The sequence below is a fragment of the Pempheris klunzingeri genome, chromosome 3 (assembly GCF_042242105.1).
Source record: "Pempheris klunzingeri isolate RE-2024b chromosome 3, fPemKlu1.hap1, whole genome shotgun sequence".
Taxonomy (NCBI): domain Eukaryota; kingdom Metazoa; phylum Chordata; class Actinopteri; order Acropomatiformes; family Pempheridae; genus Pempheris; species Pempheris klunzingeri.
Window position 1 is genome coordinate 22,658,278 of NC_092014.1, and position 202,995 is coordinate 22,861,272.

Consider the following 202,995-nt stretch of genomic DNA (forward strand, 5'->3'; position numbering starts at 1 on the left):
ATCCAAGAATCAGAGATGTTTCACTAAAGATAACATAAAACAACTAACACAACACGTATGACATGCATTTCAAAAACATGGCCGGCTGACCTACCTCTTTTTGTTTGGGGCCACCCCGTTGAGCTCATTAGTCGGGGTATATTTTGGTACCTAGAATCACAGGTCTCTTTGCTGTAGCAGCACCATCCACCTAAAAATAATAGGGACTAATATTAGACATTCACATCAGGCAGGGCAAGGGGGACCCTTGTTAGCCCATCATAAAGGCCTGTGAGGAATGGAGAGGGAAAGGATTGCACCTGTGGCCTGATCTGAGATGGCCAAAAAAAACCGAATGATTCCTTTAATTTGCAAACTGTCAACATTTTATTCAGCCTTTCTGCTCAGAATGATATCCGCATAAATTTCAAATGCTGTTAGGGAAAGTCACTTCAGCCAGATAAGATGTTTGTGTCTGGGAAATGTGATGCACACCACTTCTCTGCCCTCAGAACGCACATTTAAGTCAAGATGGAGGACAATCCCCATAAATTTCCCCCATTCTGAGTCTATCAAAGTGACAGACAGCAACCAAAAAAGGAGGAAAACGGAAGATGACAGGACTATATGACATCCCCATCAAAATTCCAATGGGGGCGTCACACCAAAACAAGCTGACCCTTGAGGACCAAATTAACCAGTTGGGTTTTTAAATACTCACCTTCCAGAAATAACAGCCATCGGCGGCTTCCTCTGAACTCCTTTAGGTAAAACCTGCAGAACCACAAATATACAGGAATGAGAAGATGGTGAAGATAAAGCAGCCATGTATCGGCACACTTTATGCAGCATCTAAAATCATTGTAATAATCAGCAAACAGACAGAAAAAGAGTTAAGGACTACAAGTGAGAAGAAATATGAGATCCAGAACATCTCACCCAGCTGCTGTTCCATCATTACATGTAACCTGGGTGTTCTTGAGGAAGTGCAGCATCATATCATCTGCCTGTTGTCCAGCTGCTCGAGCTCCTGCAGCAGTCTCTCGTCCTGCTACAGCTGTGCCTCCAGTGCCCCCAGTGCCTCTAGTGCTGCCAGGAGTCAGATCCACCACGGGGGGAGACTGGCCAACATCACCTCCTTGGTTCCCACCAGACTTCTTGGTGGACTTACCACTAGCTTTAGCATTACGGTTGTTCTGACACCAGATTCCCCCAAGCAAAAGTAAAAAAGCAACCTGGCTCAGTATCTTCATATCTGAAGCAACAGAAGAAGAAAAAGATACATGCAATTAATCATTACTTACTCCTAATCCGGCTGCATGTATAATTATGCAAAACTTGAAAAATCACTGTTAGTAGGATCTTCCTCATCTTCTAATCTTATTGTCCATAACTTGTTGTCTAAATTAAATCCATCACTTTTCAACCTGGAAATGAACTTACCTCTCTAAGAATCAGCTCTGAAGACTGTGTCTGAGGTACCCCTGGAGTAAGACAGATAAGTGGTGCTGCTGAGGAGAGAGCGAGAAGTTCAGAGCGCGTTGACCTGGTGTGAGAAGAGGATGCCAGTCATGAGTAGTAATGAAGCCTTGACCAGGTTTTGATGAAGCCTGCAAATCAGCAGTGAGCTTTATAGTGCCACCATATGGATCAGATTTCCTCCCATTTTCCCTTGCAGCTCCTGCCAGGCCCTGAGATAAACTGCTGACGACACACCGCAAGGGGAGGTACTGGATGGCCAGTGGTGAGGAGAAAAGATAACACACGCGTCTCCTCAACATATTTCAAGTCCTGACACACACCCACCACCTAGCTCACCCCCATCTGACCATGGCTTAAGAACGAGCTCTCCTTTCCCCTATCGTCTTCTCGTCTTCTCCCTCCCACCATCCACCTCTGATTGCCAGTGTTTTGATTTAAACATCTACATGGTCAGAATAACTACATCGCCCCTTTGCGTGGTATGTGACCCCAGGATCACTGGAGCACACACCTCAAACACTCTCCGACACAGGAATGAATAGTATCGCAAGGTTCCCACATAGTAAACAATTTAGCCAACACTCTCAAGGCACACGTGGTGGATACTCTAGTTAGCCATGGCTCAAAGCATATAATGCATGTGCCCAGACGTTCTTAAACAAGTGTCCATATTATACACTGTTGCCCATAAAGTTGGAATAAAATGTTTTTTACCTCTTCTCATGAAATGATTGTGACAATGTGATTTATTCTTGATAAATAAAGTGTAAATCTTCTCAACTTTATTGATCAAACTCTTCCAAACATATCACAGTGAAACTTAAACCACAATTAACCTTTGCAAACTGTGTATTCAGGCTTTAACAAAATTGGGGGTATTGAACAATTATTCCAACTTTATGGGCAACAGTGTATTATTATCACAATAACAGAAATTAGCCAAATAACTAGTTTATTTCAATGTGTTAATCTACTGAACAATGATAATTATATGCTATAAAGCTGTTTGTATTCTTTGATCTCATTTAATGAAATTATGATTATTCAACAACAGGAGAAGCCAAAACAAGAGTCAATAAACACCACTGTAACACACCATAGATCACACTATTCTTACATTATTTAAAAAATCATGTCTGTCATGCCATGTCTGTAATCATTGCTTTTACAACAAAACTGATTCTAAAAATTTATTTGTAATCAAATATATTTAAAGTAAAGGCAGTTTGCTGTGAAGCACAACTTTCAAATATCGGTTTCTCATGAAAAAATTTGACCGCAATGTATCAAACCTAAATGCAACAAGATTAGAAATACCTGTGCATGATTGTCAGATACATTTTTATGCAGATGATACTCTTTAATACTGTGTCAATTACTCTTTTTAATAGGAAAATTTAGAAATTACAGTTCTTCTACAATGCATTACATGAGATTTGTTAACATTAATGTAGTATGTGATGCAAATTACATAAAATGTTTGCAGTTCCTGAGATCCAAGGATATAAATTACTCTTGAAGGAGGACTGTTGAAGCTGTTCTAGATCTAGAAAATAGATATTCTCCTTTTTCCACCCTTTAGGCCCTTCGATGCAATTTACCATTCTGGTCTTACATTCATCACTGGGGATGAAAATGACACCAAACAGTGTGTTGCAATATTTTATAGTATTTGAAAATGATCTGTGACTGTCCCTCTGCATGACCAGATAAGCTTGCTAGAAGGTCCTGGGCAAAATTTTGTTTAATTGACCTCCACTGTGCATGGCAGTTTAATTATTTCCCTAAGCACCCAGAAACAAACTACTGCACTAGAGCAGAAATCATTAGTTGATTACTTGATTGACATAAAATTAATGCCTATCAATTTGCTAATTGATTAAGCAAAAATGAAAATTGTATCAACTTCTCAAATGTGAATATTTCCTGATTTCTCTAGTTTAATATGACACCAAACTCAAAATCTTTGAGTACTGGTCAGACCATACAATCAATTTGAATATGTTAACTTGGGTTTCATTTCATTGATTTGAAAAAATCCACCATTTATAGAAGATAATTGTCAGATGTAGTGATAATGAAAATAATTGTTGGTTGCGGCCTTATAGTTCCCTGTGATGGATAAATACCACCTTGCCTAAGGTTTTCTGTGTGTTAATTACTTGATGCAAAAAATGTAAGCAATTTGATAAAACACTTCCCAACAACCACAATATAAACTAAAACAATTAAGATCTTAAAACTCGATTCTGACACACAGGACATCAGATGGAGAACATGTCAAAGTTGATGTCCTACTTGAGTGGTGTAGTTGTTAAAATAAAACAAGTTGTTAAAATAAAAAAGACCCAAATGATATGTAGTAAACCTGGGACTTTTGGGGACCCTGCTCAGTTGCCCATTTTGCCAAGTTGGTAATCCAGCCTTGTCCCTCCAGGATGGCTGTGGGATGACGTACCACTGATCACTGAAAGATCACAAGCCCCAGGGCTCCAAAATCCTCATCAATGAAATGCACGCTATCCCAGCATGTCGGTCACACCGAATAATGATCGCTTGAATGGCCAGTGGCTCCGTGTGGCTGCTGGGGTTGCAAGGACTGCAGGGTGGAGGGAGGCCTGAGAATGAGTCCAGCACAGAAGAAAAGAATAAATTCATTATAATAAAGGCAATAAACCCTCGCTTCACATCCCTTTTAGGGAGACTGGACACACTGACAACAGCACACACACCACAGTCAAACTTGAAATATGAAACAGATGAAAGGCCGTACAATGATTTCAGTTTTAAAGGCACACATAAAAATGTGATTAAGTCAAAGGTGTACTGTAAAATGGGTAGCAAAATGTCTGTATTCTGGGTGTGTTGAGGATTATCCATCTCTTTTAGCAATAGAAAATCAAGATTATACAGTATGTTGTCTTCAGCAATCATCTAACCATTCAAAGACGTACAAACAAGGCAGACAGATTTATCAAGGTTTGTCTTATTGCTTTGGCAGCAAAAATGGTATTTTTGTCTCATTTTCAAGCATTTCATGCTATTTTAGCTACTTTCAACTATGGCCAGAAAGAAAACAAAGCTACTCAAAAATATGTCTTTGAGATCAGATCGTATGCACCTACTCGCAATAAAAATGCACCCTAAGGACATCACTATACTGAATTTGATCTACCGAGCTGAACAATTCTTCATTCCTTCAGTTGTCTTGAAGCATGCACACCACCATCTGTCTTCCCAGAAATCAATGCAACAATCTGTTTAACAGATACCTCAAATAGCTGAAAAACGAAAGAAGTTGCTGTAAATCTATCACCATTTCGCTAGAATGTCACGAACAGACAGATGGCATTGCTGCTATTTTGTTTTTCTTTGATATGGGATTGGGCAGAATGATGCGTTTTTCGCAGCAGGCTTCAGATCAATGGATTAAAGTGAATTTGTGTTCTCGACTCAAGTGATTCAACTCCCACAACTTGTTATGGGTCAAACATTGTCCTTCTTAGCTTCTTCAACAGACACCCTCACATACCTCTACGCAAATAGACAAAAGAGACCTGACACACTTCTGGAGACTATTACATTTATCTCTTTACCTCTGAAAGACAAACATTTTGCACAACTCATAAAGGGCTCATGAGACATATTGAACTTCACCCTGACAGGGGCAATGGCTTGACCCCTTTGCAGCACAGGAGACATTCTTTCTCCCCTTGTGCTGTTATTTTTCACAGCCAACCTCCAAGGTCAGGACACCTAAAGCCCGGGTGGTCCAGGCACTTTGTCTGCTGAGCATGTGTGTCATCACCAGCCTCAAGAGCTGAGGGCCTGTCCACGAGCTGGAATATTTGTCGGCTGATAGCTTCAAAGAACAACGAGCCAGAGACAGCGGCCATGTGCTGGATTCTTATGCACGCACCACAGCACAGAAAGGTTGCGACTCACAGGTAACAACTATGAAATCCGACCATGTGAACAACAGATTTAAGCCAAATAGTAGTTTAATCAGTCAGCTTGTTTGAAGACTAATCAAAACACCTATTTGTATTGAAAGTGAAGCAGCAAAATCTTTTATAGGGTTGTGATCCATAGCACAATCATGCCTTGTGGCTCCACTTGCCATGTTGCGTGTAATTTGACAATCTGCAACAGCATCACTCTGAATCTATGTTGTCACCAGCAGTGGAGGGCATAGCTAGGGAGAGAGGCCCATGATTAATAGGAGATAAGGGTGGCATCTTTACAAGCCACATGAAAACGAGCCTCAGGCGAGAGATATGAGACCTGGCCAGAGTAGCACTACCACAGCTCTCCGTTCAATCAGTAAGGATGACAGATAGGGTCTTAGCGAGATCGGTGTAAAGTGCTAAGCCACTGCAGGAGGCTAGCAGGTGGGGTGGGCATAACTATCCCTAAAACCAGGTGTTAAGAGGCCTTGCGTGGTAACCTTCTGCAGACTGCCAATGCATCAGTGTGATAGATGGAGGAGGGGTCGATGGCAGGGATACAAGGTGTTGGATTCAGTAGGGGTGGAGGAGTGATGTAACAGGCATAGACACAGTGCCAGACGCACCTTCATCCAGGCAAAATATGTACAGCCTTGAGTATGAATGCCACAACCACAATCCTGAGCAGTCAAAGATGTGTAAAGGACAAATTGTAAGATTAGAAAACTAAAAGAAACACATTGCAAAAGTTTGGGCAAATTTGTACAAGTGAAACATATATTAGGTCACATAACCTGCATATTCATTGTTTTATCGAAAACAATGAAAGTTTGGCCTTCTCTGTCAGGATGGGGTTAATTTTTGGGAATAAATAAACAGAGCATATGGGATAAATGTTGTGTAACTTGATAATCTGATTATTTCAATGGACTTCTGTTGCTTCAAAATGTACTCGTGTGGAAAGTTGTGTACATAAAAACCAAATGGCAACTATTGTTAATATTAGGTAAGCAACCTGTTTTTCAACTAATATTAGAGATCCCAAATTCACTTCACTTGGGGTCTGCAGGTCTCAGTTGACAGCATTTAATATGGTACTCTTGCCCATATGGTTCGACCCCCAAATTTTAGTGCTTTGCTGTGTGAGTGTGTGTGAATGTTTAGTTTCCTGATTGCAGGTTTAGTTTCCTGATGGCAGGTTGCCAACCTGAACGATGTGTGAATTGGTGAATGTGAAGTATTTGTATTAAAGAGCTTTGAGTGATCAAAGAGAGGCTTTATAAAAGTACAGTCCATTTACCATTTACCTTATGTCAGTTCTGATCAGCGGTGAGGTTGGGGGTGTGTGCATACTGTACTTGAGTGACCAGCTTGATGTGACTTTGCAGCTCATGACACAGTGGAGCAGCAACGTGGCCTTGGAGTCATGGAGTGAACCACCAGGCCTGTCAGTGCAGTGATGGATACCAGTGTTTGGGTCACACCATGCTCATCTCCAGCACTCCACAGTAGGTCCTTCACATGAGTCTTAACACCTGATCAACAACAAAACTATATCACACCAATTGGAAGCAGCTGCATCTGATAAGAGAAGAAACAAACAAATGTCACCTTGATGTGTACTTGTATATTTAATGTCATGGTGTAATCAAATATACCTCAAATCTTTGTAAAAAAGAAAAAAAATTGTACATAATGCATACAGTCCTGCAATCAGTTTGCCGTCTGATCTGTATGCATATAACTTGAGGTAGTCCTTTGAGCTAAATGCTAACATGCTCACAATGAAAAGGCAAAACAATGCAGTATAATGCTTAATGTGAGTGAGAACACTGAAATGTGCCAATTAGCACTAAACACAGTACAACACAGTAAACAAAGTACAGCTGAGGCTGATGGGAGCGTCACTTGTTTTGCAGGTATTTGGGCATTAACCTAAATATCTGACATGGTGAAACATTAACCTGGTGGTAGGACAAATGAAAAGTTCAGGGAGAACCAAGGTCATTAGTATTCATCATCCTCTGGGGATCATAAATATCAAGATGAGTTGTGTGCCAATACATCCAATAGATGCTGAGATATTTCACTAGATTAGTGAAAACTTTGACCCATTTATGCTGCTAGAGGGAAAGTCAGGGGATCAGCAATCAGGATTCATCCTCTGGGGACTATGAATGTCTGTACAAGATTTTATAACAAGCCTTCCAGTAGCTGTTGAGAGGATTTAATTGAGACCAAAGTGGTGGATTGACAACATGATGTAGAAAATGTGTCTACATGCTGTTGCGTCACTTTAATGTCCTGATTTTATTATACATACCTCGTATTACAATAATTAAATCCACATCACAACTTTCATACCTACTTTCACCTTTGTTGGCGCTCTAAAAAGTCAGTTTGCTAACTGATTTGACAAAGTGGCAATTTGTTACAAGCTCATGCAGAAATACATCTACATTTGAGGTGTAACCTTATTTAAAAGTCGTTTGGTTTTGTATCAAGATCTGTCAATTGTTGTTCTATATGTTACATACTGAAACAAGTCACTCTAGGGTTCCTTCACCACTATTGGTATGTGGTTTCTCTGCATGCTCTGCATAAAACAGGCTTGTAGTGATAAAAATGGAAATCATGAAACAAATTTTGGGAAATTTTGTACTGATGAACCTTCATCAAAGACTGACCTTGGCTTGTTTTTTTTTTTTTCTTTTTCCAAAGCGATTGGTAGATGGCACTGTGTGACAGACCGTAAATCAGAGATTCCAGTTGAAGTGATGTCAGCCCTTTGCATCATGTGTTGTCGCTCCACACTGCGAAGACATGCGGACACGTGGTCATAGCTCTTTCAGGCCACACACCCCTCAGTCACCCACACGATTTATCATGGGTTTAAGTAGTCAGATGCACATGAGCATACACATATGCATGGTATAGCTTTCACCACAACAATTTGAATATATTTACCTATATGTCAGAAGCAAAAAATAAAGTTAAAAAAAGGGAAAATATGAACAAATTTTCACTCTGTGTAACTAATGTAAAGCATGCAGTGACATCACTCTACAGGTATTTATATGTACGGACATGCCACAGAACAGTAAAAATATTTACTGTTTACTATTTATAGAGTTGCCTGTCTGAGAGTGGCTGTTTTGCAAGTTGACGCATAAGTATATGAAAAGCTCTACTGAGTCAATTCGAGTTAATGGCCCCTCACTTCTGGGAACCCCTTGTTAAAGGGTCAAGGCAACGCATACTCTAATAAGCATGCACATGATTTGCACATAAAATTTACAGTGACATGACAGTTAGCATCTGTGTTAGCTTTATCACCCCAGCGGTCAAGTGGACTGAGCTCATCAGTCAAAACATAATATCATTATGTTCTCAGAGTTCAGATCCATGCTCAGTCATATGTCAGGATACAAAGTTTAAAGTCTTTTCAGAGGTTGGTAGACTTAAAGTAATAGAATCCCTGGCAGAACAAATAGAAAATGTACATTCATTTGTAAAAAAAAATTACTCTGTAATGTCATTTTGACCCGAAGACGATGTTTGTACCTTTTTTTGTACAGCTTACATGGAAATGTGAATAAAGGCAACAATTCACTTTTTCTAATGTTGGGGTCAATCTAGGAAAAGTCATCAAATTTCAAGTTGAAAAAATATCGTTTAGGGGATTTTTTTTTGGTTTTTAACACAGTGGCGGGTCATTTTGACCCGAGGACAACAGGAGGGTTAAAGGAGACTAGGGATTGGAAAATACAAGCAGATTTAGGCCAGTAACTTAAAGCAAAAAAATTGATACCACTCTCATGTCTGTATGGCAAATACAGCCCAAAGACAGTGGGCTGTTAGCTTAGCTCAGCATGATGACTGAAAATCCCAAAATGTCAAACTGGTCCTTTAAATCCTGCCAGAGTAGGTAGCAGATTAAAACTTGATTTAACACAATTGTGTAACATCCAGAATACGGTTTACGTTGCAGACACAATTTATGCAAAGAAATATAAACACTCATGTTGAAATGCACTAACTGTCCTAAATCAAGTCCTCAAGAAGATTCTGCTTCACTTTACTAAGTGGGCTGTTTTATTTCTTCCAATTTTCATCTGTCTTCCACAAGGCTAAAGCTAGAGTGCTGGGTGCACAAGAATGGTTGAGTAAATGCTGCCAAAATTAAAATTACAGCTCAGCATCAGATTGACATAAATTGCCAACACAAATCACACACGCACTGAACCGAAGAATGAGAGAGCTGCTGCTGACCGCCACTGACTGTCATTTAGTAACAGCACAGCACAGCCTCTGAGCCCAGTGTGCAGCTGCTATGAGTTAAAGGTAATGTTAAGTTTGTGACAGCTGTTTTGCGTGTGTTCATATGATTGTGGCATTTAACAGAGTTGTTTATTTGTTAGACTGAAAAACTCAGAGAGGCCATCAGTCAGCGGTTGTGTACAGAACAAACAAGGGACCCGGACACAGCGTATCATAGACTCGTCCTCCAGTAGTAATGTTCGTGAGGCAGGGGAGGGGGTGGGATATTTTTGTATTGATACTTTCAAAATCTAGCAACTCTTTTTAGTGTCTCCAAAGCTGCAGACTCTGCCTTTAAAGGATGATTGTGTGTGATCCATTATTTCAAAGGAATTAATGAGAGATTTAGTTAAATTGGTAACTCTATGAGACAATCAAAATAGTGTTTTATTCTAAAGTGAAGCAATATCTACTTAATTGCCCATGGCTATGCTACAGATGATCCCTATGCTGCCCATTAATTACCATAAAGCCCAGAGAGGCCAGCTGACTGACAGTCTGAATACATCCCAGCCATGAAGCAATATAATCTGTATCCGAAAGCTTTTATAACTCATAGGGATTTGTATTATTCGTGCTGCTCAAAATTTACAACCGCAATTATTCACGGGTAGCAACACTGCCCCAGTTTAGTTATGTTTTACTGCCCTTTTCAAAATCTTGTTGCCAAAGTCAGTGTTTCAGCAGATTCCAGATTTGTGATTCTGAGAAAAGAACCTAAACAATTCACAGAATGTATCTTTCTGATTTAGTGACATTGAAAATAAAAGTGTTATAGACAATATAATATCTATAGTTTCAACCATGGCAGCTGATTTAGATGTAAAGTTGATGGTTTACGGTTATTAACACCTGTGTTTTGACTGAGACATCACTCCTGCTTTTATTTACCGGTAATTTCGTCACCCAAAATGGTGCTACAGATGGAGCTGTACATTTGTTGCTTTATTTAAACAGTTGCTCCTTGCTATAAAACTGTCAGCACTATTAATCTGGGGCAGAGATAACGTATGATGATCTACCTTTGATTTGCAAAGCTGCCCACTGTCTCGTGTTGCTTATGCACAGTAGGTGACCTGCTCTGACATTTGAAGGGTTTTTCTGCCTTTTTGTTCTATTCAGATCGAAACAATAATATTCTTATTTATTTGTGCAGGTTACATGATTACAATTTTTTTATAATAATTGCTGCAGCATACTTGGACCAACTAATAGACTGCCAACAAAGGAGAAATTCAGGATACAAATAAAAGGGGTCAGTGCCACAACCCTGAAGCAGCCTTCATACAATTAAACTGATTAATTTTGATTAGCTGAACACCATTTTATGTTTTGCAGAGACTAGACATGGAAAATTATTTAATATTCTTTATTTAACCTTAACAGGCTGCACTAAACAATCAGCTAATATCGTCACAGCTAACATGGCGGGGACTGGGCTGTTTAACCTCAGCTTTTACTCAGGCTGATGGACCGTAAAGTGGAACCTATTTTTAAGGAATGGAGGCCATACGGCACATTAACCCTGGAGGTCAGGTGTGATATAGAAACCCACCCCGGCTAAAATAACTCCTCTGACCTCATGCAAGGCAAAATAGATCAGAGCCTGTGAAGCCACAGCTCACCTCCATGTGAGACTTCTAGTACAGACAGGTGATGAATAAAAGACATGAATATATCAGTCAACCATCCGTTTATCTGACGGTTATTTTCTTAATTAATCAATGAATTGTTTGATCTGTAAAGATTAGGTAAAAGAAAATGTGAAAAAAATGCCCATCACCATGTTTAATGACCACATGACCATGCTTTCAGTACAGCATGGTGGGTACAGTGATGTCAGTAACATTAACATTAACAGATATCAATATCCCATTAGACAAGACAGAAGTCACAAACAATCAATATGTAAAAGACTTCACAAAGCTTGGAGACAGACAAACAGGACTGGCACAGGAGATGAAAGTACAGCTACCTAGAGAAGTGTTTTCAGTCTTAATTGTAGCAGGGAATTATTTTTTTTTTAAAAACAGGATGTTTTGGCATGTGGGGACCTTTAGTGGCTACCAGAGGGCTTCAGCTGGAGGATGAGGTGAGCTATTTTGATTGTGAATGACATAGTGTGATATAGTCAATCAACCAACTGGAGAGGGGTGTCATTATAACGAAACATGTTCAAAACACTCGATCTGTTAAGCCAACAGTCTGATGATATTCAGCTTACAATCACACAGAATGAAGAAGAGCAGCAACTCTGTACAACTGTATAACTGAGAGTCATGCCTAGCAGGTGTATGATGCTGTGCTTGAGGCCTTAGACCGTATAAGTGAACATAGCTACTGGTTTGTGGACCGCAATTTTGAAGTCTTGTGTTTGACTCTATGGGTGTCGTCATCGTAGTTTTCTTGAGTCAGAAGTGGCGTTCATTCCACATCCTCTGAGCGATCAGTCACAACGTAGTCCTATCCTATAGCATACCCTGATCTATCATCTATTTTCATCCAAATGGAATCAAAATTTACTAAATAAACATAATGCTGTGTTTAAGAGAACTTGATGTGTTTTCGATGATCACCATCCTAGTTTAGTATGTATTAACATGCTAACATTTGCTAATTAGAATTAACAAAAACTACATTTTAATGGGAATATCAGAAACCTAAGTATAGGATAAATTGAAATTTTGACCTGACGCTATCCATCCATCCATTGTCTATACCGCCAATCCTTAAGGGTCGTGTGGGGTCAATCCCAGCTGACTTTGGGTGAGAGGCACGGTACACTGTGGACTGGTCACCAGTCAACATAGAAACAAACAAACATTCATGCTCACAGACACGTAGGGGCAATTTAGAGTCACCAATTAACCCAACTTGCATGTTCTTTGGACAGTGGGAGGAAGCCGGAGTACCTGGAGAAAAACCCATGCAAGCATGGGGCTCAAACCACGAACCTGCCAGCCAGCGGTATGAACCCGGAACCTTCTTACTGTGAGACAACAGTCCTAACCACCCCACCACCATACTGACAATAGTCATTACAGATCATCTTAAAAGGTGCTGGATAGACCTTTCCGCTAATATCAAAACACCAAATGAACATCTTTCAGAAGAATGGTGTTCCACAGGTTTGTAGATTGAGGCTGTCGAGGTGGCTCAATCCCTTGCTGGGACACTATATATTATCTTAGTTTTTCCTTTAATTTGTCACCCACCTGTGCTCATATATACTGTAGTGTGAAGTTTTCCATCTAAGCACCCTTACTGCCTGCTAGAGCCAAGAGACAAATTACCATCAAAGGATTTCATTTAAGTCCTATCAGCCCCACCACTGGCCATAAATCACTGCCTCATCGTGTCCCGGGTGCATGAAAAGGCTAAACCAATGGGTAAAAAGGCCTTGGGTCAGTACTCAATGTACAGTCAGGACAAACTGATATTGACCAGGAGGGGAATGAACACTTTGCTCAACCTGCTGAAAGGCCTAATAGATCAGGGGCCCCTGGACGAGCCTCTTGTCAATCCCTCTTTCTCAATGACCTAATGTACCCAGAACAGCTGTGTGACGGCGCTTAGCAGTTAGGCCAGAGTGACAAGCCATTGCTCAGCTTGATATATGAACTAGTCTATGTGAAACGGGAGAGTTTGTTGAAGGGTATGACGGCTGTGTATGCTAGCAACAATATGTCCTCATTACATGTATTTTAGGTATTTATCTTACAGTTAATAGCAAGCAAGAGACTTTTGTCCGTTGTCCATCGCTGCACCAGCAGGTACAAGATTTCTCAGATATCTGAAAGAAGAATAGGCTTTAAAAAGGTCTTACGTTAGCTGATAGGAAGATTATTTCTGTAAACTCCCATTATTTCATTGGATCACTTGAGTGTTCTTGATGTAAATGCAATTATTTCACCAATTCTCTCACCCACCGTCACTTATCAGGCAGGTTGCGTCTCAAGGGTAAAAACAAACTGGCACAAAAAGTCTTCTTATTTATCGTGAATGCGTTTCTGCAACAAGCCGTCGTAATCAGCGTAATCAAAACCAGCAGAAGTGTTCAACATTTGGAGCTGTGCACGCTGCTGCTTTTCATCTTGACTCTCAATGGTGGCAGACAGGATTTACACTAATACAACAGTGGGGAGATCTGCCGTTTAATTCAGGCAGGATTGCCCCCACCTACAGTCCATGTATCATACACTGTACAAAGAAGAAACATTTAGAAACTGTGAATGTTTATATCTAACCATGTAACTGTGTCGTCCAGTAACAGGAAGGTTGAAGGTTTTCTGGTTCCTGGCTTCTCCACTCTGCATGTTTAAGTGCCACTGGGAAAGATACTCAACCCCAAATTGCTCCCGAAGCACAGCGTATGAATAGTTGGTCTATTACCTGATGAACACGCTGGCACCTTGCTTGGTGGCTCAGGCTGTCATCAGTGTATGAATGGGTGAATGTGGTGTTACAGTACTTTGAGTGGTCCAAAAGACTAGAAAGGCGCCATACAAGTGCAGTCCATTCACCACTAGATTTTGTCTTGTAACCGTACAACAAGGTGCTGCATTAGATAAGTGGAGCACAGTGTGAACTGACAATACTTTATTTATACAAACTGAGTCAATATATCAAAACATATTTTGGTGAATATCTGTAAGTATTCTAAATACAATGCTAGACACGCTCAGAGGCATATATTGCAGCTTTGCACCCAAGCTGTATTACATTTTTAAGCAGCCAGTATCCAGGTACCTAAAACAAAACACAATCAGATAGCAGTATTAGAAATGCAAATATAAGAAGACTTGCAAAGACTTTTTTAACTGAACACACTCGAATGACTGTATTTATTCGCACTCTGATACCACAAAGAGTCCTCTGATCAAAGTGAAATCAAAGTATTTGTGTGGATTGTGCTGTGAAATTAAAATGTCCTTGTTACATAATAGATCAGGTCAGTGAGCTAAACCCACAACACCAGCGAAAAACATCTGAAACACAGAGGACATTATCAACCAACCAATTACAAACTATACTTACTGTTTCAGCATCATGCTCCAGTCCTGTGTCATGATGCTCCATCTCATCATCTCTGAATTCCTTTATAACCTATGAAAGACCAATCAGTGAGGACGTGAACTTATGCAGACTTCACTGAATCAATGTTCTGCTTCAGATAAATGTGACAACGACAGATGTGTCAAGCTATTATTATCAGGACTGATAATAAAAGACCAGCAACAAGAACATTTAGATTTTGCTCTTTTTTTTTTTTTTTTTTTAATTGTTGTATTTATATGGTTCACCGCTGAGTGTTGCTCCAACTGCTTGGTATTCTGAGACCTTTTTTATCACAATTTTTCTTCAAATTAACTGCATGAATCTACCGTGAAGCCTAAGTATTTTATGTAATAGGATCATGCAAAATACCAGATGAAACCACTCTTTAAAAGACCCTCTTTGAAGGAGGTCTATCTTAATTGGTTGAGCGCTAGTTTGACCCATCTGGAAAATATCCAGAGACGTACTTGGCACGATCTCTGACAACACGTGTCAGTTTTTTCCATTTACCAAAGATATAATGCATTTTAAAAGGGTATTATTCATGCGCTGCGATGATGATTTTGTGTACAGCAGTACTTCTTCTACTGTCTTACTTGTGTCTCTCCTCACTTGAGAACTTCTCCCCCTCTGTCTCATTTTTCTCTCGATCCTCTCTACATGTACAATGTGTTTGACAAGCGTGTTTTCTTGTTCCGAGAGAGTTACAGAGAAACCAGTGGTCGACTCACTTGTAACAGTTCAATGTATCTGTCTGGGTCCTTCTCCATCAGAGCTCTTATTTGGCTGTTGTAGTGCTCAGAAATACTCTCCTCCACCGCCACAGTGCAGGCCATCGCCCCCTCTTTTCCCAGCAGTGCGGTGGATGCACCTAGAGTAGATTTAATACAGAAGAAATGCACGGTTACGATTTAATAAAGCAACACCTGACTACGTATTCCTTAAAAACTGCAGCAGGCCACCTAGTTAAATAATGTAGAATAACAAGCCAAACAAACTTAACTAAAAAGAGTACAAATAATCCAATGCTAAAACAAAAATCATTATTCTATTATGCATTATTTTTGTTCTTCAAAGTAAATAAAGTAAATAGTATATAAACTCTGCTTTATATGTATGGCCTCTACCAACCTAATAAGAACCCAGCAATGTTCCAGAGGGGTAACAGTGCTGTGGGACGAACTCTGTTCTCAGCCAGAATTTCAGTGAATTTCTCGAGATGCTTCTTTTCTTGATCCCACATTTCCTAAAGAAAAGCAAACATGACCAGGGCGTGTCAAAGGTGATGCACTCGTGCTGAATACACACATATGAAATTGTCTATTTTTGTATCGCAATAAAAGAACCAAATGGGGTGCAATTTCTGTATGTTTGAGCTGAACTTCAGTCCAATAATGATCACTTTGGATGAAACACTGAAGTGACACAAGGCAAGATTTTATTCTAAATATTCTAATTGTCAGATGTGAACATTTAAAAGTACACAAGAAGGGACAAATGTAAAGTTCACAGTGATGTCTGATGCCTTGTAAATCCGTCCTCCTTAAAAGCCACGTGTCAGACTCTGTCCTTACCTGGATGAGAGGTCCGGTCCTTGACCGGCCCAACACTGCCATCTGTCCGGCGTAGATGCGGTTGGCCCCGTACTCACCCGCATGGTCCACGCGCAGCATCCGGTCCAACATCGCCTTCTCCTCACTGTCGCGTGGGGGCGGGACCACACTGTAAGCACGTGAGCTCAACTGCAGGGGCACTGTTACATGTAGTCTATGTTACAACACTGTCACACATACGTAACACACTGAAGGAAGTAGTTTTCGGACTATTCACAACCTCAGCGCTCAAAACCTTAAAAAAACCCTGTTTAAAATACTGCCAGTAGGGGGATTTAGAGACAACCTAACAGGTGGAAGTACACTGTAGCTACACAGCTAGTGAGTTCTGCAGCAATGTGTTGCAGAAGTCATTAAAATATCAGTTAGCTGAAGTTAATTAACAAGTGTGTTATGAAACATGATGTCCGGAGCAGCTGCTGTTATCTGGTGGCTCATGGCTTATGGTATGCTACATTAGATACGTGTTTTTAGCATTTTTAGCATTAGCTCCTAGCTGTCGCTGCTGAAGTAAACCGAAGACTTACTGCTTACCTCTGCATTTTAAACACTGGCGAATCATCGCTTGGCCGGCCATGTTAGCTGAATGTGCGGCTCTTTGCACGACACTCGGTTTATGGTTAAATCACCTGTGTTACGAAAGAAACTGTGCTGGCTGTCATTGAAAATGTCAGAGGGTGGACGTCGCGCAGACATATGACGTAGGCGCATTACGCCATGGTTACATCCATGGTTACGACCCGCACCGCTCTGCCTCATGGGAACACGTAGTGATGACAAAGACTTTTGTTTATCAAGACAATAAGAGTGTGAGAGGCTCCTTGGTTCTGTGTAAATATAGATATCTCTGATATGCAGACGTGTGCACATTTTATTTCATCTTGTGATAAACAATTCACCATAATGGACAATCTCCCAACTGTCACAGCAGATATGAATTTCAGCCTGACGAAGATAAAAAATATTTAAGTTGAGTCACGTTGAATTTTTTGGAAATATATTAGTTTTTAAAACTCAATTATACCAGGATTCAATTTTTTATATTCTGACAGATACATAAATGTTGTGATACCTTATATTTGAGCTGCATTCCATTGTGTCTGTGTGAATTTAGGGTTTATTATAAACAATGAATGATTACATGTCCCCATAGTCCATTAAAATCACCATGCCTATTATGGCAGCTGATTCATTGTTCACATATTGGCAGCCTGTGCAGTGCCATGGTTTATCACTAGATGGCATTATGACTCTCTGATGTCCATCTGAAAGACTTGAGAAGTATGTTGAAACTTGTTATTCACGGTTAAAGAAAAGTGAGACACTAACTAACAGAGATACATTTGAAAAGGGCTTAGTAAGTGATGTGAAATGCACTTTGGAAGCAGCTGAGGTTGTGCTGGAAACCTTTTGTCAAAAAGTGAAGTGAAATAAGGATACATTATACATTTTAGTATTGTTTATTTTTTTGTTGCTCACAGCATTTTTAATGTGTGCTGTTAATATGGATTGTATGGATGAGATTGTATGATGGCATCTAGAGTATAATCCCCCATATAGTCCCTATAGGTGCTTTTTGTTGTGCATGCTCACAGGGTCAGTATCCTGGACAGGTCACTGGTTTGTCACTGGGTTGTAACACAACACAAACAAATCCACTCTGAACAGGCAATTTAGAGCTCTCGTAGTTCAGCGGCCTAAATACCTTTGGCCTGTGGTAGGAAACCAAGCATTTAAAAGAATAAAGTAAATAGAGAAAATTACCTTTTGGCCTGTTTCTGTGTCAAACAAATCATGAGTGCATCTTTTGTTTAGCTGTGTTACGTAAGACTAAACCTGACAATAAGGCAATTAAGCAAAGATAATGGGGGCATCTGTGGAGCAACCAGGGTCATCGTTAATAGTCTACAGATGGCAGTGTTGCACAGATAAAGGCCTCCTGAGGCGAGTTTTGACTTGTTATCTCCAGTTGGTCCCAGTTTTAATTGATGTTTCAATTTCATTTAAATATGCGTCACTGCAGTGTGGCCCTCCATATAGGACAGCATGCAGAACAATTCGATTTGACCGTTTCAAATGCAAAATGTATGAAAATGTCAGCCTTAAATGTATTATATCCAGTGTGTATGCTCTGATTCGCAGCATCATCTCTCCCAGTCCGTCACTTTTGTCACATCAGCATTATTTACTAGTGCCCGTGTGATCTCTTATCTTTAAAGAGCAGAAAAAGCACAAGTGTTTTTACAAAGCACATAAAATAGTGCGAGGACACAGGAATCTATGGAATGATGAGGCTGACTGCTGCGGAGCTGTGATGGCCATGAGTAAACAAGGCCAGGACAGCGAATGGCGGGGTGTGTCGGTTTTGTCTGTGTGTGTGTTTGTGTGTTTGTGGTGAGACACCAGTTATGTGTTTCTCTATCTGTCTGTCTGTCTGTGGGTGGCTACGCATGTGTGAGTGTGAATCGGTGCGTGTGGGTTGCCTCTGTCTTCTCTGCGGGAGTGTGTGTGAAGATCACAGGTGTCAGTGAGGCTGGATTAACAGCAGGGTAAGGCGGCATCTGTCCTGGGGCCCCCGACCCCCAGGGGTCCCTTTGTCACAGTCTAGTTTTTAAGGGGCATTCTACTGATTTTACACATGAAGTTCAGTATATTCGTCTAGGGCAATGGGGGAAGGCAGCTGGAAGAAGCTGTGAACACATTGAAATATTGTCATCACTTAAGTGGATATGGCAAAGTACCTGCTAATTTACACACCCAGCAGTTGCAGAACAACATAATCATTCATCTGGAGTCGTTTTTCTGGCCATTTGATTAATGTAAATCCAATATTCACTCTCTTTTTGCTCTGTTTTTGGTCGCTGCCAACTCTAGCAAGTAGTGCACAGTGGGGTTTTTTCCCTGAAGCAACGCCAATGAAAGCAGTGAGAGTGAATCAAAACAATATAGACACAGGCTGGGCAGCTGAAAGACGCTACGAAGCTCTGGAAAACCGAGGGGAGCTGCAAATTCAGATGACAATTCTCTGCGGGTTCATCACTACAGGCCCTTTCGCAATGTTATTCTTTTGTAAACTGATGCTAAAGGTTTCCACACACTTAGATCTATGCAGTGAATCAGCTTATTGCTAAGTTTCCTGTCCCTCTGACCTTCATCAGAGCATACATGAAGCATGTATATACATCTTTTTAAACATTTTATACACTTGTTGATTATAGATGCTTTGATGTCTCTCTTGTAATCCTTCCAACTTTGTGCAGAACATAACTGCTGCTATAGACCTTTGAGACCTTTATTATTTTACTTTATACTGTGCTCATGAGGTGCACATTCCTAAATAAAATTGTGTTAAATTACGAAATTATGCCACAGATTTACCCACAAGGAAACAAGCATAGCAATAGTGGTGGTTCACTGGGTGCCTTGGGCTATAATGGAGCTTCCATTTATAGGCTGCTGTGTAAACTGTAATTAATGGAGGCAAAAGAAAACATACATAGTGCACAAAAGAGAGCAGGTAGGGGGCCAGTGGGGGCTTAACAGCATACCTTGGGCTCCAGTAAAGGGTTAGTGTAAGCATGGGTGTGAGAAGGCCGGGGATGAATGCCTGAACATCACTCGATTCACTATGATGTCAGGTCCAGTGGGCCTTTAAGTGGAGCTTGAGACCGGGGCTTGATGTCTGCGGACAGGCTGGAGTGTGTCTGGTACACGTGGTTGCAGGATCTGAGGAGAGAAAAATGAAAATGGTTTTCAGAGGGGCTTTGCAGAACTGTCTGACAGGTGTAACGTCTATCCCCAAAGAGCAAACACTCACCTCAAATTGTTGTATAACGGATATATGAAGTAATAATCAGCTAGGTCTCAAATTTGGCGGTGCAACTGAAGGGAGGAAAGACCAAAAGAAAGTGTGTGTATTCTTACTGTGTGTTGTGCCTGATGAGTGGATTAAAGAGCAAACCACAGAGCTGGAAAAAGAGTGTGACGGGCATATGTATGTGTCAGCGTACCTGTATGTATGTGTGTCTGACTGTGTTTGTGTAATGTTTGCATGCATCCATGGACGTGTGTGAGTCTGCACACCCTTGCTCCGAGGCTCTGGTCAGACAGTGCATAGCTGTGGTGGGACGCAGGCAAAGCGCCTCTAGACTACAGTGAGTCAACAATGTCTGCTCTCACTGAGAGGAGACATGATAGGTCTTGTCTAGTTTGGTCCCTGACTAGTGTGGTGGGACACCCATAGCTTGTGTGTGAGCGTTTGTGTGTGTGAGCGTGTGTGTGTGTGTGTTGCGTGTATGATTCTTAAGTAAAATTAGCTATTTACCCAGATGCAGAATATATGACAGCACACAGCGTCATGCGTCAGTGTCTGCGTTTATACACGTAATATTGTTCTTGACAACCCTCCCCTCAAATAAAACCAAAAAAAAAAGATGAATTTGGTGAAAAGCTTTATGAGCAGGGCCAGCTTTGGGCTTTTTAAGGCCCGGGTGATGTTTTGCTTTGGGGTCAACATCTCCATCATCTGGAAACTTTCAAATGTCTTCGTGGAATTGGTCCTGTGTCTGTGTGACGGCATTTCTCTCACACAGCTACGGTGAAAGAGGCAATGGAAATTAATACTGTAACGATATCCTTTAAAGGGCGGCTGTGGCTCTGAGGTAGAAGGGGTCGTCGGTCGAGAAGGTCGGTGGTTCGATCCCCGGTGTGTGAGTGAATGTGTGTGAAAGAACAGTCTCCTCCAACTTAGATTCCTCCTGTATGAATGATGTGTGACAGAGGATGTGATGTAAAAGTGCTTTTAGTAGTTGAAATGACCAGAGAGGTGCTATGCAAATACAGCGAATTATCATTGCACTTCCATGTAGCTGGGGGACTCACAAGAGACTGATGACCACAAGAGTTTTTAAATTTGGAGGAACAGGGACAATGATCCTGACCTTTAGTCCAAAAAATGCTGGAGCCTACAAATCCCATGAAACCCATAACTCGATAGTGTCTCTCATGAGACCCTGGATGACCACTAATTGCCCACCTCTTTCAAACCGCACGCCCCCTGTTTGTAAGCAGTTAAAATTCCCAGTAGTCTCCTAGCTCAAGCTGAAAAAAAATCTCCAGGGTTATTTTTTCAGACACTGAAGCAACTCCCTGCAGAGCTACAGAAGACATATACAACTGTTTTTACCAGGTGAATAGCACTCCTCATGGTAAGTAAACTCAAATTCATGTGTAAAAATCAGCAGCATGGTCAAAGATTGGATAAACACAGAATCCTCTGGAGAAACAAAATACACTTGTGCTCCACATTCGTATGTCATACAAAACAGTGACTTTGTCATGTGTCTATGTAAAAGTAGCATTTCCCCTCCTACTCAAGAATGACAGTATTATCCAAAACTCTTGTAAAAGCTTTATGTACATATTTACCATAGTTACTGGCCTAAAAAAGGGAAATGCATAACCACACCAAGCCAGGGTCGTATGCAGGCTTTAAAACACAAGGGTCCAAAAAAAGAGAAAACACTTGAGGCCCTGAAGAGGTTGTTGTTCACTTACACCACGGGCCAGCCCTGAGTGCAGTTAAATGCTCAATTCATAAATATTCTATATGCTTCTATTTGAATTCAGGGTCACAGTCACAAACATGTTCATTCTCACACCAAAGGAAAAGGCTCCAGTTCACCAAACTAACGTGTTTTTAGACTGTGAGTAGAAGCTGGAGCGCTCAGAGGCCCCTTAGGATGAAGCCTCAGTAGCGCCATCATCTGTTTTTAATTATGAGGTCATTTCTGAGTGGAATTTGCACATTCTTCTTGTGCTTCTGGGTACACCTTTTTTGTTGTGACACCAAGGAGACATGCGTAGTTATTGTTAATACCCTGACTGGGGTTGTTTTGGTGCTGTGCTGTGACTGCCCCCTGCTTATGAGTAGTTGGGACACACTAAAGATGAATACCAGACTAAAGGTATGTAAAAACACACACAGTTCAGGACCCACACTTGAATCCAGGACCTCATTGCTGTGAGGTGATATTGAGATGTTAAGATCGAATCAGCTTTATTAGCAGCTCATTACTGATTCAGCCTGCTAGATGATATCATAGTCGTCTTTATTATGCTTTATTGCAAAATTGCCTTTGCTCTTGACCTAGATCAGCAACAGGAGGGTGCCCTTAGATGGCCTATAGAGTTCAGGATGTCACAACTACAGTTGCATGTTATTTTGGTTTTATTTATGACTGTGGAGAAGGGTTGTTGATAGTCACAAATATTGGTTGGGCTGTCCTTAACAATAAAAATTCTTTAACTGCATGGTATTCCCCTTAAAAACAACAGTTATTCATCCCAAATTGTTACAAAACTAGGTCGAGAAAGAAATTAAAGTTATGCAACATTGTTTAAAAAAGCCAACCATTTTATGGTTTGGTGGTATCCCTCTGGAAAAGGCAAGATGTCTCATAAAATAGTACAAAAAAAAGTTCATTTTCAAATTTAAATTCACCAAGTCTCCCAAAAACAACCACCACCTAACCCTTTTTATAGATGGCTGTACAAGATTAAAACCAGAGGAAAGTGATTTCTCCTCCATTATTGAATTGTTTACACTTCTCAAAATCTATCCTGTGCACCGTACAGACCTAGTTAAATCACTCTCTAAACCGCCTGTTTTCATGGACAGTGGAGAGTGTATTTAGCTTCGTCTGGTACAAGTTAAATGGCCCTTGTCTGTCTGGCACTATTCCTTCCAGTGATATTTTTTTTACACCAAAGGGATGAGAGATAATGTTTAAATATGTTCCTTATTGTGGGGGAACCGAAAGCTCATGCATGCTCAGGCAGCGCCCGTCAAGACTTGGAGAGATTTCTGAATGAACCAGTCGGATAATAACCACAATTTCAGATAGGAAGCCAATAGAGAAAACACATTCACAGCCACCCGACATGAGACTGTTTAAAGTAAACATGTAAACAAGCTTGGGAAAATGAGTCAAAAGTACAGCCTTGTCAGCAGAAATTAAATTCACCTCAAAGCTCAGGCCTATCAGCAAGTTTATATAAAGAGGGTGTGCTCAGCATGAGAATTAAGTCGATGTATTTGAGGCGCGATTGTGTTAAGTTTTGAATAAATGAGCCAGCGTTACATTATCTATCCCAGTAGCTTGGGGGCATCATGGTTTTCACATTTGTGCAGATTTTCAAACACAGTGTCAGTTGAATTTAGGGAAACAATCCATTTAAAGGGTGTGATGACAAGCTGAGCAGTCCTTCATTTATGAAACCTGTCATTTAACCAGTATTTCCTGTTAGCCACAGGATGTGGCTATCTTTGCTTTGCCATTCCGGGCCTTTGCTGTCCTATATGGTAATCCGGAAGTCATGTCTGTACTCTCTGGTTTACAGAGTGCAAACAGTGATTTACACTGCATGAGTACATAGTGTAGTACAAATGGCCTTGCTGTAGGAAGTTGAGTGATGAGAGCTACTGTTGAATTTTGGATACACTGTGTGGGCAGATACATGATTTACTGTACGATGCTCATTCTTCCAGCATTTTCATGGATTTTCATGGATTCATGAATTTAAATGGTGGTATGAATGTATGGAAATAATTGCAGGAGTTTCTGAATGTATTAGCATGATGTTAAGTAGCTTAGCCGGTTTTCAGGTTGAAGTTCAAGCACAATTCGTGTATTTCAGTGTAATTTTACCACTTATGTGCTGCGAGCATCGTGACTAGCGAGCACATGTTAACTGTCTTTGTTGCTGTTATTGTGAAACAGCCATGACTCAAGTGAGCGCTTAACAGCTGGCAGCAATCCAAAAGACATAAAATAAGAAGCGAAACAGACCAGAATTAAAGCTGTGGCTGAGTTCTGCGGTAGTCAGAACACAGGAATATGATATAATAACAGCAGCCGGTGGTAGAAAATCTGCTGGTCATCACTTCATCGTTTTACCACATTGTACTCATCCCATTTGTTTTCCACCCTGAAAAAGACAATGTTTTTACAGCGCGCAGGGAGTGGATGATTCCCTAATAAATGTCACAACCATGTTCCTTTCCTCCCCCTCAGTTGTTCCTGGTGATATTTTTAGAGGGGCTTGGTCCGCAATCCTTAAGTGAGAAGGCGAGGAATTGTTTTTGTTGATGCTCGTCTTACCACTTCAGTGTGGTGACTCGTGATGAGCTGGTGCCTCCATACGTCACAAGAGGCCAGAGTGAGTGGGAGTCAGGCTCCGAGCTCTATTAAGGGGGGAGCCAGTCACTCAGGTTATTGGGCAATGAGTGACGGGGGACTGTCCTGTGGATTTCCACTCACAGCTATTTTAGGGTGGCAGCAGGTCTGTTTCGAGTTTAGAGAGAAGCCACAATATCCTATTAAGCATTGTTAAAGTCATTGGGCTCTGTTTAATCAGAGGGCCTGCCTGGTTAAAATGACAGTCCTGAGTCTCTGCAGGGTCTACATGAGACACATTAAGGCTGTGGATGGATGGATGGATGGATGGATGGTTAAAAAAATCAAGTTGCAAATTGCCCTTAATTATTTTGTTGCATCAATACAAATGAGCTGTTAAGAATATGCATAATCTTTGCTTTACACTACTTTGGATGTTTAACTTTAAATTTGTTTTAATTTGTATTTCTTTATCTTTGAATACCTTTTTTACCTTTCAATGAAAATCGCAGTAAATGCAGCAGTTTTTCAAAAGGGTATTTTTCATCTGTCCTCCCAGACTTGCACCAGGAATGAAGCGGTATGAAAGATAACCTCTGATTCCTTGCCTGCAGCTGCAGGAGTCTCCTGGCTCACACCCAGCGTCTCGTCTTTGTTTGGAAGCTGTCTAAACCTCTAAACTGGTCGGACTGTGGCTGGGTCAGCTGTGAGGCACAGGCAGGTCAGACCAAACCAAAACTCACCACTGGCTGACACATAAAGCACATCGACCCAACGTTGTGCCTGTGGCTTGAAGAAAATCAGCTTTCCAAATTATTCTAAAAAAGATTGTGCAACTTTTGATGTGTCATCTATTTCAATTCTGTTCACAGAGTAATTGCTGATGACTGAATGAATGCAAAGAATATTAATTGTTTTTAAAATTCAGTTGTTGACATGTTGATATTTTAACATTTCATCATCAGGTGGGGGTGCTGGTTTGTCACTGAGAGACTGGCTGCCTACCTAAGGATGATTAGTCATTACATAGAGAAATAAATAACTCATATGAGTGAATTATTAATTTTAAGGATGCTTCAAATGATTAATAATCATCTACCTGAGCCATACTGACAAAAGTTTTATGTTTAAGCAGTAGAAAACAATACATCAGATATGCTCACAATATTATACTGATCATCATGTACCTTTGTAGACTTTGGAAGCGAAACCAACACAGACTTTAAATCACTTTGTGCCGTATAAGATGAAATAGATATGAGCTTTAAACACTGAAGTAACTCTAGATTACTAGATAACTACATTTCAGACATGACACACGGTGACAGACCCTGGATGGACGATGCATTGCAAAACAGGTCTGTCAGTCTGGGAAGTGAGAAACAGATTATTGTTGGGAAACATTCATAACTTCAATGATGACTGTGTCTTTGCAGTTCCTCCTCTTTACAGTGACGTCATAAGAGTTCATCAGGCGTATAACCAAGAAGCCAACACATTTCATCCTAATATTTTACAAGCCCAGTCAGTTAAGTAATCTAACTCTTTTCTAATCATTTTTGCTTTATTGTGAGGGAACAATATGCAGTTCCTGACTGGTGGTTTGATTAAAAAAACCATATAACCAAAAACAATAAATTAAATGAGCAACTGGAATCGAAGTGTTTATTTACATTGTTTGTGTGAGAGAGGGTGCTCAAAACCAATGCTTCACCACCTCTGCCATTCCTCCGCTGGTTGCTGCCCCGCGTGGTTTTCCTCTGAAGGGTAATCACAGCACAGTCTCATTCAGACACCTTCTGGTTCCAGGGCAGTTGAGAAAATGATGGGAAGCCTTCTGCTGTCTGAGAGGAAAAAGAGCATCTTTACTGTGTCTGAGGTTTGGAGATGTCGGGTTGAGATTAGAGTCACCAAAAAAAAAAAAACATCAACAACAACAAAGCTCAGGCCCAGCAATTGCCTTACTAATTCTAAACTGGTTATGCAACCGAGGTGTCTGGTGCTGGTGAGGTTGGTGTTGGCCACTTTCAAATCACCTCTGGTGAGCTTGGGCCTCCTTGTGGCATTAAAGCAGGAGTTCAGCGTGAGTTTTGGAAATGCTCTCATTTACCCTTTGAGTTAAAGGTCCCATATTCTGCTCCTTTTCAAGTTCATACTTATGTCTGGAGGTCCTACTAGAGCAGATTTACATAGTTTAATATTCAAAAAACACGTTATTTTTCTCATAGCAGACATGACTGCTGGAGCTGTTTTCAGCCTCTTTCTGAACGCTCCGTTTTAGTAGAACAGAACTATCTGCTGCTTCGCTCTCACTTTCCACGTCCTCGTGTTAGCAGGAGCTGGCGTTAGTGAGGAGAAAACAATGGCAGAGGTGGACTCAGCAGGTTTTCAATGGGACAGTCGGCCTGCTGAAGGGCTGGAGGAGGTCACATGATCAACAGATCCCCTTATGACATCATAAAAGCATCCAAATTTAAACAGAGCGTCACACATATTTGCTGACAGATGGAGCAGAGGAGAGAACAGTCTTTTCTCATTGTTTGGACCTCTAGGCACACCAGGGACACATATTTATGTTTAAAAAGATATTAGAAAGTGCATATTGTATAATATGGGACCTCTAAATGAGAAGATCAACACCAGTCTCGTATCTGTTTGTTAATATACGGCCACAGCCTGTCAGCTTATCCATCCATCCATCCATTTTCAACCGCTTATCCGGGGCCGGGTCGCGGGGGCAGCAGTTTTAGCAGAGATGCCCAGACTTCCCTGGCCCCAGACACCTCCTCCAGCTCGTCCGGTGGGACCCCGAGGCGTTCCCAGGCCAGCCGAGAGACGTAGTCCCTCCAGCGTGTCCTGGGTCTTCCCCGGGGCCTCCTTCCGGTGGGACATGCCTGGAAAACCTCCCCAGGGAGGCGTCCAGGAGGCATCCGAAACAGATGCCCGAGCCACCTCAGCTGGCTCCTCTCGATGTGGAGGAGCAGCGGTTCTACTCCGAGCTCCTCCCGGATGGCCGAGCTCCTCACCCTATCTCTAAGGGTGAGTCCAGCCACCCAGCGGGGGGAAACTCATTTCGGCCGCTTGTATCCGTGATCTCGTTCTTTCGGTCATGACCCAAAGCTCATGACCATAGGTGAGGGTAGGAACGTAGATCGACCGGTAAATCGAGAGCTTTGCCTTTTGGCTCAGCTCCGTCTTCACCACAACGGACTGATACAGCGACCGCATCACTGCAGATGCTGCACCGATCCGCCTGTCGATCTCACGCCCCATCCTTCCCCCACTCGTGAACAAGACCCTGAGATACTTGAACTCCTCCACTTGAGGCAAGGACTCTCCACCGACCCGGAGATGGCAAACCAGAACCATGGCCTCGGACTTGGAGGTGCTGATTCTCATCCCAGCTTGGCTGCAAACCACCCCAGTGCACACTGGAGGTCTCGGCCTGACGAAGCCAACATGACAACATCATCCGCAAAAAGCAGAGATGCTATCATGAGGTCCCCAAACCGGACCCCCTCCAGCCCCTGGCTGCGCCTAGAAATTCTGTCCATAAAAATAATGAACAGAACCGGTGACAAAGGGCAGCCCTGCCGGAGTCCAACATGCACCGGGAACAGGTCTGACTTACTGCCGGCAATGCGAACCAGACTCCTACTCCGATCGTACAGGGACCGGAGAGCCCTTAACAAAGGGCCCCGGACCCCATACTCCCGAAGCACCCCCCACAAGATGCCACGAGGGACACGGTCGAATGCCTTCTCCAAGTCCACAAAGCACATGTGGACATGTGGACAAACTCCTATGAACCCTCGAGCACCCGATGGAAAGTGTGGAGCTGGTCCAGTGTGCCATGACCGGGACGGAACCCGCATTGTTCCTCCTGAATCCGAGGTTCGACTATCGGCCATATCCTTCTCTCCAGTACCCTGTAATAAACTTTCCCGGGGAGGCTGAGGAGTGTGATCCCCCTATAGTTGGAACACACCCTCCGGTCCCCCTTCTTAAAAAGAGGGACCACCACGCCGGTCTGCCATTCCAGAGGCACTGTCCCCAACCGCCAGGCGATGTTACAGAGACATGTCAACCAAGACAGTCCCTGTACATCCAGAGACTTGAGGTATTCAGGGCGGATCTCGTCCACCCCCGGTGCCCTGCCACCGAGGAGCGTTCTGACCTCAATGGAAGACCTGGCGGTGGGATTGAGGAGATCCTTCCACCGTCCGACGACATCCCCAGTCGAGGTCAACAGCTCCCCACCCACACTGTAAACAGTGTTGGTGGGGTACTGCTTCCCCCTCCTGAGGCGCCGGACGGTTTGCCAGAATTTCCTTGAGGCCGACCGGTAGTCCTCCTCCATGGCCTCCCCGAACTCCTCCCAGGCCTGAGTTTTTGCCTCCGCAACCGCCCGGGATGCAGCACACTTGGCTTGCCGGTACCCGTCAGCTGCCTCAGGAGTTCCACGAGCCAACAAGGCCTGGTAGGACTCCTTCTTCAGCTTGACGGCATCCCTTACTTCTGGCGTCCACCACCGGGTTCAGGGATTGTCACCACGACAGGCACCAGAGACCTTACGACCACAGCTTTGAGTGGCCGCGCCAACAATGGAGGTGGAGAACATGGTCCACTCGGACTCAATATCTCCGACCTCCCCCGGGATCTGTGAGAAGCTCTCCCGGAGGTGGGAGTTGAAAACCACAGCAACAGCGGGTTCCGCCAGACGTTCCCAACAGACCCTCACGATACGCTTGGGCCTGCCGAGTCTCTCCGGCTTCCTCCCCTGCCAGCGGATCCAACTCACCACCAGGTGATGATCAGTTGACAGCTCAGCCCCTCTCTTCACCCGAGTATCCAGAACACGCGGACGGAGGTCAGATGACACGACAACGAAGTCGATCATCGACTTCCAGCCTAGGACGTCCTGGTGCCACGTGCGCCGATGGACGCCCTTGTGCTCGAACATGGTGTTCGTTATGGACAATCTGTGACTGGCACAGAAGTCCAACAACAGAACACCACTCGGGTTCAGATCGGGGAGGCCGTTCCTCCCAATCACGTCCCTCCAGGTCTCACTGTCGCTGCCCACGTGGGCATTGAAGTACTTCAAGAAGGCCGGGTACTCTGTACTGCTGTTCGGCCCATAGGCCGAAACCACAGTAAGAGACCTGTCCCGTGACCCTCTTGTTCACCGGGGTGAACTCCAACACATGGCGGCTGAGCTGTGGGGCTATAAGCAAGCCCACACCAGCCCGCCGCCGCACACCACGGGCAACACCAGAGAAATGGAGAGTCCAGCCCCTCTCGAGGAGCTGGGTTCCAGAGCCCAAACTGTGAGTGGAGGTGAGCCCAACTATATCTAGCCGGTACCTCTCAACCTCCCGCACAAGCTCCGGCTCCTTCCCCCCCAGCGAGGTGACATTCCATGTCTCTACAGCCAGAGGCTGTCTCCGAGGCCCAGGTCGTTGGGGCACTCCGCTTCGAAACAGCAGGAGAAACAGCAGGCAAGCAAGCTCTGTCCTAAGGTAACAACAGGCAACAAAATCCTTCCCCCTCTTATCTCTATACATTATTGAAGAAGAATCATAAAGCCCATAATTTTTTGCTCAAACTGACTTTTTCCTTTTGCACACATGCATATTTGCCTCGGTTTGCACCACCCATGATAAATTTGGTGCCCACTCTGTGTCTTTGTTTATGCATTTTGTCTCTAAACAGCTTTAGAGGAGCTGGTAGGTGGATTTCCTTAGCTTTTGAAAGACCCAGGCTGCTGCTTCCCCCCCATTTACAGTATTTAGTAAGCTGTAGCTTCATATTTCTTGAGAGAGACATGAGAGTGGCATCAATGCTCTCATCTAAATCTGAGCAAGAGAGCAAGTATGTTCATTTCCCAAACCTTTGCTTGTGTGTGTGTGTGTGTGTGTGTGAAACTATCGTGTGTGAGAAATCAAACTGAGTATTTGAACTTCTTATGAATGACTCCTCAGCAGGTGCCAGGGCAGTAGGGTGGTAAATACTTTTAGGCCCGTATCATTCACAGAGGCATGTGAGACTGGTCTGGAGTTTACAGACTGAGGAAGCAGGTCTAACACGCATAGACACACACATACAGGACCCTCTCCTCGTCATATCAAGCCAACTTGTGCAACACGGCCGTCCCGCTGATAGACAGGAAGCAGGTCGGAGTCAAAGGTCGTTCTGAAGTGCAGAGCGAAGCAGTGAGGACAGATTAAGATGGTCCTGTGGGTGAAAGCGGGAGGGAGAGAGGCGGAAGACAGAGCCCAGTTATAATTGCTTGCGTAGGCAGACACATCAGAATTTACAGGCTGCACTGGAGCTGCGCCACTCATTTAAGATGCTTATTTAAGAGCTGAGAGAGAAAAAAAATACAGAACAGATATTTTGTTCACTTGTTTCTTAATCTGTTTTAGGCCCCTCCCTTTGCTTTGCTGTTGCTAAATTTGTCTCCGCTTGCTCAAACGTAAGAAGCCAAAATGACACCATTATTTTGACTAGACTGTTTTTCCTCCCAGGGAGAGAGGCCAGAGGAAGTGTAGGTGACCTAGACTGGTTAACCACCGCTTCACCACGGGTTGGCTGGGGCACTGCCACCCCCGCAGCCACCCTCTGCATCCACCGCCTGCCAGGTCCACATTACTACTACTACACGCCATGACCACAAGTGGCCCCGCTCCAGTGCAGACTCCCATTGGGTCCAGGCTGGGTGCTTTCTCTCTCCCCATTGGTGTAAACAGTCTGCTGTCTGGCCATCGTCTGGCGCGGAGCTCGTTTGGGTCGTATTTACAGGCCAAACGTGTGTTGTGTACATTAACTCTTGTCTTGGCTCTGCACCAGCAGTTTGCACAGCTCTTGCTCTTCATTGCATGTGCATGTGCACGACTCTGCGCGTGTGATGTTTTTGTGCTACTTTTTCTTCATGAATTGCAACATCTCCAACCTCAAGCTCCCGCCTGGGACCAATCAGCTGAGGAGTCTTGGCTCAGATGCTGAAATGAAGTTTATTCTGGACACAGCAGGGGAGATATTACGCTATCTCGCCTCCAATCAGAAAACCTATAGAATACTATGCACATTCACTGTCAACCTTTAAGGACAACATTTACAAACAGACAACACAGAAATTTCAAAACAGCACATGTATACTTAATCCCTGGGGGGACCGCAGCACACAGGGCCCCTTTTGAGAAAAGTTCCCACGCACCCCTAAAAATGTCTTCCTGCAGCCAAGCACCAGATGTTGTCCTCTGTCTACTGCTGATTAGAAAACACAAACACACACGGCCACAAAGATTCAAGCGTGTCACTTATGTGAGTTAAAACAGAAATGGAGCACAGTCTCTCAGTGTTTGGCCCCTGGGTATTATTTGGGACAAAAAGGTGTACTGTAAACACTGCAGCCTGTGCTACAGGCACACATACATACACACACCGCCCAGCTCACTGGTTGTGGAACACTGCCTGAGGTGTTTCGGATCATTTCTTGGTGGTAACAACAGTCCCCTGAGGCTGAGGGACTGAGACATAACACGAAGGTCGGTTAGACCATGGATATCTTTTTTGTTTAGATCTGTCTGACAGCTACATTAGGCTTTGTTGCACTAATTTATTTTCTCTTAATCTTCCATTGGTTAATGCTGAAGCCAGCAGGATAAACTTTGTGCACGGCTAAAGGTCATTTTGAACTTTCTGACCTACTGACCACAACTCAACCAAGCAAAGCACAGCCAACACACATCAGTTCAAAATATTTATTTCGGAACAATATTTTTTACCACAGCAGCTGCAGTTCCAGCTCGCTGTCTTCACGTCACCCCCAACTGAACCATAAAGCAACACGTTCAAATCCAACTTTTGAAAAAATGTAGTTACAGTTATTTCACATTCAAATGAATTCACGTGTCATGTTATATAATTCCCATTATTTAGCACCAGGAACTTTGCTGAATGCTGAATAAAAAGCACTCGCTGGAGGAGAAGCATAGAGTGATGACTCATTTTTAAATAATAATCTCATATTTGCACATGGCGAGACACAGGACCTGGTGGTGGTCTGCTTCTCTGCCGAACTTTCCATGTTTCTTCTCTGCGGTGATGATGGCAGCGGTGGTGTTAGTCCCAGACGGTGTCATACTTTCCTGCGCAGCTGCTGCACTGAAGTTTTCCCCTGTGTTCTTCAACGGAGAGACCATCATCACGCCATCCGATGATGCTTTTCAGCAGACAATAATGAGCTTCAAGGACGCCCACTCTTGTTTTTGTGCTCACACAGTCTGTATTACTAAAGACACATTTTGTTGTATTTTTTAGTTTAATAATGCAAGTATGTCCCCATAAATCCTTGCATTTTCAGTATGTCACACTTCCACACATCAACAGCACTGCTAACTCACTGTTTATGTCACTGTACTGCATCATCAGCTGAACAATCAAGTCCCCGCTTGTATCCTTCAGTGTTCCCTCAATGGCAAAATGACCACAGAGTTTAAAACGTAACCCCTCTTTGATTCAACATAACCTCTTGTGACAAGGTTGCGTGATGAATTCACTTTTTCCACTTACATAGCAATTTCCATTCCTATAAGATGACTAATTAACCAAACCTCTTTTCTCCCCATATCAGCAAGTTGAAATGCATGTGATGCCTTGCACCATTTGAGGTGCCTCTACATTTTCCACTCCACACTCGAATTGAATTAATATGCATGTGTCTGGACTGAAAAACATAATTTTGTGACTAATCTAGTATTTTCTAAGGTGGTGCTAGTGTCCAGCTGCCAAGGGATTTCCACACATATGTGCTAATATGTTAAGCTTTGCACCACACTGGTCATACATATGACACAACACACAACAGTGAGTAGGGCTGTAAATTCAAGGCTGGATTTGAGTATTGTGAAGGTCTTAAAATCATGTATCTGAGTGTTGCTGATCTCAGTTTAAAAGGTATGTCTGTGCACAAAAAGACACTGTGTGGTTTGGGATGTGGGGAAAGGGGGGAAAAGACGGAGCGAAAAAGGGAGGTAAGGGGCAGTGAGTGAAAGTGGGAGGAGTGTGTCTGGGTGTGGGACTGTCATCCCATTGAGGGGAGTAGCTGTGGTGTTTTGATCGAAATCCAGCAGATGTGGGAGAGAAGAGAGGGGTGAGAGAGAGAGAGTGAGAGAGAGAGAGAGAGAGAGAGAGAGAGAGAGAGAGAGATTTCCACCCACCCAACAAGGAGACACACTCATAAACAGCAGGCAGACGGAGTGAGAGTCAGAAAGACACAGGATCTCAGGGTAGCAGCAGTTCAAACAGAGAGGCAGACAGAAACACTGAGAGAAGATGTTTTAGCAAAGGGGAGGCAAAGTCACACAGACACACTCAAACACACACACACACTAATAAACACAGAGAATTCCACCCAGACAGAAAGGCAGGAGCAGGCTAAATCTAAGACAGTGTACCTTTAGCTAGACAGGAAAAGTCTATTAAGGACACACTTGCAAAACTCGTTCTCCCCTCGTCACACACACACACACACACACTGGTGCTGGTGCTGAGCGTGTGCAACTCAGAGTGAGACCCCAACAAGTGGAGCATCAGGGAGGAAGGAGCAAGCAAGTGCATGGATGCCTTTTGTAGACTCAGCGGCCTGGACCCTCTGTGGGTGAGTTTGTGATGTGTTCACTGACCCTGAATTCATGATTATTTTGTGTGTGTGTGTGTCTTTTTTTGTGTGTGCCAAGAACAAATCACGTAGAATCACATCCAGTTCGGCTTAAAAGAGTTAAATAATTTTGGGTGTGTCACAGAAAATTCATGTTCATTTGAGAAAATCCAATATTAATGTACAAATGTCAGTGAAAATGTTTTTGTCTGTCTGAACCTCCACTATACAGCCTCCACAATAATGAGCATGTGATTCGCAGTACAATGAGGTCATTCTGATCATCCGCTTGCTTACTCTTGTTATCGTGTTTCAGCATTTAGGTGATTTAGTGATTAATGTCATTAGCATTAGCCACATTAGCATTCCTTGGCATCAACTGTGCTGCTCATCAGCATGTTATCTAGATTGTCCAGTAAAATGTAATAGAATGAAAAATAATAGGCTTGCGTGCAGAAGAGGTAAAAGGGGAGATGGGTTCACCTAAAATGTTAGCTGGCAGCAGTACGGGAAGAAAATCCCCATAGCATACACTGACCTTCTCAGTTTGCAGCCTGTACGTAGGTGAGTGAAATCTAACCTAAAGCAAGTCTGAAGGGAAGAATTCACCTTTGGTGCGTGTCAGAGTTGCATTTAGCGTCACTCTGCTCTGTGATTCAGCACAATGAGATGCTGAGAGGTGGAGATGCGTCATACTGAGTGAGCTGCTGTTGTTGGAAAGGCTTTCTAGTCTTGTATATTAGCAAGCCTCCACATTCCGAATCCCAGCTCGAAAGTAAAATAATGGCCGCGATCCAGCTGGAACGCCAGAATTATTGAACACACTCACTCCCAACTTGCCCCTTTGCCCCTCTTCCCCTCTCTCTCTCTCTCCCCCTCCTTTTCTGCTTGCCATTATTGCTCTTTTTCTGTTTTTGCTCCTGCAAAACCTCAAAACAACGGCCATCAAACTTTGTTGAGAGAGTGACAGTGAACTGTATTATCTCCTGCTGCATAAAGGATGCAGTGTTCTCAGCTGCATTGCATCCATCACAAAGCATAGAGGATGTTTTAACAGATGTTTGTGTCTAGTGTTGGCTGCAACGTATCTTCAGAGCAGTTATTAACTGTAGTAATCAAACTTTCACATACTTTTGGAGCAGCGTCACTGCTTATACTCATTGGTCGCAGCCCTGTAGTAGCAGTGGGGATTTATTTGGCTTTAATACTGAACTCAACATGCGCAGTCCAACTCAGCAGAGGAGGTGTGACCCAGAAACACAAAGCATGCAGGCTTTTTAAGGTGGACAAATGTGAAAGGGGCCAATTTAAGAGCTAGAAGTGTATTCGGTTTCTTTATTTTTAAATCAAGCTGTCCTGTAATTTGAAAAGCAGGACAAAGTCTAGGTGTAACTGTCAGGAAAGTGTTCGATGCCTCCTAAAATTACAGTATCCCTACTTTGTACACGTCGCATACTTACATAACTCACAGTTTTTCTCACAGCCCAGTTCAAGAGTTCATTTATTTAACTTATTAGCACATGGACTTCATTACAAAGGGTAGTGAGTAGGCACTGATTTGCTCTATCAAAGCGGGAGAATGTGAAAAGGGATACTCAGCAGATCCGCAGCACAGTAAAAGTCTCTTCTACTTTCACATCACCGTGTTTGTCAGGTAAAAATAGACACCTTGTGGCACCCGAGCTGTTGGCATCTACTAGTTTACTGCCACCAGCTCAGCCAAGGCTGAGAAACAGGATAAGTACAGAGCAAAATCCACAAGAAAGTGCTTGGAGAGGGTTTGAGAAGTTGGATTTCTTACATAAAAGTACTCTGTTCACCTGCCTGCCATTGACCGCAGGAGTCAGAAGAGTCTGCGAAAGTAGCCTCCCACTCACTGCCTCTCAAGAGATTTATCACTTAAAGGGATTTTGGTACATCAGTGGTTTACAGTACGTGCAAGAAGAAGTGCGTTCATTACATAACCTAAAACACCTACTGTGTGTTATGAAGATTCATGTGAGAATTTCGATGAGGCAGGTGAAGTCGTGCACCAGCTTTGAAGCGAACAGGTAGCTTACAGTAAGGCCGTGATGATTCTCGTAACAGTACGTAATAGTAACGATTGATGGTAAACTTGAATTAATCACCATTCATGCTGAGACGAGTTGCTGCATCTATGCGCGCCAAGTGCGTCTCACCTGCCGTGCTTCACTGGCAGGGCTGTGGGTGGACGGTTGTTACATAATGATCCTGCAGCTGCCACCGATTGTGGCCTCTCTCCCTTATCCCAGTTGGGAGTCTACCAGCAGGGCCAGACTGCCGCGCCATGCTAGAAGCTTTAAACCACTTCCTGTGGTGAGTCCGCAGGGCACAACCAGACACCCTGCCCCTCATTAGGCCAGTGAGGTGATAAACAAGGGAAGCAAGACAACAACAAGCCACTTAGCTCCTCATGTTTGTTTTTTTTGTGTTTTTGTAAGAAAGGCAACCTTCAGCTTCTGCTGCTGTTACATAATCGCAAACTTTTGGCAGCCTTTACCCAACACACCTCGTCTACATTACATGTTTATAGGCTTCATTATTATGATAATCCTTGACCTCACTTTTTAATGTGTTGACAGCGTACATTGTCCTGATAAAATTAGGAAACGAGCCAGAGATGCGGTCAGAAAAATTCCAAAACTGAGTCAGCTTTGTAGCTAAGAAAAAGAAAAATCCTCTCCCAACTCACACTCCCTCAGGATTGGGCACAGACAACATCTTATGTTGACTTGCTGTGGTTTCACTCTCCACTGCATCCATGGTTGAAACGCAGGACCTGCACCAAGTCTGGATTCTGTGGACTTGGCCCTCGCCTCCTCTGTCTGCCAGATGATGGATATAATCTCACAGTTTTACCTCAGTTTCTGATATTGTCTTGATCTGAACTTTTGACTCTCTTACTATCTCCTTGTTGTAGGACTGGAACCGTACTTGGTACACAGCCAACCCAGACCTGACCCAGTGTTTCCAGAACACAGTACTGGTGTGGGTCCCGTGTATCTATCTGTGGTTGCTGGCCCCTTTCTACTGCCTTCACCTCTACTGCCATGACCGCGGACGCATTCGAATGTCCTGCCTCTGCACCGCCAAGATGGTGAGACGTCACACAGCCTGTCATCAGTTTACTATTGAAGGTTTTTTACATTGTTGAAAGCAGAAACAAAAGCAATATTTCTGCTAGTTTTTTCTCATCAAGATCTCCAAGAACAACAGAAACAACTGGAAAAGAAACAAAAGTTTCTCCAGTCCTAACTTTCCTGTCTTGTTCAGGTGTTGGGTTTCCTGCTGGCCTCCTTTGGCTTTGTGGAGTTCTTCTACATCTTGCTGGAGAGGAGCCAGGAGATCCAGCAGCACATGGTCTTCCTGCTCAGCCCCATCATACGCAGTATGACTGTGGTAAATACTGTAGTTCTTTTCTGATTTCACTCTAGTGTTTGCCTACATGTTTATATCTGTCCAAACAAGAATCAGACAAAAGCACATTTCATACATACCGCTGAAATATATTTTTGTTTCGTTAAACCTACAGACAGTTTAAAATTGCTGACAGGTTCCTAGATAATTGAAATAAGTGAACATATTAAAGCAATTTGGCAAATCTCTAGTGTCTCGCTTGTCCCTGATTAGTTTTAAGAGGTAATCAAGTGAGAGGATACAGGCACAATATACAGTAAATGGCAAGGACCATTAGTTTTTTACGGAGCCCCAATGCATTAGTGGTTTATGTATGGAAAATGCTTTAACTACTAAGCTATGCCACTGATTTGTAGCACAAATCTCACATCTGACATCCCTGCGGCGTTGCTCTGGGAAACAGAGAAGTTTTGGGAATATTTCAGCCCGTGTCCTGCCGGCTCACATGTCAAAGTGCAGACGAATGAAAGAATATATAGTCTATATACAGTATGTTGGCCCGACACCGAGGTGCAAAGATGCATAACCAGGGATAGATTTATCGTGCTGCAGGCAGTGCAAATATTACAGTACCTTGTAAACACAGCCTGTATTTGACCATCAGTCATCAGAGCGCAGAGTACATAATGTAATGACATCAGTTACTATTTGATGTGGATGCAGCACACGTACGTATGTGCAAAGTTTCAATATGATGAAAAATGTGATTGGTACATGCTGTGTAAGTGGGAGGCCATATGTGATAAGGAAAACAATGTATATAAACCGAAATATTTTGATGGTTTTAGAGGTTTGTTCTTATATATAATCAAATCATATATGTAATCAAACTGTATTGTTTTCCCCACACTTCTGCAGATCACAGGCTGATCAGTCATACCGTGAGCACAGGCTCACTCATAGGTTAATGGTCAGTGCTTGTTCAATCATGCTCTCTCATGCACACAAGCTGTTCAGCGGTGATAGTGCTCTGACTAATCATGTGCTTTAAATCAAGTTCATTTAAATCTCTTCCAACCTTTTGGTTCATCTTTTAAAAAAAAACACACACACACACAAAACCGCCAAAGACAAAAGTGATGAAACGCAATTGTAGCCTATGTTAAACCTAATTACACAGAAAAGTTGGGTCGAGATATATGCTACAGGTGTGCGATTGGGCTGGCAGTTTTGACGCCAGTTTCTCTTTTCGCGAGACATTGTTCTGACCAAAACTGTATTTAAGATGCGACGTGTTTAATTGCAGTGCCTCTGCAGAGAGGAAGAAAAGATAAAGGACAAAACATCCGTTCAATTTCCCTCAGAATAAGAACCTGGGGTTTTGAATAAACAAAACCATGACCCAGATCCATACTATGCATCATAGTTGGCTCGAATGCTTAGATCCAAATCACTGCAAGACCTGTGCAGATTTATGCAGTCTAGATGAGATCTTTAATCTTTACAAATGTTGTTTGTCTTTTCTCCCTCCAAACTCCTTGAATCAAACTATTATGCCCCCCTGTCTGGATCGGGGTGGCATGTAGGGTGGGCTACAAACCGTTATTTATGCAAGATAAGAACTGGTGTGCAATCACTGAAATGTTTTCTGTGGCTTTGCGCTGATGAATGTTTCACGGAAACATCGATCCCACTCATTTTTGGCTGATTTAAATGATATGATGAGTAGGAGCAGAGGAGGGGTGAAGCTCGCAACATGGGTGGCATTGCAAGTTTAAAATACTGTTTATCCTCAGCAGGAGTGAAGTAAGAATTGCAATGCAGTATAAGGGCGCTGAGTCCGGATAGGAAGGGCTGCTGTAGCTCAGGGAGCCTCTAAAGCTGACCAGCAGAGCCAAATAGCTTTACTCACAAAGCTTCCTCTCTCTGCAGCCTTATACAGGTCCTGCACAGTCTCACTCCCTCCGAGTCAGACAGCCTTTCCCACCTGTGGTCTTTTCAGACTCCTGAGTAAATACCAGCACGTTTTTTGGGTAGAAATACACTAAGACGTCTCTTGTATCGAGGGATACGCTTCAAAAAAAGGTTATTTATTTTGAGGATATCATTTATCACCCCTGGGGGCCAGACAACAAGCATCTACTAAATCATATTAAGAGCTTGACATCAATCTATTAAATCTATTTGCCAGGCCAACTTTTATTAAAGGACATCATTTTCTTGATGTTGATTGTAGCCGCCCACCACCGCCCGTTTCCAGGGTACAGGCCTGGAACACTGCGCTCTTGTTGCTTTGACCGACTTGTTATGTTGCCCTTCAAGTCTAGTTAATGTATGGGAACAGTTTGGCCCGAGTCAGTCAGCCCACGGACGAATCGTGGTCACTATATCGTGGTACACACTGACTATAATCAGCAATACCATGACGTTAAACTCCTATTCCTTCCTCAGCACTGCACACTTCCCATGTAATTATAAGGTAGGGTTTTGATTTGGGGCTTAGTGATGGACTTAGTTCCACCCACTGACTTGTACAAACAGATGCTTGATGGCTGATGGTTTGCAGTAATATGGCAAGTCAGAGCGGAAGGCTTGGAATAGGAAGGTCCTTGCCTTCAGATGCTGACCCAAGGTCAGCTTTACGTTTCTCTCAGCGCTGTTAAAGGTTGGGGCTGATGCAGCCTCAACCACAGCAGTTTAGAGCTTAAAGTACCAGCAGCTGAGGACATAAAGTTCTTGCCGTGGCCTTAATGTAGGACATGTGCAGTTACATAGAGGATTTAAGAGCTTTCCCTTAGAACATGTAGTTTGTATTTAAATTCTACTTAAATGTGACAACCCAATCGATCGAATGGCTACTCGTGATGTGAAAGGTATCACTCATGGAGCGGATAAACCCACAGAGAATTTTTATCCAACTCTTCAGGTCCCTTCAGCTCTGTGGAACTTTTTTAGCATCTTTCAGCTCATTGTTTTGGTTTTATGGCCCAGAGCTTTGCTGTTGTCTGGTTCACTTTCACTGCTGTTCTAGACACAGTGGCAGCTGCTTACAGAAAAAGTGCTCTTAAAATCTGCACAAAGTTCGCAACTAGCTTGTGAACATAGTAGAACATTTAGCAGCTAAAGAGCCAGACAGACCAACAGAGCTCAAAGGAGAGTGAATATTGCAGTAATGTTCAACGTGGGAGGATGCAAACAAGATTTACCAAACATTTTACAGTGTTAACCATTAACCAAATATTAGGGCAAGACAGTCATATCACATCATTAAGACAATCATATCAAATTCTTGGGCAGTCATGTGCTTTAAGCTCGGATGTTGCCCCTGTGTTCACATCCCCTCTATAAGGGTGCCCTTGGCTCCAACATCCCAAAGACACTCAAGTTAGGTGGACTGGAGACTCGAAATTCCCCATAGGCATGATTGTAAGTGTCTGTGTATCTGTATTCATGCTTCAATAGACTGGTGAGTATGAAGAGAGTAGGGAAAATGAATGGACTGAAGGACAAATCATCTGTATATCACCAGTGGAACCTTGGATATTGTTTATATCAACCAGAGCGCATGAACATGCTCATCCTCTGGCAACCACATAGAAATCTGCACACATCTGCCCACAACGTGTATCAGGTCGTTGATGTGAAAAACGTATATAATTACCAGACCACTATAGTTTATAACAGGATAGTGCTGTGGCTCATCCCAAAGTAACCAATGTGGTACTCATTATGAAACCTAAACCCACTTTCTCCCCACTTGGTGATGAGCTGGCATGACGAAGTGACGTCTCACTTGGCCAGCCACTCAGAGAGGAACCAATGTGGTTCAATGGCACATGCATGACTCTTCTGAGGAAGAGTCCAAACACTGAATCAGCCTTGTTTTTGAGAAAACATCACGATAAAGAGTTTGTTTTTCTTCCAGGGACAGTATATAATAACATTAAGTAATGTGGCATACCATACATGTCGTTTTTTTTTTTAAATCACATCTGCTCCAGTGGCCAGGGAAATCCCAGGAACCCAAGCTCTTTCTCAAAACCACCATCGACTGCATTAGATCAGACTAAATCTGGTTATACACTCTATGCTCTGTGAAAACATTGGCAGTAACATTGGCAGGAGGGATACTGCTTTAATTCTAACATTAAAGCGGAGAAGCACTGAATAGCAGCTTGGAAAGAATTTTTTCTCACTTCAACTTCACTTTTACCAAAAAACTCACCACAAAAAGAAGCTTAGAACTGATGGTAACTAAAATATAGAGTTTGTGTAAACAAGATCATCAATTCATGCATCAGAATCCTGTTTTCTTGTCCTCGTTGTCGGTGGAGTCGCTCTAGGCTGTTCATAAACGGGGCATCTCAGATTTGAGTTTTGGCTCTCTGCTTTCTGGCTCAGGGGTAGAGTTGTTTCCTGTGCTGCAAGAAGTGCACAAGTGAATTCTTAAATTAAGTCTTTCTGTCTCCCTGCATGTCTCTCTCTCTCTCTCTAGATCTTGGCCTTGTGCATAATCCAGTTGGAAAGGGTAAGAGGATGTCGCTCCTCCGTGTTCCTCTTCCTGTTCTGGGTCTTGGCTGTTGTCTGTTCCCTGGTGCCTCTCAGAGCTAAGATCCAGCTGGCCATGGATGAGGTATGTCTTTAACTTATAAATTATTATTAAATATCAATATTATACTAATTATTAGGAATATCGTGTCCTATGTATTACCACATGATGCCGTATATTCCAAGCATCCAAAGTCTCACAAATCCTCTCTATATTGGAAACAATGATTAATTCAGAGCCAAAGTGAATGGGTTTGTCAGGTTTGAACTTGATGAACCTGCAGTGTCAAAACACTGTGCAGGAATATCTAATCAGGTCTAATCCTAGCCGGAGTCTAGACACAAGACTCCAGCTGCACAGCTTGAGATATACCCTGTGTCAGCAAAGAGTTTCTATTTCATCCACCAATTTCAACCAAGGTAACCTAAAGTTAACCAAGTGTTGGAAGATGACACTGCCAATTCTGGTCAAGCCTGTGTGTGTTTAAGTTTTCCTTTTCTTCCTGTGTCTCCTGTCAGACACTGCAATCATTGTTGCATGGGGTAAGTTTCTATTTAAGCACACGCAACCGTGGGGCCGTTGCATTTGCATCTCTATAAAAACACACAAACACACACACATCCATATTTCTGTTTTATCGTCCTCAGTGTGACATTCCCACACTGCTTGGGGGAGAGTAATGATGGCTCTGGGATAAACGCTGGTGAGACATGGCAGCCCAGAGTCAGACCAGAGGAACGTCAGCGCTGTGTTTATGGGCCTACACTGCTGTAAACACAGCCAGATGGAAATCTATGCATCCTCATTTAATGGGAGGCCATTTAATTTAGACCCAGATGTTTTCATTTCATACAACCACACGCGTGCACATAGGATACACACGTAACCACCCATGTTTCTCCAACATATTGTATATTCACAGAACATCTTCATTTAGCAAATTTATATGGCTGGATTCTGTTCATCTGTTTCTAAAAAGATTTTGATACCTTTTATTTATGAATTATACAAATATGATGTGTGTGTCAATAATGATAATTGTTGCCTTTGGACAGAGGTAGGCGGGTTTTTCCCCCTGCTTCCAGTTTTTGTGCTAAGCTAAGCTAAACAACTGCTGTAGGTAGCTCATTAACTTAGATTCCAGACATGAGAGTGGTATCAATCTTCTCATCTAACTCTCCGCAACAAAGGCAATAAGTGTATTTCTCAAAAATGTCAAACTATTCCTTTAATATCCATACAGAAGAATTCAAGGGACAAAGACACATAAACGCAACAAAATAGTAGATCTGTTTTACAAAACAGGATATTTTTTCTCTGAGATTGTAAAATTAAAATGATTAAAAAATGATCCTTCTCTTGTAATTGACATAACAGATAAAAGGAGAAAAGTGATTCTGCACAGTCAGCAGTTTTTCCCCGTCTACTATGTCAGCATTTACATGCTGTCTGTTTTACTCACACATTTTCAAAATATTTATAAAGAAAGTGTCTAATTCACATTGCAGCGTTGATGGCTCAAGTTGACAGGGTTCATGTTTGTGGACCCTTGGCCATTCTTAGTCGCTTGACCTACATTTTTGCCGCCCACTCTCCGACCATCCTGACCCTGTTTTTCAATGTGTGGCCGGATCCATTTGGCCCCTTCGCATCTGCTTTCTGGGTACAGCGCCACACTTTTCAGAGAAAAGCCTTTAACTGTTTACCATGGCTCTGACTTTCATGCATACCCAAGCTGCTGCACAAAAGGCTGGCTGTGGCGGCAGCGTTGAGCCAGTAGTAAACAATGGCTCTGCCAACACCTACAATTTCTATATGTCAAGAATAACACGTGAGTCCTACATTTCATAGAGTGGTTAATATCACAGCTGCTCCCTTGATCGAAAGTAAGGGTGCTGGTTTGTAAAACCACAATCTCCCTATTTACAGATATGGGCGCTTAGCGTGACTGAGAGGCAGCTTTAACCATCGCTTCATTTATATAAAGTACACCATTAAAGACTTTGGGTTTTTGCCCCGATTTAGTTTAAAGGTCTAAAATACTCTTTATTATGTCTGTGATCTTGGTGTGTAAATTGTATTCCCTGCTATACAATGTGTAGGCATGGGAAAAAGCCGTGTAATGAATTTAGTGTTGTTGTGAAACTGCACACAAAGCCGCAGTGAAGATATATGGCTCTGTATGCCACAGGATGTTGTGTGATTTGTTAAGCAATGTTTAAAGAGATGAAACATCCAGAACACATTTTGATCCTATTGAAAACCTGAAAATGTTTTGATGAAAGAACAAAGTTATTTTTCTGTGGCATGTGCTCGGCCACAAAGCCAATTAATTGTGTCTCCGGTTCAGAATAAAAGTCTGTCTCACGCAACTTGTCTGGAATAGTTTAAAACAAATAAACTGAAGGAGCCCTGACTTACAGATTCTGGTATTTTCAGCCCTGCAGCAGCCTCCTTAATCTGTGCTTTCTTATTCCACAGGGCATTGCCTCTGATATTGTACGATACCTCGCCTTCTTCTCCTACTTTACGATCCAACTGGCCCAGCTCTTCCTGTGCTGTTTTGCTGACCAGCCTCCAGTGGGAAAAACCGTGTTGGAAAAGGTAGGCAGGGGGGGAATGTATCCCACTTCCGTCAAAAATGTCCACTCCCGTCCAGTACCCTGGGAATAAAATGTCTGAGCAGCTATCTTGTGGTTTTCAACTTTTGTTGTCAAGACACTTTTCCCTTTTGGAGGAAATGATGTGATTCACCTCCCTCGCTCCTTCCTCTCCCACTCTCACTTCACCACTTTGGCTTCCTGTGAGGGGAGTGTGAATGAGTTTGTGTGTGTGTGTGTTTGTCGTCGTTCTCCTGCATACCATCGCCGCGACTCACTCACTTCAGCGTTGGATAACATCATGGCCTCTGCTTATAGTCCGTGACCACAAAACAGCAGAGGCATCGCTTAATGCAGATCTCACTACCCCATCAAACATGTGCCTGATGAAACATTATCAAGCTCAAAATAGCAAGTTGGTTTCAGGGGAGCTGACAGGTGAATGAAAATGAGCTTCTAATCAATCAAACAGACGTGTGATGTAATATTTCCCTGGTGATAAACAATCAAAATAGCTGGAAAAGTCCCTAACAAACTCTTGGCCGGTGGTGAGGAGGCTGAGGGTGCAGAAGCCGCAGTCTGGCGTGGTGGACACACCCATTGGTCGCTCCTTGGTGTGTCCTCCTCTTCTTCCTCCACCGCCTCCTCCTCCTCTCCGCCCCACGCTCTGGTTAGAGTTACTCACAGGAAGAGAGGAAGCGAGGGGATGAAGAGCAAGAGTGCGGGTAATGAAGAGAGCAAACACCCTGGTGAGGGGGTGGCAGGGTGGAGCGATGCCATAAAGCACGTGTGAGAGGACAAACTTTCTGTGTGTGTGTGTGTGTGTTTGTGTGACTGCATATCCTCTTCTTAGACAGTTTGTGATGACACATTTCCTCTCTGTCTGCGCTAGACCTCAAAACGTCATCTTCACCCTGCGCTAACACTGAACGCTATTTATTCTTGTCCTGTGGGAGTTCATGGCCTCTGCTCCCCACAATGGCCCACCTGACTGTACAGAGCTGTTTACACACATTTGTGTTCCTAACTCACCCACAAGTGCATCATTCAACCATCGGCCAACGGCCTCTGTGAAGCTGGTACGGTCTCGAAAGCTTTTAAGTGAGAGATTTACTGTGAAAACAACAGTAAGTCTGGTCTTTAATCTGTTGCAGAATCCCTGTCCTGTGAAAGATGCCTCTTTCTTGTCAAAGATCCTCTTCTGGTGGTTCACTGGGTAAGATGGTTCTTCAAAACCCTTATTTTTAGGTTTAGGCTGACTCATTGCAGCAACAGTTTGTACTTGTTTACAATAATATGTGTGTTTTGTTGACAATTATGTGCATGAATCATGTCCACACTCCCTCCTCAGGCTTGTTGTGAAAGGATATCGCACCCCTCTGGCAGCGGAGGACCTTTGGACCCTGAGGGAGGAAGACACGTCACACAAGATCATCTCTGAGCTGCAACAGGACTGGACAGCTGAATGTGCCAAAATTCAAAAGTGAGAACTCCTGATGATTGATATCTGGCAGTTTAAAGGGGTAGACCGGCAATTTAGGGTAATACTTTAATATAGCTAGAGGACTCAGAAAAGAAAAATTGCCCCTTTGGGGAACCTTGTGATAGGCTGACTATTCCTCTGTACTTATTAACTAGTAATAGGAGCATGCAGGTTTGTGCAGCAGTCTTCAGAGGGAAAGGACATGTGCAGGACAAGCACATGCTATCTTTCATGTTTCCTCTGACTCATGTGGCTTGTTATTTTGACACAAGCACCATACAGCTCTTGCTATTGTCACAGTTCACCAGCCGAAGAATCTATTAAGTTTTATTGCTATGTGGCGAAATGTAAGCATGGCGCTGCTTGAATTAACAACCCGAGCAAAGCATGACTTGACTTATGACCATGAATTGAAAATCAGGATGTCTCATCACCAGAGGCATTTTGGGCCAAAAAATAGGTCCAAAAGGGTCCCTTGAGGACACACGGTCCCACAATGTCAAGACAAGAGCCGTTTGTCATTTTCAAAGCTTGTTAACATGATCCAGCACTTTGAAGATCTTTTGTTAAGCCCAATAATTATGTCAGCGAATAATGTTTTTTACTGCTGCTGGGGAATTCTTTGAGTCCATCAGTGACGGTACGAATAACAACCACTTTCTTTACAGCCTGTTTGACATAAAAGGCTTGAAAGGCGCCAGCACCATGTTGGGGCATCTCTGACACATATGACTTGTCTTCCTCTGGCAGGCAGGAGAAGGCCTTGGCGTCGGGTGTGGCGTTGGGGAGCAGGCTGCCAGACCAGGCTCAGCTCCTCAGGAAGCTGCAGAAGGAGCAGAGCTCTGGCTTCTTCCTGCTCAGGACGCTGGCACGCAAGTTCGGCCCATACTTTCTAACCGGCACCCTGTGTATCATATTCCACGATGCCTTCATGTTCGCCATCCCCCAGGTGCTCAGGTAAGAGGAGCGGAAGAGTGCCCCAAAACCTAAATCTGCTCTCAACACGATTGCAGTCCGGTAATAAATAGCTGTGGTGTGATTTGCCAATGTTTGGAGATATTAGCTGTATCTCAACCCAGTACCACGAAGCTTAGAGGGCTTTGGTTTGTGGTGCTGACAGCCCCCGAAATAACAAGATAATCCACAAACGTCCTTGTGTATAGTTTTCTTGTTCGGCTTGAAGATAGAAATCAACAGTAGTGCTTTGATAACAAAAAGTTCTCAATAAAGTTGCTCACAAGAAAGTTACTATCGCGACTGACCGTGTCATTATGATTGGAAAGAGACGTTGTTGTTGAGTTTTTCAAATATAACTTTTTCTGTGCTCAGCGTCCCACAAACCAAATGGCATTGAGCGCACTGTATTAAAAAAGATTGCAGCCAATATTTCCAAACCTCAGCTCTGACTGAAATTACCTGGATGGACTGTCAATCTAGACCAGAGAAAAAATAGATTTTATTGTGTCTGTTGGTGGGTGAACTGTCCAATTCAATTTGGAGATTAAAATGAAAGAGATTCCTGGCATGATTATTTAAAGAAACACTGGTTTAGCAGATTGTGGGGAAACAAAAATACCACAGTCTAAATAGATATCACTGAATAAACAACTCCTTGGTTATCACCTCAGATATCACCTCCATTGTCCTACTTTCAATGATTTGTGACGCTGACAACCAAACAACAACCGAAGCTGGCAGCAGTGAAAACAGGTCATGGCTGACCTGCCACCCGCTGCGCCATCCCACTAGCCAGACTGGAATGTTGTTGTTCATGCACAGCACAGAATCAGTGGAAGTGTTAATTACGGTCATGGAGCTGTGAGCAAGAAAAGTAGACGAGACCACAGCGCTCTGTGCTCCAGTAAGGAGGACAGGCGGAGAGGGAGAGGAGGCTCTAAATGGCAGAAATGTCGTCGGACCACAATAAGGGAGCCGCTGGCCAAGTGTGAGGGCAGCCCGGCCACAAACTGAGCACTGTTGTGCAACCCAGTCAGCCAGCAGCCACAGTAGCGCACCAAGGCCATTGGTTTAGGGCACACAATGAAAGTCAAATAATGCAGGATTAAATGAAAAAACACAGTAAAAGAATTATGTTGACAGGTTAAAAACTTGCTGTCTGCTTTGATTTGTATCATTTGCTACTTTCCAGGGAAAATCATACATAGAAATAGGGTATAGTAGAGTCCTGCGCTAAAGGGTCAAACTAATTAAATAGCTTTGCAAACTACAGAACGTCCTGATTGAGTATTAATCTTCCTCCGCAGCCTCCTTCTTGATTTCATGCGAGATGAGGATGCTCCGCTGTGGAAAGGCTACTTCTACGCCACACTGATGTTCCTGCTGTCCTGTCTCCAGTCCCTCTTCAACCATCAGTACATGTACACTTGCTTCACAGTGGGGATGAGGGTGAAGACCGCGGTTATGGGCTTGGTTTACAGGAAGGTGGGTAAATCTGTATCCACGGACATGTAGCCACTAACCTCTAGACTTGGTATAAATAACATTTTTAAATGGCAAAAACAAAAGCTCTCTCTCGTTCCAGACGGGGAAACAGTGCACAACGCATGATTAACAGTTTTTTTTTACCTAAGAGGGATGATCGTCTCAAATCTTTACGAGGGTGTAAATTGAGCACTGAGGGCTAAAACGTCTCTTTTGTTGTCAATCCAGTCTCTGGTGATAAACAGCTCTGCCAGGAGGACTTGCACTGTGGGCGAGATTGTGAATCTGGTTTCAGCAGACACTCAGAAGCTCATGGACTTTGTGGTGTACTTCAACGCTGTCTGGCTGGCTCCTATTGAAATTGCTCTTTGTCTTTTCTTCCTCTGGCAGGTATGTCAAAATGTAGTGTTTTAACAATGCAACGCTCACTCATGCGTCGCTGTCTTTTAAATGAAAAAAGCCCTTGACACCTTTTTATTCTTTCTTTCGTTTAGCATCTTGGCCCATCCGCTTTGGCAGGAATTGCCACTGTCATTCTCATTTTTCCACTCAACGGATTCATTGCAAAGAAAAGAAGCAAGCTACAGGTATAAGCTGTTACAGGAATCCTTCACACTTTCATTCCAGTAGCCCTGACATCTGGCATGTTAGGTCAGAGATGCCACAGCTGGTTTAGATAGTGGCTGAAGAGCCGTGTGGGTGTTTGGCCTGGATGGTACATTCTCTCTTGTCCTTTTGATGTCTGCCCCATATAACGTGTTTGAAAAACAATGAAAGGAAAGGGTGGGCAGGAGGAAGACATAATTTTTCATTTCTTTGGAAAAACAACAGACGGTTCTGTAAATTTGGATGCCAGTTTTATCGAACTTAGTCTTGAATGCAGTGACCGCATGCCTGGCCCTTTGTTGTTTCCTTGTCATAAAAATCACTAAAATGTAACAAGCAATAAATTCTTACTGAATTAAATAAGTTCCATGATGTTCAGGAAAACTACTACAGCTGTAACGAGAGCAGACAAAGCCATGTTCACAAATGCATGTATTTGCTTTGTTCGGGTAATTGTTGCCGTGTCCCAGTTACAGCTTAGGAAAGTTTTTTTTCAATAATAAAATGTAAAACCTCTTTGTCTGGTCACCAGGAGATTCAAATGAAGTTCATGGACGGCCGCATCAGACTGATGAACGAGATCCTGAATGGAATAAAGATCTTGAAGTTCTATGCGTGGGAGAAGGCCTTCCTGGAGCAGGTCTTGGGCCACAGAGAAAAGGAGCTGAAAGCCCTGAAGAAGTCTCAGATCCTTTACTCCATCTCCATTGCATCCTTCAACTCCTCCTCTTTCCTGGTAAACAGAAAGAAATAGTAATAAAAAATAGTTGATTTTACTAAGAAGTACTCATACCCACAGTTTGATGCAGTGTATTCCTCTGTGCTGTTGACCTCTACTGTACAGCTATGCGTGTCACCTCATGAGGCTGTACTTTGGCACAGCAGTGCTTCAAGCTAAATGCTAGCATCATCATCATGTCTAGCAAGTGTAACGTTTACAATGTTCACCATATTAGTGTGCTAACATTTGCTAATTATCAATAGCGACAAATTACTAGGTCTGATGGGAGTCATATTTAATAAATTGAAATTGTGACTTGATGGTGGTTCTGGATTAAAAATTAAGGCATCATATAAATTTTGACACCCATTCTGGGGGGAACATGAATATCTTTGCCAGTCGTTCCAATAGTTGTCTAAATATTTCACAAGTCATTTCATTTTTCATAAGTCGACACATGCGAACCGATGGCAGCATGATAGGAAAAGTCACGAGGATTCATTTAAGTCATAAGGATTCACCCTCTGGGCACCACGAAAGTCCAACTTAATCTGCCCAATAGCTGTTGAGATATTTTGTGTTTGGGCCAAACCGTCCAAACATCTCCATCCTTACAGCCACGTTGCTAGGTTGGCAAAGAAATTAAACAAAAAATGAAATTACATACTTGAGAGCTGTTTTTAAAGCGTCATGTGTTCAACAAATGGGCTGAGTACCACAGACAGGGTGGGGGAGTTGCAGAGCACTGAGAGACAGACCGAGGCAACGCTGTTGGTTTTAGTCTTTTCAGGGGATATACCGACAATTAGAGGAATGTAGAATAGCACCAGCCTTACCCTTTTGATTGTGTCTTTAAATAGCACCTATCTAACACTCAAGTTTTTGCCAGTAAAGGTAACATTTAGCCTCTTCCCCCCCCCCCCCCCCCCCCCCGAGATTGCCTTTGCCATGTTTGGAGTCTACGTGACGCTTGATGACAGGAACGTCCTGGATGCCCAGAAAGTTTTTGTTTCGATGGCACTGATCAACATCCTGAAGACCCCGCTTAGTCAGCTTCCATTCGCTATAAGCACGACCATGCAGGTGGGTGACATTTTAATTTGATAATTCATTGAATTGCTCTATGTTGTTTTCTCCATCTATTTTTATGGTGACGTTTGATGGATATAGGTCAGTTCACTAACCACTCACTCTGTTCCAGGCTATGGTTTCACTGAGACGTCTGGGAAAGTACCTGTGCTCAGAGGAACTGAAAGTGGACAATGTCTCAAAGGCTCCTTTGAGCGCTGGTAAGAACCCCACCCATGTATACACTATTACATGAGATGAATGAGCTACTATACTGCGCTGTTTCATTTCACCAATTTCCACAATATTGTTGCCAATACTGCCTGAAATCATAGCCTGTCATAATCAATATGAGCAGCCCACAAGATTTTGTTGTTTATATCTGTGGAGTACCACAGCCTTGTATGGATCATGTGCACTGTCACTTCCTGGGTCCCTGGCTGAATGGTAGACAGGGTAATTATAGGATGTTCCCATTTAGTGGTTGAGCATAAATCACAGCATGAATTCAGACATATGATTCATTCAGAGAAAAAAAAAAAAAAAATAGAGCACTCCTGTCTGTAATCTGTCAACACTTCCTAAGACAGCTTATGAAAAAGCAACAGCTCTGTAATTTGTATGATTAAGCAAATTCACTTGTAATTACGCCCCTGCTCTACTCTGACTAGTAACTACAAGGGGGAATTTTATTTTGAATGTTTGTTTGTTGCTCAGGTTGAAAGAGCACGTCCTCCTGTCTTCGGTGTTTATTTACTTTATCTTTCTTATTTAGAAGGGACAGAAGTGGCGGTGGAAAACGGCACTTTCAGCTGGTCTGCAGAGGGTCCGCCATGTCTTAAAAGGTGTGATTTATGGGGGAAAAAAGGATTTAAAGTTACTACATCTACAGTAGCCACAAAGGTACCACAAAGGGAGGCTTACAGGACAATTCCTTTTCTTTGTTGACAGGATCAACATCCATGTGCCACGAGGTTCCCTCGTCGCTGTGGTCGGACACGTGGGCAGTGGAAAGTCCTCTTTGTTGTCCGCCATGCTCGGTGAAACGGAGAAAAGAAGTGGCAGCGTCACCGTTAAGGTAGTGAGCTTGTGTTTCACGTGCAAGCTCTATTCATAGCTGTGGGTTTCATTTAATAAATACTGACTGTCTCCTGTCTTCTGACATCTGTCTTCACAGGGCTCTGTGGCATATGTGCCCCAGCAGGCCTGGATCCAGAACGCCACAGTCCAAGACAACATCATTTTTGGCCGTGAGAAACTGAAGACATGGTACCACCGAGTGCTGGAAGCCTGTGCACTGCTGCCCGACCTGGACATCCTACCCGCTGGAGATGCTACAGAAATTGGAGAGAAGGTGGAGGATCTGAGAGATGAAAAATGTACTTTTTTTTTTTTTTCTTTGAGTGTCATCTAAACGTTTGAATAATTGTATCCATGCAGGGACTGAACCTGTCAGGTGGACAGAAGCAGAGGGTGAGCCTGGCCAGGGCTGTCTACAGAAAGGCTGACGTATACCTCCTGGATGATCCGCTGTCTGCTGTTGATGCACATGTGGGCCAACACATCTTTGACAAAGTCATTGGACCAAAAGGAGTCCTCAGAGACAAGGTAATATATGTAACGAGAAAAACATATGTTCAATTCAGCTGCAAAGACCCAAAACATGGCTTTACAACACCTAAACCACGACCACGTGGCCTGCGCTGTTGTTATCACAATATGAGAGCCACCACTTTGCTGACAGCTTTGTTTTCAAGAAAGCCTCAATTTAGTGTTGGATTGTGCTTACGTCCAATTTTTCTGACTTGTGTGGCTTGCTACACAGACCCGCATCCTGGTGACCCATGGGATGAGCTTCCTGCCGCAGGCTGACCATATCCTCGTGTTAGTAGACGGAGAAATCACAGAGAGCGGCTCCTACCAGGAGCTCCTCAGCCGCCATGGCGCCTTTGCCGACTTCATTCACACCTTTGCCAGTACGGAGCGAAAAGAGAGCGCCATACAGAGAGGTGAGCTCTGAGCTTTTGTCTGTTAAAAATTACTTTGAAAATAAACATCAGTGTGTGGAGTGAGGAAGAATATTATATAATAAATATCAGTCTACAAATGAATAGTCACAATTAAAAAAAATTTCTTTTCTTGTAGCTGGCTCCAGGAGGTCCAATGCTCGTCTTAGCATGGTGGACTTCATGCCATTCTCCAGAGACCTGTCACAGGAGCAGCTCATTGGGTGCGTAAAAACATGTGTGAAGTGTAAAACTGTCATAAAGATGTTTGGCATCCCAAGCATCTCTTTTACAAAACTGACCTCTGGCCTCTCCCTCTCCATATCCTCCAGAGGGGACACCACTAATACCAACCTGCAGAATATGGAGCCTGTGTCTGAAACAGACCAGGAACAAGTACCAGAGGACTTGGGCAAACTGACCGAGGTTGACAAGGCCCGCACTGGGAGAGTAAGTCTGAAGAACTATTAACATTTTACTTTTTAAAGCTGCACTTATGAATATCTTTATAGCAACATTGGATCAAATGACTTGGAACGTGGAACGCATCAGGGAATTATCACCTGACTCTGCAGCACCCCTGAGCTCCAAGGAACCTTTTAGAGTCTTTAAGCTCATTGTTTTGGTTTTCTGACCCGCAACTTTACTGTTTATAGTAATTATAGTGTTGTTTTTGGCTGCAGCAGGCAGCTGTTTTTGGTGAAAAAACTCTGAAAAGCCATCCATGCTACCTGCCCAACACCAAACAGCAGAAAGACAAAGTCAACAACTAGCTGGTGGACATGGTGGAGCATTTAGTAGCTAAAGAGGCAGATATTTCCCTCAGGTAGAGACCAAAAACAGAGCTAAAAAAGAGAGTTCATCTTGGACTCACCAAATTAAAGCTAACTCCAAATCTGTTTAACGTCCAAATGAGCAACTGTTTGCCATATCAACTTGAAACATAATAGTATCAGAGTTTACAGCTCGTTTCTGCTGGTCAAAAAATCAGTTATTGCCATTCAGTGAACATAAAACTGAAAAAAAGTGTTGACACAGCGACAAACCAAGTTATCTAATTCCTTGAGATTGACTGGTACTTTTGTGTCTTTCTGAAACAGGTGAGGCTGGGTATGTACAAGAACTACTTCAAGACCGTCGGCTTGGCCCTCATCATTCCCATCGTCTTCCTCTACGCCTTTCAGCAAGGTGCCTCACTGACGTACAACTACTGGCTCAGCATGTGGGCTGATGACCCTGTTGTTAATGGCACCCAGATCGATACAGACCTGAAGCTGACTGTGTTTGGTGCACTGGGCTTTGTACAAGGTCAGTTAAGCATCAAAATACAAGTGACGTGGGTAGCTCTATTTCACTGGAATCTTCATGTTTGTATTTTTCTACAAGATGGGAAAATGATGCAGCAATAAATAGTATTGATTTGTCTTCAGCTCTGATGTAATAAAACATCTCTCCCCTCTCCTCAGGTGTCGCCATCTTTGGTACAACCGTCGCCATCTCCATCTGCGGTATCATCGCCTCCCGCCACTTGCACATGGACCTGCTGATCAACGTGCTGCGCTCTCCCATGTCTTTCTTTGAGTGCACGCCCAGCGGAAACCTGCTCAACCGCTTTGCCAAAGAAATTGACGCCATCGACTGCATGGTCCCCGACGGTTTGAAGATGATGCTGAGCTACGTCTTTAAGCTCATGGAGGTCTGCATCATCGTGCTGATGGCGACACCTTTTGCAGCCGTGATCATCCTACCGCTCGCTTTCCTTTACGCCTGTGTCCAGGTACGCTTTCCCACTGACATTTAAGCCCACCACTAATGTCTTTGATCTTCATGTTTTCTTTGAGAGCATTGTGTTAAAGGTTCCTGTGCAAGAGCTGGGTTCCATTACAGCGTGTTATTGGAAAGCTCCGGCCTCCAAAACCAACCCTGCTGATTTTGCTGTTCACTTGTGTTTTGTTCCCCACCTGCTGACATAGACGTTGTATGCATTCACTGTGAATTATGGGAAAAGCCCTCAGCGCACCCTCTTGGTTTCGCTCATTAAAGCTGGTGTTTTACTTTTCCACTGTGGGCTACAGAGCTTCTACGTCGCCACATCCTGTCAGCTGCGGAGGCTGGAAGCTGTGAGCCGCTCGCCCATCTACACCCACTTCAACGAGACGGTGCAGGGCGCCAGCGTCATCCGGGCCTTTGGCGAGCAGTCCAGGTTCATCCAGCAGGCCAATCAGAGGGTCGACTTCAATCAGACCTCCTACTTCCCACGATTTGTGGCCACCCGGTGAGATGATACATGATGACTATAATGTGCTTTAATTTAATTTATACGTTCTTTTGCTCACTTCAGTTCATAATGATGATAAGTAGCCTCAGGGGTTGCTGTGATTGCTTTATGTTACACATTTAAACAGAGTGCCCTCTGGCTTTGATAATGAAGACGTACTTTAGAGCTTGCCTGCCCACACAGCTAAATCAGTGTTACCTCCGCAGGTGGCTGGCAGTCAATCTGGAGTTTGTAGGTAATGGTGTGGTCTTAGCTGCTGCCATTCTCTCTGTGATGGGAAAAAACACTCTGAGCCCAGGCATCGTCGGTTTGGCTGTGTCACACTCCCTCCAGGTAAGAGGCTCTCCCCAGAGACACACACTCATTCTCACACAGCAGCGCTGGCGGTAACCTGACACCTGATTTATTGACATTAAAAAAAGAAATGTAGCAATTAGAGGTTAAACTGGAAAAGTTAAATATAAATACATTGGTTTGCTCAGTCAGCAAATGAATTTTGAGTGCAGGAAAGAGAGATTTAAAGTAAACCTCCCTGCATTGCGTATTGCAGGTGACTGGAATCCTGAGTTGGATTGTGAGATCCTGGACTGATGTAGAAAACAACATTGTTTCTGTGGAGAGAGTCAATGAGTATGCTGATACTGCTAAAGAGGTCAGTGTTTCCACTACACACACACGTACACAACTACATGCTGTATGTCTAACACATCACTGCTCAGGACTCTGAATCTAGCAGCATACAAAAAGAGGGCTTTTTTGTTCTCTACTCACTCTTTGTTACTGTCTCATTCAGGCCAGTTGGACTATAGAGGGCAGCTCCTTGCCCCTAGCTTGGCCCCAGAAAGGTACTCTGGAGTTCCAGGACTACGGGCTGCAGTACCGTAAAGGCCTTGAGTTGGCTCTGAAGGGCATCACCTTGACTATTAATGAAAGAGAGAGGGTGAGTCATCTTGTGTGGTAAAAACACTTTGCAATCTTTACCCGTGTTAATCCTGGATCACTTAAATTGCCTGAATTGCAGGATTGTGTCATGCTTAATTTCTGGCTAAAAACCTGTTTTCCAGGTTGGAATTGTGGGTAGGACAGGAGCGGGAAAGTCTTCACTTGCCCTGGGAATCTTCAGGATCTTAGAGCCAGCAAAAGGAAAGATCTTTATAGATGGAGTCAACATCGCAGACATCGGACTCCATGACCTCAGATCTCGCATTACTATCATTCCTCAGGTACGACAGTAGTAATAACAGAAACTGAGCCCTGGCTTTCATCACATAAACAGTTTGCAATGGTTGCAAGCTATCCAACGGAAAACAAGCTATTCTAAATTGTAATAATCCTTTTACTAATCTGGGCAGTCTGGTGATGAGCATCATCTGCTCTTCTCTCCCCCAGGACCCAGTGCTGTTCTCAGGCTCCCTCCGGATGAACCTTGACCCCTTTGACACCTACAGCGATGAGGAGGTGTGGCGCTCGCTGGAGCTCGCTCACCTCAAAAACTTTGTCTCTAATCTCCCTGACAAACTCAACCACGAATGCTCGGAGGGAGGAGAAAATCTCAGGTACACACATACGCACCACACGTCATTATTGCTAATATATTATTACAGGGATTCCACACAAAGCTGCAGGATGCATACGGGACTGAATCCAACATGTGATTGTATCCCCCTCTCTCCAACTTTCCTTTGTCTGTGTAGTCTGGGTCAGCGCCAGTTAGTGTGCCTGGCCAGGGCCTTGCTGAGGAAAACCAAAATCCTGGTTTTGGACGAGGCGACAGCTGCTGTGGACCTGGAGACAGACACACTCATCCAGTCAACAATCCGCACACAGTTTGAAGACTGCACTGTCCTGACCATTGCTCACCGCCTTAACACTATCATGGACTACACCAGGTACATTACAATGTATTTGGTTAGTCATTTATCAAGTAAAACACCAAATATTTGATAATCACACATTCTCAAGTGTGAGGATTTGCTGCTTATATCACTGTAACCTGAATGCCTTTGGACCTTTTTACCATCTGTTAGACATTATAAGCCATGAGAAGGCATTAGTTTGAACTCTGGGAGCCTGAAATGTGCATTTGTCATTATTTTTGACATCTTATAGACAAAACAATTCCTAAAAACTCAATTATTTTCTATAGAAATTAATTTTTAGTTGCAGCCCTGCAGTGCTAATCACATGCCAAGTTATAGAGCTGGACACCCTAAAACCCACAGCACACATATATTTTAGATTAGGTGTGGTAAAAAAAAAAAGAAAAGAAAATGCTGGATCTAAAAGCTGTCCTCCTTTTTCGTTGCTGCACAGGGTGATCGTCATGGACAGAGGCCACATTTCTGAGATGGACTCTCCAGCCAACCTCATTGCACAGCGGGGACAGTTCTACCGAATGTGCCGCGAAGCTGGGCTGGTCTAGGTCTCCATAGGCTTCGTACCATGGAGCCAGTGTCCTGACGTACACATGCGGCACCTAATCTGTGTGGCTCTGCAACACACATTAAATCGGGCCATTCCAAGCTTTGGGGCAGCTCAAAACGCCTCTCCATGAGGGCATTGTCCATGAATCTCCAGAGCAGCTGCTCATGCAGTCCCCATTTGTTGGTTTTTAACACACGCAGACACGCTGTCCTAAGTCAGGAAAAAAAGACATTAACCTCTGATGAAGAACATTCAAAGCTACAGTGAATTGTTGAGAGTCTCCAAGCTATAAACATTGTACATAGAGTAATGGAGTCAGTTTATTCCGTGAAAGGATTATGCCAAGAGCTGGACTGACAGAGTACCACAAGTCTTAAGGATTTTCATTCTCTTTTTGAATGGGAGCTGTATTATTTTTGTAGTTTTTGTAAGTGTTATAAGCACATGACATATTTTTTTTAATGTTGTCTCAGGCTTAAACGTTGATGTTTACTCACACTTTTTTTTAGCCTTGTACACCAAAAAAAAAGAGGCAATTTTGTAAGTGTAAATTGATAGAAATCTATTTTGTCTTCTTGACCCAGATACTGGGACAGGAAATACTCTGACACACTAACCTTCAAAAGGTTCACCCTGGCAGACGCAGGGGAAGTGAGGCTTTCATAGCCTTCAAAATCTGAGCTGGAAGCAGCCAATTTGGAGTTTTTATATGTCAGGGAAAAAGTGGAAAACATTGAAGCGAGCCAAGACATTAGCAATCGTCCAACTATGTTGTGGCTGTTGTTTATTTCTGTCAAAGTAAACACATAAAAAAAGTCAATAGAGACCTTGCTGGTCAGATTTAACCTGACGCCGGTAGTGAAAACCACCATGAATGAAGAGAATGCCTCTTCAAAACAATGGTGAGAAATCTGTGCGATTGTCTTTATGCCTCCACCACACAACACAGGCCATACACACAGATGCAGAGAAGAAGAAAAAAATCAGTATTGTTCCTTTGGTGCTGACATGACAGACTGTAAATAATCCACGTTGACCTTTACTCTCAATTCAAAGAAAAAAACCCTATGAACTTTTCAAAGAGAGGAGGCATTTACTGTTTTTGTCTTACTGGTTTAGACAATACATTCTAAGAGAAACCCTATAGTTTATTTATGTCATGTGACAAAATGTATTAAGTGTCCTTAAAATTCTGAGGATTGTATTATATTTATACTTTTTATAACAAGCTTGTTCATTTTTCACTGACCATTTACTGTTAATGTACTGTCTTGATCAATACATCATGCTGGATAATAAAATTTATTTGAATCTACACAATGCATACGCTTGAATTAATGTCTTTGTAAATGAGTGCCCATGAACATAAATGCTTTCAGTCTGCCCTTTAAAAACACCCGTAAATAAAAGCAGACATTTATCGGAGAGATGTGCTCAAGAAGAACCAAGGCAAGTTCAGCTGACGACCGTAGTGATGATTTGGCTGTATATTGATCGGAAGTCAACCCGACGTCGAGTTGCAAGTCATCTGCAGCAAGTCCGATTGAAGTCTTGAGTCTGTCAGAGGAAGCATCTTCATATGCAAAGTCCAAGTCAAGGTACATCCTTCTCAGGCCTCTGACAGCTGGCCATTACTATTACACAGCATCTGAGGATATTTATTTCAAAATTGTGTTAAAAGTGTCAGCTGAGACCATGATATTACCTAATAATTTACTGTATGTTTACAAAGTGTGAGACTGATGCTCTTTAAAGACTCAAAACTTGAGGCCTCTTCTTTGTCATGTCTCATGCTTAATTTTCCTTCTCTAAATCCCAATTTTGGTGAAGTACAGTAAACCCAGTTTTAATTAAAGTCTGACTTCTTAAGCCATTTGACAGGATATAATTTCTAAACACTAACGCATATTAAACTGATCTAGTGAGATGTTTGGTGTATGGTGTGTGCAAAGTGGATGTTTGGAGGTAGTTGTAGTTACACAACTCAGTCACTAGGTGGCAGAAATCTATGATATGAACAGTGGAAGACGGTCGTTTGTTTACACTTGTTGCAATGGCGACCATCACAGAACTGAAGTGTGGTAAGAGCTCAGTGCCATTCGTGATTTTCTCTACTTATTGCATTCATAAATTAAACGAGAGAAGAGAAACGACAGGCTGCGCACGTTAGTCAAATTGCTAGTGACACGGGTGAGCTAAGAAAAGTTAGCTTAACCAGAACCTGGCCCTCCAATGTTTGAGTCTCCATTCAAAAATCTACAAATTTTGAAAGCTAAGTGGCTTTACTTGTCAGCAAAATGACGTCTCAATGTGACAAACGGTTATCTATAATGATGAAATCTATATTTAATATCGGCATATATAAATACATCCTAGGTACCACGTAATCCGAGGTTTTCATTGATTTCACACGGCTCGCCAATTTAACAGTAACGCTAGCTAGTTTATCGCAACATTAGCAAGCTAACATTAGCGAGGTTAGTTAGCTAGGGCACTTTAGCAAAACATGGTGGTAGAAATAAATGGTTAAGTACAGTTTGAATAATCATATGTATTCCGAATTCAAGAGTGGTTCTTACTGATTCGAACACGATATTAATTTATATTTGAAGAGGTATGTGTCTTTGCCATTACGTAAAGGAACCTTAAATTTGGAAAGTAATGACTAGAGTACGGCAATTATTAACTAGGTATTTAACTATTATTAACTAGGTACTTAATTAGGTAAGACCGCTTATTAGGACAAACTTGAGCGTAAAGTTAGTTGGATATACTAAGCTACCACAACACAACTCTAGCCCACACTTATTTAGCCGGAGGGTCAGTTAATAAACCCAGTATCTGACGTATTTTAATCCAATAAAACCTGAATGTTTTAGCCGTGAGGGAGACGCTGGAGTCCCGCGGTGTGCTGGGCCAGCTGAGGGCTCGTATCCGGGCAGAGGTGTTCAGCGCCCTGGATGACCAGCGTGAACCTCGTCCGCCGCTGTCCCACGAAAACCTTCTGATCAACGAGCTCATCCGGGAGTATCTGGAGTTCAACAAGTACAGATACACGGCGTCAGTGCTGACAGCAGGTGGGGGGAAAGATGGGGGGAAAGATGACAACTAATGCTTTCACATGACCACAGATGAGTGATACATTAATGCAGCACGTGTAGTATCATGTAAAAGATTGTTTTACTCTGCACATGAATGTAGAAAATATCAGGGAGCACGCCCTTCCTTTCTTGGAAAAGCAGGAGTATTGTACTCTGATGCATTACAGATTCCAGCTGCTGTTTTCGATCACTATTGTGGATCAAAGTGTACCGAACTACTTCTAAGCTCAGCTGTGTTTGTTTTCTCAGAGTCAGGCCAACCTGAAGTTCCCCTGGACAGACAGTTCCTGGCGAACGAGTTGAAAGTCACAGAGGATGCAAGCTCCAAGTCTGTGTGAGTGCAAGTACAGTCTGCTACCCAGCACAGTGTTCAAGTAGTTACTGGACTCTGGGGGTAATGATCAGTTATGTGAATCATAACCCTCATCATAGCTCTATTTTGAAATACAGGGCCGATATTTTCAGCTTGTCCCCCCCCCCCCCACTGCTTTGGAAAAATATGACTAATATTCTCGGTTGGGGAACATTTGAGGGGTCCTAGTTTAGCACACATGGCTCATTTCTTTTTCATTCACTTAGCTCTGTGAAATAGATATCTTAAAAACACATAACTCATTAGAATGATTACTGGGAGCCGTTTGGATAGACCCTGTATTGATGAAACCATAATGACCATATCAGTTAAGCTGTTTTCTGTCACTCAGACTTTGTAAAAACAAAAAAAGACAGAAAGAAAAATGCTAAATCCTAATCACACATTCATTTTTTATTTTACTTTCCAGACCTCTTCTCTATGGCTTGGTGAGCCACTTCGTGAACAGCAGTGGTAATGTAGGAAATGTGTTTGTGCGGGGTACCTCTCTGCCAGCTGGTACTAGCGTCAGCAACTCAGGACCTGGACCTGATGCCTAAAAGTTGTTGTACTGAGAACTGGTGCCTCATGGACCTAAAAGTCACTCCAGTGGATGAAATCAAATGTTGTAGCATCTTGTTCGATTTCAGTGGCATAATCTTCTTCATAGTTTGTCAGTGTGCCCACGCCTGAGTGTGACCTACAGACATTACAGCATAAGCACCACATGAACTCTGCCAAGGTGATTACAAATGAACAAAGCCAATAAGTTCCTTCCCACTGTAAGTTGCCAATGAGCCCACGTGGCCTTTTTTGTTTAGGTTTTTAATATCTGGCTTGCAGTAATCCATTTTGCTCACTCTCCTCATAATAGTCCTTGATGTCTTCTTTATTTTGATTTACAAATGTTTGGTATTTTTATAATGTCTTTTAGTTGTTCGGAAATAAATGATTTATATTTATACACAGCTTTGAATCAAAATCATTTGTAGAAGTGGTATTTTATTGGCTACCACATGGTGGCAGCCTCACCAAAGGTAAACAGAACGCTGATTTGTCGCTGTAACCTGTATCTGTTCATCTCTAACTTGTGGCATCGTGCACCAAATATATCGTGCTTAAAATGATTTCATCGCTTACCTTATGTCAGTTCAATAAATAAGGAGTTAGCTTCTAATTTTTAGAAAGTTTATTGGTTGCAATCAGAGCTGTATTTGCAACTCAGTACCTGCTTTGGAGCATTTTCTTTATGCTGTTTAATCACAGTAAAGATTGAATTACCAGCAACAGCTGAATAACCTGCACCCGAAAGTTCCCATTCAGTCACTTTCCTGTGATTGTCTTTACATTTCGCCACTCATTGTGTTGGTCTGTGCAGCCAAACCCACCCATGTTGTCACTGCACATTTGCCTTTGAGCTGGTCTGACATGCATTTACCAATGCTACTTGTTCGTCTGTATTAGCCAGGTACATCATGATTATTAAGATGTTTAACTTAACTGGTCTCGCATGGCTGATAACTCACATGTTTATGCTTAATGGGACATTGTCCAGATTTATTTATGCAGCTGCTCTCCTGCTTGTTCACCTCTTTCGCTGTTCGCTCTGCAGCTTAGTCCTCATGACCTTCTTAATAGCTATGTCTGCGATACTAAGATTGTTTTAACTGTACACGAAAGGAAAGCGAGTCCCTCCTTTGAGTTCAGCAAGTCACAAAAGTCAACCAAAATATGCATGTAATGAAACAACAAGGCATGTAAAGCACAGACCGCATGCTGCACACACAAACATTTACTGTAACAAGCCATCTCACTTCCTATCTCACCATTTAAGGGAACCTGACATTCTTATCTCACACGACTTGCCCTGAGTTTCTGGAACTGATTATCTACGCGGCCGACCGTTTATTTCTCAGCCTGATTACTGATGCTGGACGCAGAGCTGCGCCTCTTTTACCATCTGTAACACAATCCATGGCTAAATTATTGTAGGTTTATTTATCATGTCTCCTGCCATATCTCCTTGATCGTAGAGGCTGTAGAAGATGCGATCATAGCTCTGAAATTAGTTCACTGAAAGGATGGGGGCCTTAATATTTAGCGCACCGTGTGTTTTGCTGAACGCCTCCGATGGAGCGAGTAGCTGTAAAGATCAAATATAAACATTAACCATCAGCGCCAAGACATAATGTACACTTAACAGTAAAGTGTCCTTATTTATTGCTTCTCAGTCCCATTAGGAACTATAATGTGGTGTTATATGTTAGTGTGTATATGTGCTGAAAATAGAGCCACAGCAAGCTTCATCAGGGAAATTTGGGGTCTGAATTAAGCAAACCTTTTTTGTCCTGAGAGGCTGTGGCCCTGAGGCTCCCCATTTATTGGCACCTGACATGAGTGTTCTCCTGAAAATGGCTATATAAGCACAGGAAGTTGAACAATGGCACACGATTGTTCATTTGGCAGTTTGCCCTATAATAGGTAGCATTTCTCCTCCACTGTGTAAATTAGTTGTGTGTTAAAGAGACAGCTGTATAAATAGTATTGAATGCAGAGGTCTTTAGCCTGCAGCAGAGTGAACCGATGTTTGCCCCTGGGCTCAAATTAGAATGCAATTGCATTCCACCAGGGTCAAACATATCCATAAACATTATTTCTCTCCAATAGATGGCCATCTATGGACATGAGGGTGAAGAAAAACATTAAACATACTGTATGTACGAGCTCTGTGCATTGCTGTTAATGTTTTTATTGTGTGGGTTTTTTTTTCCACATTGTGTTGAAGGACAGACCACATATATGCTGTGTCTGTGTAAATGTGAGTCGTGGAACTTCAGTCATTTGTAGCATGAATTTAGGTACAGTCGTGTTTTTTTTATATAAGTTAAAATTTTACTCCGTATGATTCTATCCAAGACAGATGGGATTTAACCATCCTTTTTATCCATGTTCACTCCCACCGCTTCCCCTCCTGCCTGTCGCTGTCGACTTTTTCATAGCTTTATTCATTGCTCCGAGGAATCGCTTAGTGATTACTCCGCTTCAGACAGCCGGGGGAGGACAAACATTTTGGCCAAAGTTTAGGACAGACTCGTTTTGTCAGCACACACTGCCCCCATCCTTCCACTTGAACCCTCCGAGATTTTTTTTTTTCAATTCCTGTCCTCCCTTCTTGTTGCTCTGATCACCATACATCACCATTAAAGAGCTATACAGAGGTGAGCTTTTCTATGACAGCAGTCATGGAGTAATGATCCTGCAATGTAGCCGAGGGGATTAGCGTAGAGAGCAAAGCAGTGACACACAGTTTAGTGCAGATGAATTTTAGTTTACTGCAAAATACTCCAAAAGTCAGCCCTCTGTAGTCTTTCTGCTGTCTTTGCCTTGGTGTGCTGTAGATTGATAAGCCGTGGACCAAATGGCTGTCACAGCTAACTACAGGTAAAGAAACAACTTTGTTTGTTTGAACAATGCTATTGCTCCTGGACCATATTTAGTCACTGGGGCTTGGGGTGCTTGCCTGTGCAACACAGAAAGCTGCCCAGATTCCATACAGACCCCCCTGTCCTTATATGGCACACACTGCAACCTCTCTGTTCAGTGTATCTGCTGCTGCTTTGTCTCCCTCTCTCCTCCTCCTCCTCCTCCTCCTCATCTCATTCTTCATCCCCTCCCTCTTCAAGTCTCTCATTCTGCCTCTCCCTGAGTTTCTCAACTCCAGTTTCTCCTTCGTTAACGCCACCCCACCTCCTTGATGTTGGCCAGAGGGAGTCCGGGGATCCTCCATGTTGGTCTTTTGTCTGTCATCAGGTTTCTCTCTCTCTCCCTCTCTCTCACACACACACACACACACACACACATAGCGCAGTGCCGTGTCTCTAGCACAAAACAGGCCCCAGCTATCAACCAGCAGCTTGATTTATTGGCGAAAATAGATTGGTGTCCTTATATAGGAAGTTCCATTGGAGAGAAACTGGAAACAGGAGGGATGCAGCAGGAGAGGGATGGAGGGGGGTGGGCCTGTTTGTGATGGTGGAATGTGATGTGCGTAATGATAGAGATACATGTATGGGATGTACTCACACACAGGCAGGCTGACATTCATTACGTGAATTATGAGCTACACATTGGGGGGAAATCTCTCTGGAGCTGGTTCAGTAAAGGGGGATTCCTGCGTTGGGGACAGCTTGCCTTATGAGGAGTGAGAGCAGATTGCGTAATATAAAAAGTCTACAGGGTGTGAGATGGGAGCATGCAGCCACTAGGTTTTAATGGCTGTGTTTCCATCCGAGGATTGTGATGCCTTTTTAGATTTTTAACACAATATTTTACATGTTGTGTACTATAGATGCCAAACCTACAGTATGCACTGGGATTCTCGGTTTTTGATAAACGTTCAGCTCATCAGGGAAAAATATAAATAAAACCTCACCGTAGAGGAAAAAAATGGTTAAAAAGCCCAAAATGTAAAGTTAAAAGTTAAACACAAAAGTATAACCAGCAAACTGTTCTTTAAACGCTGAATTAAGCAGAAGAGTGAACAGTTATATTACAGCTGTTATATTGCCATGATTTATTAATTGAATATTATTACCATTTTAATGTGATAGTGGCTCCTGGTGAAGCTTATTATTACACAGCTGCTACACGGTTGGGTTATTTAATCTATAAAACTGCATCATATTTTATAATTTTATGATACATTTTGCAAGTCAAATCTTAATCAGCAACATTTACTCAAGTATTGTACTTAAATACAGTTTCATGGTGCTTGTATTTATTTTCCACTTTATGCTTCTTTAAACACTTAAATGTGGGGGGTAAGTACTGGTATTACGGTATTATTGACTAACATATTGACTTGTTGATTAACACCTATCTCGTCCATTCGCATCGGACCCACCGTGACTCTTCCAGCCTGCCGGTGTCCGCAGTGCGCATGTCCGCTGCCTCCCGCCCCGCCCACAGATGCTGCCGCTGGACGATGCTGGAGGAGGAGGAGGGCCACAGCAGTGCGCAGTTTAAATGGTAAGGCTCTGAATTTGACTGGGGTCATTTGGACTGCTAGTTTTTTGGAGTACCTCGTCAGCGCCGGCCGCTCCAAACCCTGACTTTCCAAACCCAAAGCTCCCCTGAACACACCTTTCTTCACACCATGTGAGTACTTCACTGACTGCGGAGTGTCTGTGTGCGGGTGGTGATGCTGCGGTGCACTTGTCATCCCTCAAACAACTTTTACTGCGTTTGAGGAAGAGGAATTTCTGTCGAGTTTATCCCTGTATGTGTTAAGAGGAAACGTTAATGCATGCTAGAAAAACTTTCTACTGTTCCTGTGCTGCTCTAAAACATTATTCAGAAACTGATTAGCTGTAGCTCACTAGCTTACATTTTGACAGGGGGGGTCTGTGTTTGCATCACTTCTTTTTGTCACCCACTAAAGAAAATGAGACCTTTAAGGTCCCACAAAGGCGTTCAGGTGTGTAGTACATTATGAGATGAGCTCAGTGACACTTTTCAGTTACACAGAACAACATCTGTGTATTTACTAAAGTGTGTTAGACAGTGACTTGGTTGTAAACACTGTAAAAATGATGGTGCATTCACTGCACCACGCTGCAGCATAATGTAAGGAAGGAAGAGGAAGTAAGGTCTGAATATCTCGGTAAAGACACAGGCATGACTCTAACCATGGAGTTTCCTGTTCTCCAAATATGGCAGTTTTAAGCTGCTTGTCTGTTGTGGCTGAAGATGCAGATACTGCAGTAAAAACTGAGTCCTGTTTTCGCATGTCACCAATGAAAGCCTATCAGGGATGGCAAGCACTAACTTTTTGATTGTTTTACATTATTGTGTGCATTAATATTCACATCCATTTCACCCATATTTGTCAGTCTTCACATGAAATGTTCATTAAAGGAGCATTTAACTTCATTACACTGAGATGGACTCTTGCACAGCGATGTTCTGCCAGATGATCCGCCTTTGATTTGTCACCTTTAACATCAAGGCATAGCTGAAAGATAAGGCAGTTATGTAGTGATTGTATACTCGGTTGCCATATTAGGATTTAAATGGCCAGTTCTGCAGTCAGTCTCTCTAATGGGACAAACAGAGTGTCGTCACTGATCTATTTCAGTCTTCATGATTTAATTCTTTTCGTGCAGTAATCCTAATTATCATACAGCAGCACAGACATCCTAATGTGTCAGGGATTATTAGCAAGATGATAACAGGAAGAATGTTTGTGAAACAGCCAAGAGAGGAAATGAGTAAAATCATTCACAGGCCCTGCAGGTCAACCTTTTTCACCCACAAATAGAAAGGTCACGTAGTCTCCTGGGTGACATTTCAGCTTGTTTATTATTATTTTAAATAGAGGCTCTAAAGCAAAGTCATTGTTATTGGACACATCATAGATTTGTGTGATATTTTCTTCCCAGCCAAATGTTTTAGAGAGGGAGGGATCTGATCATCTAAACAGAAATGTGATACTGCTTTGAGCTGATGGTTTGCACTGAAGTAAGCAGGGCATCCAGTTTGTGTGCAGCGCACGGTGTTCCTGTGTTACTGTGAGTCTAGATCATGGATCATGATGGATTTGGTGACCAGCATCGCCTTGTGGTGGCTGTCGCACTTTCCACTTTCCAGTCACTGTGTATCAACCTGTTATCCTGTCAGCCCCACTTCAGACAGCTTTCTTCAAGTTACATTGGCTCAGTACAGAGCTGCGTTGGCACAACAGAGAGAGAGGAAGAGAGAGGAGGCTCTCCGGAGGTATTCAGCCACGGTGGTGAGGAAAGTTAAAGAGGAGAACCTCGATTGGCTGCACACACTTTAGCACGGGGAGGGGAGTGTCAGGAAAAGTCTGTTTACTTTTATCCGCAGAAATAGCTGATCATCAAAGCATCAGCTGGTCCCTTCGCTTCCTCAGAACTATGCTCGCCTCACTGGACTTATCCGCCGGCTCTGCGGGTTTTTGACAAATAGGAAGTGTCTGTCTCTGTCTCCAGTTAATATTTATGCACATCTCTCAGTAGTTTCTGGGTGGTTTGGTTTGGATGGTCCCTGGGGTTCATTCTCAGAGTCTCAGAGGCTTTTTTTAAAAATATATTGTTCCCACTCAGTTAAAGTGTGTGCCAGTTTCACTGTACAGAGGAATGGAGAGAAGGGGAAGTAACAGCCTGTGACAGCAGTGACTCACTATCTGTAATCCAGGAACCACTAAGCTTTCTGCTTTCGTTTCAGATGCAATTTGACACATCATGACTTGGTTTAAGTGTAGTATTAAAATCACAGGACCAATTTTGTTAAGTGGGTTGAGTTAGACTTATAGTGCAGAACATGGTGACATATTTGAAATAATGCTGTATTTCTTACTTAGTCTCTAATAGAAGTTAATAGTTGGGTCCAAGTACAATTCCTGCACCTATTCCTGGTTGCATTTTGCAGTACCTCCCACTGCAGGTACTGCTCCCAGACATGGCTCCGTCCCAGACACTTGTTCATAATTCAGCCACTCCCTGTTGCATTTAAAAATGAATGCCGCCAGGGGCCCATATGAAACATGATTGTTAAAGCCCCGGTCCCCCCTCAGGCTCTCTGCCTCGCTGTTATCATTTTGGAGTAAACGACGAGGCTAGCAAGAGACATACTATTCCCTATATGGGCTTTGTTTGGGAGTTCACTCGCCTTGCTGTTTAGGTCCGCAGAAAAGAGTCCTGCTCCAGAGAAGGGGCCCATATATGGTCATCACAGCACGAGACTGAAGCCTCCAAGCAGAGAGACAGTGAGAGGCAGGGAGAGATGGAGGGGGAAAGACGAGGAAAAAAATGGATGTTGTCAATTAAGCGCTGACATAATGACTGAGTGTGAGTAAACACCAGCGAGCATTAATAATTTGAGGATATTTCAGATAAAGCTGTTGATAACATGCACTCGTCTTTGTTACGCAGTTCATTAAAATCAATTTCCCAGCCTCAATCTTTCTGTCTAAATCAGGGAGGGGGATTGTTTGTGCGTCTCCCTTGAGGCGTGTGTGAAAGTGTAGGGTTGAGAGGGGGTGGAGGTCTGTGAGAATGACTGCACTGTGGAACTCCCCGATGAATGAAACATGTTAACTCTTTGAGTTACAATTACAATGTGTCCTATACCAAGAGACCCGTCATGTATTGCAGTACTACTCCAGAAGAGAAATAGAAAACTAGCAGGAGGGTTTTTATTTACTTATGATGTGTATTATGAAGTTTGAGTTCTAAAATACTGTAATTATAATTTGTGCATCACTGCAGTATCACGTCCTGTAAAATGTTAATACTCTGTCGAAACCTCATTTCTTGCCCTCCCATCTTTATGTATTTCCTGCCTTCCTGGCGTGCTTTGTTCCCTCTCCTACATTAGTTCCTTCCTTCCTCGCTTTCCACCTCCCTCCCGCCATTCCTTTATCGTTCACTCTTTTCCAACGTCCATTTAATTTGTTCCATTCAACAGCTGGCCCTCCACCTTGACCCAAGATGTCCAAGAAGGCCCCAAGCGAGGACGAGAAGTTCCTCTTTGTTGACAAAGACTTCCTGAACAGCCCCATGGCTCAGGCCGACTGGACAGCCAAGAAGCTGGTGTGGGTCCCATCGGAGAGGCATGGCTTCGAGGCGGCCTCCATCAAGGAGGAGCACGGCGACGAGGTGCTGGTGGAGCTGGTTGACAATGCCAAGAAGGCGACGGTCAACAAGGATGACATCCAGAAGATGAACCCACCCAAGTTCAGCAAGGTGGAGGACATGGCTGAGCTCACCTGCCTGAACGAAGCCTCTGTGTTGCACAATATCCGTGAGAGGTACTTCTCTGGCCTTATTTATGTAAGTATACAGTAAAAACATGTAAATGCTCCCACAATTCTACACTCACACTATAATAAAGAGTGATTATTTTCTGCTGACTTTGATTTCCTAAGCCCTTTTTGAACCTAATTCTGACCCTAACTAACTAATCATCTTAAAAAAGATGAGGCAGAACCAAATGTCCTTATATTTATTTCAATCTTTCTCACTGTTTTCTATCCTTGACTTGTTTAAGTCCTATCAAATATAGAGACACAAGGACACAAACATGCAGAGGCAGTCCTCACTCACACTCCTCTTCCTTGTGGTCTTTTCTCTCAGACGTACTCCGGCCTGTTCTGCGTGGTGGTGAACCCCTATAAAATGCTGCCCATTTACTCAGAGAAGATCATCGACATGTACAAAGGGAAGAAACGACATGAAGTGCCCCCTCATATCTACTCCATCGCTGATAATGCCTACAGAAACATGATGCAAGGTAGGATGTTTCCAGCACTCCTTAGTTCTATCTACCTCACTCCTTTTCCTCTGATGGGGCAGCAATATCATTTCTGAGTTTCCCTTTGTGGAGTTTTCTTGTTATCCCTGCATCTGTAAGGTAAGGACAGACATGCAAATCACATAACCTTTACCCCTTAAAGAAATCTAGCTTCTGTTCTGTTTCTCGCTGTATTGGCTCTGTGACAGGCTGGTAACCTGTCCAACCTGTCCCGTTTTAGGCTGCAGCATCTCATAACTAAAACTGATGAAATCAAATGAATGATATCAACATAAGAGCTGGTGTAACTCGCTTACAGATATCACACATACCCAAGCAAACTGCTAGAGTGCAGCTACAAGCTGCTGGCCTTGTGTGTTTGCAAGCGATTTCTGTCAAATTGAAGTGTTCGCTGTTAGGACATGGTGTGGGTGAGCTGCAGTATCAGCTGTCAAAAGTCTCGCTTTTGTCTGGGTGATGACAGCTGGCTGCATTTCGCTCTGTCATGTGTTACAAAGTGGTTAAAAACCACAAACAGGCCAACGCTGTCAGAGTCCACAATCAGCCGCCTGTCTGTCTGCTGCAAGTAGTAAAGTAGGCTGGTTACAGGGTGAGAAAGAAATAATCAAACCTTAAAGAGCATGTTTTGGCCCATTTGAGAGTCAGTGTCTCATAGAGGTGACGATAGTTGGCCTGGCAAAGTCGTGCTTACAGTAAATGGCTCTGGGATAAGCCTGCAGTGGCAGGACTCTAGAGCAACTGGTTTCCCATAGAATCTGTATCTTGTGCTCCAGGGGGTCGTGCCCACTGGATTTCATGTTGACATGAGGATGTTCCCTCAGAGGAGGTGACATCGGGTTTGAGAAATGGGTGGAGGGCAGTAAAACATTTCCTGTTCCAGCAGCCTCTCCTTCCTCATTCATATCTTCAAACTGTATGTTTTTCCTCCCTTGATCAGTGTAAATACCTAAAGATTTCTCCTCTTCTGCGAGAAAGGAGAGGTTAAAAGGTCCTATTAAATGTGTCTGAGATTGTTCTTCTCTCCTATGGTTTGATGACTTTCCCAATGAAACTGTATGTTTGGACAGAGCTGACAGTAAAGCTAGGAAGTAATTGCTTAAAGAGCTCTAAAGAACGTGGGATTATCCAGTCTTCTAAAAACATACCATCCAATCTCTCTGACTGCAAAGAGAGCTGCCAAAACTGATAGTGTAGCTGCAGACGTCAAATAAGCACAACTAACCGAAGCTGGTGCTGCTAAGGACCAATGTGACAGAAGATATTGGATGAATCACAACAAAAACAATGATTAAATACTTCTGAATGTACTTTTTTGGATGTCCTCCCCAGTACAAGATAAGTGAAACACATTTTTCACTGCAAAAGAAGAGATTTGGGCATTTAGAATAATCTTTAAATGTTTTTTTACATATATGTGTCACACAAGCTGATAGGAAAAGCTAACAATCATTCCAGGGATTTTACAAGACAACAAGAACAAGAACAGCCCTTACAAGCTCTGAAGTGTCTGTTAGCACCCTCAGGGTTCCACGACTCAGCAGATAAAATGCTAAATGGCAAATCTTGAACCACATAAAAGCTTTAATGTGCTTTTTTGCAGTTTTTGTCAATCTTCGTCAGTTCTTCCACCTATATAGTCACAGATATGTATTTTTACTAAGCCTACTGTAAGCCTCATGCTGCCTCTCTAATTAAGTGGTTTCATTCGTGCGTCAGAAGAGGAAGTGATCACTCTTAGATACACTGTTAATGGTAGTCTGCTTCTCAGGTGGTCTCTTTTAGTTAATGTCTCAGTGTTTTAAGGGAACTGATACCTTAACTGGTGCGGAAATGATTTCTGACAAAAAATCTGGAAGCTCCTGGAAATAAGCGATCATGTGAAAAGAAGTAGGCAAAGAAATGCGGCTGCAACAATATCCACCTCTAATCTGTGGATGTATACTATTAACGTCAGACTGGATGTTTATATTGTGTTAAATTTGCTGAATTCTTTCGGTCTTGCCATTATAAATACCCTAAATCTGTATTAGGTCTTTAATGATGTGTATTATGACTTAATCCTTTCTCTTACTTAACCTCTTAAGACCCGAGCTCTTTGGGCTTATTGGACCCTGATAAGTATAAAACCTAAGCATCATCTTTTTACATGGTGTAGTTTTAGAGAAAAATTATGTCCACATATGTGCACAATCGGTCTTAATTTCCAGAAAACACAATAAAGTCACTGTGTCATTGTGCAAAACTCTTTATTTCCACCCTGAACATTGCAGTTTTTTTTCCTGACTGCTTTTGCATGTATTTATAACACATACAAAACGTATTTTGAACATGTTTTGAAAATCACGGCGCAAAAAACAATATGAAATATCAATAATTTTGCCCACATACATGTCCATACGGCCCCAGCTAAGCAGAATTAACTACTATGGTAATATAACCCAAAATGTGATGTCCACGCATGTGTACGCCAGGTCTTTAGAGGTTAAAGACTGCAACTTTCACTAATATGTGTACATTGAGGGATTTTAAGCTCCACCAGGCTGGTACACAGGAAGTCATTGTATTTACTGCTACAGCTATGGTGTGTAAACATTGTGTCACAAGTAAACAAGAAAGGGGACGATTGATTGGTGTTTGTGTGGGTGTTTGGTTTACACTTCTTCAGCTCCTCCCTGTAGAGGAACCCATACAGCTGCATTAAGAGGACATCGCGCAGTTGGACACCATGTGAAAAAGAGCGTGTTTTTATCTGCTGCATTTCTATCAGAATAAACAAATCAGACCTGTGATAGCCTCGTGATGGATGAAATGACATTTGATTTTTAAGCTCATGGACCACCCAATTAGTTTGCAAAGTTAAAACATGACTTTAAACTGCTTTTTACAACATCTTAAGGTAATGACGTTAGCAGCAAAAGCAATGACAGCACTGTCAGTCAATAAATACAAAAGAAAAGATAGGTATTAAAATAGGTATTAAGCACCCAGCACATAAAAGATGTGACTTCAAATATGACAGAGATTTAAACCCTTAGCCTAACCCCTTCAGACAAGTTGTTTTAAAGCCTGTAATACCTGATTTATGAATAAATCACCCCTTCATCTAGGAACAGCCACAGGGGATTGTTTAATATAGTTTCTAGTTTCTGTGAGGCCTTGCAGAAGGGATTAACAGCAAATTTTGATTTACTGGTCTCATATGATAATTTAACAAAAAACGTTTATATCATTGGAAGCTTTATATCCAGTCCAAAGCTGGTATAATGGGCAGGCTTGTTTTTGAGTCTTGAATGTATATACAAGAACTGTAAAGCTATTTTAAGTTCTTCGAGAGTCCTCAAAGGTCAAGACTAATACTGCACATCTGTGAGCCCCATTTGAGCCTTCATTATATTACACTGTGGCTGGCAGAGGGTTGTTGTTGTTGATACATTAGTGGGATTTCCCATGAAGTAGTTGCTAATGATGCACAATGTTTAACACTGCTGTAGCATGAACAGTTCACATGGACGTGGAAGTGGTGCATAACTGTAACAAATCCTGATAACTCAGCTAAGCTTTGAAACATTCTTGCTGCAATCCTGGCTGCGATCCCGTTCTTCGGAAATTGTGCTTCAGTCTTTGATGTGAAGGAGATAAAAATGTGAAATTCCCGCGGGGGGGTGTGCTGTCCCCTGCAGCAGATGACTGATGTTTGTTTTCTGCGCTTGGCGTACAGGTGCAACGACGCTGACACTTCCATGTGATCGTATATTGGGTTTTACTTTACATGACTGAATCAGTGTCACACAAATATCTTTGAGCTTTTGCAGTGACAAAAAAAGCTGTCTATTCTCTCTTGGGAGTCCGGTGTGAGACTGAGTGTTGTTTTTGGATGGTTTAGTAAAACTAACAACCTTGGTCACCTCTCTCTCTCTCCCCCTCTCTCTCTCTCTCTCTCCATCTGCCTTAATTAGGAAGTGTAGAGAGGGAGCAGGCTGCATTTTGCATGTGTATGTAAGGAATGGAACCAGTGGAACAGCAGCCAAAGTCCAAACGGAGAAACGTGCTAGTTTACAATTCAGGGCGGGCTGTGGACTGTAGGGGTCATACACACACACACACACACACACACACACGCATGCATGCACACACACACACACACACACACACACACAGTGATAAATCACGGTATGAAAATGATGCCGCTGCACATGAATGATGCTCTTCAGTGAATGAAGATGAGACATTGTTGGTGACTGCTCTGTGTTATGTCTTTTTCCAACATTTGATTGTTTTTTCAGCGCAGCCTCAAGGTGTTGTTTACTAAGAGGTTTCATGTTGAAAACTGACAGCAAAGTTATCTTTTCTTGGAGCAGTACTCCCCGCACTCCCCCAGGAGTGGCTCGTATTTGAAGGATACAGTTACAAAATAGCCTTACATGGACTCACTGTATTCTCCCAGGCGTATTTTTGGAGACAGTATAATGACTCATTGCTCAGCACATTCAGAGTTGATTTTCATGGTTAAATATCTAAGTATTTGTGGGAGTTACATGTTTCTTTAGGCACGGGGGAGCCTTCACAAATCAAACAGACTCTTCTTAAGACTTGAACTGAGTCCCAGATGGTGTCTTAAGTTTAGCGCTAGATTGATCTTTATTCCTGGAGAAAGGCTTGTGGTTTCACATGTGGTATGTGCAGTAGTGCACTGAGCTATTGTGCATGGCTGTACGCATTTCCTCAGGTCAAACATAGAGCTTGTAAAACACAAAAAAATACATATTTGTAATTTGGTTATTGCAGATTCCTTGGGTTAACCGCATCACTTTTATGCCTTTATAAGTGATCCTGGCACTCACACATTATATTTGTGAATGGGTTGTCATTAAATTTGCCTAACAGCATAAACTTTCTTTGTTTCTACAGATCGTGAAGACCAGTCCATTCTCTGCACGTAAGTACAAATCTGTCACCACAAAACTCACCTTTGTTGTCTTTCCTTAATAACTCTCCTAGATGTTACATTAATGCCAGAGATGTGTGTGTGTGTGTGTGTGTGTGTGTGTGTGTGTGTGTGTGTGTGTGTGTGTGTGTGTGTGTGTGTGTGTGTGTGTGTGTAGGAACAGTTACATAATGCTTGTGTAAACACAGACTTAAATAAATGAGATAGCTCTGTGGTCTCTGAGCACGCAGCCTCAACCAGCAAGAAATCATTCAGAATGTCATTCACTACAGTGATATTTTTTCTAATTGTGTGGATGGCTGGGTGCAGACTGCTTGTTAGACTATGTTGCAGTGAACTGTGTTGCATTCAAATGGAGGCAAACTGGATGAGCATTAATGCGCTCCCAGAGGGCTGTGGCCTCGCTCCCCTCTCAGAACCCCCGTTCAGGAAGTTTGCCCTGCATCCTGATGGGAGAACCAGATTAGCTCTCCAAATGTTTGGACTACACTCTGTATGTTTATTTCTTTTTAACTAATTATTGAGAACTTTGACTGGGATATCGGACACCCAGGGACAAATGGCCTCCTTTCGTCTGGCAATAGCAGCGTAAGCTTTCGAACTTAGAACACAAAGTTAATTAACCAATTAATTATTTATTTCCTTTCCTGCTTTAGTGATCCAATAGGGTTTGCAGTTTGTATTGCCCAAATGTTGTATGTACAAGTGGACATTAAACATCAGATATCATAGTGCACCACAAAAGAGCTACAGTATAATGTGTGTGCTTATTACTTTATTAACAGTGGCTGACTAGAGATTGTGGTATTTCCTGTATTAGTTTTTACTTAACAGTAGCACTTTTGCTGCTCAGCATCCAGTGGTCCCAGTAAAGGACATGAAAGAGGGTGCGCCTCCCCCTCAAGGCTCTTTCTACTCTAAATTTACAGCACTTACACCAGGATGCAGCAAATTCTTTGATCACATCAGACCATTTCCTCAACTATCAAGCTTCCTTTATCAGAGGGAAACTTTGGAAACGTTTATGCAATGTGCGGGAAGGTAATGGTTTAAGATGATGCTGATTTGTTTGATACTGTCATGAGAAAATGTACATAAAGTAAAAGTTTTAAAACTGTTTAAAGTGACCAACTGGAAGTGGACTAATATAATAGGGCTGAAATACAAACTCCGCCGCTCTGAGGAACATTAGTCAGGTCCCTACAGCCACTTTAAGATTTCAGCTACAGCTGCTCTCAGCCTCAGCAGGTCTCTGGAGCCATATATGGGAGAAATGTTTCTGGTGCGATATATGGAATGTCATGCATGACGTTCTCCCTCTGCATGTGTGTGCGCACATGTGTTTAATTCTACTGTATGTTCTTTGGTAGAATTGTTTTTACAGCAGCCCATTATAGAGGCTGTGCATCTAGCAGCTTAAAGTTTCCCACTCAAAACTCCAGCGACACTTGTAGCATGAAGAGCAACTTTCAAAATAAAGTTGTTCTTCATGCTACAATTACGGTAGAAATGATCTATTCTACTTGCAAACAAGAAAACAATTGCTGAAGTACACTGTCAAACTTTTTTTTTTTAGAGTTAAACTTTGTTTTCTACAGTATATTTAAACTGAAGATAAGATTATTGCATAAGTGTGAATCTAGTTTGTTCCTTGAAGCTATTTGAACTCCTTCATGTATCATACAAGACACAGATTGGTTTAATAATGACATAAAAGTACTTTTTGAATAATGTATTAATTGGCTTATTTGGGTAATTAGGATAAGATATCAGCTTTAATGTATACTCAGAGAATAAGACGGTGTTCCTAAAACATTTCATTATAGAAATCATGAAGTTATGAAGGAATCCTCATCATTTAGCTGCCTTGTACAACAACACTACAAGCAACCATCCAACCACCACAAGGTCAACAAACATGTAAACATGTCACATACATCACAGCGCTGGATTGCTTCAGCTTTTAGAAGGGTTTCTACTGTGTTTCTCTACATCCCATAATTCTTGCAGTGATTATATTCCTCAAATTCCTCCACACAGTAGCCAGACTTTGCCATGGGAAATAGCTGGGAGCCAACTAAATCCATTCTTGAGATGCTGACATTTCATCTCAGCAGGGTCACCAGTTTCCTCGGTCTAATTCATTGTGTGTGTGAAAGACTGGACTAATGCAATGGACACTGTGGCCAAAAAGTGGCAGGATGTTGCTAAAGAGTGCAGATTCAAGCCCTTTTCTGACCCTGCTGAGGGCTCAAAAGCATCAGATGTATTAATGGGGGAATCCCCTTCATGGAGCTCTGTAGACTGTGGGCATTTTCTGTAGGGAAAATCATCAATTTGGTTTAAAGAGGAAAAGTGTAAATGTAACAAAATCGTATTAAAACATATCATACATTGGAATAGTGGCATTCTGTCCTTCAAATAATCTTATGGTTGTTAGTAAAAAAAAAACAAAAAACGCAGTGACAGTAAGCAGGACATGCAGTAAGAGACAGTTTGATAGACCGTGTGGAGGAAAAACTCCCATCAGAATTTACCCTGCACAAACAGTTGCCTATGGTTGGAGCCTGGATGTCATATGTCATTAGCAAACCTGAACAGGACAGAGTAATTAGATTCCTCTCAGGGCTGCCAAACCCTAACACAGGGAGCGCCCCTTGCCTTATATGGACCCATGTCTGAAGATGTGTCTGGGTGCTGGATTGCTGTCTGGTGGCTCTGGCAACGTTCAGCTCTCTCAAGATGTCCAAGATCATTTTCAGGAAAGAGTGTGTCCTTGCTTCTGTTTGAAAAAGTTTGAGTTATGAATTTCTTTAAAAAATATACTACATATTTTACTATGAGGTTTCTGACTACTCTGAGGATATCCATCATCTAACTCCTAATAATTGTGCCATAACCCTCCTGTGTTGTTTGCATGAAGTGTCACGCCATTAAATCTGTGCTGCTTACAGGCAGCCACTTATTTTAATTAATCAACAATGTGTTAGATACACTTACGTACTTTCTTACGGAGTTACATGATGCCCCATTCATATCTTTATGGTAAATAAGAAGCTTCAGCCAGCACTGTCAGCTCATCTTAGCATGAAGACTAATGGCTGCATGTCTTTGTTGCATGTTCTTTCCCCATGTTTCCTGTCTATCTCTGCACTGTCCACTATCAAATAAAGACAGAGATGCCAAGAAAGATCTTCTGCCTAACCCTAACCCTAAGCCATTGTTACTGTGCCCCCCCCTTGTTCAGAACTATTGTTTTAAAATTCTAAAATATGTAGAGGGGGTTCATTTTAAAGTCACATTTTCGGGGGGATTATGAACATGATAGTTGGTCGGAGGATCTTGGCACACAGGGATCAGGGCAGACTGAACAATAACATTATGCTTTTGTGTCAGGCGTTGGTGCAGCTATCTCTGCCGCACATGATTTCCATTCAATTAAACCAGCTTATTGGACTGTGAACAGAGTACCTGTCGTTGCTGCTTATCTTCTTGTTCTCTCTCATTCCCTCTCACTATCTATCCTCCGCAACATTTAATCCCCTCCTTGCTTTTCCCTCCCTAGTGGAGAGTCTGGTGCTGGGAAGACAGAGAACACCAAGAAGGTCATCCAGTATCTGGCTGTTGTGGCCTCCTCACATAAAGGCAAGAAGGACAGCAGCGTTGTAAGTATCTGCGTGAAGAGATCATGTTGTATTAAAAGTTTGGATCTGTCAGCCAGTTCCCTCACTCTTCAACATGTGTAGGAAACTGCCCGGTTTAATCCTTTATATCGCCATTTCCTCCAAATAGCAACAATCAGGATCACAGTTTGCCTACGTGAGTAAAGGGGAATGCCTGGAGTGTGTTTTTGTGTGTGGTGTTTGTCCCTTAGGTTAGAAATGTGCATGAAGAAAGAATTTTTTTCTCTGTTTGTAATCATTTTTCCTATACCAAGGGTCATGATCCAAGATCATACTGTTCTTGAGTTAGAAGGTGTTTACCCTAACATTTGTCAACTCTGTATCTTACCCAACAAGAGCTGATTTAGACTGCATGATCATCATCGTAGAACTGACTTGCAGTCACTTTTCAAACCTGCCGAATGATCAGTGAAGGACATGTAGTATTGCATACTCCTGAATGGGTTTATCATGTTGAGTTTTGTGTCATCCATCTTCTGATTAACACCCTCTCACTGCCAGTGGAGAACAGGTTGCAGCCTTCCTGGCAGTGAAAGGGTCTCTCACAGATCAATGAGCACAGTGTGAGCATGCCCATCTCCTGTTCTTATCTATCAAACACAATGCCCCCCTCCTCCTCCCCCCCCTCCCCCACCTCATCCTCCCACCTGACATTTGCCCCGACGAGCGGCGCTTACTGGACCCTGTGGTTTGCACCATGTGGAGTTTCTAACAACACCTGAGATTGTAATGACTTTTCCACACCCTGACTGGGCTAACAATGAGCTCAGTCACCCTGTCTAAACCTTGATTAAGAATTCTTTTTTGAACAGCGTTTCAGACAGCATCACACCTGCGTAAGATGGTCCCCGCTCCTGACTCGATGTTGATGGTTTGTGTTGTTGTGCCGGCGTTGGCGTAGGTATCGCAAGGTTGCATTTGTAGGTCTAAACGATGCATCCCTTCGCCATCAACCCGCTCACCCTCAACATCTTTGCTCCTGAGGAAACGTCGTACAGTATGCTGTCCTCAGCAGCACCTCTTGGCTCCCGCGGACCTCACCTGAGCATTAACAGCATCGGGTCAATCTCTTTTCTGTGCTCTCACTTTCTCTCTTCCCCAGGCACTATTTGGACTCGGCCACCTGCTACTTAGCCATCTGCTCTAGCATTTAATTAAACAGTTTCTCAAGAACAGTCCTTCCTGTCAGCTGTCACTTTCTTACCATTTTACTGTGCTCTACTTCTCTTCTTTTCTCTCCTGTCTTTACCCCCAGCGACTTAAATCAACAAGACTTAACCCCCAGCGACTTAAATCAACTCTCTGCTCTGCCAACTCTGAACTGCACCCTTTCAGCTGGTCTGTATCTTTCCTGTTTGTCCTTAAACATTTAAAAGAGATTGACATTTGATGACTCTAATAGACTTTTTAATTACATTACTGTCTTTTTATCCATCTAAATTAAGCTCGCCCATCGTGTCCATCATTAGTCCTCATCATTTTTTTCATCGCACCATTGTCCTTTTTTATCACCATATTACCACAAGTTGAGCCCTTATCATCTCCGTGGTTTTAGCTCGCTTACAGGGTAGCTGAAGGGAGTGTTCTGAAGGTAGAGATCTCCAGCACCTGACCTTGATGCTAGGCTGACACAGACCCCTTTGATCAGGTGGATTAGCTCGATGCAGAGTGACAGGATGTCTGCTTCATTTACCGACCATCACCCAGCCCCACCCACCGGTCGGCAGGCTCCACAGTCACGCTGGAAACAAATCATAGCTGTTTGTGAATCTGAATCATTTGAATTTTCCTGACACATTGAATGCAAAGGCTTGTTTGCATTGTGAGCGTTATTTGGATGCCTCGTCTGACCCAACATAACCTCACTCCTCGTCTCTTTTTCTGTTTCTACATCAACAACAGCAGCTTCTCCTCATTTTAACAATTTTTCTCAAAACTGATGGAGAAGTCATTAGGTCATGTGTCTGTGTTAGGTAATATACTGAAAAAAGTCCAAGAAGATCAGTGAGGAATTATATTCGCACCTTAGAGCTAGTTGCAGATTTACTTGTCAGGATATTTATTGATCACTAATGGGTTGATTTAATTATTTTTCACCTAATTAAGTCCATCATCTTGTCTTATTCTGATAAATCATCCCCAAACCATCCCCACCCTGAACCACTTCACCCCCACCGATCTCGACCTACTGCATCCCACCCCCACCAAACAGCCAGTTTATAATAGTGATGTTCCTGCATATCACTCTTGTCACTAGGGGGAGCTGGAGAAGCAGCTCCTGCAGGCCAATCCCATCTTGGAGGCCTTTGGAAATGCCAAAACCATCAAAAATGACAACTCCTCCCGATTTGTAAGTATGCTGTTTTTGGAAGTAGATGTGGTTTTGTTTTGTTTGGTTTTGTTTCTGATGGGAGTCTTTAGGGCATGTTCTGTTAATCACACTGTTTCATCCTGTAACGTCTTCTCTCCTTATCTCTCTCGCAGGGTAAATTCATCCGAATCAACTTTGACGTGACCGGCTACATTGTTGGAGCCAATATTGAGACTTGTATCCTGGTTTTCTTGCTCTAGGAAATGTTGTTGCTTTTGCTAGGACACATTTGTTGGTGAAGTTGAAAGGCCTTAAAGAAGAAGGACATGTTCCAATGTATGATTCTTTTGTTTTCTCCATCTTGTTTTTCCTCGTCTTATTCAAACTATATTCACTTATTATTAACCACCAAGGCAGAAGCAGATAAGACACAGAAAAAGGCTTTTTGATTGAACAGAGGTTTATACCCTAAAGCCTCCTCTGTGCACAGTACGTATGTATTCTTTAACAGCTGACACTCTCAGACCTGCTGGAGAAATCTCGCTGCATCAGACAAGCAAAGACAGAAAGAGCTTTTCACATCTTCTACTACATGATTGCCGGTGCTCAGGACAAACTGCGTGGTGAGATAAAATACGCTGCTTTTCTCTCTTCCAAAGTTTCAGTAATATAAGATCCTGTCGAAAAAAGCTATTGCAGGTTAAGGTCTCACTGTCGAGCATTTCAATTTTTTTTTAAGACTAGAAGGTTGTAAAATTTCCTCAATTCAAAGAGGTTCATGTAATCCTTCTACTGATTTTAAACCACGATAAATAACCATTGAACGTTGTGTATTATATTTTCAGAGGAGCTTCTACTGGAGCCCTTCAGTAATTACCGCTTCCTGAGTGCGGGCCATGTTCAGATCACAGGCCAGCAAGACGATGAGATGTATGAAGAGACCATGGAGGCCATGAATATCATGGGCTTCACAGAGGAGGAGAGAATCGGTATCAGTGATAAGTCTGATCTAAACTCTGCTTCGGCAAGAGTACAGTTGTGTGCTTGGATCGTGATTAGGCCAAGTGCCACTGCTGTTTCTCTAACTATCATATGCCTGTGTCAGATATCCTGAAGGTGTGCTCCACAGTCATGCAACTGGGAAACATTGAGTTCAAGAAAGAGAGGAACCAGGAGCAGGCCACCATGCCAGACAACACCGGTTAGACACCACAACTTCTCATTTCAACTTATTTTTATCTGTGGCTGTGAAATTTAAAAAAATAGATAGATTTACTTGTGTAAAGTACACCAAAATATTTGTTCTTCCCTCTCTAGCGGCCCAGAAGGTGTGTCACCTGCAGGGCATCAATGTGACAGACTTTACCCGTGCCATCCTCACCCCTCGAATCAAAGTGGGCCGAGAAGTGGTGCAGAAGGCACAGACCAAAGAGCAGGTACTACAGGGAGTGCACTCTGTGAAGCCATGAGAGCAATAAAACAAATACTGCAACAAATAAACCTGTCCTTAAAATCAACTTCATCGCTCATGTGTTTGTATGTGTGTGTTTGGTAGGCTGACTTTGCTATTGAGGCCCTGGCTAAGGCTGTCTTTGAGCGACTCTTCCGTTGGATCCTGTCCCGAGTCAACAAGGCCCTGGATAAGACCAAACGCCAGGGAGCCTCCTTCCTGGGAATCCTCGACATTGCCGGTTTTGAAATCTTTGAGGTATGGACCTGTTGATCACTGATGAGTCAGAAACCAATAAGCTGTTGTTTAGCTCATTAAACACAGAAAATATGTTCATGCATGACACTGTATGCATCTTCAGTTTTGTTTTTTGGTCGCTGCAGGACAACTCCTTTGAACAGCTCTGCATTAACTACACCAATGAGAAGCTGCAGCAGCTCTTCAACCACACCATGTTCATCCTGGAGCAGGAGGAGTACCAGAGGGAGGGCATCGAGTGGAACTTTATCGACTTCGGCCTCGACCTGCAGCCTACCATTGAGCTCATCGAGAGACCAGTGAGCGGCCTTGAGACAATAAAAGCACATTTAAATCCACATCATTCACAAGACAAGTTCTCATACGAAGTGCAGATATTTTGTGACTCAATAAAACATGTCTTAATTGACATTTTGGTCACACTTAGTAATCAGTGCATATTCTCTGCAGAACAACCCTCCAGGCATCCTGGCCCTGCTGGATGAGGAGTGCTGGTTCCCCAAAGCCACAGATGTCTCCTTTGTGGAGAAACTCATGAACACACAAGCAAACCACATGAAATTTGCCAAACCTAAACAGCTCAAAGACAAGACAGAGTTTTCTGTTTTCCATTATGCTGGGAGGGTGAGTATGAGGGGATCTGTGTGGTATGATAAAAGCATGATGTAGTATCCTCTGTTGAGGACTTCAGTTTCATTTGAGTTATACTTTGGGTAAAATGATTAGAAACAAGTTGGATTGCTGACAATTTAAAAAACAAATAACAACTGATGTGTTGTTTTGCTTGTAGGTGGACTATAACGCCACAGCCTGGTTGACAAAGAACATGGACCCTCTGAATGACAACGTCACAGCACTGCTCAGCAACTCCTCCAGCCTGTTCGTGCAAGACCTCTGGAAAGACAGTGAGATGTCTGGCTTTACTTTTGGCCCACAGCTTACCTGCAATGGGTTACAAGAGGATCACCCATAACCAGTTTAAATATAATTTCATATTCAAAGCTGTCGATTATTGTAGGAAACACACTAAATAAATAAATTAAAGTAAGGTACAGTGATACTAAGAAATTTTGATTTTAGGTTACTAACTCGCATTTGGAGTCTCTCATTTTCTTACAAACATCATATTAATCTGAAATATTGCACATGAAAAGCTTAAGATATACAATAGGAACCAAGCACATTAAATCCAGCACACTGGGACTGAACACACTGTTCTTCACCATTTACATAATAATGTGTTGCTTATTTCAGCGGACAGAGTGGTGGGTCTTGATACAATAGCCAAGATGACAGACAGCTCCATGCCGAGTGCCTCAAAGACCAAGAAGGGGATGTTCCGCACAGTGGGACAACTCTACAAGGAGTCTCTGGCCAAACTTATGACCACACTGCACAACACCCAGCCCAACTTCGTCAGATGCATCATCCCCAACCACGAGAAGAGGGTAAAGACAAGTGCAATGTCATTAACATAGTGTCTCTTACGGCAAAGTTCCTTTCAAGATAGTCAAGAAGTGTATTTGACACAGTGAGGAAAAAAGTCGGTCATACTGTTTTAGACTGGCAGCTGCCTCCTGTCTCCTGTGTTGTCTCATGTGGTGGACTGGGTATCTGTACAGGGCACAGGTAGTCTCATAACCCTGAAGGATAACCAGTTCAGAAAAGACTGTATGTTTAGAAAGAAAATAACAATCGAGTAACCATACAGTACTGAGTGATTTATGTGTATTTTCTTTATCAAACTCAATGTAATAAAACTAAAATACTGTTCTCTTCAGGCAGGGAAGCTGGATGCTCACCTGGTCCTGGAGCAGCTGAGGTGTAACGGTGTGCTGGAGGGGATCAGAATCTGCCGACAAGGATTTCCCAACAGAATTGTCTTCCAGGAGTTCCGCCAGCGGTGAGTTGGATCTGAGGAGACTAATGTAGAAAGTGCTCCTACAGTTTATATTTCTGTAAACCATTCTTGACATCTCTCTGTGTCTTTCCTGCCTGATAGTTATGAGATCCTGGCTGCTAATGCTATCCCCAAAGGTTTCATGGATGGCAAACAAGCCTGCTGCCTCATGGTAAAGACCTAAGTTCAAAATTCCGCTCCACGATCCAAACTTTTTTTTTTTTTACGTTCATTCAGAACTTTTCATACCGTGTGTGACTGATCTTCTGTCTGTGTAGATCAAGCATCTGGACTTGGACCCTAACCTATACAGGATCGGACAGAGTAAGATCTTCTTCCGCACAGGAGTGCTGGCCCAGCTGGAGGAGGAGAGAGATCTGAAGATCACTGTGGTCATCATCGCTTTCCAGGCCCAGGCTAGAGGCTTCTTGGCCAGAAAGTATGAATACACAAGCCTCCCCCCTCACACACTTCACCTTATAATTAATTGTGCTGTTCATCACAAGTTCAATTTATCTTTTCTTTAACTTTTAGACAGTATTTTGACATATTTAACGGTAGAAGGAGGCTTTCATAATTTTTCTGTACTTTTTTACTGTTACCACTATAAATCTGACAACGGAGCTGGAGCTTTATATTATAAATGACATATTGATTTCACTGTCGTATTTTTAAAGGGCATTTGCCAAGAGGCAACAGCAACTCACAGCCATGAAAGTGATCCAGAGGAACTGTGCTGCCTACCTCAAACTAAGGAACTGGCAGTGGTGGAGGCTCTTCACAAAGGTCAGCTTATCACTCTGTACAGTAATGCAACAAAATCGCAGTACAACCTTGTATTTGAGGCTCCTCTAATATGTCTTTGAATGAATACAAACTTTGCCTTTCATTGACTTAAAAATCTGATGTTACCCTTCCTCCTGAACCACAGGTCAAGCCTCTGCTGCAAGTGACCCGGCAGGAGGAGGAGATGACTCTGAAGGAAGAAGAGCTGCAGAAAGCCAAAGACGTCGCCATAAAGTTTGAATCTGAGCTGAAAGAGATCAACTTGAAACACACATCGGTAAAGGATGAAGTCTGCAGATGAAGTCTGCAACAATGACACAAAGATACTTATGAACTTTCTTTTGCTTTCTCTTGATTTCACGGCATTTAAAACTATGTCAAAGTATCCTGTCCGTGTCCTTTTTAAGTGGTTATTTAATGCATTTAAACCCAAGCCAATACGAATATGCTCCTGTCGAAGGTCTACCAGGAATCTACAAACAATGAAGCTGAGCCCATTTTTTTCCCGTCTGCCTGCTTCAGGTCTTGGAGGAAAGGAACGCACTGCAGGAGCAGCTCCAAGCAGAGACAGAGCTCTATGCTGAGGCCGAGGAGATGAGGGTTCGACTGGGGGCTAAGAAGCAGGAGTTGGAGGAGATCCTCCATGAGATGGAGGCGAGACTGGATGAAGAAGAGGAACGTGCTCAGGCGCTGTTAGTGGATAAGAAGAAGATGCAGCAGCAGATGCAGGTCCACACATCTGTTTCTTGCTCATAAGTTATTGTTTCTGGTTGCTGTTGTATAGATAAGGAGCCTCACCTCGTTTCTTTCCAAACTCCGGTAATGTGATGAAGTAGGAGCAGAAACTGAAGCTGCAGTGTTCTTCATGTAGGAATTGGAAGAACATTTGGAGGAGGAGGAAGATGCTCGCCAGAAGTTGCAGCTGGAGAAGGTCACCTGTGACGGGAAGGTCAAAAAGCTGGAGGACGACATCCTGGTTATGGAGGACCAGAACAACAAGCTGCTGAAGGTAAATATGGAAAAGCAGCAACAGAGAAGTTCTTACACTGGCCAGTCACCTACTGAGAGACTAGTTACTGTGCTGTAAGAATAAGTAGGTTCTTTGCTAATAGAGTACGTGTTTGGTGTTTTGTAGGAGAGGAAGCTGTTGGAGGAGAGGATTGCAGACTTCAGTACCAACCTAGCAGAGGAAGAGGAGAAGTCAAAGAACCTCACCAAGCTCAAAAACAAGCACGAGTCCATGATCTCTGAGCTAGAGGGTAAATGTCTCTTATTGATTGTCATGCATTAACACCCTCAAAACCATCACAGATGTCACAATCACAGCCAAACGTTCATGCATACTAATCTCTCTGCTGAACTTAATAGTGCGCTTGAAAAAGGAAGAGAAGGGTCGACAGGAGTTGGATAAGGCAAAGCGTAAGCTGGAAGCAGAGTCGAATGACCTGCAAGAGCAGATAGCCGACCTGCAGGCGCAGATCGCTGACCTCAAAGCCCAGCTCGCAAAGAAGGAGGAGGAGTTACAGAACGCCTTGGCCAGGTAACATCCCGAGACTTAACAAAAATAGTACCCATTTACAGATGTAATCATCAGTGCAAGTGAATCTACAAAGCCTAGTAACTCATCGCTACTCCTTTATACCATGTTAACTTTCAACTTCTTGGATGCTATTTCCAACGTTTCATCATGCCAACAACATCCTCGATGCATTTTTCCACCTCACAGGTTAGAAGATGAGACAGCTCAGAAGAGCAACGCTCTGAAGAAGATCAGAGAGCTGGAGGGACACATCTCGGACCTGCAAGAGGACCTTGACTCTGAGCGGGCGGCTCGGAACAAGGCAGAGAAGATCAAGCGTGACCTGGGAGAGGAGCTGGAGGCCCTCAAGTCTGAGCTAGAGGACACTTTGGACACCACTGCTACACAGCAGGAGCTAAGGTCAGTCATGTGATACCGACATACATTCTAACATGTATTCAAAGGATTTTACAAAGTTATTATATATCAATAATTTATGAATACGGTACAATACATTCTAGAGGTGATAGCTTAAAATGACAAACATCCCCATGATCCAGGGCCAAACGTGAGCAGGAGGTGAACCTTCTGAAGAGAGCCATCGAGGACGAGAACCGAACCCATGAGGCTCAGATACAGGAGATGAGACAGAAACACACCCAGGTTGCGGAGGAGCTCACAGAGCAGCTGGAGCAGTCCAAACGAGTAGGCTTGCCTCATTTCATACAGCGTTAGAAATACTCCGATGTAATTTCCCTCGTTCATCTTAGTCGATATACACACGACAATGACTTTGTATTTTCTCTCTTCTACTCAGGTGAGGTCAAACCTGGAGAAGGCTAAACAAGCTCTGGAGAAGGAGACGTCAGAGTTGACCATGGAGGTGCGCTCACTCACCCAGGCCAAACAAGACGGGGAGCACAAGAGGAAGAAGTTGGAAGGTCAGGTGGCCGACCTACAGTCTCGCTTCAGCGACAGCGAGAAGCAGAAGGCCGAGCTGGGAGAGCGCTGCTCTAAGATCACCGTAAATGGCTCTCAGTGCTTACATCAATACTGTACATAATAACATTCATTTTTAAAAGCTGCCACACTGATATGCTGAAAATCAAAGTCAATGGATATTTTTCTTCATACAGGTCGAACTGGAGAGTGTGACAAACATACTGAATGAAGCAGAAGGCAAGAACATCAAGCTGAGCAAGGATGTTAGCAGCCTTACCTCACAACTCCAGGACACACAGGTAACTGGACTTACAGCAGAACGTTTAGAACTGACACAGCTTTGTCATAACCCTGAAACAGTCTACGTGTAAATTTATATTAAATATACTACATAATGTTTACTGACAATAGGTCAGAATGAAAGCACTGACCTTTGACCTGGTGTGCTGCTACAGGAACTGCTGGCTGAGGAGACACGTCAGAAACTGCAGTTCTCCACAAAGCTGCGGCAAGCAGAAGACGACAAGAACAGCTTGCAGGAGCAGCTTGAGGAGGAGATGGAGGCCAAGAGGAACGTGGAGAGACATGTGTCCACCCTCAACATCCAGGTCAGACTTCAAGCTAGGGGTGCTAACTTACAGGTTAATGTATAAGTCACTAGAGAGAGAGACTAGAGAGAGTGATGTTTTACTGTAGGTGAGGTCTTAAGAAGAATGCATAGACACTGGAGGATGAACAAACATCAGAAAAAAAGGTAGGATTTATTGTCTTCATATTTAGCTCCTTAATAAGGTCTTCCTCTGTCCATAGTTGTCAGATTCAAAGAAGAAGCTAGATGAAATGACAGGAAACATCGAGCTGCTGGAAGAAGGCAAGAAACGTCTGCAGAGAGATTTGGAGGCAGCAAACACCCAGTTTGAGGAGAAAGCCTCCGCATATGACAAGCTGGAGAAGACCAAAAACCGTCTGCAGCAGGAGCTGGAGGACACGCTGATGGACCTGGACAACCAGAGACAGAATGTGTCAAACTTGGAGAAGAAGCAGAAGAAGTTTGACCAGGTCAGTTATGTCAGAAAACGGGTAACACTAAAGATAATAATATTCGGGATGTGATATTTTTCACTACAGTCTATTCTCTATAGGTAGACTAATTCATTACACAGATTCTAAACTTGAAAACACCATAAATTACTTATTACCAAAAAGAGTAATTCCCAGCACTGCTGGTTACATTAACTTAGCATCACACCCTAAAACATTATCTGTGGCCTTCTGTCCTCTCTGGTGTCCAGATGCTGGCAGAGGAGAAGAGTATCTCCAGTAAATATGCAGATGAGAGAGACCGTGCTGAAGCTGAGGCCAGAGAGAAGGAGACCAAGGCTCTGTCACTGGCAAGAGCTCTGGAGGAGGCCCAGGACTCCAGAGAGGAGCTGGAGAGAGCCAACAAGGCCCTGAGGATGGAGATGGAGGACCTGATCAGCTCCAAGGACGATGTGGGAAAAAATGTTAGTGACGGAACATGGTTTCAATGGACTGGGCTCATCTCTCTATGCTATTTACACCAAAATATAGGAGTTAATATGGGAATGTATTGATGGCAGGTCCACGAGCTGGAGAAGTCCAAGCGAGGCCTGGAGGCCCAGGTGGAGGAGATGAAGACTCAGCTGGAGGAGCTAGAGGACGAGCTGCAGGCCGCTGAGGATGCCAAGCTGCGTCTGGAGGTCAACATGCAGGCCCTGAAGGCCCAGTTCGAGAGGGACCTGCAGGGACGGGATGAGATGGGAGAGGAGAAGAAGAGACAGCTTGTCAAGCAGGTAGAGAGGCATCAAATATATCAACCTCCAAATGAAAGTATGGGATCTGATCCACCATCAGAAAATGTCACACTTTGAGACTAAGCAATGCTGCGTGTTGACTGCAGGTTCGTGAGATGGAGACCGAGTTGGAGGATGAACGTAAGCAGAGAGCCCTCGCGGCAGCAGCCAAGAAGAAGTTGGAGACAGACATTAAAGACCTGGAGGGACAGATCGAGACGGCCACTAAGGGGCGAGAGGAGGCCATCAAACAGCTCCGCAAGCTCCAGGTGAGAGTAAAGGGGTGGATGAAATGCTGTCTCAACACTGTCGGCTATCGGCTGATTTTAGACGCTTGTTTGCTTTTATAATTTCTTATAAACAGGTGAAACTATAGCAAACTGATATCTTTAAAAATGAAAACAGTAGATTTACATTTTTACATGGAATTAATACCATCACAAAGAGATAATATGTAATAGGAGAAAAATTAGGATATCCATCAAACGTCTCTGGCCAAAGTGCTGTGAATATACCAGGTGAACAAATCACATTCTGATGCTGATATTCTTGTCTCCCTCCCTATTGCTGTCTCTGTTTTTCTTCATCCCACCAGGCCCAGACAAAGGACTTCCAGAGGGAGCTGGAAGACGCCCGCGCTGCCAGAGAGGAGGTGTTGACTACCGCAAAGGAGAGTGAGAAGAAGGCCAAGAGTCTGGAGGCTGAGCTCATGCAGCTTCAGGAGGTAACACATTTGACTCCTAATGAGGCAGCAGTTTTTTTTTTAGAGCAGGGACAAGAAACAAGGGATTAATCTCCAACATGCTTCTAGGACCTTGCTGCAGCTGAGAGGGCACGGAAGCAGGCAGAGGCCGAAAGAGATGAGCTGTCTGACGAGCTGGCCAGCAACTCCTCTGGAAAGTGGGTGGAGATTCAACCATGTTGCAATGTCTGTGAAGTGAACACAGAAGAGCAGGTTGTTTATATTTGTTCTCTGATGCGCTCCTTGCGTGCAGGTCGGCCTTGTCAGATGAGAAACGTCGTCTGGAAGCTAAGATCTCCCAGCTAGAGGAGGAGCTGGAGGAAGAGCAGAGCAACATGGAGATCCTCAACGACAGGCTGAGGAAGAGCACGCAGCAGGTGACCGGACAGTAACAGCCTATTGAGCCGTCGCAGAGCTCAAAAAGCGCAGTGGCTTCATCCCTGCCTTTGCGTGTGTGTCCTCCACAGGTGGATCAGCTGAACAACGAGCTGCAGACGGAGCGTACCACCTCCCAGAAGAACGAGAGCGCTCGGCAGCAGATGGAGCGCCAGAACAAGGATCTGAAGGCTAAGCTCCAGGAGATGGAGAACCAGGTCAAGTCCAAGTTCAAGTCCTCCATCTCCGCCTTGGAGGCTAAAGTGGCACAGCTGGAGGAGCAGCTGGAGCAGGAGAGCAGGTCGGGGACAGTCAAAGAGTCAAGGATTACGTCTGATATAATGGTTTTATATGGTTACACTCACCAGATTCACTTTTGAGTTCCATCACTATAGTTCTGGTTTCTGTTTTTAACCTGAGAAAGTTTTCCTTTTAATTACATCAGTTACACTTTGTATTCTCAGAGAGAAGCAGGCAGCGTCGAAGAGTATGCGCCAGAAGGACAAGAAGCTAAAGGACCTGATAATGCAGGTGGAAGACGAAAGGAAGCAGGCAGAGCAGTACAAAGACCAGGTACTGTTGCTTTTTTGCACAGACAAGAAAGTGTGTTCATATTTGTGAGTGGGGACATTTGGAGTCCAGTGCACAGAGATGGCTATTTGGCTTATCAGAAGACTGCATATTTCCTCTTTGCTCACCAGGCTGAAAAGTCAAATGGTCGCATGAAGCAGCTGAAGAGGCAGCTAGAGGAGTCAGAGGAGGAGTCTCAGCGCGCTACAGCCGCCCGCAGGAAGCTGCAGCGTGAGCTGGATGAAGCCACTGAGGCCAACGATGCCATGAGCCGCGAGGTCAACTCTCTCAAGAGCAAACTCAGGTAGCACAAAGCACCAAAGAGTCCGTCTGTCTGTCTTCCCTTTTTGGACAGCTGGAGTGTTTTTGATTGCTTCTCTGGTCTCGTTCACCTTTTTATTTCTTTGAGGCTACAACATGGCACAGATACCGCAGTAAGAAAAGTAACAGAATGGTAAATAGTCACTGTCTGGAGGATGTCTGTATGTTTAACATGTGCACACAAAATAAATAGTGTTAACTGTTCTCAGTACAGTGCTGAAGAGCACATTGTCACCGCAGTCATCTTCAGGGGGTTGTAAATCTCTTATTTAAAGCTTATTAGTACAGTGGCTTTATTGAGCACAAGCAAAACAATTATGTCCATCTCTATTCCAGAGGCAACCCTGAACCCAAGGAGTAACACAGCAGGTACCTCTGCGCCTAGAAGTTCCCCCATCACTATTTCTTATTAACTTACCATGACTCTTCATTCCCCCATGCACACTCTTAAGGTCTGTGTAAAGCACATTCAGAGACTTATGTACTAATTGTGGAGTTTTTAGGGGTTTTTTTTAAATCATTTTTGTGTTTTGGGTGGGGCTAAAATGGTGGCTCGATGACGCACTGGAGCCTCCTTAGCATGACTCCTCCACATGCATTATATAAGAGAGGGCCTCTATGATGGAAGCTGTGGCCCTGGGAAGGCAGTAAACCTTGTAAGCTTGTAATGCCAACCCAAGGTTACCAAATTAGCCTTTTTCACTGCGGTCAACCCAACCTTGATAACAAGTGTTATGATGACAGTTCTGCTTGTGTCTCTTCTAGGAAGACGAGTCCATGAGGCAGAGCAGCTTTTCTATGTTAGCACTACAGTAGATCTCACAGACACTCCAAATATGTTAGCAGGCAGGCTAGCTACTAGCACTAGCATATTCTGGTCGGCAGCTTCCAAGAGGGTTTAACAACACATGAGACAAATTCTACAGCAGCTGCAAATGAGAGTATGATACAGCTAGCAGGCCTGCTAACAAGCCTGTGGCTGAAACCATTCAGAGTGTCCATGATATCTCATGCAGTGCTAACTGAGAGAAGCTGCTCTGACTCACAGACACGTCTCTTCAGCAGAGACGCTCTGGCTGAAACAGCGGAGCAGTCAACACAACCCACTGCAACACTGGTTATTGAGACTAGGTGGACTGCAGTGGCAAAGTGGGAATGCTAGGCTAGGTGAAGCTAACAAGGCTATCCTCAACACCGAGATAAGCTCAAACTAAATCCAATGTTAGATGTCGATTTAACAGCTTAAAGTTAGCAACTGTGAAAGGCCAAGAAATCAGAGGGAACCGATTAAACTAGACAAGCGAGGGAGTCGGAGTAAACGCCAACCACTGATCTCACTGAAATCACACCCAACGTGGACTCAAGACCCCCCCCCCCCAGCGTTTCAGAACAGAAAATACTGCTTATTTTTTCACTATTTTGAAACCTAATTTTATATACATGGCAAGTTATTTAATCATTCCAATTTGGCGGGGTGATAAATAATACATTTTTCTGTAGTGTGACTTAAGCTCAGAACACATTTACTACTGCTTTACACAGACTTTAATGCTATCATTTCTTTCATTGAGCCTAACTGAGAGAAATATGACTCATCAGCTACCATGATTTCCTGAAAACTAAAATATTAGCTAGCAAGCCGCCTCTCCATTCCATCTATTTCTAACTGGTGGCCATATCTTTCTCAGTGCTTGGTTTGATTGCCATAAACCAAACTCATTTTCCTGAGCCAGGAGTCAAATGAGTTACAAAGATAACCAGCGTGCTTAACCTGTAACCAAAGCACAACCTGTACATTCTGTATTTCATCAACACCCAAGCGGTTTTCAGACAAACCTGAACCAGCTTGGAAGCCACTCCTCTCACTGTGGGGATATGTTTCTGTGTTTGTATCGGTCTTGTGTCTGTGTGTGTGTGTTTATGTCTGTGGCATTTTAGGCGTGGAAACGAGCCCTCCTTTGGCAGCACACCTCGGCGTATGGGCGGAGGCCGAAGGGTGGTCGAGGATGCCTCGGAGGAGGAGGCCGACTCCCAAGGCGACTTCAATGGAACCAAGTCCGCGGAGTAAGGGCCATCAGACAACCTCATATCAGAATTACCAACCAGGACGAGGTCTGCCGCCTAAACAGAGAAAAACTTCAAATCCTGTTATGCTATCTAGTTCTTCCACATCACTTCAAAATATATATAGTCTCCCATTTCCAATAGTGTACCGATGTATCCTCTTGTCTCAGCACCTTTTCTCGACACACAATATTCAGAAGGACTTGATATCAATTAGGGGAGTTGTTTGGTGGCTCTGCTGATGTGTGATTTGCAGTTCCTTTTATTATTTTTCTTTCATTTACACTGTTTTGTACGGCACTGAATGACTGATTCTTCCTTATGCAAGGTTTTGTACACAAGAATGGGCGCCTCTAATTACCCCGCCAACCTGCCAGCAAAGCCTCGGGTCTCCACAATAAGTCACCTTAGAACTTAAAGCAGAGACATTATGTAAATCTATGGATGTGTAACTATTATCAGCGACTGTCGTCCTGTTGCCTGTGACTGCTGTTGTTTCAGAGCAGCACTGAAGTGGTTCAACAGACTGTATATGTAGAAAGAGATTTCTATACTCTATATACTGTCTGCATCCAGTCAGTGCTGCTGTTTTTACCCCAACAAACAAATATTTAGCTGTTAAACATTTTCTAAAGTCACCGTTTTATATTATTTGCACCTTTCTTGTGCTCAGATATGTTTAGTACCAAAGTAATATTGGAATCTTTGAAGGTCAGGCAAGGTTTAGGGTCACCCCAACTATAAAATCAAGAGCCAGATTTCAATATTGGTCACTTAGCAGCAATCGCATCTTAAATGTCTGGTTTTTTTTCTTCCTTTTCTCAAGATTTACTGTAAATGTTCAACAAGCCCCTGACGACCCTAAACCAACTCATTCTCATTTGATCCTGTTATATGTAATCAACTGTTTACATGACACCAATCTTATCTATTAATTGTTGAACCACCTGCACAAGAAATAAAGATCTCTAAAAAAAAAAAAAAAACACTTTGTTTTTCTCCTTTTAATGTTTCCATCTTGGTCAGTAATTCCAGGAGATCAAACTGGATCATCACAACAGAACGTTATTCTCATCTTGTTCAGTTCAATAGAAAAAACAACTGCAAACCAGCAGGATAAAAGTTGGGTATAGTACCTCAGGCACATACAGTTTGAAGTCCAAATACAGAAGCAGCTGCAGAAATGCAGCATACAAACACCCCATACACAGTGGTCATGGATTACTATTACAGTTGGTTCAAGGAAGGTTAAACAGCATAAACGAGCAGGAAATCCAGTTCTGATATGTGTGAACCACAAGTTAATCCTACGCATACAGTGACGACCGCTGTATAAAAAGGTGATATTTAGATATGTCCTGTAATATCTGCTGAATGAGCTGCTGGATGGCAGTAGTGAGAACACGAGTCCAGATTAACCAGAAACATTTCAGAGAAAAGCGGAGATGTCACATTAAAACTGTTTCCCCATTCACAATATCTCTTACTAAAAGGCAGGAAAAGGGTATTCAATATAGACTCTATATCCCTACACAAATATACTAAGAACTGTGCTTATCTTTCAACCTGTTAAACTCTATTATTGCTCTCTTTCTCCCTTTCACCCACCATATAACCCTTGATGGCAGACAGGAGGTCTCACATCTGTTCGGGAATTATTACTTTACATTCAGTAGTAAACATGTGCTGCTCTAATTTCTACAGTCAACTAAAATCAATATAAAAACTTATTGGTAACACAAGATCAGAAGTCTGCAGAATGACATATGAACGTCTTATCTCTGAGGCAGAAAACCTATCCCTATACTTCACATTCATGCACCTTGCATATCAGAACATTATTAATCTGCTAAAAACAAGTCTGTGCAATGGCAGGAAGGAAGTCAAAGAAAGGACCTTGAATTTAATCAGCTACCAAATGAGATTAAAATTGAAAGGGAAAGTGTTGTTTCTAGAAGCCTGGCAGCATGAGGAGCAGATAATGGATTGTTTTTATGTTGAACTATCACAGCAAAGCAAGGCCTACGAACTGAAGAGGTAATAATATTGATGAAGGCAGCCATGGCTAAAATACTATCACCAGCTCCTGGCAGCTTAGTAGACAATGAGTCTCTTCACAAAACTCTTCTCGAAAATTATTTTACCATCACAACAAATTATATCCAACTCCTCCACAACAGGGTTAATTCATGCCGGTGTTCAGTGCTACATTATTCGAGCCCACAGTTAAAAGAACAAAAACACTTCTAGTTGAAGTAATTAAAGCCATAGTACGTTGTTCACGTCATGTTTTAAAAGAAATTAACCAAACCCATTACTTTTATGTCTGATTAGTTTTTCCATTTTCAAAGCTTTGCTTTGGTCTCGCTCATAAACAATATTTGTACTGATGAACCTCCAGGCTCTTGGTCCCAATATCGGGGACATCCAGTGGCTGTTGTTAATATAACTAGCTCTTACTTGGGTCCCTTCTTCATGATCAATGCATAAGTGAAGCAAACCACCATAAATGTGTTTTCTGGGAGCAGTCGTGTTTCAATGGAAGAATCTGTCTAGATGCTACCCACCACAGCATCAAAGATACAGTTGAAGACAGTGTGGATGTAGGTTCTTTGCTCCTTGATTTGACACAAGCTGTAGTGCTGCTTCCTATGATAGATATTGTGTTATACTAGCCTGAGGCAGCAGAGGTCCATGCGCTGATTATGTGGGGCATGGAGCAAGGAGAGTCGCTTTCTAGTTCATAGAGTTCTGCAGGACACGTGGCGACAAGGGAAGACAGCTCAGTTCAATGTCCCATTGCTGTAGTTTATTAAGGAGGGAGAAGGGGACAGGAGGTCGGTGTCAGGAGGGGGGTGGTTCGCCTTCTTTTCCTCTCATAGCAGAATCTTGACACCTCCCTGTGGAGACTGAGCGCCCTGGGAGACTCCTCTTGGAGGAGCTGGTCCAAACTCTAACCGCTTCACTAAACTGCAAGACAAGATGTAGCACACACACACTCATGAGCAAACCAGAGGGGAAAAATGTCAAAATACTTCTTATTTCAAATATCTGCTGGCTTTTACGGACTTAAAATAAAATGAGATTTAAAAACAATTTTGTAAAATGTTATAAAGATACTTTAAAAAAAGCAATAAAAAATAAGGACAAACTTTTCTGTTTTCACAGGTTTAGGGATTCATTTCATATTTTGGCATTTATTAATAAGTTGAAGCTTAGATCATGAAATCAACCGCAGCGTAGCATTTAAACCATTAAAACAGTAGTTCCTGACTTGATAAAACCACAGGAACAAGAGTTTTTCCAGTCTTTGCCCTGCAAACTATGCTGCTGCTGTTGTTGTTGTTTTCCCTTACCTGTCATACTGGGGAGGGGGGCTCATGCTGGTAGCTTGGACCTCAGGGCCTCCTTCCAAACCAGAAGGACTAGCAGGGCCAGCCAAGAGAGCCGGTTTGCTGACAGGCGTGTCATACACTAGGTCTCGGCAGGATGCCAACTTTGACTCCAGATTCTAGCAGGGATATCATAACAGCTCACACATGGAAAAGCCAAAAGTGTACAGATGTATTCACTGGGCACTGTAGTGGTATCATTACCCCAACTTACCCCAACTTTTCTGAGGAGCTCCCCTACAATGTTGAGGGCAGATATTCTAGCAGATGTAGTGAGGGGAGTCCCTGTCAGACCATCACCTAAATCAAATAGATGTGAGCGGGTAAACATGAGTTGGTATATTCGCCATTACTGTAGCTATTATGGTGTTCAAAGTATTTCTATTTACCTCGTCGGATACTGGAGGCAGGAGGTGTGACAAATGAGCTCATAGGTTTGGCGGGTGTGATAGGGATGGATGGGTTAGCGACGGAGGGGCACGACACATCTGGTCGATCGGGGTCTTTGCCCAGGCTGCTGGACGGCCGTCGTTCTTTCTGACGTACAGCCAGCTCCTGGCGAAGGTCTGACGCAAACAAGACAAACAGATACACGGCGAGTCAGCTTTTCGTAAATGATAGAAAGATTCCAGCAGGACATGATTGAACAACAGCATCAGTTTCCATTACATTCCATATAGTGCAAAAAATCTATTGCAGAGACTTGAAACTAACTAAAATAGGTAATCCATGAACTCATGTCAGCTTTGTGTCTGTCACAATTAAAAATCAATTAATCTGAAGTAAAAACTCTCTTCCTCTTGAGATACGTGATATCAATATGCTGGCATCAAAATATGGATATTTTTATCAAGACATACGGGAACCCAGAGAAGATGGGTGGGTATCACTAAACTGTCAACACACACAGGTTTTCTTCTGCTCACACAACAACACACACTTTGCTCCTTCCTTCGTTCTTCCTCTTGCACTGTCTCATAACAGCCACTCCCTTCAATCCAACGTCAGTCCTGGTAGCTTTGAAGCATTGATCGGATCATATAGTCATTGTCAAAGACCTAGCACTTTTCACACACGCAGTGTAACTGCCAGCTGACTACTGCCAACATGCACAATTTGTACCGAGATGCGAACAAATCTGTAGTCTGTGGTCTAAAGATCTAATCCAAGAAACATAGAGGATGGACAAGCCAACAACATCACACTTGCGTGAACCTGACTCTCTTCAAATGTCCAATAAAAAATTGCTATGAGCAATGTATAGATCTGCTTTCATTTTCTGCTTCCTCATGTATCAGTAACCTAAGATTAACAATAAAAGCAGTTATGATACTATGATGAGTTACCACACACACAACAATTTCAAGCTTAAGCGAGTCAATTTTCATATCATATATTATATGAAAAAAAAAAACAGCTGTCTGGAAGAAGCAACAAAACACAGCTCAAATACAACTACGGATTCTGTCAGATACAGAATATACAGGATAACCAGGAAGAACTGACAAGACATAAATACACACAGGATATGGAAAATTAATCCAGCTATTGAAATTCACTGAGTCAAGCATTTATGCAGTTTGTAGAGAAATCAGCAGTTCTTGTAAACTTGAGAAGCTGGAGTGAGTGTGAGCGTGTGTGTACCTCTGGCTTCATCCTTGAGCCTCTGAACGGACTCGAGCAGGTTCTCTTTCTCATCCAACTCACTCTCAAGAAAGGCATTCCTCTCAATGACATGGTTCATCCGCTGCTCAAAGTCTTCCAGAGACATGATGGTGGCCCTGGGACGAGCAGAGGGGATGGGCAAAGAAAAGTCAACAACGCTGGATTTGTTGTGCATATCGGCTTTGTGTGCCAGTCTAACTATGTAGAGTATATTTGAAGTCAGTGTTAGCGAAAATAGGCCTCTGACCTTTTAGTCCTTTCCAGGTCATCATTAGACTGCTCTAGCTCTCTGATGTATTTCTGCAGATGATCTCTCACTGCTGTGGTTTGTGCTAGATTTTCCTCCAGGGTTGAGATGTGCCTAAAAGCATCAGAATGCTGCGCCTCAAATTTCTCCTGTGAACAGCACACAGACATCAAAATTAATTGAATTAATTGACACAGACAGTGCCAGGTTTTCAGTGTCCTGGCAAATCAATCAATGTAGCTGCCAACATATTTTAATAAGAGAATTTGTCTACTTTTAGGCACGAAAGCCCCTTTGAATGTTCTCTCTCCTCCTTGTCCCCAACAACCTTTGAGCAATCAAGGATATTTAGCACAATCCTGCATTCACTCTTGTGATCTTCCCTGTGGGCCACTGAACAAAAATAGCTGTCAGCAATTTTCCTAGTGGCAGAGTAAATGATATGTTGAATTTGGGTTGGTTGAAGCCGTGTGTACTGATGTGTCATTGATTCTCTGTCTGAGCGAAGGAACATTAACATCACCTTCATCACTCGTCACTAAGTGGAGCACCAGAGTTCGTGCAGCTCTGTGGGGGCCAGGGGCTATTTATAATCAAGGTGCTCTACCTTTATGCTCTCCAGTTCCACGCGGAGTCGGTTGTTGTCTAAAAGCAGCTCTTTGTTTCTACCCTCACACTGCTTCAGCTCTGCCTCCAGTTCTGCTTCATAGTCTCGACTCATCTGCTGAAACTCCTGCAGCTCCTCCTGAGCATCATCAGCCCTGATGACAAAACAATGTTTGCGACCAAACACAACTCACTCATCACGTTGTGCAATATGTGTATAGCTATGATGCATGCTTATTATCCCAGTCGTCTATTAATAATACCTGAGGAGTAGGGCATGTCTGATCTTGCTGTCTAATAATGTTACCTTTGCTTGTGTCTCTCTGCCTGCTCCTTCCAGAAGCACAGCTCTTCTGCTACGGATGCAAAGTTGGGTGTTGGTGGCTCTACCATGTCTGCTGCGTTGCGTCAGGATGATGGGGACGGGAGACCTAACTGTAAAGTAAAACAAAATATAGCCTAAAAACTGTACTTATCTCCCTGTAGCATTAGCTAACACTCAAAACACAAAACCGTTACGGTTAGCGAATGCTAACTAGGTTAGCTAGTGTTAGTCTATAACGCCATGCATTTTGTCACGAAATACGATGGCTGTGAAGAGAAAAAACACTGAAATATATTTTCTTTAAGGTAAGATAAAGTAAATAAGAGGTGAACGCGTTATCTACTTTTTAAATCGAACGGTTGTTCAAAAGTGCTAATGCAACGGTATAGCTGTTCAGCTTAGCTAATACAGCTAGCGTTAGCTAAATGCTTTAGCCATACTGTGTTATCCCAACACAATGACAAACAGAAACTCTCAGAAAGACTCACCTGGATATATGGGAGCTATTAAAACATAATAAAGCCGGGGGATGTATTTCTGAGTAGGGATAAGTCCTCCGGATTTGTGCAACAAGCGTATAGTGATTGCACAAACTAATCTCCCGTTACGTTAGAACCAGCGCTGCTCGACTCACCAACCAAATACAAACTGAGCTTCGGTTCTCTGACGCCATTGGACAGTAGAGATGACGTAGTGAGAATATTATCCAATCATATTGTTAAACGACTTGTAGCCACGGAAGGCGGAGCCACCAGTGTGACCACTGATGATACCCAGTCACGGTGGAGAAGTGTGTGTGTGTGTGTGTGTGTGTGTGTGTGTGTGTGTGTGTGTGTGTGTGTGTCCTCCCAAGTAGATTTTTTTTTTTATCAAAGATAAATAGAAATAGAGAAACACTTTACTTGGAGGTCTCAACTGAAGCTGAACTACTGTATTTATTGTGGAGCAGTTATTTGTATTATATTGTACAAGTTATTCTAGTTTTCAGGTCACAAGCATTTTGTTGTGTTTTTCAAGGAGAATGAATCAGAATGAATTCAAATTTACCCACATTTTATAATAAGTTGTGTGTACTGCACACAATTGGGAATGGCTGATAAATGAGGATATTGGTTATTCATTTTTAAGTATTATATCAAGTATTATGTTATCATCATATTTCAATATCTAAAGGTTGGGTAAAAAAGACAGAGCACACAATGATATAATTGAGAACATTCTTTAATAGTATTAGTGCACGTGAAAGGCTGACAGGCTTTACCTCTGACATTCAATTCTCCCAAAGAATATTCATTCATCTTTCATGTAAAATGCAGAGCTGCCATCAGTCCATCAGTTTCACCAACACAGGATCTTGATTTACTTTCAACATGCACATACAGTACACCACCTGTTGCTGCACATTTACACACAAATAATCATACACTTCACAGTCCAGACAAAGCTGCTTCAATTCATGCTTGTGTTGGATGGAGACACTTTCATCACAGCACCTCAGTTATATATACATCTAAACCCTGTCTTTTCTCATTGTAACATAAAGGGCAGAATGCACAGACTTCAGCTCAAGGAACATGACTTCTATTATGTTTGGAAGGCTTTTAAGATCCTGAGAAAATGTACCATAGGAAAAAATACAAACAGTGATTTCACAAAGGTCAGAGGTGAGCAGCAGATCGCCTCAGACCTGAAACCCTTTGCCTCAGAGAACTCAGCTTTTTTTTAAAAAAATGAGACATTTGAGAGACAAAATGTTTAATGGCCAGACTACAGTCTGTGTGAATGAACATAGGCCTCCTCTCTTTTTGATATGGATTAGACTGATGTGCGTCAATACGCCACCAGAAATGCAGATAAAGGTAAGTGCACAGGTTTCACGTCACAGAAGAACTTATCCCCATCGGTTCAATCGTTCAGTGACAAGGCGGAGAAATCTGAAACAAGAAAAAAAACAAAAACATGTTTTTGTCCACCATATCAGTTCATTTCACTAAAGTTACACAGCCTCCACTGGAAGACTAAATGTTCGTCCTTACCTCGAAGGGAATCACTCTTCGGCTTTATTAGTTTCTTTGTTGGTCTTGCGTGAACAGGTCTTCTTACTGTCTAACACATCAGTCTTCACTTGACCCAGAGTCCGCAGTAGGCACATGGTGTCAAACCCCTCATCACCAGCCTCTTGCAACAACTCAAGCACCTGTAAAAATAGATGACATATTCCTTTTTTTTTTAAGCAAAAGCAGCAGCAAACAAGGTAAAATATATTAACCACCACACTGGATGTGGTGGAAATCATTGAAGCTTGTTGGCTCTGACTGTGAAGAAAAGCTGACTGGGGGCCTTGATGTCTTAAGCAACATAGACATTGTTGCTTAAGACATAGCGTGTGAGCAGTATGTGTGTGAACACTGTCTGATGTCACCTCAGTTCTGAAGGCCTCTCTCCATGCCAAAATGTGGTCATTCTACATGTGCCACAAATATGCAGAAACAATCCATTGTCTCTTAGAAATCTAAACAAGGAACTGTGTTCCTTCATGTTACCCCAGATCACGTTCTATGGATCGCCAAGTCACCATCAGCACATTTCTCCAACTGGAGACAGTGTATCTTGCGATGTCTGGAGCAGAGGACAGCTATCATCTACGACCTCGGTAACCCTGACAATGGAGCATCACTCCCTATTTGTAGGGCGCCAGCCAACCCAAAACAATCAGACAGCTAAACTGTGCTGCAAAGACAGAGACAGGCCTAAATGGGACCCCTTGACCAGAGTGTGACCTGGGGAGTCTCCTGTGTGTAGAAGCTAAGGACGGAAAATTCCCTCACACCGTACCTTCAGTATCTGTGCTGAGACCCACCTGTAGACACTTAAATGATTTGAGTACGCTCAGGTTCTCCTGCAGGAACAGCAGATAGATGCTTAGGTCGTTGTAAACAGGCGTGACCACACCCAAAGCACCAAATCCCGGCAGCATCTCGTAAGGCCGCAGGAAGCCTGAGCTCTGGCGAGCCGGTCCAAGAGTAGCGTACACCACCAGCGGAGCAAGAAGCACATACACCCCCAAGTTGATGTAGCTGAGCAGCCTGAACACCCCCACTGCCACAAGCTTACACTGGACAGCAGACGGCACCATGGTGTCATTCTTCAGCACTCCAGTCCGCAGATCACAGGCAAATTCATCAGTGAGAGAGGCCAGTTGGATGTAGTAGCCAAGGTAGAGGCAGGCCAGCAGGAGGATCAGCAGAGTCAGGCCCCGGCATACAAGGTAATTCACCACAAGGCTGTGGGAGAAGCGCTTGGTCTTCAGATACTGCTCCACTAAAGGGTATTTGAAGCAACCCTCGGTTAGGTCCAAAGCACTGTTGCAGAAAAAGGCACATGGGCATTTCACATTAAGTAAAGAGACCTCTGTGTTCAGAAATTCAAATGTCGTAATAGAATACAGTTCTCTACAGCAACAGAATTAAGTTTTCAGCTGTTCTAAACAAAACAATGAATGTAGGTTTCAACTATATCCTGTAGTTAGTGGTCTGCCATATGTTATTTCTTTGCTGACTTGTTGACCACCACTTTCAACATGGCGGCACACACGCTCAGGATACATGAAAAGGGCATTAATTAAAGCAATTATTTAGCCAATGTTATTGTCACCCAGTCACATATCCTGGTGAAGATGACAAATAATGGGGAGATCTGGTAGCTGGTGGTTACCTCTGGGTGTCCTCAGGTGCATCTTTGCTGTCTATGGATGCTAAATTCTTGGCCAGTCTGATGGCACGATTATAAAAGCGGTCCAGCTCCTCCATGATGAAGTTGAGGTCAGAGGAGAGGGGCGGCACTGCGGTGAAACGCCACAACAGGGCCGGGATGTACAAGAGGATGGCCAGCGAGAGCAGGATGTAAGGGAAGAACTGAGGGAACCGCAGAGGGGAAGAAAACAGAACAGAAAAAAAAGCGGCATTAGTAAAAGCTGTGGCTCAGTGGTAGAGTGGGTCGTCCCTCAATCAGAAGGTCGGGGGTTCGATCCCCAGCTCCTATGGGTCAACATGTCGAAGTGTCCTTGAGCAAGACACTGAACCCCAACTTGCTCCTGAAGCATGGCTTCAGAGTGTGAATGAGTATGAAAGAATAGTCTCCTCCAAATTACATTTCTCCTGTATGATTGATGTGTGAATGGGTGAATGAGGATGTCATGTAAAGCGCTTTGAGTAGTTGAAATAACTAGAAAGGCGCTATACAAATACAGACCATTTACCATTTACAAAACCCCAACTTTGACCGTAGAAAGCATAAATGTAGTTTTTTTTTAAACTTTGTGAGAAATGTGAAATTTCAGGCCTGTCTAATTAGTCATGAAGCTGATAAAATGACACATAACAATACAGGTGATTGGTCAGTGCACATATCTGACAGCTTAAATAACTATGGATGCTGTCATTCAGAATTTAAATGGACATATGCATCGTCAATCATCGATTAAATATATTTGCACTGACTTAACAGTATAATGATTCTCATGTTTTTACCTTGTGCAGCCATAATGGTGAAGTGTCAGCTTGTTGCTGTACTGCTGCCCAACAAAATGAGTCCACATATGCGGCCTGTCTCCAAGAGAAGTTAGTGGGAGCAAAGCAGCTGATCTGGGTACCTGGATGAGGAATGTCAAGAGTTGGTCAACTGCAGCAACTGTTCGCCCTCCGTTCTCTGAACTCATGGCCTAATTTGTTGGTGGGTTGTTGTCAGCATACTTTTTGTCAATAATTCTGCCCCCCACATGCCCCCATTATGGTGTGCATACAATGGGAAGTTCAGTCAGGCATGTACAATTCACAAATGACCCACATAGTCAACAGACAGTAATATTTTGCACAGAGGCCGTCATTTTAATATTACAGACTGAAATCTGTGTTTGGCAAGACAGCTGATTTCTCCCCCTGCTCCTTTTGCATGCAAGAGAAGAAAATGTCCAACACAAACAGCACAGTTGTTTGACTACAGTCACGCCACACACACACCATATATTTCTAATCACTTTCATTATGTTTCATGCCATAGTATTAATTTAAAAAATGAAAACTGCTGTCATTTGAATGCACGCGCTAAGTGTACAAGTTAGAGACGTGCCCTTTTGATTAGTCATTTTAATCATTCACTATCACTAATTTTCTGATCTCAGATGTGTGAAACTGAACCCTTTTGTTCAACAGGGCTTTGCCACAGTAGGAAAAGCAGAGGTGTGTTTGTTGAAAAGTCTGTGCTGAGTCTCCTCCTTTGTGATTGCTATAGATTTAACAAGGAAACTTAAAAAGCCATATTGTGCATTTATTTTATCAGTGTTATGCAATACCAATATTTGTCCAGAGTAATTTTGTCTTTTCGACAGAGCGGCCTAACTGATGGTCTGTCAAGGCTTGCAGTGTAATGGATCTGTCCTGTCTGATAATGGTAACAACAACAGACTGTGGGCATTATAACCTAAGAAGATCATGAAGATCTGTTAAACTGCTCATGGAGCTTAAGACATTCAGTTTATACACTACAGAGGCAGTCGTGAAGACAGCAGATCACCTCCTGTTGATTTGTGTGGGCTGCCTCATAAGTAACCTCAGCCCATCATCATCATCATCATTATCAGCAGCAGCAGCAGCGTGTTCAGGACTCCACCAAGCAAAAGGGTGGAGACTAACACCACACCTTCTCCAGTGTCCACACCTCTCTCTCTCTCTCTCTTTGGTCATTTACTGGATGTGACTCCTCTGCATGCAGTATATCACATTGTGTCATCCACCACTACATGAATCCTAATTGAGGATGATAAACTACCAGTTACTGTGTAGCAGAGGGACAAAGAGGGACCCCCCCTGTGTGGATTCTTCACTGAGGATTATAAACTCAGATGATGACAACTCACCAACTGACACCTCCTGAGCGAAAGCGAGCGAGATGAGGAACAAAGGCAGCCCCACCGCCAGAAACGTGACTATTTTATCCACCGCCAGCTCCAGACGCACCCCTTTGTACTTGGTCTCCGTGGGGTCCTTCAACAAAAAGTCGGAAAAAACGTACTCGGTGGCTACGTGGGCTATCGCCATGACTCACGGGGACAAAAAGCCTTGTTGTCTAATTGATGGAAGAGTCTCTGTTTAATTAGCTAAAAGCGACCTGCGTCTGAGGTTAATATGAATGAATGGAAGAAAAAAAACAACCTCCTCCTGGAGAGATGTGAATAATATATAAAAGAGTGAGCCGTTAATGTTCACCCACCTCCATTCAGCAGTGGGACTGATGGTTGAACCTGCTGTCCCGTTACAGTCCGCACATCACAGGCGGCAGGGGGCGGCTGGGTGTCCGCCGCTAGAGGGCGCTACTGTGGGAGGCCTCAGCTATAGTCAGTAATACACCAAATAAGAGGAAAAGCAGCAATCCACAGTGCGGGCATACTCTATTAGAAATAAAAGTCCTGCATTTAAAATGTTATCCAAGTGTTAACATCAAAATACACTTAAAGTTTCCTCCCAGAATGTGTATGTGTCATTTTAATGTTGCAGCTGGGAAAGGTGGAGCTACTTTTATTGCTTTATAGACTGCTGGGGAGATTGGGAGAAACAAATCATTTTGTATTAGACATATAAGGTAAGATATCAAAGAATATGACAATAAAAATATGAGACAAAAGAAATGATGTATTTTTTTTAAATGTTTTATATTACAGTATTGCTATCAGTCTGAAAGGTAACCAATAGTCAAAAGTTATCTAATAAATGTAGTGGAGTAAACAGCACAATATTTGTTACTGAAATGGAGTATTCAAATTAGGACAAATATAGCTTTTATGTTTCATTATTATACAGTAAATATATCAAATAATGTGAAAAGTCTACTAATCATAGGAACACATACCTGTAGGCTAAACAAACATATTAGCATAGCTATAGTATTGATAAAATGCATATTCTTCTGCCACTTAGGCCTATATAAAATAACAATTCAATATACTGAATATATGAACCCCAAAAATGATTGCTCTAACATTTACATTTTGTTAAAACTGAAACAACAACAATACAGCGTAACAAAAACATTTGCGACAGTTGTTCCTGCTTTCTGGCAAACGTAGGTTACAAAAAGGTGCGTGTTTCCAGGGAGACAGACAAGAGGAACCAGTCCTTTGAGGAAGATGTGAAAGACGAGACCTCAGGTAGTCAAATAACCAACTATTTTGGCTCGTTGTCACTATTACTAACCGCTATTAAGTTGACCGTAAAGACAATAAACGGTGCAGTGTGTGTAGGAGTTAGCTATGGTCTGTGAAACAAGCTAAGTAGTGGCGTCTGTTAGCTTAAACCGTACGTTAGCTCTAAGCAATCAGTTCACGTTTAATTAGCTAATTTCAGACAAGATAGCAACCTGGCTGGTTAACGCTAACAAGCTAATTCCGCTGAGCTATAAACAACAGCTAATACATCCCGAGAAACGGCGTTACCGTAAGGTAGCATGTAGCTAACTTAACGTTTTCGGTTCTGTGTGGCTAAACATCGCTGTGGCGTCAGTTAGCTTCAGCAGTCCAAAGTTTTCAAGCGTGTAAACGTTCCGTACACAGACAGGTCCTCTTTGTTGATTTAAATTGCCGCTACGAACCTGTTGGTCTAATGCATTTTTACCACCAGACCTGTGATACCATAGATGTGTAAGTGAGGATCTAACACGTAGCTTTTGAGAGGTGATGTAACTGGTGTAATCGTTTAACTTTTAGTTTCCTCTTCACAGGAAAGCATGAGAGAGAAGGGAGATGACGGTATGGTGAAAGGTCTCTCAGGGTTGTATGATGGAAGGACTGGGAGAGGAGAGACCCATATGCAGCTCTAGACCCTTCCCATGGCTCAATCACCCCAAAACGGAGGCCTCAACACTGCTATGGAAACTCAAAGACTGCTTCTCCACCAATGAGACGACCTCCCTTCATCATACAGATAAAGAAGTAGGTATTTATCTTTGTACAGTCCAGATATCTGTGCACATTGGCAGTACACAATGGCACGTAGCACAGAGTGAAGTTGTGTCCATTGTGAAATCTCAAATAAAAGGACAATGATTTGGCCCCATTATCAGGTTCAGTTCTGGAAATTTGGAAGTAAATGTGTTCTCTATACCATGTACATATCATCTGTGTATTATTCTTATATTAATTCCAACATTTATAGCTCAGCTAGAGTCAGTGCATTGACAAATGGCATTATCCTTATGGACCAGAAATCACTGGGGCTGTCTGATAGCTAAAAGTAACAGGAATCCAGTGGGGAAAAAAAGGAATTTGTGAACATCAGCAACTTGTACTTTACATAGGAACTACACAATGGGTTAACAATGAACACAGTGGGTCTTTTCTGAATATTTCTAGGTCATCTTTTTTGGTCCTGTCCCAGGCTCAAGAGTTTCTGGGATGATATTTTTCTTTTGTTCAGTGACATTTACAGTAGACAGGTAATCCCTGACTGTCTCTTTTTGTTATTGGACACATTAACTGCTCTTCCCCCAACAATTCAACACGCCCTCATGTTTGGTATGGTCATAGCAAAAATGGTTATTCTTGGAGTGGAAATATGGTTCCCCGTCCTTGCCCCAAGTTTCTTAAGATCTGGGACCCTTTATTGAACATATTAGGAAGGAGTATCAATTGTATCAGACTGCACTGTATGCTACTGTATTGTATTGCACTGTGCTTGAATCCTCCAAGAATTCAGTTTTCTAGCCCTCATTTTGGGCCCCCCTTGACCTCATTTGGGCTTTGTTCAATCAACTATTTTTGACCCTCAATCTACTCTTGCAGCCATCAAACAGACAATGCATATGTGCACTGTATCTGTGAGCTGAGTCTGTTTTGTTACGTTCATCTTTGTTGTGTTGTGAAAAGAAAAGAAAATCCAAATATAGAAAAATGGTGCTCTCTGCACTTGTCACCTGCATGATGACGCAGTGTAATGGAAACTATAAATATAGCTTTTCACAGCTTGTAATTGTGAACAGAGATAGTATATTACTTTTTCTATTTGGATTAAACCTTTTGAAGTTTGTTTGATACTGGCCACTGCAGTTATCTTCTGCTTTGAGTGTGCTGTGAAAATCTTTGCACAGCCATTTAGGTTATTTGGATTTAATGTTATTTGACTTTAGGGTACAGATTGAAGTTTTAAGTTTCCATAACTATAAACAATAATCCACAGAACATTGTTCCTTTGTGTGAAATAATATGCTGGTTTTCTTATGTTGCAGAATAATTACATGGATAGCAGAAAGGCCGTGCTGGAATTGAAAGATGTCCCTCCTCCTCCTCCCCATCCACACCATACTTCCTCTTCCCAATCATCCCAGCCCTTCTCTCTGGCCCCACTCCCTTTACCTCCTCCCTGCTTGCCTCCTCCTCAGTTTACACAAGACATGCACCAACAACAGCCACCACCGCAGCAGCAGCTACAAGAGGGGGCTAGCCCCAAAGTAAGCATTTGCACTCAGTGTGACTACTGCAGCACAGCTGGCTATGGGTTATCAGGTGGCGGAGGTGTTGTTAGTAGCAGTGGCAGCATTGCTGGTGTTGTGTCACTCTATAGTACCCCAGGCTCTCTCGGGGCACCCATCAGCAACAGCAGTGTTAGCAGATCTGGCCCTTGCTCTTTAGCTTCATCTGTTCATCAATATAAATATAACATGACCAGCGGAAGTGGAGGTGAAGTTCTTGATCCTTCGCTCAATCTTGGTTACAAACCTCAGCTGCTCTCTTCAGTCGCGACATCTCAGCCTATTTCCTCACACCCCTACCTCTCCTGCTGCTCAGGACTTCTCCACACCTACACATCTGTACCTCTTCCATGCAGTCAGCCCAGCCCGTTTCCCTCTTCAGCACCTCTCGCCTCCCCTTTGCCTTGTGTTTCCTCTCTACCCACTCCCTTGCATGGCTCTTGCCTGGCCTCTTCTGGCTACTACACCTGCAGTGTTGATTGCTGCCCATCAGCCAGAAGATCCCAGAGAAGCACACTCGGTGATCTCCCAGCCACCACCACCATCACCACTACAACCACCTCAGCACACTTCTGCTCTAATCCTATGCACCTAAATGTAGAACGCACGGTTTGTGTGAAGGGGGCGCACTACTGCCAGGAGTGTCTGTTAAAGGTTGGTAGAGCTTTTCTTTTGTGTTGTTGTGCCATGAAGATCACTGTAGGTAACTTGGTTATATATGAATGGATGACCTCAGTCATGTAAACAGAGACTGGTTTTGTATTTGTGGTGTTACAGAATGCTTTTGGTATAGTTTTGCTGGCTGTTGATGTGTGTTATATCTATTTTCCCCTGTATTTATTAATGTATTTACTTGTATGCATTTGCAGCCCATGAATGGTCTGGCGTTAGAGTCAGACAAGGTGTGGCCCAATGTTCCTGTTCCCCAGACTGCTCCAATCCCCATTTGTAATGGCTGTGGCACATCATCTGATGGCATGATGCTCATGGCATCGACCAGCCTTGGCAAGACTGGCCAGAAGTATGGTTAGTGGGCTCCATGATATGATTTGAATGAATCCCTGCATATGTACTGTTTATTGGAATCTTGATTGGACTATTTAAAATGGCAAGTTCTTTGGAAATTGGAGAACTTCAGTCATGCTTTGAAACTGTCGCAAGCATTTAGACTGATTGCTAACTGTCTGCTAGGTTCTCCAGAGAATAGTGGGCCTGAGAACATCCCTCCTGTCGGTGTCTTCTGGGACATTGAGAATTGCAGCGTGCCCAGCGGACGCTCTGCTGGAGCTGTGGTGCAGCGTATTCGCAGCCGTTTCTTTCAGGGCCATCGTGAGGCAGAATTCATTTGCGTCTGTGATATCAGCAAGGAGAGTAAAGCAGTCATCCAAGAGCTCAACAACTGCCAGGTACTAACAATGATGTCTAACAGCCTCATGGTGATGATGATACAAATCAGGGCCATTTACACCCTGAGTAAATGATCAATTATCATATGTGAGCTACAGTTTTATGATGGCCTGAGTTGGTTCTGTGTGGCTAAACAGGAATACATTTACCCTTAAGATGGGGCTTATTTACCTTGACTTATAGTCTTGGCTGACAGGAAGCATTCTCATACTATTCCACTTTATTCAGTGTCAAATCAGATACTGTATATTGAAGCCTTCACAATAATACAGTGAAATTACCACTTTGATATTGTCGAACGAATTTCCTTATCAGACATTAACATCCATAAAATGGCATGAATGTATTGAGCAATTCCCTACAAAAAAAACAACAAAAAGGGAGAAATTGTATGTATTATAAGTTATGTATTTATAATTTGGTTTCATCAGGTTACTGTTGCACATATCAACGCCACAGCCAAGAATGCTGCAGATGACAAGCTTCGCCAGAGCCTGCGACGCTTTGCAGAGACCCACACTGCACCTGCCACTGTTGTGCTGGTATCCTGTGAGTTCAGCTCGGGTTCCCTATGATCATCTACATGAAACTACAAAGGATTGTGTGGTGATAAGTGCTATTTTTTCTTTGTTAACAGCGGATGTGAACTTTGCAAGTGAGCTGAGTGACCTGCGTCATCGCCATGGTTTCCAGGTGATCCTGGTCCATGGCAACCATACATCTTCAGCCCTACTGCAGCACGCCCACTGCCACGTACCCTTTCAGGAGATCACAGCTGATCTGCCACCACGCATGCTTGTCAAATCACAGGTAGGCCTCACAAATGCTTCATTAAAAGATACTTCGCTCTACTCTGTATCAAAAAAGGTAAGTAAGAGCTGAAAGTAACCAGGGAGAGATTCATTTTAGTGGGAACTTGGTCAAGAGGGCAGACAATGAGGCAGTTGGACTTCTTGAACATTTGAACATCATAGCAATTAATTATTTGCGCAGTTTTCTTTTAGGGGTAATTATAATTTTTCCTAATCAATACCACTCTTAGCCATTTTCCAAATAGTTTCAACTAAAACGAAGACCACTGCTTTCAATTTTGAAGTGTAAACCAGACAGACGCGCTGTCTCTTCCTCCCCTCCCTCAGCCCAGTTTCAACCTCCTCTATGTGCACAACCTCCCTGTCAACTGTGACAAGAGCCTGCGGAACGCTGTGAAGCTCAGGCTCCGCCGTCTGTCAGACAACTGTGGTGGCAAGGTGCTGGGCATGTCCCAGGGCACAGCAGTCCTCCGTTTTGGCAGCCCTGAGGCAGCTGTGCGTGCCCGCAAGCGAATGGAAAATGAGGATGTGTTTGGCCGCCGAATCTACCTTTCCTTCTCCCCGCGGCCAAGAGGCGATGCAAGTCCTGAGCCTGAGCTTCAGTCTCAGCCCCATCACTTGCAGACTCTGCCCCAGACCTATCAAAACCAGGCTTCAGTGTTCGCCCCTCCCCCATCCATATCCGCCTTCTCTTTTCTGCCCCTGGAGAAGCCCAGGTCACCCAGGAGGCCACGGCGAGCAACCCGCCCGTGCCACACCTCAGGCCCAGTGCCTGAAAGGCCTTACAGCCCCAGGAGGGGTTGCAGTGGGCCTCCCGGTGGTGCTCCAGCCAAACCCCATCAGGTCAGCAGACTCGTCGGTGCCTGCTTCCCCTTAACATCCATTGCCCTCTATCCTTGTCTGGGCTGCTTTGTAATTCACAGTAGCTTCTTTACCCCCAGTGTCCTTCTAATTGCTGCTTTGACTAACAGCTCCTCGCTAAGCTGCATTTGCCTGCCTGTGCCAGCAAGTAGCATGCATTAGTTGTGGTTAGTGCTTCATGTTTGCCCTGCTGTCCTGCATGTTCATTGGTCATTCATCATATTAATGCATGAATTAGCCTATAGCTTTTGTGCTTTTTCTCTGTCCGTTTTTGTCCAGTGTATCAGTGCTGATATACTACTTATGTGTTTGTCCAAAGTCTGCTCCAAGCCTCTATTTTGTGCCTGAGTTTTGCCCATGCAATGTTTTTGTGCACTGTGATAAAACTGACCTCTGGTGGTTGGGATGACTGACTTGGTTTGTTTGTCCTGATTGTCCTGATGTGGAAAACTGGAGAAAAACGACCGTAAAGAGAACTTTCAATTTGAATTGTATCCAGTTTTTTATTTGGCTCCAAACTGGAAGGGAAACATCAAAACACTAAGAATATTAAGTAACAGATTGATTTTCAAAAGACCGATAACACTGAATACTGTGGTAACATTTTATCAGGTCTGGTTGAAGATGAATAAAAACATTTATATGTAAAGCACACTCTCATGGCTATATCATCAGCTGCTGTGTTTTAGTCAGCTAGTTGATATTAAATACATCAATTCATGCCCTTTCATGACCTCTTCTTTTGAGCTGGATTATACACACGAACACATCACCAGTCTCGAACCAGCATACACAGTATTAACATCTGCAGTCTCTCTCTCATCCAGGAGCTGGGTAGTTTGGAGAGCAAACCCAGAATGGGCTTCCACCATCTGGAGAAAGGACGCGCTGCTTCCTCTTCCCCCCAAAGTAATGGCGACACAGGGACCCTGGAACAGGTGTCCAAGCCTGGACTCATTGGAGAATCCATGTACAGAAGAAGGTACACACAAGGACCTTAACCTAAAATATCTGTTGTCTGTTTTCATGCACCAACTTAATTTTGTTGGAAAGAATATATCCTTTTTATATCCTGCCCCCCCCCAACTTTCCATGCAGAAGAGATGGCTCCAATCCTCGCATTGGGACTGAATCCCCTGTAGAACAAGTGGACAGGAGCTCAGGGGAGTTTCAGATTAGCACACCTTCAGCTTTCAGCAAGTTGAACCTGCACAGGAGCTTCAGTCCCCTCATCCTGTCCCAGGGCTCTTGGTCATCCAGGTGAAATACTGGGTTTAAATCATTTGTCATATTTGACTAAGTTGACCTAGAGCATTAATTTGTCTGAATGCGGTATACTGCTAATGCTATACACAAAAAAGACTATCATAGTATTAAATGTAATGAATTTGTCTTCCTCTTGTCTAACAAAAGGAGTGCGTCCCCCTGCCTGTCAAGTCGGTCCTCCCCCCTCCTGGCCGCTCCTCGCAGCCCGTGTACTAAAGGTCCTCCTGAGCCTTTCTCAGATGGAGCAGAGATCCAAGTGGCCAACCTGGACTACAGAATGTCCCGCAAGGACCTGCAGCAGACACTGCATGACACCTTCTCCCGATACGGGCAGGTAAAGCCTACTCCAATGATAAACCTGCATCCCGTTTGAAGGAAATCTTCGGATAATGGGTAGCTCAGACACTGAGGAAAAGCTTACTGGAGACCCTGCTATCTAACATAGCAATGTTTATTGATGCTTAGCAGAGGAGAATGGCAACAGCAGTAAAACAGTATGAGCACTGCTTGATGCCATCTCAATTTTGAAGGACCAGTTGAAGTGATCAGTCCATTTAACCCTGCTAGGCTTGCCAAAATTACTCCATGCCCAAATGTGGTCACTCTACATGTACCACAAGGATGTGTGAGTGGTCTGGTGGCTCCCTTAAATCTAAACAAGGAACTGTGACCATTCATGTTACCCCAGACCACATTGACTCCTGTTGGAAAAACATGCTGATGGTGACCTGGAGATTCATACAGTCTATCTTGCGATGTCAAGAGCACAGTACAGCTAGCACCTGCGACCATGGTAACCCTGACAATGCTGCATCACTCCCTATCTGTAGGGTGCCAGCCAACCCAAGACAACTGGACAACTAAACTGTGCTCCAAAGATGGGCTAAAACTTTAGATTTCACAGCTGGCCTGAATTGGACTGCTTGACCTGAATGTGACCTGGAGGCACTCCTGTGTGTAGAGGCTAAAAAGGAAATCCCTCACATTTTTAATAGTCCACAAAGTCTCCTCAGATAGCATCTATTTGCTTGCACTAAGATTGTTTGCAAATGATCTGCTTGAAATGAAATGAGGTGACTTTTTTTTTTGTCAAGGTGAAAGCTGTGGAGCTCAGCCCCCACACTGACTATCAGCTGAAGGCCACAATCCAGATGTTGTCCCTGCAGCAGGCCATAAGTGCCGTCAGTGGCCTGCACCGCTATAAGATGGGAGGCAAGCGCATTCAGGTGTCTCTGATCACCGGAGGAAACAACAAATCCCTTGCCATGCTCAGGTATATTTGAGCATAGTTAAGTTGTTTGGGGTTCATTGAACTTCAGACACGAGAAGAAAAGAATACATATTTTATTCAACTGTTCTGCTTTGTATTGTGGTGGTGATTTCAATTTTTTTTTTCATCTTACAGCACAGAAATTATCAGCATTCTCCAGGATGCACCTGCCAATTGCCTTCCCCTCTTCAAATTCTCTGAGATCTATGAGAAAAAGTAAGTAGCTTTTTCTCAACTCATGGCTTTCAAACATGAGTAACTTTACTCAGAGATTTTGTACAGCAGTATAGCAGAAATAAAATCAGCATTTTAAAGCAGTTTGTAATACCAATCTATATGCTCTTTTTTTCCCCTCTCCAGATATTCTCGTAAGCTTGTGGTTGGGGATCTGTACAGGGTGCCAGACGTGGTGGCAGTGCGGGAACAGGGGGGCTCAAGGCTTGTGTGCCTTCTGTCCAGCAGCCAAGTCCGTCAGAGTCCATTGGGGTCTTCCCAGTCCCAGGAGGGCTCCTCTTCTGCTAGCGGCAGCCCTGTGGTGTTTGAGGAGCTGGAGTACCATGAACCTGTCTGCAGACAACACTACACAAAGCAGGACTTCAGGTTATTAGTTTTGCATATTGTCTGTGTGTGTGTGTACATACACACTTTTTTGTTGAAATTAATTTATTAAAATGTTATTTGGTTCATGTATTAAAATCCTGTATTAGCCCAGTTAGATAGCAAGCCTGCAATTTTGGCTACTTGGTTGAGCCGTCATGTACCTCACTTACTCTTGCTCTGAAGAATTTAATCAACCATAACAATCATACAAGCACAGTCCTCTGTACTGTACAACTTTAGTCACCCCTGTTTTTACTGATTTGTCTTATTTTGTGTTTTTTTAGTGAGGCTGACTTTGATCCAGACTCCTACAAAATACCGTTTGTTGTGATGTCTCTGAGTAGTTTAGCCTCTGAGGTTCACAGTTTGTTGCAGTCCCATGAGGGAACCCTTCCATTACTCAGGTGACAACGAGCTCTGTAATTCACGTATAAACTTTCTCTTAATCAAAAAGCATATTTTCACACATTATAAAGTCAATAATTTAGTATATTTTCCGTTTAGTTTTCCAGAGTGCTATGCAGCTAAATTCAGCCCTCTGCAGCTGGGCAATGAGACACTGGAGGGTGGTGTTCCTCTAGAGCACCTCATAACATGTGTTCCCAGTATCACAATAGTAACAGCTCAGAATGGCTTCAAAGTCATCAAGTGGATCCATAACAAACCGCCAGCACCAACCTCCGGTAGGAACATTCAACATTTTGTCTGAACACTTAACATTTTGTGGAAAGTTGTTTGACTTTTTAGCTTAAATCTGTGAATTTCCTGCAGTGTTATGCATAGGTAGTGCTATTTTAAGATATGGATAGACCCACTTCAGGCTTTTAGAAACACTATCCTTTTAATGCAGAGCCATGGATTCAGCGTTGCAAGAGTCCGGTTGGCAACCCGCAGCTCATCCAGTTCAGCCGAGAGATTATTGACCTGTTGAAGAGTCAACCTTCTTGCATCATGCCCATGAGCAAGTTCATTCCCTCATACCACCATCACTTTGCCAAGCAGTGCCGCGTCTCTGACTACGGTTACTCCAAACTGCTGGAGCTTCTGGAGGCTGTGCCACATGTCCTGCAGGTATTGAGAATGAGGGTGGCACATGAAACATGAACATCGTAGTTTTATTTGTTTGTCTTCAAAATGGTGTTTTTTAATTTTTTATTATTTCAATTTTCTTTGCCTACAGATCTTGGGTATGGGTACAAAGCGATTACTTACCCTGACCCATCGTGCTCAAGTAAAGCGTTTCACCCAAGACCTGCTCAAACTGCTTAAATTTCAAGCCAGCAAACAAGTGGCAATCAAGGACTTCATGCAGGCATACCATTGGTCAGTTTGATTCTATTCAGATGAATGCTACAAATTTGCCTGTGTGTTTGTCAATGAATTTACAGTTGGAAGAAACTGAGTGTCAGATTAAAAGTGGATCATCAGTGTATGGATCATCATGTTAGTAATGCATTCCTCTACAGGTGCTTCTCCAGAGACTGGAGGGTAATAGACTATGGCATATGTGACCTAATGGACCTACTGACTGAGATCCCCGATACCACCATCACTATTACACATCAGGACACGGACACAGTCATCTCTGTTCCCAAGAGAGGTCAGTTTGAACTAGCTATCAAAAACTTACATATGGATATATTGTTAAATATAAATAATATAGAAACTAATCAAAGTTGGAAGTCCCTGCAGTATGTATAAATTGTAAACCGATAATTTCAGGTTTTATTTTTTCATTGATTAGATTTCACTGAATTCCCTCCTATACGTCCACAGAGCGCACAGTTGAAGAAATGGAGCGCACCAAGCAGTTTGGGAAGGAGGTGGTGGACCTTCTCCGTCACCAGCCTCACTGCCGAATGCCCTTCAGTAAGTTCATCCCCACCTACCACCATCACTTCGGCCGCCAGTGCAAGCTGAGCTACTACGGCTTCACCAAGCTCATGGAGCTCTTCGAGGCGATCCCCGACATACTGCTGGTGAGTTAGGAAGACTGGTGCATTTGTCCAGTATGATTCCTCCAACACTTAACTGTGAGGTATAGCTGTTCATAACAGAATATTTAGTCAGCCTCAGGACAAAAGAGAGGCAAGATTAAAGAAATGTATATTGAAGCAGTCAGTGGTGTCAGAGTGTATTTTGGGTGTGTAATGATGGTCCATCCATGACAGTCATCTGTGTATCTGCATCCTAAATTTCTTTTTGCTTCTTTGTACTGACTTGTCAAGACAAACTAACCCTCTCATAGGTGATTAGCATTAGGTAGCTCTCATGGAACTCCTATTTCCATTCACACAAAATACTTTCTGGGTTAAATCAGGCTTCTCTTGATTTTTCTCATTTGTCAAGTACTCTGATTGAACTGGGTCAATGAATCCACATTTAATCGAGCAAAAATGCCTTTTTCTTCATCTCTGCCTGAACACTAATTTAACAACTGTTCCCCACCTTCATCAGGTGTTGGAGTGTGGAGAAGAGAAAGTGCTGACTCTGACAGAAGTGGAGCGTATCAAGGCTCTGGCTGCTCAGCTGGTCAAGCTGCTTCGGGCTCAGAAAAGCTCCAGCCTGCCTGTCAGCCAGCTGCTCACCGAGTACAGCAAGACCTTTGGTTATGGTCTCCGCCTGCAGGACTATGACGCCAGCTCCCTGCCAGCTCTGCTGATCAAACTCTGCCATGTTGTCAAGGTAAAGAATACAAAGCATTGGTTTTTGGTTTGTTTTTTTCCATGTGTAGATCTTAAAACTACTTTTGTTTTTCTTGTTATTTTATTTATTTATTTATTTTCCTCAGAAAGAGACTCAAAGGTGTTCATGAATGTACACATTTTGTTAATGAGTCTACCCAAAACAAATGTAATATGTACTCTATATAAAGTGTTCATGCTAGAAGTAGAATTAATTTGATACAATTTGGTCCACCGCTGTTAAAAAAAAAAAAAAAAATAGCATAAATGGAACTGCTGTATATTCACATGCATACTTCATGTAGAATTCAGTTGATATCCTTTTTGTTGTTACAAGAGGGTTTGTTTCGTCTCATCTGATATCCATCAAAACAAAATATTCCTGGTGTTGTGTCGCTCATCACTATAACTCCTTTGCTGAGTCTACTAGTTAATTGATGACCTTATTAATCATGTAGCAAAGACAGCAGCACTGAAAAGAAGTTCATTCAGAAAGCGTCCAATGCAATTTGATAGGGACGGGCCAACTTTACAGCAAAGTCACAGCTGCACTTTAACTCCAGTGAATAAAAGACGGTAAAGGTACGTCCTGGGGAATTGGGGACATTTTTAGGCAAAGCAGACAAGCACAGCAACCATCTAAATGCAAGTTAATTTTTTTTTTTTTTTTTTTGCTGGAAATGTCCCCCATGACTTTTTGAAGTGCAGTAGACGAAAGCTGTTGCTGAATCAAATTAAGCTGCAGGTCGCACATAGAATGCGGGAGTCCGGTCATTAAAAATGAATTCCCCAGAAATCCTTAGAACGTCTTAATTGACTGACTTTCTTTCCATTTCAAGGTGGTGGATGGCTCAGAGGGTCGGGAAGTGCAGTTGATCAACAGGAAGTCTTTGCGCTCGCTGACCTCCCAGTTACTGGGTCTGCTCATGTCCCAAGAGGAGGAGCAGGTCACCAGGGGTCTCAAAGTGGAGGCGCTGAGTCAGTATTACCATAGTGTCCACGGAGCCCCGCTCAACCCATGTGAATATGGGTTCCTCTCCCTCAGCGAGTTACTCAAGAGCCTGCCCTACCTCGTGGAGGTGAGTGTTTTTGTTTTTGGTCCTCTACAAGCTCTTGTTTAGCAGCACTCCACCACACACAGAGGCAGAACTGACTGCGTCTGTTCCTCCTCCTTCCACAGTTGTACCATGAAGAAGGTGATGACGGCAGCAAAGCTGGTGAGAGTGCCAGTGGTCGTGGTGAGGAGTGGGTGAGGCTGACCAGGCTCTACCAGTTTGCCCGTAACGTACGCGCCCTGCTCCACACCTACCATTACAACCAGATCTTCCTGACGGAGTTCCAGGGGGCTTTTAACAAATTCACTGGCTTCGGCCTTCAGCCGCGTTCTTACGGATACATCAGCACTGATGAGCTGCTCAGCGCCATTCCACAGGTGGGAATTGAGCCACAAGCCACAGCTCTCACGTAACACAGCATCATGAAATATTATACAGTCATTGTACTTAATTATTATTCTTGTCTCTGGAGGTTTTATGGGATTGTTTTGTGACGTGTCATCATCAGGTGGTCTGGATCAAAGGACATGGTCACAAGAGGATTATCGTTTTGAAGAACGATATGAAAGGTAAAGCTGATGGGCAACTTCCTATAGCATGTTTTATTTAGAAAAGTCAAGCCTATCATCAGTTGTCATTGTCATATGACCATTTCAGCTCATTTACATACATACCAGAGATGGTGCCTACAGTATATGAAAGCTGGATAATATGGATCTGTGTGTGTTTTATTTAGCAAGGGCAAGCTCTTCAGTCCCCAGCAGCCCCCAGCCAGGAGAGAACACGGAGAGCCCAAGAGACAGCCCCATTAGCAACGCAACCTCTAGAGCCCAGAGTCCAGGTAGCTTAGGTCACACAAGTTTTTGATATGTGCTGCTTGTGATTAGATAATATAGTGAAGTAATTGAAATGATAAAAATGGTTAACTGGGGATAAAGATAATGTTTACATTACAATGGAGGCATGGCTTTAAAGATGGATGAAATAAAATTGTGTTCTTGTGCCTGCCAGGTGGCGACGTGGTGATAGAGTCAGAGCTGCTGTGTCTGACATCACCAGTAGACCTGCTGTGTGGTCCTGTGCCATCCTGCCTACCGTCACCTCAGCTCCACCCCGACCCCGTTCTCCTCCGGGAGACGGACCTGATTCACTTTGAGGAAAAAACTCCAACAGGTCGGTTTTAATGCTCAGAGTTTCATGTATTTGAATAGCATTTAAAGCCACTTAAGTTAATTCTAAAATCATCGTGGCAGTATTGCAGAATTTGTGCCTCTGTTGAGCAGTTATTCACCCTTTGCTCTGACTGTGAGGTCGCTGGTTTGTCATTTTCACTGCAGAAATCAGATTCTCAGCATTACAGACATTAAAAGGCCTCTAGATATAATACAAGAAGGGATGTACAATGTTTTTTTTGTTTTTTTTTCCCTTTTTGTGGCCCCTAATCCTGAACCGTAATATTCCCCTGAAATGATGCGTTAAAGCAGTCAGCCTGTCATGTGTCAAATTGGAGGATCACGTGGCCTTGGCAGAGGTACAGTATGTGCTCGGAGTGCTCTCTAATTTTAGGCAAAGGAAGTGAGAACAAAACAAAAATCCATTTTAATGAGTACATAACACTTAATTTGCACCTTTCCTGTCTTGCATTATGTGTGAGCTCAGTCTGTACGTGTGTGGTTTCAGTGAGTGATGAGCCTGAGGTGACTGCAGCAGACGGCACATTTGATCCACCTGAGCAGCCTGGCAGCACTGAAGACTCTGCCGCCTCCAAACCTCCACCGCCCCCCGACACGAAGGCCCCCTTATCCACGGACAGTCCCGGCAGAAGAGCCGCACGAAGCAGAATCAAGCTAGCTGCCAACTTCTCATTCACAACAGGCCTCTGATTCTCCTCTCTCACACACACACACACACACACACACACACACAGCAATACTAATTCACACACAGTGTAACTCTGAATACAAGAGTTGACCGGCTACACTGATCACACTACACAGAAGTGACCCCAGAAGAGCATTGGCGTATTGTCCCTTTACTTCCTAACAGGCTGTTGCGTTCTTCTGCTTCCTTCTTCTCACTCATCGGCCATCTCTGTTCTCTTTGTTTACTTATTCCACACTCAGTGTGTTCTTCCGATGACGTTCACCAAGCTGTGATTTTCTTCTTGCAGATTTTCTGCAATTCTTTAATTTGCCAAATTCATCTTCGGTTTCATGTGGAGGGAGGTTAGATTATATTTCCACAAATGTGCATCATCAGTTTAGAGCCACGTCGTGTCAAAGAACGCTCGCTGCCTTACCATGATGTCTGAAAGCTAGTTAGTTGTCACTGTTCAGAGCGTTGGTTAATACTGGGAGCACTGCTAGGGATGAGTAACTAAGTCTTCTATGTCAAATCCAAGACATGTCGTTACCCACATTCTTAGTTTATAGAATTGACAACAGAAGGTTTTATAGAGAAGTTTTGTTCATGTACCATGTTGAAAAACCTTCACGTATACTTCCTTGCAGTATCCCCAGAGACGGAGCATTTAATTTATGGCAAACAATCATTTTTGAACTCCTGAGATTTTGCTTTGTAGGTAACTGTAGACTGTTAACTGAAGTGGCCGCTCAGCACCTGCCTGTTTCATCCTTTCAGCCCTCACTCTGGTAGATTTCTAAAGAGGTAGCTTCTCTTTGAGGCATATTCTTGACTTTTGTCTCTGTTGTAAAGAAGGACAGTATTTTCAGTTGCTTTTATATTATGCAGAGTATTTAGTAGTCTGTGGAAGAGTTTGGCCGAAATGCGTGGTGTATTTGGTGGCAATTCAATGATGGGACTGCAGAGATGTGAGCCGTTCAGATTGTGGCTTTTGTTGATGGAAGCTAACAGTCTTTGAACAGTTCAAGCATGGATGATGAGGTTTTTGAGTGATATTGCGACAAGCACTGCTCTCAGGAATTTTTATTCTTGTAGTACTTTGACTTAACTTATGGCCCAGGTTTGGCTCGTCTCTCCATGGACACCGATGAAGGCCTTAAAAGGAGAAGGTGGCTCTTTAATACTCTGACCAGGTTTGCGCTCAGGCAGCAGGAACTGAGATATACTTTGATTGTTCAGATTTAGTAGCCAGCAGCCTGTGTGTTTGTCTTCTTTTAGCTGGATTTTGTCTTTTTGTCTGTGTGTGGTTTACACTGGAGTAGGTGGTGTGAAATGTGCATGGGGTGCATAAATGAGTTTATGCATGGTGTAAGCCTAGGAGGAGCAGACAGGGACACGTGATGCTGAGACATTCTTTAAGATCGGTCTTTTATTTCCACCATGTTTTAGGGATCTTAGAGTTGACGTCACCCTTTCACGCAGATGCTCAAGGTTTTTTGAGTTAACCTTGTTGCTGATGGGAAGTGAATCTGTGGTGGTGTCCACACTGCCTGACTTGAAGAGTTCGAGGGGAGCAGTGAGCACTCCTGAGTTTTTGATTTTTAATGACGAGGTGAATGTTTGTGAGTTTTTAGGGATAAGAGATGAGACGGGAGGCGGTAGGCTGTTTGTGGAGCACCACGGGGGCTCTGGGAAGCCCCCTGAACAGACTGTGACGTACACACAGAGGACCCTCTGCGGCTCTCTGGAATCTGCCGGGCTTTTACAATGGCTTGTATTTGCCACGGCGCCTCCTCATCCCTCGCATCTGACATAGAGGAGTTTTTACTTACTGATGTGTGTTGGTTTCTCCATTTTCCTCTGTCTCAAGTGTTTACAAGACTGCTGGCTGCTGAACTGTCACCGAACGATGTCGGCTGCCCGCGAAGTTTAGCACAACCCAGGCGCCACTGAAGTCAAAGAGTTGTTGTTTGTGTTTAGAGAAAAGGTTCAAAGAATGGGTGGGAGCCCATTTTATCAGTTTCTGTCCAGTTGCAGTGTTCACCTCTTTAGGTCGTGTTCTTGCATGACTTTTCTTTGTCAGACTTGATTTTGACTTGGTGTGAAAAGCCTTAAAGCTGAGAGATTCCACCCACCAACTTGCCCAAATGTCTGACATGCCAATCCAAATGTTTTTAATTGAGGCTGTTGGGGTTCAGGCCTCCTGTAACTTCTGCGATTTGACGAAGGAATGAGCCCTTCAGAATAGATAATGATTTAAAATTGGATAGATAGAAAGAGGCTCGCAAGAAATGTCTGAATTTCACTTTGTCAGTAAGAATGTGTTACTTTTTTGTAAATTTGAGGTAATCCTAGCGTTCCCTCACAGTTACTGCAGTGGCAACTAACTACGATGAATGCGTTCACCTTCCCTATTTAGCTTTCTCTCCTTGTTTCGGTTACACCAATGAGAAGCTATTGTACCTGTCAAAATATGCACTTTTGCATAGTTTTGGTTCATGAAATAATGTGAAATTAGTTAGTGGCCAGAGGGGCTGAAACATGCGTCTTTACCTCCGTTTCTGTTTGACTGTATCCAACTTCATCTTGCTTGTTCAAGTTTCACATTGCACGACAGGTTAACCCTTTATACAGCAGTGTCTTTAAACGCCTGCCTTTTTTTTTTTTTTTTTTTTTTTTGTCCCTGTTTACTTGGCAAACAGTTGTCTCACTGATGTGTCCTCCCCACACTGGCCTCCCACCTCTGACACACTGTTTTACCTCCTCACTGCACCAGAAGTCGCTGTAACAGTCTAACGTTGTTGAAGGGACCAAAAAGATTTGTCAAGTAAATAAATTTCACAAGCATCACCTCTGCCTCGTCTCGCTTTTCTTTTTTGTTTTTTTCCAGTTTGAAAGAATCAAATGACTAAAATCAGGCGGCATGTTCCTGAAAGATGCTCTTTATTTAAACATATATGTACAGGTAGTTTCAGCTTATTTTCTGCATATTTGTTCAATATTCAACAGTAGGACCTTCATAAATTCACTACTACTACAGAACGCTAAGTTACCAGAAGGAAGGTAAAGTGACGAAGGCAACACTCTGCTTGACGAGTCACTAATGTCCTAAATACACTCAAACATACACCGTCTATTGTAGGCATTTACAAGAGTTGCATTCATTTCCTGGTGTTTATCATAAAAACGCAAGACTAAATTCAGAGGATGCAAGTTGTTGGTCGGTAATATCCATTATAAGTATGAATGATGTCACACTACCACAGTCTGTGATTCCCGTTAGCTGTTGGCTGAAATGACGTCAGTATGGCCGGTGATGTGGTGGCTCTGGGGAATGAGCAAGCATAGTAGACCGTCTAAAAACTGTTGAGAGAAATGACGAAGTGTTGACGCATACAGGCGTTAAACAAAATAATGAAAGGGTGTTGAGGTCACTGAATAACTCCTACAGAAGGAGGTGATTTGCAGCTGCAGCTCCAATCATATTTTGATGTACATGTTTTTACTGTATGACACTACACTAAAAGGATTCTGCCTTTTGAAAACTGCAAAACCTTCTCAATGTAACATCAGTGGATTTACTGTAAGTGTATGATGAACATCGGTGTACAAGATGGGTTTAAAAAATTGAAGCTTAAAACTGAAATAATCATGCTCTGCTTGTTTTATCTAAAAACAAACAGGCTGTTCCTGTCTGCTCTGGACGCTACCTGAGACCATGACCCCAATCTAAAATCCTGTGCATTTTAGCACAACATTGTGCACTTTACTTCCCCGCCGTATTCCTACCTGTTTCATTTATGCAGTCTGTACATTTTAAGGACCATTAATGGACTGCTGTTGAGACAGTTGGACATTATATTAATCTAATGTGGATGCTACTGAATGGCTGCAGATGATTTGTCCTTTCAAGTTCTGTTCATTGTCTCTGAGCCTGATACGACCCAACTTTGTAGCAGTGTGGAGTTTTGGCCGCGTTAGCAATGAAATCCAGTGTTATCAGGGTTGCCTGTGTGACCTTAGTCATTTTTTTTATTTTTTACTTTCAATGATCACCGCAGATTTTTTGGAGTCCGCCAAAGCTTTATATCTACGACAAGATCCCATGGAGAGTTAAACTGCTGTTGGAGCCAAAGAATGGAGTCAAAAATATTGCTTAGCTTCAATACAAAAGCAACCACCGGCTGCCACCTCTCTCCAGCATTTACATAGCAGCAAATGCAGTGATAACAGTGCAGAGTTGTGGGTGTCCTGAAAGAAAAAAAGGTTCACTGTTTGGTGTAAAAAGGCTGAAATGGAAGCATAAATACTCGCTGTCAAACACGGAGGGATGATAACAGATGGTTTTTCCTGTCAGACAGAGAACCCCAGTGTTCGTACTTCACTTTGTGGACATTGTGCTTATAGTTCCATTTATTAGCCACATGATCACAGACCATATTGTCATCCTAAAGGAATGTTACACGATGGAATGACCCAATCTGATTCTGACTGAAGACGTGTGTATTTACCAGATTTGTTCTTCATATACACGGTGGACAAGTTGTCCTCTCTTACAGAAACCCTCGCTGCAAGGTTCCCCTCCAGCACTGATTAGGGATCAGCTCCCAGATTCCTGAACAGCATCGGGGGACTGAGGTTCTCTTGAGTCACAGGAAGTGATGTATGGCATGTCATGTGATGCGAGTGTGTTGTGTGTGACGCGTGGGCGGGGTCATAAACAGGTCAGTGTCGGTTACATGACGGCGCACTGGGTGGCTCCGCAGCAGTCCTTGATGATGGCCACTCCTGACTTGGTGATGGATGGCTTGTTGGCGGGCGGCTCCAGGATTTGTCTCTTGGGCTTTGGAGGATCTTGCGGAAAAGACAGAGGGGAGAGAGAGATCATCACACAGTGGAAGTGACAGTGAGCGATACTCCTGCTCCTCTCTGACTGCCTGTTTCTGAACTTTTCCCCCAATGTGGTCACTCACTTTGTGCGACTTTGAGCTTCTTCTCCAGGGGCATCAGCTTCAGTCTGAGGAACTCGGCCATCTCCTTGTCCTCCTCTTGCTCCCTGAGTTCAAGACACAGTCACACAGTCGGTCAGGTGAATATCAGTACAGGTTAGTTTTTACTGAATAGGTTTAAGTAACTGATTTATGGGACTAGCACTCGAGCCTAACTGCAGTTTGTGTCTCTTAATAGGCCTTTGACACGGTAGGAAAAAGCACAGGCGTAAATAATACAATTCCGTTTAGCTGCTGGTATTGTGCTTGCAGTCTCACGGCCATGACTTACAGGGACACTTGAATAGAGCAGAGCCGTCGTTAATGTTATCAGTAATGCCCGTGCTTTTCCTACAATGGCGAGTCAGAATTTCCGCTGTGAAAAAGGCCTCACACATTAGAATCACACAGCAAATCTGTTCCTCTATAAGATAAATCCTCTGTGAGCTTCTGAAAAACCAGAACTTTGATTAACAGTAATCAGCTGCATCAAAAAAAAAATAAATTAAATCCATTTTCCAAACTGTAAAGTTGTATTTGTATTGTCCTCTGAAGGTAGAAGTAAGATATCTCCTTGCTCTTTTTTTTTTTTACAACACAATATGTAAGTGATGTATGTTGTTGTAATATTTTGTATTAAACAATCTAAAGGAATAGAAGGAAACAATCGTATCATATTTGTTTCTTTAATTTGGTTCACATTGTACAAACTGAGCAAGTAGTTATGTCGTTTCTGGCTTTTTTTGTTTGTTCAAAACTTGGGAAATGGGTTTGAAATCTTTATTAGTAAGCAGCAATATGATCGCAAAGATGATCCACCACTTCTCTACGACTACTGAGTGGGTTTGCCGTGTAATTACAGACGACGTCTTGGAGATGAATCCAATTAAGTGTAGTGAAAATACACAAGAATCACAAAGTAGAGGCCTTGACGCTGACAACGTACCGCAGTGTTACACACTCCTCTGTTGTGACTCATAAAGAATAATTATCGGAATAACCCGTAAGAAAAGTATATCCGATCATCTCCTTTCAAAAACGAACGCTCAGAGTTTGTCTCAGCTTTTACTCATCCAGTGTTTTAAAGCCAGCGTGTGATTTTTCATCATCTTCCATCACGCCTATCTGAAAGTTATCTCTGTGTCACACTCCGCGGGTTATCGGGAGCAGAGGAGGAGGAAGTAGAAAATGACAATGCAGAGCCACGGTCATCAGTCAGGCCCCCTCCCACACACACACACACAGCAGGCAGTGCTGTGATGATGAAGTGACCCTGTCCCCCCCCGCATTCAGTCATCCTCACATTTGCCCCACACATTTACACTAATGAGCCTCCTTCCTGCTGCTTCTCGTCCATCCTGTGTCTATCAAACGAAGACGTTTACAGTGGATGCACTTCTGCCCGACGCTGTTTGAGTAAACAGACAGACAGATACCATCCCGGATATTAACTGTGTCAGTATGTGGGGGCGCTCTACCTTAATCTCTCCACCTCGGCATCGTCGACCAGGAAATCCCTCTTCTGCACCAGTTTATGGATCTTCAGGATCAGCTCCTCTTCCCGCTGCTGGTGCTTCTTGGTTTTTTCTTTCTCTGGGGGGAAAGGAAGAGGGACAATGACAGAAAAGCGCAGTCATAAACAAATAAACGAATGGATGGCTGGAGAGACGAGCAGGCTGAGCTGAGACCTTGATATTTTACCTCCTCGCAGAAAATATAAACGCAGTCTGCGCACATTTAGTCACTTGCAACTGACCTTAACAAACTTAGAGCTTCCAGCAAAGTCAGCTGGCTCTTAAACACTGCGTCACATCACAAACAGACCCTTGATTCTCCCCTCATGTATAATTCATGATGAATAAGGCACTGGCTTAATTATGCAGATGCTAGAAACCTCTGTTTTTTTTTTTTGTTTCATTTGGCAAAGGAATTTGCATTGGCAGTCAGAGATCCACGAAGGCAACACCCACTTTGCTTTGTCTCGCATTCCTAACCTTCACATTGCACAGAGCACAGCGAAAGACACACATAAACAGGCCCAACAGAGTGCACACACACACACACACACACACACACACACATATGAATAGCTGCAGAGGTAGGTTGTCTGACACTGCTGGTATCTAGGCTAGCTGGGGGGGAAAAAAGGGGTTTGAAAAATGACTGCAAACATCAGCTATTTCTCCCATCCACAAATAAAGTGGAGCGGTGGAGCGAGAGTGTGTGTGTGTGTGTTCTCCCCCCCCCCCCCCGAGGGCAGAACAATCTGAGGGGCGCGCAGCCACAATGTCAGAGGAGCAGGAGAGGCAGCGGGGTCTGTTGGTCACGTGACTCGCTGTGCTGGAGTGAAGTCATGAGCTGCCACAACCCCAACAACTGCGCACACGAGGCCCCACTGGCTCATGGGAATGTCAACGAGGGGCAGCTTTTGCGTTACCAGTAAATCCCAAATGCAAATAAGAGGGGTGGGTGTTTAAAACCCAATCAGAGCTGGAGCCACTTCTGAAGATAGTGAGGTCACCTCTTTCTAGGAATTTGGTGGTTTTACTGACCTGGGAGACAAATGACTTCATTCTACTACCACAGACAAAAACTAGTGAATGTTTTATGGGCAGATTCTAGTAAATTTCAACTTGATATATTTAAATTTGACAACTTGGTCTTCTGGACTCGGTCTGGTCTTGGTCTGGTATGACCAGCAGCTTATGGAGGCTAAATGTTATCACATTTAAGCAAACCTAAAGGTGCCTATGGTGTTTTTTTTTTTTTACTCTTTTCTGTCTATGCTGCTGCTCAGCTACGTTTAAGCTTACAGCATAATGCCATAATTGCTACTCATTGCTGTTCAGCAAAAGCTACACATGGCCTCTTTAAGTTGCGATTGCCTTGTCAACTTTCCTTTTCGGTGTCCGGGGGCCGGTCTGGTTGAGGGGGAGTAGCCCTGAATCAAATCACCACCAACAACAATCAAGAGATCAGAAATGACCACAGAGGTGAATCTGCTTTGCCTCTCTGACAGCATTCTTTCAAACATACGCTTCACAGCACTGGTATTTATTGCATGCAGAACTGTATCGGATGCTGTTACATTATCCGTTATTTTGCTGAGCATCCATGTGTCCCGTTTCTGAGCGTGTCCTTGAACACGACACCAGCCCCATCTGCTTGCACACGCTGACACATGATGCAAATGACAGAGGAGGCTCCTCCTGTGGCCTGTATGCAGAGCTTCATCTGTGCGTTACTATGTGTGATGCGTCAGATGTGAGCGAACCATAGCAGCACAGCGCTGGAGCTGACAGTGGAGTTAAACCCGTATTTGATTCTGTACTCTGCCCCACAAGCAAACCGCAAATACATCCGGCGAGTAAGAATTAGTGTTAAAGGAGATTCGGTTTGGACACCTTGCCTGGGAAGCTTCCCTTCGCCTTCACAGTGATGAGGCATGTGTGTGTTTGTGTGCATGATTATCCCTCCCTCATAACTCAACCTCATCCCCGAGACTTACGATCAATCCTGCATAGTTTAGCGTAACGACACTTCCTATAAATCCCCATGACGCCTGCTGAGGTTATGGGACTCTGGTGAGCCGCAAACAAAAATCCAAGAGTCCAAACAGAGAGCGTGGACAGTTTTGCACATGAAGGATCAAGTCAGAGTGGTTTATTTCCAGATATGCCTACAGCTGAATTTCTTGATGTTGAATGGAGAAAGGAGGAGGCGTGTGTGTGTGTGTGTGTGTGTGTGTGTGTGTGTGTGTTTGTCCTGTACCTGGTACTGCAACAATCTGTCTCAGCTCCTGCTTTAAACTCATGATGTCTTTGCAGAGCTGAATGTCATCCATCCTAAAAAAAAAAAAAAAAAAAGAAACAAAACAAACAAAACAAGAAATGAGAGAGAGATCAGTAAATGACTGGCTTCCATCAGATCACAGAACACCAAATATTATTATCTGCTCCCACTTCCACATGAAACGATGTTAAGCAGAGTAATATTGTGCAGTGAAGCCTGGAAGAAAAGCAGACAAAGCTGAGACATTTGTGGCGAGGATCTATAAAATGATCCAAAAATGACCTGTCAGGTGCCAATTTGACCTCGTGATGAAGTGAAAAATTCTGTTCTGAGTCCAGAAGCGCAAACAGAGAATTTCCTTCATTGTCTATTCACCCTATAATTTCCCAGGCGTTCACATGAGCCCACTGATCTATGCCGCTGTCATTTCACATATAATTAGCTCTGGTCCCCACGAACAAAGTCAGCTGCTGTTATGGCGATCCGAGGAAGGTGTGCACATCACAGTTTGGTTGTCTTGCATTGTTCTTAATGGGGAGAGAGGCTTTTCGCTTTTCACCTGTGGCGTGAGATGATTTCACTCATCGGTTGGACTCTATTCTGTAATGAGCTGGCACATTTGACACCTTCTGATAAGAACAACGCATTTTGTAGCAGGATTTTTTCTGGTCAAAACTAAAATCTGCGAATGTGTGGTTCATCATGAATCTTTAATGGAGTTATTCACAACAAATATCTTATTCTATTTGACCAAATCGGGTTATTCTGGAAACTGAAAATGTGCGAAAAAATGCTTTGAAGCTGACTGACAGCTAAGAGACAGGCAGTAGATAGAAATAGGTCAGAAATGCTCCTTTTGGCTTTGGACTGAAAGGGTTCATCTAATCTAACCCATCAGAAAATGTCAAAAACTATGAAATGCTGCTAAAGGTGTGGTTTTCAAGTTGTTTTGTTTCATCTAAAACCAAATATATTCAGAGACGAGCATCAAATCCTCCCGTTGGCAAACCTGAGAGGGAATATTTTTTGCTTAATTAAAAAAAAAAACGATTAATCAGCTATTAGAATAGTTATTTTCACACTAATCCCTGTAAGACATCACACCCTCAGAGTGTGAGCAGATGGAAAACATGCGACATAAATCAATCCACGCTGCTCCCTGAGCCTCCCGCTGCCCTCACATCTCAACCTCTGGGCCTCAACGTTTTCCCCTCTGCCTCCCCTCCCCTCTCTCGCTCTACGCAGCAGTGACAGCTACCACAGAATTATTTCTCCCTGTGATAGATCAGGCCGATGACTCATCCGTACCCTCCTCCTCCTCCTCCTCCTCCTCATCCTCCTCCCCCCTTGCGTTTATCTCTGTTTCTCCGTTTTACACCTCCCTCCTCTGTCTCTCTCCCCCCTGACCCTCCCTTCAGCTTCTTTCCCTCCCTCAGTCTGTTTTTCTCCCTCCTTCTGCCTCGTGTTTCACCCTCTCACTGCTATCTGTGGATTCCAGCAGCTTCTGCACTCTGACACTCCATCTGCTAGTTTGTGTGTGTGTGTGTGTGTGTGTGTGTGTGAGTGTGTGTGGTGAGGGTGTTTATGCGCCGCCTTGAGTCACACACAGCCTGACAACGGAGACGTAAGCAATAAGCAGCGTGGCGGCCTAATGAAGCCTTTCTAGTGGGCGTGCGGACTAACATTATCAACGGAGTGTGCTCGATAAGATGTGTATCGGCCTCATCCTCAGCCGTCACACTGCAGATGTTCGGGGTGTGATGACCCACAAAGCGCACTGTTCAGTTCGATATGTGACAGCGGGGAGACAGTTTGATACAGTTTAATCACAGAAAAATAAAGAGAGCCTGAGATGAGCCTTTTATTTCCACTGTTAATTAAGTTTTAGAAATGTGTGATATCAGACACACATGATGCAGTTTGTCTTGGTTCATGTAGTGTTTCTGATCCAGCTTTTAAGACACACTGACACTAGACATACATACAAATAAAATATGAAATCTTGTATCGCAGTCTGCTTTATTTCATTTCATGATATCGATGTATTGTGGTGCAGGAAAATTTAATAGAAAAGTAAAATTTATAGAAATAGAAATTCAATTGAGAAACTGGGCAGAAAAATCCAGTGGTTTGAGGTGATTCTGCGTGTTAAATAACTGAAGAAACAACATATTTCATTATATTGATGCAAAAATCATCCTGTTTACTGATTTGTTAATGGATTTATAATACAACCAAAGTTCTATGAGGGCTCCCAGGTGAGTCCTCCAACCCTACATGTAGCGTGAGTCTGTATAAGAGCTGCGACAACTGGTTGACTTAGCTCACATCAACCTCCTCGATGCCTTAAAACCGTCTCTCTTACACCGTTTTGTTCAGTCGAGCTTATTAAACTGACTTTGTGCATAAGACACGATTACTGAGATAACACATTTATTACAGTGATCTTAGACGGTGCACTTAATCTCTCTCTCTGTGCATGTTTAACCTGCTGCTCTGCATTAATCTGGCCGCTCTGGTTTCAGACCTGTGCCGCGCAGAAGGCAGGGCTGAACAATTACTCGAAACATTATCGAAATTGCAGCACAGCTAAGTGCAAGATCCAAATCGCAGGAGCTGCAATGTTTCACTATGAGACCATAAGACCATTATGAGTGAATCATTGTAGTGCTACTGAGATGCCCGGGCTGCAAATCATATTCTCCAGACGTAAGGGGACATGCAAACATCACATCATCTATTTAATGCTTTTTTTTTTCAGTTCAAATGAAATGCAAAAACTATCATGCCCACGAAAATCACTACTCATATTGCAGAATCTGTCAAAATAATTTCAATATGATTTTTTGGCGTGTGGTTAATGTTACTTGGACTGATCTTTTAAGACTGTCAGCGTGACTTTTATGTTAAAGTGGCCGCAGTGCTTATTCAGACATGCCGTGTTAAACTGCTGTCACGTTTAAGTAAAGGGGAGCATGTCTTTAAGTAAAGGGGAGCATGTTGAAGAGATGATGAATATAATCATTACTTGCAGCCCCAGTCTGCACCGAACAACACTATGAGACACCAGACTGTTACTTTACAGAATGTGCTGCTACACTATTACACCCAGTATTTGTCTGATGGGTGTATCAACATCCACGTTGTCATGCTGCACAAAGAGCACAGACACAACATTTCCATGATAAAGACAGTTTGGGTTTAGACAGACAGGAAGTGCATACAGTGTGTCATTCCAAACTGATCTGTAACCCTTGAAGCTAATGTTGATGAGGAGCCAAAGAGTTCATCATGGTGACTCACTGAGCTGCTATTGGCAGGTCCAGCCCTCTGCATAATCAATGGACACTCTCTCAGCGTCCAATAGCTGACGCCTGTCACGGGGAAATAACACTTGACTGTCTTTTGGCGCATCATGAGAGTGTCAACTGTGTCATGGCAACGGCGAAAACCTGATTATCCACCGAAGGACAGCAGCTTGACGTGTTATGAAACTGCATCAAATCTGTGTCACATTCTGTTGCGTTCGATGTTTAGAAAAACAGAAATTCAGCGACTCACATGAAGCGCAGCTCTGACTCCCGGCGTACCAGGACCTCTCGCAGGCGCTGGATGCGAGTCATCTCCACCTCAATCTCCTCTGGAGCCATGGTGCTCTCTGCCATGGACACGTCTGAATGGCCTGGTGGGGGTGGGGGGGGGGACAAACGGAGTAAGAATGGATAAGGAGGAATACAAAAGATAGGAAGGAAACGAGAGCAGGAGACACGTCTAACATCCTGGCAGTGAGATTGTTTTTCTCCCCGAGGGCAGCGATGCTTTAGACATGTCTGTTCGGTACATCCCTTCACCTTGGAGCTGAAGAATTTCAAGCTTGTTTGCTGGTTTGACTTACAGAGGGGACACTCACAACACATGAAACAGATTCTAGCGGCTCGACGCCTGCATCTGATTTGAGATGTTAATCGTAGATCTGTTTTCCATCCATTTCGTGTGACGAATCCACCCGAGGGTTCCTAATTTCTGCCTTTTTATCTGTGAAAACTTTCTAAGGGCGTCAGTGTCTTTGCGAGCACATTTCTCACCTCGCCTCCCTGTGACGCGCCACCTCGCGTCAGCCGAGAACATGATGCTTGGAGAGAAAGCAGCATGTGTAACTGAGAGAGGTGGTGAAGTCGCAGCTGCTTTCCAGTAAAAGGTCTCAATCACTGGTGACGTGAACATGATGAAGGGTTACTGCTTGTATTATGGGCACTTTGGATCCGTGACCCTGAACTGGACCACTGACCTCACGCTCTCCATATCTGCCACTAAACACTCACTACCCTGACCAAACACTCACTGCTCTCATCAGAGTACAGGCCGCTGATGCAAACATATTCCACAACTCTGAAGGGTGGAGCTGGTCCCATTAGCTCGCTCTCCTGGTTTCCTCCTCTTTAGCATGTTTGTTGCATGTCATCAAGCTTTCTTCCGCAATCTGCTCTGCAAATCATTTAAGGAGCATTATTTTGGATATCAGGTGCTCCAGTTTTGACCCGTTAAATCTATTTCTTTGGAGACAAAAAAGATTTTAAAAAAATGGACGTAAATAATCTCAAAAACATTGTGCAATACTACAGTGTAATAATATACCACTACTCACATGTCAAACTTAGTAAGTATCTCTGCAGGCCTGAATCGGTAACAATTATCACCCACTTTAGTGCAGAACAGGAATATTTCACAGAGCCAGCAAACACACCACAGTGAGACTGGATGCCAACACAAACATGCAGGTGACATCGATACCTGCTGTCAGTAACAGTTACCTCCATTACTGACGGATATGCTGATTATCTTCTTGTTTAAATGATTAATCGTTTGGTCTATGATGTTAAGTGAAACGTCCAAGCCGATGTCTTTAGATGTTCACTTTATAAGCACGAAAGCCAGCAAGTATTTACAATTGAGCAAAAGGAACCAGAGATTATTTGGTATTTTTCCTTGAAAATTATTTAAAACTCATCTTCTAGTCTGCCCATTTGGACACTCACTTGTCCATATGGACATTAACAGAGTTCACAGTGTGAGTAATCATTCCTCCTGTCCACATGACTACATCGTCAGAGGACAAAATCCACAGTTTATTTACGCACCAGAGTCAACAAAGCATTTGCATGTTTAATCCAGAGCTTTCGAGCGTGACATTTATCCACAGTGTGTCTTGTAACACTGGAGGACTTTATCAGCTCTTTGTCGTCCTGCAGCAACATAAGCTGCAGTCTGCATTTGTGGTACTTTTCATGGGCGCTTGCTGAAAAGCAGAGCTGACTCACCACAGCACACACAAGTCTGCACAGGAGGGCCCTGGCGTGTTTGTGCCTCGTGGATTTTGAATCATCTCCCGACGTGTCTGCTGACAAAAGACGCCAGAAAGACACCAAAATCGAACTTTACATCATGGAACTGCAGCACAGCAGGGGATAAAGTTTGATTTAATAATAATTTGAAAAAAGTTTTTCTTCCTTATCTCCCTTCTCCTCTCTGTCTTGTCTTTCTGTCCTCTCTCTCGCTCACAGCTACGTGCTCGCCATCAATCGCACCAAGCTGCATTAAGTTCTGGTGGCAAGACGCCAGCTCGGTAATGTCTTAACAGCTCCCGCTCATCTGAGCAAGCTGCTCACACATACTCAGCATTTAAAAAAAACACATGACAAGGAATGGACAGTGTTGATGCTGCCTAAGTAAAAGCGTCTTTCCCACCAGGGACAGATGAACAACACGGCTCCTCACATCACCTGCAGATGTAAACCTGTGTCCTCGCACCCACAGTTAATCAGCTCGAATTAGCCCTGATCCATTAAAACAAACTGGCTCGTCACAGTACTCTGGGATTATGATTTAATGATGAATAAACAGCCGGGAGAGCCAGGATCGTGTGTGGTGCAGTGGCCACATGGGGCCCAACAACAGGGAAGTGCCAGCATCTGTATGTAACATCCAGCACAGACGGCCCTGATACATCCTGCAGTCACATTGTGTATACACCCCTGCTGCAGGTGCTGCTACCTCTGGAACCCCCTCCCCCCAACTATTTGTCTTGTTTTCTGGCTGGATGGGTGCGTTTGTGGTAGACAGAGACACAGAGAGAGAGAGAGAGAGACAGAGAGAGACAGAGAGAGAGAGAGCAATGACTGGATCTGTGTCTAAAAATATCCACTGCAATTTTTGCTTTCCTTCTTCACTGACTCAGTCTGGAAGTTTCTTCACACCCTGCTCTCCTGTGATCAGTTATCCTCGGTGGAAGCAACGAGGACACATCTTATAGGACATTATCACTTTGTTGCTTCCGTCAGGGCGTGCGTCACTCATCGACCTTTCGTCACGTGGGACAAAATAATAGAAGCATGTCATGCAACGGCTCTGCAGCTGATAATGTTTGTTTATGTCTGAGCTGTGTTTGTCCGGCCTGCTGGCCAGCTTTGAGGCCGTGGTATTATGTCATTTGTGGTATTAGAGCTGAGACGATTAACCCATGAGTCAATTAACAGAGAATTAATTTCTAATGACTGTTGTTACATTATTGTTGTTCCAGCTTCTCCTGAGTGAGCATTTTGCTGCTTTTTCTCTTCTGTAACATCTTTGGGTTTTAGGCTGTGGGCTGAAAAATAACATGCAATTTAAAGACGTCACACTGGGCCCTGGAATATTGTTAACAGGCATGTTTTACAGAACGTTTTGCAGACCAAATAACTGATTAAGTGAGAAAATAACTGTTACTTGCAGCCCTAAACAACACAAATAAAACAGATGCCAGACAAAATAATAGAATAAATAATAATTCAGCAGCTTAAGATGTTTGTCTTTACCTGAAAGGATCTTGGGGAGGTGTTTGGTCAGTTTTCTGGTCGTTATTGAAGCTGTAGTCTGTAGGGTTGTTTTATTGTGCCAATAAAAACTTATTATTGCGCAGGATCCTTTTTTTGTTGTTGTTGTAGCCACCTGTGCAATTTACAGTGAACCTCCTAAACAATCACATAAAGTGAGGGATATACTTACATGTCCTGTAAACGTTCCCTCATTTTGCCACACAGTCAAACACTCTCCTAAATGTGACATCCAGAGTATGGAGTCCACCGATCGGAGCAGGGCACTGACTCACATTCTGCTTCTGCATCAGCTTAGACTGAATCAAGCGAGCACGAGTTTCAACATGCGCTCTGCTTGCCGTGTTTGTGCGTCTTTGCTTGGCCAGAATTCATTCACAAACCGCGCAATACCCTCAGAGAGCATGCAGGGGAATTAATAGGCCCTTTAGCAGCACGGCGGCAGCGCTACGGATACATCCCAACCCTCTGTGAGCCACGCAGTGACCGCGTCAGGGATGACCGCTCTCTGGGTCTCCACACACTCCAACATGCACTGACAATAATGTCTCTATTTCTGACCGCCAGGCGGTTAAACAGCACCAGATCTCGGTGCATGAGGCTCACCTTTGTCCGTTGTCCATGCCGTTTCCGACACGGCGCCGTAGCTCCGGAGCGCGCGCTCGGTGTCTGAAATAGATTTCTTCAGTTCCATGTCGGTGCCCGCGCGCATAAAACCAGGATACAACGAGTCTCTCGGCTAACTGTGCACGGCTCCTCTGTGTGCGTCCTTCCGGATAACTCACTCTCACCCGGTGACAAGGCTCCAGCGACCCGAGACGTTGAGCATCTTTATTCAAGCTTTTAAGTCCCTCGACGTGTGGACGGAGGTGAGGATGCAGGGAGCATGCGCAGTGCGGGCAGGGATGTGAAGGCTTGGGTGACACCCACTGGCACCGAGATGACGTTAAAAATAAAACAATAGGCACACAGTTGCACTGGAGGTTATATTGTTTATGTTTATACTGTTCATATAGTTTTAGTATATTTAAACATGCCAAAGCTACCCTGCTCCTGAGGGGCCTCCTACCCTGCATGCTTTACACACCTGATTCAAATGATCAGCTCAGTAAGCTCTACAGAGGCCTGATAAGGAGCAGCCGATTTCGATCAGGTGTGTACAGGGAGCATCTAAACCTAAAATGTGTCAGGACCAGGATTGGAAGACACTATTTATTAAGAGTAAAGGGACATGAAAGCCAGCACTGGACATAGCTTTTAAAGTATCTAAAGGCACTGAAGTGCACCTCTGGTTGTTATTTGGCAGGCAGACATAGCTGCCAAAGGTTATGCGGCAGGTGTTTCCACATCAGGGGGTCTGGTTCCATATGGCAAAGTTAGACAAATGCAATCTGTCTAAGCAGCCTGTTACAAATTTAGAAACAACTTTATCAATAGGTGCCTAAAGCTTCATTTTTTAACTCTTAGAAGCAGAGAGAGATAATAAAACAGAGCGAAAACACGGGCTACAGGGGGGAAAAAACAGCCGTACAGCAGCAGGCAGGCTTTCAAAGTACGCGTTGTGCTCAATATATTCCCACAAGAGTTGGAGCCAGAGCTGCAGTTGCATCTAAACGATGAGTAATACAGAGGAGTGAGTAATATTTCTGTCTGTACACAAGCGAAAAACACACCCAGGATGCACCTTTGATGGCAACAAATCAGGGGTGCATGTGATATTTCAGATCAACTGAACGCATAAGAAGAAAACTGTGGGGCTGCTGTACAATTGCGAACGCAAGCGTGTAACCCGAGTTCACTAATAATTGGTTTATTTTATGTTGCTATGGCTGCATGCTCAGAAAACACTCACACAATGAATCGCTAGGATTTATTCGACAATAAATATCATTTGTGTCTAACACAGTTAGTACATTTTGAGTGCAAAATGTGATCGAAGTCATTGTTTCAGTACATTACAGTCAACATGACTGATATCGTGATATTGAAACCAGTCAAATAATAATCAAGAAAGTAATTTCAGACTGTGCTAGAGCAACATAACAATCTTTCAATGAGTTGGCAGTATTAGCCAAGTCGTCATTCGCTGATATGAACCATTTAGTGATTTGGCCTCTCACTTCCACTGTAGCACATCAGCATTCAAATACTAATTACAAACCAATACTCTAAAACTACACTGATATGAAATAATATACTTAAGGAAAAATGTGATTGATAACAGGGATCAAACAGCTGTAGTGATTACATTGTTTTCCTCTACCCGGATTAAAACACCGCACTACTATTCATATATTATTCACAGTATTAATTCTGCTCTCTGAGGCAGATGAAACAATATAATCACACAGCGTCTCTAGCATGCTACTTCAAAATGCATAACTGCAAACTACAGTTTAGACTTAACCACATCACACTAACAAATGTAGACACATCTCTCTGAGACGACGGGACTGTCAGTGATGCACAGGGACACAAGCGGATTAAGTGTTTTTGTTAGTTTGTTCTACCTGAGGCAGAAGAGAGAAGTTTGCCTTAAACCTTTTGGTTTCTATTTATAGGAGCTCTTGTACCGAGCTGTGCTCTATTTATAAAAATGACCTCTATAGAAAACTATGTGGTGGAGGCATCTGACGTCACATTTAAAGAATCACTGCAGGCAAGGAAAACTACAAATTAATATTTTTACTGAGAGGTCAATTTTTTTTTTAAATGGTTGGAAAAACAACCCTTATTCAAAAATCAGGAAATGGTGCAAAGAAATTAGAGAGCACACTAACACATTAACATACAGTACGATGAGCAGGCAGGCAGGCAGGCAGCATTTCCACATTCAAGTAAATAGATGTTTGAGACGTCAGACTCAAGAGTAAACTCAGAGTAATCATCAGTAGTTGTTTTGGAGGTGCACAAGTATTGTCTGTGTTTTTCACAATATCACCATGAAATAAGCATCTGAATAAAGGCTTTTAAACTTTTTGCCAGAAGAGTGCCTTGGACCTTACTTCTTCAGTAGTATTTCATTAGCACAATATTCAGATGTAGAGGGTTAACATGGAAGTAAAACATGTTTTTTCAGATATGTTTTTTTGTGAAGCTATACTGTATCTCATGTTTGCTCAGCTCATTATGGTTCTTGAGTTTAAAGTACCTCCTTAATATCAACAGATATTCAAACATATGTGCTGTATAGAATATAATGAATTATTGGTACCTGTGTTGCAGCTGTATTTGGCACTTCTTGTAGCAGAGTGTAAACTAGAGGCGATGCAGATAGTGCTCAGAGATGAGGCACAGTCGCAGATAAAAGTCTGAGCACTTGTGCCAACAAAGACAGAGTGATGTTTAAATGTTCAGAAATTCATTTTATGAAGTTAAAAGACTAAGCTAAGCAATTAGCTGCCTCTCCACATTGTGGAAATAAGTCTTTCCAACCCTAATCCCAGTTTTTCATTTAGATATATAAAAAAAAAGAGGAATCTGGAGCGTCAACCTTAAAACGTGCCCATTATCCCAGACACAGAAGTTCTCATAAACCATTCCAGTATCATGAAGCGCAGTCCAGTTGAATAAGGAAACTCTGGTGTTCAAAATGTTACAACACAAGACTGCATTTAGAATAAAAACCAAACCTGACGAGAAATACAGCATGGTGATAGTTGGCTGTGGGATGGGAAAGTAGGACTGAATTGCATTTTCCTACGAGGCGACGCACTGCCTGAATATGGAAACATATACTGTATATTTAAACATTCTGTTTGCTGGAGGATGTTTCTTAAAGCACCTTCACAGCGTCATGAGGACGCACATATTTAGCTTGAACCCAGTGAGACTTTGACCTCAAACCCTGGCAGTGTTGGTGCAACGACAACCACTGACAAGACTGCTGCCCACTGGACCGGCTGTCTCCTGTTCAGAGTTAGTTTTTTCTGTTAATGTTTTGTTCCCCTCCATTACAACGACTGAGTCCACATAATTCAGTTCTGACCAGGTTTAGATGCTTCCGTTCCCTCTTTGGGAGCGTCTGTCTTCTCCTCAGAGTCCACGATCTCCTTTGTGGATTCTGCTTCGCCCTCTTTAGGGGGGAACATCCACGCCAGAGCGGCAGCGGCCGTGCCATCACCGCTCTGACGTGAAAAGCAAAGGAATGTGGCCCAGATGAAGGCACAACAGCCGGTGAAGGAGGTCCGCAGGTACAGAGGCACCAAGGCGAAGTTCAAAAACTACGGTAAACAGATAAAGAGTGTAGATTATTTATAGCAATGTACTGGTATTAATTTTTCACATTTGTCATGTAGTAGTGGTTTCTAAAAATAACTCCTGTTTTGTTTAGTGCTGTCATCCAGAGACTCTATTCTGTAAGTTTATAAAGCATAATTCAAGCTACAGTATTATTAAGCAGCTACTTTGTCAGTTTTGTGTTATCATAATATTTGGGATACTAAAAGTTGCTCCACAGGTTTCAAAATATTGGATAAGGTTAGATTACTTTCACTATCCTAACAGTAGTTATGAAAGTAACAGAAATGTGAGGAAATTGAAGATTTAATAGTGAAGAGAATCTATGCTCAGAGGTCCACTTAAGTAACCCACACATCAGGTTCATCAGGAGGCTGAGAGAAGTGACTGAAAGCTCAGAATCATCAGTAAGTGCACCTTTGACCTTTGACATTCATATTTACCTGCATGAACGGCCAGAACATTAGCCCCGTCTGAAAAGAGAGACAAACAGAAGAGAAATAGATTTCAGCTTTACTGACTGAGAGGCATGTGACTTAGCAGAGGCCCGAGTTAGATAACGTCATCAGAGGAGCATCAGAGGAGCCCTCCCAGAAACAAACAATACCTGATAGATCAGTTGTTGTGTTACATAAGTTGTTTTCAAACTACACTGAGCATCAGTTTTGGATATGAGTGCACACTACAAGCTTGTCCTCTGTTTTGGTTTAGGCACAAGTTAACAGTCACAACCTCTCACAGCTGACTCTACAGCCTGTCTCTGCTCCTACTCACCTTATATGTATTCAGGAATTTGTCTCTCCAGTCTTCTGTGATGTCCTCTTTGCCCTCCAAGAAGCTGACACCTGGGTGACCAAAAAAAAAAAAAAGACATTCAATTCTCTGACTGTCACCAAGAAAAGCATTGGACTAATGAAGGGTTTACAGATAGTGTAAGTGGACTCTGCAGACACTATGACCACAGTTTCTATGTACGTAAGTCTCGTAGGACCCGGAAGTTGTGTGATTAATGCGCGGGTACAGGTATTGCAACACCTTCTCCTGCAAAGCCTTATCAGTACAATAATGCTTTGATTAAGCATTAGGATTAGGATCAAGGGACTTTTATGGTAATTGCGTATGCTAATGTATTTGCTGCTTTGGTTTTCCTCTGTGCTTTATTGGCATCGGATTTGAGATACCAGTTACTATAAAGTTGATGTGCCAGGTCATCCAGGTAATACCAGTTACCTATTATTAATAATTATTGTATTACTCATGTAATACAGTAGATTCTGCTGCCAGTTTTGGGCATAGATGACCGTGTGTAATACAAATGTCTTTCATTTGACCTCTGCTAGTCAAGGTTCGTTTCACAGGACAATAAGAAACCGCTGACGGGTCAAGTTACAAATTGACAGATTTGTGCTCTGTTTTGAAGTTAACTCTTTACTTCCCGGCATGCCCTCGGTGTGTACCGGGGAGCTGTGGCGTGCTGCCAGCAGCTGTGCCCAGCTCCCCGGCTGTCCTTTGCTCCTCACCGACCTGTGTAGAAGACACTGGTGGCCAGGGGCGCCGCTGTGGTCTGGTCCAAGATCAGCTTCCTCGCCACCATCCCGATGGAATTCCCGGGAAACCTCCGCTCCAGGAACCGCATCCAGAAGAAATTGAAGTTACCATGGAAACTGAACGCGACCACGGCGACGTTCCGTGTGTGGCTCCAGTCCATTTTATCCTTCCGCGAGAACCACTGGTGGACGAAGTCCCCTCCGGCGAACAGGCAGCCGTACAGAGTCACGTTGGTGACCCACGGAAACCGACGGACGTGTCTCAAAAACGACTGCCGCATTACGTTATTTCAGAGTGACCGTATCCCAGTGGAGTGAAACACGGCGTTAGCCTGGTGTGTGAGTTAGCTAAATGTCACTAATCACACGAACGTTATCTCTGACTGAAGGTCTCCGCGGCATCACAAACACTGACCGGTTTTCGATGGAAAAGGCTCATAATGCTTATCGACGACAAAAGGTTTATGTTTCTCGTATTATCAACGCCATAAAGTCAAATAATCTCAGGTAGGACACCAGCTTGTCGTTCACCATCTGTCAGCCGGCACGGGACAGGGACTGTGACAGTGACAGCGGCAGGGTCCGCTCAGTCTGCGTAAAACCACTACGCCCCTTTTTACGTCAAAAGTCAGTGTGCACAGTTAAAGGGCGGAGCGACACAGAGCACCCTGAGCATCCACTAGTCCGGGGCTGGAGGGTGGTGATGAGTCTGTTCCCCGTTTCCTATGGAAGTACTATCGCAGGAAGGGCGGCTGTATGATGCATCAATTAGTGGGGGTCAAGGGACCTCCAGGGCCCCGTTTAGTGAAATGAATCCTTGTTCAAATCCACCATAATAGTCTCAGTGGAAGTTATTACAAATTAGTGACTTCACAAGCTATTTTGTTCATATCTCTGACATGTAGCCAGCTGATGCAGGATTGTTGCACTTTCAATCAACATAGACATAAGCATTTCAAACTAGATTTACCCATTGACATTTATTTAGCAACAGGAACAGTATGTTTACAAGTTGCACCAAATGCTTTAAGCACCAGACAACCTTCTGACTACCACAACTGATGAAAAGGCCGTATACAGCAAATTTAAACAAAAATCGAACGAGAAACCCCAATAAAATCAGATTTTGTTCCCTTTTACGAGAACTCGTAACATCCCATACCAAGATTACTATACACATTTAGACATGCACTGACCTAAAGTATACACATTCATAGCCTCAAGCATCAAGTATAGAGCGGTAATGTAGGGTATGTGGTGAAATATCAGATTCCACTCTCATCAGGAAGGTGCGTTTGTACAGAAAAATAAATTTTTTCAATAAATTCAGCAATGCAGAGCTTCACAATTAAGATTCTTTTCATCCTTTTAACTGAAGTGCTAAAATAAATATATTTTTCATTGTTGGTGCAGCAATTTCCCCCATCTGTAATTTTTCCTTAACAGTAGGTCAGGCTCTATATTCAAGGACAACACACGTGGTTTCACATGTTTTCACCTTTAAACTACATATTGTGCATACATTTCCAAAGCACAGCCAAGTTTATTAATTGGTTTAATACCTCCTAGACATGTATTGGTTCTCAGATTTAAAACTTGAGAGATAGGCAACAAAGTCACTGACAAAATGAATTAAGAAAAATATAAAGGCAATTAAATCAAGCTTGAATTCTGCAAGTAGAGGGATTGAGCTAATATAAACTGGAAATCCGATGCATGCAAGGTAGAAAATGATCAGAATCTTGCTTTTTTGTAGTTTTTGGGCTACAAAAAAAACCAAAAACATACAAAATGATAAGTATGGTGTTTTAACTGGACCTAAGACAATAATGTTAATTATTTCCTTTGACAGTCAAACACAGTAGGATATTAACCTTGACTTACTGTGACACAGTAGATGGTTTAAGGTTCAGACTTAAAACCCCCTCACCAGGTTACAGGCATGAACATAATCACTTGTGCACCTTCTACTCTCTGCACTGGACCAGCCAGATAAGTCAGGAGAGCCATTCAACACACAAACGCTCCAGTCGTGGGTTACCTCCATGTTAAGACATGATGAACAAAAATCAGACAATAGGTGGATGGGTCACAGTGTATCCATTGAGCTGACAGACGGAAACAGTCAGGCTCCATGTTAAGGTTGAGTGAGAGGTAGGAGTAGGACTCTATGACGAGACAACCCTCTCCCAGTCCCCCCTCTCAGTCCTGTGGTAGAGCTGTGGCTGGCCCCCGGGGAACAGGCTATCAGAACTGGGGTGTTCTAAAAGGAACTGGATGGTGCTCTTCATGTGCTGAACAAAGTGTGGCGGCTCAGCCGATGGGGAGGTGGACAGGAACTGGACATGAGAGAGAAATACCAGAGTGAAAGTCCGTACCGTGTCATGTTCTGGACTGCTGCTTCACACTCCTTTTAGGAGTGTTTCAGAATAACAGAAGGGCGATGATGTTACTTTTTTAGGGCTACCGTTTCCTTTCTCATTCCTTTACCTTTAAAATTGTGTCATCATCTTGTGTCAACCAGAAGGCAATATCCAGATTTGGAGACCACTTGCAAGGGCCGATTTTAACAAGTCCACAACTTGAGTCATATACGTCAGCCATCTGCACGACAACAAAACATTCATTTCCATCAGAATTTTTGTGTAGAAGGTTCTACGAACAAATCTTCATTCATAGAGTTTTGATTTCATTTCTTAACAATTAATCGTGCCATCTTACTTTTACTCGATAAAACAATTACCACACTACAATACATCAGTCCTTTTTATTTATGACTATAATCCCCCCAAAATACTTTTCATTCACAAAAATGTCCAGTGTTGACACACAAAAATCACCATATTTTATCGTATCAGTACCTGTCCCCCTGTGAAGGTCCTTGCCGATCGCAGCTCCTCTGCAGGTCCTTTATGAGTGAATGACGAAGGGAACACATCCCCCGTTTTCACATTTACACCTGTGCAGAAACCGACATTGACATAATGTACTTGAGGTCACATGTCGTAAAAGCACTGCAAATCTCTGACTCTGTATAGCGTATTATATCACTTACCTATTCCATATACTACAGGCCTATGAGTTCCATCAACAACAATGTCGTTGACGTCTGCATAAACAGAGAACAGAAGGATTAATTGGATGAAGGCATGGTTGGTAGAATATTTCTAAACAATGGCCAACAGGTATGAAAGTTACCTGTGATGCAACATGTTTCCAGATGAATATCTTCTTTCTGGTTCTGGAACGCTGCTGTAAAGCGAAAAAAGTCTTTCTAAGTGTGACAAATCTTCCAGAATTATATTACAATGAGACACGAGGTAATTAAATGACTCTACCCAGTATGTTAATGCTGAGATTGTGGGATGTTTTTGACTCATCGTTAAATCCCCCGACAAGATGGAGCTCAAGTCTGCATTAGGGAAAGCAAAGGAAAGGAAGCAAAGGACATCTGAATAGGATGTGCACTTTAATTATGTGTGTTTAATTGTGTGTTTCATACCTGCCCTCCTTACTGACGTTACTCAGTGACATGACAGCTTTCACAAGGAGCGGGACCTCAGACCAGGTGCTGGAACCATCACAGTGGGCAAGGCAAACAGCTTCACTTCCTAAAAAAAATAATCAAATTAAAGCATGGCAGATATCAAAAAATACCATTTCTGGCTATAAACATAGGCTCAATAATGTAAACACCACAAATCTAATAAAAAGGAACTTTACCAGTGTGTCGCAGCACAACCAAATGGCAGGTGGTGGCATCATCAGATCCAATTACTGAGACATAGTCTGTGATAGATAAGATAAAAAAGCGTGGTTTATCATTATGATCCAGAATGGTTACCTTGGATACTATTTGGGAGTTAAGCTTAAAAATTTTGTAATTGCAGGACTTGATACAATCAGTCAAGAAAAAGCTCCGGTGCTTCATATTCAACGGAACTGCATTAAAGCCAACTGAGGCTCCTGTTGGTGGAGACATTGCTATCGTGTTTTCTTCCATGATGGCTTTCCCCCTGCTTCACAATAACCTTTGGGTGAGCTAAAGAAAGAGAAATATTGATATTTAGATGATCTATTCCAGTGGTCAGGTTTTACTCACTGTCTGCTGGTGTTGTTGCTGCAAACTCTCTTTGTTGGACATACAAGAAGGACTTTGGGTCGACATCGACATGTGGCTTGGAGCGAAATGTTTTTGCATTTTCCTGTGACGCAACAGTAAAAGCATATCAATTAACAAAATCATTTAATCGTTGATCACATTTAAACCAAAACACAATAAGCCCATGATATTCAGTAGTGTTATTTCACAGTTATCGATACAGGCTCTAAACCTTCACCTTTAGGATCTTATTGTTCTTATTATTATCTGACTACACAGTTTGCTTGGTTAACACAGACATGGACAGGGTGGCCTAACCTGTATCTTTTTTAAACTGATGAAAGAAAGGTCTCACTTGATTTCTCTATGAAACATTTCCTATATGTTCAAATTATTTTGACACAAAGTCATCAAAAGTTTCCAAGGCTTGTCAGTCATGTGAGCTATCAGTTGTTTTTCATTCGCTTTTTTTTCTGATTCTGAATTGTTTAATTATATTTTAAGGCGCTTGCACGGAATTTACAATTAGTTACAGTAACTTAAAAAGCAGATCATGTTGTGAACAGTTTGCTGAATCTTCCCTCACTGATTTCAGTCACAGCCACTCCAGTCCATAAATGTAACGTTAGTATTAACCTCTAGCCTGTCATAAAGTGACTACTTGCGGAAAAGTAGTTAGCTGATAATGGCAGCTTCAGTAACGTTAGCTCAGCAGGCTAAATTTAATCACACTTTCTGGAAACAAACCTGTAAATGTGGATGTTTGTCGAACAGTTCCGCTGTCGAGCTTATGCGGCCAAGTCCTCTATTTTGAATAAACAAAGGCATTTCCTAAAGCGAGGTCCACCTTAAAATCAACTATTTAACATACCATTATGAAGACCACTAACTTCATATTCTTATTCCCGTTATCTCACACTAAACACTCATCGCAGTGCCTGTACAACCCATGTATGTGAAACCTGTTAGTCTGTGGCAACTTCCTGGAAGGCTTCCTCTTCTTCTGTGGTTTCAACTGAAAAGAGGTTCACGTATCTACGTCACGGCTTTCGACACACCGCCACCAACCGTTAAAAAGCACGAACGGGTACGCCAATCAAATTCACCGTCGTTGCGTAGAGAACACTTGTACGTAGAGTCCCTTCTGTCCACAAGGCCCTACGTAAAATTACTAGCTGAAGTTACGTCGCAAAAGAGGGCAGGAAAGCGAAGGTGCGAGGCGGCCGTTCGGCGACGTGACGTATATAACAATTGTTTACCAAAACCTTTATTTAGGCGATATTATCGTGCAATATACGTATAACTTTGCAAGTGCAACGTTAAATTGTCCTCATTTGGAAGTTTATGACAGCGCTCACCGGAAACGAACTGGTGTCAAACGTTAAAGCTAACGCTACTGATACTACGGAGAGGTTAGTTTGTTTATTTTGTACAGCAGGATGAGAGGCGGTTCGTCCTATGGAGACAGAGACAGGGACCGTGGACGAGACAGGTACGCTAACACCCTTTCATGATATATGAAACAAAAGACACATTTAGCACTGTATAAATGTTGCGTAACGTCGAGACATCACATTTTACTGGAACCCTTAAATGATGTGCGAAAGAAGAGGAGCTCAACACCTCCCACGGCCTCCCTACAGCTACAGCTGCAACTCTGAAGGATCTGAGTTGGTTAAAGATCGTGTTAGCACCGAAGCCTGTAGTCTAGAGAGCTAACATTTGCTGGACAGGACTTACTAATTTTAGGGTGAGGCCACGGGGTCATCGTAGTTAGTTTATGTCTTCTACAGGAGTGTAAATTGTGTCATCACCATAGTTACATTAGTTGTTATATATGTATGGTGAATCCAAATGCAGAGCTACACACAAACTGGACATTATAATGTAGCATTGCAAATTAGTAGGTCTAGACATATGGTGCCATACCTAATTTCATTATAAATCAAACATATAACAAACATAGATGTGCTACAACATGTAGGCTATTTAGATTGTGCATAACAAACATCTGTCATAAGCAGTCCACATACACAAAGTCCTCATGATCCCCCTTGCAGCACAAGTGGTGAGGACTGAGCGCTGTTGCCTCACAGCGAGAGGGTTTGAGTTTCAAACCTCTCAGTGTGGAGTTTGCATGTTTTCCCCATGATTGCGTGGGTCCTCACCAGATGCCCTCCCACAGTCAACACACATGCAGGCTATAGCAATTGGTGACTCTAAATTGCTCATGTGTGTGAATGTGAGCATAAATGATGATGAAATTGGCAGGGTGGGGAGGGTTGTTTGAGCCAATCCCAAGTGACATTAGGCAAGGGGGTGGGTACACCCTGGACTGTCAATCACACGGCTGACACGTAGAGACCGACACATTCACACCAACAGGCAAGCTACAAGTTAACCTAACCTGCATGTCTTTGGACTGTGCAAGGAAGCTAACCATCGCACTAGCAAGCTGCCAAAAGACATAAGCAGGCATGTTAAAAATATACAGGTAAAGCTGCAGCCTGCCTTGCTTATTCCCCATTGCTTTTTATCTCCTGACTGTTATTTGTTAGACCACGGTTTGGGGCCATGAGCAGTCGCGGTGGACCCCCACCAATGAAGTTTGGGAATCCAGGTGAGCGTCTTCGCAAGAAAAGATGGAACCTGGACGAGCTGCCGAAATTTGAAAAGAACTTCTATAGTGAACACCCTGAAGTCCAAAACAAGAGTCAGGTAAATCTTTACAAATTTCTCTCTCCTGCTTACTCTTACAAACAACAAATGACCCAATAAACTTGCATGAAAATTGGAGAGCATTACAAAGTGTTGGATTTGAGCAAATTTCCATTATCATCCCTAATTTTCAAACTATTACATCGACAACCATTAGTTGTGTAGTTGTAGGCAATGCTGATGCTCAGACCAACAAATACAAATACAGTGCTGTGAAAAAGTATTTGCCCCCTTACAGATTTCTTCTGTTTTTGCTTTATTGTCACACTTACATGTTTCAGATCATCAAACAAATTTTAATATCACACAAAGATAACCTGAGTAAATACAAAAAGCAGTTTTTAAATGATGATTTCATTTATTAAGGGAAAAAAGCTATCCAAACCAACCTGGCCCTATGTTAAACAATTCCCCCCTCGTGTTAAATCATGAATTAACTGTGATTAACCACATGTTTGAAAGCTCAAAGAGTTCAATTTCACTAGCCACACCCAGGCCTGATTACTGCCAGAGCTGTAGAATCAAGAAATCACTTAAATAGACAACATGAAGTAGGCAAAAAGATCTCAAAATGCAACACATCATGCCCCGATCTAAAGCAATTCAAGAACAGACAAGAAACATAGCCATTGACATCTATCAGTCTGGAAAGGGTTAAAAAGCCATTTCTAAGGCTTTGGGACTCCAGCGAACAACAGTGAGAGCCATTATCCACGAATGGAGAAAACATGGAGCAGTGGTGAACCTTCCCAGGACTACCGGCCCACCAAAATGACTCCAAGAGCGCATCGACGTCTCATCCAGGAGGTCACAAAAGAACCCCGAACAACATCTAAAGCACTGCAGGCCTCACTTGCCTCAGTTAAGGTCAGTGTCCATGATTCAACAATAAGAAAGACACTGGGCAAAAATGGCCTCCATGGGAGAGTTCCAAGGTGAAAACCACTGCTGACCAAAAAGAACACAAAGGCACATCTCACATTTGCCAAAAAACATCTTGATGATCCCCCACACTTTTGGGAAAATATTCTGTGGACTGACGGGACAAAAGTGGAACTTTTTGGAAGGTGTGCGTCCCGTTACATCTGGCGTAAAACTAACACAGCATTTTGGAAAAAGAACATCATACCGACAGTCAAACATGGTGGTGGTAGTGTGATGGTCTGGGGCTGCTTTGCTGCTTCAGGACCTGGACAACTTGTCGTAATTGATGGAACCATGAATTCTGCTCTCTACCAGAAAATCCTGAAGGAGAATGTCCGGCCATCAGTTCGTGACCTTAAGCACAAGCGCACTTGGGTTATGCAGCAGGACAATGATCCGAAGCACACCAGCAAGTCCCCCTCCGAATAGCTCAAAAAAAAAAACAAAGTGAAGGTTTTGGAGTGACCTAGTCAAAGTCCGGACTTAAATCCGATTGAGATGCTGTGGCATGACCTTAAACAGGCCATTCATGCTCGAAAACCCTCCAATGTGGCTGAATTAAGAAAATTCTGAAGAAGAGTGGGCCAAAATTCCCCCACAGCGATGTGAAAGACTCATTGCCAGTTACTGCAAACGCTTGATTGCAGTTGTTGCCACCAAGGGTGGCACAACCAGTTATTAGGTTTAGGGGGCAATTACTTTTTCACACAGGGCCAGGTTGGTTTGGATAGCTTTTGTCCCTTAATAAATAAAATCATCATTTAAAAACTGCTTTTTGTATTTACTCAGGTTATCTTTGTGTGATATTAAAATGTGTTTGATGATCTGAAACATTTAAGTGTGACAAGAAAGCAAAAACAGAAGAAATCTGTAAGGGGGCAAATTTTCACAGCACTTTACATTTAAATCCCTAAATAACAAAATACAGTCATGCTTCCATAATGTTATTCCTCTACTAAGTCAGAGTTATTACAGCAGAAATTATTCTAAAAAATATCCATAATTTATACACTATGTCCACATGTGTGTTTTCTCTTTTTCCTCTACTTTTTCTGTCATTTGCAGTATGAAATGGAAGAGTTTCGCAGAAAGAAGGAGGTCACCATCAGAGGCTCTGGCTGTCCAAAGGCGATCACCGGTTTTCACCAGGCACAGTTTCCTCGTCAGTAAACCTTACATAACTCTAATGTCTGCTCAAATAATTCCTGGGAAACATTAGCATATACAATATATAATTTGTTCACTCACTCTAACATCTATGGAGTTCAACATATTATTTATGTTTTGAAGCCCTTTACATGATAAATTTAAATAGAATATTACAATTGGTCCAAATGACAAGTCATATTGTTTGTAAAATGTGTATAATTAAGATTAGTAGTGTGTTTACAATAAGGAATATTTTTCAGGAATTGTCGTTCTGATGAAAAGACTGAAAGATGGAAATCAAAGTAACAGTCCACCAGTGTAACTGCCTTGTTGATTGTCTCCCTCCCTGTCTTGGCAGAGTATGTGATGGACGTGCTGATGCAGCAGAACTTCAAGGAGCCAACAGCGATCCAGTCGCAGGGCTTCCCCGTGGCCATGAGCGGCAGGGACATGGTGGGGATTGCACAGACTGGCTCCGGAAAGACGCTGGCTGTAAGGCTGCCTGACCATCATCCTGCATGATTATTAACATATCTCATTTCACAAGATGGAAAGTGTTGAATAGAAATAGAAATACTTAAACCATAAAATGAATAGAACATAGAATCAAGAACAAATGCCTATCAGGAACACCAGTGCAACTACAGCAACTACAATATTTAGCAAATATAAGGAGTCTGAAATTGTGTTTTTAAAAGGGATACATAGGAGATCGAATCGGTTTTGTTTGTTTTTTTTGTTCTCTGCAGTATCTTCTTCCTGCTATCGTTCACATCAACCACCAGCCATATCTGGAGAGGGGAGATGGTCCGATTGTGAGTGCAACTTCCATATTGATAATATGTTAGATAGGAGTGTTTTATCTAAATCATACTAGCTTAGTGTGGGCATACGATCAGTTTGTACAACCTTCCTCATTCCTCTTTCTCTCCTCACAGTGTCTCGTGCTCGCCCCAACCAGAGAACTGGCTCAGCAGGTACAACAGGTTGCGTATGACTATGGGAAGTCTTCCCGTATCAAAAGTACCTGTGTCTATGGTGGCGCACCCAAAGGACCGCAGATTCGAGACCTCGAGAGAGGTGGGTATGGTTGTAGTTTGAAATTCAAAATCCTGTTCAATATAATACACACACACACACACACACACACACACACACACACACACACACACACAGCTGCCACGTGGTATTTTAGCTCGCTGCGTTTCCCTGTGATGTGTGGCCATGTAGTCAGACAGTAATTGCACGACTGCTCATAAGGTCTGGTTATTACTACCCGATAGCTTAAAGGTATTGACTGAAATAACACAGTACCAACTAGTATCCAGACTTCGCCAGTCAAATGATATCTGCATTCGATCTTTTCTGTACACACATCTAGAAAAAAATTATTATTTGAATGGTTTTTACTCGCAGCTAGTCAAATGTCGAATGTTCACCAAGGTGGTGAACTCGAGTGTGGTGTATGTGACGGAGTTGGCAGTTCAGTGTATGTTTGGCTGTAATACACACCTGTGGCATCTGACAAAAATAAATTCACAAAATTGAAGGATTATCTCAGTGAAAACAGGTAATACGAGTAATATAACAAAGCACCTCATCAAGTGTGAAAGAAAAAGAAAAGGTATCGAATGAAGTACTCTGCTATCTGCATCACTTTAAAGGTGCTGGTATTGCAATTTGTTAAGCGATACCCACACCTACTACTCATGCAGGAAGTGTTGTACATGCTCGTGTGTTTTTACATGTTGGTTTTGTATGACTCTAGGTGTTGAGATCTGTATCGCCACACCTGGCCGCCTCATTGACTTCTTGGAGTCTGGGAAAACAAACCTGCTGCGCTGCACGTACCTAGTGCTGGATGAGGCTGACCGCATGCTGGACATGGGCTTTGAGCCGCAGATTCGCAAGATAGTTGAACAAATCAGGGTAGGACAAAGGCTTGGTTACCATGGCTACTGATTTTGAAATGATTGCCATATCTCATTAAGGCAGAGGGTTTTTTTTTCAGTTATATCAGTTGCATGCTTTCTCTCTCTCAGCCCGACAGACAGACTCTGATGTGGAGTGCAACCTGGCCGAAAGATGTTCGGCAGCTTGCAGAGGACTTTCTGAGGGACTACGTGCAAATTAATATTGGCGCTCTGGAGCTCAGCGCCAACCACAACATCCTGCAGATTGTCGATGTCTGCATGGAGACTGAGAAGGACAACAAGTAAGGACAGCCAGTGAGGAAGTACCTGACCCAAACTGACATAGTGCCATCGTGATTGTCTCATTAACTTCTAATAACAGTGTTACAGAACAGGAACTGATACTTTTACTCAGTTGAAACTGAGCTTAGTACCGCTGAAGTGCTGTAATTGTCTTTCCCTGTCTACAGACTTTTTCAGCTCATGGAGGAGATAATGGCTGAGAAAGAGAACAAAACCATCATCTTTGTGGAGACTAAGAAGCGTTGTGATGATCTTACTCGGAGGATGAGGCGCGACGGGTGAGACATTAATTACTCTGTTCTGACACAACGTCATGACAGTAGTTCTAGGATGACTCATGCAAATGTTTGATAGACAGAAGCTTTCAGTAAGCTTTCAGTAATCTCGCCACTTAATAGTGGTTTTGTTTTCTAGGTGGCCAGCCATGTGTATCCATGGAGACAAGAGCCAGCCAGAAAGAGACTGGGTGCTCGCAGGTAAGAAAACTTAGAACACAGTGCTACCACCGTGTAAATAATTTTCTCGCCTAAACTCGTGTTCGCCTGTCATATCTGAGGGACCAGTGGACATAGAGAACAGTGAAAACACTGCTGATTGGTAGATGTGTGCATTAGTTACTCATTTACTATATTTACATTTACTTTACTCATTCACCTGATCTGAGTGGCGATGATGAATTCCATCCTGCTCTTAAGTTTTGTCTCTAATATTCCTACTGTTATACAAGTGCTAATACATAGTATTTTCCCTACAGAATTTCGGAGTGGTAAAGCTCCTATACTGATTGCTACAGACGTGGCTTCTCGTGGTCTGGGTATGTCTGCTCACACATACAGTTAATGCTGCATTATCTCTCACATGACTGACTCATCTCTACTTCTTTCAGCCTTGTCCTGCAACATGCATATTTCTGTAAATAATATTAAGTGCATACACTTAGAGAGTAATAAAAGTAACCAGTAACACAGTAAATTGAGAGTACAGCTGCACCTGTTCTTTTGGCTTCTATTTGCACAGTAATCTTGACCAATAGGTAAGTATACTACAGATGAGACCAGCTATATCTGGCAGTATCTGGTAATGACAAGTGGTACAAACATAATGCATTTCTAGCTCAACATAAAGTGTAGAATTATCATTCTTTGACTATTGTTGTTCCTCTTTTACAATACGTGTCACACTGGGAATTTTCCATAGTATACAGCTGGTAAAAATATGTAGTATTGCTGTCAACTAGAAGTGTGAAAAAAACAAAGAAGGTGTAATCTGTTAGAGTTTAATAGAGTACAGTGAAAACAGTTCAGCAAATGATATATGAGGATCTACTATAACAGTTTATTGAGCCATGAAGTCCAGTATAGAGGCTACTGGTCTTCTGGTCTGCTGGGTTTATAGTCTGTTTCTTGTTACTGCAGTTTAAAAGCTTCCTTCAACCGGGGCTCTTTGGCACACTGCCTGAAAGGAGGGGTGTGTGGGGCAGATACTCCTGCGCACCTTTTCTTATGTCTCCTTTACGGTGTCAGTACAAATGGAAAGAAAATGCTGCTCATATTAACCGTTCTTACCGTTCTACATAGAAGCTAATAAGTCATACATAATATGATTCTGCAAAACGATGCATATCATGTTTTGCAGATGTGTTTGAGCAGGACAGTGACAGCTGAATGATCTGCGGTCCACCAACAGGACGTCTAGGAAGGCTAATTTGACACCTAATTTGTTGGCAGGATAAATGTGAGAAGGGGGGATAAGTGAAGTGTCTTTGATTGACCTTATCCTTGTTCTTTTTTCCCCTCTTCTCCTCTCAGGGTTTGGCAGCACACGGCAGCTGTGTGCGCTGCTGTCACTGCCCCCTCAGTCACGTTAAAGTAGAAGCTCGGCTAGTTTTAGAGGGATTAAAGCCCCTCTTATTCTTCTTGGGTAACTAAGATCCCCCTGCCCAGTATTGTCAGAGTTTGTAAATCCAGCGAGCCTTCCTTGGGAGCAGCCTGAGGAGAGAGAGTTAGACGGGCTCGTCTGGATCCAGTCCTGGCCAGGGTCTGAGGAGGGTCCTGCAATGCAGCGAGAGAGCAACAGAACCAGCCGTTGTGTGTGTGTCTCTTGAGGTTTAACGGTTCTGCTCCCGTCTGACGTTGCTGGTGTACGCAGAAGGTGAGGGATGAATCCTGTCTCCCTCCCCCTCAGCCCCTCCCTAAAAACCAGGACTGATCAGGGGGGACTGACTACCTTTGTAAAAACATCATTAAGGGGGTAAGTACCTCACCGCCCCTTTCTCTTAACTCCATGAGCTCACCATACACTAGGGTACTTCCATCGTGCTCATATTTCAGTCTGAAGGATTGCAGTTCTGGCACATCGTCATTCTGTTACTCAGCAGGTTACGGTTGATGAAATGACTCCCCTCTGTCATGAGGGAGGGGAAAAGGTAAACTTATCAATCAGTCAGTGCTGTCAGAGCCCCATGTCTCCTGTAATAAGAAACAGACTCCTCGTCTTCACACGTTTTGACCAGTGTGAAGGTAATGAAGGCTAAACATGGTTTCTGCACACCTCAGTGTCGTGCTCACTAGATGTCAAGAGAGCATGAAAACCTGAAGTCAAGTTCAGTTCTATACGGTATTGGATTACAGTTGTAATGGTGGTTAACTGAAATGAATCTGTATGGATGTATAGATTTTTGCATGGTGTCTCATGAAGCAGGTAAGTTTCTCTACTTGTTTAGATATTTGATTTCTAGCCCGAAATATTATTAACAATCTCATCTGTAACGTACCAAATGAAAAGGTTAAATTAATCCTGTACATTTGTTTAAATACAAACCATCAGCTCTTGTGAAATCAAAATGATCAATTCTTCCTCCTGACGCTTGTCGCCCTCTTGAGATTACCCTCTTATTTTTACCAAAAAGATGTGGAAGATGTCAAGTTCGTCATCAACTACGACTATCCCGGCTCCTCTGAGGATTATGTCCACCGCATTGGACGTACGGCCCGCAGTACCAATAAGGGCACTGCCTACACCTTCTTCACACCGGGGAACTTGCGGCAGGCCCGAGACCTTGTTCGGGTATTGGCCGAGGCCCGGCAGGTCATCAACCCCAAACTGCTTCAGCTTGTGGACTCAGGGCGTGGTGGAGGCGGCGGCGGTAAGGACTGTCACTGTATTTCAACTCAGTATATTACGTTATGTCATGACTGATGACTGATGATTTTTCATTTGTTGTTTGTTACAGGTGGCAGAATGCGTTACCGTGGCAGCAGCTCCAACAACCCTAACCTCATGTACCAGGAGGAGTGCGACCGCCGAATGCGTCCTGGAAGCGGCAGCAAAGACAGCCGCAGTAGCTTCAGCCGCAACAGCCGTGATGGAGACCGCTCTTCTTCCTCCTCCTCTTCATCCTACCGGGACAGAAGCCGGGATCGCAGGCACTCAGATCAGTTCCTAAGTTTCGGCGGCAGCGGGGGCTACAACCCCCGCAGCGGAGCCCAGCCCGGTGGAGGTGGGGGTCAGGATCAGTCGAGTCAGCCGCAGGGTCAGTTTGGCCAGCCTCCTCCTCCTCCACCTCCTCCTCCACCATCAGGGGGCCTGCAGCCTCTGATGGCACAGCAGTTTGCTCTTCCTCAGCCACCACTCATGAGCTTCATGGGGCAACCACCTTACGTTTTTTCCTCCCCACCTCCCCCTCCTCCGGGCCCTCCACCTCCCCGTAAGTAGAATTTAAGAAAGAGAAGTTCATCTGCGCTGCTTAGCGTGTTCACAATGTTCTTTCTCTCCAACTCTTGTCATGTCTAAGGGGTGGGGGTTTGAACAGGTTTATCTAAGGAGGTAAGGGCTAATTTTTTTCTATTTGTTTCATACTCAGTAATACACCTTCCATGTGGGATTTATATTTTCCTACTGAAAAAGAAACCTAGAACACTTTTCATCTCAGATTGTCACTCTCTGAACCAAGTTTCTTTTGCTTTCTTTTCGAACCCTACAGCAGTTTGTCGCTCCTCTCTAGTTTAAGCTGGAAAATGAATTCTAATAGATTCCAGGACATTCCTGAGTCATGTCTTGTTTTCACTTTGACTTATTTTGTTTGCAGGAGACTTGTGTTTTGACTATACTAATTATTGCATTGATTTTGCGTTTTTGTTATTCTTAACACTGACGCAATGCATCGTTTTCGTAATTGTATTTCCCATAGTTTTGATACCATGAAACCACTGATTTAGTTTTTGTAATGTAGTGGACATTTTGTCATGCATGCATTTACTTTTTCCTGCCATGTAGCCAGTCAAAACCAATGTGTTTCTATGTACCAACTGTTTAACTCATATCATGTTTTTCATAGGTATATCAGCTCACGCAGATTCATTTTCATGTGGACTAAGTTGAAGTTTGCTGCTTGTTTCCTCTTTCATTCATTGTGTTCTTTTTACAGAGCTTTTCCTAATAAATAAATATATCAAAGCTGTATTTTCTGCTTTGCAAATGATTGATCACATTATTCATACCTCAGATGGATTTCCTGTACAAATGACTTTATTTGCCTTAAATACACATTAGTAGTACATTCTCAGTTTGTACCAGTAGCAGTATGTACATGGATCTTGCCTTTGCTGGCAAATATATATAATGGCATGAAGCTTTTTAAATAGGAGCACAAACGGAAAATACAGTTTCCCTTACTCAGAATATATCTGTCAAGGCCTTGTCTCAACACTTTGTGTTAGCTGATTGACACATTTTAAGTTGGATGTTAAGTTGTTTGCTGTTTTCTTCCTGCCAGTCCCTTTCTACTGTGGGAGCTTCAGCCTTTCAAAGGTGATGGCCTCACGTGCACAGTGCTTAATGATGTTTGGATGACTTCTGTCAATGAACTGCAAACAGAAGCACAGGGGTTATAAGAGTAAAACAGGGATTTGTATATGTTTTAGGTTTTGGAAAGGAGGAACTCTTCAATAACTTCAGACTAATGACTCTGTAACACACTCAATGAACACTAGACCCAGGCACGAAACAGCATGGCTACAAGACGAGAGTCATACTGTAGTCTCTTTTGTCATCATCCTCATGTCTTCAAGAAGAAACCACATTGGCCTAATTGAAACATCTACAGATTAATGCCTCTCCAGTCACTGCACATCCTAAAGAGGATGGTCCTGTGGACAAGAAGCCACAGTACTGTAACTTGTAGTTCTTGTAGTAACAAAAGGGCAAATTTGCATATATGCAGACTTGCACAAGATAAATCTGAGCTGAAAGTGAACTCTTCAATGCATAGTTTACAGTACATCACGCTTAGAGCACAAAAGTTATTTACAATCTGCTTTGAGTCATAAAGGGCTGGAAAGTGGTTACTGAGGCTACGACTTTGTCTCATTATTGCTTTCTTCCTTCCAGTCCGAGACAAGTTAGCAGTGTAAAGAAATAAGAGCTCAAATCTCTATGGAGATCAAACAGCTGATCTGCAGTATTAGATAAATGGTGCTGTGGGATGAGTGCTTATTGAGGTGGGTTCATCGACTCAATGAAACGTAACACTTGCTTTCAAGTGAGTGTGTAACTAAATCAATATATGACTCAGTGGGTCTTAAATTGATCCCTCATGATATTGATATAAACTGAACCTCCATCCCTGCTGTAGTTACAGTTGCATTTGGAGTCAAACGTGTATTTCAGAATCTTATCTCTCAGGTGGAACCAGTTTGCCTCCAATCTCATTTTATTTTAGTCTTTGTGACCCTACGAAGTGACCATAGGCCACTGCTCTAATCAACTGAATGACCGTGAATATCAGAATCATTCTGTAACATCGATTGACGTGTCATTTGTTTCACAAAGTCTTTTCTGATAAGGAACGTGAGCACATGGAAACAAAAACAAAGATCAAACTCGTCATTTGTATGCTATATGTACAAATGTAAATGAAAAAAATCAAATGTTTCATCCCAGGCACATGTGGTAGAATCAAACCGGATGCCAGCAATGTCAACTCAGGACTTCACATGTCCCTCTTTGGGTCAATCGACAGTAGAAAGGCAGCAAATGAGGAAAAAGACAATGTACTGTAGCAGGGAACTGTTTCATGTGCAAAATTTAAACAAAGTAAGTGCGTGAAAATTCATGTGTAGAAGAAATCTCCAAAATCAAAAACTCAAAATCCTGAGTAAAACACAATGTGTCCCAAAGTTTGGAAAACAAAGAAAAGTGCAGAAATGAAAAGCTAAACTTCAGAATTTGAAAAGGGGCAGATGTTTAGTGCCCTTCCTTCACGATCCTCTCCCACAGAGGACATTTTGACATTTTGCACAGGCGTAAATAATAACATAAGTGACGGCAGAATTCCATTTAGCTGCTTCGGTTTCAGGGTCCTTGTAATGTTTGTGCTGGCTCACCATCCAGCTTGGGTGGAAAAGAGCCTTCATTACTGTCATCAGTCACACCTGTGCTTTTCCTGCCATGACAAGTCAAAATGTCTGCAACTGAAAAGACGTGTTGTCACAGCTTAGACACAGCATAAAACATGTATTAAAACCATGACAGTGCTTTAAAACCATGTACCAATTCATTATGTATGCTCCCTTTATACCCCAGCTTGGCTCTCCTGGTACTAGTTATTACAGCATTTCAGATTTATCTTCATACTCTGAACTGTCTCCACTGGTTAAACGGGAAAAACTGCTTCAGTAATTTCAATGAGTTTCCAGTTACATTTAGTTCCATCATCTTCTTTCCGCAGCTCTCTGTTTGACAAACAACAGCAAACAAGTGAGTTGATCGTGATACCATATGACTAGTAAACCCACTGCTGCTGCTCTTCCTTCAACGCTAAAGCAGCGCAGAAACAATCGGCCAATTCATTTCCTATTCAATTCTGATAACTGACTTATCGATCAGGCCAAAATACCAACCGACTCCACACCAGAAGCTGAATGCGTTGGGTGTTTTGGCTGTTGGGTGTAATGTAAACACATTCAAGATATCACTCTAAGCATTTAGCTGACTCACAGCTGAACTGTAAAACATTATCGATGGACTGAAAGAAAACAATGATTGGTTGCAACGCTACTCTGGACACTCAGGTAAACACTGGACACACAAACTGTGACAATACTCCCAACGCGTCCAAAGCTAGGAATGCATAATTTGGGGTTTTGTAGGGAAAAAAAAAAGAAAAAAATGCACGACACCAGCTGAAACATGTTATTTACATGACACATCTGAGAGGATTGTTAAACAGCATGTAAAATCAGACAAATGCACACATTCAGTTTTTTTTTTTTTTTTAAAGGCTCAACTTGTTTCCCAAAAGTCACTGTGTTGAATCTGTGTTTCTGACAGTTTGCATTGGACTGATTGTTGGAAGAAGAAAAGAAAAAAAAATTAGCTGCGAAACACAGGAGCACGGAGATGATCGCATACAGACAGGAAGGCTGCGAAGGAAGGCACAAGGTAGAAGCTGGTTCCCACAGCTGGTCTCGTGTCAGTTTGTATCACCAAACCGAAGTTTGAAACCACTGAAGGGTGAAGAGGCCGTCTTTCCTCAAGCCAGCGACGAGGGACAACTTCAACCTAAAATCTAAAAGGAAGCAGCTGATCAGATGACAGGAGGTTGGTTGCTCTCACTAAAGGTTCCCCCAGGTGTTCGGAGGCGGGAACTGGTCCACATCGCCGGATTCATCGTGAGATTTGTCGTGCAGGTTGAACGTCAGCTTGTACCGCAAACGTACTTTTTCCTGAAACGCAACAATAAAAAAAAGTTCAGTGTTACGTCACCAGTAATGATCACGCTTGGCAAATCTCACATGCTGCAGAGAAGGTGCTCTCCCTGAAAGTCTTCATTCAGTTCGGTCAGTGACAAAACCACCAGTAGTGGCTGATATATCCAACAGTGATTGGGTGGGTGGGGTGGGGGGGTCAAGTGGCAGAGTACCTTCTGAGGGTTAGCCAGCAGCAGGATCTGTGTGACGGCAGCTGGAGGCAGGATGGGATTGAAAGCTGGGAGCTCGGTGCTAGAGGGAGGCTGCAGCTTTACTTTCATCACCTAGGCAACGTAGATGCATAAAAAAAATAATTAAAAAAAGTGACAAGTGATCTCCATAAATAATATTTAAGCCAAAAGATACAGTCCTCACCAAAGTCAAATAATAGGACCGGAGCAGAAACTCTCTTGGTATGGGACGATTGCAGACTACATGAACCTACCTTTGGAACGGCTGCCTGAAAGCGGATGTTGGTGACAGGAATGGGGGCTGAGGACAGCATAGAGATTATCACCACCAGCACGTCAGGCCGTGATGGAGGACAGTCGCGGGCAAAGGTGAAGAAAACCCGGAGACTGTGCTTGTCGAATACAGTCACTGGTAATAAGCTGCCTGAAATATAGACACAAAGGGGAAAACACAGAATGTGATGTAGCGAAACAAAGGGAGTAATGTGCAGCTGTGAACCACACCCAGTGTCACTGCTTGTGCTTACTAGGTTTGATGGACTCCAGAGGCACCGTAACATCAGCTAAGGAGATGTTGTCGTACGCATCTGCAGCAGCTGGTGAGCCTTTCTCAGCAGCTGTCAGACTGAGATTGGAGAGGAGGAGAGTGTCAGGCTGCTCTGGGTGGGCGGCCAGGCTGGACGTGGGCCCCGGAGCAGGAGCGGGCCTGGAGGTGGTTGCATTAGGAGCAGATCTGGAGTTGGTGCTGGACATCTGCAGATCTCGTAAGGTGACTCTGGATTGAGGTTGGATCTTATCCCTGCGCGAGAAAGAACGAAAACGCAACTTACACTTGGGTTGGTGCATCAAATACAGAAATGCTGCCTCTTGTTAGACAATAAACAACTTGTAGGTTGTCAACCTCAGATCCTCCAGCCTGTTTATCTTACCATTTGACCTGCTGGCTCTCTGGAGGTAGGGACTGCTGTAACAATGTCTTCCCCAACAAGTCCAGCTCTTCCATGGGTTTAGAAGGAGGAGTGGGGGCCTCTGCTGGTGGAGCCTGTGGTGTTTGGACTACGGCTGGTAGCAGCACTGCAGCAGGGACTGAAGTAGCAGATGATTCTGTGCCATCAGAGGACTGAGAGAACAAAACACCAGGTTAAATGTCTGCATGTCTACAATGAAAATCAAATCAGTCAGTATTAAAGCCTCTGTGTGTAGAATGTGGATATGATTGCACCATATTTTAAATTATTCTGATGGCATACGTTTGTGATTGTAGAGAGTCTGTTTTGAAACCTCCACTGGGTGGAGCCCAAGTTCAAATTTTAAAAGTTCTACATATGACGGCTTTAAAGTGAGCTGTATAGTTATCTTACTACTTGCACCTGAAAAGTGTTCTGAGAGTTGCAGTTTTCCGTTACAGTCAATCCTAAAAACAGAGAGAGAGACAACAAAGTTTATCACATTTCATAACAATTCTTGCTGGTTATAACATATTAAAATGTAATGCTGATCAAAAACTAAAATCCTGAACATTAAAAAAAAACAACATGTCACTGCTGATGTAAAGTCTGTGGCGTATTCAGCTGAATCTAGACAGGCTGTGAATGTGTGTAGCTTTGTTGTGGTCTGGCCAGATGTTGTCTTGCTTCTGAGGGTGCTGGGTTTCAGCCAGCCAGCCGACAGGAGGGTGACACACCAGCCAATGAAAATAAGGTATAACTGTGCTGAGCAGACTGAGCTGTGATGACATTGCTGACTTGACTCCTTTTTGGCTTGTTAAAAAATGATGCTTGGCAAACTGCCTTTGTGTTAATAAGCCAGATGAGTTTTTGTGCTTACCCAGTGACATGAGTTCATCGTCCAGGAGGCTGACGCCGATGTTCTGGGTCTGTAGGCTGGAGGGCTCTGGGTTGGATGGTGCTGTGTCTGCTGATGCGTTGAGCCCCATCAGGTCTATGAGTGCTGAGCTACTGCTGCCTGATTTGGACAGAGAATGCCCATCTTAATCAAGCATGGTTAAACACTGAAGGATGCCAAATCACACTTCACTGCTACTTCCAGCAGCAGGCTTGAAATCGCGCACATGTGCACCTACCTGTCTGGGAGGGCACAGTTATGCCATCCTTTGCCACATCCTCCCCCTTCACCAGCTGTCTGTACAGGTTGATGACATGCGTCAGGCTGTCATTGGCCTGTAAGATATCCGCTGGAAGCAAAAGAAAAAGAAAAAGGCTTATTAGCAAAGCAGTTTTCAAATGTTATGCCTGATTCCATGAAATTTATATGGGTAAAAAAGAGCCTTGATAAATGCCTTATATAATAATAGGACATACTCAAGTTATGAGGTCAGCAAACTTACCCAAGGCTTCATCACTATCCTCTGTATCACTTGCTAATCGGAATAGTGTGGGCCTCATCTTTTCACAGCGCTGGTAAAGATCCTGCCCAAGGGACACATGTTAAAAACACTAACACCACACTTCTACTGAGTGGTCTATGAAGAGTTCTGAGAGTGTAGCGGCAGCTCGCTTTAACGCGCTGAGCTGTGCTAACCTTAATGAGCTCCTGGTTGCTCTGGGAGCAGCTCTCCTTGCTGTAGCCCTCCAGCAGCTGGCTCAGCAGACTGACACTCTCCTTCACCTCCTGGATGGCGTTCACCCGCTTTGATACCATTTCCACACGCTTTTGATCCTGTGAAATGAAAGAAGACATTTCAGAAATATCAAAATTGCAGCATTTTAGCAGACGTGGCTGATCTTGTCCATCAAGGCGATTATGATTAAGGGAACATTACAATATAATGAAAAAAGGTTATTTTGCAGCTTAAACTATTCTTTATCACAATAAATAATCAAAATATGTGAAGTTGAAGTGGGTTTTACATTTCAAAACTTGTGCGTTTATATTTTTTACTATTAACCTTGAGTACCATTCAATTGTTGTAGCAAGTAATAATGTAAGTAATACATAAGCCTTTTTATATAAGCTAAAAATAGTTGGGAAGGCCTTGAGACTTCTATTCAGGTGCATTAATGTTCCATGTTACATAATCAGGCGTGTATTTTGTACAAATTGTGGAAAAAGGCAGATACGCACACGCAGACGCACGTGAGACCAAACACTCTGCAGCACATGTGACAAACAAAAGCAATGACAAACCTCCTGGACCATTTCCTTAATCAGCTTGTTTGCTGCTCTTAAATCTTCAGGGTGAGTGCTGTTCAATAGGCGAGACAGCATCTACAAAAACAGGATGGGACAGAAGAGGCAGGGGAAAGAAAAGAGGAAGAGGACTTTGTTAACTGTTGAACCTTTAATGGTTTTCCCAGGAGGTTTACTTCAATGGGATTTAATGAGTATAGAATATTTTTTTAGGAATCAAAACATGATGGACATATGATACACAAGTCTTTCCTCCTGAAGACCCATTTCAAAGTGACAGCTGCTTCTTCGTCATCCATACTCTGTACCTTGGATTTCTCCTCATCCTCAAAGACGGCACTTTTGGCTCTGGGCGGAGGGGGGGGTAGGGGATTGTCGTCAGGAAGAACGGGATCCAACTTGACAATACCTGGAAGAGAACAAGGACACCTATTAACCTTAAATATCAACAGCATAGTTTCCATTTTAAATATTTACACTGTATTTAGAGATCAGTTACAGGATCTAGGTCACCTCGGAGTCCGAGTGCTGCCCATGACATACAGTATGTGACACTGGTGCTATAACATTGTTCTTGACGCTGCTTTTACATGAATGTAAGCACATTATAATAAGAGAGTCAGTTGAATGCTAGCAAAACACTCCTTAAATCACTGTGGTCAATTCATACAAAACTCTATTCAGGTTTAGTACATTTTAATATCATACAAGTTCCAGTTAAGCATGACTAAACACATCAGTCTCATGCTTGTGGCTCATCGTCAGAAAAAGGAGAACTGATTCTACGGTACAATACCCTATTTGTCAAAACAAGGAAAATATCAGGAACCAAAACACATTTTCACTGATATATGCAAACTAAGAAGCACAGACCACTGTGTGGCTATTATATCACACCACGACGGTAACTATGAGGAGTGCTGTCAAGCTTCTGGAGCGCTCACCCTGTTTTTTCAGCATCAGATAGGCATCCGCTATCTTGGTCTCATCTGGCAACCTCACTGTCCAGCTGTACAACATTTCTAACACCTTCTTCTTCACTGGCTCCGGAGCCCGGGCACCCAAATACTGCAGAGATAAGGTGGTCAATGCAGTTGTTCTGGGAAAATACATTTATACTTTAACAACCACAATAACTGGATAAATACACTGACAGCTGACACCCTCTGCTGTTGTTCTTGACTGTTGCAGTAAGGGAAGTGTTCAAGAAAAGTTGCTTTCTCTGGTTGACAAAACCCGACACAAAAATTATTCTCATGGGTGTAGAATTGCAAGCTGGGACATAAAAGACAGGGATCATTACCTTGGGCGAGACCACCTTGATGAGCTCATTGAGAAAGCGAAACTTTCCCACTTCACTGTGGAATCGCTTCCCACAGTTCTTCACACATGTTTCAAGAACCTGGAACCATTTATAGTTTGTTTGTTTGACCTTTGTACAGACAAGGCTTCACAATAAAAGTCTTCACTGTTAAACTGATGACATGCGGCTTCTAATGTGCCATTCTGCAGAACTTTGCACTTGTTAGCACACACAACTGTCACTATGAATTGAGGTTTTAATGGATGATACCGCATGCAGGACAATCTCTTACCATAAGAGCTTGCATGGCCTCCCACTCCTGAGGAGACTGGATTTTATGGGCCAGAAGTCTGGTTGCAAGCTGGGGACTGACAGATTAAAACAAAATGTCACCTTAACTTTCCTGAGAGATAAAAAATAATAAGGTGGGAATAGCGCAACACTTTGTACAAACATACACAAATTATTTGGCAACATGTGAGGCAAAACATCCCTGACATTATAAGAAAGCATGGTGATGAAATATTACACATCTTAGAGGATGACTGCTTTCTGCAGAGCTGTATAAGCTGGTATAGCACTGATTTGTTTCTGCCTCATGTACATGGTGAAAAACAGACAGCTATTCTGAAATGGGGTGATATCCTCCTCCATCATCATCATCATCATCACCATCATCATCATCATCTCACCCTTCTGGTTCATTGTTGAGCTGATCACAAAAGCCCTTGATACCGTCCCAGTCAGCTTCCTTATTCAAAGGGTTGGTGGTTTTGTCTGTGGAGAAGATAAAAACATTACATCAGTCCTGCATCTGCTCTACATCCAAACTTAAAACTATAAGTGATTTTCTTTGACCTTTAGCAGAGAGAAATCTCGGTAGAGATATGTGAAGTGTGTCAGACCTCTGAGTGAGCACAAGCACTGACAGCTCACACTGTGATTTTACAGCAGCAAAGCTGGGAGCTACATTCTTAGTCTCACTGAGCGCCTGTGATCCCTGTCAGCGACTGTAACATGTAATTGTTTGCAACATGCAAAACAATCAGATCTCTGGTTTGAAGATGAGGAGGGTTGCTTGTGTTTGTCTAAGGTTATAGCAGAAGTACTGGACGGTTCCTGGCTTTGGGTTCGTTCAGCTGGCTCGTCTCATTCCTCGCAGAGCCAGTCGGCAGCTAGGTTAACTAGCTATTTGATATTGTTAGCATGGGGCTGGACATTACTAGGATTCATAGAATTAACGGTCATGCTTATATAGCATCACTAACCTCCATCTGCCAACAGTAAACGTAACGTGAGCTCAAAATAGGCGCGTATTAAAGCAAAGGTGATGTATTATCTGGGTTTGTTCCGTATCCACAACTGCACTTTCTGATTTGATGACATTCGCTCTCTTGACTCTCAAACACCTACTCTCTAGGGAGAGCACTGTGGCCGACAGCAGAAGATTCCAACTGACAATACATCTCCGCGTATCTCAACAGCACATCGGCAAACGCTTCACGCTAAAAAGTGAGTCTCATATTGTACAACATGATGACTTACTGATGCGAGACTGTAGGCTAGCTCCATCTGGAGCCGCCGCCGCCGCCGCCGCCATCTTTCGGGAATTCTAAACAAGTCCGAAGTCTCGCGTGGTTTTGTAACATATCGCGTGGCTAGCTGTGGAGGCGCTGCTCTGTAGCTCCCTCGCTTGGGTGAGAGGAGAAACGACGTGACTTTGAGTTGAGTGGCACGCAGGCAGCCAACGCTTCAATCAAAGCAACCAGGATGGCTTGGCACTGGTGCTGCTGGGCTGCTTTGACCAACATTGATTGTTTGGGGCGTGTTTTTTAAACCGTGTTTTAATTCTGCTGCTTCGAGGAGGGCGACGCGCCGCGCGGGCGTTTTTTCCCGTCACTGCACCAACAACAGGAGCTGCTGTGGTCCACCTCAAGGGGGAAACTGTCACCTCTGCTTCGACTGAAAGTGAACCATTGGCCGAAACCGACGAAGACAATCCCCCCTCAGTGCCGGCGCCCAAACCTACAAACTGCAGGCACGGGCTAGCTGCAGGCTAGTCAGCTAAGTTGGTAACTTTGTTGACGAGCTGCGGTTATCTAACGCGGATATGAGCCGTGACTAACCCTCAGTCTCTGCTCAGAGTTCCAGCTCAGATGTGGTCGATGCTGCCTGAATAATTCTGTACGGGAGATAAAGTGAGGGCATGGTGCATTTCGTAGTCGCAAAAGTTAGCTAACGTATAGCTAGCTCGCAAACCATGCTAGTTATGCTAGTTTCTAACATGACTCACTGGCTGTTAATGAATGTGCCGTATCGCAACATCGGGTGTTGTCTGGCTGCTTCACCGAAACGCTGCCGATGACTCCTTCATGACCACAGAGAAGAAGACTTCGTCCTGACTCCCGTCACGTCTGGGACAAAAAAAACAAAAAACAATAACAACAACTCGATTTTATTTGACGAGAATACTTGGATTTTGGCGAGAATAGTACCATGGGATCTCTGAAGGCTCTCCAGGAGTGGTGTCGGATACAGTGTGAGGGTTACAGCGATGTGGACATTAAGGACATGTCTACGTCCTTTCGGGACGGTTTGGCGTTTTGTGCCATAATACATCGTTACAGACCAGAACTGATGTAAGTAACCTGAAATATAGCGATGTTACAGTCTTACTGCCCAACATAAGCAGGCTAGCAGGCAGGTCCATATGAGAAACAGACGTTACTATGATTAACAGGATTTGTACAAAGCAGCTGGCTCCAGTTTTGTGGAGTGACAAGCTGCTTACTGTTGTCTTTGACATTGTCTTCTAGCACTGTTATCATTAGTGTGCTAATCCAGTCAGGATCCCTCAGGTTACTCTATGATGCATTTTAAAGATCTGTGATGATTTAAGGCTACTTTTTAAGGCTCCTGTCGACAAAGATCAGAGTTCTTTTTGCATACATTTGAAACAGAGCTGCCTCATTCAAAACACTGCGTTAGCAGGGCTTAGTATGGTGCCACTAGTAGTTAGATAACTTCTTCTTTACATGTCTGTGTTAGACACGTCAACAGTATGGTTTATTAATGTTCTGTGTTTGCTGTATCATAGCCAATTACACATGTAAAATTAATGAACATTGTAGAGTGAGAGACCATTGTGCTGTTATTAACTCAGACTGACAGGCCATACCCTGTCTGTGACAACACACCCCTCCTCTCTGCATTTCACACCCACACACAGTACAGAAGCTCCCACAACACTCAGCCGCAGAAGCTGACTTATTACAGCGATGAAGAAATTATGACATGACGTTGTTTTTTTGATGGAGAACCAATTACTCACAGTTGATGAGTGACTTTGAGCAGCCAATGCTCAAACACACCAAAAAGACCAAGTGCGTGTTGATTAGTGAGAATCAGCCCCTCAGTACTTCCATCTTCCATATAATGGGGCCATCACGTGTTTGGGTTTTTTAGATCTGGCATGTCAACATAGATCAATGATTTGGTTTGAAACGTTTCCATTATTTTAAGTGGGACAGTAAATAGACACAAAAAACTCCTACATTCATATGACTCACATTAGACATGCATTTCTGTGGAAAAGCACTAGCCCTGTAGCTCACTGGGAGGTGCAAGCTGTTGACAGCGTTGGGTTTAGTGGTTTGATTCTGTCGGACCCACGTCCTTGTAGGAGGATTGTGTAAAAGCACCCAATAAATGTTCTGCCCATCCTTTGTCTGAGAGAGGAAAAACTCTTGTGTGATGGGATGGTTTTGGACAATAAGCATCTTGCTCGTGCTGCCAGCCTCTCAGGTGGTCCAGACTTTGGTGAGTAAAGTGTACCATGCTTGGATGGTAGCAGAACAAACATTCACTGAGGGACCAGTCAGTGAAGTGGAATGTATCTGCGTACACAGCTCAGCAGTACAGCTCAAAGTAAGAGAGAGGACAAATCCTGAACACCCAGCTTTCAAGCTCTGCCTCTTCAATTTGTGTCCCAGCATGCCTCCCCGTTCAGCCCTCTGTGTAGCTGCAGCAGCCCAGCCGAACTTGCCCTGATCCAGACAGACAGTCCGTCAGGCTAATCTGCAGCTGAGACCTCCGCCTGTCAAACTGGATTTAGCTCCAGTGTTGGGCCTGGCCACTGAAGCGCTGCCCTGCTCTCTGCAGCCGATGTATGCTTATCAAAATACATCACACCGACGTAGAGGAGAGACATTAGTACTGCAAATGGCCTCCTTTGAATTTCAGCTGAGGTCAACTGTCACTCACTGGAGAGGAAGTAGATATGGCTGCAAGAAACCTTCCATGGCCTAGTTGGCCAAAGTGCATGGGATAAGTCACAGTCAAAGTTTCGCTTAAGTTACAGTTGTGCATATAAACTCAGCTCCTGGTCAAACTGTAATAGAGCAGTGCAAACACTCACATCATCCATGTAATTTCATTTTTTACAACATCACCAAATGCCTATCCTGTAAGCTCCATGACAAGCCTCTCCATACAACTGAACTAGATTTAGCAGATATACCAGTTCATCCAGGTTTTGATCTTGAGTATATTAATTGCCTGACACACGACAAACGCACACCGTTCCTCAGCAGTCCTCATTCCCAAAATAAACCCACAAGTGAGACTGTGAGTCACCATGGATTAGGTTTGCAATACAGATCACACTGCTCTTCATCATCCACGTCAGTGTTGTCTGGCACTGTCTGTTCTCGCAACGGTATTTTTTGACAGCGGCTGGAGTTCCATCTGGTTATGTTGGTGGATCTGACACAGTGGACTTTTACATGATCTTGACACACTATAGCCGCTGCTCCATGCATCTGTGACCATGGGAGCTAGATTAGAGAGAACAGAGGTCACTTTGTGTGGCTCTAACACGGAGCTCATTCACAGGGTTTTTCGCCTTCTTGAGAGTTCCACATGTCCACAAGCTCTCACCAGGGTCATGGTGCTTTTCTTTTTTCCACCATACTGTTTTCCTACTACTACACACTTGTGTCAACATACATGCATTCATGCACACAACCAAGCTTTCATCCCAGAACACCTCAGACATTTTCCAGTTTTACTGCAGGATGTTTACTGGTGAGAGGCCTGGCTTTAGTTCCTCGCTTCGGGCATTTCAAAGCACAGCCCTGTAATTATCAGCCCATCACTCCTGCTTGACGCAGTGGCGTCTTTCCTTTTGTCCGGGCTGGTTTTTCACACCAGGCGTCACTTATGTGCGCTTTGGGACAAATTGTCAGCTGTGGTTGCTGCGAAGCTGAACTGCACACCGTTCCTGTCTGTCATGCTGTCAACCAATTATAGCTTTTTGATGGTTCATAGCATAAGTGGAAATAGGTCAAGCAAGCTAAATACAACACTGTCCTGTATCAGCATGGACAGTTACTTCTTTATGGTCCTCTGTAAGAGTCCTGATATAGATGGAGATACCATGGTTTGCAGTTGCTACAGGCTTTATGACTGTACACTGACTAGCTGCATATTCAGCCTTATCTTATTTTGATTTGTAACATTTTGTCCTGTCTTGTCGTTCCAGAGACTTTGGGTCACTGTCAAAAGAGAATGTCTACGAGAACAACCGACTGGTGAGTCAATTTCACAGCTGAATGTTTGAGGTTTTAACACTGCTATAATCTTGTGTTGCTTTTCGTGTGACAGTTTGCGCTCTAGGGCAGGGTTATATCACCTCCAAACTAAATATATATATCATTCAGCTTCCAGCGTTGATTCTGTTGCTGCATGTGCTTCACTCAGCCATAGTGTTATTAAGGGTTCATTATTTAATTTGAATAAAAAAATGCTTATTGTCATATTTGTTGAAGCGGTCACCGTATCCTGACAGTAGTACACGAGACAGGTCATGGAAGGACATGGAAGTTGTACTCTCTCAAATTCTGTGGCTCACAGTCCACGCTCTTCTCAGTGTTGCCAACTGCTGCTTTAAGCTTCACGGCTGGATGCAGTCGTGGTGGGTGTGACTTCACTGAATGTGACTGTTTGTGGAGAGAAGTGTTATTAATCCCGATGGAGCCTGTCGAGGGGAAACAGGGAGAGGGAGGAAGCCAGAGCATTTAGGGTCATAAAAAGTTTTTGACATAAGCCTGTGATGGCACCATGTGAAGAGGATTTCAAGTGCAAAAATGCTGAATTTGCAGTCCGTGGATTGAAACTAGCAAGAAACTTTTATTTTGATCATATTTCCCTCATTGGGTTTTTCCACATTGTCTGTATGCCAACAGAGCATTGAGAGATGAAATGGGAGTCTCCTCACATGAAGTCTGAGCTAAGCTTTGGCAGCTCTTTGCTGCTGTTTACATTTGTTTTATCCAACAGCTTTGAGGGAAAAGGGGGCAGTTGGTGGTAGTACTGGAAACAAACTCTGTGTGCTGTCTGTCACCTGGGTTTTTATACATAAAGCAGGTAATTCAGAATCAGAATCACCTTTGTTGGCCAAGTTCGTACAAGCAAACAAGGAATTTGACTCTTTGACTTCTCTCTCTATGCACAGTGAAGTAAAGATATAGACTAGAACAATGAAAACAAGAACAATATAAATACTCATAAATAGCCGTATATACAGTGGAGGGAGGTGTGGTGCATTTATGTAGTGCAAATTCGTTGTATCCATCAGGTCTAAGCCTGAGTGACTAATGTAATATTTGAAAATGAGAAAAGCTCTCAAATCACCTAAGTCAGATTTTAATTTTACGGAGCTAGATATGAGCTCCTTAAATTTGTTCATGGTTGTCCCTCTCCTGGTATTACTTCTCTAATAAACCTTTCATACAGGAGACATATACAGAGTTCAGCTTAACAAGTAACCCTTGACCCAAGGGTCAACCCCCAAGGCTTGACCTTGGAGTCAGAAACTCTGGTCTGCGGCTGTAGAATCAGGCCGAGTTACATTTTTCAGGAAGCAAATAAAGTTACTGTAAGTGTCAGTTTTAATTTCCTCTTGTCACTCACATTCTGTTGCACGACCTCTCATGTATTCTCACTCTCACTCTAGCAGGATGTGCATGACAGCATGCGCATAAACGTTATAAACACACAAAAAGTAACTTAGATGATAGCTGGCTTCACGTCGGCTGTCCTGTGAAGTTTAACAACACGCCTCACAACAGGCACATACATATGCAGTATGTATGTTGAGTTCAGTTGTCTAGCTGGCCCTTATCTTGTAGTGAGTCTATTAGGTACAGCTGAGAGAGAGACCGACTGGAAAAAATTTGTGTTTTTAATGATGGATAATATCTGGTTGATCTACAGAAGTTGGGCCTGTAACTAAGAGTAGCTAATAGCTGATGTCAAGAAAGAGCAGGAGCAGATGAATTTGTGAGTGGACTATTCTGGTCCATCTATGCTGAAACAAATTATAATATGCCCAATCATGACAGCCTTGTAGGTGGTGCAGTTTTATAATTCTTGAGTTACCATCTTTGATTAAATCAGTTAAAATCCCTTGTCCTCACTTCGAAATGATGTTGGATTCTCAGTATAAAAGCCAGTTCAGACCTGCGTTTCTCTGAGGTCAGGAGGAGTGTGATGAAAGCAGGTCAGCTTATCATGACACGCAGTAATCCACTCTGACCTGCTTCACTGTTTTTCTGTGACTGTGTGTCAAAAATCTGCATTTCAGCTTCATACAAAATTGACCCTTTTGTGTGGAATGGTGCTGTGAAAGGAATCAATGTAGTGAATCAATATGTTATCATTTTCTAGAGCATTGTTTTATTTTCAGTAAATTGCAGGAAAGTAGGTAGTTTGAACTTGGAAGAGTGGACAGTTTTAGCTGTTATCCTTGCATCGTTTATGCAATGCAGTACAATGCATTTGGATTAATTTAGGTTTAGTTCCTCTTTGTTGGTGGGATTATCTCAGAGTTGTGTGACTGCCAGTGATTGTATGCGTGTGATTATGTAACCTTACCCGCTTTCTCATTCCTTCAGTGGAATTTTTCATTAGACTGATGGTTATCCTCAAAAGACAAACATTACATTATGGGCAAATGACTGATGTTTTGGCAGCAATTGGATTATTCAGGGCATCGAGAATGTGCTGCTTGGTGGGCTATGGCAAGCATGTGAGGACATTATTCTGTCCTCAGTTTCTGCATCTTTCGCCTCTGAGTTTCTGTGAATAACCAGATTAAGGGTTTAGTTCAAGTAAAACATTTACATAGTATGCAGTAACTCGACTTTGCACACAAAACATACTTTCCCATTCAGCCCTATTGGTATTAAACTATGCAGATAGTTTCAGTTTTATGATATCAGATATCAGTCTCTGAGGTTTCTCCTGCCACCCCAGTACAATGAAGGTAAATGGACTTCTGTTTGCGCTCCACAGCACGTTGAAAAGTTATATTTGGAAGCCAAGAGCAACGTGTCTTTCCATAAACATTATCTCATACCAGTTATTCAGGGTGATCCACAGACATCGCTGTCAACAGCTTCCATTGCAGCTGCTTTATACCATAGAAGTAGTCCAAAGACACTGAGGGAAATCAGACCATGAGACACAGTGCGTTGAAATATTAAGAAGTAATCCAGGTCTGATTTTTAGCCTAAAACAATTTAGTTCACCTGGTTGAAACGAATGAATGACAGCTGGAATAATCAGATCACCATCTTTGGTTACAAGTGGCAGTAGTACTTACTATGATTTATTATTGGCATGCATATAAACACACTGCTTCCAGTTTCTCAGCTTCTTACTCCTCTACCTCGCTCCTATTCTGTCTTCGCTTCATCACAGGCGTTTGAGGTGGCAGAGACACAGCTGGGCATTCCAGCCCTGTTGGACGCAGAAGACATGGTGTCCATGAAAGTGCCTGATCGACTGAGCATCATCACATACGTTTCCCAGTACTACAACTTCTTCAACAACAAGTCTCAAGGTGGGTCCTAAACAAATCAGTTGGATTTCATTAAAAGCTGTGTGGGAAATAAAAGACAGTTAATGTTTTGGTTTATGCTGTTCTTATAATTTTGACCAAACATTTAACAGATAAATTCATCAGAGGATGTTGACTGATGCAAAATCTGCTTTTAGCGTGTGTCTCCTCCAATGACAGTTTCAGAGCCATAAAAACTGTTCTCCCTCCGCGTATCTTGAGCAGAGCAACTTATATAACGTGTGGTTGTGACAGCATCTTACATAAGTAGTTTCTATCATTAACTGATGACTTCCTTTTCCACAGCAAACCCACCTTGCATGAAAAGACTGAGCTCTGTCGGTCTTAATGAGCCAGCCCTGAAAAGGCCCCCAACCCCTTTGGAAGACAAAGCGGTTGAGTCTGAGGTAAGAACACAACTTGGCATAGAGACAAACATGAATTACCCAGTGCATGTGTTGATAATGATTTTTCTGATGCCCCAGATAAAACCCATAAAAACTGCATCACAGAACTACATAATTTCAGCATGACGCTCCACTGGAGCTGCATGTTAACAAGCTGTATGTTTTTTAGGTAATGTTTTATTTATGGTGCCCCTTTGAGGCCTGGGTAAGCACACTGAAACCACTGTATCTGAAGCCTCGGATTATCTAAGTTGAATAATTCTGCATGTGCAATTTTGGGGGTATTAAGTCACCAGATCTGTACAATACAAATCCCATCCTGCCATTGCTGTACAACAATGTACAATAACGACTTCAGTATTTTATAATTACTACTTCCTTGTGTGGGCTTTGTGTTGCACAGCAGGGGAAAAGCGAAGCAACAGAGGTAGAGTGAGTCTATAAAGATAGCCTCTGTATCCTGTCTCTTTTCTCTCGCATGCCTTCAACTTCTTTCCTCCATCCCGTACTCCCATGTACTGGCATCCTCGTCAACCCCCCACCCCCCCTTCCCCTCTTCAGATGGAAATCCATTCCACTCCCTCCTCTTCCTGCTCTTCTTCCTCCTCACATCTGACCCCCCCTCCACTCTCTGGTCCTGAGCCTAGGCAGTAGGATGGGGGGTGGGGGTGGGTTAGGAGGTGAAAACAAAACAGTTAGGTCAGTGTGTTTTGACCATCTCCTGTACTTAACAGACTAACAATAGTATAATATCCTAACACTGTGTGCCAATTTTTTTAATATGCTGCTGCTAACCCCCTTAAAAGCCCGCCCAAAAAACAAAATCACGAATATATCAGTAATTAATATCAATCATATCCAAAATATGTGCCCCCCAGAGCCACTAACCCAAGCTGTTTGGATTTTGTTACTAATAAAAAGTATTTTTTACTATGACATACATTTTCGTATCAATCAAACAATGTTGAACTGAAAACTAAATGCAGTAATGAGCCACACGACTCGATGAGCGCTAGACGTAACCAAGTAGATATAGCTCGCTAAACAGAATGAACAATCCGCATCCTGAAATCCTGACTCCATGTTTGATCTCCCCCTCCCCCATTACTCTCCATCTACCCCCCTTCCCCTGACGTCTCCTCCCTGTCCTCTCCCTGCGAACAACGTCCCGGTCGCTTGCACTAGCCGAGCCAGCCCACGCAGACAGGTGTAGAAGCGGCTGCAGCAGTGAAGCACAGCACACTCAGCAGCACCTGCGCCGCCTGCCAGAAACACGTCCACCTGGTGCAGAGGTTTCTGGTGGACGGCAAGCTCTACCATCGCAACTGCTTCAGGTGAACACTGCAGCTCCGGCTTCTGTGACCTTGGAACCATAGCATGTATCTGACACTTACATGAAAGATAGATGCTCTTTCAGTTTCTTTAAGTTATAATCCTCAAGATTTTAGTCCCGGTTGGCAGCACCCATGGTGACTGGTGGTAAAAGCAACTGTGATTCAATGCTACAGGTTACACACGTCAGACAGCTACTAGCTTAACGCCATGAACAACAACACCAATGTGTCACTAGCTGAATACGTTTAATGTGATCTAGCAGCAGTGTCTCATGCATTGGTATGCAATTTAACAATGAAAACTTCTGTATAGAGAGGAATATAAATACATTGTTTGGCTGCTGAATGCAGTATGCCAGCCACAAGAGGCAAGCACTGCATTTGAGTCCATGAAAATCTTAAGGATAATAACTTTTAGAGGAGAAAAAACTGTTAATAGTTAGATATTTCTACATATTAGACAATACCAGATTATTGTGTATTATTTTGACATTTGCTCATGTTAGTAATCTCCTGTAGCTTTATGTCTCTACGATCACTGACCCGTTGGTGACGCTGCTGTGGCCCTGTGTTATTGTTGTCTCAGGTGCATAGAGTGTCACAGCACTTTGCTTCCTGGATCCTACAAATTAGGAAGCGACTCTGGTGCACTGGTCTGCACACATCACCTCGCGAGGCATGCCAGTCAGAACGGACGGCCTGACCTCAGTGAGAGACCACTGGTAGTTCAGTCTGTCAGGATTGGTCGCAGCACAATTCCTCACAGCCCGCCCTCTGAGAGGGACCGGGCAAAGACTCCTTCTCCAGTGCCTCTAGCAAATGAGACTGACATGCCCACCAGTGACTCCGTCTCAGTCACCGCTGTTACAACAAATAAAGCAGACTCTCTGGAAAAAGCCAAAGAGATAGATGGCAGTGGAGAGACAGAGGAGACCCCGCGTTCTGCTTCTCCTCCTAACCCTTTTGATGAGAGCGATGAAGAGGAGGAAGAGGAAGAGGAAGAGAAAGAGGAACACAGTAAAACACCAGCCAAATTAACAACCAATGGGGACCTGCCCTCTACACCGGTCAGTCATCAAGAAGCTGCCACTCGGCCTGTACCGGCACCCCGACGGGTCTCTGAACCCACCCCTCCTCCTCGTCCTGCTCCTCGAGCTCGGCTCCCCCGTACAGGAGACGGCCTCACAGTCGGTGCGTGCTCACTGCAGAATATAAATGAGTGTAGATTAACATAGCATCTAATGATATTCATCCTTACATTTTACTTGAAATCACAGGGGAACAGCAGAAGCCTCCGATTCCTCCCAAGCCCAGAGAAAGATCCCAGTCTCCTGGAAGGTAGCGTAGCTCCTGTTAAACTCCTCTCTTTCTGTCCTTTGTCACCATTTCACCCGTAATCACATCATTACAGTTTCTCTGTTCACAGCATGTACTGTAGCTGTTTGCCCCTCCATGTCTCCATTTGGCTGTTGTTGTCTTCCCCTCTGTGACCCCCCCACCCCCACCCCCCCCCCCCATCCCTGTCTGTGTGTCTCACTGTCCAGCCTGTCCAGTGGCACCCATAAACCCAAAGACCCACCTTGGCTGGCCCTGGTCCAATCAGAACACAAGAAGAAGAAAGCCCCTGCCCCTCCCCCCGCAGGACTGGCAACACCCCCCAATACAGGCTCTCTGTCCTCTCTCAAAGGGGAGGGCTCCAGGCCCAGCACGCCCCCTTTGCCCCCCAACCCATTCGACGATGACGATGATGAAACTAACGAGGCAGAGGAAGAAGAGGGGAGCGAAGGAAGTGCCGTTCCTCCCACCGTGGTGGCCAGTCACCCCTGGTACAGCATCAGTCAGGCAGCTGAGGCGACAGGAGCAGACGCGTCACCCAGTGGAGGAAGCTCGTCCCGCTCTGCCAGCCCCGGGAGCGCCAAGAGCAAGAAACGGCCAGCACCTCGTGTCCCACAGCCACCCGCAGGTAAGCAAGGTCAACCAGCACCGTATTTCACATCTTCAAACTGTGCTGTGTTTGGGGTCCATGTATTTGGGCATTTATTTCAAAACAATTCACGTTTTGCAGTGTTTCAGTAGATTGGTGTTGAAATGAAAGTATGGTTAAAGAGGCAACTTTCAGCTTCGGGTACAGATGTCCACATCATGTAAGGCTTTTAGCTGTTTTTACACATACTTTCAGTTTATTGAATCAAATATGGCTGGACAAATGAAGGTAAAAGTTTTTCTTATTTAGTTCAGTTGACCCTGGTCTGCAGCAAGTGACGTGCATGCTTTATTGGACTGAGATCAAATTATTGACTTGGTCCATCAAGAACAGTGAATCTTTATATAGATAGAAATACTGGTTTTGGCCTAAAACTGTGGCTCTCTGTCCAGGAGTGTTGTCCTGCTGCACAATACAATACTATCCAGTGAATTCTGATGTGTTTGCTTGTGTTTGAGCTGTTATGCAACTATATGTGACTTTCATATTCTCGAGGCTGCATCTTGTGGTAACCCTCCGAGTTTATGCAGATGGAGTCTTGTCTTCTAACAGCTCTGCAATAAGTCTGCTACTTCCTGTGTTCATGATCTGTTGTGCGGGGGTATTTTAACACGTTTCTGTCATCCACTACACTAGTCTGCTGATGTCTACCAGGAGTTCATCAGTGTAATTTTGCCTCATAACAACATACCAAACAGAGGAAAAGGCACTGTCAGTAAAGAGGACAGCCAAAATGAGACAGCAACCAGCACAGCACAACTTTCTCTTTTGTACAACAAGTAACTATGAAACAAAACATGTTTATGTATGTAAATGACTCCAAATCCTACATATTTTTTTAAAATGTGTTTTCAAGCACCCTGAAATTCAAAATGTAAGCTGGCACTTCAGCACAATTGAAGTGAAACAATGAGCCTGGAGTAGAAAGAGGGAGAAAGGGTGATGTTGTGTACAGATGTTCATTGTTTTTTGTTTCTTTTCTCCATCCTCTCCATTTCAATTCGTCCCAACTACTTTGATTCCTGTTTCATTTCTGTTCTTTGGTTTGTCACTGAACCTTCTTTCCTCCTCAGTTCTCTCTCACTCCCAGCTGTCCTCTTGCTCTCCCTCTCCAGCTCTCAGCACAGAGAGTCTGTCATCTGGCTCAGACCACAGCTCCTCCCAGCCCCCGTTGGATGGCAGTGCCAGCAGCGACCAGCAACACGCATTCACCAAAAGTGTCTCAGAGCCTTCCATCTGTTCGCCGTGCGACTCCGCGGCCTCTCCTTCCTCCTCTTCCTCGACAGAGCGCCTTCCTCATCCATCCCCAAGCACCTACTCTTCTCCAGTGCCGTCATATGCCAGCTCAGCTCCAGCCACCCCACAGACCAGTCGCAGCTCTGGGACCAAAGGGCCCGGAGTCCCTCCACCACGACCCCCAGCGGCCCCCAGTCCATTGGCCTCAGGAGCCAACCAGTCACACAATAAGGTAATAGGCCCACCTCCCACTAAAGCAGTGTAAAACAATACACTTTGCACATTATACTCCAGCTGTATCTCTTTCCTCATTTTAGCGGATCTGTAAGGAGAACCCGTTCAACAGGAAAGCTTCTCCTTCTCCCGCTAAATCCAAAACCAAACCACAAAAAGGCCCTCGTCCGGCCAGACCCCCGGCCCCCGGCCACGGCTTCCCTCTTATCAAACGCAAGGTACAAAAACTAAAGAGAATATATATACAGTACATTTTAGCATAGAAAAATAAAGTGGAATGAGTTTCAACATCTGTGTCAAACAAACAAACATGTGTCAGGAGTTTTACTCAAATGGTCCAAACATCCATCCAGGTGCAGTCAGATCAGTACATCCCAGTGGAGGACATCCACGGGGAGATGAGTCAGCTGGAGACGCAGCTGGATGAACTGGAGCAGAGGGGAGTGGAGCTGGAGAAGAAGCTGAGAGACAACCCTAACGGTAACACATCACACAAAAAACTCCTGCTTAAATATATTACGAAGGTATGATAGGATTATAATCCATTATAGTTGTGACCAATGGAAAATGGGGAAAAGGCAAGATCTCTAGATTTTACCTGAAGATAACAAAAACTGTATATCTCCGTGTTCCTCTTTTGTGGTTACAGATGAGGATGAGGAGCGCCTGTTGGTGGACTGGTTCACACTCATCCACGAGAAACACCTTTTAGTGCGACGAGAAGCTGAGCTGGTCTACACGTGAGTATCAGGCTGCAGCAAGGGGCAAGTGTTAGAACCGTAAGACTTGAATGCCAGTCAATTTGAGTCGTGCTCATTATAGCTGATTTATTCGGTGGAGCTAATGAGCCAAGTTCCTGTGCTTCAAGATTTGAGTTTCCGCAGTCATTAAGACTCCACAAAAAGAAAGCGCTTGAAAGTGCTGTTGTAAAGAGGTTACCAGTGTGTAACGGACCGTGTGAATGCGGCCCTCTGCAGAGCGAAGCAGCAGAACCTGGAAGAGAGACAAGCTGACGTGGAGTACGAGCTGAGGTGTCTTCTTAACAAACCAGGTGTGTTTGGTCATAGTCGCATTTCATTGTCTATGTGTTCGAGAGCAAATAACTGCCAGCCACACTTCACTTCTATATCCACACATAGATTATAGTAAAGAACCATTAATGACAGTATTTGTGCAACTTGAATAAAACATACACACAGCTGCATCATAATCTATAACACTATTACAATTAAAAGACATCCAGAGTGAAATCATTCATTGCCGCCCCTTCCTTCCTCAGAAAAAGACTGGACGGACGAGGACAAGAGTCGGGAGCAGGAGCTAATGGCCGAGCTGGTCACCATCATCGAACAGCGCAACCAAATAGTGAACAACATGGACCAGGACAGGCAGAGGTGATCAATAAGTGGCAGTTAACTGTGTGTCTCTGCACTGACGTGGAGCGTATTGATCAGTGATACTTTACAACCACCAGCAATCTAACAGTCATTCTGTCACAGGGAAGAAGAGGAGGATAAACTAATGGAAGCCATGCTGAAGAAAAAAGGTAGGACGAAGAGTTTAGATCCACTTGTAGCAGGTTAATTATCTCTGAAATGTCGCATCTCACTCTTTCTCCTTAACTTGCCTTATTTCAAAAACGTCATGTTCTTTTTATTTCCATCTTCATCAGACTTCCATAAGGATCCGGAGGGTGAGCAGCAGCAGCAGCAGCAACCGAAGAAAAAAGGGGCAAAATTCAAACCCATTAAAGTGCTCAAGAGGCTGAGCCATAAAGGAGAACCAGGCAAGAACCACAGCCCCCACAAGGAGAAAACACCATAGAGAGGACGTGTTCTCTATTGAGACTGTTTTAACAAGAGGAAAATAAAAGAGGATGTGAGACAAGAAATGCTCCAGGTCAAGCAGATAAAACGAGGTCTCCTTGAACTGTGTCATTAATAACTTGAAGTGCAACCCGGGCTCCACTCCCTGCTCTTATTCACAAACTGTTTCCTGCTGCCTCTCTGTGTTTGAAAGACAAGGTATAACAACTGACCCGCTTTAAGAGTTGAAGTGTCTGTAAGCTCTGTGACCCCTTCATGCTTGTGAAGTGTTGAGCAGGTTTCCTCGTTACTGCACTGATTTGTTGTACATTGCTTCACTGTCCTTTGCATTGCGCAGCATCTGCTTCCTGCAGGCCTTTATCAAGGCTCAGCAAAGGTGTGACTCATCAGTTTCCTTTGAACGAAGGCAGTTGGATGTAAGTTGATCCCTGACATATTTTAGTTTTTACCATTTTTACTTCTGACTTTCACCCCTTGAGTGCCCAAAGGTCAGTAGATGGTTTCACATTATGTCTGATGGTTTAAGCCTGTGGTACTAGTTAAAAAAAAAAAGTAAGAAATCTGCTTATCATTTTGCATCATCTACCTTTGAAATGCTCAATCAGCAATGGATACCTAAGCTTTTTTAGCTGCTATGATATGATTGTTGTTGCGCTATTTTTTACTTTCTTCAGTGATATGGTTGTGATGGTGTCATTTGTATAAATGTATATCATCGAAGATGAGGATGAGCGTAGATACAGTATTGGTGCGTGTGTGCGTGCGACTCAAAATCAGATTTAGATGTGAGGTCTAGAGGAGAGTATTATAGAAAGAGTTAAAGTGTAGATGTCTGTTAGAAAGTTTATTAATATGAAAGGTCCCACATGCAATAAAGGATATTAGGAAAGGCAGACTTACGGTATTTTAACAACTGCAGCAAAACACCAGTTTATAACAGTTTTAACTATTGGGGGGGAAAACCTGAATATGCAATCATTAATTTATATTTGACTATGCCTTTATGTATGTTTCCATGTTTTGCCTTACAAGTGGATAGGAAAAAAACGTTTAATATTGTGCCATTTATTTAATTGCTTATGTAGACGAGCGTCATTTGTTTGAGCTAATGTAAATGTCTGTATGTTTACTGATTCTGTTACCGTTTCGTCATTTAGACTGTCCTCCATTTTAAATGGTAACCTCTGTTGTGTGTCTGTTTCTGCTCTGTGCCTGTCCAGCTGAAACCCCAAGGGCTTCTGTAGCGCCACATTTCTGTCAGCTAGACGTTGTCCTGAAACAGCAGCAGGATTATAAAAGGACTGAAAGTGGAAGGCAGAGGAATAAAATAACTTAATGCGAGCTGTGAATGTGTCTTGTAAATTTAATGCTTTTGCCACCTGACATCTCAGTTTTGTCTTCGCTGCTGTGCTTTCACACCTGAAGTGTTCCAAATGAAGCGCAGTGCAGCCGGTCAGCTGTAACCTGTTTGCAGACATCACCACCACACTTAACTCGTTCATAATCTGAATGTTTGACCTTGAAATTGGGTTTCTTGTAGTTTCTTTCACTTCACTTCCAAGTGTCCAGTCAGAGACAGTGATACTTCTCTCCTCCCGCCTCTTTCAAGTCCATGTTTTCTCTCATCTGTTCAGCAGTCGCTCCTTTCCTCTTCGGTGTCACTATGTCCTTGGGATTGCGGGCCTTGTCCAACACCTCCAGTTCTCGAATTCTCTGTTAGAGGGGGTGTGACACAGTACAGCATTGACCTCAATTGTATTTCATCCATCCATCTATTGTCTATACCTCATCTCCTTAAGGGTCACGAGAGGCAGGGTACACCCTGGACTGGTCACCAGTCAATCGCAGGGCTGACACATAGAGACAGACAAACATTCACGCTCACACTCACACCTACGGGCAATTTAGAGTCACTAATTAGCCTAACCTGCATGTCTTTAGACTGTGGGAGGAAGCCGGAGAACCTGGAGAAAACCCACGCAAACAAGGGGAGAACAGGCAGCCTCCACACAGGAAGGTCCCAGGTTCAAACCACAGTAAGAGAATAAGTAATACACTCTTTCTCTGTTAGTTTGTATCAAACCTGAATCTAAATGCCCAAATACAGACCAGCACTAATGCCATTTTATGGATCTATTTACATTGCTATTGATCTTTCTGTGTCAGCATGTAATTATAGTATTATAGTATATATGTATTATTATTAGAACTAAGCATACGTACATACATACATAATGACAGCAGCACAAAACCACCTAATGTGAGCAGTAATGTGAACCATTGCTGGTTTACCTGGGATATCTCGCTGTTGATGATACTGATGTACTGCTTTTCCTGGCCCAGAGAGGCCATATCTGCCAGAAACTGTCGTCTCTCCTCTATTTCATCCAGAACTACAAAAGAAATTATTATTAGACTTGTTTGAGGGGCAATGGGTATATTTAGACAAGCAGAAGGGAATTTAATTATAGAAACATCAACAGTAGTTAGTACAACTCTTCTACGTCGTCTGTTTCTGTGCAGTCAGCCCCACCTTCCTGACACCGGTCCCCCCCCTCCGCCGCTCCCTGGTTCACAGATGCAGGAACGTTTTGGTGAGATGCAGCTGTGGGCTCTTCCTCTCCTGTTGCCAAAATATTCTGAAGCCTCTTCTTCTCTTTCTCCAAGTCTCCTATGGGGACATGACGAAAAAGAAACAATAGAAGAAGAATGGAAGGTTATCCAAATTTAGCGATGAATGGCCTGTAGTACATCATCGGTGTTTGCAATAGGCCAGTCAAAGCACATGAATGCAGTGACAGCTTCAGGAACATACTAGTAGGACCAGGATGGAACTTCTCTCTCACGTAGCTGTTCCCAGAACGACAGGATTCAGCGCTGCGTCTCTGAGGCTTGCCTGACAGGTGCTTCTGGACAGGTTTGCTGGTTTTAGGCTTAGGAGGGGAGGCCGATGATCTGAGGGCAGAGGTCAGTGGTAAAGCTGTTCCATCTGTGAGGGTGAAAGTTAAAAAAAAATTTTTTAATGTGGTAACACGACTCTCACTGGGTAATTGTCTATTTTAATTTGTGTACTGCAAATGTGAGGTTAGCTGGCCTCTGTTAAATTACCTTTGAGGAATGCATCATCTGGATTTTTAACAGTATATCAAATGGCAAGTTTTCCAATAAAAATTTGAGAATGTTTTAACAAAAACAAATATTTTTAACATAATATACGTAGATGGATAATAGAGCCGCATCATATCAATTATCACCATACTGCATCCTCCAACGTCTCATCCAAAGGTCTCAGACTTACTGTTGAGGCATTCGTTAATCTGCTTCCTCTGGAGGTTGGAGAGCCTTGATTCCTGCATCATTACTGAGCAGCAGGAGACAGAGAGAGAGATTAACATTTCAAAGCCTACTTAATGATAAAAGGCACACACACATATTCCCCTTGTGCATCATCTCACATCTCAGCATGTCCTGGGTCTCCTTGCTGTACTGGGCGGCTCTGGGGTTGTTCCACAGCCCCCCACTGCTCACTGAAGAGGCCTCCATCTGCAACCTCACACACACACACACACACACAAGACATCATCCACAATCTCTTTGACATCAGCTCTGTTACACTGAAAGCTACAGCTCAGTTTTTACATGTTTTTGCGAACTGTGAACAAATGTCTTAACTGACAGACAGGCTGTGGTGGTTTACAGACAGATCCTGGAGCTGCTCCATAGACACTGAATGAGCTGACTCACAGCTGTGAGGCCACAGATTGCAAATATAACTCATGTATGAATGTAAACTAATATTGAAGTCAAATTAATTCCAATTAAATTATTGATGCTCCAGGCCTGGGAACATGTGATATATGATGACTTAAAAATCACTGAAATAGCTCAATGTAGCTTAGCTGAGTTGTAGCTGCTAACGTTAGGTGGCTAATACGAGCTAAAAGTTGATGTCAGAAGGGTGAGACGTTGACTTTGTACGACAGAAACATATGAAAACAAAGGATATCATTTGACAAAGATTAGAAATAACTTACTTAAACGTTTCTTTTCTTATCACCAGTAAAACCAGCGTTGGGTTTAATTGTCGGCCTCCTGTATGGACGGCAGCGTCTGTCTGTTGCTATAGCAACCAAGTAGTTTACAGCACTTCCGGGTGACAGTGATGGTTAACGCGACAGGACTTTTAGCTCCAGACTTCACGAGCTTTTTGAACATTTTTCATTGGTACACCAACTTATTCTACGCACAGAATATTTGCCTTTAATTTACCTTTTCTTTTTAATGATCTAAAGCACATTGACAACATGCGGCCACTAGATGGAGACAAAGACAGGCTGACTGGCTTGTGTTGCTGCCTCCTCCAGTTAATGCCGATAGTGTGCAAAGGAATTAAGAGCTGATTACAAATTTCATAACAAAGCACTCATTATCCTCAAAGGGATATTTTTAGTCTGGTATTAAGCAGAATATTAATACTACTGTGCCGGTTCTCTCCACTTTGCAGCTACTAATATCCAATTTCCCCGCAGGGATCATTATACACTTTTGTGTATTTGTGTGGAAAGAAGGCGATCACATAAGAAAAATTAAGCAGTAGACTCTTAAACACAAAAGTGATCCAAGTCCTCCATATTAAAATGAGCAATATCCTAAAAATATCAATTCTAAGCATTTGAGGTATCTATTTGGCCCTTTAAAATCCCTAAATTATATAGGATATGACTACATGATGCACACTGTGTCTCCTCTTTTTTTGGTGTCTTATGATAGCATCACACATCACACAAATTCACAGGTTAGTCTAAGGTTTTTATAAGTGACCTCTCCTCTGGCAAACCGTAACAGACAAACTGTAGATGAGCTTGTGTGATGTGTCTAAGGCCGTAAAAAGAGAAGTTTTGTGGAGCTGGCCACCAGAGTTTTCAGCCTGCGCAGTGGGTGTCTTGCGCGGTCCTCACTCTGAGGGAAAGAGAGGGTCTTTATCAGTGGCAGGCTAGCCATCAGGGATCAGCAGCAGTCAGGAGTCCATTATCTGTGCAAAGACAGCAGCCTGCCTCTGCCCCGTGTCTACAGATAAACAGCAGCCAGGCTATAATCATCTTTCACACGCAGGTCTTCTCAGAAGTCAGAGCAGAATGTCCTCACTGGGAAAACAGACACTAACCTGTATGTGTGTGTGATGAGTGTGTTAAAACATAGAGGTACTGGCTAAACAAAGGGGATGATGTTTTATGTGCAGGCTTAAAAGCTGAATCATGTTGGTGTGTGTGTGTGTTAATGAGTTACCAACCTGCTTGCTATTATTCATTAATATTTGTTAATATCATGTATGTATGGTGAGCGTCTGTGAGTGGCTTTGTGATAAAGATCATAGGAAATATCAAGTGAATTCTCTTTGTGATGGAGCTTTATATGTACTCATGTCCACACACTAACAGTCTGAACTCTGTGCTAAAGCGTGCTTTATGAGATAGTGGCCGAACATGACCTGTTTACTTGTGAATGAAAGCGAAGATAGAGAGCTCCGCATTCATCTCAAGTGTCAGCGGATCATTTTCCAGCATTTTTGTGGTGACTTGACTAATGTTTCAGTTTAATTAACATTTAGATGATGCTTTACAGTTTTTTATTACATGCATTTTTACTTCTTGTTGATTATTACTGTATTCTAATATATTTTTAATATCATTTTTTCTATTTTTAGGAAGATTCTATTTATTATTACTATTAATTTCTGCTTTAATCATCAAGGAATTAAAAGTCTAATGTCGCCTGGTTTTGTCTCAGAGGAGCCCTCAGTTCAGGTCCTAGAGTAAAAATGTTGTATAGCTCTATATCACATAGATAATAAAGTTGCTATTAAATTTGGGGCAACTTTTTACAGAACTCTAACTGCACTATATCTGTATTCATGTCTATGCTTTTTTTGTACTTATTCAATAATCTAATTTTATTCTATTTTTGTTTTCATTTTTTCCTTTCCTTGTGTAAAGCCCTTTGAATCCCCTCTGTGTTTGAATTCAAATAAACTTGCCATTGCTCAAAGTTATCTTCACTGTTACATCTTCCAATGACAGACCTCATTTGTGCTTATGTCTAGACCATATAGATACACACAGCAGACACAGCAATCATTGTGTGCAACTTATTCGAAATGAAACACAATTATCATTTGATTTCTTCATCATTATGTAAGTTTCCATGATAACAGTACAGCTATAGGCATGACCATTTGTACAAATTAGTTTGAATTACTTTGGTGAATAACTTCATAATATATATATACATATATATATACATATATATATGATAAAATGACAGCTCGGTGCTCATCAGAATCCCACAGAATCTGAATCTCACAGAACAGGAAGACGGTGGGTTTGAGGTGAGATAGGAAGTTTTCTTAGAGATTGTAAATGAACAATCTTAAAGAATAAAGAAAAGGAGCCAGCTAAGTAACTCACGTTTACGCTCCACCTCCTAACGGTCAAAACCTACATGAAAAAGAGAGATTTGAAGTGAGACTCGCAGCTGACAGAGATAGACAAGGGAGAGGAGGGAGAGATAGCAGGGGGGGAATGGAGAAAAGAAGACAGCTTTAAGAACCTGTTTCTGTGGCCTTTTAGCGCTGAGTGGACTGTAAGTGGGATGCGAGGCCGTTGGCTTTCTGTTAGCTGTCCATGTAAAAACTAAAAAGACAGAAAAGGGGAAAAAAAAGAAAGAAAAACGTCACTTTTGGTGCCACCACGGTCAATCGGCATCATATGTGCTTGATGGCTGTTACACAGGCTGTACTCCCTTCGTTCAGCTCCTTCTCCAACCTCGCACACTCCTGTGACAATATGAAAGTAAGTACTGGGTTCACTTCAGTTTGACTCCTGATTGGAATAGTGCCTGGTGCTGCCAGAAGAGCTGACGGCTGGAACCAAAGCAATGAATGTATATCTGAAGAGTATCGTGAAAGTAATGAAATCCTTTGTGTTGTTTGATCTGTAATTTTGAGCTGATTATTTATTTATTCCACAAACAAATGATTCTCCATTTAGCTTAATACTAAACTGACAAATGTGTCAGGCTGCTCTATTAAGCTGAACTTGTGATTTCAAACTTGTACAGGTTAGGAAAAAGACCTGCACATCCAGTATTTCTTAGGGTGCATCAAAGAGCAGCTTCAGATCCTGTAAACAAGGAGTTTCAAATCTGCAAAGATTGAAGACACTGAAAATTATGAAAAGTCATACTCTAAAGAATTAACTTCTTGAGAACTCTTGCAGTTGTACCGTAGCAAAGAGAGCGCGCTTTGTTGTTGTTTGGGAGGGATGCACTTTCAGCTTTGGATGAAATCTTGCTCTTGTTCCTTTGGTGGTTTGAATACACTTAATGTAAGTTGCTTTGAACAAAAGTGTCTGTTAATGTAATGTAAAAGACATGTAATGTAACGTAATCTGGATAAGTAATGCAGGTAAGGAAATGTTTTCGGTTTTATGCTTGGATTCAGTTGATGTGGAGTCACTGTAATTGTTTCTCCTGTCCATACTGGCTGCAAAGAAACCCCTTCCTAAACGTATTATAATTAAAGTGATGGGGGACAAAATCCATAATCCTCATATATAAAAATGGCTTCTAAAAGTCATCTTGTATTTGATATGAGCCTGCAGCTGTCTGAGTCAAATAAATCATGTTGGTATTTTAAAGTTACAATCTTTTGAGTAAAAACTTCCTTGTGAGAAGTGGAATTGTTGCACTAGAAGGACAGTAAATTTGATTTGATTAGGACAAACTGCTTAAGTCTCATAGTAGCTGTAGTTAAACTCTGGAAGATATTTTACATGAAACAAGGACAGTAAATTTTGTCCCCACTCACTTGAATTGGACATGTATTAGAATGGGATTTCTTTACAAGCAGTATGGACAGAAGGAACAATTACAGCAACCAATAACCAATAGCCACTGTACATATGGGTATGTGAGTATTATTTCAAGACTGACTTGAAAAATTGCAAACTTTAAACTTCCTCATCACTTCTCCATGCTCTCCAACACCATCTAGGTGTGGAAGTCTGAGGGCGACTCGCTCCCTCTGGACTCGCTAAGCAGCAAACTGTCACCGAGCAGCTCTGAGCAGCTGCAGGTCTCTCAACATATTACAGAGGAGCTCCCGGACGATGACAGTTGTGCATCCTGGGACATTGAGTTCCTGTTGTCTCAGTGGAGCAACCCATCGCCTGACCTTAACCCCTCTCTGGACAACAATGATCAACGGCTCCCACAGTTGGACCCAAACAGGGCATACCAGGAGGCGGCCATGTTTAAGGACCAACCAGGACAGGAGCATGTGCAGATGAACAGTGGCGGCCTCATGGCGGAGCTCCTGTCGTCTGCTGAAACCACATTGTCAGTCCAGCCGGAGCTGTACCACCATGGTTATAATGACACCCAGACAGTGTTGACTTCATTTCCCAGTCTACCAAACTTGGATCAGTTTGGCTTCCCTCAAGGAGCCAGTGTGGAGAGACACAGCAGAGGAGACCACAGTAAAGTCTCATCATGCGACTTTAACCCTTACTATCCCCTGCAACACCCCTCCATGGTGACCTTCCCTGACAGCAGGTTCATACCACCTCAGTCTGTGACCCCTGACCCTCGACACTACAACTACATGCAACACTTTAACCACAATGCCAGCCTTTTCTGTGACTACTCCCACAGCCAGGCCACAGGTCATCTGCCCCTTCACCAGCAGCCGCTGCTGGTTGGACCACAGCTGCCCCCTGGTGGGGTGGAGGGGAAGCGTAGTCGAAGGCCTACAGGGAAAAAGAGGCCCGCCATCCACAGCTGTGAATATCCTGGCTGCAGCAAGACCTACACCAAAAGCTCACACCTCAAGGCTCACCTCCGCACCCACACAGGTATACCACACTGACTCTGCCACAGAAACAAAAACAAAAAAAATCTGTCACAAGTAGTCAGTAGGGAATTATTTCATGCATTTACCATCTGTTTTGTCTGCTCTTCAGGGGAGAAGCCTTACCACTGTTCATGGGAGGGCTGCAGCTGGAAATTTGCCCGCTCAGATGAGCTGACTCGTCACTACCGCAAGCACACGGGCCAAAAACCCTACGAGTGTCTGCTGTGTCAGAGGGCCTTCTCCCGCTCCGACCATCTGGCTCTGCACATGAAGAGACACACCTGATCTCACGTGTGCACGCAAACACATTGATTGAAACACACTGCCATTTAAACAAAGAAGTTAATAGGGGGGGAAACTTATGATGACTTTATTGTAGCTATTTGTAGTTTGACTTTACTCTAATTCTGACCCAAATCAGGACACTGAGCAGATGAATATGGGACTAAGATATTAACTGAGCATGTTCCCTGCGTTCCTCTGAGGTCTGGTTGGATAAGAATGCAGGCCCACGTGTAGGCCATGAAAACTGACAAAACAACTAGTGCTCGAACGGCATCACAAATCATCGCGCCTGGTTAAAGTTGTTTGATTGACATGTACGTCTTTTTTCTTTTCTTTTTGGTTTCCTTCAAAACACAAATGAGACAACTGACTCAATTACCATCACTGGATAGAAAGATAGAATTTGATTTGCGTTTCCTTTTAATGTGGCCGTCTAGGTTCCAGTTAAGATTACACGAGCTCAAACTGATTACTTGGACATCATTAAGACATGACCTCGGTGACTCAGACTTCCACAGTAAAGTCTCTGGATTTGACTAAGATGTTAGAGTGTGTTATCCTCTCTTTTGCTAGCCCCGACTGACACACCCACATTAATTCTGTGAGGACCTTCCTTTCCTGTTGTTAACCGTTACTATCACAGCAACAGGCCTAACCTCAATCCTCACCCTAAAGACACAAAACACAGACATAAACCCAAATACCAAGACTTAGTCCTTACACAGCCGACTGAAGAACTGACCACCAGCTGAAATGTCCTCACTCTGGTGGTCTAAAAAAAATCACCCTGGTCATCTCCATGTACAAGTACTCTGTGAGGACCTATACCAGAACACACACATAATGCAAAGTTAACATGCTTTGAGCCATAGGGGACACTTAGACAAGCACTGTACACATTATGGGCATGCAGACAGCAAACATTAACACTAACAAGGCCTACTAAAAATGTGTATCAATGCTGATCCGATGGTCCGATATCTTTGTCTTAAAAAGTGTGGTCTTGACTGCCTCTATCTGAAAAGTGTCTTGAGAGAACGTTTGCCATGAGCTGGCTCTATGTAAATAAAACTGAGTTGATTTCTGCTAGAGCGTAAGTTAATTGTAATATTGATTGTAAAGCAAACAAAACATAAAGTATATGCTATGTAACTATGTGATTATACAGTGAATGCAGAGTTATGTAATTTTTTTTTTGTCACCTAACTATATGTTTGTCTGTTTGGGAAATTTTAATTTAAGAAAAAAAACCTGCCTATAAATATGCTCCTTTATCTCTCATTAAGCAGAACCTAAGACTGTAAATAATCTGCAGCTTTGTCGGTTGTTAATTGTCATCTAAAAATGAGCAACATATTTATTAACATAATATTTTATAGCGAAAGAAGATACTATATAATTGTACAATGTTGGACAATTGTTTTTTTTAATTCTCAAAAGAGTGCTTTAAAATCTTTTAATTATTGTTTTCATTGTTATAATTCTAATAAAGTGTAACATGATTTATTCAGGCAGCTGCTTTTTTGACATGTTTCAAGACTCATAAGCATTAGCATAGATTTTATTAACATTAGAAGTGCTTTACTTCTTGCAAGCCCTCATCTCTTTTTTTCCACCATGATTAAACCCAACTGAGTGGGAAATAAATAGGAATAAAATGCAGAAAGTAATGTCAGTGTATGTCCTGCAGGTGGCAGTATTCTGTTATTACATCAGCCCTCATGCCTGCAGGCTGGCATCAGCAGGCTGTTGGCAGTTGTGCCTGCAGTGTTTCTAATCTGGGTGAGGGTGAGGTTAGGACGAGAATCTGTTTATGTAACTCAGCACTCACTGATTCATCCTGATTATGTCAGATGATGGAGGGCGTCATTACGGAGCTTTCTCTCTCTCACACGTACACAGAACTCAGGGACGACTAACACGGGGAAGAAATGCAATTGCACACTCATTTGCCAACATTTGCAACACATACTCACACACATGCACGCACAAATATACACAGGGAGAGAGAGGGAAGGAGGGAGGGAGAAATGAATATACATGCGCTTGTAAACAAAGTTAGAATAAACAGAGGTGACTCAGTTTGAGTTTTTGTTTACATCTAGCAAAAGTCATTTCAGTTGCACAAAACATCACATGTGAAACATTACATGTCCGATTATGTGTCAGATTTGTGGTAAACCACCAATCAACTCGAATCAAAGCACAGTGTATAATACCTGAAACTGTCTATTGTCATCAGAGTTACCTTTTGTGTATAAGATCTACTTTGGATGAAAGACAAGAGGCTATTTAAAATGATCACACATGATGAATTACATCTTGCTGTATTTAATCTTGTTGGTGTTTTATTGATATCATCGCCATTACTACCAGGGAAATAAGATGGAGCCAGAGAGCAAGTTGTTTGTATTTAGTTTGAAGAACATTGGCTTTGAGGGGCACAATGTGAATTTTACACTTTAAGTTCGGTTTAACATGAGGTTTAAAACTGGGTGAGGAGCAGTCAAACTCTGCTACCAAGGTGAGGTTGTGGAAGACATACACCATGGCAAGACTGAGCACAGCAACAAGACACAAGGTGGTTATACTGCATCAGCAAGGTCTCTGCCAGGCAAAGACTTCAGAGCACTCTGGGGTTTCAAGATGTGTTGTTCAAGATCTTTTAAAGATGCATAAAGAAACGGGCAGCGTTGATGATCATAGACACAGTGGGCAGCCAAGGAAAAATGTCAGCAGGTACTCTGGACTGATTGGTCAAATTTTTAAATATTTGGCTGTAGCAGAAGGCAGCTTGTTTGCTGAAGTGCAGAAGAGCGGTACAATAATGAGAGTCTGTAGACAACAGTGAAGCATGGTGGAGATTCCTTGCAAGTTTGGGGCTGCATTTCTACAAATGGAGTTGGGGATTTGGTCAGAATTAATGGTGTCCTCACTGCTGAGAAATGCAGGCAGATTCTTATCTATCATGGGCCAACAGGGAGGTGTCTGGTTGGCACCAAATTTATTCTGCAGCAGGACAACGACCCCAAACATACAGCCAATGTCATTAGGAACTATCTTCAGCGTAAAGAAGAACAAGGAGTCCTGGAAGTGATGGTGCGGCCCCCACAGAGCCCTGATCTCACCATCATCAGTGTGTCTGGGATCACAGGAAGAGACAGAAGGATCTGAGGCAGAAGACGTGTGGTTAGTTCTCCAAGATGTCTGGAACAACCTACCTGCCGAGTTGTATAGTACACACCCACAGATCTACAATCCCAATAATATTGGCATAGCCCAAGTCTTAATCTTAATCGGAGAATGCAGCATTTGGAATGTGGCCTCATTCAGAATATATATAACAGAATATGTTGTTTTCATGACCTATGAATTTGGATCGTTGTCGCATTCGGAATAACAGTGTAATATTAGTGTGCAGGTTAATGGTCATCACTGACAGAGAAGATGGTGAGAGATGGTCACAAGGCTCCATCTGCACTATGAGTTTATTTTGGTGCAGCATTTAAGGGTAAGTGATTTGGGATTTAGCGGTAACATGAGGACAGAGGCAGAGTACTGACCTATAGTGCCCCGAAAAGAACACACATTCATACTCCTGAACAAGTTCCCTTCCTACAACTACTTCCACTTTCTAGTCCCTCCGTCCATGATTACGTCATATTATACTTCTAGAGAGGGTGTTACACAGGAAATATTGAAGCGTTAACACTCCAAGCACTGAAGTATGAATAAATATGATGATATGATTTTTTCAGTTTCCTTTCTGTCTGTGCAGAGGGCAGCAGCTTAACAGGTCAAAGGTGAAAAATGCCATTATAATAACTGTGACCAGGCTGAGACTTCAAATCTGGGCTTCACATACTATAAACAATTCCACTAATGCAATGATCTTACATGCTTTGGGTTTATATTCCCAAGTAACAAATGCTCCGTAGATTTCCTGTAAATCCCTCCTGCTAGATGGAAAACTATTGATGGAAAAAGCGTAAGCACCTCACTTGATTGTTTTAGAGGACGCACCATATTTTCTTCTTCCATGACACCCACAGATTCAGCGGGGGAGAACCATGTTGCATCAACATGGAAGCACAGAAGAACAACTTGAATGCCCAGCAGCTGAAGGAAGGTTTGCTGGGGACAGATGTGTAATTAAATTCCCTCTCTGTCTTGTTTTCCTCTGTGGAGAAATGCAGATTAATTAAACTCTATGTATGCCTTTTCCCCACGGAGAGGACATTTAGTCATTTAGAGTTAGTGATCACACCTACTACTAATTACAATAATAATAATTAAAAATGATGTTAAACCTTAACAACATAACTGTTTCATAGTTAGTTGTTATTTCATATCTTTATTGAGTAGTTGTTGTAGGATTTTAAAATGAGGGCAGCATTTTCAGTTATAGCAACATGACAGTAATTTCTATGCAAACACTTTCTTAGCTGGAGTTACTTCCTTCAAACATTATGTTGTTTCCCAAACCTGCAGGCAAAGACACAGTGTAACATCCAGCGTGAACAGTTTTACTGAGAGGAGCCAGGGACATCTTTGATGCAGCAGAGCCACTTCAGTTCACCAAACAAAGCCCAGTCACAGAGAGACAATGTCATGTAAATTTTAGCATTCATATTTTAGGAGCTCTGTCTCTTCAGTGAGCACCTATAAATGCATTTTCTCTGCTTTATTAAACCCTGCTACTTCTGGACGGCACTGATGCAGCCTTCAAACTGACATATCTACCAACAGTATGTAAAGTGTCTGTCTACGTTTGTGTTTTGCAGGGGTTGCACATTCGTAGACAGAGCCAAACTGGCAGCCCTCCACGTGGTAGGAGAGGTAAGGATTTCTAAACTTGTCCAGCAGAATAAGTGTCTGTTCCCACTCTCAGTAAAGTCTTGATTAATTCAGTGTAGACTGCTTTGTATGGACGTGTGGAATTATTGACCGCACTCTTTGTTTGCCATTACGCAACCTCACATAATGGGAATCTTGGCCTGATGTCCAAAAGCAGGATGAGGATTAGAGTGGTGAAAGCCACTGCAGCACTGAGACTGCTGAGAGGGACTGTGAGTCCAAGTGGATCGAGGGATATAAAAAGGAAAGAGAGAGAGAGAGAGAGAGAGAGAGAGAAGAGGGGAGGGAGGGAGGGGTGGGGGAACGATTCAACTGATTTGAACTTGAGTATACACACACAGAGTCAAACAAGGCCACTGTCCGCCCTATGCTCAGGCAGTCAGTTACTTTCTGCCTTCGGTTTTCGAGGATTCTATGAAACTTTCACATGCACATGAAGGCACATGCACACACTTTGACATACTAAATTCACTCTAGCCCCTAAGCTTAACCTTAATGATTTACCAGTACACTTCTGGCACTTACAAGAGGCGGTTTAAAATAAAATTGGCCTAAGTCAAAGCTATAGTAGCTGAGACATCCTAGTTTTTATACATGGATCGAGCATAAAGACCATAATACTGGATAGTCTTTGAATAGACTCCCTGTTTGGTAAATACCCAACATCTTTCAAACCCCAGGTGCCCAGTTCATGAGACAGACTTTCTGTTAACAATTTATAAACTCAAATCCAATTTGAAAATGTTCAAGCGATGTCACTTTAGTAATTTCCTTAGACTTGATGAAGCCATAAGATATCAAACTACTGAATAGCAGTCCTCATGACCATTAACATAGCAGTGATTACCCTAACCCTGGTCCAAAGTCATAAACTTAAGTCTTAGATTATTTTTGCACAAACTTACACACATACACACTTTTCTGCTCTGAACATATGCACCTCTTTGATGATTGCACAACCTCCAAGCTATGAAGTACCCTAATATTCATACCGAAAGCAATAAAGATAAAGAAACTATAATGAGTGGCTGTTGCTCAGTCATTTATCTCTGTATGATGAAATAGCTACCTTTGGCCAGAAAAACTCCTACTGGTGTTCTTACAGTTAGTAGCGGTTGAAGATGTGAAATGGCGTTCAAGGACATTAGGTGGGATAATGTGGATTACAATTTTGTGTTACACGTGATCTGTGGAAGTTGTTTTTTTTAACTTTTGTTTACTTTCAGTTTATCGCTCCATTAGCAATTGTGTGTATCCTTGAAGTCATAACAAACATGCTCAATGTGTAACATTTGCAAAGCTGACTTTTTAGCATTTTGAAACCTGCATTTCTTTCTGCCATGTTTAGCACCGCTTCTTACCTGCCTTAGTTGGTGCATTTCCACATATTGATCAGTGAAATAATGTGCAGCCACTGAAGGCATCTTATGCCTCCTGTATGGATGTGCATGTGCATCCTTGTGTGGCAACTGACACTGTGGTGTCAAAGATACCACTGCATTTAAAAACTAGTGACCCCACCCCTCTGCAGAATATATTCCAAAGCACTGGAAGTGAAGTGCTTTCCGTGCACTCACATACACACCAACACACACACACACACACACACACACATGCACGCGCACACTCACACAAACTCACACATCATTGCTTCCATATTTTGCACAATATTGCAGTTACATAATCCACGGTACAAAGAGGACACATTGTAAGTGGAGCATGTCCAATGACGTAGCTGTTGTTGATTGTTACAGCATCAACCATTAACACAGCATATGCGGTTGATAAGAGTCATAGACGGTCAGAGCTGACATTCAAAGGTGAGTTGTTTCAGCGTCTGAACAAACATTACATACCAGACAGATTATGTTGGTCGTTCCAACACTGGGGTCCAGGCTTTATACATTTTTGCTTTTGAGTGAAATGTCTGGACAACAAGTGATTAACATTACATTTGGTAACATTACAGACATTCATGTCTCCCTCAGGATGACTTGTAATACATTTAGTGATTGTCTGACTTTTCATCATCATCAATTTGTCTAGTACTTTGATTTTTGACAAATACTTGCAAAATTCTCATTAGCTTTGTATTGAGTGCTGATATCAATATGCTAGCCTTTTGACAAGCTGACAAGGAATTTCCTTCTTCAGCCTCTACACAGAGGAGGCTGCCCTGGTTATGTTCGGGTCAAGGGGTCTCATTCAGGCCAAGTGTGAAACTTAAAGTTGGGGAAGCCCAGCCTCTGTCTTTTGAGCACAAGACATAATACAAAAAACATTACCTCGTCTTCATCATGTTAGCACTGACATTGTGAGATCATCAGCATGCTGATGTTAGCATTTAGCTCAAAGCACTTGTTATGAGAATTCCCATCCGAGGACATTCTTGCGAATTGCCAGACAGAGTGGCAATCGAGGGTGTGCTCTGCAACGGTGTGAAGCCTCATATCTACAAGGACAAGAAGAACTTCTCACGCCAGTAGATGATCTCACGATGTGTGAGAGCTACACCCACAACTCCCATTATAAAAACCAACTGTACATGCTCACTGGTTGAGCCTTTTACTCTGTAACCTCTATGATGTTGTTGCACTGTTAAACACTCCTCTTACATGTAAGATTAAACTTTGTTATAACTTGCAAGCTGGCTCCAATCTCCTCAACCTAAAGAAGAAGTCTTTTGACAATTTGGTGCCCAACGTGGGGCCCCAATATCCATTCTCTTCCTCCGGTGGAAAACACAGACCTTGCGCAAGGCTGAGTGAAAAAACTCAGAGGTAAGACCTCCACCACGGGATTCCTAAAAACCCGTTTTGGACAGGGAGGCCAGGGCCACTGGAGAGAGGGATGGTGACGGGGTGTAGCAGAGGAGTGACGAATCAGCTACCCTGAGTCCGGGACTCAACAACAGGGGTGAGTTAAACAAAAGGATAGGTCAGGGACCTATAGCAAGTCAGGGACTTACTGGTAAACGTCTTCAGAAAGACTGATAGGTCAGGGACCTATAGTAAGTCAGGGACTTACGGTAAAGCGTCTTTAGAAGCACGACAAAAAACTAATCTCTCAGCACCTGAGTTAACAATAATAGACGTCGGGAAGTCAGGGACTTCAGGGAGTAAAATAAAGAAGTCAGGGACTTCAGGGAGTAAGGGACTCAAAAAAAAAAAAAAAAAAGAATAACACTCGAGGGGAAAAAAATAAAAAAATTAAATAAGAAATAGAAAATAATAAAAAATCATAAAGGCCTGAGATGGGTAATTGCTGCAGTAGTTGTTGTTATCAAAGTCAGGGACCTGACGAGGTCCAGTATGAAGGGGATGCGAAGCGCAAGAAACAGAAAAAAGTTTGGTTATAATATTTGAAAAAATGGCAAAATAAATATGGGTTTAAGGGAAAACTGCAAGTAGGAGAATGCAGAGTATTAGTGGCAAAGATTGAAACAAATACAAAGTAAGATAAAAGCAAGAAAGGAAGGCCTTACAGAAGCTAAAGTACAACCTCACTGAGCCTCACGCAGCCAACGGTGTGTCTGTAGACTCTCATGCTGTGTTTCAACTTTGAGCGACCAAGTGTTGTCATACAAGTCATTTTCAATGGAAGCCGGTGACATGAAGCTACAAACTGACGGTCAACACTTGTTGTTGCCTGTTGGGTGTGACATTGAGCTGGACTCAAAATTTTTCATGTGATGTGATCATGCCGGTCTGATCATGAATGAATTGGTACACAAGGCCATGACGATGACCACGTCAATGACTGCTGATCAGCATAGCCACAAGTGGCCCTTTTGTCTTGTTCAGGAATCTTAAAAAAATCTCATATTTCTCAAGTAGCGTCAGATGTCAGTACATAAGTATCAGGAGGTTGATTTGAACAGGAAACAGATTAAATAATGATGATGCCATAAAGTGATCTTTTGTTGTTTGTTTAAGGAAATGTGATTTTTCAAATTAACTTGTTAAGATTGCTATTTTCTACAGCATAACCCCATGTTCCAGGCCATGGCGAGCATTTCTGGGAAAATACTTTCCAAAAAGAGATAACTTTACAAACAGGAGGGAGGAACTGAAATCTAAATTTTAGGTTTGATCTAATTTGTTGGTGGCTCATTCAACTGCAGTTTCCTTTTCACAGAGTTTCACCCTACCTCCTCCCTGCATGTATGCACACCACCGCAGGATACAGCCATGCACCTGCATGTTCAAACTGATCTGTTACAGTGGTCCAGAGGTGATCTGCATAAATTAAAAAATGAGAAGTTGACTGTTGTCTTGTTGTGGAGACTGGTGAGTGTGACACAGAGAGGTCCAGTGTGAATTATTTCCATGTGCACGGAAGTATCACTGTCCAGATCGCTTGCCGAACAATGTTCCTTTTTTCTGTGCAGCCTCACCCCAACTGAACTTCCAGCACCGCGCAGTCATCACATGCTCTGAGTGTGTGTGTGTGTGTGTGTGTGTGTGTTACATAACAGCTCTCTTTTCCATTCACACTATCAACTGGCATTCAAGTGAGTCACTCTCTCTGTATGGCCGCCGCATTCTTCATTTAGAATCAAATGTTATATAATTTATAGATTAATTAAGAGATGCAGTAGCTTGTTTTGTTCTTAAAAAGTCAGCCAAACAGTCTCTGAAAAGATTGTGTTGAGTAAATCACATTACACATCCTCACATGTTTGTTCTTTGACAGTGCCAACTGCTGCGTCTGATAATCTAATGTTGTGACGGAAAATGAAAATGCAATCATAAGTTCTATTTGTGCAAGTGTTTGTAGAAAAACAAAGAGGACATGCACACAACACATTCCTCAAAGTAACTCTGTTACCTTGAACTCCTTGTTATGGGTGCAAATGAGGACAACTCAAGCCAGCATGACTACTGTCCACACAGGCTTTTGGAAACTGGATGACCTAATCTGACACTGTGATGTAAATAAAAGGAGAGAACAGAAGCCTGTTGGCAAATGGATGAGCAATGATCTTTACAGTATGAAAATTACAAGAGATACATTTTATACACCCAGTAAATAGTGGAAAAGCCCACCTCAACCTTTATCAATAATTTTGTTAGAGAATTACATAGCCTACCCAGTCAAATAGTGTAATTTACTAAAATCTGATTGACAACTTTTAGGTCTGTCTGTGTAACACACCTAGAAAGACTGTTATATTATTATATTCCATTGTTTTATTGTATCAGTGATGAACAGATTTTAAGCATAACTCCAGTATTTTTAAATCTGGGCCTTATTTTTGCAAATTTTTGGTTCAAAATGACTTGTAGGTACAAAACTTTTGGAGTTGGTCCAGTAGGACGCTGAACTTTCGTTAGCCTTGTCAGTGTAGCTTGACCTCCAACCAGTAACTTCTAGTAGCCTACACTGAACCCAGCCCCATCACAACCTATTCTTTATCAGGCTATACATTTCTATACAATCATTAACTAAGAGGATGAGCGCCCACAGGCTCGCTGCCACTGTCTTGTGCTATGGCTGACAAGCTTCTGTGCTGGTAGCATTTGGCTACAGCTGTTAATATGAAATTGACGTAAAATTGACGTAAAATTGGTTTGGTTTTGCGCCCCTTAAATAAACTAGGCTTACAGGATGAAGAAGCATGAAGTGACTTGGTTCACACACAAAAATGTTCTTGGGTTTGTGTGCTGCAACCGCCTTCAAATCCCACCAGAGATTTTCTCTGGGATTTAAGTTAGGCGACTGTGACGGCCACTCTGGTATCTTCCAGGACTTTTTCTGAAGCCAATCTTTGATGGACTTTGAGGTATGCTTGGGCCAATTTTCCTGTTGGACATCCAAGTTTCAGCTTCCTCACAGACCGCATGACGTTTTCTTGATTGAACTCATCTTGCCCTCCAAACGCTGCAGGTTTCCAGTGCCAGCAGTTCCAGCAAAGCAGGCCCAGACAGCTTCACTGTAGGCAGGGTGTTCTTTTCAGTGTATCCCTCATTCTTCCTCCCCCAGACATACTGCTGATCCATGGACCTGAAAAGTTCCAGTTTTGTTTCATCACTCCACAGAACAGAATCCCAAAACTTCTGTGGCTTATTTATGTGGTTTTGAACACATTGTCTTGTGCTTTTGGGACATTAGTGGTGTTTGTCTTGGAGTTTGGACATGGAGGCCCTAGAAACTGAAACCTCAGTGCCTGCTGCCACCAAGTCTTGCTGCAGCCTCCTTTTTGGCCTCCTGCCCCCTCAGAAATCTGGTGGCAGCCATTGATAGTTTCCTCTTT

The 202,995-nt window shown here is 43.0% G+C and overlaps 15 protein-coding genes across 19 annotated transcripts in view; 7 read left to right on the top strand and 8 right to left on the bottom strand.

Moving 5' to 3' along the window:
• The window catches only part of notum2 (notum pectinacetylesterase 2), a 5,653-nt gene extending 4,108 nt beyond the window's left edge, over positions 1-1,545 (bottom strand). Inside the window, exons 1-4 of the mRNA XM_070828100.1 lie at positions 1,423-1,545; positions 919-1,234; positions 701-753; positions 95-190 (exon numbers count right to left, since the gene is read on the bottom strand). Coding sequence (XP_070684201.1) covers positions 95-190; positions 701-753; positions 919-1,232 — 463 coding nt within the window. The 5' untranslated portion in view covers positions 1,233-1,234; positions 1,423-1,545. The remainder of the gene's footprint in view (positions 1-94; positions 191-700; positions 754-918; positions 1,235-1,422) is intronic.
• A 12,755-nt stretch (positions 1,546-14,300) lies between these two features.
• On the bottom strand, positions 14,301-17,075 carry coq7 (coenzyme Q7 homolog, ubiquinone (yeast)). 2 transcript variants are annotated; one of them, XM_070827992.1, is made up of 6 exons: positions 16,934-17,075; positions 16,361-16,539; positions 15,918-16,032; positions 15,518-15,657; positions 14,766-14,834; positions 14,301-14,477 (listed from the first exon to the last, which is right to left on the bottom strand). In XM_070827992.1, the coding sequence occupies exons 1-6, from the start codon at positions 16,974-16,976 to the stop codon at positions 14,400-14,402; spliced, it is 624 nt and encodes a 207-aa protein (XP_070684093.1). In that variant the 5' UTR covers positions 16,977-17,075; the 3' UTR covers positions 14,301-14,399. The 2 variants fall into 2 exon arrangements, with proteins under 2 accessions (XP_070684093.1, XP_070684094.1); XM_070827993.1 differs by having other exon boundaries at positions 16,361-16,484; positions 16,934-17,048.
• A 17,111-nt stretch (positions 17,076-34,186) lies between these two features.
• On the top strand, positions 34,187-59,081 carry abcc6a (ATP-binding cassette, sub-family C (CFTR/MRP), member 6a). Its single transcript, XM_070854738.1, has 31 exons — positions 34,187-34,240; positions 37,182-37,358; positions 37,535-37,660; positions 42,114-42,251; positions 44,649-44,771; positions 45,922-45,983; positions 46,119-46,250; positions 47,001-47,207; positions 48,515-48,692; positions 48,921-49,082; positions 49,187-49,279; positions 49,831-50,034; positions 50,956-51,102; positions 51,221-51,308; positions 51,863-51,932; positions 52,039-52,165; positions 52,265-52,441; positions 52,528-52,695; positions 52,913-53,096; positions 53,233-53,317; positions 53,426-53,543; positions 54,194-54,401; positions 54,560-54,870; positions 55,169-55,368; positions 55,578-55,704; positions 55,922-56,023; positions 56,165-56,311; positions 56,436-56,594; positions 56,761-56,927; positions 57,066-57,260; positions 57,685-59,081. The coding sequence occupies exons 1-31, from the start codon at positions 34,199-34,201 to the stop codon at positions 57,791-57,793; spliced, it is 4,533 nt and encodes a 1,510-aa protein (XP_070710839.1). The 5' UTR covers positions 34,187-34,198; the 3' UTR covers positions 57,794-59,081.
• A 746-nt stretch (positions 59,082-59,827) lies between these two features.
• On the top strand, positions 59,828-62,210 carry cep20 (centrosomal protein 20). The gene is made up of 4 exons (XM_070854750.1): positions 59,828-59,876; positions 60,675-60,872; positions 61,146-61,230; positions 61,679-62,210. The coding sequence occupies exons 1-4, from the start codon at positions 59,849-59,851 to the stop codon at positions 61,806-61,808; spliced, it is 441 nt and encodes a 146-aa protein (XP_070710851.1). The 5' UTR covers positions 59,828-59,848; the 3' UTR covers positions 61,809-62,210.
• A 4,090-nt stretch (positions 62,211-66,300) lies between these two features.
• Positions 66,301-95,223, top strand: myh11a (myosin, heavy chain 11a, smooth muscle). 3 transcript variants are annotated; one of them, XM_070827847.1, is made up of 43 exons: positions 66,301-66,405; positions 69,736-70,100; positions 70,404-70,560; positions 75,490-75,517; positions 79,092-79,191; positions 79,319-79,345; positions 81,467-81,559; positions 81,694-81,757; positions 82,045-82,143; positions 82,366-82,509; positions 82,626-82,721; positions 82,838-82,956; positions 83,076-83,228; positions 83,354-83,527; positions 83,679-83,852; positions 84,019-84,133; positions 84,483-84,676; positions 85,010-85,131; positions 85,231-85,300; positions 85,407-85,567; positions 85,806-85,914; positions 86,060-86,191; positions 86,437-86,643; positions 86,786-86,923; positions 87,050-87,173; positions 87,283-87,454; positions 87,641-87,853; positions 87,994-88,138; positions 88,251-88,457; positions 88,570-88,674; positions 88,831-88,983; positions 89,186-89,434; positions 89,668-89,880; positions 89,977-90,189; positions 90,297-90,458; positions 90,785-90,913; positions 91,001-91,089; positions 91,185-91,308; positions 91,399-91,607; positions 91,771-91,879; positions 92,008-92,180; positions 92,534-92,566; positions 94,136-94,242. In XM_070827847.1, exons 2-42 carry the CDS (start codon positions 69,759-69,761, stop codon positions 92,556-92,558), a joined length of 5,832 nt encoding a protein of 1,943 aa, XP_070683948.1. In that variant the 5' UTR covers positions 66,301-66,405; positions 69,736-69,758; the 3' UTR covers positions 92,559-92,566; positions 94,136-94,242. The 3 variants fall into 3 exon arrangements, with proteins under 3 accessions (XP_070683948.1, XP_070683946.1, XP_070683947.1); XM_070827845.1 differs by lacking the exon at positions 92,534-92,566 and having other exon boundaries at positions 94,136-95,223; XM_070827846.1 differs by lacking the exons at positions 79,319-79,345; positions 92,534-92,566 and having other exon boundaries at positions 94,136-95,223.
• A 42-nt stretch (positions 95,224-95,265) lies between these two features.
• Positions 95,266-101,094, bottom strand: LOC139199250 (nuclear distribution protein nudE homolog 1-A-like). Its single transcript, XM_070828295.1, has 9 exons — positions 100,985-101,094; positions 100,479-100,606; positions 100,173-100,326; positions 99,566-99,714; positions 99,298-99,434; positions 98,043-98,219; positions 97,868-97,953; positions 97,618-97,772; positions 95,266-97,231 (listed from the first exon to the last, which is right to left on the bottom strand). Exons 2-9 carry the CDS (start codon positions 100,562-100,564, stop codon positions 97,138-97,140), a joined length of 1,038 nt encoding a protein of 345 aa, XP_070684396.1. The 5' UTR covers positions 100,565-100,606; positions 100,985-101,094; the 3' UTR covers positions 95,266-97,137.
• A 1,449-nt stretch (positions 101,095-102,543) lies between these two features.
• LOC139199307 (pannexin-1-like) lies at positions 102,544-106,591 on the bottom strand. The gene is made up of 5 exons (XM_070828354.1): positions 106,411-106,591; positions 105,026-105,147; positions 104,211-104,410; positions 103,357-103,858; positions 102,544-102,693 (listed from the first exon to the last, which is right to left on the bottom strand). Exons 1-5 carry the CDS (start codon positions 106,589-106,591, stop codon positions 102,544-102,546), a joined length of 1,155 nt encoding a protein of 384 aa, XP_070684455.1.
• Positions 106,592-107,638: 1,047 nt separating this feature from the next.
• LOC139225579 (meiosis regulator and mRNA stability factor 1) lies at positions 107,639-124,680 on the top strand. Its single transcript, XM_070856355.1, has 27 exons — positions 107,639-107,697; positions 108,267-108,477; positions 109,770-110,666; positions 110,882-111,038; positions 111,204-111,418; positions 111,851-111,968; positions 112,057-112,229; positions 112,559-113,074; positions 113,920-114,074; positions 114,191-114,352; positions 114,506-114,692; positions 115,453-115,631; positions 115,764-115,844; positions 115,989-116,228; positions 116,513-116,632; positions 116,733-116,911; positions 117,079-117,299; positions 117,409-117,551; positions 117,695-117,828; positions 118,005-118,207; positions 118,686-118,913; positions 119,752-119,991; positions 120,093-120,344; positions 120,476-120,536; positions 120,704-120,808; positions 120,979-121,140; positions 121,648-124,680. The coding sequence occupies exons 2-27, from the start codon at positions 108,322-108,324 to the stop codon at positions 121,848-121,850; spliced, it is 5,487 nt and encodes a 1,828-aa protein (XP_070712456.1). The 5' UTR covers positions 107,639-107,697; positions 108,267-108,321; the 3' UTR covers positions 121,851-124,680.
• Positions 124,681-126,565: 1,885 nt separating this feature from the next.
• On the bottom strand, positions 126,566-143,594 carry LOC139222536 (uncharacterized). The gene is made up of 10 exons (XM_070854325.1): positions 143,243-143,594; positions 142,493-142,563; positions 142,162-142,191; positions 141,460-141,702; positions 138,086-138,161; positions 134,172-134,292; positions 130,590-130,663; positions 128,297-128,411; positions 126,800-126,886; positions 126,566-126,665 (listed from the first exon to the last, which is right to left on the bottom strand). The coding sequence occupies exons 1-10, from the start codon at positions 143,544-143,546 to the stop codon at positions 126,566-126,568; spliced, it is 1,221 nt and encodes a 406-aa protein (XP_070710426.1). The 5' UTR covers positions 143,547-143,594.
• Positions 143,595-144,226: 632 nt separating this feature from the next.
• Positions 144,227-148,336, bottom strand: ntan1 (N-terminal asparagine amidase). The gene is made up of 10 exons (XM_070856582.1): positions 148,115-148,336; positions 147,368-147,470; positions 146,989-147,054; positions 146,768-146,876; positions 146,604-146,677; positions 146,464-146,517; positions 146,321-146,374; positions 146,127-146,224; positions 145,756-145,869; positions 144,227-145,604 (listed from the first exon to the last, which is right to left on the bottom strand). The coding sequence occupies exons 1-10, from the start codon at positions 148,193-148,195 to the stop codon at positions 145,434-145,436; spliced, it is 924 nt and encodes a 307-aa protein (XP_070712683.1). The 5' UTR covers positions 148,196-148,336; the 3' UTR covers positions 144,227-145,433.
• Positions 148,337-148,590: 254 nt separating this feature from the next.
• Positions 148,591-158,817, top strand: LOC139225649 (probable ATP-dependent RNA helicase DDX17). Its single transcript, XM_070856451.1, has 13 exons — positions 148,591-148,859; positions 149,926-150,085; positions 152,075-152,171; positions 152,517-152,650; positions 152,908-152,973; positions 153,097-153,238; positions 153,927-154,087; positions 154,201-154,373; positions 154,542-154,652; positions 154,789-154,850; positions 155,129-155,188; positions 157,283-157,519; positions 157,607-158,817. The coding sequence occupies exons 1-13, from the start codon at positions 148,807-148,809 to the stop codon at positions 158,086-158,088; spliced, it is 1,938 nt and encodes a 645-aa protein (XP_070712552.1). The 5' UTR covers positions 148,591-148,806; the 3' UTR covers positions 158,089-158,817.
• A 2,843-nt stretch (positions 158,818-161,660) lies between these two features.
• LOC139225766 (ADP-ribosylation factor-binding protein GGA1-like) lies at positions 161,661-168,372 on the bottom strand. Its single transcript, XM_070856612.1, has 17 exons — positions 168,312-168,372; positions 167,459-167,543; positions 167,059-167,134; positions 166,767-166,865; positions 166,408-166,531; positions 165,772-165,872; positions 165,461-165,541; positions 164,855-164,992; positions 164,661-164,742; positions 164,397-164,507; positions 164,141-164,278; positions 163,684-163,727; positions 163,243-163,433; positions 162,841-163,112; positions 162,568-162,737; positions 162,296-162,406; positions 161,661-162,098 (listed from the first exon to the last, which is right to left on the bottom strand). The coding sequence occupies exons 1-17, from the start codon at positions 168,364-168,366 to the stop codon at positions 161,988-161,990; spliced, it is 1,989 nt and encodes a 662-aa protein (XP_070712713.1). The 5' UTR covers positions 168,367-168,372; the 3' UTR covers positions 161,661-161,987.
• A 103-nt stretch (positions 168,373-168,475) lies between these two features.
• On the top strand, positions 168,476-184,030 carry micall1a (MICAL-like 1a). Of its 2 annotated transcripts, none has more exons than XM_070856503.1 (16): positions 168,476-169,405; positions 172,309-172,357; positions 175,530-175,671; positions 175,975-176,075; positions 177,261-177,409; positions 177,996-178,600; positions 178,687-178,747; positions 178,954-179,372; positions 180,467-180,861; positions 180,947-181,081; positions 181,217-181,343; positions 181,513-181,603; positions 181,841-181,914; positions 182,143-182,257; positions 182,363-182,409; positions 182,536-184,030. In XM_070856503.1, exons 1-16 carry the CDS (start codon positions 169,263-169,265, stop codon positions 182,685-182,687), a joined length of 2,805 nt encoding a protein of 934 aa, XP_070712604.1. In that variant the 5' UTR covers positions 168,476-169,262; the 3' UTR covers positions 182,688-184,030. The 2 variants fall into 2 exon arrangements, with proteins under 2 accessions (XP_070712604.1, XP_070712605.1); XM_070856504.1 differs by having other exon boundaries at positions 180,509-180,861.
• Positions 184,031-184,120: 90 nt separating this feature from the next.
• On the bottom strand, positions 184,121-186,826 carry c3h22orf23 (chromosome 3 C22orf23 homolog). The gene is made up of 7 exons (XM_070856506.1): positions 186,724-186,826; positions 186,145-186,239; positions 185,988-186,050; positions 185,505-185,678; positions 185,223-185,360; positions 184,982-185,082; positions 184,121-184,402 (listed from the first exon to the last, which is right to left on the bottom strand). The coding sequence occupies exons 2-7, from the start codon at positions 186,230-186,232 to the stop codon at positions 184,259-184,261; spliced, it is 708 nt and encodes a 235-aa protein (XP_070712607.1). The 5' UTR covers positions 186,233-186,239; positions 186,724-186,826; the 3' UTR covers positions 184,121-184,258.
• A 2,406-nt stretch (positions 186,827-189,232) lies between these two features.
• On the top strand, positions 189,233-193,388 carry klf1 (Kruppel like factor 1 (erythroid)). The gene is made up of 3 exons (XM_070828468.1): positions 189,233-189,537; positions 190,740-191,598; positions 191,707-193,388. The coding sequence occupies exons 1-3, from the start codon at positions 189,454-189,456 to the stop codon at positions 191,880-191,882; spliced, it is 1,119 nt and encodes a 372-aa protein (XP_070684569.1). The 5' UTR covers positions 189,233-189,453; the 3' UTR covers positions 191,883-193,388.
• Positions 193,389-202,995: the final 9,607 nt, after the last annotated feature.

Bases quoted from the DNA above. Each gene is read 5' to 3' on its own strand.
- LOC139225766 (XM_070856612.1), bottom strand. From the start codon at position 168,366: ATGGCGGCGGCGGCGGCGGCGGCTCCAGATGGAGCTAGCCTACAGTCT. The intron at 164,993-165,460 runs GTTTGTCATTGC...TTCATTTCACAG, and splicing joins TTAAGGAAATGGTCCAGGAG to GATCAAAAGCGTGTGGAAAT. The intron at 163,113-163,242 runs GTAAGATAAACA...TTTCTCGCGCAG, and splicing joins GAGAGCCAGCAGGTCAAATG to GGATAAGATCCAACCTCAAT.
- LOC139199250 (XM_070828295.1), bottom strand. From the start codon at position 100,564: ATGGTAGAGCCACCAACACCCAACTTTGCATCCGTAGCAGAAGAGCTG. The intron at 100,327-100,478 runs GTAACATTATTA...TTTTGTCATCAG, and splicing joins GCAGAGAGACACAAGCAAAG to GGCTGATGATGCTCAGGAGG. The intron at 98,220-99,297 runs GTACACACACGC...TGTTTGCGTCAG, and splicing joins GCTCAAGGATGAAGCCAGAG to ACCTTCGCCAGGAGCTGGCT.
- c3h22orf23 (XM_070856506.1), bottom strand. From the start codon at position 186,232: ATGGAGGCCTCTTCAGTGAGCAGTGGGGGGCTGTGGAACAACCCCAGA. The intron at 185,679-185,987 runs GTAAGTCTGAGA...TCACCCTCACAG, and splicing joins GATTAACGAATGCCTCAACA to ATGGAACAGCTTTACCACTG. The intron at 185,361-185,504 runs GTATGTTCCTGA...ATGTCCCCATAG, and splicing joins GTTCCATCCTGGTCCTACTA to GAGACTTGGAGAAAGAGAAG.
- myh11a (XM_070827845.1), top strand. From the start codon at position 69,759: ATGTCCAAGAAGGCCCCAAGCGAGGACGAGAAGTTCCTCTTTGTTGAC. The intron at 82,957-83,075 runs GTACTACAGGGA...TGTGTTTGGTAG, and splicing joins AGGCACAGACCAAAGAGCAG to GCTGACTTTGCTATTGAGGC. The intron at 86,924-87,049 runs GTAAATATGGAA...GGTGTTTTGTAG, and splicing joins AGAACAACAAGCTGCTGAAG to GAGAGGAAGCTGTTGGAGGA.
- klf1 (XM_070828468.1), top strand. From the start codon at position 189,454: ATGTGCTTGATGGCTGTTACACAGGCTGTACTCCCTTCGTTCAGCTCC. The intron at 189,538-190,739 runs GTAAGTACTGGG...AACACCATCTAG, and splicing joins ACTCCTGTGACAATATGAAA to GTGTGGAAGTCTGAGGGCGA. The intron at 191,599-191,706 runs GTATACCACACT...TCTGCTCTTCAG, and splicing joins TCACCTCCGCACCCACACAG to GGGAGAAGCCTTACCACTGT.
- micall1a (XM_070856503.1), top strand. From the start codon at position 169,263: ATGGGATCTCTGAAGGCTCTCCAGGAGTGGTGTCGGATACAGTGTGAG. The intron at 169,406-172,308 runs GTAAGTAACCTG...TTGTCGTTCCAG, and splicing joins CGTTACAGACCAGAACTGAT to AGACTTTGGGTCACTGTCAA. The intron at 178,601-178,686 runs GTGCGTGCTCAC...TTGAAATCACAG, and splicing joins AGGAGACGGCCTCACAGTCG to GGGAACAGCAGAAGCCTCCG.
- ntan1 (XM_070856582.1), bottom strand. From the start codon at position 148,195: ATGCCTTTGTTTATTCAAAATAGAGGACTTGGCCGCATAAGCTCGACA. The intron at 147,471-148,114 runs GTTTGTTTCCAG...GTTGCGTCACAG, and splicing joins ACAAACATCCACATTTACAG to GAAAATGCAAAAACATTTCG. The intron at 146,518-146,603 runs GTAGAGTCATTT...TTCGCTTTACAG, and splicing joins TCTCAGCATTAACATACTGG to CAGCGTTCCAGAACCAGAAA.
- coq7 (XM_070827992.1), bottom strand. From the start codon at position 16,976: ATGGCCGGCCAAGCGATGATTCGCCAGTGTTTAAAATGCAGAG. The intron at 16,033-16,360 runs GTAAGGACAGAG...GCTTTTCTTTAG, and splicing joins GGACCGGACCTCTCATCCAG to GAAATGTGGGATCAAGAAAA. The intron at 14,478-14,765 runs GTAAGTATAGTT...GTTTTGTTTTAG, and splicing joins TGGAGCATGATGCTGAAACA to GTACCTGGATACTGGCTGCT.
- cep20 (XM_070854750.1), top strand. From the start codon at position 59,849: ATGGCGACCATCACAGAACTGAAGTGTG. The intron at 59,877-60,674 runs GTAAGAGCTCAG...TGAATGTTTTAG, and splicing joins CATCACAGAACTGAAGTGTG to CCGTGAGGGAGACGCTGGAG. The intron at 61,231-61,678 runs GTGAGTGCAAGT...TTTACTTTCCAG, and splicing joins GATGCAAGCTCCAAGTCTGT to ACCTCTTCTCTATGGCTTGG.
- abcc6a (XM_070854738.1), top strand. From the start codon at position 34,199: ATGGATGCCTTTTGTAGACTCAGCGGCCTGGACCCTCTGTGG. The intron at 52,166-52,264 runs GTAGTGAGCTTG...CTGTCTTCACAG, and splicing joins GTGGCAGCGTCACCGTTAAG to GGCTCTGTGGCATATGTGCC. The intron at 54,402-54,559 runs GTCAGTTAAGCA...CCCTCTCCTCAG, and splicing joins TGCACTGGGCTTTGTACAAG to GTGTCGCCATCTTTGGTACA.
- LOC139199307 (XM_070828354.1), bottom strand. From the start codon at position 106,591: ATGGCGATAGCCCACGTAGCCACCGAGTACGTTTTTTCCGACTTTTTG. The intron at 105,148-106,410 runs GTGAGTTGTCAT...TTCCTCATCCAG, and splicing joins CGCTCAGGAGGTGTCAGTTG to GTACCCAGATCAGCTGCTTT. The intron at 103,859-104,210 runs GTAACCACCAGC...TTTCTGCAACAG, and splicing joins GCACCTGAGGACACCCAGAG to TGCTTTGGACCTAACCGAGG.
- LOC139222536 (XM_070854325.1), bottom strand. From the start codon at position 143,546: ATGCGGCAGTCGTTTTTGAGACACGTCCGTCGGTTTCCGTGGGTCACC. The intron at 138,162-141,459 runs TGAATTATGTGG...ATGGAACTGAAG, and splicing joins CATCTAAACCTGGTCAGAAC to AAATCTATTTCAGACACCGA. The intron at 126,666-126,799 runs GTGACCACATTG...AAAGCCCAAGAG, and splicing joins CTCAAAGTCGCACAAAGTGA to ACAAATCCTGGAGCCGCCCG.
- LOC139225649 (XM_070856451.1), top strand. From the start codon at position 148,807: ATGAGAGGCGGTTCGTCCTATGGAGACAGAGACAGGGACCGTGGACGA. The intron at 152,172-152,516 runs GTCAGTAAACCT...CTGTCTTGGCAG, and splicing joins TCACCAGGCACAGTTTCCTC to AGTATGTGATGGACGTGCTG. The intron at 154,851-155,128 runs GTAAGAAAACTT...TTTTCCCTACAG, and splicing joins AAGAGACTGGGTGCTCGCAG to AATTTCGGAGTGGTAAAGCT.
- LOC139225579 (XM_070856355.1), top strand. From the start codon at position 108,322: ATGATGGAAGGACTGGGAGAGGAGAGACCCATATGCAGCTCTAGACCC. The intron at 108,478-109,769 runs GTAGGTATTTAT...CTTATGTTGCAG, and splicing joins TTCATCATACAGATAAAGAA to AATAATTACATGGATAGCAG. The intron at 115,632-115,763 runs GTATATTTGAGC...TTCATCTTACAG, and splicing joins AAATCCCTTGCCATGCTCAG to CACAGAAATTATCAGCATTC.